General features: G+C 37.7%; 2 protein-coding genes across 2 annotated transcripts in view; one reads left to right on the top strand and one right to left on the bottom strand.

The window, feature by feature from the left end:
- BTBD9 (BTB domain containing 9) overlaps window positions 1-45,646 on the top strand; it is a 112,307-nt gene extending 66,661 nt beyond the window's left edge. Inside the window, exons 8-12 of the mRNA XM_057370929.1 lie at window positions 284-393; window positions 8,267-8,456; window positions 15,739-15,846; window positions 31,649-31,727; window positions 36,437-45,646. Of these exons, the coding sequence (XP_057226912.1) occupies window positions 284-393; window positions 8,267-8,456; window positions 15,739-15,846; window positions 31,649-31,727; window positions 36,437-36,541 (592 nt within the window). The 3' untranslated portion in view covers window positions 36,542-45,646. The remainder of the gene's footprint in view (window positions 1-283; window positions 394-8,266; window positions 8,457-15,738; window positions 15,847-31,648; window positions 31,728-36,436) is intronic.
- A 41,898-nt stretch (window positions 45,647-87,544) lies between these two features.
- ZFAND3 (zinc finger AN1-type containing 3) lies at window positions 87,545-222,203 on the bottom strand. The gene is made up of 7 exons (XM_057370918.1): window positions 222,133-222,203; window positions 189,824-189,864; window positions 187,973-187,999; window positions 134,427-134,606; window positions 123,681-123,746; window positions 106,920-107,090; window positions 87,545-90,011 (listed from the first exon to the last, which is right to left on the bottom strand). Exons 1-7 carry the CDS (start codon window positions 222,201-222,203, stop codon window positions 89,857-89,859), a joined length of 711 nt encoding a protein of 236 aa, XP_057226901.1. The 3' UTR covers window positions 87,545-89,856.
- Between the last annotated feature and the right edge of the window lie 10,436 nt (window positions 222,204-232,639).

Raw genomic sequence — 232,639 nt, 5'->3', positions numbered from 1 at the left:
TTTTTTTTTTTTTTTTTGTGGTAAATTAATCCAGAAACATTTTTAACAGATTACACATCTCTTTAAAGGTTTGTGTTTTCTTCCTTCTTAAATTGCATTGAAGCCATCCTAACTAGATGCAAACCTGCTGTGAAATTTATATTCACTTTTACTCCTTTTTCTTTCTTTAAACAATTACTCAGTTCTTATTGGTCTGCGCATTATAGTCTAAATCAATTACATTTAAGTGCACAGAAGTTTGTCATGTTTAACTTGTGCTATTTACCCTTTTTTTTCCATATAGGTATATTCGAATTGTTGGGACCCACAACACAGTGAACAAAGTTTTCCATATTGTGGCATTTGAATGCATGTTCACAAACAAATCCTTTACTCTTGAAAAAGGTCTGATAGGTAAGAAATAAAACTACTTTCCTTTTTCATTAACTGTTGCAARCACTTGTCTTTTAAAGCTGGCCATCAGTGCTCTCTAATTCGAACTCTACTTCTGTTTCTACTCAGAAATCTCTAAATTGAGTTAAACAGTGTTGTAATTATAGAATTAGTTGACTAGTCCTTAYAACTTCTCTGAAATTCCAGTTCTGTGAATTAGTTAATGATGCTGCAGGAATGCAGAAATTCAAATCAACCGCTGCTGTCAAAGCCACTGGTAGTCAGTGCTACCAATGTGATTTTTCTTTGCATGTCACAGTATGGTTGCTCATGCTTCCCAGTAGGTTAGTCTGAATTCTTTTACAGGAATGGACTAAGCAGTGCTATTTATTGTAGTGATGATGGATTTGGACATTTAGGGACTCTTATACAGCCTAGTTACAACTGCAGAAAGTAAACTCTCATGTGTTGATTTCCCTCCAAAGAGTCGTAAACATGCTTAGCTGTGGCAGAACATTGTATTGGCTATGCTGCTGTTATTCTCAGAACACCATGCCGCTGGAGCTGTGTTAGCTCTGGGCAGCTTAGATAATACTGATTTGAGTACCTTTATGTTACTTAAGGTAGAAATCCCCAGCAGACCAAYGCTACTGAATGATAAAATGTGCTACAGCAAGATTTAATGTAAATTTTTTTTAATAGTTCAAAAGGGGTGATTTSTGTGCTTTTCTTCCATGTAAACTCACAAAGTTAGATCATGAAGTTCATTGGAGAGGCTTCTGTGCCTTTTAGTAGTTGTCTAGGTGGGATTTCCCACAGTTTATTACTTACGACACAAAATCGAGAATTTCGGCAGAGTTCTCAGAGTTCATGCTGGTTTTCAGCATATATTTAAATTTTAAATGTGTACCCATGACAGATGGAAGGGAAAACAGTTTTCAAAATAGGATGAGAAGGAAGATTTTTAGTAAGTCATACTCACTTTTTTTTTTTGAGAAAACTGTAATATTTGGCTCTGAAAAACCAAGACCMAATTCCTTCAGCCTGTTCGCCATGAATTATACAAAGGCAAATCAAAAGCCTTCCCTTTGTTTTAGGTAGTGTACAAATAGCATTGCAATTGCTAGTGACTAGAAAATAGAATAAGCAGTAAAGAAGAGCTGTGTTAAAACATCTCTCTTCAGTAAGCTAGTTAGCAGAGAAACAAAGTATCTCAAATTGCATAAAACCTTTCAGCTATATTTCAAAGTTAGCACTGCCAGCTATGAATTTTTAAAAACCTTATACAAAATCAGWGTGAGAGTGTACAAATATTTGTATGTATTTGATTTTAGATGATCAAACTTATTCAGTAAGTGAGTAATTTGGGACTCAAATTTTTTTTGGAGTGTTACCAGAAAGATTTTTGGTTGTAATGCTAGGCAAGGTAGTGAATTCATGCATATTTGTGGAAGTGAACTTATACTGTAATTGACTCGTCTTTCATAAACTCCATTGGTTTTTCTGGTTGAGTGATCATTTTGATGAGACAAACTATTTGATCTGTTTTAACATTTCTTGAATTTCAAAGGTAATCTAGGGGATGGAGACTTCGTATGGCTTTATTAAAAATTCTCTGTGAGAATGTTTTTGTGGTTATAGGAACTTACAGGTGAATAGGATTGAGACAGCATAATAGCAAATGTCTGTTGGTGTTAATGGTGATTGCTAATTGAGAGCAACGATRCTGTTATTCAGTGTGGGTCAACCAAACTGTGTAAGTTTTGTGTAAGTTGTTTGAATTGATCACATTATAGAAAGAGAGGCCTGTAGGTCTCCACAGCTTTTTATATTTAAGGGATGTAAGTCAATTCAATAGAAAATGAAAAGTAAGAATTTAGCAAGTAGAAAAGTGGGATGTGGACAGTCTTCCAACTTTAAATGAAGCACCAGCACTTCTATACATGAYSCTACAGGGTTTATGGTGAGAAAGATACAAATGGAAAAATTTGGGGACTACTTGAGGACAGTCCAGATTTGGCCAGACTACTTGAGGAGCATCTCTGACTGCTCCAGCAGAATAGTTGGCCATCAGTATTGCCCACTCAAAAATATTCTCAACAACTTTGATCCAGCAAAGTGACCTTATATCCATTTAGTGGATTTTTTTCATACCTCTGATGGTTACCATAAGGTACCATATTGTCTGGCTCCCATGATCAAGCAGAATGTCCAAGATCCACTTCTGTAAAAATTCTGTATGAGTGCCAATAGGTTGGCACAGATCTATTTTACTCCTTTGGTGAGGATTTGTAATGTTTGTTTCTGCAGTGATCAGATAGRGTAAAGTGAASTGAAATCAGTTAGGAAAAATAAACRAAGTATATGGAAGTGCAGTAATCYAAGTACRTTGCTTTTAAGCTYAACCAAGTRTAGMAAYTTGCAYCTTAAAACCCTCAAAARGCAGTTCATTGGGTCCATTGCTTGWCCCATATGATATTAAATATAGTATTAAATTACTTTAGGACAAACATAGCTGCTGTTTCTATACCCTGTTTTATTAATGAGAAGTATTGGTCAGCGGTTGAAGGCCATAGGGTCCTTTCAGAAAGGTTTTGTGACCCCTTCTTCTAAGACAACACTGAAGGGAATATGCAAAGACTTTGTCATTTGAAAAATCATTCCAAAGAAATGAGGCCTCTGAAGTATTTGGTAAGGGGTCTTGTGTGGATATTTATGAGTAATATTTTTTTTTTTTTGTGAAAGATATTCAACTTGATCAGAAAGCTGTRTGTGCAAAGAATGTAATTTATCATATATATTGCTACTGATACATAGTATCTATGTAATGATTCAGTGGACAGTGAAGATTAGAAGGCTGGTAAACAAAAATGAAGTGTTGTTTCATGGTAACAACAATTTTATGTTGTTGCATTTTTGCRTACAAGGTTTTAATGAAAAATTACTAACGGCATACTACATTTAAAAGTTAATGTGGAAGATTATTAATAGAGTTACTTTATACAATACCGAATACAATGCTGATAAAACCCAATGGTAACTGCACAGTAGTTTGGAAGCAAAATTAGCAGAAAATGTTCTAGTAGCATTGTCTGGTGTTTAAATGCTGGTTTACACTTTGTTGTCGTGTGAAATGAGGTGACAGAAATAAATTTAATCATATCAAATTATTCCTTAACGCAGATGTTAGGGTTGAGATGTAATTTTCTTTTTGGCATGATAGTATCTCTAAATGTGTAAGTTAACAGTTTTACATATAAAATTCACAATATCAACATAACTCTTTCATTTAACAAGGATGTGAATATTCCTTAATCCCACGTTCATCGTGCTTGCTTTTAATGAACTTCTGCTTCAGAAATTTTGAATGGACTTTAACCACTAATAGTTAATCTAGAATTCAAAACAAAAGACAAGCAAGAGACRTACTCCTTTGGGAGCAGTACCTGGTGTCATGTGATGGATTATAAAACCTTCTAATCTGCTCAGTGGAAAGAAGCTACAACAGCAGTTAAAGGACTGTTCCTATGCAAGGCATCTTCTTAGGTTTCTGAGGGGTTTTTTCCAACCTTAATAGAGGAAAAAAGTCCTCTTTTCTACCTCAAATAGAAAAAAAATTAGTAACCTCACTTAGTCCTTTAATTGCTACTCAGTGCTGAGGGTCAGTCAAGGACTGTGTGGGCTTGACCACCCCRCTGTCTGATTTTGAGCCTGGTGAARGTCATTGGGAGTRCAATGTGGATGGCTTTTACACGAAGTAGTATCTCAGTCTATGAGACTGTCTTGTGACTTTTACACTATAGACAAAAGAAAGAACAGTGAATAATGACTGAAGAGCAGAAGATGGATGTAAAACAGTGGAATGTCCTTGGTCACCCTCTGGGGAATGYTATTCAGTACTTAGAAATCATTGTGAAGCTTCATTTGTGGGCTGTTCAATGCCTTAGGAGAACTWGTTTTAAAACTGAGAAAATGATACAAATAAATAAACATTCACTTGTGTWTTACTCTGRCAGTTATTAAAAAGAAAAAAAWWAAMMAAAACTAAATGTGTTAACAGGGAGAAACCAGTTATATCAGTTTCCTAGTATGTGGTTCARCTTTATAAAAGATTGTTTTGTCTCTCCCCAAGGAGGCAGTGAGAGGTGTTATTTTTTGTCTRGTTTAATGTTGACTCCACACAAAGCTATCATATTTTGTTTCTTCTCCTTTGAAAAGGTTTGCATTCTCCCAAAATGATGCAGGCTTACCTGGCAGTGTAAGTCAGCTCTGCTGCAAGCATAGCTTTGGGAAATTATGAAAAATTAAAGACAGTAAATACTGCAGGGATTTTTTCCCCTTCCTTCTACAAGAAAGGACAGCCACATGATTGCTTTCAACAATGATTTGTCCATATGGTTCCAGTTCCATCTTTTTTTTATCCTTTTCTGTCTGTTTGCAGTGCTGCAAGGTGAGGTGCACACTTGCTAAAACAACTGATATTTCTGAAAGCCTTCTGCAGGCACAATGTTTAATGAAAGAGCCCTGTAGSAGCCAGCTAGCTGGCAACGAAAAGTATGGCCAGTTCTAGTGACTTGAATGGTTTTGTTCTAATTTATTGGATTAGAAAGCATGAGCTGTAGCAGGTATCAAGTGAAAAATCAGCCTTTACTGAAGGTTCTCTAATCCAATTTCTGACAGTTGGGCAAAACCACGTATTCATGGGGTTTTATTGTCCTGCTAAACATGGCTTGCAGAAAGCTTTTCACTGATACAGGTGGAAATCTGTTGATATTTGTTTGAAGTTGGAATTTTTTGAGCTCTTGATTTCTTAATTGAAGACTCAWATATAGCAATTTCATCAGCAAGTTTCAACTCAAGAAAATAAGAAAGAGTATATGGAATGAAAGATAGGACATGCAACTATACTTTTAATTAACTGAAAAGTCTATAGACTTCATAGTTTTTCTRTCATGTAGCAAATAAATATGGGCTAATTAATATATTCAATGAATATTAGACTTAACAAATCTTTTGGCATGTGGAAAATAATGAAAGAAAAATGCTCAATACCCTTTTAATTCTTTAATACAATATGATCAAACTCTGAAATAATACTTGCATTCCTAATTCTTTATTTCTTTAGTCTCAGCTTTCTATTTTCCAGCCATCCAGTGAGGAAACTTTTGTCAGCTTATGAGATGCTTAATTAGAGAAGGAATGCAATTTTATAATTAAAAATTAAGCAATTGGAAGCTGAACATTTAACAGATGTAATCATGAGAGGAAAATCGCTTCTTCATATTAACTGAAACAAAAAAAAMCACAAAGAAATCGTGTAATTTATAGTTTATCATTTCTTCAGAGTGATGGTTTTAAGAGAATTCAGTAAAATGAACAGTTTTGTTACAATGATGACACTTAAGTAGAGAGGCTTTGACTATTGCCTAGAGTGCAGTATAAGTGTATTCCAGTCCATAATGCTTTAAATTGCTACTTTCCTGTAAAATAAGACTGTTTAGTAGATCTGCTGTCTCCCTGCATGTTTGTTTTCATAATTTATTTAAGGCTCATTAATGGCTGCTTCCATGAGCCGCTATAGAAACCCACTTTGTTCAGTTCCTTCCTGTTTTGCAAAAAGTTATTTGAGGATTTTCTGTTACTATCCCACCCACCCACATTGTAGTGAAGTCATGTGGATGTACCGAAAGCAAAAGCTGACCTGTTCAGAATGAGAGATGAAAGGAAGTATTCTACACCCAGATCTGGAAGCCAGTCAGCAGTGGCAGCATTAATTTTTTTTTTTCAGAGTGCTTCAGGGGAAAAGAAAATTCTTAAGAAAAATCAAGTATGCTAAAAAGGAAAAGCAAAAGAGAAAAGCATAAGGAATGATAAATAAATATGACTGAGGCTACAACATACTTCTGGTACATTTTTATTTTGGATGATCTCTAAGGACAGTTGAATAACACATCTGTCTTATCTTTAAATATAGCCAGTATAGATGACCCTTAGGCCATGCCTTGAAAATTGCAATCCTTTATAGAAATACTATTCCTAGAATTAAATATACTCCTAGTTCTTCATCACTCTGAGCTGCAGCATAAGACAAAGGGACAAGAAAGTAAGTTTTAATAAATGTTTGATGCTGCTGTCCTGTAACCTCAATCATCTTCTCCTTGTGTGTGCTTACAGAATGTGTGTGCTTTGCTAACATACATCTTTTCTGTTCCATAAAAGCAAATCAGACTTTTCATCCCAAAACTGCTATATGAACAGTGGGAAAAAAAACCCAATTTTGATATTGATAATCTTTTCTCTGACAATATTTGTAAGAGCTGCATAGCTGGTGGATTAAAAAAAAAAAAAAAAAAAAAAAAAGAAACAAAAATAGAAACAAGACTGTATGTATTTGTAAATAAGTGACCTGAATTGAAGCAGAAACTCTAATGGGAAAAAAGGAAGACAACCAAAAGATTTTAAAATACAGCTCAGAACAGAGTCCCCACCAGATGGTATTTTTAATAAATTTATCAAGCGGATATAAAAGATGATAATGAACATTCAAAATAGGGAGTGGCAGACCCCCTAGAGAAAAGGAACAGTATGGCACATTCTGCACATTTCAATTAGTAAGAGTCACTTTCTAATTAGCTATTTTAGGGAAAACCACAGAATTATATTAAAAACACACCAAGACAGTTTTTAAGGAGTTTGACTAATCAGGAAATCGATAGGAGAGTGGGAGTGGATCTTCTTAGGAGGTCATGGATTAGTGCAGAAATCTAAATGTGAGAAGGAGCAGAATGATGCTCAGAGGGCATGCAGGCAAAATATTGCATGAACTGAGCTGCACTGCATTCAATTAATCATTTAGCTCAGAGTGTGTCTGGAATATGCCATGGAGCCTCAGCATAAGCATTGATTTTGACACCATCTTCTACTCATTTTCTTTTTTAGCAAAATTTCAATAGCTCCCTCTTCCTAGTTAAAAAAAACTGGTCTATGTAGAAGATGCTTTAAAGCCTATATAAAATGAATACACAGACAASTTTCTTACTCATGGGGAGGAGCAGAAGAAAAGGAAGTCAAGGCAAACTTTAATTCAGTGCCAGTACTGTTCATTTGCATTGTTAGCTTTTGCTTTATTCAGATTGTTCCCAGTGAAATACTTCTAATGTCTAACACCTGCACCCCATAAGAATCTGGGAATTGTTGAGTGTCTCTTTTCAGTAATAGGGGAATTGGGAGATTCTAGAATAATAATGTGGGGAGTTTAGTAATTTTTTATGAACAGACAGAGATGATAGTGCATTTGATAGCATAGAAGATTTTTGAGAAGTGGTTGCTTTTCCACTACTCTAGATTATTACTTGGCAATGAGCTTGCTGTTTTTTCACCTGTGTTTTTATGGTGTTGGTTAATGGCTTTCTTAAGATTATGCTCCTGACACCAGTAGCACACTGAAATCACAGAATCCTAGCTCTTCATGGAAGATAATCTCTTTTTTTTTTTGCATGTTGAAGACTCATACAGTTAGCTCTGAAATTTCTCATAGCTATGTTTCAGCCATTTTCAARTGTTGTAGTAGAGGCAGGTTTCATCAGGAAAACAGGAAGAAATTGTTTCAAAATTTTTGAAGTTTTGCTGGCCAAGATACGTTTTCCCAATTTTATTAAAAGAGTTCTTTTGTATCATCAGTATTGAAATCTATCTGTTAATTTACCAAGCTATTCTAGAATCAATGCTATAAAAATTATCTGTACCACTTGTTCATAGTTCATGTTATGTGAGTTAAATTTCCTTCTGTTGAACATATTTTTTGTTCACTAATACTACTCCAGAAATAAAGACCATTGGTATCTGAACTGTTTTCTGATGTATTGTCTATCATCTTTCTGGTTTTAATTCACAGTTCCCACTGAAAATGTTGCAACAATTGCAGACTGTGCCAGTGTGATTGAGGGTGTAAGTCGCAGTCGCAATGCCTTATTGAATGGAGACACAAAAAACTACGATTGGGATTCTGGATACACATGCCACCAGCTTGGGAGCGGGGCTATTGTAGTACAGCTGGCACAGCCCTACATGATTGGATCAATACGGTAAGAGGATTCATTTTTCTCTAAATTAGAGTCCCCAGTGAAACTTTCGCTGAGCAGTTATTTTCTTTAGAATATATGACATTTGGAAATGACGTTAATTAGGGGGCTAGTTTAGTAGTTGTCATTTGGCTTCTTACTTCAGTATAATAGGCATGTTAGAAATTAAATGTGGGAATTATATGTTGAGATACAGCAGTGCAATTCCAGAAAATACTGCTTTTCAGAAGCATAATAATAGTAACAGTCAAATTATAAGATTAAAGTTATATACTTATTTTAAAATAGGATTTAATTGAAGTCTCACTTATGGTTAAGTAGATGCAGTTACTCTTATCCACTTCATTCTGAAAGCTACTTTATTGAAGAAAATCGTCTTCTCAAGTCAGCCAAGCTTCCTTTTCACTATACAATTGGTGCTAGTTCTTACTTAAACATGGAGGGTGTAATAGAGGTACAGCAGCCTGACTACTGCTTTACAGTGCTCGATTAACGAATGTGTTTAGGTTTGAATTGAAGTTCACTGGACTGTTTCTACTGTGAATGTCTGTATATATGTGAAGATCAAAGTTTTGGCTGATGTAGAGACATAGGAAATGGATAGGGGAGTGGAATTTTTCACAGATGAAGACAAAAATATTGTTGCCAACTTCAGATTCTCTGACTTTGGGGTTTTTGTTTCATCAAATCAGGCATACAAACTTTGTCTTAATGGCATCATGGTCTTTATGAATTTAGACTGTGTAGTCAGGGACTTCATTTGTATGCTCTGTGACAGTGAAATAAAGAGAGATTTCTGAAGTTCAGAGCACCAGTGATCAAAGGCTGAAATCCCAGGTGAGTACTGGCTTGCAACAGAGACCATGTACATAGATACATATTTCAAGGAGCTCAGTGTCATCTCCCTGTTAGAGTTGCCTCTTCAAACTGATAAGCCAAGTGAGACTTGAAAGCTCTTTTATAACTGCCAATTTCTGTTTTGTGTGGTTTTGGTTTTGGCCTGTGGCATTGTTATGATGGTTGTAAAACTTTGAAGATAGAGTTTGAAATCAGACATCCAGGCAAATCTGTAACCCAACAAAAGCAGCGTTTTGTCTGTTGTGCATAATGCAARTCCAGCATTGTTCTCACTGTGTGAAACGAGTAAGCATGGTTGGCAGCTTTCCACACTCATTTGAGTTTGTTGTTTTTAATAGTCTGTTAAATATTACATCTCAAGTAGAAAACCAAGCAGTACTCAAATTTCTTTAAACAGATAAATGAAAATGCAATTCCATCCTTTTCATGACACTTTAAACTTTAGTATCAGTTACAGYTTTGGCCATATGAAAGATTAAGAGAAGAATATACCACCTAAAATGCATAGTTTGTCAGTTCATAGTCTCTGTTTTYCTATCTTACTGTTTTCTGTTATCCTTTAATTGAAGATTTGTACCATCTTTTCCGGTGAGGGAAGAAACCTGACTTTCCTATAGTAAATTTTCTGCTACTGTTTATTCATATGCAGAAGAGTTTTAATAGTCTCTTTGTTAAGTAGTGTGTTAGGTGATTTAAACTTCTGGTTGCCCTGAAATAATAATTGTAAAATCAGCAAGTGTGTAGGGCAAATTAAAAAAAAAAATAACCCAAACATTACATAATTTTAAACTAATAGGCATTTAGTGATTTATGTGGTATTGCATGGTACAGCTACAGGTTCATGAATCTCATCTTTCTTTGTCAGTTTTCCTGCATGTATAGCACAAACAAGATTAATAGCTTACTTTATAAAAGCAATGATAATGAACATCATCATCTGAGGTATCTTCTGACAGAGGAGACTACCTGTATTGCCTAGGGACAGAAATGCTATCACTATGTCATTTTTTCCTTTCTGTGTACTGCATAGAAGAACAAGTCCTTTGAGTTGCAGCCATGTCTAYTGCAGGTCATAGGCAGCCAGGGGGAAAGTGCCCCTTGGAGTGGRGAAGTGAAGTTTCACTACGTGACATCTACAGCTTTGGCATGGGTCTGGAATATGTTCTGTATGGTGCAGTGATAAAGATGATCACAGTGGTCTCTTTAGCATCAGGAAATCTACATTTGGTAGATTCAGAAATCAAATTATATGTAAACAGATGAGAGCACAAAGTGTTAGTATTTAATCTTAATGAAAGCAAGAGAATTTTTTCGTTAACAGAATTGTCTGCCACAACTGATGGAACTGTATTCACTGCTTGTTTTCCTGCTGTTTGCTTGTTTGAAAACTCCCTTGATCTCATGCTCCCACCTAATAGAAAAGAATTCTAGGAGCATTTGCTTTAGGCTGGCAATACACCATGACTGAATGACATGAGTTTCGCTACCCTCAGAAACTGAGTCATTATACCCACAGGTTTGGATTTCAAATGAATAATTAGGAATTAAAATACGTTATCTTTTTAGTTCAGAAACACAAATGTGCTGTTGAATGAATTTGTTTCAGAGAGGATAAATATACAAACGTTTGAAAAAAAAAAGTAGTAGCTGCTTTTAGTCTACAGAAATTGGAATACCACTGGAGAGAGCCTTCAAGACATAATGTGTTACCATGGCAACTAAATTCTGAGTAGGAAAAAACCAGAAGAACTATTGGTGCTCARATATGCCTTAGAAATGCTAGGAGTTCAATGTTTCAGGAGTATATATTGTATTCATGCTTTCTGCCAAAGTCATCCCAGTGTCTAAAAATCTTAGCACCCTTCAGATTGGAAGGGACTTGAGGAATAAGACATCTAGCCTCTGCCTGTTTCTCAAAGGAGGGTCAGCTATGGAAAACAGCCATCCTAATCAAGGCTTTAATGCACTCAGGTCTTGAAAATTTCCAAGGAAGGAAATTCCMCAACTTCTCTGGGTAGCCTGTGATAACCTGCCCTCAGGTATTGACAAGTGCTGTTGAGGAGGAACCCAACCCCAAGCTTTCTTAGGCTAAAGAAGCCAATTTGCCTCGTTTCTTGTACAGTGTGTGTGCTTCAACCTCATGAGCATTTTGATGGTCCTCTGCTGCGATTGCTCAGAGGCATCAATGTTATATTTGGATCTAAAAAGGGATTCAGTATGCCAGGTATGATCTAACAAGTGTCAAGTGAAGAACAATGATCTTTCTCCATTGTTTTGCTGGCTCAGTTCCTGTTGCTACTCGGTGTGTTTCTAGCCTGCATTTCTGAGAAGGCACCCAGGCAGCTAGTGACATCTGTTCAGTTTGACTTGAAAATTCAATGGGAAACCATGTTTAAATCTTGTTAATATTGATTAAAACTTTTTCATGTATAATATATAAATTTGGTGCTGTTGACTTCCACATCAAATTTACTCAGAAATTCTGAAAGAATTGTAATGACAATCAGTGCTCAGTATTATTTTTCTRATAGACAAGACATTAAAAACAAGATTTCAACCTGTCCCTTTCAACCAAAATTATTCTATGATTCTATGATTTTTTTTAATAATTGTTACTAAAGATTGTCTTTTAAATTATGAAATTTAAAAATAAATAGGAGGTTTATCCTTTTATTAGTGTTCAGAATAGCTTACAAGATACTTGGAASAGTTAACAGAGAAAATGTTAGTTTAGGTGTTTTTCCACATAGTTGCCTGTCTAGACAAAATAAGCTTCCGCTTTTCTTCTCTGAAAAGGCCCATATCAATGATAGAAAAACCATAGTAGTTAATTAGGAACAGAAAGACAGCAACTGGTGTGTGTAACTTAGTAAACATAATTTAATTTTTAAGTGGCTAGAACTTGAATATTGCTGCAGCTGCCACATCACAGTAGCTTTCTGTATAACTCTCTCTGCATTTATCTAGAATAGAAATGTAATACTATTATGCTACAGTATGTGGCTGGTTTTTCCTGTAAATTAAAAAAAAAAAAAAAAAGGGGGGGGGGAGGATTTATTATAGTGTATGTGGTGGAGATGAAATTCTATACCATAGTGATTTTCATGTTAGCATAAATAGAAATACTTTTTGTCTTTAGCAAAGTACATTAATTACTTATAACGACTTTAATCTTTCTGAAGACTTTAGTGCTAGTATGAACATGCTAGCTTTTGAWATGCAGAATAATTCTTAAATTAAAAAACAATGTCAATGAAGTTGAATGTGTTCTCTGTTTGCTTATACCCTTATCATATACATCTCTTATGGTTCATAATTTTCCATCCCATTTCTGCTTATGAAGTTTTTCTTTCTATACTGCTCATTTTCTGTGCTTGCCTGACTTGAGAGTAAAATCATGTCTCAGAAGGAATGGTCATAGGAGCACTTAGAAAGTATGCTGAAATTTTGTCTCCCTTGTAGAATCTTTGTAGGAAGAAAGACTGCTTGCTTGCTTTCTTTCTCCTTTGTAGGAAGAAAGACTGTTCTTAGGGTAGTTACTTAAACATAAACATCTGCAGAAAACTGAAGGGGTTTATAGACAACCAGAGGCAAAAATGCTGCAATAATTGTATAAAAAAGTCTCCTTCCATGTGGTTTTGAGTTTTCTTTGTTTTCCTTCCTCTTTCAAGATGTGTTGCTACCTCATGTTTTAATTTCTGTGTTTTGGATTTCTACAAGTATGCAAGTGGTTTATCAACACAGTACTGTCAAGTTTATCTGTGTGTTCTCTGTACTGACTTACAGTACTCAGGAAGCAGGTGTCATCTGTCAGGGGCAGGACTAATATTGTTTGGTATTCTGCTAACACCTTGAGTAGATGTAGTTATACAGCAGTCTGAGCTAAACAGTGAAAATCGTTTTTACAGAAATCTAAAAATAAAAAGCACGCAGAGACAGCACAAAATGTTTTTAGAAATGCAGAGCATTCAATCACAGGGCAATGCATGACATTTAGGGACATRCTGTTTAAAAAGGAACTGCAGCAACTATCTTTTTTGTCATAGGTAGCCAATATAGTAATTTTCCTATGCTTGTAATGTGGATCTTTATTCATATTTGAAAAGCTTTTCTTGTATAAAGTGAGGCATTGTGRACATGTGATGTAAATAGTGATGTCATATTAAATGATTCACAGGCTTAGACTCTAGATACCCAAGGAAGAAATATGTTTAAATCTCACACTGTTGCAGGATGTGAGCTGGATAAATCTCCACTTGATTTTTTTCCTTCTCAGTCCTGAGGGCAAGATACACTAATGAGCTAATTTAGCTTTTATTTCAATATGGCAAGTCGTTAAGAACATGGGCAATTTTGCTATAAACAGATGTATTTCCAATGGGTACAGTTCTGACTTTTTAAATGGAATATTCTCCTTCCTGTCATTTAATATTCATCTTAGCAAAACATAACTTTGCCGTAAAAGAAGTTTAGCATGGTAATTTGCCTGTAATTGTTGCAAAGATTGTTGTGCCTGGTATAAAAAGTGGCCTTTGTGCTTAGTGTGCACTGGTGAATATTCAAGTTGTTGTCTGAAAGTTTTTCACTGCTTATCCAGAAAAGCATKTCAAGCAGAGCAAATACCAAATAAATTCCATTGTCAATCTCCTTCCTAAGTCTCTCTTTAAAAAAGCTGCTGGAGAAGAAATAACTTGCTATTTTCCTTCAGAAACATCAAAGAAACAAAAATCTACATTTAGCATGCTGTCAACTTTAATTCACTCATTGTTTGGTTTGTGATAATTCTAAACCATATGATTTTTAAAACCTATTTAACGAGATTATGTTGTTTTGGGAGAGAGCAATTATATATTTTTGAAAGGAACACATATGTCCTTTTAGCCTTTTGCTTTAAAACCAAGCCAGCTGTGTTTTAATTACAGTATTGTTGGTTGAAATTACAGTCACCAGTGTGCTTCTGATATTCAAACTCTTGATCATAGCTTTGAAAAGATGGATCAAGGAACCAGCTCTGAGTCCCCATGATAAAAAGGATTCTACTGAAAAGCATAATTAGCTACATTTTAATAACATTTTTGAAAGAAAACAAGTTTATGAATGTTTTTGATTTTTCATCTTTTCATTTAGAAAACTTGGTTTAAATATCTATGTTAATTCAGGATCTGTTGATTAGTAGTAGTTACCAAACACATGACTGTAATCAGTAAACTTCTTTTTTTAAGAAAATGCACTTATTCAGTGTCTGTGGAGACCTTTGAGCTGTAGAAAAGCAAAATAGGCATAATCTGATGAAGCAGAGGGGTTAAAGTTGGGTAGTTTTGGGGAGTGGGATTTTTTGATGTCTGTCATAATGCCACGGTCAGCTCTTTATTTTTACTAAGTCAACTCTGAATTTTTGAATTTGCGAATAGATGGTATTAATATGTGCTAGCAGACTTGTTGAAAGTATTTTATTTTGGCTTCTTACTATTTTTGGCAGCATATTGTTTCTGATAATATTAACGTGCTAGATTCAGCATCTAGGGAATTTATTTTGAATCTGCTTGTCCATTAGACCCAATTCTACTAAGAATGCAGGGATTTCAAAAGCTGAATAGAAAGGGCTGAACTAGGTAGTTTCCCTCTGTACTTGGCATTGGGAGGTTGAACCCTGAGTACTGGGTCAAGTTCTGGGCCAAATATCTCTTACAACAGGGAGATAATGCCAATAAAAACAGAAGTAAAGCAGATACATTTGCCACATACRGGTTTTGATACTTCAGCTAAATAGCATCCCTGATGCTTTAGGTCTTCCTCACTATAAGACAAGTATGGAAATCAAAGACTACTCAATATCACTTAGTGCCCTTCCTGAAGGAATGCATGTTTGTCAGACCTCTATTATCTTCCTTTTTCTTCTGCCTTTTTAGCAATTTGTTTAATGGATTTCTTCCTTGTTTTCTTCTAATGAACCACAACTGGGAATTCCCGCTTTCTTCCTTTCTTTTTTTAAAATATATTTCTTATATATTTACCAAAACCAAAAAATACAATTAAGAAGGGAGCATAATCCTTTTAATCACCCATTTATTTTTTTCTGTCCACTCCTAAACTGACCTTTTGAAACAGATCTTCGTTTCATGTTTAGAGAAGACAGTGCCACWTGCCAAATAAATTAAAAGTAATCGGATGAATGTAATAGATAATGTTCATAAGCTGGTTATTATAAGCCTGTAAGTCTGTTACTGGTCTTAGGATAATAGGAATAGAGACGCTGTAGTTTGAGATAGGAAAAACAGTAAAGTCTTTGTTGAGTGTTAAAGGTACATTCCAAAATAAACAGTTGCATTTGGAAAGGATTAAGTGGAGAAAATCAAGGACTGGAAAACTTAAGAAGCTTGTTTTCATATTAATTGAACTTACTACTCTACACCTTCTTCATACTTAGGTTGCTGCTKTGGGACTGTGATGATCGAAGCTACAGCTACTACATTGAAGTTTCAACGAATCAGCAGCAGTGGACCATGGTGGTGGATCGCACAAAAATTTCCTGCAAGTGAGTTTGGTTTTTTCCACTTGTTGGCACAAATTAAGAACTGGAAACTGGGGGTTTTAGGGGGTTTTTTATTGTGTACTTAGGTTACTGTGAAAAGAATGATCATTGCATAACCTGTAAATCAATGCAAGACTTTCAAACCAAAATCAATTTCTTAGGATCGGTACTGGATCTTCAGACAATTAGTTGAATTGTTCATTTGTAGAAAGTCTGCTRCCATACCCTTGGCTTTGTGTTTGCTAGCAGATAAACAATGATTTTCTGGAGTTCACATGTTTATGGTGACTCCTGATGTCAAACCACCCTGCCTTAAGAAATGTGGAAGGAGAGGGAAGGGAGCATACATAATCAGATGTATTTCTCTCTCATCAAAGCACATAAATATAATGTGTGACATCTGAAGGGTGTGGGGAAAATGAAGGCAAGGACCAAACATTTTCCAAAGCTTGACCTTGTCTCTTTTCAAAAGTAGAGTACCTGATGTRTGCACCAACCACTCTGCTTTTGAAAAGGACACTTCCTGAGAAAAAATGCGSTCCTTAAACAGATAAAGAAGAGAGAAAAACTGTTTCAATTTCATTTGAATACTTATATCAGGCATGAATAATCTCCACGTGTATATTCTCCATTGGCTTTACTGCAGTTTCTGCTGATGAAACCCATTCCTTRAGTATGGAAGAATAATTTAGTGTTGATAACCTTCTTAAATCATGTGATGATGGTTGTAATTCCCAGCAAAGAATGACCTAGATACTGGTCATGGGACTGAATAGACAGTGCAARTTTATATATTAGGTATCCAGAAGCCAGGTATGCACAGCATTCAGTAAATGTTGATGGGATATGATATCCTGACTAAGCCCCAGGGAAGCTCACAATTACAAAGTCTTACATCTTTCCTTTTCCCTGAGTCAGTTTTCTGTAAGATATGCTTTTTTTCTTTAGACAGAATTGAAGTCATTAGCYTATATGGGGTTAGCACTAACCCATCTTGTATTTGTGCTAACCAAAACAAAATTGATTTTATAAATTCAGAGGGGTTCTGAATTTTCAGTTTGTCACATGAAGTGAGAGAGTTATTCTGTCTCTTGTAGCAGCACTGCTGACACACATTTTTCTAAGGTTTATATTTCATCTCCTAACAAACAGTGCTACTCAAATGCTTTACAATGCACTCCAGACRTGTTGGTGAAGGAGAACTTGACACGTCCTTTCAGTGCCTGTAAAGGGCAGGATATTGATGAGCAGCAAACCTGGGTTCTGCCCGCAGGTCTGGAGCATGATTAAATCTTTACTCGTTCTCAAAGACATCTCAGCATAATAGATAAAACTCATCTTTTTGTCTGCCTCCAGCAGTGGGAGTACTAAAAGGCTGAAATCACAAAAGGGAGAGAAAGAGACACTCAAGAATCTTTGTGCACTTTTTCCTTTTACATTTTGATATTAAAAGCCTGTAACAGTCAAAAGGAGCACTTGCTTATGTATGCACAGTGCAGGTGAAATYGCTGATTGATTGCCCAGTTCAAATACTTTCTCACTATATTCCAACAATGCTATTTTTTCTTTTTTATTATTTTCAAAGCCTTAGCCTTGGGCAAATAGAAGTACATCCCTGAAGTAAAGATAGCTGCCTTCTTTGGGTAATCATGATTCAAAACATAGGTACTCTGGAAGTTCTCAAAGCTGGGACTGCTGGAACCATTTTCATGTCAATTAGACAATTGCATTTTGCATAAAYTCTTGCTCTGACAGATGTGCAGTCAGCTGGCACAATGCCACTCTTTAATCTTGAAGTCTACAGAATAAAGTGTCTCTAGCAATGTCTGTAACTATGTGCTTTAAACACATACAAAGCCCTGGTCATGAAGCTTCCAGAGTTCACTGGCCATCAAATATCCGGTGATTTATTGGCATTTGRTARCACTTTTTCATGTTCAGTTTGTATCTCTTGCCCTTTATGAAGAAAAATAGACTTTTTTTTTCTTTAGTCAAAGAAAACTACATATGTTTCGTTTTGTATTCAGGTATGATTTGCAGAAATGCTGAAGTTATTTCAGCTCAAAAATTATTTGAATTGTAATGGCCGTTTGATAACTAAGTATGTGTATCATATAAAAATAAATATATTTAATAATATCTATAATATCATTTTTTTTTTCTCCAGTAAATATGTTAAATAAATACATAATATGTTACTGCCAAATGCTGCAAATGTTCAGATTGGTCTGTAAAATATGGAGCATTGCAATTACATAGAGTCTGTAATTARATACAGTACTAGAACGCTTAGTTTTTTTACTGAAAAATAATTAAACACAATATGATCTAAAAAAGCCATACTCTTAGGGCTTAAAAACAGTTGAATATAGAATGGAAGAGACATCATCATTCACTGGCTCATGTCCTGAGTGAAGGCCCTCTCTTAAAATTGTTGGCTAAGCTTTCAATATGGTGATAGAGACTTCTTAATGAAGAGGGAAAATTTGAACRAGTCACTGCCAGGAATATGTGAAGAACTAACTTTTTGGGTTACTTTCTGTAATTAAAAGAAAAAAAAAGCTCAAATTGAAACCCTGGGGGTGGGGGTTGTCATGAAAGCAAACAACTTATTTTCACTTTATATAATTTGAACAGGAACAACAAACAGAGAAGATAGAGTTGGATTTAAACCAAAATTAACAGATGCTGGTAAAACGGAGGTGGTACACTTTTTCTGGTTTTACTGTCATAGTATAATGGTAAAGATACTCCTGCTGGATGGAAAGGAAAGGATTTCTTTTTTTTTCTGTCCATCTTCCCTTTTACCATTCCAYTGGTATTTTTAATCTGCCTCTGAATGCTTTCTGTTGAAGTGATTTACAGATTTCCCAAGGAAAAGGAAGGATCAAACTGAAGCACTGTGCCTGGATTTGACTCACCATCAGGTTTAGGCACAGAGTTATAATATCTGCATTTAGTAATTTTCTTTAACCAGTATAGCTCATACAGGGATAGAAACAACAGTACCCTCATCTCTTTGTTCTGTGTTTTTGAATGCTGCACTCCTCTGTCATCCGGATGAAATAAAACAAATCTTTTGCCAATGTGGTCCAATTTTGCAACTGTTTTTTGTCTCAGCCAAATCATAATTTTTTAATGAATATTCAACATCACTGCCTGAAATGAACTAATCCTATGTTGGTATAAAAATTGTCTTCGCTTAGACTTGTATCTTTTTAAGGAAAATGAGAAGTTGATATGTCCTTCTGTGGGGAGTGTGCCTGTTTGACTGCAAGTACCTCTCAGGAACAGTCAATCCACTAAGAACCCTTTTACATGCATTCATGTCAGGCTAAAATACAAATTCTTTCTAAAAAGTATGCTCCAAATTACATCTGTTTATTTTTCTGGAGAAGTGAGTGCAATGTAAGTGGTTGATAAGGTCTTGAAATCCTACGTTTACCCTTTCTGGCATTAGTTCTGTGCTTAATATTCCACAGTAGACTGAAGAAAAATAACTCTTGCTTTCCAGTGTAGAAAATGAAAGTGGATGGAGTTAAAACATGGAAGAATTTCACAGGGGCCCACAATACTTCAATAAGAAAATTTGCATTAGTAGTAATATTCTCTGTTAACTTTCCTGTCTTCAAAGACATGTGGGTAAGAGTTGTTTCTGTGAATATGAGTTTTTTCCTTTACTGTTTGCTGCCTGGCTTTCTGTTGACCTGTTCTGGCAGTGGAGTTACAGGCTTTTGTGGAAGTCATTAGCCTGCTGTCATGCAAGTGGTCTGTGAGGGSTCCAAATAATTCTGCTCAATCGCTGACACAAAGGGTAGGATGAACCATAAGGGTGCCAAATACAGACCTTGACAGGTACCTTTGATAATCAGGAAGTGGCAAAAAAAAACAATGAGAAAGAAAATTAAATTATGTTCAAGGAGTATGTATTGGTTTTGGCAGATTATTGAAGCATGAACTTCCTCTTTAAACTACCAGTGTGCTGCTTTGGGTTGTTTTAATGGCATTTTTAATGTAGTATTTTGTGTAAATTAATAATTCAGCGCTCAAAGCCAGGAACTGACAGGCTACTCCTAACCTTCTCTTCTCCCAGTTTTAAAAGGCTGAAGACAAAAACTGGATGTCTGTTATCTTCACAGGGAAAGCTTGTGTACCTTCCCTAACTGAGAGCCAATTAGTGCATACTGGTTGTGTAATTGACAATTTTCACATGCTCTGTGGAGGTTATTTTTTTTTTCTGTTCCTCTATAAGCTGTTTTTCTCTACACAGTATGACAGTAATGAAAAACAGTCATGTTCCCTTCTATTTTTAAAAACATTTATGATAAGTGGACTTGAGCGTGTTAGTGTCAAATAATAGAGACTTGCACTTTTTAGTAGAATTTGCTGACAGAGTCTGAAAGTCAAATGAAAAACAGAAAATACCAAAGGCCAGTAGGAAAGCCAGACCTCAGAGTTAATGACTCTTCTGATAAAAGAAACCCTGCAAAGACAAATACTAAGCAGGCTATCATGGCACTCATCAATTCAGTATCATTCTTTAAAGTTCTCCTTTTTAGTTATTGTGAAATGGATCTAATCCCTTGGCAGCAGGCATGCCATGTTCTGTTTAATGATAGAATATGAAAGACAATGAGTATTGTTYATGGATGGACATTTCTAAGGCAGTTCGTATCAACTGTCACATGGCTGGTTGAGATTTTCTTGTGGCAGGCATTTCTTGATTTTCAGGATATTTACTACATACTGCRTGTTTTAAATTCCTTGTAACTCAGAATGTTCTGCAGCAGAAGGTTCCAAACTTAATTTCACATTTCCACTGCTTATTGAGTTTTTATTGTAAAATAGCTATGTCAAATTCTCAATTTTCAGGTCAGTTCCCCTCAATTTTTTTCTCTGTAGTTCATGTGTGTAAATCGAATTCATACTTTCACATGGAACAACCTTTGAGGTATGGATGCAAGATTCATTATCAAAATTTATTGACTGTCTTCTGATTAATTTTTTCAATAATGATTTTCAACTTTGAGGCTTTTGTTCTTGTTAAGCATTTCATATTTCTATCCTATGATGTACTATGTGCATTTCAGGTTTTCATTCACTAATGTATTTCACTTGATAATAATTCACAGGTAAAGAACACCTAGAGAAATCTAGGTTATGCGCTTGACAGTCCTAAATCACTTTCCAGATGTACAGAAAGGTGTTTTCTGTGTTGTCTGAGGATTTCAAGTGAGAAAATGCTTCTGCTCTAAACAATGATAGTGGCAAACTCAAGTCAAGATTTCTTTYCTGGGGTATGCTTTTGTGAAACCAGGTTAATGTCTATCATTAGATAGACATTATGATTATTTCTTCTTCTATAGAGGTAATATTTGAGGTGTATGAATATCTTTACTCTTAACTGCAYGTGTACTTATATTTGTAGTTTCTTGTATTTAACCACAAACAGCAGGTTTTTATTACTGTTTTCTTCAAGTTCCTGCGCTTCTCTGTATGATCCCATTTCTAGAATTCCCTTGCATCAGTTTTCATTCATCATTCTTCTCCTTAACTGCTTTCATTGAACTGTATGGCATGAACATTTCTCAGCTCTCTTTCCAGCTGCCTGCATCATGGTTTTGTTTGTTGTTTCCCATCAGTTTTACATGCATCTATTGTCCTATCATGCCTAGAATGAGAAAACAGCRTTTTTCCTAATTTCTGTGTAGTCCTTAATTCTGTCTCATGCCTCAGCTGTTGAGTGGCAGTGTGGAACAGGATAAAAGAGTTGCTCTTGTAACTCTGATGTCAAGCAAGTTATTTTCACCATACTTCATCCTAATTTACATGAAGTTAATTTCACAGCAAAACTGTTCTTGTACCTCTTCTTCTGACAAACAGAGTATGTTTCAACTATGGTTCATTCTATTTATTTCACATGAAGCAAATTCCACACCAACTCTGTGAAATCCAGATGCCTGCTCCGGGGTTTCTGAACTCACCGTAGCCACATTCATACAATACAAAATGAAATATATTTAAGCAAGATGTCTGGGAAATTGCTACACTGTTATGCTCAATTTAAAGTCTCACTTTACAAAAATAAACTAAGAGTTCTCATTAGTATGTTCATTATGCCAGTAGTAATGCCTACTGGAACAAGTCGGACAGATATAAAGGGTCATTTTGTGTAATTATTGAGCTTTTAAGCCCTGCACKATAGAGGCATTGAAGTACATATTTTCCCCTATGTTTATATGCTCACATTTGGAAAGATTCTAATAAGGCAAAAGAAGAAAGTGCTGTCTTATTAAGCATAAAGAATTAAGATTTCACAGAGAGAAACCAGAGTTTCCATTTCAGAGCATTAAGAGCCTCTCAGCAGTGTAGAAACTCTGCATCTAGCGTTTAATTTGCTAGCATTTATTTTAGATGATTCTGGTTGATTGAAGAAAAGATCTGACTTCTTTAAAGTTACATTCCTTATCAGCAATTCAGGATCACACATTTTTCAATTTGTTGATTTGTCTTTTCTATTTTTCCACTTCTACAGTCGGTTCCTTGTGTTTGCTTTTCAGCCACAAATATACATGGATCTTTTGAGCAAGCCTTCATCAGATTAACAAGGAGCTGCCAAGTGCAGTATCTTATTATCCCTTAAATGTTTTTCCATGTACTTGTTCACTGCAGCTCTGCATGTACTGTATGTGTTTAAGTTTTGCTTTGCTCCATTTTGCCCTGCAGCTGGCATGTTCTTGGCTCTTCAAGCACATTACTGGGAAGAGAGTTCTGAAAATGCCGCTGTAACTCTGACATCAGTTTGGATGGTAGCTCCATTCTGCCTCCRAGAAGATAAGCAATACCAGATAATACCCACAATATCACTACCKGTTTCTTTTAGGTGTTGCATTTTTCCCTGATGCCATCTTGAATATTTCTTTGGAGACCAGCAAAAATTGTTAAAATAACAATAGATATATACATAGTGCTATTACCATCTAGAAAAAAATACTTTAAGAAGAAAAGGTTTTTCAGTATGTTTAAAATATTTGTTGCATAGTCTTCTATTTCAAAAAAGAACTAACAGTCCTTTGCYTTCAAGAATTATTATCTTGTAGCAGTACATTGGATTGTCTTCACAGTCATAAATTCTCTCTCTTGAAGATGTCCCTGTGTGCATGCATATGCCCACAGGCATGCAGGCATACCCACATGTGCACCATCTCAGCACCTGTATAAATAAATTTTAATACAAAAAAGTTATCCAAATTGTAGATGTCTCTGTGAAACTGGCCCATTTATCTGCCTGAGATGAGAAAGGAATACCTGTTGTTTTGTGGCTGTTCGTTTATTTTAAAATTCATTGTTGCTTGAGATAATAGAGTAATGAATAAGAGGTACCCAAATATTCACAATCTAGATGGTAAATTGTTATTTTGTCTGTAGCCCTTTCTTACAGGCAAATCCATTAAATAATATGGCARCTGTAGACATCTCCTTGTACTGTCAGGAGGCCAGTCAGATGTTAACATGTCAAATCTAGAGATTTTCCCTAATTTGATTGTTGATGTTCCGCATCTAATTTAATCAAAACTCTGGGTACACATTTGCTTTTGCTGGCCAAAACAAGGTATGGTCTTTAGGGTTTCAAATGTCCTGCATTGAGATTCATGCAATATTAAGCCATTGATTGATTCACAGTAGTGGTTTTACTAGGACAGATTATGACCATGAACCACAAAGTTGAGGAATTATTATATCTTTAGGTTCATCCCTTGAAGATTTCTGCACTACGTGGTGTGTGGTCTATTTTTTTAGACTAATGCTTGGTCAGTTTGTTTCATCTATTTAAAGGGATGGCACTTCCATTTTGCTCTTTGCTTTTCTATTACACTGAATTCCCACAGTAAGAATTTTTAATTTCTCAATGCCAGTACAGAACATCATCATATTACCTAATTTCATCCCATTATTTTTCTTCTAWACCTGTATACTAATTTTTCTTTCTTAATAGATTTCAGATATTTTAAGTACATATTTATAAAATCATTTTGGCTTTTTCCTGATACCTTGGTTGTTATGTAAACAAGTTTTGCCTGACTTTGTTTTATGCTCTTTCATCATGAGTCATGTTTCTTTTCTTTTAATAATCGTGMAATATCACCCAGTTTTTTGTCTATAATGTTTTTAGGCACAGAGTTCCAAACGAAATATTAAAATTCAGTTTACCGGATACTATTGTGAGGAATTTTCACTTTTTTCTGTTCTAAAAGTAACAGAAGAAAAGTAGAGAARAAAAGTAGTATTTATTACTTTTGTCTGTCTTGCTTGACTTTACTCTCATGTCTAAAATTACTGCAGTCATGGATTGAGGTTCAGGGTTTTAGTAGGTGAGTTTCGGTCTGGGGTCACAAGGCTTTCCTTTTTGACCTTGAGGTTAATAGATAATTCAGTGTGGTAGTAGAAACGGTAACAGTTTTCCTCCCTTCCATTACCAAATCTCAGTATGCTTGTATTGCTGTTGGAAGGAGGCACATGCTGATTTACTTTTTGCGCTGTTTTGTTCTTCTTAGAGGCTGTGGTTCAATTTACTGCATTCCTTGGAGGTTTGACATGTCAATTAGATGTTATCGACAGTAATAGAAGAGCGGTTGCTGTAAATGTGAAGTTTTTACGAGTGGGCCGTGAAATTACACCCAGGGGGATGTAAGAGACAAGTGCGATAAATAGTGTTAGTGTACACACTACAAAGAAACTGATTAATAGGGAGYATGTTTCTGTCTCATATCTCTAAAAGAATTGTTTATGTATTTGTTGTTAATCAACTTTTCCATTGGTATGAAAAGTTATATGGTAAAAATAGCTTGCAATCCGTTGTGCATTTATGGGGAGGAGAAGTCTTCAAAGTTGAAAGCATCCCATTAATTGTATTACTGTGTATGTTTTTGCACTGGATTTTCATATCTTTGCTACCAGTGTGAACTTCAGGAGCAATAACTATTAGTAATGAGTAAGGACAACAAAACCCAATTCAACCTCTGGGATTATGCAGACTTGCCTTGTGCATGTGTGCTTTGGTGTACGCAGAAGGAAGATGAACTCACAGGTCAAGTTATTCCATGTCACAGCCTTCATCTGCTGTCAGCTTCATCTGCCACTGCCATCCCCCAAGGATGTGTAGATACTACATGCACAGTTCTTGCTACAGTATAGAAATTTGCATTGTAGAAATTTGCCTGCGTTCTGCCAGACAATTTCCAGCAAATTGCTAATAATTAAATTTTATGTAAAATTTTAAAATATATAACATATTTTTGGAAGTATAGAAAGGCAACCTATTGAAATGGAAATAAAACTGTAAGCAAGCTAAATTATATGAGTTTATGCAGTTCAGAAGTGCTAGCAGTTGCCTACATTGGCATGTGAAAATATTTGAAAATTGATTGCTTCATTTAGTTAGAAAGAAAATTATTACATTCGTTTTTACCATTGTTCAATTTGACTATATTTTAACATTTTCTTCTTGTAATACTTTTTCTAAAAAAGTAAAAATATCAGCACTGAGGCTTTGAAAGCAGGTATTACTATAAGGAGTCTTTCAAGGGAGAAGCTTTATAAAGATGTCAGAAAGCCAGTATCGACTTCATGAAATCTGTTTTATGTCAATATGTTTTTTCTGCTAGGTCTGTTTTGTCAAGCCCCCATTTGGTTTTCACAACAAATCCTATGCAATAAAACGTTTATAGCAGTTTAGTAGAGCATTCTTATAGAGGACAGATATTTTCTCTGGATTAGTGCAAGGGACCAAATCACAGAAATTATACTACAAACAACTAMAAATTTAGTTCAGATACTTTCCGAATTATGCAATCCTTATAGGAAGTGTATTTAGAATAAAAACTTTTGAGGGAAAGTTTCCCAAAAGATGTGAATGCATGGTCTTACTTGTTAATATATAGAGCTGTTATGTAACAAATACTGCAACAAGTGACTTTTAGTATTTATTATTATTCTCACATTTAGCCTAAACTCTTGTAATATTTATACAAACCATTTTTATTATCTCTGTTAGTACTTAAAGTCATTTTTGGTTGTTTAGTTTTCTGGGTTTTGTTTTTTTGCCCAAATGCATTATTAGGTCAGTTTTGCCTCTGTCTCTGAGAACAGCAGAGAAAAARTTGTTACTTCCAGCTTGCACCTTCCTTGTCTCCTTAGGAGTCCTGTGTTTGACAGTCTACATGACAATCATGACAATGCTGTCATGGTCACAGCATGAGATGGAAACTGAGTTTTAGTTGAGGTAGACCAGTGATAGAATTTATCTTAATTGACTTGATTTATAAACCCAAACACTAATGATCTTTGATTCCTGACAATATTTTCTTTCTCATGCTTTGTCTTCCTCCTGAGTGGCTAGAGAGGCTGGATGGCAAGGGGGTGGCTGAGCCAGTTACTCAGTCTGACTTCTTTATGGGTCTGCCTTTCTGAATTAGTATGTTAAGTTACAGCTGTAACRCGAGAAGGGAGTATTACTTCACTTCATTATTTAGTACTGTTATGGTGGAAAACATGATTTTATAGGCAGTGTATAATAGGTAGCTGTAGACTTTTTTGCTATTTTGTAACAAAGGATATCTGTATTACAATTGCTTTTACAGCATTTTTAGTGTGTGCTTCTGTGTTTATTTTATAGGTACTCTATTAGAGATGTTAGTATGGTATTCATTAACAAAGCCAGGGGTGTACCATAACATGCAGAACATACTGTGGTACTCTCAGGTCTCAGTAAGCTTATCTGTGCACACAGTTTTTTATTTGACAGTGTCACGTGCTGGTTACAAACTGCCTTCTTTATATCAATACAGTCATCAGACTAATATATAGAAAGAGAACGTGACTCTTCTTTCCTTTTCCTGTTACCTGCTTTTACAAATTCCATTTAAAAATACATAGTCACAGTTGAAAAAGTCTACATCCAAATAAACTAAGAAGTGTTTCATCACTTATTGTAGAACAAAGCATATGCAGACAAGTATTAGAAAGTAAAGTGGAGGTTGCATTTGCTTCCCAGTCCGCTTTGCTTTTTTTTTCTTAGAATGAGAAACAAATAAATGGAAGTTGTATGTCATCTTGGAAAGTGAGGGGACATGATGTGCACATTGAAAATATACATGCTTAGCCTAAAGCAAGCCTTGATATGAATRTGATATGGTTATTMCAGCTTGATGAGTGCTAGGTACATGCAGCAGCTTTCTCTTTTGTTTGACATCTTTGGCCTCAACTGGGTTTCAGATCTGATCAGTGCTGCTCTGGTAAGCCCACAGTGGTGGCATTCTGTAGTGCCACTGGCTCATTAGAAAACTTCAATGAAATATAAGCTTCCACTTCTTTCTTGACATTTCTTTCTGGAAGAGAAGGAAATAATGGGGAAGAATTGCTATTGATGTTTTATTATATGTAATAAACCTTTGGAAAGATAGCAGCTTTTCTTAGGAATAACTAGGCAAAGATTCCAGATGCTGAAAGAGCCCATTATATTCTTTAGGAGGTGAATTGCTGTTTTGGAGCTATAGATGGTTTAAGCAATAGCAAGGCATTGGTTTTAATTTACCTGGACATCAGTATTTCTTGCATTCCTGTTGCAATAGCCTAATTAGGAAAAAGACAAGGAGAAATATGAAAGTGGAACCATTTCTAGTGATCTTTTTCCTTCCTCTGAATAGAGTGTGGGGAAGAGACAGTGAGATGCACAAAGCCATTAGGTTTTCAGCTATTGCTGTTAGAGAGATTAAAACTCTTAGCCCAAGAGTCTGTGTATATGTTTGAACAGAGAAAGTGATTTTCATTGCAAGGAGCTCTGAGTGAGACAAGCAGAGTCTGAGAATAAGAGAGCAAAAGAAAATTATCTAAATTATGTTCAGGCTCTTATCGAAGACGAATATAGTTAAAATGTAATTAAATATGACACGCTTACAGGATGCAAGCATGGCTTYGGAATGCTAATCATCAATTACTGCATCTCCTTAGGGTACTCAGGCAGAGCAAGAGAGTTGGCAGTTGGGTGGCTGAGGTGAGATGTAGAGTGTTAAACACTCTAGGACTGTAACAAGGCTAATTTCTTTTTAAAAATGAAACTGCTAGTTAAAAGACTTGCAGTGCTGAATTGCAGCTTGAGGGTCCTGGTATAAATCTGAGTAGGCTGCTTGCTCTGAGTCTTCGTTTTCAGATGGAAACCTCAGCTTGACGCAGTGATTATTTCTGTTGTGAAAGTGATGACCAGAACTGCTGCAGACTGAGCCAGCAAATCTAAAACAAATCAACCAGCAAGACAAGTGTCAACGCAGAAAAAATACCAACACTGCCTGAATATTTAATAAAGCTAAACCCTGAAAAATATATTTGTTGTAGGGTCACTAATAAGGTGTACAGAGACACAGAAAGTCAGCAATGTCATTTTATGAGAGAAGTAAATTCTGATAGCTTCTTTATGACTGTGTCCTAGGTAAAGACAGTGAAAGTATTGCCACCAGTTTGAAAGATTTGTTTGTTTGGCATACAGGAGTAAAGGTGAAGAGATGCCATCTATTACACAGGACTATCCAATCCCAGGCTAAAAACCAAGTGCTTTTGATATGCTTTAATGCTGCTGTTCCTGGAATAGAGTRACTTATGTGTGAATCAATGCGAGAACTATGTATAAAGTTTGGAAGAAATTTTTGTAAAGGCCATCAACAGTGATTTTGAGAATGGGAAGACTAGCTCTTGTGAGGAAAGTGTAAAGTAAGTGCATATGCATGGTAGGACTAGATAAATGACATGACTGCAAAACAGTTTGCAAAATAGAATTTCTACMGAGAAACTGAAATTATTTAAATAGTAAATAGTAGAGATAACTAGTAGTAAGAAAGGAAGGTTAAAAAGGAATTTAAGGTTTACCTGTAATGTCTTTAATTGAGGAACACAACTAAAAAATTGTTATGGCTTTGTACATAGTATTCAAAGTGAATTTGTTATATCAGCAAAAAATGCAAAAATAGGTCAGATATATCTTGATAATATTCTGTTAGTAATCTCTTTTCTCATAGGGGTGTAGTTACGTGAATAAATTATCTCTTTGCTGCATAATTTTGTCTATACTGCAGAGGCATTGCTTTGCATATATTGACATTCTCAGATGTACTCTTGCAGTCAAATCTATTCTTGCAGTCAAATCCACGCAACTTTCTAGTGAAGAAGGTTTGCCTTGCTTATTTCAAAAGTGATTCTTTCCAAATCTATTGGCTTGTTTTCTATTTTGCTTTTCTTCTTTTTACTAAGGAAATGAAATGAGACACCTAATTTTCTCATTGCACAATCAAATATTAATTCTCTAGTTGGAATATTCTTGAATTTTAGTAACTTCTACAAGTTGTCTATAATTTGACTTTTTCCAGTGGGAAAGGAATAAGTACCAAAATAGTAAATATTCTCAGGACTGAACTGATTGAAAATGTTACCTTCCTTCGGGTCTCAAGATTTTTTTTTTTTTTATTCTTTTCCACTATATTTTAATATTATTAAAGCATTGTAGCAGAAAGTAAGGACTTGTAATGCAGTGGGAAGTGTACACGTACAGGAGCTTCCTGGAGGAGTTGATCTGGAAGTGTCATCAAAAGGATCTTCAGAGACCTTTTTCACAATCTGTCTTACTYTCTGTCATGCTCTTCAGCTACATTCCCAGAGAGATGCATCAGCTTTCCTGTTGTCACATTATAGGACAGACAATGGCATTTTCTTCTATCCTTGGAAAATCTGCACTGAGCTCTTGCAGTGTGTATTTGACCAGTGCTCAGAAATAATAGAAATAAATACAGACCCACTTCTATTCTGTTCTATGGTCTATAATTAACATATTTTCTTATCACAGAACATAAACTCTGCATTAGTGTTTAAGAAGGCACAGGCTCTTCTTAATAGCTTCTTTAGGATTTTAAACTCTTTTATTTAGTATAGCTTTGAAATATTTTACAAGTCACTGGAAAGCAAATCTGGTTTTTACATCATTGCTTTCTTTGCATAAAGTTTGTGTGTGTAAATGTCAAAGCATATGGATTATGCAAACCRTGGCAATGCTTTGTTATGAGAAGTACAGTTGTGATCATCTATTTGTCCCAGCCTCCCATCTTTGGGATTTTGTAGTTCAAGGTAACAAGTGCTGTTTGGCCGTGGAGATTCATTGTCTGGCTGTACTGGAATAATGTGAGAAGGAATTTCAAGAATTATCCTCTTTAGAGGGTTTTCAGGTCTTGGAACAATCAACAAAGTAGTCCCTTTCCATTTTATATTTTATTTAAAGCRTGAAGAAACAGCCTGAGCTTTAAAGTAGAGATATAGCCACATAAGGGATAGAAATAAACCATACCATTAAGTAGATAACTGTTGTGCCTCTGGGGCCTGCCACAGACCACCCCTTTCTGTTGTCATGAATGACTCTAATTACACCTACTGCCTCATGGAGTAAGACCAGTAAACTACTTGATATTAGTTTACTTGTAATCTTAAAGCAAATATAACCAGACAGCAGTGATAAAAGTAATAGCCAACTAAATTAAGCCCAGAAATGCTATGTTTGTGACAAAGRGAGTTTTCCCACTAAGGGAAAAATYGAATGTCTGACAAATAGTCAGCARCCAAGCTGTCCATACTGCCYGGCTTCTGGGTAGTCTACTGGTAGTGACTGGTGTTCTAYTCCCATTTTGCTTTGGTCCCTTTTSCTTACATGAASATTCCTGAATGTACTCTGAATCCATTCTGGAAAACTATCCAGTGTTTTTTTTTCCATAGTGAGTTAATCAAGTTAAACCTAACTTCATTTTAATTTCTGAAAGATCTGTGATAGAGTCTAGTTTGCCTGAAAAGTTTAATTCTATATTTTGTTTTCATGTTTTATGACTATAAAATAATTTCAATTTTAATATGTTCAAGTACTAGTCTAGTGGAAAACTGGTATCAGATGGTAACCTCTAGTTCCTGGTGTTCTTTTTATTTGTTTTGTTTTACTGTCTGTTCTGTAAGCACAAAGTTATGGTATCCTTTTCCTGCTGTGTATTAGGCTGCTTGAGGTGTTGCACCTCACTCAGCTCAGAAGAGGATGAGTGAGGAACGAAGATTGCAGTGGTCCAAATGTACCTCTAGTGCTCTCAGTCTAGCCCGAGAARTTATACACCAACTCTGCAAGAGTGGTCTCACTGCCTCTGTGTCAGGATGGAGAAATGCTTACAGCCTGAACTGCAAATGGTGCTTCATGTCATTTGTAACTTCCTGGAAGACTTTTGCCTGCAAAAAGAAAGCTTAGCTGCTCTGCCTCCACTGCTCCACTTAGAGTGCAGAAAGTTTGAGGGTTTAGGTGGTTTTGTTTGGGGATTTTTCCTCCTAGAGCTGTAATTTTCTTTAACCAAGTGAGTAGTTAACAGGAGGATGCATTTACTTTTATGTGTCTGACTGTTTTCTTAATCTGATACAGTCAATGTTAGTCAAGGATTTTGGACTTTGATCCAGGCTTTTATTCTTTTACCATTTTCTTAACTTTCAGCAATAGCATGATTGTTGTCCCTGCACACAAATTAGAGTGGTATAAGGTATGTATGAAATCACATAAGCAGAGTCAAGACACTTAAAAATGAGCAAGGAGTGCTGGAAATTCAGGCAATGAAAAGTTTTTTTCCATTTGCCCTGTTAAGTGATAATAGTATATAGTGTCACTTGAATTCATTCTGTATATTTTACTGCAAGCTTTTTGTGACTGTGTTCAATATTTGTATGTCTTTCTGAATTTTCTTTGTAGATCCTGGCAAACAATCACTTTTGATAAACAGCCTGCATCTTTTATCAGAATAGTTGGAACTCGCAACACAGCTAATGAGGTAAGGAACTTCTAGAAAACATTCTGTTCTTCATGAATATACAACAGCACAGTTTTTCATAACTTGCAGTGAAACTGATAAGGCCTTCTCAAATGTTCATACTTCATCTTTTTGCTCTGGCAATCTAGCAAAACACTTGAACAGCATTATTATCTGTTTCTGGTTTTGACCTTTCCACACTACCAGCAAATATTCCTATTGGGTTTGGTTTTAAATTAATCCTTGTTTTGATGAGCAATTAAAATACCACTTTAGTGCACTAGAGAAAGGTGTATGGTCTCTGATATACTTGGGTTTTATCACCCATGTATTATCTTTTTAATTAATAAAACATAAGAAAAATCTCATTATTCATAAGAAAATCTTATTTGCATAAGATTCACTTATAATTAATTTTCATACCTGGTAAACTGGTTGACTGATACYGGCCAAATCAAGGGATTTTGTTCATTTTATACAGAAAAAATTATTTTGTCCTAACCCACCAAGGGCAATATCATCCCAACTTCATTTGCTTGTGCTTCTGTCTTTTGTAATTGTYGTGTGTTGTCTCAGATTAAGTCCAGTTTCACTCTTGACTTCAGTGAAACAATTTACARTATATGAATTTAAGAGTATATGTAAGTCTTTGTGAAATTAGGACTCTATATTACAGGATTKTAAGAGGCACCAGAAGCTTGTGTGTATGCACACGCATACACATGTCTGTATCCCACACATGTAGCTCACCACCCAACATGCTGCTTTCATGCTTTACATTAAACTCGAGATAGCACCATTACATTTGGATTAAGAAGAGTTTGTCAGCTCCAGAGGYCAGGATTTCTGATCATGTTAGCTGTAGGTTTCTAAGCATTAGGAGCATTGTCCGTGTCCAGTTGTAGCTCAACTCTTGCAAACAAATGCAGCACCAAGTATCAACATTTCAGCCAATAGCTGGAAAGCAGCTGACCAACCAACAGAACTGGGAATACAAATTTTTATTTTGTGTTTCTAAGCACTGTCTCCTGCAATGTACAGTTCAATCTTAATCAGTGAGTTCTTAGAAGTAGATTCAGGAGCTGCCTATGGGATTGTACATGTGTGAAGAAGGCCTTTTCCATTACTGMTCCATATTGACAATCTTGTTTCCTCTCATGCCAGTGTTTGTAATTTTTCAACTCTTTGTTAAAAAACAGTGAGGTACATTGCATAAACTTAGCAAATCAGCCTACAGGAAACATTGCTTTCAACTTAGAATTCTTAAAGGTAGCTTTGAGCCCTGAAGAGCAATGGCCTTTTAGTCATTGTTCTAATTTCAAATTGGTTACTATTTCCAAGGATTTAATAACCTGTGTAATTATTTATATGGAGCACTGAAGAACTATAGCGAAGATGAGTATGGCTAGAAGTTACAGCTATTTATGTATTATCTCAGTTGAATTATAAACACATGCTGCTTTCGTTTGTCTTTTTCTCTTTAGTCTTTAAAATCTGTACCCAACACTATTTTTTTAAATTTTTTTTATTTTTAGTTATATTTATTTTTAAATTATTTCTCCTAACACTTGTAGAGTAGGAACGTTGTCTGTGTGCACATATTACTAAATTATATTTCGATATATGTATATTAAATAAAAGGCCTGTAAAGTCTGCCATAAATTTTAGTTTTACAAAGAATTCAGCAAGATTTTTTTCGTATTTCCAATTTAAATAGTAAAAGTATAAACAAAGTCTTGGTTTGTTCTATAGTCTCAGTAGTTTCTTCAGTAAGAATACAAGCAGTTTCCAGAATTCCTTGCCCACAGCTGGTTGTACAGTATGTCAGATCCTTCTCATTTCAAATAAAATATACTAATGGCAGCATGTTCTTATCAAGCAGTATTACTGCAATAGGTACAAAATACTCCTTACTTGTTCTACCAACACATACCTTTAAACCCTGAAACACAGTCCATACAACCCAAAGGGAAGAGTTGATTTTTGGACTTGAAAAAAAAATCCCATAAAATTTCTTCATTTTATGAATTATTTAATTATTTAAATTAAATAATTTATTATTTAATCTTTTAAACTCATCTTTTCCTTGCCATGTTTCCCAAGTTTTGAAAAATATGATGTTCACAGATTTTTTGACTCAGAGTCTTAATAGTTTTTGGTATATCAGAACATGATACAAGTGTAACTTTCTGTCTTCTTGAGCTTACAGACATCCTACTTTTGTAGAGAAAAAAATTATTTTTCCTTAGTCCTTGTCATTATTTATTTGTCAGACAGGCCACCTGATCCTTTATGTAAGTTTCCTCTTGTTATTCCTSTCCAGTATTACTGACCTGGAAAGGACACCCAGTTGCTGATGTGAGAGCTTTATCTTACAAATTACTGTGCCAGTGTATAAGTACTTGGCCTTCCTGCTCTGTGTGTCCGACCTTTCTTAAAATATCCATGAGAAGTAGAACATGATGTGGGTCACAGGATGATACTGAGCTGTCATCTTTTTCTTTTGAGAGCAGCACATACCAGATTGTTTGTTTTAATGATGCTTTTCTGAAATACTTAATTCTGATACCGAATGAAGCAGCTGAGCTTGACTATGCTTCTCTGACTTAGGCTTCTCTCACACRCTGTGTTCTTTATATGTTGAGATGGCAGAATAACTGAAAATAATGTTCTGAATTCACAGGCTTGTCAATATGCCAATGTTTTGACCATTAAGAATTCAACATGAAAGATTCAGTAAAAATGAAAGTACAATTTACGAATTGTGTACTGGTGACTTTCTGGACTTGTATTAACTAAATTTCAGTGCTATCCACATTATGATTAAAAAAACTGTATCACTATTTAAAGTGAGGTTTTAAATGACAAACACTATTATTGTGGGATWCAGTAGAAATACAAATTCTTCTGACTTGGAGACCTCATCCCATTCTGTGCTGCCTTTCAAGGACAGCAGCGTCTTACAGAGGTGCACTGATGAGAGAATGTTCTTTTCTGTAAGGCCTTATCCTGAAAAATGCAGCTGGAAAATTACAATAGTGTACAATTAAAAATGTGCAAGTGTGTTGAGTACAAAAGGGGCTTTACTAGAAGTGTAACTAAATACAAACACTGGCTTCTCAAGAACTGTAACAGATGGAGAGAATTCATGCCAGTATGGGAATTAGTTCAGCTTTAGGAAAAAACAGAATAAATGCAGAGGAAAACCATTTTGTGCATGTGTCTATGTGTGGATGCTGGTGCAGATTTGTAATCTGTTCATATATGTGTGTATATAAGGGTATAGCAATACATTTTCATATGAGCATGAGTATATTAAATGAAATACAAGGATGTATTGCTATCTGTCTGCATAAAAAACTTACACWGAGAGGCACAAGAAAATACAATGGGGATTAAAAAAAAACAAGCTGTGACTGAAGATTTTTTAATTCATTTTATATATGCTTTCAGAATTTGAATTAGCTAGCTTTATCCTCAGAAAAGACCTGGGGCTACAGCAAACATGTCAGTGCAGATGTCTGCTTAATGTTTACTTGAGGGATGGTCAAAAAGAATAATAAGATTTTAGGTTGTATTTAAGAAAAGATAGAAAATWTAATATTCTGTAGTCTTGTATGAATATTTAGTATATCCATGTCTTGTTTATGATATTTGATTTTGCCCAYATTAACTTGAAAGGGTCTGGGAAAGGGCAGTTAAGATTATAAGAGATTACCTTTGTTTGTGAAAAGAGCTTTTTAGATGTGATCTACTTGCAAGAATATTAGAAGATGACATAAAACTATACAAAGTTAAGACAGTTAGTTTAAAATTCAGGATTTAATACTCATCAAGCTTTAGCTTTAAAACTACAGTGCATGGGAAAATAGTAAATTTTAAAGCAGTGTAAGAAAATATTTATGTTTAGTATGTGGCAAAGCTGTACAATTCATAGAAATGAGAAATCATATGGAAAGAAGTTTTGTAACAATTTTAAAGAGTTCCTMCCCCTTCTCCTCCCAGGCTCTTCAAGAACAAGTAGAAGTAAGTAAAGTAGAAAATAAATTGGAAAAAATGCTTAAGCACATGATCCTCTTACTSTAAGATACAGTCACCTGTGCACTGGTCCCAGGTATTGTTTGAATCATCAGAGAATGATCACTATTTCAAATGGAATATTTCATCTGATGAAGCAGCAGCCAGCTTGGACACTCTGAATGCCTTTCTACATACTCCAGGACATGTTTGTAGAGTGCCATTGCTGTTACAGCAGAGGGCAATCTTGAAATAGAATCATGTTGGTAATGATTTAAATTTCATTTCTAGTGTGCATGAACATTCAGCCTTTTGAGGAAGTGATTAGATCATAAAATGCGTTTAAGACAATTAATACAATTGTTGTTAYTACCATGTAGTAGGTATTTCTGCTACTTGGCAAAGAAAAAAAATCATTTTCTAATATCCCTATCTGCTTTGGAACCATATTACTGATATTTAGYGCCTTTTGTAAAGGTTGGTATAATTTGAAGGCCTTCTCTTGCTCCAGTGTTGTCCCCATGTAATGTTTATTGCCCATGGGTAAATGTTTTTGTCCTCATGGTGAAGCATTCTATTTTGACTAATTACTCTGCCACTGACCTGGCCTTCAGACTTCCACATAGACTTCCATATAGATTTCATCTTACTTTGATCATGCTTTTGCCATCATTAAATTGTTTTGCTTTACCTTCATTTTTTCCTCTCTGCAGGTGTTTCACTGTGTGCATTTTGAATGCCCAGCACAAAACASTACCCACAAGGATGAGAGTAGTAAGGAAGTAGCAACAACTGAGGTGGGGACTGGTGGACAGTAGCTTGTTTCTCAYCCTGTTGGAGCTGCAAGCACTGGTTCCCTGCATTCCCCTCCTGGATCCACCTCTCATGTTCATCAGCCATAAAGGAGGTTGAAAGGGAGCTTTGGCGGCCCCACTGACATTCTATGAAATTATTCAGGACCTTCTTGTGCTGGCACCTTTTCTTTCTTTGTGAATGAAGGGGACCATGTCTGAAAGCTGGAAATGCTGAAATGGAAAAGGCTTTTTTCCCAAGGACATGAAGAGACTGTTTCACTCTCCTTGATTTGTTCAAATCAGGCTGGTCTCCGAGGGGGAAGAAAATAGGTCTTCAATCTTCATCAAGTACCCCATTAACACCCTACCTCTCTAATGTAACCAAGGCAAGGAAAAAAGAAGGAAATAAAAGGCAGAGCTACAGTGGAAATCTAAAATTACTCAAGCAGAATGGAAAGCATATGAAATAAATATTTGTTCCCTGGAGGTTTTTATTAGCAAAAAAAAAATGTTTATGGAACACATCAGTCCAAAATATATTTTATTTTTAAAGTGATTCTTCATCCATATTCCTTTGTACCTAGTAATCTGTTTTCTAAATAATTTTGATTCTGTATTCTACTTTGTCTCTTATTTTTGGCTGTAGCAAATGCTGTACAGTAGATTAAGGATGTATCAGACACGTTTACCTGCTGAGATGGAAATTCTCTCATTCATCAGTGGGATGACAAGAAAAGCATTCATGGTATCAACAAACTAATTACTGTATCTATATTAATCTTGACCTTAATTGACTTTTCAAAGTACAAAATTGTCATTTCCTGCATTCAAAAGGAAGTTCCTAAATCAAACATCTGTCTTGAAGAAAATTGTATTTTTTCACTCCTGAAGATGATTATTTAAATTTTGCCTGCATTTCTAAGACAACTTGTAACAGAACATCAAAAATGTTTGGTTTAGAAAAGTGGAACTCCATCTGGTCACTGGCAAGCAGTTGTTCAAATACCAAAAGAAGAATTTGCAGATAACTTACATTTTTCCTAGAAAAGTTGTTTTACGGTCTGGAGCTAAAAATTCAAAGGCTGTGTATGCATTAACATTTCTCATGATCTTCATAAAATGTGATGCTTTTGCACCATATTGTAAAAGAACTGGTTCTTATTTTACAGTTACAGAATTTGTTATCCATCCATGCCTCTCTGGATTACTTTGCCTGCTACTTTGCTTGTTCTGTTTTCACACTGATGATGATGCAGTCTCTTATTCTCCTGACCTGCATGACTCTTAGGAAGAACTCCATGCTGGTCTTTCAGTACGGGATAAAGAGATTTTGTATTAAGACAAATGCTGATATTATTGACAAAATTGATTAGGATGGTTGTTCCTGCTCACAAAGTGTATTATAGTGAAAATGTCAGCTAACCAGTTTTATGAACTTAGAATTTCCTGTGGTGATAAATAACCTTGTCAGAAGTAAACAAAGCTAGTGCAGGATAAATATGGTTTTCCTTTGCATAACCATAGTTGTAAAATGAGTTATATCAACATAGCAAATTGTATGTTAWTTTATCACACTACTTAATTTGAAATAATTTCCCTGTTGGATACTAGTTGTGCTAAACCCAAGAAGAAATATAATCAGTGGTAGCAATGAATCAGAGTATATTTCAAATAAGAAAAGCGTCCCTTTTCTTTCAAATAAAATTGATTAGGCTTTATCAATAATATTACAGTATTTTTCATTGCAAATTACAATTTAGTTCTGACATTTGCATATAGTTCCCTCCCTTTCCACTGCTGTCTCCTGACTTGTGAATGTCTGGTGAAGATGGATGCCCACTGTGCTGTTTAAAGCCTGTAGTACAAGTGCCACAGCTGCCTTAGATGGTCTGGAGTTCTGAGGCAGGGGACTGCTTGTGCCAGCCACCTCCCAGTCTGCAGGGCTGATTACCTTATGGCTCAACAGCCTTGGGASCGTGAAAGAATTGAGACCAGCTACTGAGGACACAACTCTCTTGTTTTTGCATAAATCCAAAATGTTGGAATTTTTTTCCCTGTGAAAGGTAAAAGCAGAAAACTTTTTCAGTTGCAATTCATGCTGGAACTACTGAGATGCCTGGAGCATGTCTTGCCTTTGGTACRTAAGTCCTTCAGTGGCAGGGGTGGTATTTCTTTGCAGTTCATCAAACAAGTCTGCTTTTCTCAAACTGTGGATAAGCTAAGGGCATATCTTCCTAGCTGTTAGTATTTAGTAGCCACCAGCATAGAGAATGTTAAAAAAAAAACTAAAAAAAAAAAAAATTGTGCCATCTGTTCTGAGCCTAGGCTCTCAGAGAAAGAATAGGATTTTTCCATTTCTAATCTTTGATGTGCATAGTTAATTCTTATGATACAAATAAGTCTTGTGGACTGTAACCTACGGAACATCTTTTTGATCTTGTCCTGTAACTCATTGTGGAACAGAAATGTCTCTTTTCTCATGACATTCACTCTCTGCCAAGAATCTGGCTGAACACATCTGAGATTCTCAAAGCAAAAACTCTAAGGTCCTACAGACCTTTCAGTTTCCCACCCCCATAAATAAATAAAAAGACAAAACAACTTTGCATTGTCCCTTCATGCAGCTGAATAGCAATTTTTAGTATTAGACTTTGTCACAATGGCCTTTATCAGAGTCTGTTTTATTTAGAGTTGCTCTTAGAACCTATCATCAGGGTGAACACAATGAGCCCCCAGGCTTTTAAGGCATGCCCTGCTACAAGCCCTTCACACTTTCAACCTTTCCCTTTTTAATTAAAGAAATAATGTTTACAGAGAACTAAACTCTGCTGGTCCTTCTAATTTTGCCCACCAACAAACAGCACTAATACCTAATGTAAAAGATGTCTCTTAAACATTGTGTCAGCAACGGATTAGTAGTGATGAAGATACAAGTCAGAACTGATTGTGGTTTTGTGTGGAAGTTCTCACTCTAATTGTTGTCTGTATTTATTGACTCCCAATTTCGAATGTACTTGCTGTATATTCCCCTGAAGGGTTTTTTTTTTCCTTTTCTCTTTTATCTTTGCTTTTCCTTTTAGTGGAAATAAGTTGTGCTGTTAGTATCAGGGTTTATCAGTGTGATGAAATGCTGTAATTATTCAGAATTGTGTAATCAGTCATATCCTATTTACAGCAGGGTTAGAGCAGACCAGGTGTTTGTTGCTTTCYTAATAAACTATAAAATAGACCTGTTGTTAGGAGTTCCTAAAGRAACTAACTATACTGATACTAATAGCCATTGATTCTATCTGATATTTTAGTATCTTTAAATTCCCCAGACCTACTTTTCTCAATTTTAGTTCCATAGGTTGAATTTCATACTTAGACTTAACTCATGTGGAGCTCAGCAAAGGCCTAAAAACTTTTTATTTAGTTAACTTCTCCCAAATGAAAATTCWTTAAGTTTTTTTATTCACAGAATGTAGGGGAAAATAATTGTCTGAGAAAATTATTTTTTTAAATGAGTAAACATTGTGCAGCTTACAATTTTTCAAGATGCTATTCAAGCCATTTCCAATCAGCTCTAAAACAAGTTMAAATGGCTGGTAAATTGAATTACAATGAGAGAAGTTAATCCAAGTCTAATGTCAAAGATAGTACAGGAGGCATCACAAATTTTGTTGGAGTAAGAAATCTTCTTTGCAGTTTCCTTCCTTCAAAGCTCCATTTCTTTCCTCTTTTCTCCATGAAAATCAGTTTTCCTTATTTATTATGACAGTTCATGTAAGAGCTCAGTACTTCCCAGCATTGCTGAAAAATTCAGTTTAATGCATCTTCATCTTTACTAATGACAATATTAGAGAGTTTTCAGTTCAGTACCTGACTTGATGAACGTTGGTTTCCATGAAAGAAAGCAAAAGAAGTCTGTAATTGTTTCAGTCTAATTAAACTTTCAGTACAAAAATTAGAAGACAAAGTTAATGCCATTCTTGTCTGATTGTTGTGTCATAGTTCTGGTTATAAAGTGACGCCCACTCAGAGACACTTAATAGAATTAGAACTTAGATTTGATTTCACATGCTGTAGATTGCATTTCTCTCTGAAGATATTGATTGGCTTATATTTTGACTTTTTGTCAGGTAACAAGTGAATGCAATGGTAATTTTGTTGTTGTGGTTAGAGTAGTAAGCAAATTATTAGAGCCACTAAGAGTTAATGTATCTAAGAGTAAATGTTTAGGCTTGTGTATTATTATTTCAGTTGCCAGAGGACTAAATCATGCTTCAAAAATAATAGTAAATCCCCGAGGATGCTTGAGGCCAGGTTTCCATCCCCACTTCTCAGTTAATGGTTCTGTCTAGGTTTGAATCATTAGTTCTCTCTGAACTGATTGTTGCTGTTGCCAGTTGTACTAGTTAGCTCATGTATATATAYGTAGAAGCTCTGCAAAGCTTTGTTCAGGATACAGAAGTAAAGGTCCTGGGACAAGTTTTAGGAGTGCGTAAATGTTCACACACACATATATGTATGTGCATTAAAATGAGGTAGTAGCAAATTATTTAGCTTGAATCTAGAACAGGTTCTAAAGCTCCAAAATTAAAAAAAAAAATCTGTGCTGTCAGGTGTGARATGCTGCTGTTGTAATATGGCAGGATGCTGGTTGCTTTAAAAGTGCAAATGTCAGAAAAGGTACAGGCGTGACMGTCCAAAGATTTTGTCCAGTTTTTAAATGTTGGCAATTTGGCTGTGATGAGGTGTATACAATGTAAAGCAAGTTAGATGATCGTCTCACAGATGACTGCAGTCCAAAGAACACAGATACTCCTCCTAGCTACCTTGTTTGCCATGGCTTGCAGTGTTTACAAAGTGAACTTTCATGTGATTTTTGTTACCTGCTCAAAAAAAACCCCGCAGTCTTTTTTGCCCTTYCCCAGTTTTCATTGCAAAGCTTTGGCTGAGCTAATATCAAAGTCCCACTCACATTTCCTGGTAGAATCTGTGTCTGAATGCTTACGCAAAAACTTTCACAATCACTCTGCAGCCTTCTTTTAGATAAAGCCCAAATTAAAAATGGCAGAATAATATGAGGAAACTACAGGTATCCGTCATATGCTAAGGCACTGTGGTTGCCTGTGCAACCACACACCAGTTTTATCATACTGTGTTTAATTACTCTGGTATGTTCTAATGGTGGAAGTGAAGAATGAGCTCCATACACCCATGGCATTGTGTATTTTCACACAACCAGTCGTTAGAGAAGTAATTCTTGTAATGTTCCTTGGAGTCTAACACAATAGTATAGCTCAGTGTTTTGAGGAAATTATAATTGATTCCTTACAGGAATGTAATGGAATTGAAATTCTGATTACTAAAAATTTGAATGAGTGGTGGCATCACCGTGCACAGATGTAAACATGCCTCTCCAGTGCCTGCTACTACCTTAGGGCCTGGGCTATCACAGAGGAAGAAAGCTGCACTRTTGGTAAAATGAACTTTTATTTACTCTTTTAATATTTATCGTCTTGGCACATCTGTTTTCTTTGTGCAGCTGCTCAATTAAAACAGGTTTCTCATAATTTTTAGAATCGTCCTCTGACTTCTGAAAACTGGCAGATATACATCAACAACTTCAGTCAATTGTATTAAGTAGTCTGAGGAATTTGCAAAATGAATCCATGTGGTCTTTTATGCCAAATTCCATGTATCAAAAAAAATACCAGCTGAGTCCTCAAAAATCAAGTGAGTTGTACGCTATATTACTGCTCAAATGAGGGTTTGTGSCTAAACCATGTCCAGTGTAGTTCAAGTGAATAGTAGTTATTATAGCTTCTTTCTGTAGAGGAATCAAGGAATCATCCAACGATTGGGTTTGSAAGGCACCTCAAAGATCATGGAGTTCCCACCTCCYTGCCATGACAGGGACACATTTCACTAGACCAAGCTGCTAAGAGCCCCATCCAGACTGGTCTTGAACACTTCCAGGGGTGGGCATTCACATCTTCTCCTGTTCCAGTGCCTCATCACCCTCACAGTGAAGAATTTCTTCCTAACATCTCATCTGAACATACTCTCTGTCAGTTTGAAGCCATTCCCCCTTATCCTGTCACCACATGTCCTTGTAAAAGGTCCCTGTCCATCTTTCTTGTAGGCTCCCTTTAAGTACTGGAAAGCTGCAGTCGGGTCATCCCAAAGCCTTTTCTTTTCCACTGTGAGGAATCCCAGTTCTTTGTTAATGTAACTTTTGGTCTACATCAGCTGTTTTCTCCGTACTCCCGAGCTATAGTCACTAGGTGGTGAAATTTGTGGTTAATAGCTAGAACACGAAAAACAGCAGATTTTAAGAAATTTTTATCTTTACACGAAACTTCTAGCTTGTGCTTTTGAAACATGGTCAGGCCACAGAGTTGGCTTTTGGGCAACTTTTATAGCTGTCTGTTGGATTTTTGAGTAATCTTCWGTTGCTAAAAGATGGTAAAGTTCCTCACAGGCTTTTGAAACAATCATGGCAGGTGTATTACTGGAGAACAGGGTCAGCTTTCTTCTGCTTCTATGGGCCAGGATCTTGTTTGTGAGGGGGTTTTTGCCATTTTTAATAATGAGGGTATCATTGTATGATTTGGATCTGTTTCAGAAATTATGTCACTTTTTTGAGAGGTAAATACGTAAGTGAATGTTTTTATGCACTAATGCAAAGCTCATTTAGATTAGAAACATCACTGAGAGCAAGAGCTGGAGTTGCAAGGARCAGTTCAGGGGAAAGACTGGTATGGAGTTACATGGTTGCATCTGCATATGTAGTGGTGGAAATGTATGTGTTAGGCAAGTTGAAATGACTATTTGCAAAGATAYGTTTCTATGTGACCTTTTGTGGTTAAATTGTGGAATTTTGTTAAGGAATCTATCACTCATGTGTTTATGAGTGCTAAAAGAGGACATAGGAAGTGAGGCTTTAGTAGTTTTTTATGGGAAGAGCAACACAAAGATAGGATTCTCCCGATCTCGGCTAGTTCTGTTTCCTTCAGTCTTCCCAGCTCTTACTTTTTCCTACATGCTTTCCTCAACCTACTTGTTACTCTTTTTCTTTTCCTCCCTACATAGCATCATATCAATGTTGCTGGGGTGTTCCCTGTAACTTTCCTCTGTATTGTGATATATTAAGGAATTTTAAAAAATTATTTATTTTTTATCATATTTGTCATATAAAAATTACATATTCTTTGTCATATGCTGAATAAAATATCATCATCCCCTTTCATTCACATCAGATGCTAAAGGCAGCTACCATTGGGCTGTCAAGTGCTAGTGAGCAACATTTGAATTTGGCTGTCTATGGATATGTGAAATACTAGCCCTTTTGGACCTTGTACTTCCCTAATCTCTTTACAGTCTATTACCCTTAAGAGCAAAATTAGTAAGAAGTTTACTGTTTACTTAGGAAGTACATTAGGTTTTGTGCTGGCTTATCTAACTTAAGTTTAAATATAAATTGAAATATTTCTTTTTCACCACGTTACACCAGATATATGCTCAATTTGCTAACTGTGCATTGTTCAAGGCATTAGTTGTACGTAAGTGTTCTTTTCTAAATATACTGCATCATCAAGAGTGAACCTTGAAAGAATCCATAACTTTTCAGTGTCCCTATGTGAAGGTATTTCAGCTGTGCAGGAATCCAAACATCACACTGAGCACATGGACTCATCTTGTGAAGTGCAGCGTTACTTCACAATTTGTATCTCATGTCTATTAACCTTGTCGAGTCTCTTATAAAATGTTCTTTCCTTTGTGCTTTGCTCAATTTCACTATTGTGTTTGGATTTCTTTTCAAAGTGAATGTTAATATTCAGAGCCTGGCTAAATAGAAGTTTAACTTTTAGTGAACTTTTTTCACTCGTTCTCTGTTAGTAGCTCCTCTTTCTTGACAGTAATTTAAAGCAGTAATTTAAATCCCATTTTACAGTATGCTACRCTCCCCTTTTCTGTAGCAATTGTAATTGTATCTTGAAATTTTTGTGCATTAAATCCCTTTCCTTCTTTCTCATAGAGTCGTTCTAAACTACCTCAGACTTTGTTGTGAACAGGTACGAGTTTCAGCTACAGTTTTTAGACTTTATCGTAGCCTTTGAATGTTCTTTAAGTGCATGTGTATGTAGCAAAATCAGCCTGCCTTGCCCTGATTGCATTTTCAGGAATACTGTCCCAAGCGAGATATGTAATTGGGATGAATTCTCAGCCACACCTGTTCAGGCTCTCGCTGATACCTCTTTCAAGAAAAGCTTTTCAGGAGCGCAACTCCTGCTATGGGAAGCGCTTCAACTTTCTCTTTGAAGGGACATGACGCTGCCTGCGCTGGACAACTCCCACCTCTCTAAACCATGACAAGCGTCATAAAACTGCATCATCAGGCTCCATTCCTGGCTGCAGGATCCGTGCTATTGCATTGGACTGTGCTCATCATATGAGAATAAACCCCACATGGCGTGTTCTGATGACCTTGGTGTCATTTTATTGTCATTTGATACTGCAGCAGATACGCAKTACCAACCCTTTGGGCTAATAAGCTTTCAGGTAAAATGGGGCAGACTGTGCTGCAGTGATCCGGTTGATAACTTTGGGAATTGTCTGGTTTTGTAAGTTATCCATTGAACAACCCGGCCAACCTTGTTAGCACTGATTTCCTTTTCACCAGCAGACATGCACATCATTGAACAAGCATTTTGTAATGTGGAATTTTCTATGAGCATCTGGAAAAAGAAGCATCCCAATTATTTCCTTAGTAGCAATGCGTGTATTTGTAATGGAAGTTTTACAATTATTTAACTGCTGTAAGCTATTTTGTGCATGCTCTGGCATTGTATTAACAGCTGAGAAGCAGAGGGCTGTGGCAAACAAGGAAGGCTGGATGTGGATTTTAGAGTTTCAAWGAACAGCAGAGTGCCAGAGTAGATGCAGGACCAGACAATCCTCAAAGCAAATCATAAAGTGAAACTGTTGTGCTTTTTATTTATTTCTTTGGGGATTCTTCTTCAAAGTATTTAACTTCACAGGAAAATATAGAGTATATTTAAAATAGTAACAATTAGAAAGACACCTTTTCAAGAATGAGAGAGGTGTGATTTGAAAAATAAAGTGATCTTTTGTGCTTAACTGCTTGTCTGTAGTTTTGTTAACATAATGTCTGATGCTGCTCACATATYGCATGTATGAACAGAAGAGTTTGGGCAGAACTGTATTGATTTCTCATTACAGCAAGGAAGTGAATAACATCATCATTAGTATATTAACTCATAGTGAATAACACAGTCCTCATATCAACATAGAAAATGCTGGTTATTTTCACAGTGACTTTCAGGCCACTGGGCATCCATGAAGCTACTGCAAATGTTTGGACCAACAGCTGCTGGCTCTGGCTACCAGGATGTGCTGCTGTACTCTCTGGATGAAGTTTATAAAWAAGAATTACACTTTATTAAAAAAAAAAAAAAAGGGCAAATATTGTGAGACTTGGGATTCTGTTTTTGAAAAACAAACCAAAAAAGACTTGATTTTTCAGAGGTTTGTACCTGATAGACCCTTGATTTCTATCAGGCTTCCAAGAAAGGTGGGAGCACTGAATGTTTGATTCATRAATATTAGACCTTTATCTTCCTGGCTTATCAGCCTCACATACTGAACAGAATTCTTGTAAGCCTTGCCTGGATTTCAAAACTTCATGCCCTAAATCACTGACTGTTCTCCATTAACAATGCTACATTCCTCTACCATCTAATCTTTTAAACATTTGCASGTGTGTCACGTTATTTCCTTCATAAAAATACATAACCTTTGTTACCTAGAAAGTGAGAGATGAAATTCCAAAAAGGATGATACTAGGTTGTTGTAAGATCAAGCTGAGGCACCACAGCAAACCATACACTGCCATAATGTAACTAAATCTTATTTCTTTCGTGTCTTGGTTAGTCTTTCAATAGTAAATATGTTTGACAGTTATGAGATTTTGAGAATAAAAGTGAGATTTTTACRTGTGCAGATCCTACTGCTCATTTTAAGAAGCAGATGTGTAGATTCTGAAGCATAAGCTGCCACTCAGCTCAGTTACTAAATTGTGACATATGTGGAAATACTGAGGCGAGGAAGCCTTACTTTTGMAATGGTATGTGCATAATGGAGTACAGGCTGAAAGTAAGTCAGAAAGTGGTATAATCCATGAGAAGAAGCTCATGCTAGAGCCATCTTCATTCCCAGGCCACCTGTCTAAATTAAAAAGAGAGTCGATGATTTTTGCTGTCTTGACAAATCAAGAGGCCTCTTGAGGCCTTTAGGAAACTTTCATTGCAGCCCTCAGCAAAATTTTGATTGTGTTCAAGATAATGCGGTTTGTAGCGAGTGCTGGATATACTAGGCTGGAARGAAAAACACAGTAAAGCATAGAGAGGAGAAAAAGAAGTTGGGTGAGGACAAAGCTAAGAAGAAATGTTCTTTCTCCTTGCTCTGGTAAAGATTCAGTTTCTCTTTGTGTTTAGGTGAAATCAGCAGGGAGGGCTCATGAAGGGAGTGCAGACCAAAGTGGAAATACCACTGCCGTTCCAGTGTTGTGTAGTCAGCATTGTCAGTGCTACAGCCTCAGGATGTATTTCAAAGTTGTTTCTAATTCTAAGTGATGSTCTCATTTGTTAATGAGCAGTGGCAATTGAAGCTTAAAACACCATGACACATCATTTCAGTATGAGTTGGAAAGACCAAATACAGATCAAATCACAATCATTTTATCTTTACAATACAAAGCAAAATGCACATAAACAGGCACTTTTGTTGCTTATTTGTTTTGTATTTTACCCTCTATTAACTGCTGCTTAAGTGTCCTTGTAGGCTATGTTAATTAAATTAAACGTCCTGGAAATTTGGCAATGGTTGCCTTATAGCTCAAGGCAAAAAAGAAATAATCGTATAAGATCTTATTTGAGTGTCTGTATTTCCATATTTTGCCACTGTCTTTCCCTTTCTCTCATCCAAAAATATGCTGACCTTCTGTAGCTGGAAACATGTGTGAGATTTGCCTGAAAAGCACAAACTGAGGTATAGGGATAAAAGCATACCTGATTTAATAAGAGTAGATGCATCACAAAAATACCCCTTGTTGCAGCTGAGTCTCTGGGAGGTGCCTCGTCTRTGCAGTGCCAACTTTAGTCATGTTGATGAATGACTGTTTCTGCTTTTTAAGGTGGTAAACATTTCCTTGAAGGTTGAGGTTTAAATTGCTAAATATTTTTTTCTTGAAGACTGCACAACTCGGGGAGAAACTGCAATATTCACAAGTCTTCACCTCCCTCAGTAACAAACTGTCTGATTGCTGCACAGGAACCCTTCTGGCTTTCAGAGAGGGCACAGGCTGGTTGTTCTCGTTGTGTTTGTGGAAATGCATCCATAGCTCTGTTTGATCAAAAAAAACCCCACACCTCTCTGTATTTTTTGCATGTGAGTGTTCACAGCATGTATATAAGTGAGATAGCATTTTCTCAGCACTGAAATATCACCATCTCTGGAATAAAATCAAGTTGGCAAGAAGGAGATATAAAACATATATTTGGTTTCCTATAACTTGAGCATTGTTTTTTRTAAGGGGACATTCTACACCCTATGGCAGCTCAATTTCTTTTTGGAAACCTGAATATATCCACTGGATCACTGKTATCCTTGTGTTCATTGACTTATTTGAGGCACTAAATGTATTTGTGAATTAATTATCTCTGCTATGAAAGCCATCTTGAGTGTTCCCATTGAGTGTATTTAGGAAGAAATGAAGATGACCCACCCTTGTGTGCACTGTGCTATGGCTTTCACATTTTCACATGTCAGGTCATATGTGTGCTTTAACCTTAGACTTTTCAGTCCCAGCTTTGTTCATAGTCCTCCACTCGCACYTGTGGTGTGGTTCTTGAAGACAGGAGCTGCTGCTGGGCACCTGCAGTGCTGCATGTAGGCAATGAACCTGCTCCAGCCACAGCAGCACAGCTATGGAATAGCCAAGGGCTTTGCTCATCCTCAGAATCACAGCATCAGTTAGATTGGAAAAGATCTCTGAGATCATTGACTCCAATCTGTGACTGAACATCACTTTGTCAAATTGGTGATGGCATTAAATGCCGTCTCCAGTCGTTTCTCAAACACCTTCAGGGATGGTGACTCCACCACCTCTCAGGATTGTCCATTCCAACGTCTAACCACCATGTCTGGAAAAAATTGCTCCTTATGTCCAACCTGAACCTTCTTTGGTGCAGACTGAGGCTGTGTCCTCTCATCCTGTCGCTGGTTGCCTGAGAGAAGAGGCCGATCCCTGCCTGGCTACAGCCTCCCTTTGGGGAATTGTAGAGMCTGATAAGGTCACCCCTGAGCCTCCTCCTCTCCAGGCTAAAATCTTCATGGAGATGTGACTGCATCCTCCCTGATCCACCCTTAGCCACTGYCTCGTGCCTTGGTTTCTCTCAAATTGTTTGATCTGCTGGAGTTTGTACGTGGGGCAAGAAGAGAGACTGAGACACAGCTGTGCTTATTTAATACAAAGATCTCTTTGCCTTGTAGCAGATTAATGCTCACACGTATTTCTGCACACCTGATGTTTGCAAATGACCACAAGCAAWTCAGCTGTGCTAATGCACACGCTGTGCTAATGAGAGATCTCCAATCTGATACAGAGAATTTTGTGAGCTTTGAAAATACAGGCTGTTGTATCCTTAGGTAGGAAGCTTTGTTACGGTTTCCAGGATTGCTGCTTAAAAACCCTGTGAAAGTGATTCTAGCAACAATTACTCCTAATTGCCCTTGCCTTGGAGATGCATGAGACCAAGTCTGAGCTCTGTTCAGAGGTATTTAGTTTTTGATAATCATTTTGCAGCTTGATTTAATGGTTTCATTAGSCACAACATGTACAAAGAGACCATACACAAACAAATGTACTTGCATRTATCAATGAAGGGCATGGTAGGAGTATTAGAAATTTGCTTAAGGCACAGCTGAGGCTGCCTGGTGCAGTTCTGTAAGTGCATTCTGTTTACAAGGCAAATTACTATCAATCCATCACTGCAACGTGTTAAACTGATGCCACTATAAGGATCTGAAGAGGTCTTGATTTCCAGCAGTCTAATGAAATGAACACTTACGATGTGTACTTTAAGAAAGAGAATGTGGTAGAAATAGATCTGTTTCTGTCAGGTGTGTTCTTTATTCTGAATGCCCTGTGCTAAACCTCTGCATAAATATCCTTGTTCTTTTAATTCAGTTGTGACATTATCACATTTTGTTATCAACTKCTGGGTGAAAAGATGTTTTTGCCAAGGTGCTGATATAGCATGGTTTTATTGCTACTTACACTGCTCAGACTTCAGCATCACATAATGGAGGYGATGCTTTATTTTATAGATGTATTTCTAAGCTGAAGTTTCACTATTAATAAACAGATAAATGAGGGTTATTAATATAAATGGAATACATGTCACAGTGATCCTTCAGTCATGTTCTAAGCAATATAGTGTTAGTAGAAGTTTGCTGCCAATATATAAACTTACACTATAGTTATATTTTGATTTATCTGGTTATTGATGATAGTATCAGGTGGAAATTGTTACCTTTGGAAGCAAATGGAACAAGGAAAGAAATTATCTGTGCTTTTGATGCTGTCATAGTACCATCTTGGTTAAAACSTAGTAGGGGGATCAAAAAGCACTGCTTTACAATTAGGCTGTTTGAAGAAATGTGCTTTTCTGCAAAAATACAGGAGATAATAGCAGGGGTTTACAAATATTCCCAATCAACAGCTTTCAGCTGATGTGTAGTTAACTTTTTTCCCATATGTTTAATGGTTCTGCTTTCTTGTCCTGCTCCTTGCAGTTTCATCCTCTTTTGTAACCCCAGTGTGGAGGGCTTTCTGTCAGTGATAGTTCTTTTCTCCAGCTCTCAAGTTCAATCTACTGAAAGGGGAATAAAGCATATAAAATTACTATRCAGATGTTTTCTTTGTCCATGTTCTCATACAGACTTGCTGCAAAGGTTTATTTAAGTGGAGGGAAATGCAGCTAGCTCCCTCATCAAGAGCATCGATCCCAGCTGCAGAGCTGGGGAAGTATTTGGGAACACTGAATACAGGRTTAGTACTTTCAAAGTCTTGAAAACTAACTGGGGAAAGTTTTGGTACAATTGTGATTTTGTATTAACCCCTGATTAGAACAAGCCAGCAAGATTGTTTTCTACTTTCCTGGGACTAGGAGCAGTAGTATAAGCATACATATGTTATCCTGCATATTTTATGAGATCTGAATTCCCCATTAAACTGACCTGTCTTTGTTTCCAGCTAGACTGGGCCCCATGACTTACAGCAAGAAATCCTGTRATCTTCTAGCATTTGCCAGATTCAGGCTTGGCTGATGATGTGTTCCCTGTCCCTCACATTGGCACGCAGCTGCCTGGGTGATGGGCCAACACAKGGGGGTTCTAGTACGTGACCAGGGTGAATAAAACATCTGCTCAGAGAGGARGCTGTTTCCCCTTCATGTCATTGTTAATCCTGGCAGCCTCAGAAACACAAGCCACAAGTTTACTCATACTCCAGGGCATTTTCTTTCTGGTTTTCCAAGCATTAACTCTGAACTGCTCCCAGTGGTAGCTGTTTAGGGAAATGACTGTCCCAATAACTTAAATGCTATGATTTCTAAGCTTAACTGTTACACATTTCAGATATKCTCTCAGTGGGATAAGAAAACATGAAGAAGGCTTATTATTCATCTTCAGAAAATGATCTTTTAGCCAGTTTTATGTATATGAAGCAGCTCATGAAAGGGCCTGCCACTTCACTTTAGGCTATCATATGATCCATAGTCAAGGAGATGCTCTTGTAAACATTGCARGGATTTCAAGGATTTTTTCTTCTCTGAAGGAGATTGGAGCTCATGAAACATGAATATTCAATGCCACAACAACCAATTGACCTACAAGTAAGGCTGTGTCTACCTGTAAGTATTACTAAGGTCAAGAGATGACAAAATAGTTTARATCATCAGCTTTCCAAGGCTGTGAAATCCTGTCTCTCCATGTAGTCCGTTGAAAGTAGGCTGAAGTTTGATGCTGGTGGACACCTGTGTTTTGTGTATTGAATATGATCTCTTATTGTCTCCACTGATTRCAGYACTGGGCAGGCCAAATCAACCAAGCTGTTGGGCAAGACACAGATTTATGTGCCTTCTGCTARGACACCATAGAGAATGCCCRTGGTTGCCTGTAGCAGTCATGCATCAAATGTGGTGGATGACTTTTATTCCACTAAAATTCTTCTGTAATACCTACCTCCGAAATATTAAACGTTTTCAATTTTATTACAAGTTTGTACCAAGGTAACTCCATTACAGTCTCTGTCACTAATAGCACTTACAGCACCTCCCTGGTGACACAAGATCACAGTTGTGCTAGTGATCTAACTGAAGAAAATATTCTCTGCTAAGTACTGTGCCAAAGTGTTATTTCAGGTGTAGTTTGGAAGTGTTGGCTGGCCCATTTTGTGGCAAGGAAGATAGCTAATATATTCTGTTCCCCTGGAAATATTCTAGAAACTATTAGGTAACAGGTGYTTTGCAGATTGTACTTCTGAGAATGTGAAATAGCAAGTTGCTTTAACGTTTTCCTCTTAAGTGAAAATAAAATTGCTCATTGTTTTTTGAGTGATTTTAATCTCAAKGTTGATGGGCAGATCAGTCTTGTTTTTCTCAGCATTAATGGGTTTCCTTACCTGTCTTTCTCCCCACTGTGTTTTTCCTTTTCCCTCCACTGTCAGAGCCAAACAAACAGAAAGAACTCATTTTGTATTTATTTTATCAAGAAAGTGGTAAAAATCTAGCTTTTTAGTTCACTTAATCATTTTGACAAGTTGACAGTWTGGTACATCATCACTAGACAGATGACAATGCTAATCCTGCAGCAGATTCTCAAGGGAGATTTTTATTGTAAAAATTGACATATATTGTATCAAGGCAAACAAAATACATTTAGGAAAACAGCAATTTGCTACTTTGTGCAGTTAAGTATCTCCCTGGGTCTTCATCRCTGTTGAGACAGAATTTCTGCTAATCTCAGCAGCCTCAGAATCTGGGCTCTGGTGAAGCTGGCAGGTCCTTCRTGTCAGTCCCCACTTCTGAAGCTGTTGAGATGTTGACAGATAGGAAGTACACAGATGTTTGCTTAATGATTATTTCCCTGGGGGCTCCTGACAGAAATTCCTGGCAGGAAAATAGAGGAATTACCTTGGAAATTGCTAACTCACTTTCCCTAAGCGATAAACCAGTGCATTACAAAACGAATTTGATCAGTTTGTGGATGTATGAACTGCCTCCAGAAAGGGAGGAAACTATTCCTAGCATAGATGTTGTCACACATCTTCTGCTCTGTCAAATCAGTTCCACTGCTGTTGGCAAGGACTGCTGTCCSATTCTTCAGTTGAAGGGAAACATTCTCTAGAACATGCATGACCTGTCAAGTGGACCTGGACTGAAGATAGGAAGCAATTCCTGAGAAGACATGTAGCATGAGGGGGAGCGAAAAAACAAGTTTAATTTTTGTTTAAAGTTTTGTTTAAAATTTTCAGAAACTATGGTGATCAGCATGGTATAAGATTCAGGCAAAGATAAATTTTAATTACCTCCTCATGTGATGCCTCTTTGTCCAGCAATGTGAGGTCTGATTAGTTTTTTTCTTCATGGTTCCCGTGCTGGTGGTCAGAAGACCCTGACTGCAAGACGGGGAAGCAAAGATGGTTCTATCCCTGTGTGCAATCAGCTGCTGGAAGCTTCAGCTGGCAATGTATTACACTTCCTTTGCTCCATGGATTACATATTGTGCCCACATGTTGAGATGCTTTTAACTCCTGTTTTAACTCCTGCAGACTTTGATCTTCCATGGTTTTTTCCTGGTATTAGCATTTTTTTTCTGTGACCTCTCCAGGAAACAGCCCAAGCTGAGGAGAATATCTGAGCCTTGCTGATGCCTGCCATATGGTGACTTATCCTGATATATTTTTTCTTGATTTCTCTGATATATTCAACATCACAATCCCCATATGGCTATTGCTTCTTTGTGTATTCCAGTGGGAGTTTATCTTTTGCTTTTCAAAGATTTGCCACAGAGACTATCCTTAGTGGAAAAGTGCTGTGTGCCTGGCTCATCTAATCATCCTCCCTAGTTAGGGATGCATCAGGGGCTCTGTGTTAAATTAGGGAAGGCTTTTAAAGTTGAATATCTGAATACTGAAAGCTGTAGAAACAYTGAAGAATGAACAGAAGGCATCATATATTAGAGTGTTCAGTCAGCTTGGATTCCTACTGCCTACAGCTGACTATGACTTGATTTTCATGACAAAGCTTGGGGAATCACAGTRAAGAGATATCCCTTCCTCCTGAAGTGACCAGAAATATTTTCTTCCATTACAGCAAATTTACAACATGCAGCATGCTCAAGGATCTTTGCTGAGCTATTACAGTAATGTAGCACTGCATCGTAATTCCACCCATGCAATGTCAAAATATGAGAGTTTCTTACTGATACTGGCAAGTGAAATCTATCTAGGTGCTCAGAAGGTTTTTAATAAAATGACAATTAAAAAAATCAAAACCTTGTTGTTCATRATAAAGCACTTTTCCTGCTGTCTCRCYYTACCCTGAAAGACCATGACTTTTTGCAGCAGCACACTGGGGACATGTCCATGTTAGTGAGCAGTGATTCTCCGAGAAAACAAGTGTATCAGCCTGTTTAAGGCTCACCTTGTAGAGGGCAACATGAGCCAGTGAGGTCAGCAAGCCATCCTAAAAAGCCCTGAAACAGAGTCCAAAGAAATGCAGACTAGGTAGGACTCCTCAGGATACGAGCAACGTGCTGCTCTTATGCAATGGTTTCCAGTACTGGAACCACAGTGGAAAAAATAAACTCAGACCAAAGTAGATGCTGCTTTYTCCAGTTCCCAGCAGACACATCAGWGCACAGCATAGCATGATGTTATTACTGAATTACATGTTTGTCATTCAGACATCTGTTRGATGTTCATATTCTGAGCCATAGTAATAAAGGAGTTTCATATAATACCTTATTACAATGGTATCAGGTGCTGGAAAGCGGCACTGTGAAAGAAGTCACTGTGATTTTGAGAGGTACAGTGTATGCCTATCATCAAGATTAATTAATRGTAACAAATGACATTAGTGTGAGAATTTTATTATTCTGCCTTTGTTTTCAAAACAGAAGATATATAAACAATTGTCATTTTCTGMCCTTCAACCCCCAAGTCCTCTCTTCTTCCTTTCTCCCTGCCCTTGTAAGTCAAAATCAGGCAGATGGTGTGTACTTAAAGGCTGTAAATAAGGAAGGTTATAGTCTAAGGTCTGTGCCATTGTAGTATTTATAGGTATTTCCTACACTCTATTAGAACCTCACACCTCTAAAGCATCAAGTGTGCAGCAGCATTAAGATGACAAAAGTAGGCATAGTAGAGTAGTGAGAATAATTCTTTTACAAAACCTCTAGAGTATTTTTCTGAGATTAATCAACTGGTGACAGATATTGATGGTAAAACTTSTAGCACCATGTAGGTCTAGATAGACTAGAACACTCTTCACCCACTTTTCTATACTGATAAGGTTACAGATGTATGAATCTATGCATGGGCATGTAAAAAAAATGCAGATGTGCACAGACACACACACACACAAGAGCTTTCTTTGATTCAGCTCCTCAAGWCTCAGCTAACTGGCAAATACACATCAAAGCTCTAACAAAGTAGCTACAGCAAGTACATGCAATGTCTTGTATTTATCCACAGTTTCTACTCTTCTATTTCTGGCTTCCAGGGCTTGGCAATGTTCTCACATGGTTTGAACTGCTATAAATCCTGGAGTTCTGTAGTGAAGTTACACAGGAAGTGCTGTGTGTTAGACACAGAATCGCAGTTTTACCAAAGAAGCTGCAATTTCAGCTCCTTTCCCGAATTGCTTGTATTTGTGGAGAGTTTTAATCAGTGATAGATAAGGTCAATTTGTGCTGCTGTCATCATTGCCCAGAGACCAAGAATGCAATGATTTTTTCAGAAATTCTTTCTTCATCTTTCCTGTCCCATGTCACCTGAAAAAAAGAATTTTGGCAAGAACAATCAACAGACTGGCAGAGCTAATGCAGAGCCTGGGCACATTTGAGAGACACTTCTGACCTCAAAACTGCATGATTGTCTGGTTTACTCCAGTACTCTTCAACAAAACTGTTGTTGAGTTTTTGTCTGTCTGGGCACTCAGGTACCACAGCCATGAGCACCACCCATGCCTAGGTAGTTTAGATAGRCATAGAGAGTTAAGATTGTAACATTAAACTCTGTGGCTGAATCAATATTAGTTTCTATAATGTARAAGTACAGGAAAAGCTTGGAATGTACAGGTCCCATGCAAAAGCAGAAGGAGGTGTCAGCAATAGCAAAGTTAGGTGTCTGAGAAATGGCTTGAAGGCAGCCTCTTCCCCAAAGAGCTGGTATYTTCACAAGGCAAAGGGATCTTTAAATAAACAAGAAACACTATAAAAATACACCTGAGCTAATGACTTCAGTGACRCCTGGGGTGAAAACAGTCTCCTGTTCAGTTAGCTGGGTGGGGACATTTGTCTTTACTTATWTGGGCGACAGCAGGTCTGTGTAACCAAAATGTTGTAAAAACATTATGCATACAGCCTTTGCTCCCCATTTGCCTACCTGCAATCTTTAATTCGAAGTCTAACACAAAATCCTTTGTATGAGAAGTAAAAACTGGTGGAAACTGGTGGAGATGTGCAATAATGGAGGTCCCTGAAATTCAGAATCATTGCCATGTTATGTTTTCTTCTTTTTAAACTGTTTTTAAAGTCATTTCAGTGTATTTTAAAGACCTCTACATTGCAAAATATGGGATTCCTGCCTCAAGGAACTTGAAATGTAATTTCAAACACAAAATAATARGTAAGGTTGCAAAAAAATGGACAGGTCTGTGGCGAAGAACTTCAGCTGGTGCAAGTAAATTTCTTGCACTTGAAAGGAGATGGGAGGTGAAAGTGAGAAAGTGAGGTGGGAGTCGGTCTCTTTTCCCAAGTAACAAGTGATAGGAAGAGAGGAAATGGTCTCAAGTTGCTGCAGTGCAGGCTGATTTTAGACATTGGGAAAATTCCTTCACCAAAAGGAGATTTTCATTGCAATAGGTTGCTCAGGGAAGTGGTGGAGTCACCATTCCTGGATTTGGCACCCAGGGACATGGGTTAGTGGTGAACACAGCAGTGCTGGGTTAACAGTTCAACTCAATGATCTCTAAATGGTTCCATGATTCTAAATGAAAATAAATGGGTGTTTTATACACAGAGGATGGATTGTGGATTTAAAGGGGCTTTTCCAAATGCCTATTATCTGAAAATAGAAACCACAGAATAGTGGTCTCTCAGTAGAAGACAAATTTTGTTTTCATTGTAGTTTTATATTTAGAGAAAGCAGCTAGTATATTCCATCCCAGGAGGCCTCTCCTCAAAATTTGCTGCAACTATCCTGCAACATAAGAAATTCAACTGGGGATGTCAAGATTTTTTTTTTTATTCATACCTTGAGGCAAAAGAGATTGTAACAGCTGACCTTCATATTTCACCACCGTACATCTGTGTTTCAATTACTGTTTTGTCTAAATTTCCCTTTAGCAGGATTTAGATTACCAAAAAAGGCTGATGRCTTCACTATGCAAAAAAAATCAAGACACCTAAGTCTTTGTATTTAAAGAGATGCTCTGCCTGGTGTGTTTCTACTAAACAGCACAACTAAAGTCAGTCTGGGATGTCAGATTTATGATTTATGKGGGCAGGAAGGAGCATCTATGTTAAGCGAAAATACTGATGAGAGAGAGAGCGAAAAGCAACAAGTGTAAACAGGGTATCTTAAATTAATAAATCCTAAGCGCTGCACATTTTTTTCTCCTCCTTTCTGGTTATTGCTATTGCTCTTTTGGGCAATCACTTTATGGCATGTATTTGGTGCAAGTGTCCCTTTGGCACTAGTATGTGTCAGGAAAGTGGCCATCCCACAATATAACTAGCCAGGATCAATACGGTGACAAACTGRTTTATTGTGAATGGAGTTGATAAAACTTAACCAATAAACCTCGCTGACAATCACTGAATTCAGAGAAGCCTTGGACTTTGTCAGAATCTYTCTGCTTGACAAGTGCTCTAATTAATGATTAAAGGAAATGAGGAGGCTCAGCATATGAAGCAGAGTGTGAGGAAACTGCTGGCACGATTAACAGCTGGTAAAAATATGAATTTGAAATAATTGCACTGTTCTCCATATTCACAGCGTCTTTTTGCTCATTCTCTATAGTTCTTTTGATGACAGAGAGAGGAGAGACAAACTAACCCACTGGCTAGTCTGAGATCTGTAGGAATTCATTTCATGGCCTCTGATCAAGAGGAAGCCCTTCTCTAATGGCTGTAGCAGAAAATGAGCAAACAAGTACCACYCACTACCGTGCTGGGCCAGGGATTTACAATCCATAGCTACAGAACAGTTTAAATTCTCTGTAGGATACAAGCTCAAAAATGGTAAAGATGTGCTTCATTTTAWAGATTCGAGAGTGAAACTCAAACTTGCATTTCTGACTACCGAACAGGTCCTGTAGGCATGTAGAAGATCTTGTATGACTGYAATTTTACTGCAGATGGAAAGTTACAGGCTTACATTTTACTGATATAAGTTTTATTTCCCAAAACATAGCTTTCATTTTAAATATTCCTCTTGAAATGCTCTTTCTGGTGAATCTTGGTACATACCTCTGCATTCAAATGGGTGTCTCAGCCTGTCAGATGCTAATAGCAGGGCAGAGATTTGTTTATGGACTTTATTCATTCTTCTGAGATCATTAATCAGCTAATAACCACCTCAAAACTTCCTGTAAGCCTCAGCAAACCATGACATTGACTTCACCTCTCAAGTGAAACTTCTGAATAAACCTGTCCTCCCAGCTTGTCCAGGAATTTAGGACAGTACTGGAGGATAGCATGCAGAAAGAGGCAGTGCAGAGGATAGTCAAATTGAAACACAACACTCAAAACCCCGTGCTATGTTCAAATGTTAAGGTTAAAACTAAGGTAAACTTTTCTACAGTAAAGGTGGAAGCCCTTTCAAAAGTGGAGGGCTTTTCATACAAAGTATGGCAAGAGCAAAACTGTAGTGGAGAGAAGCTGGAAGGAAAGACAAAGAAAATTAAAGGTTAAAGGAGAGAGAAGTAAGAAAAAAGAGGAGGAAAAAAAAAAGATGTGGAGAATTAAAACCAATTAAAAGGGCAATACAGGTCCCTAAGAAAAAGATGGAAGAGGTATTAAAAAAGAAAACAGCCTGTAGACTTTTCCATAAAGAAAACTGAGTCATTTCCTGGTTCTTTCAAAAAATGGGACCTCAATAAGCGAAGTTGCTCAGAATCTCAATTTTTATATCTCAGCTGAAACACAGAGAAAAATTAGAAGCTGTGGCAAAAATCAGGTACAGGAAGCCAAAAATCTGAAAGAGGCTTAGTTTTTGAGAAACTGAAGTGAAATGCAATGGGCAAATATGCTTTCTATCAAATCAGCTTGAAGGAAATTACACACACCAATGATGCAAAAATGACCAAAGACTTGGGAATAGAGCTAGAAGTAGAGAAATAGTAGTCACAATCATCTAGTCCAAACAATTATTTACCATTATTTCTCTCCAAAGTGTTGTTTTTCTTGTACATTAAAGGCCCAAAGCATACCAGATTTATTACAAACTACAGTTAATTAATGTAGCGCTCCTGCTTGTGAAACCAGTCCATTTTCCTCTGTGTTAGGTGGCCTCTCCAGTAGCAAACTCAGTCTTGGCATGCTGCCTGGGCATTCCCTAGCCTCCTGGAAATATAAGACAGGTGCTGCTCTAGGTTGAATCTGTTGATCTTAATCTGTGTGTAAATAAGTAAAACATCAGAGGCAACAAATGAGCCAAGAATGAAGCTGTGCTTAATAAAGTCGTATCTGGGCATCTTTAGAATCTCTTGCAAAACATGTTCAGCTGAGAATGGAAATGTGGATACTGAGCTGCTGCAGTTGCAGYGTTTGGCAATTTGCAAATCTCTTTGCATAATCATGTCCATGGTATTAGTTTCTCCAAATTACAGCTTTGTAAAACTAGGATGAGTGTGAACGTGCAGAAGAAAGACTGCAAAGGTTCTTGAACTGAACATGGAAAAATGCTTGTCTGCTACACTGTCGTGATAAATCAGATAACTCAGACTATGAGTATTCTCAGGGGAAAAGTAGGATGAGCTGCTTAAATCAGCTGAAATGTATATGCAGGAGGAGAGGCAGCTAAATGAAAAACCCCTCGAAGGGAATCCCGGGTACTCAAATATTTAGAGAGAACCAAAGCAAGTTTCATTTGCCTCCTGGATATAGTCACCTCCCTGGGAGAACATGGAAAACTGCAGGGGACAGCAGTAATCTGAAACATTCCCCTTCTTGGCTAACAAGGGRAAAAGGAAAATTCCATTAAAATGAATATGTAACCAACCACTAAAATCAGCTGTCATTCTACAGAGTTTAAAGGAGAGGTGTATTTTGACTGTGAAAGCATTAATAGATTATCCTGATCCTCTAATGGATGAAAGATACCCAAACACCAGCATCCCTGCTCCCAGAATTAAGTACTTCTTTTTTTATCCCTTTGATATCCTGAAGTAAGGACACAAAGATTTTAGTGCAATTAAACAAGAGGGAGRCAGTGTTTTTAATGGAAGTGACTAATGTATGCCCTGGGAATGATGTGAATTTTTGCCAAAGGAATTTTATACCTTCCTCTGACTTATCTGGTGGTGGCAACTGCCCAAGACCATTAAGCTCAGCAGGGACACTCTTCTGGTGTTCTGTGAGAATGGGGCACGAGCCTTCATTAACCAGTCTGCTCTAATGCAGCAGGGCCGCGTTTCTAAGATGTCTTCCCAAAGCAAAACTCCATGAGCCATAACCTCTCACTCAGTTTACTCGTATTTAAAAATGAAAATACTGGCTCCAGTCTATCTCACCGGGGTTTTTCTGAGCCTGAATTAACAATATGAACTGTTACAAGTTCTCTGGAGAGCTGATAGAGCATACTAGTATAATCAGTTTTCTCCTGTGTTAAATACTGGGTTTGTCTAAGTCCGTGTGTGTATATTCTGTTGTCCTGTTTGGGGGAGACAAAAGGGWGAAGAGCAAGTCAGATACAGATTCAGAAATTCTTCTTTATTACTATAAAATGAAGGGTAAAGGCACATTGATTCTTTTGACATATTCTTCTGGTTCCCATGTGCTAACACAGTTGAGGCTTAGAGACGAGAATTTTGATTGATACCTCTGTGCCAGTACTTCCCTTCCACAAAGAATCAATTGTTCTACTTAACATGAAGCAATAACCAATATGAGCCCAACATTTCACATTTGTGGATAAGGATTCAGAATGAATGTTAATAGAAAAGTTCTGGTTAAAAGTCCCCAGCTTCACTGTCATGTTTGTGACAACAAAAAGATGACTCAAGCTCTGGAAGAACAAATCTTGGCTGCCATCTAATGTGACAGTGACACTGATATGATGTAGTTGTCCATCTACAGATGTGGTTGTCCATCTGCAGCTTCTCTGATTTATACATACTGCCCTTTTTCCCATATCCCAYTCAAGCCCCTTTCTCAGAGTGAAACCATATCATCTTCTAAACCCCTCGAGCAGACAGCCCCCATTGTTGGCCACCTTATGGCCAGCAAGAAGGGCATTCTTACATGTCAATCCCTGACACTGACATTACTGTGTCTTATAGAAAATACTTCACAAGTCGCTCTGGGTTTTAATGAGCCACATTTAAGCAACTCACCAGCATCAAATCCCTCTTGTTATTTCAGCTGTGCCTCTGAGATAAGGCAGGTGGTAAACAGATCCAGTTGGACAGAGGATTTGACTGCAAAATTGTGCTTGTTCTTTTGGAAATTTTATAGAGCGCTTGCTTGACTTGCCCTTTAGAAAAGCTTTGTTCTGTTAGAGCTCCCTATTTCCTGCCCACAGCTTCATGTTGTCTACTGGACGCAGCTGACAAAAGCATCACGTTCAGTTTTTCCATATAGAAAATGCTTGAAGTTCTGCTTGTCCTTTATGCTGATCTGCAGCATGCATCCTTACAAGTGGCTTTTTTTTGTGGGTACAGAGGAGAACAGCGACAGAGCGCCCAACCTGGCACTGTTGATCTAACTGAGCTATCTGCAACAAATTATTTACCCATGGAGTTTGAATTTTGTTTCTGAACAGAGAACAGTTTCTCACCCAGAACTACTCACTGGGTATTTTGTATACAGGAATTTTAACAGAGGGACTGTCCTGATAGCCATCACTGTTTAGCATTGCAATGTTTGCAGCCTAAAATCAGATTGATATGGGCTGTTTCCATGARRTCAYACAGCTGTTGGAAAATAGCTTGTGYCTAATATATTCATCTCYCACAAACTAATCATTAGCAAATATRRGCATGATTTAACTATTCATTCTAAATGCAGAATACTCTTTGCTCCTCAGATGTGTAGGTCGGGTCATAACAGCCATATTCGCTGTCAGCTGCCATCTGCCAGGTGCTTTTGTAATGTGGAGCTTTGAGAACAATTATTTTTCTACACTTGTCTTTTTAAAGGGCTGTTTTGTAGTGAGAGATGAGAGACATTAATCTAAATMCTTATTGGTACATTTTGCATGGTAGAAAGATCTTTGTGAATGGCTACACCCCAATACCACTCAGCAGAGATTAAGACACTCTTCTTCTGCCAGTTTCTTCATTAATGCTGTTCCCAACATGGTAAGAGGCATAGTGGAAGCATAGGCAGTGGCATTTCCAAAGCTGCTTTTCCTAGTATCACAGCAGTGCCTTAAAAAAATACACTTTATTGTTACACATATAATGCTCTTTCTTGTGGGGAGAGATGTTGAAAGTAATGCAAAATTTTGTTTTCTGATCTGATCTCTAATTAGAGTGAATTCTTGGAAAAGAATGGCTTCCATCATTGGTTCTCAGATGGAGATTTCTGAAAGATGGGACTGCTTGTAAATAGACAGACTCCAGTTTTTCTGCTGTTGTAACATAGTTTGAATGTTTTTGGTGCATTTGAAATGTTTTCTGTTATTATTCTCCATTCAGCACAGTTGCAATCATAACCCTCTACATAGTATTAACTATAAAACTAAACTGCACTGTTARTCAGAAAAGGTCTCAGAGATGTTCCTCTTCCTTATACACAGCTTAATCCCGGCAAGAAGCAGGATGACTAAAGCACAGCAAAGTTTGCTGTTCACCTAGTAACAACAGTGTGAAAGAGTGTCCCAGAAATCTTTATAGATGGGAGTCCAGGAATAATATAAATTCCGGTTGCTTTGAGACTAAATTAATAAAGATATCACAGTAAGGATTAAGCTGCTTTAAGGAAAATTTTATTGAGTTTCATCTGTGCATTTCCCAGCAGAAGTCTTGATAAATATGACCTTTCTTCTCCCTCACCCTTCTGTTCACCGCTCTTGCTGTAGAGGGATGAGTTGGCATTTAGGGGCTGGCTTATCACCTGCAGTTTCCACTTTGCCAGTAAACCACACCCATTACAAACTTGTTCAGGAGCCAGCAGTAGTCTGCTCTTCAGAAATATCTGTATTTGAAAAATGAATGAGTTAGAGATAAAAGAGAGTGTGTTAACTCCTCTAAGTAAATTATTTAAATTTGCAACCTGTTTCTATCTTTTCTATATGAAAAATTAATGTACCGCAGGCCCTTTTGCATCTTCATGGTAAAAAAAATCCAAAAATCTTTTTATAGGTTTATTCCTCTTAGGGGCTTTCCACAGCCAGTATCAGTATTTTCAGCTATCAATCCTCAGGGCTCTCTCCCCCATCCCTCTCCCCAGAGGGAACAATTCTGTTAATGAGCATCTGAGTATGAACAGAACAGAGCAGGCCCAGTAATCTCCAGAACACTGTGTGCTACTGAGAAAGAAAAGCTGARTCAAAAATGCTGTTCTTAACATTTGCAAAGAATGAAAAGAGGATTTTTTCCCATGTGCTACATGGAGGGTGCACTTGGCCTTAGACTGACTCTTGCTAAAAATCATGGCCAAATCTTCAACCTGGGTGCATAAACTGGGCTTTTATTTTCAAATTGATGCAATACCTTAATAAAACCACCCCAATTTCCAGCAGTGCTGAGCAAATTCCCCTCCGATTCCTTTCATTGGTAGTTAAGAAATCTCAGCTCTCTGAAAATCAAACAGTGCCTAAATTTACAGCTCCTCTCTGAAAATATCTCCCACAGTCTCCATCTATTTAAATGGAAAACTGTGAAGCCAAGGGCACACAGTGATCTCAGCTGTTAATAATGTTCCTTGCAATATAACAAATCAATGAAACTCTTGAGAATAATGGCATCAACTTGGATTTATCAGTTTCATGACAGTGTCACTTTCTGACAAATGTTGGACACATGGCATTAGGGAAAGGTGAGTATTTCCCTTCTCATCTTGAAGGAAGGGAAGGAAGAAGACGTGAAAATTCCTGATTTCCCTGAATTGGCTTCAGTCATTGCTGAGCAACAGCACAGGTTTTCAGTGACCTGAAATGGGAGACTGYCTGATCCTTCCAGGACAGTCGCACAGAGCTCATCATTACAAATAGGAAACTGATTCTCCTTTCCCCTGTGACCTGCAATGAGCATCTGTCTGAATCCTGTGTAAAGTGCTAATATTTCTATCCCTTAAGTCCCTGTGCCTGCATTTGGATCCTTACTGAATCTGCTCTTATCAGTGGTAGCTTTCTCTTCCACRTCCCCTGTGCTGGGTGGCTGGCTGAAAGCAAAGCTGTAGTGTTTGCTCTTTTCCAAGACTGCTCTCCTGGGCATTCCCACATTTTTATGGGCCCATGTTTCTGGGCCTCCTGCTCCCTCTCCTTATTTATTTATTGCATTTAGCTGCCTGCTTGGCTGACAATGCAATTTCTGTCCCTGCATACCTTGTCCCCTCCAACGTTCCACATACATTTTAAAGACAATTTTATTAAAAAAATTAAAGCAGGTGAATTAGGTAACAGTTTGTGGGGACAAAGTATGAGGTTCACACTGTTATAAAAGCTGAGGCAGTATTTGTTCTTCTTTCTTTTACATCATTTCTTGCAGAGTATCCCAAGCAAATGCTGCCTAACTGCTGGGCAAGGAAAGATGGAAGGGAAAGYAACCTGCAACTATTTAATGCTTTCTGATATCCACATAATACTGGCTAATATCCACCAGCCAGAAGGGCAATAGTGACATATTAAGRTTGACATTGTGAAATTAATGCAATCATGTATTTAAGGGTTTACTATTTTGTTCTRGGATCCATAGTGAAACACAGCTGGAAGAACCAATTTGGGCAGTTTGGATGTCAGGTGTAATTTTACTTTAAAAACTGCCGGGGAAAGCTCTYCTCTCTGTAGAGACAGATAATCTACAATGGTCATCTATTTCTTTCCTTAGTATCAATAATGTAAAGTGTGAATTGAGCATGGCTTTGAGAGAAACCCTTTGATATCTTTGTTAAACATTATCCTTTGCTGTAGCTTTATCTCCAGCAACAAATCTAGTGTGTTTTGTACAGACAGAATAAACGATGAAAACAACTTATTTTGTTGAAGGAGACCATTCAAATTTGAAAGGCGAATGCTTGTTACAGGAAAGATGTTTTATCGGTGCCGGGGARAGGCTCCTCGCTGTGATCAGATAACCCGTGAATGGCGCAGCTCCCATGGCCGGGCCTCTCCCGCGGGATGCACCGCCCGCCCCTCACGGCGGAGGAGCCGGGACAACCCCCGGAGCAGCGCTCCCCTCCCTCCCTGGGCTCCACACCGGGGCTCCGAGCCGCCTCCAGCCGCACTTCCAGCATCGCCCCCGGTGTTTCTGCTCTCCCACGGCTGCAGGGCCCGCTCCTCTTGCAGCGGCCCAAGCGTTTCGCCGTTCCCGGCCGCGTCCCCTCAGAGGGCTCCCCGAGGCCGTGCCCGGCACCTCCCCGCCTTTACCTCAGCCAGCCAGGGCACTGAGGGACAGGGAAGGCTGTGCCAGGGCGGCACCACCGAGGGGCCACAGTAGCGGCGATGGCAGCGGCGGCGCTGGCGCGGCCCCGGCAGAGGGAGCCGGAGACCGCCGGGCCGAGGAGACGGCGCCGGGGCTCCTGGGCCGGGTGTCCTCTGTGGGCAGGACGAGCCGCTTGGCTTTCATGGCTTTCCCTCATCCCGGGATCAAGCCCCAGGTGTGTTCAATGCGTCAGGGCCGTGCATCCCGGTGCGAGTGAGGAGCTGCTCGGAATGCCGGCGGTGTCCTCCGCCCGCTCCGCTTGCAGCGATCAATCCGATCGCTGTGCGGCTGCAGCTTGCGATCTGTAATTTGTATCATTTGGTTTGACTGTAATTCCATCGTTGTTATGTTTATTTACAAGAGATGCCCTGTGTACGTTGTTTTCCTGTYTTTTCCAGTCGCGGTTCCATAAGATCCTATGCTGTGTATCGCGGCTCCCCGCGGGTCAGTCGCTCCTTTGTGTCCCATGAGGGTTTCGGTCTGTACAGGACCTGCTTATCCTTGAATAGGTGAAACCACAATAGTCTTACCTGGAATTTCTTAGTTCTTTGTAATATTACAGGTGCTTTTGGCTGTACATCAATTTAATTTTGTGCCCTTTTCTGCTCACTCTTTTCCTTTTAAAAACAACTTGCCGTGTTTACCCTCAGATGCTCATTTAGTTTAAGGAAAGGTAGTCAGTACAGCTTCATTATGCCAATTTCTGGGAGCTAGATAGCAAAAACAATTCAGCACAATGAAGTACAGCACTTTAAGTACCAAAATGTTTTRTTTTTAATCACTTCTCCCTGGAGCTGAATCTGAAACCTGTATCAAATCCCACTTGGGCTTCTTGAACGGGCTCTAGGAAAAGCTGGGTATGTCAACATGACTTCCAGAACAGTATTTCAAAGATGCTTTGAAGTAACTTCCAGAATAGTGTTTCCAGAACACTGATCCACAAGATAGATCTAACCAGCAGGAAATTGTGAGTGGAAGGGTTCATCATCCATCATGTCTCTTTTTAGAGCTCAAGTGTTTAATTAGGAAGCATTTGGGCTATTGTCTGGCGTTCTTTACTGAACAGAGATGCCTACAGAGAGAAGAGAACTTTTATTTCTTCTTCAATGCATCCTCATTATAGGAGATGAGATGAAGGTGTTATCTTGGTATGCAACACCTTGGCGGAGAAACTGCAGCAAGTGAGAGATTGTTCTCTTTGCAGCTTTGCAACTTCCAAAGTCTCAACTCTCTCTACTCCCAGAAATACTTTACCAGGAGGGAGGCACAGTACTTGCTACCTGTGTTATTGAAGCTATGCTATCATCCAGAAAATAACACATAATAAAGAAAATTTGGTTCCCATATGACGCACTTCAGTTTTCTGGGTGTCCAGAGTTCTGATCCCTGCAGCAGGGAACACATAATTATTTTACCAATTAATAATGGTCTCTGGAGTAATGCTCAAAAYTGTGTGCTGCCTTCTCTCAGGTGCATGTTTTAAGTCCTCAGGTGTTCTGTAAAAGCAGACCATTGCCATCAATAGGCAACAGCTGAGTGAGAGCTGTGGGTTAGTAATCTGGGATCTTGCTACAGTATGCCTAAGACCCAACTAGGTGTCTTTGTTTTCTTCTTAAAACAAAAAAAAAATTCAAAGCAATAATGATCTGATCCTGATTTTCAAGATTTCCTGTAAATATGGATATTTCTGCATACGTCTGAATGGTAAGATGATTTTTTTTTTCAGCAATACAAATGACTGCTTTGGAACTAGTAAGATAATTTTAAAAAATCACACTTTAGTGTCTAAATCACACTAGTGTGTGAGCACAGTGAAAATTTCAGGATGGATATTTTAAAACTAATGACAAAATTATGTAAGCATGCACATGTGCCAGATACAGAGATAAAAGTTACAGAAGTAACTTCTAAAGTTGGATTTGCATATATTAACTTTGTAATTGTATGCACAACGGGCAATTACACAAGAGTTAATAAAATAATAGTAATAATGATTTGTACTAGGTAATTGAAATTTATGAAGCAGTTTTCGTGTCTCTAATAAAGCTGTGATGTCTACAAGTAGAGCTAATGAGTATGATGGAAGTGACTAGCATGAATAAACTTAATTAATGCTGCATTTGTCAAACAAAGATAGTAAAATAYTTTTTAAAGGTGTCTGAATATTAGTATCATGATTATATAAATGGAAAACTGAGGTAGGAATGCAAGTCTCACTTGGATTTACTTTGCAGCTTAAGTCAGAAATGAGATACTACAGTCTTTCATCTAAACACCCTTTTCTCCTACTGAATAAAAGCTTGGCTGCTCTTTACCAAAGTGCTGGTGTGCTTCAGCACTGCGTCCATGTTCCCCAAGYCAGTGCTGTGTTTWGCTGCTTGGTTTMTTTTCTGATRTTTGCACCACTTTAACTGTACCTGYTTGTTACTCTTGAGTTCAGRTGTGTATTTGTTACTCTGAAGAAGTAACCTGATTGCTCTGTGATCAGGATGTCTCTGTCTATGCCTTTGAGGTCTGTGAAAAAAGAAAGATCTCTGAATGTGAAAATATTTTTTTTTTGAGCATGCCTCACTTTAAAAAATACTGTGTTTGTGCTTAGGTTTACATTAAGGTTACTTTCCTTATCTGAGAGTTTTAACTCTGTATTCTTTCTTTTCTTCCTTACYCTAGGATATATTTAGCACTTGATGAAAAATCTTTTTCARCCAAAAAATTCTGTGTGATTTGCARAATTTCAGTGTGATGGTAGATACCATCCAAATTTAATGGTTCTTGCTTTATGGGTTTTGTTGGGGTTTCACCTGGACAGAGAATTAAGACCTTTATGCYATAAGGGTTTGCTTTTCTTTATGTTCTTGCTTCATTGCAATGTCCATCTCCTAACGAAGTACATTTACTGTTGGATGGGATGAGACAGTAGAGAATGGATTCTTTCATCTTTCTCATTGATTGCATTATTTTCTCTTGCTGCATAGAATTACTAGATTGCAATGGTATGGAATATTGGTGGTTTGGGGGGGATGCAATTACGAGGAAGAGGGGCAAACCCCAGAAATAAGGTAGTGGAAGAGGTGCCAAGTGAGTCAAATTGTTGAGATGTGATGTCAGTAGTTGGGAGCTCYGCTGTCAGCAGTGAGTAAGGACTGCTGGGAGCACAAAGGTCATGAGTCAARGTAACATGTCGACAGAATTATGTATCAGTATTTTGAGAACTAGATAGTTAGGTTCTCTATTTCCCTCCTCTCCCATTCCTTCCTTGCCTCCAGCTGAGCTCCTAGTGGAAAAGCTGGGGGGAGGGGAAATGGGAAGCAGCAGAAGGATGTTTATTGCTGCTTGGTAGGAATGCAAATTAAGTAACTAATGATGTGCATTGAATAAATGCATTTTGAGGTTTTTTTGTCTTACTTCTTAGCAGATTGCTACAGCCTGCCTCTGCCCTTCACTCACACATAAGCATGTGTAAATTTGACCTTTTCCTAGGAAAGTATCACCAAACTGAGTTGTTTTTGAGCATCTTTAATTTCTAAAAGGCCTCAGAAGTTTCTCCAGTCAGGCATGACATGGCAGACCTCCACGAACGTTTGTCATGTTTATGATTACAATGCAGCGTGGGAATGATGAGTCTGGTTGCAAAGCTCTGGGAACCATTCTTTTTGAAAGTAAGAAGGTGGGATTTTTTGAAAACCTATAAGAGCAAATGGAATGGTGGTGCTCCTCCACACCTTTTTTTTTTTTTTTTTAATTCTGAAATGTCTCTGGGTGTGGGGCTGACTGATGTTCATTGCCTCCAAATGGGCTCCTCACACAGTGTCACACAGTGACCTTCAGTAAAGGTGCTAGAAAGCTTCACAGATGCACCTTTTTCTTAAATTGCATTTCTGGATGGAGTTTGATCTAGTATGAAGCAGGAATGTTCCACATTCTCCYTTAGCAAGAGGAAGTAAGAGAAGGGGTTCAGCATTATTTATTACGGGCAAGCTGTATTTGGCAAATGACAGAAAAAGGATGCAAAGGGGTGACAGCCTTAGGTGAGATCAGCTCAGGTCTRTGGTGCTGGCGAGCCAAGAGAATAATTGGATTGACACAGGCAGTAAAAATGAGTGATGCTACATGTCATGCCAATTGACCTTGGAGTTTAACCTAGGACATTGCCAATTTAACCTAGGAGCCATCAAAGAGCTTTCTGAAAACCAAAGGAGCCATCAAAGAGCTTTCCATAAATATAGATGAGCAGTCTGCATTGTACGTGGGCATAATGCCTGCTTCAGCTGCTTTAGGTTTGGTACAGAAGGTGTTGTGACCCAGTCCCAGAGTGCAATCTCCTGTCTGAGTTGTGTCTCACAGCCCTTTACAGCTCAGCTTTCTGATAGATGCCAGGTTCATTCTTATTGTGCAGCATTCTCTTCTTGCTAAATAATCCAATCTGTTTCCACTCCAACTTCACTGGCCACGCTCAAGCCATTCTTGCTCACATATATAGGATACTGGAACAGGATCTTAAAAYTGGGATCTGTCTGCTGAAAGCTGCTTTGCTTCATTTGGTACAAAAATTTGCAAAATACAGTACAAAGCCTTGTCTGTGGCCTGCAGTGTCTGTCTTCAGGAAGTAACAAAGAAGATGGGCAACTGCTTTAAGGGAAAGCTGTACAAAGATTTTGCTTGATTTTTGGTTGGTTCATTTGTTGGTGTTGGTGGTTGTTTTTAAATCCTTTCCCTTCACTTTCTTATTTTATCTTTCTGTGCTTGTTTTGCCCTTATGCACAGGATGACCCTTGAGAATTAGGGATTATCTGCCAGGGTGGTAAATTCCGCTCCTTCCCAAGCCACTCTCATAATTCTCACCGTCTCTCTGAGGATCAYTCAAGCAGGAAGGTGTGAAGAGAAAAATTGATGGGAAGGTGTGAAGAAAGACTTCCAGTAACAAAGATGCTTTGGCACAAACAGTTATGATCTTTTCCTGCTTGGTTCATTTCTTCATAAACACCCARATCCCTGAACTGTGTATTCTCTGGACAGCATGTCACTTAATTATTTTTCACTGGATGGAAAAAAAATATAATTCTACTAAATTAAAAATAGAGCTGCAAATGGGCTTGGTTTGATCTCTGTGGTGTCTGAGACAGAGGAACAAGATTAATTCCCGCAATTAGATGTTAATTGATGTCTGAGCATGTCTATTCCTAGAAACAGCAAGACCACGTATAGCATAACCAGCATCATTAAAACAGCATCGCCTTCCCTCTGTGCTCAGCAAGTGCAGAACAGGAGGAGGGGGGAACTTGCATCTAAATAGAGCAGTGGGGGATGCTGTGAAATGAGCAGAACCTTGTGATGAGGAAGAGGGGGTGCAGCCTCCTCGCATGGCTGTGATCTGGTAGTTAAATGCACAGGGTATTATAGGAGAACTGTGGCTTTGTTTGCTAAGCCTCCATACRCTTTATTTTCAATTCTTTGCTGGTCAACTCTGCTCCAGATTCACATCATAGGCAACTACAAAGGTTTATTACAAAGTGATGAAATATGTAATAAAGAAAAGATGGAAAAAAAAAAAAACCCTAGAAATTTTCTTTGGCCTTTGGAAAACCATATACTAACTATTTTGATTAAATGGAATAAGAGGTCATTGAATCTGGTCTTTTACCTACTGTGTGTAACAGCTTCAGCCACATCCATTTCAATAATGAAATTCTGTTCCTGTGCTGCCTGTGCCTTATATATAAAGTACCATGCACTGTATATATTTCATTTTGTTTCCATTTTACAATACAGTAAAAATCTTTTTCAACTAGAATAGATGCTAGCCTTGGATACTGAAGTGCTGAATAGAATAATAAATCCTGTGCATCACTAGCTTGACTTTCATCTAAGAGTCTGAAAACGTTATAAACATCAAGTAATCTTTCCGGCATGCCCATTGCAACTGGATAGTATTACCACTGCTCTGCAGCTATTATTATTATTATTATTTTGTATCATTGCGTCTAAGGGCCCCAATCAGATTCAAGACTGTATTCCGTATGTAATGAAAAGTTAAGCCCTGTCCTGAAGACCTTTGAACAATTCTTAAAAGTAGAGGGATAGAGGCCAGAGTAATGCAGCATAACAGTAGAAAGGAGAAAAAAAATTGCAACCTGGGGCGYGACCAGTGTTGGAACAGCAGGATCCATCCCACTGTTGTCATATATCTTGTAGGCAATGCACTGAAGATGAGACCTGCAGAATTTTTCAATGATTCTGTAGACTTTACTGTGTGACTGTTTYTGCTTTTAAAAGGCAGCACAGGAAGGGCCTGAGGCACACTTCACTTGATGAGCAATTAAGTTTGCCTCAACATTAGAACAAAAATCTGTACAGTGGAGGTAATTGAACTGTGAAGGACTAAAGGCTGTAGCATTACGTGAGGTAACAATGTAAATGGAACCAGTGGGCTGAGGGAAAGGAAAATAGTGGCCAGCCCCTTGCCCTGACAGAGGTGACAAAGAGAATGTGGAGAGACCTCACTGTCCCAACATCTTGTGATAAGCTCAGCTTTGTATTTCCATGTCCAGACATGCTTAATGAGGATTTTGCAGCAGCAAAAGGAAAGCCCAAAGGCTGTATCACCATACGTAGAATATTGCATTGTACAGCCTGGTTACCTGTGGCCAAACCAATTAAACTGCAGCAGGTGCAGAGTGAGCCCTTCTGTTGATTTTACAACTGCAGAAGCAGTTTTAGGAAGCAATATGTGGCATATTGARGCTATGCAGTGATTCTTTGTCACTCAGGATTACCTGTGCATTCTTTGTGTAGTCTAGCAAGTGGGGCTTTCACTCATCTTTTGAGGGAAGGAAGGACTTCCTTCTGGGATTTCCTCCTAACCCGGTGCCAGTTAACACCTGGAGCCGCAGGGAGAGTGCTTAGCTCAGAGCACCCCCTACAAGGGCAGTTAAGAGGGGGTGAAGTGCATCTAAAYCATCCATGGCAGGATTTCTTTATTGCTAAGCTCATAAAAAATATACTGAGTGGCTCTTAATTTACAGGTCCTCCTGCAGTAAAATTGCAGAGCTGACTGCTATAGTCTTAYACTTTCCATCTTGGGTCTCTCAAGACACAGAGTCTGAGGAGCAAGTACAGCAGAGTTACTCAGTTTACCCTGGGATGTGTTCTCCCACTTTGGAGATGCTCATGCCCAGTTCTTMCCAATGGCAGAGATCACGCCTCTGGCTGCTCCCAGCTGTTGAGCACAGGAAACACCTGGGAGAGGAGAGWGTTTGTGATTGCTGTGTGCAGCTGCTGTTGCACTGGACCCCTCCTTGTTTAGTTTCACTGTGTGACCCCACCTCTGTTTTTCTCATTTGTTTTCTGATCACCTGGCTGTTCTTGGTAAAACTAAAGCAGGATTTGCTTCACAGTCCAAGTTTAGATAGCAATCTGCTTTTTTGAGTAGATTATCTCTACTCTCTGTCTCCTTTCAGCAGTTCAGACAGGTCCAGGTCACTCCTGATGTAAGAATACAGATGTGCAGGAAACTGTACCACTGAAAGGACCTGTATCTCTGAACTGTCTGTAGAATATTAGCACCTGTGTTAACAACAAACCCAGAGAACCCTCAGAGCCCTCACACTGCTGCCAACCAGACTATGGGATCCTAGATTCTTCTTAGGTAAACACCGCTTCTCCCATCTCCACATCACCCAGGACTCCCACAGGCCTCCTTTTTTGCCACAACTGCAGTTTGCACTCCCACATTGACGGGGACAGCTCATAAGCCTAGGTTTGTCAGCCTGATCCCTTTGCCATTCCACACCATTCCTGCTGGCAAACCTGGCTGCCGAGTTCTGCCTCAGTGCCTGCAGCCAGTGAGGTGGACATTACATGAACATGCTGTAACCATTGTGCAGGTCTTTGTACTTTTCCTTGGTATTGTCAGTGGGCTGGGATGGCTGCTGTGTTGGAGGGCTGGGGTTCATGAATCTGGGCAGTGAATCTCTGCATCTGTTGTGTAAAATGTGTTACTCAAGAAATTCCTATTGTAAAGTCTGTGCTCCTTGCATTCTGCCATATTATCCCTGGCTTTCATCTAGAATCCCAAATACACTTTTTTCTGGGAAGATTTCAGCTCAAGGATAATGGACCACAATATAAACATGAGGCTGTGCCTTGAATGTTCTAAGTCAGGCTGACTGGGAAATAGTGGCTGTTGGATCCTTCTCTTCCTGACTAGTGACCTTCCAGAAAGCTATTTGATTTATGTGGGACTTGCACAAGTGAAGCAAAAGAGGGATGACACTTCGGGTAGCTGCCCTTTAACATCAGTAAATGTGGTAATCCTTTTGTGTGTCTTGTTTTCCCATTCCAGTACTTATCTCCCTGTTGGGCTCTAATATCTGCGTCCTGTTCTGATGCCGTAGGATTTCACAGCCATTTTAGTGTCAGATGGTTGTCATGAGCAGTACCATATCTTGCAGCTGTTGGTCTCTTTGAAGGTGTCACTGGAGTTGAGGTTCCAACTCAAAGGCAATCAGTCAAGGCTGAAAAAAGACACCCTGACTGCGCAGRTCAGAGTAGCATTTTGCTTGGCGTGCTGGCCGTATGCCACAGGCTGTGATTCTGCTAAATTTTGTGATATAATGCAGATTCAAGTCCGGTCAGTTCTTAGATGGGAGAAGCTAAGGGAAAAGCTTGTGCTGCAAGTAGTGTCGTTCTTTGATGGAGGAGCTGGCATTCCTCTCTCTTCAAGGGCAGACAGCACTTTGCTGTGATAACAGGGGATGTTGTCCTTCTGGAAGTGCCATCATTCATGCACTACATGAAAATTGTATCTGGTTTATGCTGCACTTAAAAACTTCCCAAGGCAGTGAGATTCTTATTCTGCATGGCCTGTTCAAATTTCCATGTAAACAACTTCAGTGCTGCCTCCCTAAATCTACATTCCTRTGATAACAAATGTTTGAGGTACTGTGTGTGAAGGACTGTGTTTGCAAGAGGAGGAGAATGCATGTGAACTATTACTGAAGTGCTGGTGATAGATGGTAACTTAGTACAAGATTTTAAGCTAGGCCAGGTGGAAGTGGTTTTACTTTGCATTTGCAATGGGTTAAGGGCACACGTGGCCTTGGCTACTGTTGCTCGATGGACAAGCTCTGATCAAGTGTACATCACAGTAACTCAATCACTTGCAGCTCCATTCAGGATGGAGACAGCAATATCATTTGAAAATGATTGGGTTTTTTCATGCCAAAGAAGTGTGCAGTGTTGCCAACATGCTCAGAGGGATAGTGATGAATCTCTGTTTAATCCAGACATTTGATGATTTTCCTGTGTGAAAAAGATTGGGCTTTGTTTACCTCTGTGTAAGCAATTCAGCAGGAGAAGAATGCTCTTCATATTAGAGATTTTCTTTTTTGAAAGAAAAAATTATTAGCGATATCAGGGCTACATCTAGCTACTCTTTCAGTAGCGGAGTGAATGTTTGGATTTTTCTGGTGTAAAGGATAATGARATGTTCTGATGCCTTATATCATCTCCAAAGGGCAGATCTCTGATGCCTGTGGCATTCTAAATGCCACATGAAGCATTTCAGTGCTCTGATCAGGAATTGTTTGGCTCCAAGGCTTTGTGTGGGATTTCTAATACTTCTTTGTTGCATTTAGACTTTGGCCTGACTGCAGAAACTCCTAGCAAATACTTCTGATGATATATTAGCATTTTTGCTGCCTTTTAAAATTTAAGATGAAAAAGAATGTAATAAGCCACCTAATCTGTGCAGTATTTGCTTTCTCTTTCTTACATGCAAGAGGAACTGCTCCTTTTCCCTCTTGCCACTAATTGACTTGATCTTCCCTTTATGSTGCTGAAGGTAAGATGCTGCTATACTCTTACAACAAGGAGGAAAAATGGCATATACAAGGCAGGTCAGCCCAGCTACCACTGAGAAAAATGTACTAATTACACTGATTTCTCACCTGCCTCTTGAATGACAGAATTGCTTGAGAGACAGAGGGTGGGGGGCCCAAGATTAACCATTGTAACCAAACTTGCCTTTGAATGGAAAACCTTCTGGGTAATTTTTTTTGCCTGCTGGGTGCCTTTTTTATAAAGCCATTAAATTATTCCAAATGAGAGGAAAGAGCCTAGCCAACATATAGCACCTCASATGTCTTCTTTGGGTGGTAGTGAGATAAGATAAAAATAGAGAGTTGCTGCCTTGCCGTAATTATTTTTTTTTTTTAAAGTCTTATTTTGCTATTCAGAAAGCACTTAGGTTCAGTATCTGACATTGCCTGGCCTCTGCAGTTTGACTCTAGACTTCTGTAATTCTGATCTCAGTGGAAATGTATTGGAGATGACAGAAATGGAACAAATTAGGAACCAAAACCTTCCCCATGCTAACTAATTGAATGTATCTAATTGAGCAACCCCACAATTGCTGCTGAAGCTATTGCATGTAACAGTTACGAAAAATCTCAAAACATGTAGATATAAAACATGCTGGCGGCTGGGAAAGGAAGCTTTACAAAAGGAGAGCATTTTAAAAAAACTTTTGGATTACTGGTTCACACATCTCATTTAAAAACAAACRTAACAATAGAGCTGTTATGCAAACCACGTCCCTCTGATTCCTGCTCAGAGTAGTCAACACGTGCCCTTTACRTTCTACAGTAAAGAGCAGCCATCCAGAGTGAGCTGAGCCACTGCACAGGTTTTCAGGCCATCTGTCAAACACTGCTCAAACTGCCCATCACCGGAGACCCAGAGTTACCTCTAGGCTCATGCAGACCTCCTGTTATCTCAGTTTCTCTATTGCTGTCATTTGTTGACATCAAGACACAGAGGTTATGAAAGATATAATTTACGTGACTAAAACAAATGCTACCTTATTGGCAGCTGCCTTCTGTCTGACTTTTTCTTTGTAAAAGGAAGAATATTGTCTTCATAGCTCTTCGTGGCATATTTTTAAATCACCCTCCAAATCTGACAACAAAAATCCGGGTTTAATACTTGGAATTAAATTTAGCAAGCTCATTTTTCCTAGCTCTCCTGTTTATGCTAAATGACTTTTTAGTTACTCTCAGTTGCAGGAAATTCATAATCTTGGGTGCACTGCAGTAATGCAGGCTGGGCACGTCAGTTGAGCTGTCCTAGTTCTTGCACACAGTTCTTGTTTTTTTATTTGTTTAGCAGATGCAGGAGATACCAGAATGCAGGGCTTGTGCAGCAAAGGCTGCAGCTGCTTCATTTGTTCCCTTAGTTTCTCGTGAGGTGTGTTATAGTGGAGCAGCCGTGAGGAAGAGCTGCCTGTGTGTCTTGCAGCTGCTACGTGAGAGTGAAATACTGTTGGAAGTAYTTGGGCTTTCTCTGGGCTGGGGGCAGGGAGAAAAGCCATTCTTCTCAATTAGAAAACCTTTAGCAGGAAGATCAGGTACATGAGTAGGGAAACTCCAACAGAAGAGACAGAGTCCCTCTCTTTTTCCATAAGGACAGGGTGATGAGAAAGGGAGATTGTGCTCTGAAACTCTTTTATTGACTCCCTTACCAAGCAAATATAAGTTTTTTTTATCTATTTGAAGAGAGGGCTTATTTTAGAACCTAATAAACTAGAACATCTCTTGGTTTAGAGATTGAGAGCTTCTTGGTGTACTTTGATGTGCTTATTTGAAAGAAAAGGTRGGGAGTTGTTCCACATGAATACTCAAGCTGTTTCAGGGTTCTGTCACAGCCTGTTTTTCTTTTCTCCTTTTACTTTAATTGGATAAATGGAAAATAATGAAGAAGGTACATAGAACAGGCTACCTGGATCAATAAAAATGTCAGTTTGGCTGCATCAGTGTGATAGGCAGAGCTATTGTCATTTGGCTAAATAAATGAGTATGTTTTGTGCAGCATGGCGGTTGTCTAGAATGCTTTAAAAGGGAAGATAACAACAGAGCAATTGGCACAGCCTGGTGATCTTCGAGCAGAAGACACCTTGCCCCTTTTTGAATAGGAGAGGGTCTTTATGCCAAAACACCAGCTCTGCCGAGGCCAGGGAAGGGAGGCTCAACAGGGCAAAGCTGGGCATGGCTTAKATGACAAATAGCAATTCTGCCAAATACAAAAAACAATACAAGATTTTGCTGAAATCAGGTCAGCGTTGCTGCTGCTGTCTTTGTGGCATTGTGGCAGAAGTGYGTTGACACTGGGGTGTTGAGTGCTGTATGGATATTAAATGTGCAGTCAGGAGATCTCAGCACTGCACATGTCCAAGAACCACAGATTTAGAGTGGTGGGAAGGATTTAAGCAACTTGCTGTATGCAAGTACAGCACTAACACTGCTGGCCAGGTTTGCAAGCCATCTTGGGCAATGCCTTTGCAAGGCAAGGACTGCACACTGAGCACTGCCCCAGTGAAGCTCAGAACTGCTTTTGCTTTTATGTGGAGAAGGAGGGGCCGTCAGTGCCACCACAGCTACACAGTTGTTCGCTGTGCCCYTAGGGTGGCTGCCTCTCTCCTGGCATCAGATCCCCTTGTTGCYATAAAAAAGTGAGATGTTTCTTCTTTTGCTTACTTTATTTCCCACAGCACTTGAGCAGAGCTCTCKGTAGTGCAGTGTTGTAACACAGCTGCCAATGCCATGCATTTGATTTCAGTCCACAGAATTGTTACTAGCGGTACCAAACTAAAATGCTTTATGAAAGGTGATGTCGTGTCACTTAGTCTTTGCTGCCTAAAGAGATGGCAGCAAATGCATTTTCATGGCACTTGATATTTGTTGGTTTGGTTTCTTTAAGTTCTGTTAGCCCAGAAATTTACAGAAACCTTGTACAATTTCTCTGATGCTGCAGCATTCTCAGAGAGGTTCTCTTTAAATACCAGTAGGAGAGGGARGAATCTTAATGGTCAGGATAAAAATCAGGAACTGCTGGTTTTTCTATGAACCAGTTTAATTTCACCTAGATATCAGAAGCTTTCATAGTTATTTGATCTCTTCTCAGCTTTAGTTCTCAGCTGCAAAATGTGCAGTTCAATAAATTCTGTCCACTAATTGGAGTGCTACCAAAAATCTCATCTATAGGAGAGGTRGCCATGTGAGATGGGGAGAATTCCTACTTTCAAGGCTGCTGAAAAAAAAATGCAACGAAAAGTCCTTTAAACCCTACCCTTAAAGTTCTCGGGTTAACTATGTTCACGCTCTTCCTCAGGAGCCACATACTGACTTTATTTATATTTAGGGTCACACACTTGTTTTACTTTCTCCKACACACAGGCTGTTCTGAAATGAAYACTGACAGATWGCCTCTTAATAGCCTGTATGTARCACTTTTTTGCAAGTATTTCAGTGCTTTACAGATAAGATTGCACACTTTGATCCCCTTCGAAAAGGGCAAATACCTCTGGGAGGAAACTGACACATTTACAACACTACAAGCAAAATCAAACACCCTCTTGGCGTGAGAAAGAGGAGAGCAGTACTCCACCTAACCTTAGGAAATTTGAATGGCTTGTAAGAAGAAGTCAGTGTAATGGAGAGCCCAGTCACCCTGGCTAGTGACCTATCCTTTCAGTAATCTTCCATGTCTATTTGTTTTTCATTTCTTCTGAAAATGAAATACTGAGTCAAAGCATTAGTTCAGCCATATATTTTATGTCACACCTTGACATTGTGCAGTCACTGATGCAGGGCTCAGCTTGAGCAGAGAATGAAACTGTGGCAGAGAGATTTACTGTTTCTGTATCTGAGGAACAGTCTTGCACCCAGAGGTTGGGTCACTAAAACTTGTTTCTGCAGGGAGCTCTGTGTGCAAAATGATGAAATGGGCACTGTCAGCTCACTAGACAGAAGCTGGTTCATGCCAATTTAAAAAAAAAACCAGCAAAGTAACTTCCAATGTCCACCCAAATTTTGCAACCCATACCACCTCCACCAAACTTTCCAGTACCACCAAATACTGAGCCACCACTGCAGCTTGGGACAGGAGTTGGTGGAATGTAGCAAGGAGGCTTGTGTGGAGCATGTGTGTCCCTTCATTGACCTTTGCTTGACAGATGTTTAGGACCTGAAAATAGATCTGGAGAATGGGGAGAGGGAAGGTTTCRGAATGGTCTTCTGCAGTCCGAAATGGCACAGGGAGTTCTGCTCCTTTCCCTTTGTCTTTGAGGTCTTTTGGTCAAGCATGTGCCAGTGTTGATCTGCCACTTGTGTGAGGTGAAAACGTGSGTGGGTGTTATTGCAGAGGAGCTCTTATGCTCTTTCTACTGCTGGAGGAGAGGGTCTGCAGAGTACAGGCAAGTCATGGCCAAGTGATGCAGGGACAGACCATGGAGCTCATACAGGAGGTGCCACGTGTGCTCCCGCACTGCAAAATCGCTGTCTTGACAGTATCTTAACATGGCTGCTCTTCTGTCCTGCCTGTCTGCCAGTCAGTGCAGGAAATGTCACAGCGACTTCTCTCTCGCAGCRGAAATATCACAGTGATTTCTCACTCACAGCAGGGGTTTGTACCCTTTTCTCTGCAGAGAGGCTGGAACACAGCCTGGCCAATGTGAGCTCCTTGGTGCTGCCTATGACTCTGGAGTGACGAGGGGCTTGTATGATGATCAGACCAGGAATGGCATTTCTTTTACTGGTTTGGCATAGTCAGTATGGGCAAGCACAGAAATGGAACTTGATTCTCTTACATGAATTGGTGTGGATTGTAACTCAGAGCTGGCTACCATTCAGCTAGATTTGGGACAAGTGGATATTTTAGAGCCCAGTATTAYTTCTCTCTCCTTGCCAAATTACATGAACTAATTGCTGAACTGCCTGCAGGTGAAGGTTGCRTAGTCTGCCATCTCTGATGAAAAAATGCCTGTGTCAGACTCCCCTGTGAKTGTTATAGGCCCATAACAACTCGAGGATTGTAACTGGGATGCAAATTCTTGAGGAAGAAAGATCCTTTTTGTTTTGGGGATGGTTAGGTGCAGTATTTAAGTCTTGGTTGGCTTGGCACTTCACCAAAACAAAGGCATTTATGCTTCTCTGTAAGACCTACATGCCAGCAGAGGAGTAAAACTAAAGATTGCTAGAACAGCATTGTGTAAACCCGTTATCTGTTGCAAACCTTTGAAATTCAGCCACCTTCATGGACTGTGAGAGTTGGTGTGCAAAGCTTGTACTTTTATTTGTGTGGCTGTGCTGGCACAGATGGGGCCACAGCAGTTACAGATAATTCGTATGGAACGGAAGCATGGCATAAAGAATTTGCCTCTGGCAGGAGTGAGCTAGTCACTTCATCACTGAGGCTTTTTTTAAACTGAAGACTTTTTACCTGGCAGCTCTCAATTAACATGCTGATGAATTCTATGCAGGAAGTTTGCACAGRTTCCTTGGAAAAACTTGCTGCTTTAAATTTGCCTCTTTTTTCTATATTTGGAGGATCAACTCCTTAGCCATGTGCCCTAAAAAAAAGGATRAAAGCTAGATATTCTAAGACTTAATGCTTTCATTCTTCTCACACACTTCGGAGTAGCAGTTATCTAGCAATGGAATTACACAGTATCAACAAACTGTAGTTCACAGTTAAGCTCTCTCAAACAGAAAATAACACCAAGAAATCCATAAACAGTAAAACCATCAAGGGTCAGACTGTCTCACCGTGAAGAATTACATGGTGCGGGAAGCCTGTTGCCTTTTGTTTTTTTCTGCTGTTACTGCCTCAATCTCAGCTCCCACGGAGCATTGAGAAATCAGAAATGCAGTGTTGTATTTGAAATGCATTTCAGTATTAGAATTCTATTCTGGTGTGTTTTACACAAAACTGTGTAATCCTTATAGTAGATATTTAACTCTGTTATGTTTTATCTGCAGAGTGCTCTCRAAATGATTGATCCTCCTTGCCTTTACTCTAGAAAGATGCTGAATGTTAGCTGAGGGAAACTGATCTGTGTTGATGTTAAGTGACCGTATCAGGGCTGRTGTGAAATAAAAGCATTAATCTTTCTGCCTTGTTGGATGTATGCAGACTGCATAGGGCCTAACATTTGTTTCAGTTCCCATGATTTACATTCCATAGATTTGTTTACTTTCCTTGGCCACCTTACTGCCACATCTTCATATGTGAGAAACAATTTTATTGCTTCACAGAACAAACATGGTTAGAAAGAGGTGGTGCAATGTACAACTTGATTGCCCTCAGACACTCATGGATGATAGGTTCCGTGACTCCTGAGATCTTCAGGGCCTGGGATCGCAGCTCAGAGCTCCCCTGCAGCTGCTGAGCCAGTGAAAAACTGGCACAGGCAATGCAGCTGAGGCAGCAGAGTTGGCTTTACCTTGGTTCTTCAAATGGAGAATAGAAAAGGCAAGGAATTGGTTCTGATTCATGTTAAGAAGTCTTGACTTAGGTCTGCTTTACCCGTGGTTTCTATGTCAATCAGATGTGCCTGTTTCACTGTAGCTGTTAACACTTAAGTACTGTCTTCATGAAGCTTGGTGTAAAGACCAAACAAACCCACAGTACCAATCACATGCTAAAATTCTTAAACCAAACCCTGTGATTCATAAATGTTTAGCATTACTTGGAAAATGAGTGATAGCTTTAGATTTTATCCACAGAATAACAATATTGGGTTAACAGTAAAAAGAAAGAACAGAAAGAGAACTTTTTATTCTTGGTCTGTTCTTGGGTATTTGGTACTTGCAGAGGGGCTATTAMATATTTCCTGTGTATCTCCAGTGGTTGCAGTATCAAGCTAGCCTAAGGTTCCTTGTATTGAGAAAGTCCAGAGTTAAGAGCAAGGAAGAAGGGGTTTAAATTGGAAGTAGAACACAGCCTTAATGTTATTTGCTACAGTATATTAAGACAGCTTAATACAGTGTATTAAGACAGTTTCATATACTACACAGCAGCAGTCATGTAACATTTCAGAATTAATGTTTTCATTACAGATGGCAATACAAGCCCCAGCACCTTTAGATATGTGATCATCTCCACTGTTATGTTGGCTTCACACAGATTCTGTCCCTCAACATGACAATTTGATGTAGGAGTRGGCATTGTAGTTGTTGAGGGGGAATTTGCAAAAGGGATGATGGAGAAAAGCCTATGGAAATCACAGCAAATAAATGCAGGTTGGCAGGGGGGCTGAAACAGGCTGATAAATGTATTGGATAGTAAATTTCAAATAGCACATATTCATCTGCTCCCACTAATTTAGCAGGAGTTGCTGCCTCAGAGATGAAGTATTGCTATTAAGGTGGCAGCTGGAATACCATCAGCATCCCCTTGCTGATCCTGCACACATGCACACTGCCCTCATCTCTCAGAGCTGTGCCCTGGCACAGTAGGACACACACTATGGAGAAAGAGCAGAACTGCTGGCAGTCACTCAAACCTCCCACCTGCTCACGGGGAGTGTTTTTAGTGCAATTGCAAATGAAAATCATGGTGATTCCAGGACCAAGTCTGTAGTTGATAATGATTAAACTACAGCTACTATTGAACAGGCAAATTGAGATTTGGGGACAAACTGTATCTCTCCACAAGACAACCCAGACAAGGACTGACAATACGCATGTGGATGTGCAGGAGGCGAAAGCTGGCTTATTCCAGCAGTGTAATTCTGCTACAGCCATTTGCTGTCCCAGGAGATTCGTGTGTATATGGGTCCATGTACAGGAAATACAGATGGAACTATTATTTTTGACAAGACCTGGGACCAAGCAGTCCAAAGGAGAAAACAAGAAGTATACAAAGTGACTTGAAAATAGATGTAYAGCTGTAGAACTTGTTGTAACAACTGCTGCTTACCTGATGGGTGTAGGGATGCTGGAGTGGGTGTGTGTAACAAAGGGCAAAGTCTGCATGCAGGCAGGACAAAGGTCACAYCTCTGGCTGCTGTGCACGTGACAGAATACCCAAATGAGCAGGATTCAGGCAAAGCTGACACAGGTGGATCAGCTAAAACATTTTTAGGCAGCCATCCTTTTAACACTCTAGTGTGGACAACAGTTGTGCTGGCCAAGAGGGATTAATTTTTGTTTTAACCTCCAGGAGCTCATCATCTTCCTCTTGCTGCTGCCAAATGCAGTGTGTTAAAAGACCTTTTCAGAAACTCATGTAGCCAAAGCTTTCAGGGAATCCAAAGCAAATGTAATATAAAAACACAGGAGGAGGAGGAGGTGGGGGGAAAAATGACAAATCAATGCTAGAATGAATTTAGCTTAGTTTTAGCTCAGACTCTTTCCTCCAAGTCTTGCATTTATTTGCTCTTTTGAAAAGCAGAGAGATGAGACTGAGTGTTTCAGGAGTCAACAATGAACCTTTCATTAAGCTGGCATCAAGCAGCAGTGCTAATCATGCAGGCCCCTTTCAAAGGAAGATACAATGCTGTTTTTCTTTATTTTTTAGGATTTTTTTAAGGATTAGCTCTTTGCTTCAAAGAGATCCTGAACAATCGAAAAACACCCCAAAATTTTCAAGTGTTCCAKCAAGAACCCTAAGAAGAGCTCCTTCTGGAGCTGCATCTCTGATACAGAGGATGACTTCAATACTTTGCATCAGAGATATAATTTTTTTTTTCCTAAAAATCTTTCAATTAAAATTTGGGTTTCCACCCTCCTTGAGCATGCTGGCAGAGGGAAGGAAAGTGTCTTCTGCAACTCCAAAAAGAATAAAGGGAACTAAGCAACAAGGAAACAGTGGGTATTATCTGTCCTTTCACGTGAAGGGAGAGCCACAGACAGAAGTAGGTCTCTATAATTTTATTCTCATTACTTACAGAATCACTGCACCATGCTACAAGTTATTAACTCACAGCATCCTACTGCATGGTATTGGCTTTGCCCAAACCTAGCAGGAAGGAATGTTCTGCTTACGGTTAAACCATAAGCCATCAACACTTGCTACTATGTGAAGAACAAAACCCTTCTGTGAGAGGATGCAGTCATCATCATCTTTAAAAACTATATATAATTTCAGTAATCTCTTCCTAATGCTTCAGATGCACATATTGAATTTGGAATCATTTACAGTTAGTCTTACAAAGTTCTGCTTGTTTTTCTTCCAARGAAAATAGCAGCATATTGCAAAATAGCAAGGTCCAGTAGCAAAATATGTAGTTATTACTAAATAATCCATCAAAAATGTCTTATTATGATGGTCCCATTTAACTTMTTTGCATATAACATCTGTTGCAGAATTGACTCAGACAAACTCTACAYAGATACAGTCACAAAGCAAAATGGTTTTCTGTAGTACCAAGTAAAAAATTTGRTGCTGTTTGGCAAATAAGTGTCTGCCTCTTTACTATTCTATGATCTGATCTGACTTGAAGAGAAAGGCAGATGTGATTGCTAAGCACTTGTCACTTTGCATCCTCTGCCTCCTGTTTTCATACCTTCTTTCATCCTGACTCAGCTTCAGAGTGGAAGATGAGGCATGCGGAGTTTATGGGAAGGTGTGTGAACAGAATCATAGAAGTGATGTTCAAAAGCCCCACAGCCCAACGACCACAACAGGTAAATTGTGTCTGCATTGTTTCAGTTAACTGAAGAAATAGCCTGTCACTTGTAAAATACAAGGTGGTCATCATCCACATTGTAATCTGCTTGAACTAATAATATGCAGGGACTTGCAAGAACAACAGTGCTGATGTTTTTTTGTTTTTTTTTTTTTTTTCCTGTGGGGAGTACTGAAAAGCCAAAAAGAGGAACATTCAAGCAGAACTCCTTTCAAATGCCCATGCTGCACATGCTGACTGCCTCAACAAAAAAGAAAAATAAATGAAAATGAGGAAGAGTCCTTCTCACTGATGTATTTCAGGACCATTATTTAAGAGTGGCTCTTTCCAGCAGCAGTAAARTTTGTTCTCCCAAAATAGATGCTGATAGTGAGAAAGCCCACTATTGCACCAGTTCACCATGCAAAATGTGCACTGCAAATACTTTTGAACAGTTTAATCTTATGCACTTTTCCCACTGTGGTTCCTTGTGCAGTAAAGTTTGCACAGACACAATCTTAACTAAGCATAATTTTATGAACTGGTCATACTAAAATTATATCCTTACACAGCAGCTCCTGCCACCACAGCTTTTGTCTTGAACCACACATATTATTTTTGTTCTGTATGAAGAATTCTAACCAGGTATCTGAGTAACGAGACAAACATCTGGTGCCAATAAATGCAGTTCATTTTAAATAGTGCAGTCTTAAATGTTTCCATTGGTTTTTTAGGCATAGAAGTTTCCAGAAGAGTACGAATTTATTTCCAGCATGAACTGGCTCCAAGCTCGGTGTTACATTAAGGGATTACTTTGCTTAGACCTTCACTTGGCTGTTCCTCTSATGACTGACAACATCAGTAACTACAATACAACAAAGAGAATGTTACTACAATTTGTCAGGGCACTTAACTGTCTACACATCAACTGTGAGGACAGGTGCTGTCAGATATTTCACTGGAACACTTCTTGGAGTCTGTTATAAAATCCGTATTTTTATGACACAGTTAATATCAGTTTTCCTCCCTGGTGAGTCTTTGTACTGAAATAATCATTGTRAGATTAAAAGAAGTGCTTTTATCCTCTAGAGATTTATATCTAAGTTGTAGTATAATCACAGAAGGAACTGCTGATTACAGAATGAACAGAACACCACASTGAGTATAAAGCTAAATATAAAGAGGATATTGTATTCACCAGGCCAGGTGATTACAATTTGTCCAAAAGAAAAGTCATGCAAAATTCAAGTTTTGAATATATTTATCACCTCCCATTGAGTAGATAAGAGCAGCTAATAGYGCTTTTGGACAGCTGGAATTGCACCAGGACTTTTTTCAGGGTGTTGCCTGTGCACTATTGAAGAGCAGTTCATGTTCTCAGATCCCTCACGTTACAGATGTGCTGCTGCTCAATGAAGATGTGGGAGCTGCTTCGAAAGAGAAATAGGTGCACAGCAACATTCCTAGGCAGTTCTTACTTTTCTCTGAAGCCCTGGCTCACATCAAGTCATAGGTTTGAAACGGGATGAAAAGGCAGAGCTGTTTTATGTAACTTACCTTTATAGAACACAGCCATTTTGTTCAAGAACCATGTAGTTTTATAATTGAAAGTACCATATGAATTTGAGGGGGGAAAATGGGTGGATGTGTCCCACAAATCAGGCACAATTTCAATGCCAAACCATTTTCAAAATTGTTTTTAAATTATTAGTTTTACTTTCTGTCTCCCTCCAATACAGAAAATTGTGGGGCTTTTAATCAGCCTTGCGTTTTTAGCATTTAAATGATTACAAAATAACAGTTATTCCCCTGTTCATCCATTATGAATATAGCCCATTCTGATTTGGAATGCTGCTAYGCTAGGTGAAGCTGTCAAAGTGCATGAAAGAACATTTAAGACATTTCAATGCCAGTGATACAGTGTACAGTATGCATTTGACTTGAAGAGTATGCACAACCTAATTATTTGATTACTGTATCTAACCTCAAAGTTAAATGGACTGAACTGGTTACAGTGCTTATAAAACAAATCCCTAAATTCAAATCCAATAGAAATACTATCATTCCCTTCCAAACCTGCAGAAAATCCTGTTCACTCTTCACCAATTGTAAATGCAGCTTGAAGTTAAGCTTAACTTAAACCTAACCTTGTTTTTAACCCATTCATATTTCTTACTTGAATTTACAGTAGAAATGGTGCAAAATAGCAAGACCTGTTGGAATAGGCAGAAAGGAATTCAAACTTTAATCTGATCGGTTTAATTTTTTTTTAGCATGAGGAAAAAGAATAAAGTTACAAGATTCTTTTAATATTTTCACAATGTTAAACTAAAACTGAGCTCTAGGCTACATGTGTAAGTAAATCTAGAACACAAAAGGGTTAAATAAGATCTTCTTTTAAGATACAAGAACTTAAGCTTTCTTTACGTTTAACAAACTTCACAGAACAGATACTGCAAAGGAACAACCCCCTCCCCAACTTTTTGTTTAAAGTGAACATTGTCCATAATTCACATGAACTTTAAGTAGTGTCCTCTCAAGAGCCACCTTGAAACCATCTGTGCACTTGTAAGGAGATTAAAGAGATTATTAAGGAGGAACAAATAGCATCTTCAGTATTAATGCAGAAAAGTCTTGTGTATCAATCAGAATGCCCATCAAATGCTAGGATAGGATTTTGTAGGAAAAGAAAGTGCGTATCACAGCAGCTGCCAAAATCCATGTTTTTTTTTTAACTCCTCACGACAAATATAAGTAATATCCTTGGACAGTCCCTCTCACCAGGACCAGTTCCTGAAAATGCAGCCCATTACAGAAGCTTTTTCTGCTGGCTTCATATTCTTGAATAACAACAAGGAAGAAAAACAGCTTGCCTTCCAGACAGCTTGCRTTTACAATGATGGGACACTTCTGATTTGCTTCATGGTTAATTAATGCTAATACAGTCAGATGCTGAGTGTGTGTGTAGAGAGACATATATATATATATGCATGTATTTTTTGTTTAATTAGTTGTCTCCTTGTTAAATGTTCCTAACTGGCTACCAAAGTAACAGTATAATTTGGCCTATAAGGAGTTAATTACCTGTAACAAGTAGAATGGAGGATGACTCATACAATCTGGGGTTTTTCAAGTGACACGTTACTTCACCCCACTGATGTTTCAGATCTGCCCAGTATTTGACAATGAGACAAAGTCTTTCCCTCCCTCAGGTTTCCTTACAAATTTACCCACTTGTTAATAACTTACTAATAGACTGAGAAGTTAAACTCACTCAGGATTAAGCTGGGCGACATCAGAACGAATCCTTTTACCTGCATAAGCCCTGTGCGGAGCAGGAGACAGCCCGATTGTGATGTCTGCTTTTATGTTTCCAAACTGGCAAAGCTGGTGCAGTTCGGCTCAGCTCAGCGTGACACAACCGTAACACAGAACCACGGGTCTAACCGGATCCGGAACGTTCTATCCAGGTWATGCTTTTCACATCCACTTGCTATACTTGCTTTGCGGGCAGGGATTTTCATGGGCGTGTTCAGCTGCATAGAAGGAGGGCTGGTGGAGCCCCTTTGATTATCTCATTGACACTCTGAATGTGAGGAACACAAACTCATTCTGACAAAGGGTGCTTTGTTCTACAGGTTGTTCCCCAATACTGTTACTGAATTCCGTTTGCTACAAAATGTCCTTTTTTCCCCAATATGTAAGTCTAGCTACAGAAAGTCAGTCTGTAGAATCCAGCCATGGCTACTGTGCTGTGAATTAGCCTTATTTGATCAATTATCAGATACCTGCACTTAGCAAAAGGCAAACAAGAGCCAATCAGGTTTCGGCCGGTGGGAATGGCTGCACTGCTCAAGGTACGTGGAATCTGTTCACACAATGTGTAGAATATCATTGGATGCCATGTAAAAAGTATGCACCATTTACTGCTCCAGGATGGAGTTGGCTTTAAAGAGAGATCATAATTTAACAGAGAAGAAAGAAAAAAAAAAGACCAAAAAAAAAATCAAAAACAAAAAACCAAAAACAACGAAACCCTGATAGGTTATTTATAGCAAGATACATATAAAATTTTTTCATAAGAATCTCTGTCCCCCTTTCTTTTTGGCTTCCTGGAAAGAACCAGAAAGGTGTTCCTACCCCAACAGAATCCCTGATGCTGGTGACACTGCCTAACTCAAAAGCCACACGCGATGAAGGCACGAGTGACCAGTCAGGTCTTCTGGGCTTAAGCAGCTGCAGTTGCTGCTCCAAGTAGTATTTCACCTCCTCAGGATTCAGTAGCAGTGAAGAGGTGAAAGGCTGCACATTAAACAGTTTGTCTGAAAGCCAYGTGCATAGCAAACTTTTACACCAGCTTCTATACAAATAATTGTTTTAACTCTGCAGCTGGAATGTTTCCAGCATAAGGCTTTTAGAGTGACTCCAGCAATAACAGAAGCCTTTGGATTTTTCTTGCTTTGTTTAAATCCACTAGCCATACTCAAAAATAATATTTTCTTCATGTTTTATTTTTATACGGTGGCTAGCAGGCACCTTAGTAACCAGCCAGAGATCAATTTCAACCACCATCAACCCCTAAACTACAGTACCAGGACGGTTGGCTAAAGAAAGGAAACTGATTGGCTGTAGTCTGAAACTTGCCTAGTACAAGGTGTCTGGCTGACTTTGTCCTAAATAAGGCTAACATTAGTGAACTAAGAGAACAGCATTTGGTTGCAGTCTTGCACTCAGGAACATCCTTCGCCAATGCGTTGGCAAGATCTCCCTACTTTCCGATCCAGTTTCACCATTTTCATGATGGCCTCCTCGCGCCCGCGCCCCATGTGGTCAAACGTGCAGTCGTGCTGTTCGGGCAGGCGGTGCAACATGCAGAACACGTAACCTGCCACAGAGGGAGAAAAGAGACACAGTTAGGGACTGCTGGCACAGGTGGGATCTTACCTGAACCAGAAGTGTGGGATCCCCACCCACTGGAGGATTACTCAGTTTTCAAAAATTACAGCCAGTTTAAAGTTTTTACTTATCTTCCTTATAGGGTATCAAATATTTGACCATTTACTGCATTTTGTTAAGAATTTATCAACACAATACCAAAGCTCAAGTCATACTAGATTTGTGGRTTCTTTTGCCATTCTTTCATCTTGTAAGGGAAACCTCCCAAAAAKCATGTAAACTAGGTATGCCCAGATAATAACAAAGACAATGGTTTTGGGCTTTAATCACCTTCAGCAAAATCGTTCCTACTTTTAAATGGACTTTGTTGTCATTTCTGAAATTCATGCCTATGGTACTCTAGGGTGAGCTCCCAAGCAAGTATTCAAGTCAGAACTGTTAAAYTGAAGCACCTTTCTTCCTCCTCACTGCCAGTGTTGGCAGTGACTGCAGGAGAGTTCACTGCTCCTTCACTATTCCAGTCTTCAGAAGCTTCTCTCCATGAACCACTCTGACACTAACCACAGGGGAAAACAGGCATTTGACACAGGGGCATGTCATGCCACATCATTTTGCTCTGTAGCTGAGAAGATGAGGTTATTGCKTCTTTATCTAAAGCTACTTGATATTATTCATCTGTCCAGGGAGCACGTGACTTAGAACCATGTCAGTACTTTCCCTGCAGGTGAGGAGGGCACCTGCCCGAGCCATCACTTCCTAGTCTAAAAAGGAAATCAGCTTTTTTCTTCTTTGTCCCTGTAACATTTTGTAGCAGTAAAAGCAACTACTTCCAATTCCCCACCTCCAAAATGAATGTTAAATAGCAATACATAGCAGTAACAGGGCAAAGTCACACAGTTACAGAGCTCACCAGTCCACTATATACAAAACCAAGTATGGTTCATGTGGTTGCAGTCTTGCACCCAGGAACATCCTTCGCCAATGCATGTCCCTACCAGAACATATAACACCTGGGATATTTTTCCCATATAACACCTGGGATATTTTTCCCATATAACACCTGGGATATTTTTCCCATATAACACCTGGGATATTTTTCCCATATAACACCTGGGATATTTTTCCTGACTGATGGTGCAAAGAGTAACACTCTGCTTCTTACTTGCACGCTTTACATTACTGCTGATCCTCAGATGCTCCAAAGATATTAAACACACAAAATTATGATATTTGAGAGATCGAAAAAGATAAAAAGGAGTGAGTGAATGACTGACACAGTGTTTTGTGCATATATACATACACATATATGTATGAAATATGTGTGTGAGGTAATTTAAGTTCTTGGACTAAAAAGCATCAATTGCAGGAGAGAACAACATGCTACCTTTATATCAGGGTGATTGTTAGAAAAACAGGGAAAAAGTGTCTCATATGGAATTATTAAAAAAGTGAAGAAATATTGATTTCTCTTTGCTCTTTGTTTCAGTAGCACCAGACTGTGAAAAGACACAGCTATTATCTGTGGCTGGCTTTGAAACCCTGTTCTAGGAGCTAAGCAAAAGACAAGTTTTCTATATTGGTAGATAAGATTCAGACATATGGATGGAACCTTGCACATTGAAGGATCTGAAGGCTTCCCTTATTTCTTTAAATAAGATTTCAAATTGCTGAACCAATGTCCACTGCAGGTAAAAGAATATACAAATACCTGACTGTATGAGCTCAAAAATCAAGTTCATCATCTTATATGCAATGAATGTGTAACAAGCAGGTGCAAGACACTCTGAAGATATGGACTGGTAAGGTGTCTCAGTCCCTTCTAGGTAAAAACTGGTTTTAAACTTTAATGATTTTACAGATCCTCTCCAAATCTTTAATAACAAGCATATGTACAAATGCTATCTAATATTATTAAAAAAAACTTGAAAATTTATACAATCTTCTATACTGCTTCAGCAAGACTCTTTTGACAATTCTGTAAATCTAGTAAGAAAGTACATATTCAACACGATTTATCACTTTTGAATGTGACCTTTCARTTGCCCCATCTCTTCACCTTCTCTAAAGCCTTGTGCACACCAGCACAGCTTTGTGATGTTCCTTTCTATCCTGCCACCCCTAATACAATCTATCCTGTGCTTTGCCCTATCTTTATTTCATTTTTCAACACTGTTTATTTCTTTACAGAACACCTGTTTTCATGCAGGAAAATCTGTAGTGTATGCTATATTTATTCCATGACACATTATTTATCTTTTTCTGTTCATTAAAGGTTGTTTTATGCATTCTTGAACAGAATTTTAATAATTGTCCACTAAAGGATGGCAAAAAGATTTTAGTGTTCCAGAGTATGGGAATAGTATTTCTAATYTCAGTGACTAAATTATCTAAACCTGTTCTTAATATATATATWTTTTAATATGTACTGCTAATTACAACAGAAAGTATCTAATGAAAGAATACCCAAACTCATTTTAAATGTTACTAAAATAGTTTTGCATATATTGGCTGATTTATGGAAGGATGTTTATTCTGGTTGAATTAGCAATGCAGATCTGGAAGTTCCACTTTTAAAAAGAGAATTCAGTTCTTTAGTTTCATTGCTGCAAATGCCTAAGTCCCTTTAAAGATTGGAACTTGTGTTTTGTAGATTTTATTTAAATTTTAAAGGCTGTAATATAGCAGCTAATTGAGTGACAGTAGTTCTGAATGTTTTTTCCATTAGTTCAGAGTGGATATATTCAATTAAGTTACTACTGCTGTAAATTCACTCCTTGCTTCTTCAGTGGTTTGAAAATCGGAATGGACATTCTGTGGTCTGCCTGTGCACAAGTGCCTGATGTCATATCAAGGCCATCGGATTTTACAGCAGTTCCATCATTAACTTGTGTGTACTGGGGCAGAAGGCCAATAGCTGTACCTGTATTTTGATCCTTAGAGCCAATCCATACCTATAGGTGATGCCTTTTCTCATGAGAACTCTGCTTTTATGGTTATGAAGTAAGTTGGATAAATGAACTCCTGCAGTGTATTTGCTGTTAAGTTCATTATGGGATGGTATCAAGTACAGGTTTGTCTCCCCTGAAGGAATTTACTGCTGAAATACTTCTTTTAGCACACTATAACTGAAAGACAAAATAAATAACTTTCTGCTAGAGGAAAGAGCATTGGAAAAGGGAATCCATCTGCCAACTAAAGTTCATTTACCCTAGTCATCAACCTAAAACATGCCAGACTTCCACTCCCAGCACAGAAGATTTCAATCTAGTAAATGTAATAATACATCTCACAGCACTGCAATTGTTTTCTGATGTTAGAAGTAAACTATGAATCACCCACTCCTCAGGTCTCTAATGCAAACATCTTGGAAAAACATTATATAGTGCCTCAAAACATTTGAGCTCCTCTGAGCACCCTAGAAACTTCTCCACAATACATCATGAAAAAATTCACTTCCATTTCATTGCCAGAGCAAAAATGGCTAAAGCCATAAAGCAGAGCACCATCCCTGCCTTACAGATGAGTCACTCGAAGCCCAAGACTGCATACCAGCAACTATGAAGCTGCTTTCATCATCCCTGAGGAACCTGCTGGGAAAGGATATTGGAGAGAACAGAAAACAAAATAGGGTTCCATATTCCAGACCAGAGAGTTCCACAGACCCATAGTYTGTTCTGTGTGGGTAATGAAAAACAATTGCATTTTCTTCATCACTACACTCAAGAGCATTGGTACATGTTACTGTTTCTGAAAGCTCAGCCATATCAAGTATCACTGCTGACATGGAAAGACAAAACCCTTAATTACCAAGTACCATCAATCCTCTTAATTGTTCACTCTGGACATTCATGGTTTCATTGCAGGCACCAACTGCAAGGTTTAGCCTTCTATACTACTTCTATACTACTTCTATACCACTTCTATACTACTTCTATAGTGCTTTTGATTCAAATAAATTCCCACTGGCAGGTAAAAGCAAGTGAAGTCAACATTACCATAAAAACCTGAGCTCCTGATACTTAAAAGTCATCTTACCTGCCCACTGGGATTGGTATTTATCATCTTCATTCCCAAGTCAACAGGGAGAAGYTCAAAACTTTCAGAACTGTCAGAAGTTGCAGCTTACACCACTTCCAAATCTTATTTAATAAACAAACTGTGTTTGCATACACTGCAAAGACTATTAAAAAGTAGTCCTAGTAATGACACAGATATAATCCTGTGCAGAACTCTGTGCTGTGTGCTTTGACTTCTCATTCTTCACAAGATATTTTACATCTCTTGCAAATTTGAAATTCTAATCAACAGATGTTCMAACAGAACTTAAAAATACCTTGTGACTTAAGAGTTGAAGATACTGCAAAATTCTCTACCAAAGGTGTATTATCTAACAAGGTATGTGTGAATTTGTAAAGCAGMTTTCTGTGCAAGAACAGATTTTAACATCTCTTTAAACAATAAACGTATCTGAGGCTATCACACAGCACAGCCAAACCAGGCAGATGAGCCAGCACAGGTGATCAGTTCATGCTGCTGCAGCACTGTTCAGAACAACTGCACACTACCCACTGAAAGTCTAACAATCCCCAAAACATCTGTACATCTCCCCCACCTCTTCCAACTGGAATGATGACTGAATGTGTTGCAAATTATACTTACAATAAGGCTATTTATAAATAAGTGTGGGAAGGAAATATTTTTTGTTTTTTTTAAAGACATGAAATAGGTAAGAAATGAGTGGAAGAGTAGAACAAATACCTACCAAGATACAAGGCAAGATCCTTAAAGGCTTGCCTTTAGGGAACTGCAGYATGATCCAGCTTCTTCCCCTGTGTTCCAGAGATTGTTCAACAAGAACATGCAGCAATGGAAGGATGGGAACGTGCACTATAGCCCAGCCAGGCAAAGCTTCCAGTGCAGCTCATATGCACTGCTGTTTGGCAATATAAATACATTCTAGCCTGCTGATATCTTGTCAGATTCTCTTTTACACAGCTCCATTCTTGCATATACTTTATCTATCTCCTCTCCCTTCTGTGGGAAAGGCTCTGCACTAGCTAGCACTGTCAGCTCTCACTACACARCTCAAACAAACCTCATTTTTACTGACATTTTCTATAAAAACAAACCAAATCCCACCAAGCTAAACAATGAGGTTTTGGAAATAAGTGAACGAAACTTTCCTCCTGTTTCCCTTTCCCAGCTTTGCAAGTTGTCACAAACTTTGATTAAGTGATATTGGTTGGGAAACTTGTCATTAATTTCCAAGGGGAAAGGGGAGCAAGTCACAGTATGATGACGCTTTTTTAACCAGATGGATGTGTGTTTATTAATTATCCACAAAATTGAGGCAGTCCTTTCTATCATTTCCACTTTAATTTAACCTCTAGGTGCTCCAAGTTAGAAGTCTCTAAATTTCAATTCACATTGTCTTAAGCCCTGCCCTCTTGGGCACTTCAGTTCCATGATCCTTCCCAAACAGCTCAGCTACAAAAGGTTCATGAAACATACAGTAGGAGGAAGTATAGTTTTTTTAATAATTTGCTATGATCACTGCAACTTAGCTTTCAGTATTTTCTTCTTTTTATATAGATTGCTGGTACTTACTCACTACTACCAAAATGATCGATAGCTGTATCTAAGAGGAAATGGGAAGAGGTTGTGTAAGACACCTTAGAATGTTTCTTTCACTCTGCCAATCTGTCCCCGGGACTGGAAGGGAACCCTGGGACTTCCATCCTGCTCTCAATCAGTGATAATCTCAGGTTTCATGCTGGAAGCAGTTCTGTGATWTCACTGGTGCTACATAAAATTTTATGTCTGAGACTCAGAGCGCTCATGAGATCCTACAGATTCATTCTGTATTTCTACTATCGGGTTTATGCTTAGGAGAAAGGAAGAATTTTTTTCCTTTCTTCCTCCATTTTGCTSTCTGCCACAAGGAGGGTAAAGGAATGTGTATGCATCTGCATTAGAGACTGAAAAAGAAAATGTGGGAAGGACTGCCCAAGAAATGAATGGAAGAAGTTCTACACAAAAGAGAGAGGACATAATCTTAATACTGTAACAACCATATGGTACTGGACAGGTATAGTTAAAGATTCTCAAGAATTCTTTAGACTGAAAATTAAAGACTTCGTATTTCCAAGTTTAGTCACATATAACCTGTGTTTCAAAGTTGTCTTCTATTTTCTTTAAGATCATAAGCCTGGGAAGCTACTTTAGGGAGCATGCAAGAGATGCAGTTTGGCACTGTGGAGACAGTGCAAAAAAAAATACGTTTCATCCCAATTTGTGCTAATTTTAAATACACTTTYCTATTTATCTTACTGCTTGCACACAAAGCTGTTAAACTACTTTTTCCTACATTAAATGTGACATAAATTTTGAACAGAGAATTTATAACACTTGAAGACAGAGCACATGCTGATTTTTAGGGCTTTTTTTCTGAATCAACAATTCTTAAGGTGCTTCTACATAAGACACTATTCTATTCCTTGACTTTGGAACGAAGAAGAAGAACTCAAAAAAAAAGTTTTCTCCTGTTTCTTTGAAGACAGTGTATTTCGAGCAGGAAAAATTAAGATATGGCRCTCTTCTGGACTCAATACTTACTTTTGCTCTAGTGAGTACTAACCCAAAGAAGGAGGGAGCATGTTTAGAAGCAGAACTGAGGTTTTCAGGAAATTACTTCTGAATGTAAAAGAATCCCTAATGAATCAAAGTCATAAACACAGCACATCTACTTTGTAATAGTAAGCTGCCATTAAAAAATGTTTGCTGTGGGTCAGGTCTGACCGATTCTGCAGGTCTCAGTCAGGATTGTGTCTCAGTTCCATCATATACCAGAAGAAGATGGTGGTTAAACCTTTTGATTTGGACCAGGTATTTTTCCTGCTGTACAGAAGTCATGCATGTGAGAGCAAACACTTCTACATCACAGCTTCTTCAGTCACAATGTTTGTGAGTTAAAGCCAACATCTATCGGGGACAGATTAACAGAGCAACCTAGGTCCTGGATCACTCCCACACATACACCATGCAATCAGTACTCCTTAACTGCTTCACAACTCAGAGGTCACTGACTCAGCGGTGACACTGTCATCTGTAGGTTCCCCTTCTGACCTTAAACACTGTCCCTGATTTTTGGTCTCAGTTGCCACCCACAGCAGTCAGGCACAATCAGCAGCTGTGACACCACAAGCTGACTCTCCAACCACCAGAGCTGCTGGGTTACTGTTCTTGTGAAACATCTGCAGAATCGGGCTCTGGTCCCAGTTCATCTGTGACAATGGATGCAACTTCCCAGAAATTAGCATTTTAATTTGTCATGTAATCTGTTGATATAACTGAAAGACACATTTTTCACCAAAGGCTTATGCAATTGTTGAAAAACACAAATGCAAAAACTCCCAAACAACCAAAACTGGTTAAACTTTAATTTAACCAGAATTTTTACAGAAACCATTTYGCTCCCAACAATGTACAGAATCAAGAGAGGTGTCACACAGTGAACACCAATGACCAACTTAATTAAGGGAGATGAAAAGCAAGGTTCAAAATTAAAAGTTTAGACTTTAGGTAGGTGGAAAGTTTCCTTATTTGAATAACTGTGTGATTTTGCAATGATGTATTCAAGAGGAATTGGTATCACTRCTACACTTGTAAAAGGACCATTCATTGCCACCTTTGCAGGACCAAGAACACAAAGAAATGATACTGCACCCCCCAAAGCATTCTTAGTTTCACAAGCTTATATCCTSTAATATGTGGAAAAAGAAATCCAAAGAAGATAATGTACAGCAAAAAAGCAGAATTATGCCAAAAAGGCCTCCTAGTRTCCAAGAGCAGACAGCTAAGTCACACTAATGGGTTACACTACTGCAAATACTAGTACTCCTATAAAATTAGATTCTCCATAGGTTATACCAGCATATCAACAGACATTTGTTTTCTACTCAACACATTTAGATTTGAGTAATGTAGATTCTCTAGATTTCAGTAGTGTGAAACCTTAATTAAAGTGTCCTGAGAATTGGCAGGTGGATGACAGAGCTATCCCACGGTCAGAGCAAGGGACCTGTGCAGTATTTAACATTTTAAAAAGAGCTACATGAGCATTAATACTTCTAGAATTCTCTACACCAACACCACCTGAGCTAATACACTTCTCCCAGAAGCTGAGATTTAATTAAAAGCTGAAGTGTACCCAGAAAGTTAATTAAAATAGCAAGCAATACCTAGTGATTCAATAATGTATGTATGTAATTTTGTTTAGYCCAATGAAAATGCAGGAAAGATAAGGCTACTAATAAAGAACTGGAATGAATAATGAAAGGGTCTGTACCAACATCCAGTACGTGCTGCATTAATTCGAACCGTTCTCCTGGATACTGCATGTATTTTGACTTCATCACATGCTGAATATGATTACAGGCTTGACTTCCAGTGTATTTCCCAGGTTGTATTATTTATGCCTTGGGTTCCAGTAGCTTYCTAGAGGTTGCACCATATTGATCTACAGTCTGAGAGTGGCTAGGCTTGCTGGCTGAACAAGAGAGAAGCAGCTCTATTTCTTTTAAACCTAAATAAAATGCATTTTATGCCTTCATTGCCTATTTACAACTCATGTCCAGGGTCTCTTAGATTACACCTTCTGTTTCACCTTCTATTACTGTAGCCTCTTGCAATCTATGTCAAGAGTAATTCACAGGAAAACAGTGCTCCATTCAGAAACCCCATTCATACCACAACAGAAAACAAATGCTTAGAGCAATGTATACTTCCAATATYCCCTCTTTTTTTTGGTGTAGACTTACAAAACATTCCTGCCCCTGCTTGTCCAGAGTATGGCAGAACCCCCATATAWGACTTGTGCCTACATCTGCAAAAATTCCAGCAACTAAGGAATGTCTAACAGTTGTGAACCCCTCTATAAGACAGCATGTTCATTTCAGTACATAWAAAGATATAGTTAAATAAATATATTACTTAAAAAAACTTACTGAATATTAATAAGTTATTATAATATCCATATATACAGTTTTCAGCTCTTGAAACTTTCCTCTGAGGCCAGAAATACTAAATACTAAAAAGCCCTGACACAGACTAATACTATTCTTTTTACTTTTGTGGAAACTGATGTACCTTGATCTTAATACCATTTCCTTAGAACATCCACAGCAAGTAGTCTCAAGTCTCAGTACCTACCTTTAATACTTTCTATAAGAACTATTGAATTTAAGACCACAGGTGGCATTTCCCTCTAGATAAGGATTTCATTTAGTTAGTTTGGAAGGGAAAAATACTCTAGTCTCTAGGAAGAATCCTGACTTCTCAAGCAAATTTTGACATATCTTTTCAATATCCTTTTTCTCCTCACAGTTCTCATACAGCAGTTACGGCTATATTCTTTCCCCATTCTTCCCTGTGAAAAATGTAGACCTTCGTCAACAGAAGTCACAAGGCATCAATACCTCTGTCCCTAAGCTTTACCCTGTGGTCATTCAATTAGCTGGTAATGTTCCTTTAGGATTTGTCAGATTATTATGGCATATTTTTGGACCTTCTGTGTCCACCTCAAATATCAAGCACATCAGTAGAATCAGTACTTCCGTGCACAGCTGTTTGTTAACGTACAAACATGTTTGATTCACTTTGAGGGGGACAAATCTGTCTTTTTCTGTTAAAAAAAACAAAAACAAAACCTATTCAGAGACTGAGCAAATGACTTCCCTAAAGGTACTGGAAGTGATAGAATAGAAATAAGGAAGTGTCAGACAGGCTCTTATGACCAAGTTCACTAGGYCATGTGTCTCTTGTGCATACAAGAGAATTAGAAACTGCATCATCTTTCACTTTATGGATACACTTCATTCTTCTGTAACCACAGTGCAGGTATGCAGGGAAGAAGAGACTTACTGTGGCACACCTACAAAATGCTGATTTTTCATCCAATACTGCAGTATCCATTTGGAACCCCCTGGAGATTATGTGAAGGACTTAGCACTTCAGTAGTGTCAAAATAAAAGTGCTTTTTGTTTTGTTTTTAAAAGGAACATCCTAACTTGTTTTACTTCAGGAGAACTTGGGGACTTAAAGAGACTGAGCAGCCCATTTCAATTACATGGACTGACTGGGACYACAGGCAGGTTACAGGCTCGGTATACATTACAAAATCAACATTGCCAAGCTAAAGTCAGCACAATGGARCAAACCAAAATCAGCACATCCTGTAAGAAACCCACATTAATTGAACAAGCTGAGGCAATATACTGGAGCCTCTTCAAACAGTATTTCATTATTCCTAATTATAAAGAGCATGAACTCCATTTACACTTTTAAAGCTGTGGACAGCTTTTCTGAAACCTAGACACTAAAGCATTTTTCTGGGTCCTACACTTGGAACCTATGATGCACCAGTTAATGAACTACTTCCTCATTTCCAGTATTTCAGAACACATATTACTCAGAAAGACCAACATTAGTTAACAGCTCCTATGGAGTCTAAGGATAACATCTTCATAAATACAACAAAACATACCTCCCCTTTGAGTTCAAATTCAAACTTCAGTAGGCTTTGTGTATTGTCGGGTATTTTTTTAATACTAGCAACAATATCAAGTAAGATGCTGGACATTCCTGAAACAACTGAAGTGAAAGAACTGTTCTGGGAGCAACTCTCTTAGGAGAGCAGCCAACACAAGRCAGTTGAACGTGGTACATCTTACAGGCTGACAGCAAGACTTGCCAGAACTGTAGTAMATAACCAGTTACTAATAAGATTTATTTTAATACTTCTTACTGAACTGGCTGACTCATACTCTCCAGAAGCCCTGTKCATATTTCATCTTAATCAAGGGATGTACATCTGTTATACCAAGACATAATCATGCCCTCAAGCCATTTTGGTTTGTACCAGATAAACCTTATCTGTCTAGAAAGTGAATTTACCAGCACCATTACAAATTCTCCTCAACAAAAATAGGTTCCATAGAAATAGAACTATGATTTAATATTTTATCAAGTTTTAAGAGACACATTAGTTTCAATGCATGTTGGACAACTTTGTACAAAGATGGAGCAGCTTTATCTGTTCAAGTTTGTTTYTTTCTGTCTTTCTGAAGATTATTTCTAAATTAACTGAGTAAATCAAATCATTACAAATTTATTTTGGCACAATCTAAACAAGTGCTTCATCTCCTGTGTTTATGGATCAGCAGCTCTGTTATCCAAGAATCTGCAGCTGTTTTTCTTCCACTTTYTGATTACTCAATCACAGTGAGACTTGCAACCATTTTATCTGCAAAATAGGTACAGTCTCTGCTGTGTGGACATATTTAGTTTCTGCTGGTGCTTGACAGGAGTCTGTTTTTAACTCTCTTTTATTCCTGTGCTTAGATCAAAACAAAATAAACCAACAGTAAGACCAAGAAAAGAATTTCAATGGAATATTATAGATTTATACAAAAATAAACTAAAAACAGGGATGTGGAAAAATAAGCACAGTAACTAGGAATGAAATTCATGCTCTTCAAAAGGAGCAGTCTGTGGTGAGCCAAGTGCTCCATGCTCAATTCCAGGTGCTCAGCACCCCAAGGCAGCTCTCTGGCTGATTGGCAAAGTCTGACTCTTGTTTCCTGGCTCAAAGTCTTACTGCTGWAGAGGCCACTTGTGAACTGCATCCCTTCAAATCAAAACCCAGACAAACAACAGCACTTGCCAACATCTCACAAATTAAAATTGCAAACCACCATGTTCTGCCTTCACCTCTGTCTGAGGTYAGTGCACACAGCAGTCTCCCCAAAGAGCAGCAGTGAGTGCACAGCTGTTACGCCAGTCTGCATTCCAGGAAATTGTAGCTTATGACATAACCTARGCCAGTAAAATTCCAAGAAAATCTTTCATGTCCACACAGGCAAGAGATATGGCTAACAACAGTTTGATCAGAATGCAACATGACTGAGCACTTATTTTTTAACTGTGATCAAGCCGGAAGGTTTCAACATCTTCCCGTCCTCTTATCTACTCTGGCCCAAGAGCATGAATAACATGAAGATTCCCATCTGAGAAGCACAMCAACAAATGGGCAAGCTCTCTCTATGGCACTTCCACTGGAAGCTAAAGCCAGGCTGACTTTCCAGGGCCCATTATCTCAGTCACCCCACTGACTGCCARGAGACAGGGGGAGCCTGAGGCACAGACATGCCCATCAGGATGTGACCTACAAACAGCAAACCATTCTACACAAAGCTGCTGCAGAGCTGCCACACTATACTAATTTTTCTTTMATTGTTGACTAGAAGTGGATCAAACATGACAGATGTAAAATTCCTTTACTGATCATCTAGAATATCTGCATGTCTCTCACAAAATTCCAACAAAAAGATGGCAGACTTCTGTGTCTAGGCTTTACACATCAAGTGGTACTAGAACTACTTTTTACTGTAAAATTTTAAATCTCTTTAATAAAATTAAGCTTTGCTTTTTGTGGAAATAATTCCTATAGATTAGAAGTTTACAGCTCAGCATCTTTTAAAATTGTACACAACTTTATTTAATAGCAACATACATCCAGTCAAGCAATTAAGAGCTGGCCTAGAAATTTATAGTGTAATTTGCAGCTAATCAACCTGCCTTTTTTAMAATACATTTAGAGAACTCAATCTTTTATAGCTACTTCCACTCATACATTCTCTGCCCCTAGTTTTGAAGCAAGTCTGTGGTACCGCCCAGTTATGACACCACTGACACAGCTTCCTTTTCAGATCAAAAATCACAGGGAATTGGTTTTGGACTGCTGACAGAAAGGCTGTAACAAGCATAACTTGAAGAATGATTCCTGCAACTCTTTCATGGCAAAACTACCTCCTAAATCTAATATCAAATAAACACTTTATTTCAATACAATMATTATCTATCAGGACACTAAACTATTGGAAGGCACACCCAGCCCAAACTAGAGAACATTGCTGTCTGCACGGCCTACCTACTGTCACCTACAAACAGTTCACAGGAAGCTGATTTTGTTTAGTGGCATTGATGTAAAGGTTATCCTGTCAGAGGCTCAAAATGAGAATTMATTTTAAAATTTCTCTTTCTCACTGAAGCTTGCAAAGTGCATCAGCAATTAACAATTCCTATCACTTCTCCCAGTTTGCTRTGTGAAAAGGCTCAGAACTCGTCTTACAAATTGCTCTTTTGAAGATCAAAGGKAAGCCGAATTTGTCTGTGTGTGCTCTGGATGAGTTTGTGATTTACTGGAACTTTCAGGGGAGGCTTGGCAGCACACTCATTTGACAGCCCCAGGGCACAGGATTCAGGGGAKCTCTGTGACTCTTCCCTTCTGAGTTCCTTCCTTAGCTTTAATTGGCACCTCATTAGAAATTAATGAAAATTACATCCTCTGTTCTTCCTGCTCCGGGCGTAGAATGCTACAAAAAGGCCCATCACAATTCATAACACATTCAATTTATATAGMAATGGCTCTTAAGTATTATTTATGAGATGTGAATTTCTTGTCAGCAGTTAATAACTTGAACAGAGCGGAAGAGAATGAAAAAAGATCTTGAGAGTATGTGTGTATGAAAACAAACAAATCTTTCTACATCTGAAAAATGTTGTGTTTGAATTGCTGGAACTCCCTTCTCAGTAGTGAATTGTTGATCTTCACAGCAAAGCCCTGCAGCACTGTCAAATCTGTCTACAATTCCATGTCGTGTCAAGGGAATGAGCTCTGCAGCATCACCTCTCTCTGGACAGGGCTTACAGGAGAGCCAATGGAGCTGCTTCCCAAAGACCTCCAAGYTGGTGTAAAGCACCAGACACTCTCTGTCCCCTCTCCAAAAAACAGGTGTGCCTTATTGGAGAAGTCCCAGTTAACTGGATCAGTATTTGCAGATATGTCTACATTAAAACATTGTTCAGTATGTCCATATTTTCCTTTCCACTGTGTCTCACTAAAAATCTCACTGGAGAACTCACYAGGACAAATCATCAAAAAGTAAGATTATTTCCAGTACTTAACATTAGGACAAGATGTGCACCAGCAAACAAACTGTTGCTCTGTGGAGTTAATTTGGATTTTACCAAAACTGTTTCAGACACAGCTTTGGAGCAACATTTTTATGCTTTAAATCCTTTTTCCTTACATSCAAGCAAGCCCATRCCTTTGCARTGAAGAYRGTGTCTGCCTTTTTTTATTGATCTTGGTATCAGATTTCTCTTAATGTTTAAAACTGCRGAGGGTTCCYGCATTTTTTCCCATTTYCCTTCAGTTCAGGATTAAGATGCCACGAATGTAATAGCAGTGGTTCAAMGCTGAGATCAAACAATGCTCTACCTTCACCATTACTTTTGAAGAGTGGACGTGCTTATTTTACACAGTTGATTCTACATCACTACCTCCACCTGAACAAGCATTGTTACCTGTATTTTGCATTAGGATGGAAAAGGATAACCCGATCATGGATGGATTTAGGAAATAYTTTAAATGAATGAGAAATCAATGTATTTGTTCTACTGCATTTCCCATCACCTCTTCCCAAGGTTTTTGATTGGGCTTGTCGTTGACCTAAACTTTACACATAGCAGGGCAAGTTAGTAAGATTGGTTTCTTAGATAACATCTTTAAAGCTGACAGAGCCATGTGCTGCTGATTATTGGTAAAGCAGTTTGGGTGATGTGAAGCTGTGGTAACCTGTGTTGCTCAGTGGCAGCATTTTGTTTGCYTCTTATTAATCTGACAATTAAATGTAAGTAGCACAGGGTATGCCCACACTCACATCACAGGAGAGCATGGCCCAAACACCCTTACTGAATACAGTATTAATGAAACATTTTAAYTGCACAGAAACCAAAGATTTCCAGATTTTTCAGCTCTGTTGTAAACGTGTAAATAGACTCCTGTCTTCTATTCTCATTAATTGTATGGAATAGAAATGTTTGTAATACAAACTATAAACTGTATAGGATACAATACAGAAATGCAAATTTTCATRTCCTCGCTTATTGCTGAGGAACTTAGGATTTTTTTTCACATTCATGTTTTATTAATGTGTTTTATGATCTTCAAAGAAATATTTCCATAAAGTTAYATATATCCAGTAGAAACAATTTAGAGAATAATTCCTACAATGCTACATTGCAACAGTACTGAATTATGGATCCACTTCAAGAAAACTTGAGAGAAACCAACAAAATATATTTATAATCCAGTTTTCAGGAAAAAAAAAAAGCAGGTCTTATTTTATACTTTAAAAAACATTACTGATCAACAGAAGGGCTTCATAGAAGTTGCTTTCAACTTCATTGCTCTTACATAGCCCCAATATTGCAGAATGCAGGAAAGATTAATGATGGTTAAGCAATCATTCATCCAATCCTCCCCAAAATTCTAACTCTCTTGCTCCCAATATTAGGAAGGATTCTGCTATTTCAGTCAGGTKCCTGTGAGCAGCCTGAGTCATTGTATATATCACAGCAGCAGACCAAGAGCAGAAAGCCCTGCCTCTACCATGCTGAGCAGAAAGAGCCACAGCAAACTGTGTCATTTATAGCCCTGAATTTCTTTAGCTTGATAAAAAWTTTACCAGACACTTCAAAGTATCCTGACACATGATTTCCATAACAAGAATTTCAACATTACAGCTTTTGATTTCATGTTTGGTGGCTTCACAGATAATGTATGTTAGTTTTGTGGCAGTGCTCCAATATTTGAAACAAAGCCTATCCCATGTCCAAAAAGGCCCAATACAACAKTAAACTCTACAGGCTGAAGACAGAGGCTGAAGAAGAGAACAGGAGAACAAAAGATAACACAAAATCTTTGCAGCTTTCTATKGCTTCTCTTCACTTGGTATTTGGTATTCAGCACAGGATTAACTGGGTCTTTGTAACTGGTTTAGCCCACCCTTCCTCTACACACTGCTGCTCAGAAAGACATGCCTTCTCTCCAGAAAATGGTTTTAACACAGTATTTTGTATTTCACAGGTGTAACATGAATTGCACCTATCATCTGTGCAGATSCTTTGGAAATCATCTCCCAGCTGAGACAACAGAGTAACTAAAAACTTCTAGAGARTTTTTAAACTCTAGACAATAGAGTAACAAACTTCTCCAAATGTATCAATACAAGCATTGTCAGAGAGTTCAATGCAACCTTCATTACATGATTATATGGAAAAATAATTAGCAGGTAAAATTACTACATGCATTACCACTGGGTYTAATGAGCACATTTAAACCAGTTAAGAATGCAACTGTTCCATGAAGAAGAGATCATCTCCTCTGGAATCTAGTCACATYAATTATTATTTCAGAAAGTTTATTTGCATTTAATATGAAACTACAAATTAGCTRTCTGCATGGGATTATCATACTCAATTCAATTACATGTACAGTGTCATCAACGTTGGAAAAGCCAAGTTAGATGATTTGAAGTTTATGGTGAACAATAATGGAAATATTTTCAGTTGGAGGGTTTTTTTGGTTTTAAGTTTTTAACATTAATGTAATTATAACATGCAGAACACAGATACTGACCTATGTTCCTTTACACCCTATAGAAACCTTCGCATCTTGGCATATTTACTGATGTGCTGTTTCTTCTCCTATCAAGTGGGTATGATGCCTTTCCCACCTTACAGGGACTTTTGAAGCTTAATTCATWAATATCTGATATCTCTTGAGACAAGGCAGTGCATCAAGGCCAAAGTTTTAAAGGGGAAATCAGACAGGAACTAATTATAACTTTTTTCTACCAGTGGAAGCTATAGCTTCTGTTTAAAGCATCTTAGAAAGGTGTAAAATGCCAGTGTTCTCTGTACTTCCGTGTCTGACACAGATCTGAGCACGGTTTCATTAGAAAGCCAGATGCTACTGACAAACAGTACTCACCACAGCGACATGATCCCAGTTCCTGCTGTACTAGTTCCAGTTTTGTTTGGCACTGGAAGCATCGRCGTCTACTCTTCTGTTTGGATCGACTGGTTTCTTCGGGCCTGTCATTACTGTCATCCAGTAGCCGTGGCCGTTTCACAGGAGAAGCCTCACTCTCCGACTGTGAATCTGTTGTATTCACAACAAATATTTTAGGAAAAATATTAGACCTTCCTTTCTGAGGCATCCCTTTAGGCAGACTGAAGGTATAWTGCTTTCAGCTGGGGTCACCACCAAGCGGTGTGATACTTCCCATTCTATTGCCTACACATGTTTTSCTAACAAACAAAATGAGCATCAAGTAAAGGACAAAGTATCTTTGTTGCATATAAGAACCCCTCCTGCTGTCAATACAGAATATAAAATGAACTGATTAGTTTCCTTCCAGCCACGCCTGGGTCATATAGAGATACATGTAGAGCACACACCATCCTGAACAATTGCAGSCTTCAACTGTCATCTCATTTAGTTTCTCCTGTCACCTCCTTCGGTGTCCCCAAACAAACTGACTCAAGTGATGAAAAACAACTGAGCACAGGTTTGACCTGTTTCCTCCCTGGGCAGGAAGGGGATTTTTAAGGCACAGCATGTAAATTGTATTTCTCATGACTGAAGGCGGTACATGAAAGCACCATACTGTGCTTCCCTCTCTTTCCACATGKATAACAATTTAAATGTAAATTAGTATACACCAACAATACAAACAAACTAAGTGCAATCTGTRTATACATCCTATAAATTCCAAATGCTCAGCTCTTTTTAAATACTAGTCAGAATATTATTTGCATTAATGACTTCATAAATCTCAGCTCAGAAAATAGTGTGTGGAAAGCCTTTAGAAGTTAAAGTTTACAACAGTCTTACTTCAGGTAGTGCACTGCCTGTTGTTTTTTAAGTTTTTTTTTTACAATGGAGACTGTATTGACCCGGGTTCTAGAGTAGCACATGGAATGCACATTACTGACGAGAATGTGAGATGCACAAGCCTTGTTTTTGTGGCATGTCAGAAGCACCCATTTTTCGTTGAATTTGCTTCTTTGCAATCCAAGTCAGYTTAGAAAAGACATTTTCCCTTCCCAAATCTGTGCACAGCAGAATCAGTGCTGTATTTCTTTGTAATAGGAGCGGCAAATAAATCCAATCCCAACTGTACTAAAAATTAAATTGTTTGTTGTAGTGCTGCAAGGAGCTGCTGAAAGACATTACTGCAATCAGTCAGTATTCTACTGCATGATGGTGGGCAAGGAAAAAAAACCTCATTACTTGAGTTAAATTCCTTTTGTAACAGCATTAATCCAACAACTAACAAGCTAAATCTATCTTTTTGGCAGGATGGTATCTGAACATGTCTGTACCATTATTCTAAGATTCCATTGCTTATGTCTGCTGTCCAGGATTAGACAGRAAAAGGTAACTGCTGTGGATACAACACTGTCCATAACCTTGTTATGTCAGCTATCTTACCTCAGCCACTGCTTATCAACATTCCTTGAGTAAATACCTAAAGAAGTCGGACCAGGGTTACCTGGTAGCTTCTCCCTTTGGGAATGCTCTTCCYCTGTTTCCTCATATGCAATACAGACTAATTCACTTTTCTCACCTGTGTTTCAGCCCTTGTGTCACAGTGTTTTTCCTACTGTTATACTCCAGTATTACAGCCATTTCAAATATACACCTTACCGCACAGGGGCCTACTTTATTTCTGCCATACTGCTCTTAAGATATGCTGAAAATGTGCCTGGCTTTACAACAAGTACAAAGCCTCCCTATCTCACATTTCACAGAAGAGTGAACTGCTTTCTGCACTGTATATAGGTGATAAGTTTTTATTAAGCTGCAATGATTTTATCTGATGTGTGCCTCAAGAAAGCCACCTTTTTGATCAATGTCACAGATTACAATTTATACCTTACAAAATACATATATTAGGGCCTAAACTAACATTCAGTACTCAGTATACTCCACCTCTGCATCTTTGGCTATGTAGGAGCCTCGATAAGGCACAGAAAGTAGTGCATAACGCATTAATACAATTATGGAACAACCAGTCCTGTCTTCAATTAAATCTCTGGAGAAAATGATGCAAGGCAAAGATCCTCTGAACAGACTAGACTGCCTGACTCTCTGAACAGAGATCTCAATTCATACTCCAAGGCAAACAGTCCTATTCCATGGTGCCCAGAACACCAGGCTGGTGTATAAGGATGCCCCCTCCAACAGGCAGATTCCATACTGTGACGTGGCTGACTCAATGTTCAGTAAAATCTGCTCCAGCCCCCCTTGCTGCCCATCATCCGCAGTTTATCCATCACTCAAAGGAACAGATACACTGCCATTATGGAACAGCTGCCTCCCGCAATCTTTGCTTCTGGAAACATAAGCCATTCTGGTAGCTCTCAGAAGCAAATTTGGCATTCTGAATTMAGCTGAGGGAAACCATAGTGGTCTGCTGATACTGAAGGCAAAATAAGAGATGCATGGTATGAGTCAACAAACGTATAATAAGTTAATGAAACCACATGCCTTAATGAGAAAAATCGTTGCCTCAAGTCAGGCTAGCAGTACTACAAATGAAAGCATTACACACTTCCTATAAATTGGTAATGACTAATTGAATATGAATATGAGTCGGTCAATATTATAGGAATTATAGATATCTCATTTTTTACAGCGTGTATCTTTCTGCCATAAACTATAACACTTAGCACTGAGGTAAACTCAGCCTGGCTCTCAGTGACAGCACTACCTCTCTGATCACTGACTGCCCAGCATCCTTGAACACATGAGCCTAAGCTAATACTCACCACAAACCAGACCCACAGCACACACACTTCCATCTTCCATGGACAAGTACAACAAGCAAGGAGAAAGCACAGAGCAGCAATTATACCTTTTAGATTCAGTCCTGTGTGCATTTCTTCCAGATCRTGTTGTTTTTCACAATACTGACACAAGCAACACAGGACACAAAATATATCTTCCAGCACCTAGAATCTTGCAACATTAAAGTTCAAAGATCTGACAGCAAAATGAAATTGTCACACATAGCTTTACTACATGGAGTGCAGCTGAAAAAAARCCCTGAGGAAGAGGCTGAAGTGCTGCAACTAGAATCAAGGAAAAATTCCCAGCAAGAACCTTTAAACAACCACAAAAGGCTRCAGAGAAGAGGATTCTCTCAGTCAGTGACTGCCAGTGCTTTCCTCAGAAGGGTGGTTCGTTCAACAACGATTACATCCGAGAAACATTTTCCATGCTCAAACTGCATTTTAGCATTACACCTAAACCAACAAATATCCAATCTGAGAGGAAAAATTCCATAAAACTTCTCTGTAAAAATGAACAATAAGGATGGGAAATCCCCAAAATCTCAGAAAGGAACTTCTCAGCAGAGTAACTGCCATTGACACTCTCCCACTGCAATTTTAATTCAAAGTTAAGAAACAAGGATTCTTCTAACTGATATCTSATGATGGAGATCTGAAATTGTGCATCAAACTCCCATTTGAAATGAGARAATGAAGTAATTCAGTTAAGCATGGCTGAAACTGGAAGCTTGTCTGGAATCAATAAGAAGAGCATGTTCTTAATACTATTATGTCATGGACAGAGACATTTGTTCCTCACTGTCACTGTTCTGATCTTCATTACTCATGTTCTCCCCTCAAAATTTTTCAAATAAATGGTGTCTGAGCTGARTTCCACTCCCTTACTCTCCTTCTTTTGGAGGAGTTTGCAGGCTGCATGCAGATGGCTTCACTAACACTCATGACGGCTCTTCCACGGCATTTGGGAGGAGGGTGTGATGCTCTAGGCCCGACAGAGAAGTGGGCTAAGAAAACTTAATAGGGAAGGAGGAAGGATGGAAGAGATGGGAGAATAGTAAGAAAAAGAGAATTTCTGCTGCTGCTTGCTTCAAGAAGATGAATCGGTTTAATCTCTGGTTTCCTGACAGCTTTTGAGGCACTCAGATTTTCTTTCTCATCACAAAGAACCCATCACACAGACTGGCATTTATGATCTCAGCTGTCTGTGCAAACACCAGAATGTGAAGTCTTAGTGAATCTGCAAACATTACTGCCATCTCCTCTGAAGAAGATGCTTAAGCTGTTAAAACCTCTGTCCATGAAAAAACTTACATGTACTTGGGTACAGACAATAACTATGTAACAGGGATTAACTAAACTTTGAGCAACCGTTTGTTGCCAATTTCTAGTAGGTTTTTTTTTTTTTTTAATTCATTATTCTGTTCTTAGATGAGGAATTACTTAACTCCCCGGCATGTTGATTATGCATTAGAAATTTCATCTAGAGAAAACTGCCTCTAAACAAATCTTTCCTACCACATTTACCAGAATCATCATTTAGAATAATCTCTCCAGTTAAAATTAACATAGCTGTTCCAAAAYCCATTTGCTTATTGACTATTAATGAAGACGCAGAAATTCAAGATTAAYATCTCATAAGCCAAATTTGACAACTGTGACCACCTCAGTCCCTCCCCGCTGCTGTAGAGTGCTGTGGAAAATGTTATTCTGAAACTCAGATATTTCATTGAAATGAACATCTTATCCTGTCTCCTTACACAATCATGACTGCATCTCAAGGCTGCAGACCAATTCAGAAGCACTCATGCTCATAAGAAATGTATTTTTTTTTTGTGAATTCACATCAGTTTTTCTTAAAACACTACAGAGAGATGTCTCAAAAATATCTTACATAAACCCTTTGGTAATATTTAACCACACAATCTCTTTTGTAGTATCATTGCAGGGCCCTTAACATTACCATTTCACCGATTTATTTTTTTCCCCTCCATAGAGTTTAAAAGCAACTGCACTAAAACTCAATGTCCCTAAACAAWGTGGAATAGAGAGACCACATGGGAACCACCTCTACAGAACTCACAYCCCATCAGTTGTTGCTTTGCCTCAGGAGGCTCTCCATGAAATCACACTGGAGGCTATAAAAAACACCCACAAGTTGTATTACATAAGTTATTATTTCYCATCCATCACTACAAACATGCAACAGTAGTTGTTTCCAGCTCTAATGAGTAAAAACAACCAATAAAAAATCCCCCCAGTTTTCAGCCTAGCTGTCTGAGACACATAATTAGAAGAACTACTGCAAAATGTTCCAAATGTGAAACATTACTGATGTGCTTCAAACTCTTGACAGAAAAATTCATCTTCTCCCTTTGCAACAGAGCTAAGGAAAAGAATTCCATTACAGACAATGACATGAAGTGCTGGATTTTATTTAGTCAACAATAAAAAAAAAAAAAAGAAGAAAAAAAAAGGAATTTAGCATGAATACTGCTCTGAGTRTAAGTGGTATTTTTGAGTTCAACAATATCGTGGCTTCGTGTCTCCAAAATGAGCTGTCACACATGACAGTGTTGCGAGAAAAGTGGATATATATATATATAAACATGTATGTAGGTACACTTGTATGCATTTGTATGTGACTGAATGAGTATTMATTAATAAGATTTCAGGAAAACTGAAAAGCGTGGGGGCATAATGATACATATAATGTTGGTAACTTCCTAGGTGCACATAAGAAAATGATTTTTTACTGTAGGGAAGACCTGACACTGGCACAAGTTGCCCAGGTGAGTTTGTGGGAACTCCTTCCTGGAAAGAATTCAAAACCTGACTGGACACAGGCCCCAGACTGCTCTGGGTAACTCTGCTTTGAGCGAGGAGGTTGGACCTATCCCTGAGCTCTCTCTGAATCTCAGTTTTACTGTAATTCCAAAATTCATGGATAGGAAAATAAAATTTCAAAATTATACACTAATTCCTTCCTCCCATTTGCACTTTTTGTTCTCCTCTAAACCCTTATTTCAGTATTACCACCTGTCAAAAAGGAAGTGTACTATACTGCAGTGYAACCTAATAAGGCTATTAATTACCATCTCTAATAAAACAGAAGAGACTAATCTAATGCATAYTGAAAATTGTATGACAAATAGTGAACTAAATAGGCTCCTGCATGCATTTTAGCTAAGCTATAATTAGAAAAAAGTGTGAAAATGGTTACTATTCTTTCTTGTCRATAAAATTCAKAATTGTTAAATTAARTGAAAAGCTAATTAGYTTTCATCTCATATTTAGGCTCCTATACTACATCTTTTTAATATTTAAGTTTTTGCATTACTTCCCCATACTCAGATGTCAACATGTCTTCAGTTAATAGAAATGTTAATTTATTTTTCATTTTTACATGTATACCAGATTGATTCAAACAAGCACATATTTAAATATTCAGGCACCTGTACTGTACAGTTCCTCTGATGGATTAACTTTGGGCATTTCAATTAGAGCATTTCCTTAGAAAATGGCCACCTCTACTGCTGCTGACTGACAGAAGGATTTTGTTTGTTTACAAAACCACATGAACGGGGTTCCTTTCCTGAATTACACCCATGAGAGAAGTTTTTAAACCTCTGGAGCCACAATAACAGATGAGCTTGTGAAGAGARAACAGGTTGGACAGTCCTGGCCTGCTGTTCATCTCATGCTCCAAGGTTAAAAGGAGCATGTTTAAAAACAGCTGCTGACAGCAACATCATACACACACACTGACTGCTGCTGTGTACAGGCATGAGGCTGGATTACCATTGTCTTGATTATTGCAGGCAACTGATGCAGGGTAGAAGCTTGATACTATTCTAAGGATGTTAAGGGAAGCTGGTTTAGGTTGTTGTTTGTTTTTTTTTTTTGATAGCTCACAAGAAACCTTTCATATATTCAGACTATCATAAAAAATGAACCTTGAAAAGACCAGAAGAGAAAATGGGCCACAACACTAAACTCAAAAATAACTCAAGAAAAAAAAAATATGGTGTCAGTTTGAACTTCTTATCTAATTATTAATAAATTATGTAATTTAGCAGCACAGGATTAGGGCGGGGAGAGGGACAGAGGCTGATTCTGGTCACAGTTGAAACTGGAGAACAAATTACATCCAAAGTGGTCTGAATGATCAGAAAAGGGTAATCAAGTGAAGGGATAATGCACACATACCAATAGCTAAATGGAAGAACAGATACAAGAAGRAAGAAAACAACTAACACAAGAATACACATGATGAAGAAGCTATAAAGACAAATCATGAACATCCCGGCCATTCCACAGCACCTGAAGACTACTTGTAGTACTCAAATATGCATTTTTACATATATATCTGTAGAAATACACACAAATAAGCTCACACTGGTTCTGGTAAAAGGGGAAATTCAAAGGCATTCTGCAATACCATAGTTTTGGTTTTGCTGACTTTAATGAGAACCTTCTTAGGCTTTGTGAAATTCTCTAAAATTGTATTAACAAGAATAGATAATGCTATAAATATTTCATATTTGCTAGGCAGCTCCAGAGTGCATAAATAAGCAGTGCTGCTCTGCTTCCAAATCCTAGTGGTATACTCCAGCTATGTCCTCATCAATCAGATGGAATACAGTATTCAGGAAGGTAATTCTTCAAACTAATAGCCTAAAACCAGCTCTATATAGAAAATATTTGCTCTTATTTTTCACTCATACACTGAGTTTCCCTTAGTAGACCCTTCCCCCATTGATACAATGAAGGTTTTCCAAGGCTAAGAGAGACCWTCAGAAGACGAATTGTAAAGAACTCTTGCCTGCTAGCAGTGGAAAAAATACTTATCAATATTTATCTTTCAAAAAACTGATTTGTCTTTAACTGCAGTACTTCAGTGATGTCATTAGCAACAGAAATCTTGCAATGAGAGACTGTAGTTCTAAGAGACTGTACCTGACTAATGTCAAGGGAAAAAAACCCTAAGAGCTCTTGTATTTTGATAAAAATTTTCCTGAATGCATTGTGAGTAGGTTCTGAAATGTACAGCTAATCTATCTTCAAAGTACACTTGGTTTTAATTCCATTACTTTAAACAAAGCTTAAGAATCAGTTTATATTTCGTGCATGTTACTTTTTCTAGCAATTGGGGGGGCAGGGGGGGGGAACAACCAGCCCTGCATAGGACACAATTCCTGTACACCTGATTAGTATCTACAATCCATCAGAAGTCAGGCTGGTTTCCCAGACAGTTCTTACTCTTTGGAAAGATGTTTGGGAAGCTTCTACACTAACCTGAACCAAAGACCAGAGAGAGATAGAACAGACCAATGAAACTTGAAGGATGCGACAGGACACAATGATCTGTCTTGTATCTTAAATCCACCTCTTTTTCAATCCTCTTTTACCCTAAGATGTTGGTCTCATTAGTTATTCCTCAAAAGTTTATGCCATGGCAATGATTTGGAACAGAAATAGGAGAAAGACATGTGTGTTCATTGAACTATCATGCAAACAACTTCCTCACTTTTTAGGAAGGTACACTTTCCCCTGAGTATGTTCAACAGACTAAAATATACTTTCAAAATACTCTAAAATTACCTTCATATATTTTAAAGTCCTTATAAAAACTGWCATCTAAATGAAATTACTGAAAACTTGTACTCAGAAGCTGTCTGATGCTCACTGAAACACTTAGTCAGAATAGAGACCTTCACCAAGAGTCAGATGAAATCTTTGGGGCACTGCCCTCACATCAAAAAGTACAGCAGGAACCAGATGGTGGATTAGCTCCCTGAAGGTTACATGCGTTTTAAAATAGTAAGAGGAAACGAAAACGAAAGTAAAAAGTAAATATTTCAGGCCAGTTATTTAATGCTTAATGTCATTTAAAAAATCTCCAGTGCAATAAAATAACAATTTAAAACTATAAATAATAAATTTATAATTAAAAATTTAAAATTATGTGTCTCATTTGCTAAAGCATACCTGTAAGGAAGCTGTCTGATCTGTACAGATCAGATCAGGGTGCTGACTGCTGAGGTAAAATCAATTCAATTCTTCAGCCTGACAGGAGTCAGGTCTTTAAAGTTAATGATCTCAACTATTCTTTGTGGCATTCTCCATATTGTCAAAATTAAGCAAACCCTTGGTTCTCCAAATCCTGTTCCAGCAGACTGTAGCTAAGAAATGCAAGATGGGCAACCCTGATTTCTTTACCCTTGAAATTAATGGAGATGTGCTTTGTTTAAAGTTATGAGATGCAATTTTTCCAGCAGTCTCTGGTTATAAAACAGGCAATTCAGAGCTGTTGGGAGCACAGTGTTAAGTAAGGGTAATAAATGTATATTCTTTCATAGTAACTCTATACCTACTGTCACTTAATTGAYCACAGAGATCTTTAGAGTTCTGAAAACTAAATACGGCATGAAATCACTGAAAAATAATCAAAGTTGTTTCATTGTAAGCAAAATATACATAAAGCACCAAACACTTACTGTTCTGTTTCAACAAATTGAAGACAAATCCTTTGTTGTAATTCCCTAAGACTTTGGTAAAAAGATGTGGTAATACCTGAATTTTAAAAGACAATGACCTTGAAAATGCAGAGTTTTGTATTTGGCAATGATTTTACCAACCAGCCTGAAAAACATCAGCCTATAGAGAAAAAGCGGTGACAAAGTGTTGAGGGCAGCAGCACGTGTTTTTCAGGACAGGAGAGTCTCATTTACCAAAGCAYAGGTCATTTATCCTGCTCATGGCCCAAGAGAACACTGCTGCATGGACTTTTTTCTCATCTCTTTACTTTGCATTGACCATTCAAATTCTTCCACTATTCCAAGAGCATCTCTCTCTCCTGGCTCCTCTCTGCAATGCTTGGGGCACTAAATGCTTGCCTTTACTTCCAGACCTCAGTTCTCATTAAGTGCAATGAATGCTACGGAGGTTTGACTAAATATCTCTAATCATTCAGATCATATCTGTTTTCCCTTAGTGTCACTGAAAAAAATAGGTTGGAAGGGATTTCTGGAGGTCATGTAGTTCAGCCTCCTGCTTGATGCAGAGTAAAACATCAAAGAAGCTCGATATGGGTGTTCAGGGTCTGGTCCAGCACATTTTCAAAAAATTTCAAAGCCTAGAACTTCACAGCCTCCGTGGGTACTTGTTCCAGTGCCAACTAGAGGGGAAAAATCTCTGCCCACAATCAGCCAGCTATACTGTTCCTAATACAGTGTTTACKCCTATCATCTGGTATCTTTAGCTCAACATTCAAAATAATTTTCCTATTGGGTGACAATTCAACGAGCATTCCTATCAAGAGATCATCCTGTCCTGCTGTCCTAAGTACATTTTCTTCAAGGTTGTTCTTCTTCCGAATAAGAACATGATGGGAATCCGAATAAGGAAAACAGTGAAAATTTTGAATCAAGAGTAGCAAAAAGAGATAAAAGACAAGTGAAAGCTGACKAATGGAGTAACACAAAACCAGAAAGTCTTACAGGGATTATTTGATGAAGAATGAAAAAGGAAGTTTCAAGGGCATATCTATCAGCAAAAAGGATAAAAGAAGATGAATTTGGGTGATTTGAGGGTAAATAAAGATTATGGGAATAAAGTTTTAAGTACTTGGAGGGCATTCTCTGTTAGGATGATGAACTTGAACTGACCTCAGACAGCTTAGAGTATTATGTGTGTGTCAGCACCTGCTGGGAAGCCACACAGGCCAGGAGACCCTTACTCCCCATCCACAGGTATGTTTTGATTATTGTTTTTTGCTTCTGTTTTACTGGGTTGGGGCTTTTTCCTCCCTACAAGGGAAAACAATGGTTGATTCTTATAACCTATGAAYCRCCGAATAACCAAAATCTACCTGAATTATTGTATGTTTCTGCCATGCACACCAGCACACACCGAATCACTTTCTGCACGAGGTAGAGTCCTGGTTTCTGCTGGAATGATTTTCTTCCTAGCAGCTGGTACAGTGCTGTGCTTTGGTTTTGGGATGAGAATAATGTTGATAACACACTGATGTTTTAGATGTTGCTAAGCAGTGCTTACAGAGAGCAATGGGCTCTTCAGCTTCTCACCTCACCCCACCAGTGAGAGGGGCTGGAGGGCACAATAAGCTKGGAGGGGACACAGCCAGGAAGCTGATTCCCACTGTCCAAAGGGATGTTCCATACCTTATGATGTCATAATCAGCACATAAACTGGGGGAAAAGCTGGCCAGGGGTTGCTGCTCTGGAACTGGCTGGAAAATGTTAGTGACAAGCAGTTGTTTTTCACTTGTGTCACTTGTTTTTCTTAGGTTTTATTTCTCTCTTATTTTTGCTATTTTCCTCTTATTACAATCTATTATTATTTTAATTATTAAACTGTTGTTATACCCAGGAGTTCTTTTCTTGGAGATCATGTTTGACTGCCTTACACAGTCCTTAGAGAACTGGTCTGACTTAGTGTGGTTTTAGGGAATACAATGTTATAAAATGAGAAACTTTAATAAGCACGTAAGTTTTCATATTCATCTATTTATTTTATTACACAACTGCAATTTTATTTCTTAAGGCCAATTGTCCTTTCAAGAATGACTTTAACAGACTGGTAAGGAAAAGGAGTTAATCTTAAATAAGAATTCCTGTCATTTTTACAAACATGTACAAAACAWTGTCTCTTAAGTATTTGTAATTCATCTATACAGCATGTAAAAGAGGGCTTTCACTGCCATGATACATCTTTCATCCCTTTGCCCWCTTCATCTGTCTTGTTCCTCACTTAATGATCAATGCAAAGAAAAGGTACACCTACAAGCCACTAAGTATGAAAGTTAATTTCAGAGTAATACTGCAAAAAGTTTTCATTCATCTCAGTTCAGTGTACCTTTTAACACAGGTAGATAAAAGAATTCCTGTCTTAATACTGTAAGATGATAGGAAMAAAAATTTGGTTTCTTTATCCTAGCTGTACTGAATAGACAGGGATAGGAGTCACTGTTTTCATATGCTGTCATGCTGCTGCATGCCTTTTCATTTCTGAATGCTGTGCTTTTTCCACTACTTGGAAGAAAACTATCTTCAAAAGTAAACAGCATGAGTGATTAATGTATGAACTATAAAGATACTTGCAAAACTTCTCTTTAGATCAAAGCAAATACGGACTAAAATTGAAGGCATTTTTTTTTCACTTCAGTTTAGTGGACTACAATTTAAGCCTTTTTTTCACTGCAGTTTCATAAAGAGAAAATTTAGATGTCTAGCATATAAATGTGCTAGACTGTGATAGATAAAAATCAAGAAAGACTTTTTTACAAAAAAAAACCCCAAACCCCAATTATTGTGTGTTAACAAGCTCCTATAAACCTTTCCAGGAAGAGCTGAAGTTTTTAAACTCAGAGGCAAGTATCATCACGGCTATAGCTGACTTTCAACATACTTTTTGATGTGCTGACCCTAAACCCACCACTTTGAGTTCTCCAACTAACTCAATTAGTCTAAAATCCATGGGATGCATTTTGTAGAAAGTTCAGGTGAACAATATCCACTATTTTTAATGAACAAGGGTGGCCTTTTAAAGCTGAGAAAGGTATAGTGGAAATAAATCATACAATTAGATCAAATCCTTAATTTTGTTTACAGCTATAACTGTTATGATCCTTACCATTATGAGAATTTTAATCTACAAAAATYRTAACACTTTGAGAAGGCTCTTAGATAACCAGGAGGAGAAGAAACCAATCTGTCCATCCAGACAGATATGGGGGCATGGAGCAGACAATCCTGCATGTCACAGAAATAGGCAGTAAGCTGAGGCAGTAAAAACCCATCAACACACATCATTTGATCATGGTACAGWGTCATCTCCCAGCCTCTATCAGCTCCTGCCGCATCAGTGCCAGCCCCAGACACTTCATCCTGTTTGTAATTGCTGATGAGCAGCAATAAGGCCTCCCTGCCTCAGCTCCCGTCCGTTCCACTTCAGCAACCACCTATTAGGTTGTAACTTTTATTTACAGCCTTGCTTGATGTGCTGTTCTATTAGTACAGCTGGAWACTGAGCGGAGGGGGGAGGAGGAGCGTCCCTAATGGGCACTATTATTGCTAGGGCTGGGTGATTTATTATGCTGCTCAAAGGCTGTTATATCATCACTTTCTTGTCGGTGAGAGAGCTCCAAGAAGGCTGGATTTCAACACAATGCCCTCCAGAAGTCAAATACTAAAGAACACCTYAATAGTCTCTTGGAACACCAATGAAAAACATACCTCAAAGTTGGTTTAATGCTATAAAGCCCCCTTCAATAATCTTTTGTGTATTTTTTTGCTCAGGAGCTTAACACTTTAGAGCTAATAAAAAAGAAAATCTAATTAGTGGWGCATGAGGTCCTTTTGTCCTTACTCAACACATTTGTGTATTGTGTATTGATTAAAAAAATGATCATATCAATGTAATGATTTAATGGTTTTGTCTCTAGCTGAAAATCTGTGTACCTCTACTTCCACAACTTGACCTTCCTATAACCCCTCAGAGGCTGTCCTCTCAGTTGTGCAGGTTCAGCCTCAAAGCATTTGGATTCCTGGCACTGCTACAAGCAAGCACATGTCTTAGTACAAGAACATCAGTAAATCCAAAACTTCAAAAAGGACCACAGCCCTGTTTAACCACTTTACTCAAGCAGCAAAAGAATTATTTCCATCTTTTAGACTCARATTTTAAACTWGAAAACACATAGAACAAAGAGACASATACTCATCTTGTACAATATAAACACTACCACACCAATCTATGACAGATATTCTCATAAAATGTGAGCTATCTACACATATAACTACACAAAATATTACAGATGTACATTTCTCATGAACTGCTACTGAGAAATAAAATACTTAAAACCCCACCAACTTTATGGATATAATGTATGAATTGATTGTATCATTACCACATTTTATCTGCCTATTTCTACCACGCTCTCCACCGCACAATTAAGAATTAACTGAGCGCACTCACACAGTTCCATWGATTTTTTTCCAGGTATCTTTAAGCTGCATAAAACTGTTATAAAATCTGGCTGTTCAGAGTTGTGTAGTAAATCATCATTAAAGTTGTAGAGCAGAAAAACAAGAGTAATATGCCACTTGGTACTGTACTTTCCCAACATGGGCACCTGATACAAAYAGGATGTGGATGCCCTGCAGATGAGAGCAAGCCTCGCAGTACCTGCCATCAATCATTACATTACCCAACCATTAAGAAACAAATCAAAATACATAAGAARCTATACACTGGGCCACACAGTTCCATCTTTCTTCCTACAAAATCTTCAGACTGCCAGCTCTCAAAAACCTTGGAGTCATCATCCAAACTAATGATTGCAAGGCTTTATTCATTCTTTCATTATAATCCTTGTCCTGTGGGTACACTGGAATAGAAATACTTTTTACCACAGTGATGRCTCTGGTGAACAGGAGGAAAAACCTCACTATTTGGTGTCATAATACTATTTTTTATCAGAACAGCTCCTACAGCATGCAGGTTGACAAGTGCATTGGGTAAAACCTCTTTTTTTTTCCAAGAGAACTTTTCCTGTGCCAAGGCAGATTTAATGTTTTGATCCTTCTTCAATTGTTGCAATCATGCTGATAAAATATGAAAGGTTTGTGTCTTCCTTAATATCTTGACTGAAACTTACACATAAGATAAGTAGGTCAAATTTCTAATTTTCTGTCTCAAATGCTGATTTAGGGAACTTTAGGGAAAAACTATGCTTGAAGGGTGAACAGAATTACACAGATWAAATTCAACACAAAATTCTTTCCTCAAACTCTTCCAAGCAGAAGAAATGTAGAATACTTACATAAAATAGGCTTGTGCACAATGTGTAGTGTTGACAAACACGGCTTGTGTCATTTAAGTAGCTTCCTAGAAAGTAATTCTAGTGTGAAGGAATGTCCTGAAGAGAGTTAATAGTGGCCAGGAGAGAGTTAATTTTCTTCACTGCAGCTAATGGGGCTACGATTTGGCCTTGTGGTTAAACCATCACAAATGTTCACCTACATGGTATGCTGCTCATGCCTGAAGACMTCACAGCACTTCTGGGTAATATTTTGTAGCCAATGTTTTCTTATCAAGTCTCATGACAACACAGTAATTTATTTTAAAAATGAAAGTTTGCTAAAAATTCAACATCTGGAGAAGAAAACTAACTCCTGGTAACAGGTTTATTAGTGTAAGGGACTATAAAGATAATATGTAGATTACTGAGCAAATAATGTAAGAACCTCAGGGGAAATTGACATAATAAAAAATCAGCAGATTTAGTTGACTGAAGATTAAAGTTGTAGTATTAAATTAAGGTCATCTCCTCATTTTTTGTCAAAACACTAAATAAAAAACAAGCATGTACAGCCCAAACAAGAGCACAAACCAAAAATGAGACAACTACTGAACAAAGTTAGCCAAACGCATAACATTTTTCAATATGTCTCACAGCTTCATCTGTGTACTCCAAAGAATTTATACCATTGCCATTTGACACTCCAAACAATGAACTTGCATTTCTCTTTGCGAAGCACACACACAAAAAAAATCCAACAGTACTCTTAGTTTRCTGTATCTATAGCACCATGGAAAACTTTTAAATTACTCTGCCATGAAAACCAGTTAAACATTACAACAGCTAACATATAAAGAAAATACAATTTAGTAATACCATGAGCAAAGCCGATTARTTTGCAAGGGATATAGTGGCAAACATTCCATCTTGTTTAGGTTCACCTCCATGGCTACACGGAAAAGAAAAACCACCCTTCCTGTTCTGRAGAACTATCTTCCAGTTCCAAAGTCAGAGAGTTCTTTGGCAAACAACACTCACAGCATTGTCACAGATTCTCATGTGTTAYTTGAGAAGTCTGCACCTGTGCCAAGCCCAAGGTAATGCAGCTTCCCTGTAACCTTCCTTCACTGCAGAACAAGCCAACTGGTATCCTCACACATYTGCTGCAAGGTAACAACATCCACCTATGGAATAACTACTGTTCAGCTTGTTAACTACTTTTGGAAAGAATGACTTCAGAGGAAACTTCCCTTGAATTCATTAAAGAGCAAGGGCTCTTACTCAAACAGGAACACCAGCACATAAATGCAAATATAGGCAAAAATTATTTTGCAAACACAGACTGCTAGAACATTACCACTAGCTACAGACCTGCCACTCCACAGGATGTTATGGCTTCCAACAGTGGCACTGGTGGAAAGGCTCATGTGAGTTCTCCTTAATCCACACAAAACCAAAGCCTGGAGAAGACCTGAGCCAACACWGATAACTTGGCTGCCTGACTGAATGAGTGCACACACAATTCTTCAGGATAAATCTGATGCAGAAGCAGTGACTTCAGCCTGGCAATGACTTTATWTGTCATTACTAATACCAGCACTTTGAGACATTATCCATCTATATTCTGCATGTAGAAAAAAAGGCATTGAAAGGACCAAAGCAGGTAAAATTTAGTCTCAATGCAAACACCAGCTCTCTATACTATATCTTCAATCAGGAAAAGTCAATGTACTCGGAACAGTTTTMYACTCAATACTTTRCATTTCAAGGGCAGGATTTMCAGAACACTGCCACAATCATTAGAYTTAAACTGATTATGCCTGTATGTCTTGTTTTTACAAAGATTAACTGAAAACAGAGTGTATTTAYAGAATTATTTTTAGCAGGATTTTCAGATGAACTATCAGCCATATATATGAATCCTTTTGTATGTACATTTCTGTCAGCGAAGCAACAGTATTTATTTTCATTTGGCATTTGTCAGGTATGGTTATTAGCCTTYACTATTAAACTATAACTGCTAAATATAATGCCAAATCTAATTCCTTGATCCCACAAAACACATACCTGAGTCGCAAGATCTTTTGGTTGGTGTGGTTAATGAGGCATGAGCTGTACCTGTGCATGGCCCACCTGSAAACAGAGAAGATTGTATGTGTCAAAATACCACATATATTTAACATTTAGAACCACATCAGGATTATACTTAGGAMCATAAAACACTGAGGAGCACTTGTCTTTGGACAGCACATATGGAAATAGTCTACTACTCTCAGTACTTCTTTCCCAGGTTAATCTGAATATGTCTTGTGGTAAAAAAAAAAATAGATGAAAAGTTGGAAAAAAGCTATACTTTTCAAATAGACTTTATAAATATTTCAAGAGGCATTTTTAAGGAAAATACACAGTGTAATTGCAATGCTAGAAATGTATCTAAGTAATCCACAAGTAACAGAAGGGACAATGTGATCACTTSGCTGATACCAAACCTTGCTACTCACTCCAGTGAGATTTGCCTCTTCTCTTGTCCTCATTATGTGTTCTAAGTGCGGCACAAGCATATGCTAACAAAGTCTTTCCATGTTTAAAGTTTTTTGGCTCTGGATTCTTGCCCACTCATCTGGTACCTCTTTGGTATTAAATTGCTTTCTGGCTTTTTTCTTWACATGCATTATCATTGATGAGTTCTCCAGAGATCTTGTTAAAATAGCAACCAATTGAGTGTACTCAGTGACTTGCAGTAAAAATAAATAAATAAAAATAACTCCATGCAAGGAAGCCAAGATGAATTGACAGCAGCATTACCAGTGGTAATAACACATCATAGCTTTGAAAATTGGATATTATAAATGAGAAGATGCTAGAGAGCCTGAAATTGAGTTAGACCTACCAGAGTTTGGCTATCAAAATACCAATAATCAAGTTTGCACTAAATTGCTGGTGACACAGTAATACTTTGCTGGCAACACAACAGAGCTTAAGAGTAGCAGGATAACCTTTAACACTAAGTCTTCATGCACTGAAAAATAATTTTCCTCTTTTTTTTTCAGTCTTTGCATATCTGGAAAGCAGCACTGTGACTATGGCAATGTTTTTATCTTTGCAAGTCTTTTCAAGCCTGGCCTGTTAGTAAACTGTTTCTTTTTGCTCCTCTCTGGGATGCTTCCCCTTAAAGTTTTCCATCATTTCTCTTTTTTACAACGAAYCATGTCTCAAGCAACTTTGTCTACYCTGCAAAACTCATAGCATTGAAACACTGAAAAAAACAGCTGCAACTGAGGAGCAGAAAGATGTGAGAAACTTTGGTACATTTGATTTCAACGAAGCCCACTTGGGAGCAGAGCAGTTTACTCTCAGTCTTCCAGAGAGTGACCAATAAATTTGAATTTTTTGTTCTCCCTAGAAGTCCCTCCGGCAACATACATCATTTTATAACTGTGCGACGGTAATCTTTTAAGGGGTGGTTACAAGGGCCAAGAAGCCAGTTCTTGGCCTGCAGGCAGGCAAATACGGAGGTCACTCATTAGGGCCTGGCCAGAGGTTAAGCAAAACATTAGGACATGGAAAACTACTGACCATGTCACAATAAATTGCTATTTGTGACAGGCAACAGCATAAGCAGCCGGCAGTTGCAAGGCACTTTTGGGTTCTGTATGCTGGTAAGGAGGGAGCTCGTGAGAAAMAGCTGAACTCCACAGGTAAGGGGARGGGAGTGGTGGKGACCTCTCTGMAGGGTCAAGTCTGCATATGAGAAGAGAAAAGTTTGCTTTTGTTGTGAGAATGACTGGGASTCCTGGGGTAGGTTCTTTCCTAGCCAACAATAAAGCATCCTGGATGGATGGATCAAACACCCTGCTATCACCAAGGTGGTGTCAGCTTCAGGCCTGACAGCACTGGCAAGCAACAAACTCTTCACAAAAACTATAAATAATTTTTTACAACACAGTATTTTTTTTTTTAATAATCTGGCATAGAAACAGTACACTTGATCTATGTTAGTAATACTATTGCAAAAGGCTCAAAAATGCCTAGTCTAGRGTTTGGTGCATTTGGGAAGAAAATCAATACTGAAGTTCACTGAAACCTTCTGGATATTAAAAAAATACCTTTAGAGCAGGTATGTTAAGTCAGTCTYAGCTTTCAGACACCAAGTATTTGGTTTCAATATCAAATTGATGTAAGCAATAAATCCAACAGGGTATGGAATTTCAATGAACTGACTTTAGATGCAGCTGCCACTTAAAATGCAGCAACTCTTCTGTAAATAATTTTAGTTACATTCTCCCAGTTTTCACTGAACAGACAGTGAGAGGCATCATCACTGTGGACTAACAAATAAGACTAATCCTTTCAATTATTGTACAGTAAATATTGACACTGGCTGATACTTTCAGCAACCAGCCAGATATGAGAACTTTATTTTTCACTCCCTGAAGTACAATAAGTTGATATTCATTCTGCACTTCCCTGTGTCAGAGTTTTTCTGTTATTTATTCTTCCCTCATTAGGTATGGCTTTCATAMAGCTTTGATCTGAATAGCACAGCACCAGAGTTTCAATAAAGAATATCTTGGGATTTGCAGGCATGTAAACTAATGCCTAATAACCAGCAAAAGCAGCACGTACTTTGCAGCACCTCCTTCTGCTACTCCATTTGWTCCACCATTAAAAATGTCATACATAATTCAGTACTATGGGTTTGACAGTGCAGTTCTTCTATGTGGAAGTCACTATGTGGAATCTTTTGGTATACATAACTGCTAATTCAGGCATCTTTGTACTGTTTGAAACAGGACAGTATATTTCTCACAGCTTTGATAAAAATTCTGTGTGTGAGAAAGAAAAGGGAAGTCAGATAACAATAGAACACCAGTCCATCTTGCCTATTCACAAAGGCAGGCTTATAATTTTGCATGGTTCGGGATATATCTGCACCTTCATTACCAAAAAAACCAAGTTTTTCAAGCTTATTTAACTGTGCTACATAAAACACTTCAGTGCACAGTGAAAGGCCACACGTCTAGCTTCYAACATAACCCACAAGGCTGTAGACCTTTTTCTGCATAACACAAACAGGACATTAAAATGGAAGAACAGAAATATCTTTCTACTCTATATCCAATTAAAAGATGTAACAACATCTTCTGCCATTTTTTCCAGTGGTTTCTGACATTTGCAACTCCTCTTTCAAACAAAAGCAGCCTCTGCCCAGAGATAATGAAATCCCAAGAGAAGATAACTCTAAATGCAAAAATAATAGAAGTTACTGAAGAAATCAGAAGAATTGTGAAAATTCTGAGAATTCTCAAGTTTGCAAATTTAACCATAGAAGTAAAAATGCACAAAATAGGATCCTTTAACCTTATCATATATTAACACAACAGGTCTTGTTAATGTAGTTTATGTTTTTGGCTTCTGACATCCATAGCTTTCTGTAACTTACTGTTAACTGTTTTGAAATACATCGATTTGGAAAAGCAGGTTCAAACCCAATTTCTCTGCTAACCATCCAGAGCAGTAAAATTCTATATATATTGCTTATATTTCTATGGATATATTAATATTGGTAGTATTTGCTTTGTAGACTATCCTAAATTCTCTAAACTGTTTTCGAATGCCCTTTTGCATTGGCCACCCCTCTTCCTGAGCTATGTTAACTACTGCCAAATACAATTTGTCCTGAGGACAGTCCTGAGGATATCCCTGAGTCAGGGCAACTTGTTTACCCTCCCTGAAGTCTACAAAGGGAAGTGACTCTACTCAGTCAGAACCTCCTGTGCAGGTAAAAAGTTAAATGTTTGAAGATGCACAAAGTTTGAGCCCAGAGTACACACATCAGGAGGGTTTAAACAGCACTTGGAAGCACTTACTGAGCAGAGAAAGAAATGCAGAATGGAGCAAGAAGTTAGCACATGAATATAAAAATCTAAATTACAATAATATGTTGAAACAATTTCAGGTATCACAACAAACTGCAAGTCAGATAATGAAMAAACGTGAGAATCAAGTGAAGGAGCCTGAAGCTCAGTAACATCTGATCACAGTAACATAAGGACAGAGGAACTCCACTTTGAGTTTTTGGTACCGTGATGGTTTCTTTCCAGWTAAGCCACACTGACCCCTTGAATGCAACAGGCTGGAAGAAGGTAACAAGTAAGAGCTGAATTTTCTTGGACAGCAGTGTTTTAGGACAGGAAAAATGTCATGGCTATTTGCAATACAGGAAAGAAGCCACCTTGGGATGCCTGTCCAAACCAATAACCTAGTTGTACAWTTCCTGAATTGGGAGAGAAATAATCAAATTAATCCACACAACTGAGTTTGAAGACAGTCATTGATTATCAACATCAATACATAATCAAATGGGAACATAAATCTCAGCATTCAGTCTGCATAAACATAATATGTTATCTTCAAGGGAAAAAGGCATGAGAACTTTACACCACTTAAGAACTACTTACTTGGTGTAGAACAGGCAAGATGCATGACCTTTTAAGTGATGTGATTACTAAACAGATAAGAGAACTTTATCACATTAAAAAAATCCCAACCTTTTAAAATCCAGGTAATTTTTAAAATTACCTACACAATCTGTCTAGGTAATTTTGTGGATTTTTGTCTATATGAAGGTTTTGAAGAAGGAAATGAAATCTGGACTKCTTTGTTGCTGAATACATGGCAAATTCAACAATTATAATGAAATTAAGGGAGACAGGATTCAGATTCCACCTTCTTCCCTACTATTGTCTCTCTTTGTTACCTGGTTTTCCTTAGTAATAGATATGATATTCCCTACTTTACACGTGTAAGCTGAACTGTAAAATGTGTTTTTGAAACCAACAGTTAAATTACATTTTTATAAACAATTTTACTTAACCTCAATGGCTGTGCAGCTCTAACCCACATTTTTCTTATGTGACTGTSTTTCTGTTTCGTGTTCCATGGGGTCCTTTCACTCTAATAAATGGGACCCTAGGATACACTGTCTACTCTGCAATGTGAAGTGACTATAAATCAGAAGGAACAATTAACAGTGGTACTACTTCCCTGGTCTTCATTATGTTTCAAAATTATCATGCCACAGAAGTGGAAAGAAGTGTTCACTTCATAAATCTATGTGCCAGGTCTTTGCTTAAGTTGTTAGAAAATGCAGATATGTTCTTTATATGAATCTGAGACTTTAGGGAATAGATCAAAACTTAAAGAAATCTCTTCATCGAAGAAAAAATGATGACGATGACACTTTCAGACACTGTTTAATTCAATTTCTGACTCCCTTTATGTCCTGTACTGGCACCTAATATTAGTGACATTTCTCAAAAGACAACTCAAATTGCCCACAACTCAATATGGTTTTATRTTTGAAAGTATTCCTACAAATTCCCAGAGAAAAAGTGCTTGCATTGAGACTAAAAGATATGTATTTTGTGACAAACATTAAAAAAAYAGATTCAATGATAATCCAATCAAAAAACTTAGTTAATTTTAACATTAAAAACAATATCAAAGCACTATTTATAAATGGGTTCTAATGAAAACAAGGCTAGAAATAAAAAAATCCCAGATGATGTAGAACAACTTTAACTATTATCTAATTTAATAAAAGCAAAAGCCTGAGAAAATAGCTAGTTCTTATTCTGTGGCATAGAAACCCAAAGATGTCTATAACATCAAAAAACAGCCAGGTGCATATTCTGTATTACAGGTGTGTCCCCTCTTGCTTTGATACAAGACACAAAATTGACTACAATGARAAAGATACATGACAATCTTGTGAATTGATAAAGAAAATTAGAATTATTCACCACCACCCAGCTGCAGGTTTTTTTCAGTTATGTTTGGGTAAGGTTTAATTTAATTCTGAGTCAAGTGGGTCAGGTAGGCTTCACTGTCGCCCAGCACAATTTTACCAGTTACTGCACTCYTTTGAATCAGAGAAAAATGTAGAAATTGGCATGAGAATAAATCAGATTATCAGCAACAAAGCTGATATAAAGCAAATTACTTTCTACAGCCATTTGTGACAAACAAGACAAAAACAGGCTGCTAGCTTGGTCTGTTGATATATTTAATATTTAGAGAAACAGCTATGCACGTAACTTTCAGTCAGAGACAAGCCAGAAAACAAAGTTCCCCATTGACTGAACTAGGAAGAAAACAAACCAACCCAAAACAAAACCAAACCACAGCCCCCACTTCCCCCAAAAACAATTCAAAACAAAATCAAACAAACCAAGGCAGAATGTACAAAACTGACTCCTACTGCAAYAAGCAGCTGAATTTTAAAGTCTGGGCATTTACAAACGTATAGAACGAATAACATCCAAGAAAAGCCGTCATTTTAAAAATCACTGTCCTTACTTTAAAAGCACAAATTGCAGTTAAGGATATCATCATAATAATTCAAAATATGAAGTATATTCAGAGCTTACATAGAAAAGCTGTCACCTTGAACGCTACTCACAAACACATGCAAAATGCAAAAACTGTGATGTGGTTATAAATTGGCAGAAATGTTTTGCATAGTGTCACAGAAAAGGCCATTCAATAAGAAAGGAGCAAAGAAAGAATGCACTTGTTTATCCATTTTTCATAAAGTTATGTTGAAAAAAATGGCATATATTTTTATTTTATTCCAAAGAGAAAAAATACCATTACTTTTTGAGTGCTATAGCCTATGTGGCTTTTTACAGTCATGCCTCAACAAGCAATGAAATTCGGAGTATGAACATCCAATAGGTGGAGTAGCAAAAATAATCTCTCACCTTTCTGCCCGATATCTTTCATGGAGCCTACTGCATCTTTGTCTCAGGACTCGTACACTTAATGTACAGTAACTTCACCAAAATTACTTCATAACTGGGGGTATTTCAGTGCTGCCAGTGCACAAAAATGCATAATAAAATAAATAATGTTAYAAAGCATTCTTCTAACCTTATCTTGCAAATTTAAGTGTTGGAGGTAAAGATGTTTTAACACTTAGTTTGATGTGCAATAGCTCAAATTCTGAAGGGTATATGTAAAATAGCCAAAATTTACAGACATCCAGTCATTGAAATACTTTTGTATTTGGGCATCTAACATTCAGCACACAGAGAGGTAAGGTGTGGTCAGTAATCATCACCATCTTTCTGGGCTGAAATCTCCAGTGTATTTTCTGACATTCAGAGCAGTAGCTCWGATCTTTGTTTATCTTCTTATAAATTCTTCAATGCAGGAATGAAGAGCATTTAACTCTTCTAGAAACATAAGATATTCCTTTTGYCCTTTTTCAATTGTGGTTCTTGCTATTCAGGAAGGCCAAGAAAAGTTAAGCACACAATTAAAATAAAATCCTGTCAACTGAAGCTAAAAACTACTGAAATACCAAAACTGATCAAGCTGCCAGAGTTAGTGTTCTTCACATTGACATTTCTCCTGTCACATAACACAGTTAATTTCAAACCTGCACAGAACCAGCTTTAGTTCTGCTCATACAGTGACAGAAAAATGATGACAGCCCCAAAGCAAGCACTCAAGGCCTGAAACTAAGCAAAATTATTCCATGTGCAGTGTGACCTTTTCTTTACCAAAATACATAGAACCTTGCTTAATAAGCTGGTTTTTTGGTTTTTTTTTTAAAGAATGTTCGTGGCTGAAGGTAGAGAGAGAGAGAAGTGAGGGCCATTGTCAAATCCATTTCTTTCCTGTCTGCTAAAAATAACCAAAAGCCTTGCCCACCCAATATGAAAAGGAAATCTTTGACAGAGCAACTGGCTGATAGAGTGACTGATGCTGAAATAACTACCATTASGAGTTCCTAAATGAAAGGAGGAGATAAAAGGAAAAATGGCAACAGATGAAACTTATCTGCACATAAAGGAGCAGCAGAACAAAAGTTTGACTGATTTCACTATCTGTTAAGAAATGGATCAGTAAAACCCATGCAGATCYAGACTAAGTAGAGCTATACCGACATCAACATTACTCTTTGTCTGCATGCTTATTTCAGAAAATTTAAAACCTGAAGGTTTTGGATAGCAGATAACAGAAAAATCAAGAAGCATATGTGGAAGGGGAAAAAAAAATTCATAGAATTCTCCCCCTGCCAATTTCAGCAGCATTTTTTAAAAATCAATGACCAGTAGTATTTCACAAAAAAATCAAACACATGTGAAGGAGGAGGAAAAGAAGTACTGAAGTTGTGTCACTGTCTCTGGGTATAAATCTTTAACACATTTTTATTGACTGTAAATATAATATTGAGAACTACTTTTCACCTGCAAGTGGGAGGGATATTAATAGGCAGGGCAGCCACTGTAGTAGGTAGTTCTTCAGAACTGAGGGGCTTGGAGATGGAAAGTCACTACAACTTTGTTGCGTATGTAAGACACTCAGAAATACAAATGCAACTCTCACATAAAATCAAAAGAGTAACAAAAAACCACACAAATATTTGTGTGAACTGAACTCCTGCAAAATACAATCCAATTAACTTTTCTCCTATATCATTCATTCTGCGTTAAAAAAGCAAACGGGTATTCAAAAACAAGTACAAAACCCCCTTGACTTTCTCTGATACCGAATATGAATCTTACCAWGCGATTTCTATGGTTTTCTTCAGTTGCAACATGAATGACTTTAATTGTTTAAATGACTTGCTGCAATTCTGCCCCCTCTGTTTACCCTGTGAACTCAAGTTCTACGACAAATGCCTTGATGTAAGATTCTCCTCAAAATCTTGAAAGGAAAGAGAGGTGAGTAGAATGAAACATGAGGATCCTTCCCAATCAGGCCAATTTTTCCACACTTGGATAGCGATTACCAGAGTGATCCCATACAAATGATTTCTGGTGAATTACCCCAATTCTGTTCAGAACAGAACACAGCTGTACATCATCACAGGGCAGTGAAAAATACCAGTCTTTGAAGAATACAGCTGTACTAAGAGCAGTGCATGCTTTACAGAATATKCTGCAAAAGAAATATTGCACAGAAAAAGACACTCTCAAACTAAAATCAAAAAGATGTTTAAGTTTGGACATTCATTAAAGGAAAGAAACTTGCACAATGAGGTCATTATCCATCAAAAAATCTCCATCTTCATAAAATTATTTCTGATAAATTATATTAAGCTTCATTAAAGAGGTAGTGGGSATGTGAGAGAAGGCAGAGCTGTAAATAAATCTCTTCACTCTATTTCATTTAAAAACACCCCAGCAGGAAGTCATAAAAATAGTTTTGTKCAATAGGCAGTATTTTCAAATGCTCTGCAGGCTCTGCTGCCTAATATCCATTATGTTCACTGTATGCTCACAAGATTGCAGCAATTCAGGATGAAGGACACTATTTAATTTCTTTCCCATCCCTGTAATCACCTTCCCACTTATCAAATCTTTCTCAGTCACAAAAGAAACACTTCGTTGTAGTAATTTCATTTCTACCTGAACAAATTTTCAGAAAAGCTGACATAGCAAGCACTACAGAAGCATCCTGTAACACTGGCTAATAAGCAAGCAGGGGTACTGATATCCCCTGCATTGTGAAGGCCCAAATGTGTTGATGAAGCATAATATGTTTTCCTGAATTCTCCCAGAAGCTTGTTCTAAGGCCTCTTTTTCCACAGCAGGCTTCCCCTGAAGAAGCACTGAACAGAAGAAGGAAGAGATGGGAGGCTGGTCAGCAGCAATAGTGTACATGAAGGAGAGACAAGAATTTCGTGGCAAGTTTAGTGTTACTACAAGAACTTGTTACACAACATTCACATTTGAACACTTCTATTTCTGAAAAATCTCTCAAATACAGTTAGATAACAACATGATAGTTAAAAAATTTTACTTTGCCTAACAAACTACCAGAATCCCAAAATGGCATTTCACGCTTTGTCCACAGCAACCTGCATAACTACAAACTCTTCATACCTGTAAACAGCACAAATATTTCAGCAAYTCAGCAAAACCATCCCATGAAAATAGCTAACACAACTGAAAGCAAGATTTTTTAGTCCTAGTGCTTTGTCAACATCATTATTTCCAGCAGCTGACTAAATGTTAAAGAACCAGAGTAGCTCTTGCARATTTCCTACAGATAAACGAACATTTTCCTGCAATATGTAGATCTATTTACTGGCCACTACCTAAACTAATCTCAGCTCAAGAGGATTGCTCTCCATAGAGCACCTTCTAAAACACATATACAATTGGAGGAAAATGAAACTACAAATTACACATTGAAGCTTAGTTTGTAGACTGCAGCATTTAAAACTCAATATATTAGATGCAAGATGAACTTTATATAGWGGTTTAGAATAATTTAAAAGTAAATTTTATCTCACTGTGTTTGCTAAGCATTCTAGCTTACCTTCAGGGACAATTTTTSCCTGACAGTTCAATATAGACAAAAGATAGGTCATGAAAGAATAGATGAACTACCAAATGAAAAACGTTCTATGCAAGCAGCAGTCTGGACAAACATGCATTACAGCCAGGGTTATGTGCAACTGCAGTAATTAAAAACCAGCATGTTTAAAAGACAAATTTCACAAGATACTGGTGTTGACGCTAGAATATACATATGAACTTACCACTAATGTGAGAAGGACTTTCTCACAATTAAATTGTTTCCCGCAGTTCAAACAGCTGTAAAGTTAGCTAAAAACTCTATTTGTTCTTCAGTTAAAGCCAACAATGTCTATTTTATGAGTAGCTTCTAACCTTTCCCTTCACCCCACAAGCCAGGCCATTTGCTTCCAGAGGGAGCCAGTGAAACACAAACCTGAGAATAAAGCAAAATGTTTATGCCTCCTTTACTTTCACTTAGGACTTGTGCACTTACATTCCTCTTTGCTCGGTGAAGTTACATTCAGTTCTGTCAAAAGTTGCTGGTTGGAGTTAGTGGCCTGCGTGGTTAGAGAGGTATTGCTGTTGTCACTGTTCATTTCCCCAGAGAACAAATCTGACTGGCTGTTGCTTGTGCTGGGAGCAGAGTCATCATCTGGCTGTTTCTTCTGGAAATCTATCAAAACCAAGATTTCGTATGTCATCACACTTGTTCAGTCTAATCATCAAATTCTATGTAAAAAACCCTACATAACAAAAATAAGACCAAAACACTGCCAAAATTATCATCACTTTGACAAACACAAACAGCAACCTTCAAATTTTTACTTCAGACTTGAAATATCTTAAAAGCTATTTGTTGGCGAAAAAATATTTTCAGAACTACACAAACGTCTTGTTTCCCCAGCCATCCAAGAGCATTCAAAGCTTACCACAGCACATGGCACCATTTTTAAAAGAGTTCACACAAAGCATGTAGAGAAACATGGYAAACATCCAGTATGGCAAGAACCAGGGCATGCAATACAGCACTATGGAAAAGTTACATTTCTCCCTGCCATTATATAAAACCCCCTGTAGTAAGAGTTTTGGCAAAGTCAGCGTAGACAGCTATAGTTCCAKGTCAGCATGGGGAGCTAGTGAGGGATAGCCTTTACATCACTGGTTTGATGGGAACTTGAGAGAGAATGTGTGTGTCTGCAGGGGAAATGTTGGGGTGTTTCCTCCTTCCTTCACTTACTCCAGCATTGGTACTAAAAGTTGCCCATGGATCTAAGAGCGGAGAATTAGGTGCGGAAAGTAAATCATCAAAATGCATTAAAGCTATGTACAAATGATTTGGCGTCAAAGTTTTCTTTATTTTTTGTCAGTAAGTGCAAAGTTGCACTTGTCTCCAAACTGTCCCCATAGCGCTAATCCCCAGAGCCCATGCATATGACAGATGCCACCCTCAGGCTTACCTTACCTCCAAACCTAATTCAGGATTGAGGGGAGATATTTTCAAGTACAAATTTCCCCACTGAAAGGTTCTTCCCAAATATACAGTCCTGATGCCTGATTGATTATAGCATTAGTTTCGGTTCCTACCAGCTGCACACTAGATTTCAATCTGGCACACTCTGCCTCTGGGAAGCACACCTCCCACACAAGTGGGTTTTAGTTTGCTTAACATCTCACCTCTTCCTTGTAAAGAGACAGCTGAAATRCACCACCACTTGGTACCTAAGTACATTTTTAAAAACTGCACACAAGGAGAGCATTTATTGAATACAGAAATACATAGATAAATCAATATTTGGTTGCTCATTATTATGACAGAGAAGAAAACAGCGTTCTATAAATATTTGCAGATTATTATGTGTTAGAAACACAGGTTGCCAATGTGACTCACATGGATTGGGAAGCACTACAGCCAAACAGTCCCTAAATGCTGATTTAAGTGATTTACCAGAAAAAATTAAGCCTTAACTTCTGCTGTGGAAGAGTCAGCCAGAAATCCATACTCGAGAGGAACAAGCTCAAAGCAAGGCAGGAGGAGAAGGAAGGAGATAGGAGACAGGAAATCATCCAACTCCACAATACAACCCTGAAAAACCAGCAKGGTGCTTTTTGTCAGGAATGAGACACAGGACACAGTAAGATGTTCTATTCAGACCTCACCAGTTGTTTACAAAGTTTAACCCAAAATTTAGCTTCTGGACTTCATTCATGTGTCTGTGCAAACAAGAAAGCTTCAAGCACTTTTCTGCACTAGCCACCTTCAGGCAGCTGCAGCAATTGTAACAGTGCAGAGCTGCCACAGCAGCAAAATCCACCATGGCAGTGAAATGCTCTTTGCCTCCATGGACCCACGACCTCCTGCTCAGAACTTTTACTCAGACTGCAAATCAATCAACTTTCAAAAAGTTTCAGCCTGCTCAGTTGAGTGGAACCCAAGAACACCTCCYGCCCCTGTTTTAACCACTTCTTCATTACAGACAAGACAATTTGAGAAAAGTCTTAAGACTGATGATCCCAAGCACTTGAAACACAAGATCTGTAACTGAAGCTTCCCTGTATTTCTCACATGTATTAGGGACGGCATTTGGCTTCTGTCAACCAGGACTCTCATTAACACAAATGCAGGGAGAGCAGATCACCTTGCTCTCCCGGAAAGCACCATAAAAGTTGGCAACATTTCCAGGAGAGCTGCGCCTGAATAAATCCAGTTAGCCTTAGCTGCTTAACAAATAAAACAAAAATACACACATGATATAGGGAAGGCCCTGGCAAGTTTTGAAAGGTAAGCTTTATTCCGATTAAAATCAGAATGCAATTCTGTTGATAGAACAATGACCTCGYCTAATAATCTCAACAAGGAAAAACCAGAACAAGAGTTGGCAAGACATTAGTCACCATTTGCAGAAGTTCCTATTTAATTGGCAAGGCATGAGAAACACTTTCATTTTCTGTTTCCATATTTACTGAGACTTTCACCATGCTAGCAAAATCTGTGCCAAAATGCACAAGGGTGACCAAAAATCTATCAAATCCACATTGCCCTATCCTAGTTTATGAAATACATCTTTGCAACTTTTAACAGAAACCTTCTCCATTTCTCAGAAAAGATCCTTTCTTTTCCTTCTTGACACTGTCTCCCTTTCTTCACTGCTTTCAGGTTTGATAGTTTCGATTTTAGGGGTTTTTTGTTTGGCTGGTTTGGGGGTTTTTGGGTTGTCTCTGGTGGTTTGATTTTTTGTTGAACTGTGAAGTATCCTGTTATTAACAATATGGTGGAGCCAGCATCAAAATAAGACATGAAAACTTCCTATTTCCTGCAAGGGGGAATAGCATAAGGAAAGATCTATCAAAAAATGCACAAAATGCATTCAATAAGCCATTACTRCATGGTAGAGAAGCTGCTAGCAATAAGCAGCTGTCAGTCTTCAAGCTCCAAAGTTCTTTTTCTTTGTTGAGTTYAAGGGTTACACCCAATATCTCAAATAGCTGAGCAAGAACAGAATATCTCAGGCAGAGCTCTCATGCACTGGATGTTAACACTAARAGTGTTACTTTTGTTTTGTTGCTTAGTATTTCTTTGTAAACAAAACAACCACTATGTGAGTACACAGTCATGATACAAACATTTCATATATATACATCATATATATACAATGAATTCCAATGGCTTTGATTAAAAAAAAGGCAAGAAGCAACATTTGTTTCCAGACTTCAGGTAAGAAGTTCTTTTGCAGGTCAATCTTTTGCCCATTTTTATTAATAAAATAATATTAATAATGAAAGCCACTGGCTTTACACCTTCTGATTCTAATTCACAAAATCTGAGTCACCACACAAACTCACATCTTCTGCACTGCCCTAAAACTTAGCTAACTTCTTTAGCCATCAATATCCAACAAAATAATTAAACAATTCTTGAGTCCTCAACTTTTGCTTAACTAAAGATTCTGTRACTAAGCAGGAAAGGACCCACCACAGCTTCTTGTAATTTCTGCAATTACAATCAGTTGAAACTTAAGGCAAAGGTGAGTATGAACAATATCAGCATATCACGATGCACTTCTTCTGAAAAAGACAGGCATGTTAAAATATTACATGAAATGATTAATACTAAGCCAGCTTCCACATTTGCACTCATGCTATGGTACAACAAATTGCACCATCTCCGAAAATCTCCTTTTGGGTTATTTTAAGAGTCTAAATTACAAACAATTCCTACTCTCTGACCTGTAACAGATGTTTACATTAAAGAGAAATTAGTTCATTAAAYAGCATTATGGAAGAGGTGTCAGCATGCTAAGAGTAGAAACTTATCATCTTTATAGTAATTATTTTGACTGATAGCAAATATTACACTTACTTACTCTTCAATCCTACAGTTCCCATAACTTAGCAATGTGAACTAGCAAAAAGGTTATTTGGAGAGTGTTTGCTTCTTACACTGCATTAAATGCACAACCTGCATGTTTTTTTATTCCCAGAGCACCTTGTTCTTTTACCGAGCATGAATTAATGTTAGTATAACATCAAATGTCTCTAGTTCATTAGCATCCCAATGTACATAATAGACTTACTCTCATCTACTCAGAAAACAGTTCCACACTTAAAAGAAACKGTTTCTGAGAGTATTCTATGGGAAGCAACACAAATGTTATGACACTGAAAATGCTACAGTGAAATCTTTAAGTTTTTGCATCTTTTTTTTTTTTTTCCTTTCCTTTACATGTCTGGAGAAACTGTTCACATATGACCAGGCAACAGTACTAAAAGTCCTAAAGTTTTTATTTATTTATTGAGAACTCTTCACTGACTTCTCTGGTTCATAGCCTACTGAAGGCATTTCAATTGTCATTCATGCATAACTGTTTTTTGCATAATAAATTAAGGTGAAATGGATAAAACCTCCACTTTCAGTACATACTTGAATGCAATCTAGAGCTCTAATAATGGATTGGCAATAAAACTCCACTTGGAACGAAACGTTTTACCTTTCTTTCTTTTTAAATAACACASAGACAGGAAGATGCATTAGCCCACTTACAGAATAAACACAGATATCCTGCTGTTAGGGGAATGCACTGTAGAATGTRCACAAGCATTTGCATTAAAAGATGAAAACAAAATCATAAAAAGGAATCAGAGGTATATACTAATTGTACTAAATTATATTTTAAAATACATAAATATATTAGGCTGGAGAGTACAAAATAACAATTGCATTATCTTTTTATATGAGCTATCAGCAGATCTCATCACTTCCACAGTACAAAGTACTGAAAGAATTAACAAACAGCAAAAAAAGTAAAAAGGTGATTTTCTATAAAACTGAACTTTATTTAGAATTATGAGTATGTATGGTAGGGGAAAGCTATTCAGCTCTTAGGGGTTTTATTCATAAATACAACTTTTTCTCCTTTTTTTTGGCTTTTCATCATGAAGAAAAACTGAAACGAGTTCTTTATGCATAGTTATCCTTTATGATTGCTATAGGTTTAAAAATTGCAATATATTATTAATAAGAGTTTCAAATAACACTGAGATTTGCACACTGTATATACTGCATTTTTCATAAGCATTTCATTGTCTTTTCAAATAAGCAGACAAGTACTTTAAAAGACAAAATAAAAAAAGATGCATCTGCAAGGACAGCAAACAGAGAATATAGCTGCAATCACATGGATTTATCATTCAGGAATTAAGATCAAGTTAGACAACACCCTGTCATTTGCAAAACTTTTGGGATGTATCAATATTTAGGGTTTTAGTTTGGTGTGYTTTTTGTTGTGGGTTTTTTGTTTTGGTTGGTTRGGTTTTTGAGGGGTGGAAGGTGGAGGGGATTCTCCCCAGGAAGTCTGATGACAATGTATTTTGAGCTGGTTTTCTAAGAAAATACACTCTTTGCTTAAAGAGTGTATGACATTCCATAATAGACCTTATTTCCCTTGGCTCAATACAATGATTCTTCCCCAAAGCCACACAGGAAGCTCTATATTTGACTACTAGATTTTGCTAGTATTTAGCAAGAAAATTTATGAATAGCTAATAAACAAAGACTAGCAAGGCAACAAGCATAACATTGTTACAGATGACCTTCAACTTAAGATGCAGGTCATTTATATATATATATATGTATATATATGTATATATATATATATATATGCAGCCATGTTTTTAAGCAAGGAAAACGCAGTTTTGTACAAAAGAGTCTACAGCAACTGCATTAATCAGGCTTATAACATGTTGCATGACAGACAAGAAAAAAATTGTCATTTTTATAGCATATGATCCCACCATTTCCAAAGCAGTTGTGAAATCCTAAATTGATGAAAAAGGAATTTCATTATCATCTAGAAAGTATCCCCTGAGAGTGGCTTCCCCATTGAACAAACACTCCTTGCTCTGCCTGATAATAACAATTTGCTTACTGTAGCTATTTGATTACAGACGAAAAACAAGGTCACTGAAAACTTCTGTACCCTTGTGTCAGATTTTCCATCATTACTTAAAATAGCAACCTTACATTATTTCAATTAAAATTTCATTATTCCATAAACCTCACCAACATAAAAAAGAATAACTATTATTACATCAATAAACTTACTGACTTTCATTACAAGATCTGAACTGCTGAAGCCATGATTAGTAAACTTCTATTTTAACAGTCCACTTTAAATTTCCTGTTGGAGACTCCCTCAGGTCCACAGTTAAAGTCCATCCATACTTCAATTTCTGACAGAGCACATACAATGAGAAAGCACTACATKAAGGTACTGCTACATTGCAAAACCCAAAACCAGTGAGGGGCTAATTATACAGCACTGGCATCTGGTAAAATCAGAACATGAAGAGAATTTAATATCCAACTAATTGACACTTTATGGATTCTTGAATCTGTATCAAAGGATATTGATAATAGTCTATATTGATAATAGTCTAATGCAAGGGTAAAGCACAAAATTTAAGTAACTGTGGAAGACAAGACAACCACTCCATTATGACTGCAAGATTTTTTTTTTTTTTTGCAATGATGTGTAGTGTGGGTATTCCTTAGGAAGGACATATGCAGAATAAAGTAGAAATAAGACAYCAACAGAGTGGGCAGAGTAGGAGGGAACTCTTACTCCTCTGCTAAAGATGGCAATCACAACAAYTTTACCAACTCCAAGAAACAAGACAAGGAATTCCACCATTTAACAGCCAGGAAAAGTAAAATGCTGCAGCCATTTGAAAATCCATCTGGCACTTAAAATGAACAAACATATAACATGATCTGAGGGTAATACAGTGGAGAAATAAAAGAATACATTAAATTTTTTTAAAGTACCAGGGTAAACATCTAAAAGCTGTGATGTATAGAATCTGTTCTCAAAGACAACTTGGAAAACATGTGACATGGGAATTTTATAACACATAATCCTAGAAAATGTTCCAAAATGTAAGCTTAAAACTGACTAAGAGCTGCACACAGCCCATAAAAATGCAGGTCTATCATTCCCCKAAACTTCTGTATCTTTATTACTAGATTTCTTTTAGTATTAGTATCCCTTCATGAAACTAAACAGATAAGTAGTTGTCCAAGTCTGAACCAAATTCAGAGTGATGAGACATCAAAATTTATGCTTATGAAGGAGGAGAAAGTTTTGTTCTGATGGAGGAAATTGACCCATGAACSCCTAAACCAAGCACTTTGCTACAGCAGTGAGTCCTATGAAACAAACTAATGAAGTGAACTTCTCAAGGTGCATTTATAATAAATCAGAGATCTTGAAAATGGGATTGTTAACTGATGGAATTTAATTACAACTCATATTTATTCTGGACACATAGGAACTATTATTTTAATAAAAGAAATGTTTCAATTAGCTTTTCTTGTACTGGAGCTATCTGTCAAGTCATCTTACCATGCCCTTTCTAATATCTAGAGAGAACCTTCCAATTTCAAGACACATGTCTATTATTTTTTAATTAATTCCTCCACTCTAATTTATGTGGTTTCAATTAAAGTGTACATTTGCCTCATTTTCTGTCAATAGTAGTCACATTTATGGTTCAAGCATTCCCAAATGTCATATATTGTCAGGATTTTCACAAGGGACAAAAGGCCTCTGCAGCAGATTAAACCTTTCATAGCAGTAGTAAACTACTCATGAGTTCTCTTTCTCTCATCTTCAGTTAAGGCACCTTAATAACTACCAGTACTGAAACTCTTAAAATAYCACTCATTTAACACCTTTGAACAACCCAGAGGCTGTTCTGGAAGAAAAGGGAGAGCGGGCACTCTCATTTCCTGACCTCACTTCCCCAGAGCCAACCAAACCCTCTGAAATGTGTAAGGAAGATTTAGTATTTTCCCACTATTTAGGTTTAGGTTTTACCACCAAAGCAATGAATGGTGAAGTATAAGGGGTAATCTCGCCATTCTTCTCGTAATAAACATCTGCCCATGATGTGCAGTAGCTACAGGAAAGGGTGGAGAGAAAACTCCAAGTCTGACAGTCCTCGGTTGTTGGGGCAACAACTTTGCAATGGTTACAGTTTATATGCACAGTATCTGTAACTTCATTAATCTACAATATTATGAAGAAAACTGAAGTAATGTTTTAATCATACAAGTGAGAAAGCTCACTGAAATCTCATCTGACACATTTCTGCCTTAGCCTCAAGCTCCATAGCTTACTAGCCATGCAAGGAGACCAGAAGCTTAAGAGAGTAGCTGTCGTCTCCCACTCTCCATCCCTTCCATCCCATTCTGTAATCACATAGAAATGCAAGAGAGCAGTGTTCAATCTGCCAATAACAAAAAAAAACCCAACCAACAAACACACACAAAAAAAGCAGGAGTTCAAGGACCAAGAAAAGAARAGTTGATTTAGGTTTATGAATCCAAAAGGTCAAACACTGCAAACCCTCCATAGGTTTGGTTGCCACAAACCACCGCATTACATTACATTTTGACTACGAAAACCATGGCGCAGAAACCAAGCCCAAACTTAAGCATATAATGCTTATTTCCAGTAAAGTTTAAATACGCATATTTCTTTTCAAGTCTTTTAGAAACAAAAACATGAATACATGCAGACATCAAATGCCTACATCAAATAAACATTGCTTAGACCTCTCTGTGAGCAACAAAACATGCTGAAGATTTGAGTAAATAAAAGCTTCTTTATTTTTTATTGTCTTTTAGAAGRAGGCATTAGAAATGTTGAATTCAAGTCAAAGACAAAATCCATTTTCATTATAAGCCAATTAGTCCCAAGGAAAATAGCTGGAGTACATCGTAACAGTTGAAATCAGTACAAAATGGCTGCAAAAATAAGCAATCTATTGAGTTACTATCTGAAGTTTATGGATTTTTAAATGTTGGTTTTGGTTTTTTTTCCCTTACAAATGCTGACTATTTCAATACTGATGCTTCTTTTAATACAAAGAAACCAGAGAAGTGTAGAAAAGGAAAAGGAAAGGAAAAAATACTCAGAATGTTGCATTCCAGTCCCCACAGCAGAAAACACAATTCTCCTCAATTCACCTTATTTTTATATAACAAAGACATAAGAACTTAAAGCATCTCTTGTGATAAAGTGATCCTTCTGCCTATTGTGCTGGAGGATCATTGCTGAAATTGCCTAAAACACCCACTCTTGTCTATGCCTTTTTCTCCATATCAAGACAAAGWGCAATAAAATAGAGGTGTAAGAAGAAAACAATCCTTTTGCTCCTCACATACATGATTTTTCGTTTGATGTGATCTGTCTTTTTGTGTTACCACTTGCAAGTTCATGTAGATGTGGAAAAGTAGCCTTTCACCAGTGGTGTTTCCAGAGCACTAGCTTGCAAATGATTGTTATTTGGCACAATAGGTGGGGAATCCCTTAAAGGGGAATCTTCAGTAAGGGATTCTTCAGTAGCAAAGCATAAAACTGCAAATCAGAGCAGTGATGTGCTGACCTTGAACAATACCTTAATTAAATGCTGGTAAYGCTGGGATCCTGCACATAGAAACAAGCTTCTGTAGCCAATCCTCCAAGTTTAAAGTTTTGCTTCTACCAGTTTAACAGCATCACAGTCATGGAATTAGGACCCCTACTCAYGGAAAGGCCCCAGATATTTTGCTTTTCAGCTGAAGCCTGGAGCTGGAGAAGATTTACAAGGTTTCACAGATTCTTTTATTAATGACATAGAAAGCTAAAATTGTTTTGAGTGTTTTCAGCTTGGATGGAGGGGATAAGAGCAGTTTTTACTATACTGCTAAAGAGCAACAGGAAAAATCATCATAAAATGCTTACTAAACAGAATGGAAAACAAAGATGAAAAATGTTATTCTCACACATTCAGCTAATTTGCTACACTTTCTGAAGCATAATGGGCATGAAAAGCAAGGAACTAAAATATGCCTTCAAGAAGCATTTTAAAGCATTCTTGTTATACCTAAACAGAGCTAGAAATAACAATTCTACAGCCTCTTTGGGAGCTCACGTGCCTCTGATTAAAAGACTGAACCCATCCCTGAACAGCTTATAAAAAAAAATCTTTGAAATATTCCCTTTCCTGGCATCAATACCCTACAAGATAAACACTTAAGAGCAACCCTTCTCCAGCTGGATGGCTAATTGTGTTTCAAGTACAAGTAATTACAGACACTACTTTGAAAACTAACAGAGGATTGGCACATAAAATTCAGACCAAACAGCTAAATATGAATAAACTAAAAGATTAATTAAATTTTCAGAATGAGCCAAATGATTGCTAGAAGGTATGAGTTGTTTTGTGCATGCTGYTCTGATTACCTGCTTAAAGCACCAACATCCAGAGAACCTATTCCCAYAGCTGAGCAAAAATGGCAAAATGCAACCAATCCCAGCAGCAAGAGGGGAGGAGAAAACATTGATTAACTGCCAAACTCAGAAYAAACGGGGTCAAACAGTCCAAACCTCCCCCAACATACCCAAAGAGCTACAGTGGCAGGAAACCATATATGCAATTCAATTATCTTTTTAAAATGTTCTCCTAGCTCTTCAGTAGCAAAGACATTTCCCGCCATGAAGGGTCCAGCTCACTGTGACAGAGCAAACTTAACTATGTAATTTCTACCACCAGAGGGAGGTGTTCTATTAGGCTGCATTTCCCGAAACCTTCCTTTCCTGCACATGGGTTTTTATATTCTAATCATCTTCAGCAGGRAGAAAACGTCCTTATTACTGTAAAGACACTCTGAAGAGTCTCTTATATATACCAATTTTGGATTAAGTGCTGCTGTGGCTAACAGAAGCAACTCGGTAACTAAATCCATTGTTTCCATCTCAGACAATCAACAAAAACCTTGCCCTTGATCCTCTTTCTGACCCATAACAYTAAGACAACAGAAATGCTTATCTTCCATCTGACTGGAGAGCATTAGAAATTTTTTTTCCAAAACAGAAACTACTTCTACTTTCTCTGGTGGGGAGGAAAAAAACAAGCAACAAACAAATATGAAATGCTGCACCTTGCTATCTTCCACAGAATCAGTGCAGCACATAATCAAACTTGAATGATAAATTTTAAATTAAGTAGGAGAAAAAGAGATATTGTTGCAGAAGCAAGACTGATTGGTATATTCTGCTGTATAAACCAGTAATGTAGTTTTCTAAGAAACAAAGGAGTGGTACCATCAATATCTAACTGCAAGAATTTAATTATGGTGCAAGTTTGAGGAGACTGAGGGAGACACCTCTAGAAAAAGATTCAGAGTGCCTACACTGGGAAAAGAACTACTGCCATAAACGGTACCTAAGCTGCTCTCTTGAAATACCCACATCTTCTGACTACAGCGGGCAACTCAGCTACACATGGAAAAAAAAAACAAACTTGATCCCACCACCCAGCCATCTTGCTTTACAATGGTTTCACCTATTCTACCTAGTAAGTAATAAAAACAAACCTCCTATATTTGGGGGGGGGGGGGGGGAACAAGACGAGTTTCATGTTTCCTATGGAACTGAACAGCTAAACACTTGCAACACTCAAACCCAGCAAATAGAAATGCTGATGAAAAATAGAGAACTAGGATTTCCTGAGTCTATCACTTCCAATATAGGGTAACCAAATTCAGTCTTCAGGAAAAGAAAGCTGTCATCCATTGCACTGACTATTTCTAATTAAAGTCTGCAAGTTCTTCAATATATCAGCACTAGATGGGGTAACTTCTATCACGAGAATCTCCAATATTAAATCTGATCTTGCTGGAGAAACAGAAATATATTTAAAGAAAAAAAGGGGAGCAAAGTTTTATCCATTAAATGGACTTTGCTTTGGATCAGTGACAGTAAATCTGCAATACTCTGTGGCTCATGTTCCAGTGTTCTCTCTCATCGAAAGTGCTGTAAGGTAACATTTCAATGCTGCCTAATTGTCTGTACATTAAAATATCTGAGGCAAACAACTTCAGAAGTTACTCTTCGGAAGGACAGRCTTTATTCTCAAAATCATATATTATGACCATAGTGACAGATGTACCACCAGAAACATATTTATGACTATATGTAAAATAAACGTCAACAAAAAAAAATTTAGTACAGGTAAAAATGAAAGAAAAAGAATGTTTTTTTCTACATGGGACAGGAACAATTGAACCATTAATTTTATTCATACTATGGGCTTGGATAATCTCTAGAAACACTAGCTACACACACAAAAATACATTTTCTATGTTTATTCTAACAAAAAATAGGCTGCACTAGATATTCCAGAAGACAACTTCAGGGAACATATGTCTTTCTATTAGCTGTCCAATGTTTCTGTAAACATTAATACATTAAGATTCAAAGCAAATAATCAGGGCAGCTCAACTGAAAGMGGAAATAAAATGAAGGGATTTCAAGTAATTACATCAGTCTACAGCCTAACTTTTGAATTTTTCTTTTCCTAGAACTAAATTCCAAGTTGATGCATATTTTCTCCAAGACTTCTAATTAAGAAATTAATTTGTAGACCTGCATGCTAACTGCACTGATTCCATAGGAACTCAGTCTAAATCTTAAATCTGGTTTCATAAAGGCAAATCATCTGCGAATCTCCTACACTCAATTTCACAGACTCAASAGAGTTGCTGGTTATACCCTGTCTTCTTCCTGCCAAATTCAGCAATGACTAAGAACATATTAGCACTACAAACCCTCTGATATGAAACTCATATATCCAATTCCATCAACATACTCCCTTGCTAATTAATTTGTGACCTCTACATCACACTCTGGGACTTCAATCTATAATCTCCTCCAGTTCCAAGTTCAGAATGTAACTCAATCTTGACTGCAACACTGGCCTGGCTTCCTGCTTATTCCTTTATTTCCAAGTTCCCCAGGCTATATTAGAATGCGTCAGCTGCATCTGAGATAAACAGTGTGATTACAGAAGCTGAACTTTCAATTACAAGATTTCAAGACCTCATATTTAATTTAAGCAAGAACACTCATTTTTATGTTTTGCAGACATTTACAATAACAGCTGTGCTACTTCTGCTTTGCCTGGTYGGTCCCAAGTTGAATTCTGCTTTATTAAATTACCACCAAACCGAGTTCGGGTCATGATGCTACTTAAATTAGCAGATTCAAATTTGCACATTTAGAAGAATTTTAGTAGCCCAGAAGACACCAAGATGGCAGAGGTGACAGATGAAATCCAAGCTCCTGCAGTATGTTTCAACTGGATCATTTCAAGCTGCTTTACACTGAACTGCACRTCATGTAGAGTGAAAAATGTCCCATGCTATACGACTGAAGGTTAAGTTTGTGTTTACTGCTGAGTGATCTTTTCAGCATTATCAAATACACTTTCAGTGTTGTTAGTTATATTTTCATAACTACTTTCTAAGGGTATCCAACTGTCTTTTGAGATAGGGAAAAGCTACGTATGAGGCAAATTAAACTACTRGCCCAATTTCATGCTGGAGATGCACGACAAAGTCAGGAAGCCAACATTCATTTCAAATTTAGGAAGGGTTTCTTTGTTGAGTATTTTTAGAAACTTTGAAAACAGTTTGCCCTATTTGCTTAATCTGGCATGTTGGTAACCACTGATGACAGAGTGATGACTTGTCATAGCCAGTCATAGCTTTGGCTGGCCCTKTACAAACATTCCTTTATTCAAATTAATGAATTATTTAGGAACTGMGCACTTGTGCACAGGAAAGAGTTTGAAGAGAGCAAGCAATGTTGTAGCAAAAATGAAGCTGAGTAAAGAACAACAGAAATTAGCAAAGAAATAACATAGTTCCTAACTGTATACTKTATGAAGAACTCAATGCCACAAATCAATTAATATGAAAATTCTGAAAATAGCCATTTTGCTTACAAGTTGTATGGRTTACCACTTTTGTCTTGCTTAATCATCTTAACCCTTTTAGCCAAACAAACCTGTTTTTAAAACTTATTTTTGGAAAGGAGATCACCCTGTCCTTCTGAAAAGACACCACRCTTGTAACATCTTTAAAAACATTACACAATACTACTTGTTATTTTGCAAACAGCAAAGTGACTCGCATAACTTTAAATGAAGTAATGCCACAGCTGAMAACAAGAGCTTTTCAGTCCCTGACTTTTGCTCTCATTTTCCACAGGACMCTGACATAGCTCATTATAATGTATGGAAAAATTACCACTGTCTGATTCTCAAGTTACATCCTCTTATTCTTGCTTTATCAAACCTGAAATCTCTTTCCTCCTCCACATCCCTCAAAAAAATTAGTTTTAGAAATGTGACTCTTATGCTCTCTGGTCAATTTCAAGATTCTTTACACAGTCAGTATTTCCCATCAAACTTGCTTTACACGAAAACTACACAATTGTATTGATTTGCAATGCCATGAGAATTAACTGCATCAGTCTGACAATCCGCAGCAGTCCCTCATGTTGAAGATATGGCACTAATCTCTTAAGTATTTTCAGACTAGCTTTCACATCAAGATTAAGCAGAAAAGTAACGACTTTTTWAAAAAGCCTTACAGTCAGAAAGACATCTAGGAGCAGGCTTGTCTGTCAAATTATTGCAATGGTGGATTCTCAAGCTTTCTATTTCATTCATGCTAAAGAYTGAGGCAGACATTGGCCAGTGGAGAGTGGTAATTGACCATGCTCATTGTCACCAGCTTCTAAATTCAAGACTCATGTTTATGATTTTCTGCATTAGCTGTCATCCAGGCTTCTTTCAGTGGTGCAAAAAGTTTTTATCTTAGTGATACATTACTTCTTTTCARCACTTAATTTAAGGAGCAATATTAGATATTACTCCGATGGATCATTCCTGCATTTTTCTTTCCCCTCCTTTTTGATAATATCTCCAAGCAAATGATATCTTAAAGTAGTTAAACAAAAGGGAAGTTACAATTATTGTAGGTCATATTTGCACTAACTTCTCACATGAGCATAATTCATTTTTTTTCCTTTAGTCATCCTCTTACTTCTGTTACCAAGCCCAAGGGGAAAAAAAAATCCCATGGCTAGCAACAAGATAGAGCACCTTTATTCCTAACCTGCTGAATGMGCAAAACATGCTAACATCAGGCAATCCCAATGCAGCTGAATCCCATCAAAACAGAGCATGCCAGAAGTATCACACTTAGGAAGACCTGAAAGTTCAGTAAAGGTACAGAGCTATCCTTCTGCTTTTCTCAATTAATTTTCATAGTTTCTTTATGGAAACAAATCTCAGCCTGCTATTCCAATGCTGAGAGAGTTTCTATTATCTTCTTTATCTGTTCAATGACAGCAGAATGAAAGGCTTTCATCAARTCTCTTGTGGTGAAGAACACAAAGCTGTAGCTTTCCACCTGATGCCTGATTAGTACTAAAATATCTTCAAAGACATCTGCTTTTAAAAATGGAGATTGGTAGCACAGCCTCTCTATATAAATACAAAATTACTGTCTAATTGAAGTTCAAATGAGTGTGATCCAGAAGTGTCAAGCTAAAACTACTCTGCAGACTTTTGTCTTGCTTACCAAGTTTTACCATTTTTCTCAAGAGGAGATGGACTCTCTATCGTGTGTTATGTCATAGATCTATCATTGATGGCTAGAAGTTTCTTGGGACCTACACTTGCTCAATTTTCCAGAAGGAATCAGATGTGGAAAGTCCACAATTATGAATTTCTAAAAGTTTTAAACAAGAGGTTACATGACTTGTTTAGGAAAAAAAAACAGTACCTAGTCTGTATTCAGCTGCAAGCAACTATTTCTGGAAATACTACCTAAGATAAAGAACTGGAACTCGCATCAGAAAAGTAAAGAACACTAGAATCTATATGCAGCCAAATAAACAGTCGCTATTTCTTGAAAATGTCTGGAGTATGTAAMAATAACTTATGAGGTTTGTTTAAAAACACACCAGACAGATGAATAATTGAATTATGAAGTGATTAGAAATCTGTAGATATAAATGAAAAAGCAGCAGAGATGATAACAACTTCACATATTTTATCCAATTAAAACTGTAGTGCAATTGAAAGATACTTATTTGAGATTCTATTCAGCAACTAAATATAATGAGAGAAAAGAGAATAAGCAGAGAGTGACTAGCTACACCATGAGAGAAAAGGTGTTCTTTTTAGGTCTCATGCACCAGGAAGTAATTTTATCAGAAAATAAAAAWCAGAAAGAGATATTGCAGTAACAGCATGCAATTTACATAATGCCTTTTTTAAAAAATAAATGTTTTCTTTAAGAAAGCACTCAATAGTCCTAGGTTAACCAAGATTCAAATTATGAAATATATACATATATATATATACACCAAGCACTTACTAAATTATTTTAAAAAGTGATTTAGTTTGGTTAGTTCACTCTGTAACAAAATATACCAATAAATCTATCTTAAATCTAATGATGTTTACCCATTTCTGCTGCTATCCTAAAAATGATTTGGTAAGAAAAACTTTTGTGAGGAAACCCAATAGGTCCATTATCATTTCTGTTGTCCCTGCAGAGACTTTGAGCAGGCTGGGACACATTTCCTTCTCTAAACTCTACCAATTATTCCCTCTTTTCAAATGCAAATGGTGTGTGAGAGCACAACTGTTTAATTCACCCATTTAATCCTCTTAATACTTTAAATATGCCAGAATTGGTCACAATGAAGAAAGCTTTTCTCTTGTGGCACAGTATTACCTTTATCTACTGTATTTTAGTATCTATTTTTCATGCTCATTCACACTAATTAGGGCTTTATTGAGCAAGAAGGTAACAATTACTGTGTTCTCCAGACAGCATAACACTGCTTCTTCTAATCAACATGTTTAAAAAGACAAGACAGTGACAAAAAAAMCCCTGAAAACCAAAAAACATCAAGTTATTTTAATTGAGTACCATGACAGGCATTTATTATCAGAGACTCTAATATACAGTATACTGTCAAACCACATTCTTAGCAAATACATGAGCTAGAATTACAAGAGATGCTACTCTGCCCTTTTAAAAATACAAATCCATACTCAAATGCAAAACATGAATTTTCCCAGAAATGAAAAGAAGCAAGAGCAATGGAGAAATGCAAGACAGGCAACTTGCATTTGGCTTCAGAAACTTCTACTACTTTAATTATTTTTGCTAACTTCATGACATCTTACTTTTCACTGATTAAGAAAACTTCTCCTTTAGTATCTATTATCGGTTGTATAATATCTACTAACAACAGTCTTTTGTATAAATATTACAAAGGCAGATATCTGTGAAAAATTTTCTTCTTCAAAACTTCATATTATAGATTTTCTGTGACTTCACCCATTATTATATACAGTTAGTTACAAAATTCCACTAGGATTTCAATACTTTGTATGTTCATTTTTATTTTATATATTTAATTAAAAGGATTAAGAGAATATACACTTTCAAAGTGTTATATATCCAAAATGTATGCTTTAGGAGATTTTGTGGTAAAGAACTCTCCARTGGAACTTTAAGATGTTAGAGAAAAACATGCCTCTAAAGTGCATTTTATTTCTGCTCTCTTTATTGCACCAGACTCAAAAGAATACAGTAATTTCCCACTTGCCATTCATTGTTTCATGAATTGCATTGTTCACCTGCAGTTTTCCAGAATTTGAGCAACATAACGCTTCAGAACATYTTTTGACATTTGCATTTAACAACAGCCATAACAGGTTCACAGCACTTGCTGAGTTATTGTCTGATGAAAAAGGAGAAAAGGGGAAGAAAAGCAGTTTGGAMAGCAAGCAAGGATTGTGATTCTACTGATAAAATTATCAGAGCAAACATTTGCTGTCAATACTTTAAGATCTGACCACCAATTTTCAAGCAGGATCTGTGTCAGACATCAGTTAAGCACTCATCAGATTTCAGTTACAAGTATCTAATGAAAGAAAGACTCAACTTGAATTAGTGTCTTTTCAATATGGAACAAATCCTTGTATTTGTGAAGTAGTTTGCTTCCCAGTACTAGAGTCTCAAAGACCTTTAAYATATTTTTTATTTTATGGTTTGCTCTTTCTATGTCAAGTGTTAAAGCTTTAATTTCTCTTGGTCAAATCTTCCACAGTTCAAAATATTCTTCAAGCCCCTAAGAAATTCTGAGAATATAATGTAACCGCCACATAGTTCCAAATACATATCAGGCCTCAGTTTACAAGGTCAGAGGGAATGATCTGGAATAAAGGAAAATATTAAAATTATTTTTTCCTGCTTGTTCAGATGGTTTATTATCTAGTGCAAGGATCACTATTTTTGTTTACATGGTACTCTGACCTGAATTTTTATCTCAGATATTTAAATGCTACTGATTCCTTGTAGACACACATTTTACAAATCAGAATTAGTAGAAAAATCATATGATTTTGCTTAGGGTAGTACTTTGTGGGAAATTCTGAATTTACCACACATCTTCAGATCRTTTTCTTATTTGCATTTCTTACTTTTTAACATTACTTTATAGACTTAGCTTCCCAGATAATTAGTGGGTGCACATATCTATACCTATGCATCACCACATTAAAAGTAAATAAAAAATATGACACCCTAAATGAATACAAGTCTAATAGTCCTCCCAAAACTGCATTCTACCTTCTTCCACGTACAGAAATCTAACAGTTGCTTTTGAAAATGTGACTTTTTGATTCCTAACAGACAATTTGATTGCACTTAAAAAGAGCTCTGCTTTCAACTCCAATGGACTCCATCAATGGGAAACAATAGTTACTGCTGTTATTTTCTCCCSGCTGAAGGACTTTTTTCCATCCCAGTGGCAGATAATCCTGTTTTGATTTTGCACGTTCTCTAAGTATACACTGAAACACAGCAGTTGATACACATAGGCACATCTGCTTAAAACACAGAGKGTACTGTAGATTTAAAAAGATCTTTACTTTTCATTTGGCTTCCAAAATTTCTGGTATCATATTCAAAATGCTGAGGTTTAAAGGTGTGCTGTTAGAGATGACACTAACACAGTGGCTGACAGATCTCTGGAGTAACAGAACACTTTTTTTTACTACAAAAATCAGATAGGTGAAACAGAGGAGGCAAATTGTTCACCAAAATCTGCAATGAGCTCCTTCAGGACAGTGAACTAGCAGCTCAGTTCATTTCTCTACATATGCAAACTATATTTTTTATATATCATTCTAACATGTAACATATTTATACACACTTCTACCTGCCCAGTCCCATCCCTTCCCCAGAACGTTTCAAACAGAAAATCACATCCATAGCCTGGAAAGGATTTTACTCCAGGCAAAAGAACAAGGGAACTGTCAGCATGAAAATATCATACTTCTTCAGCACTGTCAGAAAGTAATCAAAACATACAGTGACACATGGTAAAGAATCCTCCATAAAATGTTATACAGACATGCCTTAGAGCTGATTTAATTTTAATTAATGCTGGGCAAGATGAAGCAGTAGACACTCCAAAGATTTTGAGAGGCAATAATAAACCACAAAAAAGTTTATGGTTTACAAGAAAATCTAAAGCACAAAACAGGAAAGTTGAACATGAGCATTTCTAGAAGAGTTTGTGGGTTTTTTTGTATTTTGGTTTTGGCTGTTGATTTGTTTTTTTAATTTTCATAACCATCAACATTTCATCAGCAACAATGCAMTGATTACTAAAAAGCAGAAAGGAACTCAAAGTATTTAAGTCAGATGATGACCCTTATTTCATACTCCTACCTTCAAACGGTCTAGAAACTACTTGGAATAGAACACATCTGCTGACAAAGTTGATTTCATTCCTACATCAGGATTAGGTTTATTTATCTCTATTTTTACAGAGCACAGAGAAGTTGGGTATAGGAATAAAACAGRGAACACAAACTTCTATGAGAGAAGGTACTGAAGGTCTCAATCATTGTTAAAAATGTTTATTTCACCAATATGCTGCGACCCATGAAAGTGGGCAGCTTACCACCAGCAGGTCTGGTAGGAGAGGTAAGTGTGATCAATCAATAATTCCCTTAGCTGGCTGCTTGAAAAGCTGCACTAAACAACCCTCAAAAGAGCAATTCAACGATACTCAGCCAAATGTAAAAAGCCCAAAGATTCAGAAGAGAATATGACTGGATGATAAATTCACATTCCTGCACAGTGTGAGAAGATACAGAAAGATGAATGAACAGAACTTTTAGTAATTTTTAGAACACCCAGCATAGAGGATATTTATTTGTATCAAAGCACTTGAGAGCTATTCAACTCTCCAACACTAGTGTTCTCGGTGTTGTTGCACAAGTCACTAACTTCTGTCAGCTTTTTCCATATGCTGGTCATGTCAAATTAGCTTGTAAACTCACTAACACAATGATTTGTTCTCAAAATTCATCTACAAAGGATGCTCCAGAATGTTAAAATGAATTAAAGTCAGAAGTCTCTGAGCATAGGGTTAAGCACAGTTAAGCCTGAAATGTATTTTTCTCAGAGATTCTTGATATTCAACTTCACACCTCCAGTCAATACACTTGAGTTTTCCCATGCCTTGCACTGGCCTCCCTCACATATTCAGCAGTAGATTTCCAAAGTAATATTTTAATAAGAGCTTGGATATACAAAATAACTGCTTCACTCCTTAATTATTTACTATTGCTTTTATTGCTTCAAGTAGTACAAAGGAATTTACACACAAAAAAGATTCTTTGTCTTAAGAACTAGAAACAGAATTTCCTAGTCTAAAAAAAAAGCCTATATTAATATGCAGCAAACTAGCTGCAGCCCATTAAATTAAGCTAGCACACCTTCTGCATTTTAGTACATTTCTTGAAAAGCCTTATACCAATAACCGMTCTACATACTGACTTTCATGGATTAAACTTCCCCATACTGCTTATCTCAGGATAATGTTTGATCTAATTCGAACAGATTTTCATCTCAGAACCAATCGTAAATCTCAGCATGGGATCATGTACAACTTCAACAAGACAGTCTTATGCAAGAATCTACTGAAATACACTTGTTTAGATTTGCAGTATTTTCCTCTTGGAGGTCAGAGCCCAAGGAGAAAGGTTAGTTGAAAAAAGAAAATTTAAAAAGAAGTGACACTTCTTTCCTGTTAATCATATTGATATGACTATATATGAAATATGACTTAACTGCTCATGGCATTTCTATTTACTTTTAGAAATTTCWAGACAAACTGTGCTCTCTGTTTATAGGTGCTTTTCACTGCATCTACTGAGTTGCAGCAATTAATGCAAAGCAAGAAAGYGGCTCTGTAAATCTGCTGACAGCCATTTAATGGGAGAGGTGGCAAGTGGTGGACATGTCCTGGCAGTGTGCTTAATGGATACACAAACACCCACAGTCGTCAGCCTAAAGTGATACTGGCAGAAAATTAACTGAGAGATGCAAAGCTCATTTAACAAAGGGACCCACAGCAATCTGGACAATATAAGGCTGTATAAAGGCTGGAAGAAGGAAAACGAGAAGATGCATTTCTTCAAGGAGATGGCAGTCTTTAATTTCACAAGTCATTTTATTTAGCCTTGTTGCTTCAGTGCAGAAACCATCACCTCTGCTTTGCAAAGCAAATGCTTTTGTACAAATCTCTAAGTTCCCTGGACAGACCATGTCACAGAACTGCTTGAGTTAAAAGATTTTCATGTTAATAACACTGCCACCATATCATGTTTCCTTCAGACGCTTCAGAACACAGCTGTTACAGAAATCATAGTCTCTCTCTCACATTGTGACCATTTAAAAAATCAAACCTCAGCCACTGTCAGACATATTGCAATTACTGACAGAAAAGCAAACCAGTATATTGAATTATACCAACTACTGACATTGGAAAACTGAGAAACCTACAATGATTAAAAGAATCTCAAAACACAAATTTAAAAAAAAAAAAAACATAAACACCACAAAATCTTTCTACATGCTTAAATAAGAAAACAACCCAAATTCTTTATCTATTTATACTGCAGTAATAAATAGTTACCCAAACAAGTCAGGGGTGCTGCTCTACCATACAAGGTGAGCTGTAAACAAAAGAGAGCACACAAAGACAAGACTGCAGAAAAGTGTATAAAAGGAAATATTAAGAGGACCTCAAATATTCTAATGAAATCACAAATTCAGTTGTCTGTAACATTTCTTTGGGATTCTGTCTTTGTGGTGATGAAAAGATCAAACTAAACTATTTTATGACATAGAATAGAGGGCAATCATCTTCATTAGTATTTTTAAGCAACTTTCTGTGGCACACATTCTTCTTACTGCAGAGCAATGAAATTTCAAATGCATGAATCCCTTGTAATAACAAAAATAAGGAAAATAGCCAGCTGTCTGTTTTCTAGGATCTGACATTTCCCAACATAAACCTGAAGTGACCAGTAAATTCACTACTCTCTTCCTCCAGATCTTCTCTTTGAAACATCTGTACACCAAAGGGTACAAGTCCCCAAATATTATAACAGTATAATTAGGTAGCATTTCTGTAAGTTTTAGAATTATGCAGCTAATGGTAAGCCTTGTCATCCTCCCTTATGTAAAATTTTAAAAAAACATAGCATGTAATGCTGCACTAACAAAAAGAGTTTTGTGCTAAGCAAAAACAGAATCCCCTTCACTTTTAAAGAGTAATTTTTCTAACACAGCTCATCTAATCTCTAGTTGAGGATTATTTTATTTCTCAAACAGAAAAAAAAAAAATCCTAAACCTATCCCAACCTATCATCTGCATGAGCCAGAAATCTGAAATTCTGTCCAATGCAAAAATACCCTAAGTACTTTCCAACCAAATTGTATCCAAAATAAGATGACTGCATCATTAAAAAATTTCATCTTGAAAAGATRAACATGCCAAAGTTCACAAAACATTTTTTCCTACAGCTGCGGCAGTTTAAGCAGCTTTCCCTGTACGTTCCTCAGGCGACTGTCCTACACCAGTGTGACAAACCACATCAGAAAGCTGAATGTGGAAAAAGTACACCACCTCCTCTCATCCCTAAGAGCTGCACATTTTTGTTGTCAACTTTTTTTATTCTGGTCAGCACTATTTAATTCCCAGCCCAGTTTACACAAAATAACTGGGTGAGAGTGAGCAGGAAACAAACATCAGGGAGTCCTTGAAACTGTATCAATAAGAAGAAATGTACTTGAAACCCTGGCTTTAGTTTCATRTATCTGTAGAGGAAGCAGTGATAAATTTTCAGAGCAATTGTTCTCTCAGTATCTGAAAACTGGCTGCAAAATCAAGTAATGCAGTTGCCTTTGCTACAGCTTCGTGGTCAATTTCTCATATTATACACTCTACCCATAAAGGCATATATATTTAATATCAGTCAATGGTTCCACACTTATAGACGGACATATGTCAACACCCTGGACCTTCCTCCCTCCCCTCCATGCAGCCCTGTCAAMTTCCTAATAGCAAAACTTTAGAATACCTCTCACCTTTTGGTATGACAATCTCAAATAAGATTTTCAATATATTTTCATTTAGAAGTAACTCTCTAAACCATAAGCAAATACTGCTTTCTGACACAGTCAAGTACTTATAACAAACATAGTAAATGCAAACACACATCTTTCACAATTGTCCCTTCTTCCCCTTTTGAAGCTAAAGAACAGAATTCTATTCTTTGTAGCCAGATACGTCTTTAGTAGAGGTATCGTGGGAGCCAATGTTTTAGATAGATTTAGAAGAGGAAACACTGCAATGCTTTTATGTGAAAGAACAAATAAATTATAAATTAAATAATTCTGCTCGAGGCAAATCAGTTACCAATAAGGGTCAAAAATAAGTCTCCCTTTGCTATCAGTTGCTAGACAGTTGTCCATGTTGTGTTCTAGATAATTTTTTTTGCTACTTTTCTTAGTAAAAGTCCTGAATATGCCCCCCTCCAGCCAAGATTCTGAATGCAATGCAACTCAGTGTCATTTCCATGATACTCCTGAACTTCTTTGCAACAATGAAGGGAATTAAAAAATTTCTTTTCATCTTTCAGCTTTCGTTACCCTATTACTTAGGTTGGAAGGTACCTCTAAGCATTAGCCTGTCAAAAATATGTAAAAACATGCCATTAGCACTGATTTCTTTCTTCTAGGACACAGAGATGACAAAATCAAGACATCTCTAGTTATTCCCAAATTGATTGTCAGACAATTTGGCAATATATCCTTAGTCTGTAATAAGTTTATTAATTTCCAGTGCCCATCTATGCTAACCCATGTGTAATTGCTCCCTCCCTTGTGGTCTCAAAAGTTATTAGTGAGGAGGTGAAATACACYGAAATACAGATCTCATCCAGATGTTTGAATTTTGATGGGTTATTTTGTCCCTTCTTCAGGCTGCTGAGTGGTCAAAATCACCACACCCAACAGAGGGAAATATCAGATGAGGCTTTCTAATTCAGTTTACCYAAATCAGTCCATAATGATAGTGAAACTCTATAAAGTGAGTTAAATTTGAGCTAACAGGACTTCAATCATCTAAGCACAGAAAGCCTGATCACATACAGCTTCAGATGAAACTTCCAAACATTGAGCCTGGAACCAGACACTGAGAGGGGTGTCAGACTGGTCCAAATATAGACAAATTTAATAAAATAAAAACAAGGCTGAGAAATCTACAGAGTAAACTGGACAACTTAGCCATGGAAGCACTTCTTTGAGGCATGGTTACTGTCTGACAGGCAAGAATGGGGAAAGCAATACATAAAGTCTAATAAAGCAATCTATACCACCATGTGTCTAATTCTATATGACCTGTCAGATGAAGTTCAAAACAAAATCTGAATAAATTAAGCTTAGAGTGCAAAGGATACTAGATAAAAGTAGCTGTTAAATCAGTAGACAGTATAAGCCTTCCAAAAGGGATATACAGAAAAAGTAGTAACCTGAACATTACATGATGTCTCTAGAGGATGGTTTTATCTTCGATATAAAAAAACTGAATACATCATAGTGTCACTTCACTGTCTGCTGAGAAACCTGTATCCTGTCATCTGTTCAACCCCAAGAACAACTCTAGGAGAAATTCCAGCAGTGAGCTCCACAACTTCTGAAAGGTTRTTTGATTTTCTGCTCTTGCTTCCAGGTTAGGCAATTCTTAAAAAGATGTGGAATTTTGTTTTCTTCCTATTGCTTCGGCATTGTCAGGAGACAGAAKAAAAAGCTTAAAGGATAAATATACATTTCAGAATTTATCTTGAATCCCGGTATGCACCAAGTGAAGAGAGGCAGTTAAGTGTTTTCAAAACCAGGGACATTGATATGCTGGAACGAAGCAGACCAAGCTCTCAGGCTGTATTTTTAAAGCACTGAATCCATGGCTGGCTGGGCACACTAATAAACAACTTCCAAACACCAGCTGAATGAGCTCTATAATGGAATGTTGGCCTAACTAAATAAAAGCCAAACAGGAAAATCRGCTTATTTCTCTATTACTCCTATTTGTTTGTCCACCAAACTCGTAATAATAATCTTCACTATTAGCCCTCTACTTATTTTACATATTGAAAACTAACATACGCAAACTGGTATAAGTGGAACTTCAGAACTATTTTATGTACAAAACTCATGGCTTGGATTTTATTTCTCAGAAGTACCCTGTTGCTTTGGTTAATTTAGAAAGTGTTATTCACTGTTGTAAAAATAAAGTCACAACTATTCTGAATCTGGATAAAACATTTTTTTGGGGGGCTTAGGAGGACTGTAGCAAGCATTTGCTTTTTATTCTCCTTATATCCACAACAGTGAGTGTCTTCACTCTTCTTTTTTTTTACAGCATAACCCAAGATAAACRTCTCAGTTCCTTAACTGTAAAGTTGTTTCTGCTTTCAAAAAACTCTTGTACTGTCCAAGCCAAAAGGATAAACATGGGAAGCAAGAGAATTAGAAGCTAGTAGCGAGTGAAAACAGAATAATCTCATGAACACATGCATATTCATTACCATACTAGCACTAAGTCCAGTGCTGGCTATCACTCTGATTAGAAATTCTGTCTCCTGGGAAAAAACTTCGGGACAGAGAGTAGACAGGACACATTTTCTTTAGCAGTGACAGAAACTTTAGAATTTGTTATTCTTTGTAGTTGGTGAAACGTATTGGCAACCAGCATAATGCAAAATTAAAAATTCAAATATGAGAAGCAGTAGAATTTACAAGCTTTTGTTAATCACCCAAATATTTATCACATTAGTAATAGGATGCCTGGGGACAGATGAGGAAGCTGACATTTCCTAAATGAAATAATGAAATTTACAGGACCATGACAAAGGTCTCAAAGCACAGAAACCTGCTTTGGCAGGTTGCTGCAAAACCAACAGATGTAAAATAGAGATTTAAAAGTGATAAACTGTTTCACTGTTATAATCAACTGCAGTGTATTTTGATTTGCATGTGGAGAGCAGGGAGACAAGTTCTATTCCCAGCAGATGTAAGGCTGTGTTTTGGAAGAGATTCCATACCACAGTGACAGATTGCRAAATATCATCTATAACTAACAAATACCAGTGTGTGCAAGAATGAATATTCAAGACACTGGTCTGTCATTTGTACACTGGACACAAGCAAACGTTTTCCCCACTGCGTGACAAAAAAGGCATCTAAACAAACACCACTGTTTTATCAATGATGTCTGTTCATGGTGTTTGAAGGCACATGATGCTTTTCCACTCATTTCTATTCCTGTGACATTAATGTACAGTAAAGGAAGCTTTCAATAACAAGTGAGAAACCATCTATAGCACTTTACCTTAAGGCATGGACAAGTTGTATAAGCAATGCTTCGTTCTCATAGGCACCCCTAAATGGCAGACCTTGGAGCACTAAAATAATTCTATTAGGGGAAGAAAAAATGCAGACACACCTGACAACTAGTTCCTATCATGTTCCACAAAAAGAGAATTCAAAATAAAGATGACAGATGTTCTCTGAGGTCCTTGATAATTTATCATATACCTTGATAATTGATATTTTTGTTCTTTAAATATTTTAAGTCAAATAAATACAAGATACTTTTGCACTAAAATTGTGCTCAGTCAAAAGATAAACAGGCAATTGCAACATCAGGGTCCAGCTTCAGAAATGTAGTATAGTCTTTCCCACTCGTAGAAGTTGCACACACCTTGAACCTGGTGTAACATCTCCTGTTCCTCCTTCAGGAAGGAAATATTTTTATTATGCCTAATACTATCATAAGCTGATCTGGCAAAAGGCCAAGGCCACGTCAGCTCTCTGTTAGAATCAGACAGGGGTAACATTTCACACCACCCACCATCAGTGGTTACCTACTGGCACAGMTAGCCTGCATTGCTTGCAGTACATTCCCATACCCAATGAACAGGAACAGAATTTAGTATTTTTAAAGCTACGTAACAAGTCACTCGTGGATCATGTGGATATATTGTTATGGGGCTCAGGGAAGAGACTACATCAATGAACTTATGTTTAGGTAAACACATACAGCAACTGATATCCTTAAACGAAGGATAATTTTTTTTCCACCCAAAACCAGTAACATGCTTACCCTTGTAGCAACTTCGGTGTTTCTGAACCAAATACAGATAACATTTAATTATTCTAGGATTAGTTTAYTATACCATACAGCCAATTATTTAAACAAAATCACTAGTTTACAACTGTTCCCAATAATTATTTAATACTTTACCAAGAATGTTGGCTTTGTTTCTACTGCTGTTTTACCCATTTTTAATTACTTGTTACAGAAAAACAGAAATCAATGATTTGTTCCTACTAAAACAGTATTTCCTCAATTATAAAGCAATCAAAACCATACAGAACACTTTTTAAAAAGAGAAACTACTGAAAATTAAATCCACGTTTTGACCAAGGCTAGATTCTGTACACATCARTCCCTTATATAGCTCACTGGCATGCATTTGCATGATTCATAACTCAAGCTCAATATGGGATAAGATAAACTATGCTCACAGCATATAGATATACCTATAGATAGATAGATAGATTGATAGATATATATCTCTATATGGACAKGTTTCCATTTTATTCTAGGTACAGGGAAGAAGCGAACACCATTTTCATTATAACATTTCCAAAGAGGCTTTGTAGCCAAAACAYTGATTTCCCCTCCAATACATGTCAGCTTGAGGGCACTTTTCAACTAACATGTTGAACCCTGAAGTAACTTTGATTTTAGAAAGTGTTTCTGTATAACAGTTAGCAATCAGTTTCTCAAGAGAGCTCTCATTTATGGTGTATGACTTCATTGTGCACATTTTTTAAATTAGCTGACACAGATGCTACAGCTTCTAATAATGAGGAAGTGCTATTTATTATGTTAGCATATGGTGCAACCATTCTGCTGTCCATCGAAGAATACAAGAGTTGCCAAGGGATGGGACCACTTCAAAATTATTTAGAGGCTTTAAAATTAACACCTTCATCCCCGTATTTTGTATATGGACAAAACTCTTCTGAATACCATTTGCTGTTGATTTCTTCCTGAGAATCTCTAGTTAGCCCTGTGACTTTAAACACCTCAAGAAAACACATTTAAAGGTAAATTACCAGGATTTTTAAGAACTATTCAGCTTATTATTCAACTAACCCAAGACAGGTATCCAGGAYAAACAGCAATCTCTGCAATCTTCTAACCAATGCAAATCAGTCAAGGAATGAGAMAAAGGCAACTCAGTAGACCCCTCAGGCATCATTTGCAATGAAATCCTGTTTTAACTCCGTTATGAATATGCCAACCCTTCAAGGCATCACAATGAAGACAAATGAATGTATTTTGAGACTTAGTTTGATTAAATCTCTGGGTTTACATTTAGYTTAGAGAGGGCATTCTCTTAATTGCAAGAGCCTTTCCATGCTTTGCATGAAAAAGGAACAATTAGAACAATCTGAAACAAAATGAGTGTGAAATTTCTCCACCATCCCACACGCCATTGCAGTAAATGCAAAGACATGTAAAGCTGGTCAACTTAACTCACAATCTCAGTTATTAAAAACAACCTGAGGTCCATTAAACTCTTCTCTACGGGAACCACAGTATGAAGTACTTTGTATCCACAATGCTAAGGATTAACCTGACCTGTCAAAGTCACTCAAATACAAACCTAAAATGATTTTAGCTGTTCTTCTAGTGTCAAATTTTAGAGTTACATCTTTTGTAAGTGACTTGGTGGGTGTCAGTCATCCACCTTATTGTTTCTTTATGACAAACACTATGGAGTCGATACTAGGGAAAAAAAAGCACACTGATAAATTAAGGTACTATTAAACAGTTATGAGAAACCACAAACKGACAATCCTGATCAGCCCAAGAGGAAAACAAAAAGACTGAAGTAGTGTTTCACATGGTTAGTCTGTGCCTGTTGTATGCAATTTATATAACAACTTTTGCCTGTTCTCATAAAATTGCTTCAATAGCTCCTGGAAATGACAACATTTAACACTGTGACACTGTTTTTAATTCTCTGCCAGGAAAAAATAAAATAGAGCTTGGCCAAATACTGATTTTGCCCAAAGCAATTGCTTGCCATATGACAAACTACAGATTCTTTTATTTTGTATATAAAAGTAATTGTATGTAAATTAAGATGATTTCTGAAATTCATGATTATAGATAATCTAATAACTTTAATTAATGTGTTATGGTCCTTATAAACAGCATACAGGATGGAAAGTTGTTTGTTATCATTAAAACCACAAGTAAAACTACTCCTGCTTCAAATTTTGGAGGTATGAAGCAAAAATTCTCCYGTGCTTCCTGTCAGGTGACATTTGTTCTGGTTTGAACGAACTCAAATGGGAGCAAAACACTCCCAAATTCCAGCAAACCTCCCCCCCCTCTCCTTTCCCCACCCAGGTCCCAGAGACAAACTTTTCCACAGAGAAGAAAATGAAAAGAAAAGGGAAAAAAACTATTTATTTAAAATTATAAAAACAAAAAGAAAAACCTGTGGAATCAGCTGTTAGATCCCAAAGCCCTTCTCTTCCCTCCTGGGAGTAGCTTCCCCTCCGGGGCCCCCCAGAAGGGTTGGACAGTCTCTCTCTCCAGTGGTTCACTGAAGAATCTTTCTCGCCTGTCGTGCCACGGGAAAAATCCTCCAATTCTCAGATGACAAAAAAAAATTCGAGGAAAAAACAAGTCCAAAGAAAGGGAGAAAAAAAAAAAGCAGTCCCAGAGACAGGCAGCTTCTTTTCCACCGCTGCTCCCGAGCCTCCCCGGAAGGGAAAAAAAAAAACGTGTGTGTCTTGTCCCTTTCCCTCCCATTGTCCTTGAAGGGAGGAACATCAGCAAACAAACCAGAGCGGTCTCGACTAATGTATAGTTACAGAAGGGTTGTCTAACTTTCCTCTAACATAAGCAAATGATAGGAATACAATACTCAGCTAACCTAGGACAACATTGAACACCCAGACTGTAAAGAAACAACAAACTTTTCATTGTTTTCACTTGTGCTTGATTGAGCTCTAAGACAAAAAAGTTATGTGAAATGGAATACTGCTATGTAGCGYAGAATGGAAATTCAAAGATATGTTCTGCTAGTAATACCGTTATGCATTTAGATACATGACCGTGTCAAAGCAAGCAGAACTTTGAAACAATATTCCTTCCATGTAATGACTTCAACACACAATAGCCCAAGGAAGCGATAAATATTCCTTGAAGTAATCTGAACATTAAAAATCTAACTATATTTTCCTTCCTTCTTCACAAATATTTACTTTGGAATGGCAAGGGTATGTAATTAGACCACTTGCTCATTTTGCTCCTTCCCTGACAACCACATTCCTTCAAATATGGGCAATGGGCACAAACTAGAACACAGGAGCCTCTATCCAAATATGGTAAAACACCTGAGGCAATGGCCCAAAGTTGTGTCAGGGCAAGTTTAGSTTGMATATTAGAAAAAGGTTCTTCACCCAGACATTGGYTGGGCACTGGAATAGTTTTCCTAGGGAAGTGGTCACAACAGCAACCAGACAGTTCAAGAAGCATTTGGACAATACTCTCAGGTGTGATTCTTGTGCATGATCCTTTGCAGGGCCAGGAGTTGGACTGATACTTGTGGGTCTCTTCCACATCTGTATATTCTGTGATCCTGAGAACACTTTTCACTATGACAGTGACTGAGCACTGGCACAGGTTGCCCAGGCAGGTTCGAGTCCCCATCCTTGGAGCTATTCAAACCCATCAGAATATGGTCCAGGGCAAGCAGCAGTAGGTGGCCCTGCTTGAGCAGGGGGCTTGGATCAGATGACCTCTGAAGGTCCCTTCTGACTTCAAGCATTGTGTGATTCTGCAAAATACACAGCAGTCTGACCAATGACAAGAATCCCTCTCAACATAAAGCAGTTCTCATTAATTGCAGACAGAGTAATCTGCAGTACTAAGACTGTTCCTGATGCTACTGTTTGAGAATAGAAAGAAAAGATTTGCATGGCATATGGAATATCAAATCAATRTGAAATTCACAGGAGACAACTACCTATAAATACCCACAACGTATGAGTAAATATGATCTCCAAGAAACGGCTGCTGTAAGGGAAGCTGATGGTGATGATCTGGCCTGAACTACATTCAGCTTTGTCCTACCCTGGATACTCCACAGCAACGCTGATAGTCCAAACCCTCAGGGAACTACAACTAGTGCTGAATATAGCAGTCATCATCACACTGCCAGTAGGACATGGAACCTGTCCAAACCTTTATCCTGGCTTCTCAGAGTAGAATTTCAGGTGAGATGTCAGATCTTATCTTTGTGATAAGACTTATCTGCCAACATGGTACTAGAAGACATCGGAAGAGAACCATGCAGAACACACCACAAAGTGCCTAAGGCAAAGGAGACGCTCACTGCAAAGCACAGATTTCCCCATAGTCAATTTAAATCTGTGTAATGGATTCCAACAGAAACGAAACTCACTGCAAATACTACCAGTATCTTCACTAAAGGCAAGGTATGCTCTGGTGAGGTAGCTTTCATTAACATAAATATAGAGCAGAGAATAAAGGAACACATTTAGTAGCAATCCTACAGGACTTACCTTGGGGAAAGAACAAACCAACTTCAGCAGATGCTAATCAGATTGCTTACTTAATCTCAGGCATTACAATAAGGAGAACTATATATGAAACATTAACCCACACTAAGAAAGTAAATTCATTAGAAAATGTCACAATTGAGCCAATACAATCAGCATTCAAGGACACAGTGAAAACACTGCATTTAAGGCAGATGAGTAGCTAGGCTGGAACACAATACCCACTAGAAGATCATTCAATGCCACAGAGAATTAAGAGAACGCCTGAGCTCTTGCTGAGTAAAACATTACCATGAAGGGCTGCCAACAGCTTGGAAGCATTATTCTGTAGATATTTAAATACAAATAGACACACTTTAAATACATTGGGCATAGGTTTCTGCAATCCTYACAACATTCCATAAAAAATACTATTTTAGTATTAATAGACAATATCTCTGGATTTTCCTTAAAGACACCATGTAATATTATTTATCTTCTCTGATGAATTTTTACACATTCCCCTTTTATTTACAAACATTTTCCTTTTAAAACAAATCTTATGGGGAATTTTGTTTCACATCCATTAAACTGAAAACTAACTCTCATTTTTGTTTTGTAATAACGACAAATACTGAAGGTACATGGAGCATAAGCGTAAGATTGAAGCTTTTCTCCAATGCAAATATTTGTGCAYGTTTACACTTTGGGACAAAATGTATACTAGCCCAAACTGTACACTCAATACTAGGGTATGGCAACTGATAAATTAAAGGAAGTGTATTTATAAAACATTTGTTTTCTTCTCCTCACACAGAAAATATTGCATATATGTCATTAATATTAGCCATACATTAGATTTGTTTAGCTCAGTAAATGGAAGATACAGTTTCAGAACTATTCGTTAGAGCTACCATTCTGCTTTGAGATTTACTGCATCTGTGGTGACAGTRACTGATGTCCTCTATTCCATCACTATTCTTGTCTTTCAGCTAATGAAAATTTTACTTTTGAAACAGAATTTTATAATACTTTTGAAATATAATTTTATAATACAGTTCTGGTAACTTAACTTCTTATACCAATTCTTACATGGTAAAATTTTTGTATTGTGCAATCAATACAGCAAAGACAAGTATAATATATGAAATAAAGAAAAAAAAATTAGGAATAATTTAAATGAGAAATTCACAGCAGAGTAAAAGGAGAATGGAAAAAATAAAATTGAAACAATTTGTATGAGAATAGTTAAATACTCTGAAATGGGTTTAAAAGCTATCAAAGTAGTGCAAGTTGTATGGTACTCTGCTGCTCAAAACCAAAAAACGAAATGCACAATTTTCATTATAYTATCATTATAAATGGGAAAACTGCTTTAAACTATGCATGCCTTTTTACRTCTGCAGACAGGATGATAGTCCAACCTAATACTGTATGTTGATGTTCTTACGCAAATGGGAATTRTTTTTTTCTTTCCTTTACTGTTTAACTAAGCTCTTTTGTAATGTACTTTTATTATATTCCACATCTGAATTGCACCTTCCAGAAGGGAACACCTGTTAGCAGCAAGGATGGACATTCACACACAGCAGAACAAATGCATGCTAGAGACAGTACCAAACAGAACTCACTGAGAAAATTTCTAGTTTGATTTGACTAAAGCTATGGAAATAATAGATTTATTTCTAAGAACTTGAATGAAAACTCAGAAAAAAGCATCTGATACAAATTAATTTTTCTACACCAGCACAACAAGTGCAAAGGAAAAGGTCTGTCTCAGGTTAATAAATTAACTTTCTATTAAGAAGTTTCCTAAATTGAGAAAAATCTGGTTAATGGAATCTCTGCAAGAGTCAATAGCTTCTACTATGGCCCTGACACAGGACAGTGCATTAATAGAACTAATATTATTTTAGTAATGTCTCCAGCATTATGGTGCCGCCATCTTCCCTTTCCAGCTTTCACCCCTCATTCTCCAACTCATTAACCATCAAACACAAAGTAGCTGATCAATTCTTATCTCACTATCAGCAATGTACAAATTTTTATGGAGAACTGTTGAGGCAGTAGAGGACACGTTTCAGGCCATTCCTTTCTAAASAGATGCATTATGTCCTTACATGTTTAATGAGCATTTTACCAGGGAAAAAAAAATTATGCACAGAATATGCATAATGTAGAGAATGTCCTCTTGCAAGAGTCTGTCCAGAACTCTAATAAGAGGTGAACACATTGTGTTACTCTGTCACGTGTTCCATAAATGTTGTTAGAAGTAAGTTAGAAAGCAGATGAAAAAGTATTTTTCTCATAAAACATTTTCATTACTAAAAAGCACAGTGATAGGCAACAAGAATAAAATGTTCCAGTAGTTACTCCCAGAAAGGAATGAAACTTGAAATGAGGACTATATCCTCTTTCTACTGAGATTGGGACAATTTCACTTATTTCTATGGAAACACACAAAACAGAGGGCTCTCAGGCTGAGAAACTTATATAAGGGAAACTAATATAAATAAATGGCTATACACACATGCAGTCTTCCTTGTCTCTCCTAAGACAGCCACAAGTATACACTCTAATTTGGAAACCTGAAAAAAATATATWTCATCAAATCATGGCAAAAAAAAGTCTTTCGAAAGAAGTTGCTCTCAGAGTTAAAAACCAATATATTTTGTACTAAGAAGAAAACCAAGCAACAGTTTCAATGGTTTGCCACAATCAGTATTTCCAGAAGCTATTACAACCTACATGGTTTTACAGAACAAGCATGCCTTTTAAAGCCTCAGGCAGAAAATCCTTCCCCAGTGCCATGTAGGCTGCATTCTGCACTTCCACCTCTCTGGTAATTCCTTGTATTGCTTCCATGAATGCAAGAAAATCTGGACACTTACTAAAGGAGCTTCTGTTAAGAATSAAAATAAAAGAACAATTCTTTTTAAAACGGCTTACTCCCAACAAATCCAAAATATGCTGTATGTAGGACTATCTGATCAAGAAAAAGAAGAAACCTGATATGTACATATGCTTATATACTTCAGGAGCATTAGCTGAGCACTTTTACTGAYACCATTCCAGGTTTTACCTCACAAGTAAAATCACATTACAGAAATTTCAGTGAGTTCTGTACYCTGCCGTAACCTGCATTCACATTTTGTCATAAATGTATTCACATTTGTTCCTCTCTGTGACAYCAGATGTTAAAAATTAAGAGAGAGAATTCTACATCCAGGTATAGAGGCAGTTCTTTGTAAGGCAGAATTTCAAACCAAACACACATTTGTCATCAAAACTTGTCTTGCTCTCCAGCACCATGTAAGATACTCCTCTTAAAAGCCCACATGAGCTTCATGTTGAAAAGAGGAACCAGAACTCATGATTACGAAAAGGAATCTTTTCCCTTTTCCACACAATCTGTTCAGCAATGTATTTCCCTTTTTCATGCTACTTGCTGAGGATCACAATCCCACATAAGATGAAGACTCATTGAACTATGCCAGTAAAAGAACTGTAAGTTCTTAAAAGTCTGTAAGCAGAGTGACTACTCAGACTGAGCTGGATGAAGAACCTGTCCCTTCTCCTGCTTYCAATATTAAAGAACTCCTCGCTTTYATTCATAAAGTACACAGCTCTACCTTTGACTGAAGCACACAGAAATTAAAAAATGAACTGCCTAAACAGTAGAAAATCCATACAATGAAATTCCATAAACACTATCACCATAGTAGAACAAAACAGAAATTTGGAACCAGGTTTTTTTTTTTTTCTCATTTTTAACGAAGATGACCTAGAAGATTTATTATTGTGACTGGAGCACTAGGGAGTAAAGAATTTTTTCAGGCTTCCTAATAACTTTTCATCACCAGTGGTATCACATGGTACCACCAATTCATGCAGGCTCAATTGTTTTTAAATTTCCTAATTACTGAATAGCCTTGCTAGGCTACAAGAAAGTAGTGTGATTCTCCAACCTAGCTGCCAACACAATGTAAGTGAATACAGCATTATTGTTTAATGCTTTTGAGAAATTTGACAGGAATGGTGTGAAATACTGGTCTGCTGAAAATAAACAGAAACTCAAATTTTCTTTAATATGTTTAAACTGAATCCTAAGATTTAATATAAATTCTTAAACTTGTATCTTTATTTTACAGAATTCTCTCATCTCTTTAGCCCTGTGGACAGAGCTCTGTAGGTTATTTCACTGGCTACTGGCAGAAGATAAGCTACAGCTGCAATTTCCCCAGAATGTCCAAGGGAGACAGATCCAAGCTACTGAAATAAAATTAAAATTAAATATTAAAGGTTTTTAAATGGGAGCACAGTTTCTCTACAGATTCCTTTCCATTTAGCTACTATACTTTTCACAATTTGTCTGTCAGACCTAGTAAATTAACCTTACCCTAAATTTTTAATCATGGAGCAGTCCCATATCACACACATAACGCAAATGCCAGGCTAGAATTAAGATTAATTTTCAGTTTCTTTGGAAAAGTAATAAGCACGTATATAGAAAAAAAAACTACTCTACTTACAGCACAGTACATTTCAAGCATGAACATATCTGAAGGCCTCAGTCAGAAACCAAAACAGTTTTCAAATTTCATTACAAGAGTTAAAAGAAAAGGCCCARTCAATTTAAACACCAGACAGCACAAATGCAGAAAAGTCCTTCAAAAATGCAGTTCACACATACAATTTATATCTACGTGGAAAAGGATGATGGGGAAGCATTATCACAAATGACTTACCACATTAATAAAGTATAAAAATTGTTAAGGCTTCACCAATGTTCTCTCAGGGAAAAACAGTAGGTGGATGGTGCTTGACATGTTAATATACATCTGCCTCTCAAAAAACCTTCATAATATTTGTTTTATGATTCTTGAACACTGTGGGTTTGATTTTAAGAATTTAAAAAGGTTACCAGAGAACGCCTGATGTGAAAGGAACATTTTCCACTGATCATACATGACAGGCAATGTATCGCACCCTAGGGATTAAAACWGCTTCTCAGACAGCTATCAGAGACACAGATGCTTTCCTTTAACCACTTTGTACTGCATTCTGTAAGGCATTTCCACACTGACAGATGTGTCATCTTCTGAATTAAACTAGATAACAAAAAAGGTGGAGGGATGTGACAAAGAACTGTCTAGTATAAGGGATATGTTTCCAGCAGACACCTGCAGACCTGGCAGCACAAACTAYTGCTGTCTGGAACACAGAGATCCCAAGCCCAGTTCCTCATAAGATGAAGGTTTTCCCGTTTAAATAAATCCCCATTTGCTCTTGTGCATTTCTGTAGATCAAACTGAATAATACGAACTTTCATACAAACCTTTAAAAAAATASGAAGGCAATGATCCATTCTAAGTTGAGATCAGTCATGAGTACCTTCTAAGGCAGGAGCCATAGCCTATTAGGCCAAGTTAGAAAAAGCTAAGTTAGACTGACAGCACTGAAAGAATTCTTGAAAGAAGACAAGTCCAAAGCAAAGTACATGCCTCACATTCTTCACGTCTGTAGGATACAATGCTACTCCTGACATTTGGTGAAAGTCTCGCATCTCAGAAGGAAGGAGGATGATTAAAAGGAAAAAYATGAAAAATAAAAATCACTATTACCTCTAACTTACTTTAACCCTAGAAAAACTCATGTTTTGTGCATTATTGGTAAGCTAGCACAMTGACAAACCTTTTTCTTTTAAAACCTCTACAAAATCCTCTAGGACCAAATCTATCTCAAGAGTAAAAACATACTGTTTGACACCATGACTTTTTTTTGTATTTGCAGAGAAATACTCAGACTTTAAGTATATGTATTTCAGTTCCATTTGGTATTTTGTTTGGTAGACATCAGTGAAACAAGCATTTTCTCTTTGTTCTTTGAAAACATGAAGCAATTCCTTGAACTTATTTGCCCTTAATCCTCCAAACAATTTCTGTAGCCCACATCATGTGCCAAAAAATCGTATCAGAAATCCTGTATCATCTACAGACAGACGAGGTGATGAAACTGATTTTASTTCCGTAATTTATGGATCTGTTAACATAAGCTTTCTTCTTCATWAATGGTCCTACAGCAAGAGCAAGTCCCACCAGATGAGACATACAACATGGGCTTTTGGYAGAAAAGTTTCCAACTACTGCTTTGGTGATCTAAATTCCAGCAGTATCAGYCAAAAAAAGAAACTAACTCTAATCCTATATTTTCTATCTCAATGTACCATTCCATCCATTGCATGACTCTAACTCCTGGTTAAAACCAGCAGTTTTGCACCAGTTACAAACATCTCAGGCACAAAATTATTAAAAACAATGTAAAGAAAATTTCATTTTATAACTCAGCCAGTTGAAGAACATCTGAAGACATTAACCAAAAGTATCAAAACAATACACCTTATATGACTCTGCTGTCACKCTACAAAAAGAGCAAGCAGATGACAGGACACTAGAACTACTGGAAAAACACAATTGTCTCACAGAACAAACTGAAGATTATTTTCTTTTTCCTCAGCTGCCATGTGGTGGCCATCCCACTGGGACAAAATACCACAAGTACAAAACAGTAAGAATAAATCATCATTTGTCTAAGGAATGCAGCACATTCTGAAATGCCCAGCTCAAAAACTATCAGAAAATGGAGCGCTTCYGTACAGGGCTGTTAACTGGTAAATTATTTGCCACTCATTCTTTGTTGCTGCTGTTGTTGTAACTTTGTTGCTGTTGTTGTGCTGCTTTGTTGCTGTTGCTGCTGTTGTTGAGTGGTTTCTTTGTACACATCATCCCCCTTGCCAGAACTCTGTGCTACATCCTTTGTCAAATACCAGCTCACCCACATTTATGCCTAAACTTTGTCTGAGGACTGTAAGCCTTGAAGTAGGGATGGTTAAATTACCTTATAAGCAAAAGAAAGAATTTCTTTCCACATCACTAACCTCTTACTGGTGATGCKGAGCACTCCAGCTCTATCTATATGGATTTATCTCTTTGCTGAAGTTAAAAGCACACGCTTCATCTGGAGTATTCTGAAATTTTTATGAAGTATTCAAYAGAAACAGGATTATGAAGACTGTTTATCTCACAAAGACAAACAGAAATTCCTTATCAATAACTTCTAGTTAAGGCTGACCTGAGCTGAATCACAGCAAAAATCTATAGTGAAAGCATTTGCAAAATGCCAGCTCCAAACCTGCACCCAGTTTTGCAAAAAGGCTCTGTTCAATGCAAACAAAACAAACCCAACCACCAGAACTGACATTTAATTTCAAACAGCTTTYCCACTTCTCCTTACACTGCACGAAATTCGCATCACCAAACAGTGTCACAAGGCAGTTATTGAAAAGGCATTACAATGCTCACTAAAGGCAGAACTCTGAAGAGTTGTTATCCTTTGTAATATTGCCATGGATGGACACAAGGATCTCCTCTTCTGCAGTTCGCCCTTTTCTTACTGGGATTTCCATTCATCCTTCTGCATTCTCCTGATGCCCTAAATGCTACAAAAGCACTTTTTCATACATGAAAGCAAAACTAAATCATACATTGATTTTACATTATAATCTTTCTAGTTGAATCCTACTTCAAGCAAAGTGCTTAAAYGATTAATTTTAATGTACCAGCAGTAAGATTTCTTTTCCATTATGTTCCAATCTGAAGACATGAACAAATCCAGTAACAGAACATCAACATTAATTTATGTGGAAATGACAAATAACTTAATAACACTGCAGAATGATACAATTCTACAACAGGTCATGGAGGCATAAAATTTTCAACTAATTCATTCTTGCACCACTACACATTCCTGCTAAAAGGYCAGGGCACAACTGAAAAATTGTTAATACCTTGCTGCACAAACTTATATAGTGGAAAAAGAAGCTAACTTTTAAAGTCTCTGTTTCCCTAATCAGCAGTAAAACTGCAGAGACAGRAAGCCTCCTACTGGCTTTCCCTTGAGCAAAGGGCAGAAAATGARTTGCAGATAACCATGAAATGCAACTCCATATTAAGGATATATTTCATAAGTGATACTAAATACTATGATAGAAATGTTTTAGTGAAGAAAGTTGTGCACCTAGAGAGCCAGAACAGCAAAGGCCACAAAAGTCACAACAGCATTTTGATACTAGTTTCACTCAAACTGGAACCTGCAAGTACAGTGAAAATTCAGGAAACTTTCTCTTCAATAACCCAGTTAGGCACAAATCAAGTGTTTTGTTAAGCTGCCCATGTCCTTACTATACACAGCACCTTGCTGAATGTAAYGTCAGGTACATTATGAAAGCAGTTTTCTAACACAAGGAGGGACAAAAAAAGCCTGGTTTGGACACAGTGCCAAACATGCCAAACACCATGCCACTATAATTTCTCAACTGCAAGTCTTTCAGAAAGTGGGTAACCAGAGAGGGAAGAAGGATGGCAGATATTTGCCAAGCTAAAGGGCTTCCACTGACAGTCTAGAAGTCAAAGCTTCCTTTTGGCTAAGCAAAAAGGAAGGCTGGGTAGAAACCAGCCAATATCTCAACCCTCAGCTCCTTGCACAGGTTCTAYAGCTACTCAGCCTCAAACGTGGAAGAAAATACAAATCAGAACATGGGATTTCTTCACYTGCTCAAGAATAAAATCGCACTTTAGTTTATGATTTTCTTCCATTTTCAAGGCCTGAATTCCTTTGAGTTTCACTAAGAAAGGAAGAAATAGGTTCTAACCTGGTAGCTCTAGAAAGCCGTCAGGTTTTAAACTCAAATATGGTTATTCTAATCCTGGTTCACAAGGGACTGATTTTAACCAAACTGTTTTCTAAACTGGTGAACATGTTTAAAGACTGATTCTTAGTCACTATTGACATTTAATAATGAAATTTAGAACTTCTTTTTGTTAACTAAAAAAACCTAAGGACTATTTACACACATTTACAAAATAATCAAGCCTAGTATTTGTCCTCTTTGTTGGACACKTCTCTTCTAGCTCGTTTATCTATTCATGATTTAGGAATACAGCAAACTGGAATTTCATAGAAAGTTCATAAACACAGGAACTTAAAATGGATTACTTAGTTGAATAACAAGTTACCTCAAATGCTTTGAATTTATTTAAAGGCACTACTACTACTAGTAAAAATGACTGCTTTTATGATAAAAAAAAAAAAAATTAGTAAAAATTTCTTCATAGAAATAACCAACTTGAATTTTTATAAATTATGTGCCATCACATCAATACAGTATCTGTTTAGCTTTTCTTTTTTAACATAAAATAGCTAGACTCTTACTTGAATACCTTGYTAAGTCTAACTAAAGAATAAGCTGCCATAATAGTAAACAAGGTTTAGTACTTTAATTATTTTCTGAAGTCTCCTAAATGAAGATACACTCTCAAGTCCTACTGACAGCATCATCTTCCAAAGATGAAAGTGAATAAGCTCTAAGTTTTCCTTCCTTGTAATTAAAGGTGCAACTAATTTCTCAGGCTTAGGTGTGCAGATAGAGTCACACTGACCAGTCTAYCTGCAGGGAGTTACTGCAGCTTGCTACATGAAAGAGAAAACAGTTTCAAGTTAAAATAATAACTTCTGTCCTCCTGTAAATGGACATTCTCTACTTGGTTATCTGCAGAAAAGGCCACAATAAATATCTTTCAATTCCTTTCACTAAGGCATGGTTAGCAGTACAGAATGCTGTTCACCATGTGAGATGTTTATGCAGTACTAACTCACAGTAAACATCTTATAAATCAAAAGCAAAATAGCTTTCATTCTGTCAAAAAATGAGCTCAAGTGGGAACAAATACATGAAATCTGACCTTTACATCAAGGAAAGCTTGTTTAGTTACTACCAAGAAAAACAGGTTCTGTTACAAAATCTACTGGATGAATATTCTAATATTTTTCCTCAACTAAAGCATACCAGGACTCTTCCAAAGAAAGAAAAAGACCAAAAAAAAAGGGCGGGGGGGGGGGGGGGGGGTGAGAGGGAAGAAAAAGGACTGAAATGCACTGGTGACCTACTGTTATCTGCAGCTACCAGACACATTGATTTGGAGAATATTAACAGGTATCTTGATTTTTGATTCAGAGATACCCTTTTTGACAATTCAGTTATGCACAGATTCAAGAGCTGATTTAGAAAAAAAAGAAAATAGTCACACAAGAACTCATCCAGCTACCTTCAACTAACTGCAATCACACATCCACTATGATTTTCATGTGATTACCAAAACAAGTGACTCCTATGTCTATCTTAAATTAAATCTTTACAGTCAAAAGTTTCCAGTTATACAATAATTTTAACTCTTTCAAAATAATTATGGACACTAACAGAAGTGGGGCAGAAAGAAGATTAATCTTTGAGCTATTTCTAAATATTAACGTACCTTTGTCAATTGAGTATATGTCAACACTACTCACATGTTTCTGCATTTTTTGGATTATTTACACCTATTATAATTTACTCTAGACATTAGTGAGTATGAAGGAAAAAAAAAGGAGCCAGCATTGTCAAAATCTAGTTTGCAAATTGTTGCTCAAAGCATTTCAGCAAATGACAGTTCAACTGAGGACTTGAAGCTATGCAGTCTTTGCTGAGGCACAGAAAATGTCATGATAAAAGACTGCATTCACCTACACTGGGATCAACTTTCTATTTCTTCACATATTGCAGGGCAGGACATGTCAACAGAGGAGAACTAAAGTTTACCTACAAAGAGCAGTAACGCTATACTAAACATTGCTAAAAAGCAATGGTAAATAGCACAATATATTACCTTCTCAGCCTGGAAATGAGCCAGACTGGTATTTACCTCCACAGTCTCTAAAGTGTGGAAAGTTGTTTTTTTTTTTTTAATTCTGAAACAAAACACAAGACAGAAAGCAAAATCCCASAGTCTTCTGTAAAAAGAGCAAAGCCTGTAATTTACAGAATTAACAACAAAGAAATGAGTCCTTTATTGCTGATTGAGTTCACCACAAACAACTTCCAGGGAATACCATGTCCACTTTAGGCAATACTAAAGTATCTGAGATGCGTAAGTTTACTTTTGGTCATTTCTAATGCTTACCAACCCCCTGAGACATCTATCATCTGTTCGTAATTTGCTCTCCATTTATACGGCACCTTTTCCACAGAGCTGGSCATAAACGCCCCAATCCCAAAATATATAACCTCCAGTTATTTAGAAACTGAAACCAAATAAAAATGCTGCTGAAGTACTAATGTAGATAAATGTACATAAACACAAAATAAAAGTTCAGAAAGCTCCAAGGTTCCTCTTAATACATTGAGATCATTAACCTTGCACATCATTAAATTCATGTGTTCACTTACAAACAGCTATGGTGTGGATAGCATTAGGATTTAAAAATACATGAGSCAGAGCCTCCCTCCACACTTGTCTGATAAGAAGCCTTAATGTGTAGAAGAATGAAAAAAATCTTGCATTATGTTCTGAAGACTATTACTAGAGCTGCTTTTGTTGCAGCAAGAAAAGAGCMATCTCAGAAGATGGACTCTATAAAGACTTCAGCACTTCTGATCAGCCAAGACATGGCATTTGGGTCCAACCTGAGTGCAGCACAATCAGCTCAGCTTCTGAGCACAAAGCTCAGAATCAATGCTCTTGATTCATGGTTTCCAAACGCTTTGGCCCAGTAAGTGTCAAGAGTTCCACATAAGTGTATTTATTTATACTAGAAAATTGGGGGTGGCATTACAGGATGGCAAAATCCTACACTTGAAAAAAAGCTTGAAAAGTCAAGCAGTCTGAAATAAGCAAACGCCTGATCAAATGAATTTTTTACACTTGTCATCTGACCTTYCTATTTAATCTTACATTATTTTCATAATGCATGCAGTCACAGAACTTCTCTTTTAGAGAACCCTTAACTTGCTTACTGGATAGAGTAAAAGACATTCAAAACATGTGATTGGAATTCTACAGAAAGCAAAGATCCTTTCTGCTCTTGACTTCTTTTTAACCCCAAGTAAGATTCCAAAGAAAATCAAAGAAAACTAAATTCTATCTATTTTCCATCCTACAGAATTTTGACATGACTTTGTTAAGTTCCTCTCTGTATTTATTTCCAGGATGTTTAAAGTTATTCTTAGGTTCACCAGGAGAAGCATTGAACACTCTYATAGCTCCATAGAGGTAGGGAGATGTGTACTTTTAATGCTTAAAGCATCAAAAAATTGTATGTCTTGGGGAAGGGAGAATAAGAAAGGACTGCAGTTCCAAGGCTTCTCAAAGTTGATATCCAGTGTCTGTGGATGTTTGACAATTGTGCTTTAGATTCTTATCTATGTATAGTGAACAAGAATATCACCACCTCCAATTCACACAAATGTCAAGATGGTAAATTACTTGTTTTCTTGAAGCACTAGGGGGCTAATGAGTTTTCTAAAGAAATTCTCTACAGAAAATAATTATTCTCTATTCAGCTCAATGTGCAAATGTCATCCCTATAACSGTGCAATTAAGAAGGCCTACCTTAGTATTACTTAATAGTGAGGAGGACTATTCATTAGAAATACAAGCAACCATGATGCATTCAAAACCCCCAACATCCTCACAGATAGAGTAGCTGTTTAAAAGAGAAATTTTCAAACAGAGCTTGCCTAGATGATATTTAAAAACTTGTGATTTAGAGAAGGAGATTAGGCCACAAGATTAGGAGATTAATCTTGTGCTTTCATGTACTCTGATCCTTTTATCATAATTAAAAGAGAGTTACAATGCACACMCACAGATTGGATTAATTATTACAGCACCATAACCTCTTGTCATTTCCTAAATCTTCAGTGCCAGATTCAGTCAACAGCCTATGCTTTCTGCAAAGGAAAGGAACAAATCCTTATAGGTTCCATTATTAGAGATGCAGTTATTTCAGGTAGCTTTTCAAGAAAGGCCATATGTAGATTCCCCGCGTAAGATTACACATGCACACCTGCCTCCATAATGGACATTCATCTACTTAAAATTAAGAAAAAGACAATCCTGGTTAAAACTATTTTAAGCTACTGCTTTCTCCCAGACTAATAGTTAAGTGATACTTAACCACTTATTTAGTAAGGGATACTTAATGTGAAGGAAAAGGATTATCTACAGGGCTATTTCTCCCCCAATGTCTGCAAATCAGTCCAACAGTTTAAATATTACGTTTTAAAAATTCCATCTCATTCAACATACAATTCTAACTTCTATATCTCTGAAGACAACAATCATTACACTTTCCATTTAATTAACACTACATGTAAACTGGCTCAGAGATAGCTTGTTTTTTTWAAAAAAGCACGAAGTTATAGTTCTATTGACTAAATCTGCATGAGCAGTTTGCCCTCTGGTGACTAACTTTGTGAGAACATACAAATTTTGCAATGTATRTAAGACTGGTATGAATAAACAATGACTGGCATGTTTGCAGGCTCCACAGGAAAAAGAATTAGAAGTTTTAAATGAAATGGTATGCCTTAATTGTAGCAGTGCAATATGGTTTCATTCAAATTAAGAGGAGAAACAAACTGGACTGAAGATCAAGTGTCAAGAAGATGAAGAATGGAAATGCAACTGCAGAAAAGACACTGTCTCGGTTTGAGACGTTTTCAGAAAAAGAAGTTACAGAGTAAATGTTTCCTCTGAAGTGAAAAATTTGATAATTTTTTTCCCACCCAAATATGAAATAGATGTTCCGGCAAAAGTGAAGAGAAAAAAAAAAAAGTAGTTTATTAACAAAACACAGTGCCCCTAGGACACAGATAAAAAGTAACTGTTAGATATTTAAAAGTCCAGGAATGCCTGCTATCCCCTCCCCCACAGTCACTCAGCCACCTGGTGTGGAGAAGATGGTGCGGCTTCCCTGGGAAAAAAAGAAACAAAAGAAAAAAAAAGTCCACTGGTGCTTGGGCAACAGCGGCAAAACCTGGATAGTCCTCTCCTCACTGTGGATGAAACAGAGGGCTCGGTTGTGCTTTCTGTCTCTGGCTTGRCTTCTTCCAGAGTCCGAGACAGAGCGGTGTGGCTTGTCCCTGCCGGCCGCCGAATTGCTCCAGAAGCAAAATCAAAGCAGCCGCAGAGGGGATGGCAGTCCTCGGAAAAACAGTTTGCCCAAGCTAACAAACATGAGCTAGCTAAACGGCAGCAGTGTAACTCCGCTGCACGCAGTGAGCAAGGACTCCCACAGCACAGATGCTGAGCTCCGAAGAGCCCCCGGCTGCAAGGCAGCTTCAGCTTTCAAACTGCCCGCGCCGCTCCTGCCTCTTCCGCCAGGTTGGATTTTAAAGGCACAGGCACCTTTTGGGCAAACAAGCTGACAGAATATAGGAATACAGGATTGGCACAACATCAACCCAACACAGACACATAGCGAAAAGAACTGAAATTCAGAATTTTGCCTATGACTTCTGAAGGCTAAGGCAAAATAAAGGAACAAAAGGTCCCTAACTGCATACATTCCTCAAGGGTATAAAAGGTAAGCCCAAAATCAGTTGCCCAAAATCAGCAAGGAAATACTATAATATCTCAGAAACTGATGAGGACCAGAAGGGCAAGACAAAAAAAACCCCACTTGTCTAGCATCACAAAGAAATTCTCATTGACTGTAAAAAGGAAATCAAGTCAGGATCCTAGCTAGCTGTCTTGCTGCTAAATCACATTTCTTTCACATGAAATGGATAAAGAACTAAAAMGTCATCAGTTACATTTTGTTCTATTATCCAGATCACATTTGTCCCATACACCTGCTTCCCTAACAGCTTAAATCACCTTAGCAAACAGCTGTACTTCCCTTACAGCTAGCTGCTGAAGAAAAAGGTTTTCATAGGGGAGGTCTTTCTTAGTCTTGCCTTGCTTGTGTATGCAAGGACTGTTGAAACACTGTCAGAGTTAATCACCATGACTGTTCACCTACATTCTCTCTCACTCTTCTTAGCTAAGACTTGCTGTTAGACAGTAACTACTTCCGTTTGGAAATGCTCAAGTATGTAGATGTACAAATTAATCGTAGTAAGAGAGGAAAAGAAATGCTGGGGGTGGAACGCAAGAAAGAAGTGCAAAGTAGTGTTAACTTCCAAAATCACTGTTGTGTCCTGCTTTAATTCACGAGGAAGTTTCATTAGCCTGAAGACCAGTAGAATGTGGGCAATGATCCCAAATATTGATCACAAACACAGATTTTTGCTTCAAAGTGGTAACTTCCTCTTGGTTACCTTGCACATAASCTTAGCAACTCTTAATTAAATAAATGTTGTTTCTAGATTCCTTCCATTGTAAAATACCTTTTGAAATCAGCTCTTTTACCATCTGGCATTCCTCCTGTTCTACCTCAGCCTCTTATGTACCAGTACAAGGGGAAAGAGAAAGGTTAGCTGCTAGTCCTAATTCTGATGTGGCATTAGCAATTAGAATGCTAGAAAACATGTGGTCAGCTCAACAGATATTTTTGTGCATTCCTAAGCACTCTGCAGGCAGTAGTGCCTAACAMATTTCCCATGGCAAACTACATCTTATTTGAAAGACAAAACATGAATCTGCATATTTTTTTTTGTTACTAAGGAATGAGTGGAATGTTTCTAAAATGCACTCACTGRTATTGCCCTCTCTTCTCAGACAGAAAGAGTTAAATATCCTCTTTTTATTCCCTGAAGGCTGCAGGTCCCAYGCAGAGGTGCCATGTTTTATTTAAAACATGTTCTCTCTCAGTAACCACTTGTTCTAATTGGCAAGGCAAGGCTGGGTCCCCAAAGCACATAGCTCGTTAGATTCAGTTTGGATTACAAAAACACGATGAAACAAACTGCATCGAAATGTACAAATTAACAGCTCAGGAGTGCACGACACGGACATGGAATTAGATTGTAATATGGAACAAACTCCACAGGGAGGCTAAGGAACAAATCACTAGTGTCTCCACAAACTACAGAAGGGTTTCAAATGAACAAATATACAAAACAGAGCACAGACTTTTCCATAAATCAAGCAAATTGCTAGATTAGAAAAAAAAGGAAAACGTTCCTTTTTCTATCTTATGCACACATTTATAAGAGAATGGAGTCATAAAAAGTTAAATAAATTAAACCTGTGGGTTGCACATCCTCAATAGGTAACTCCACTTTCATGCTGGCAAAGTGCAAACATCATGGCAATTAAGTCATATTTCTAAACWTTTTTTTTACATCAACAGGGAACCTATACACAAGAGACTAAATTACAGCTGGTGTTTCCATGAGTCATTTGGAAAGGTTATGAGTTAGAAGGAGAACAAGATATTAAGCAAAGAGAAAGAAACTGGCTTTACCATAAAGGAAAAAAAGAACAAAAAAGAGATCTATGAAAAACTAAAAAAAAAAAAATACAAGTCTGAGAAAAAAAAGGGCTTGAGCTCCTTTCTTTGCTTGTAGATCAATCTATACAATGGGACTGGAAATCTCCTAATATAGGAAAAAAGTACATGGAAATTATCAGTGATGTCTCATCAAGACAGAGGAAAAAATTAAATTAAGACTATTTGGTACTCTTTTTGGGTAGCCAGTACTGAGAAAAGGTCATATTTTCATTTGAATGTAATTTATATTTTTAAGAAATGAGCCCCAGTCTACTAGACTGAATTTCTGCAAGACACAATCCAACAGCCACTAATGTCCTACAGGGTAGTTTGCTGATAAGATTGATTGACWGTAAAAAATTATAATGGTTATTAATTAAAAGGTATTCACTTTTACTAGACTGTGTAGGTGAAAAGATACTTGTGTGATGTGATAATGCCCAACTTAAGTAGCCAGAAAGAAGAAAAGAGAAAAAGAAAAACCTGTCCTATCTCAATACACAATATTTGAGTGACAGCTGTGAAAGAAATTCTCTTTCTTCCACTAACAATTACACAGAAACTTCATGGGTCTGCCCTCTGTCAGTGCTTGCCCCTTCCCATTATTTCACGCAGGAGAAGATAAAGGAGGATGAAAAAGCACAAAATAATTGASCACACCAAACCAGCAGCTGAGCCATTGGCCATTGGCTGTGCTGACACCCCTCACTGCACTGCTGTGCACACAATGCCTTCACACAGCCAGGTCCCGGGAAGATGAGAGTTATGCCTTCTACACAGCATCTTTAACACCGTTTTATATAGTGCATAACCAAATCATATCAGTGGTGACACAAAGCTACCTAGGAGCACTGTACTCCACAGCTTCCATGTCATGACAATGTAGACATGGATGCCTCAAGTAATATTTTACTTCACTCAATGTGTGATCTGTATTTAACTCCAGCAAGGCTAGAAAGCTTCAGGSATCCCTCTCTCCCAAATGTCCAATTCTCCTGTATATACTGAGACCTAGGAAGTTGTACTAGAAACATGCTGGATGATTTGGTTGATGTTTATTTTTGACAAATGTAAAATGATTAATCCTAAGCTTAGATCATACATCTATATTTGAATAAATTCATTTTCTATTAATTCGTATTTCCCCTCYAAAGCTTTGAGACAGATCAGGGTAAAAGGAGTCAACTAAAGATCTATAAATCTCTTGCCAACCCCTCCACAAAATATTGCCCTATTTTAACAATCCAAACAGAGCTACTACTCAGATTTTTACAGTTTTTTAAAGCCAAAAAATAATGCATACTAACAGAGTAAAAGGAATGATTTGGGTCAGAAGTGCAAATCAAGCTTATAAATAACTAAAGCAGTTTATCCAATTTTTTCCTTAATTTCATTTCTTGGTGACTCTTCTTTTTCAAGYTTAGCATGCATCTCATGTTTCAAGTTTACTAATTATGCTAAGACATCTTTTTCCTACCAGGCTTACCCATTTTGAAATTCTTTGGGTATAGAGTGAAAAATTGAATGTATGCCAAAAAATATCTATCGTTATATCTGAAATGTTACAGCTCTCTAYTAATAGGTGCTCTAGAAATTAGATGCATTTTTGTTGCCACTGTTAACAGCTACAGTCTTCTAAAGRAATATTTAGCTGCTAGCCTGACTGTGTAATAAAAGTTAAAGGTGAAGCTTGACTATTTATAAGCTCTAGCCAGAGAGAGCCATTTTTTATTGCAAGCAGTCCATGTACTTGAAAATACAAAGAGAGACATGAATACAGCAGCAAATTCTAACCTAATGAAAGCAACATATTGAGCCACTGGCTTCTATTAGGAGCCAACAAAGGGAATACCATACTGAAAAAAGCAATGTCTTGTGTAGTGGTAAAGAAAACTAGTTGTTAGTGATGTTTGCGAATTCCTTGAAACATTTCTTGGTGCTTTCCTAACGAAGTRCACACATTGGAACTCACATTGGAAACTATAAGCATGAAAAATAAAAATATAACAGATTTTTAATCATTCTTTTAGGACTGAAATCTTTATGAACACAAGGCCTGAATGAAGCATAATTTATCGTTTAGCATACAATAGGGAACAGCAAAAAAAGCATAACTTGGACTAGCAATATGCAAGATACACCTGCTGGAAATGTTTCCAGCAAGCAAGCTGAAAGCGTGACTAAGGATCAAATTAGCAGTTATTTAACAGCAAAATCTATTTAGGCAGAAACACTACTTTTGCCAGCTCATACTTACAATAGAAGTTACTACTGCCAGATGTGGCAGCAATAACAGACAAGTTCTAAAGAGCTCCCAAGATTTACAAAAACTGAGAGAAAAGGAATTTGAGACATAAAAACCTCCCAATTTTGTAAGCTCCAAAAACTGTGTGTGATTTAAACATAAAGGTCTGTTCAATAAAGCAGGAAGGTTAAGATATGCAAAAATATGAAATAACTTTATAGTCAAGACATCTGAGTTCAGGCAATAGGTGAATAAWCTGACACTAGTTCTAGACTGAGATGATACACAGTACATATTAATGCCCATTTTTTTTTCACCCCGTATTAGATCTTTTCAATTCAGAAACATCAAAGATACTATCAAAGTTACAAAACTTTATAATAACCTAGTATGAAGTCAAGCACATATATTGAAAATACAGATGTGGTTCCAACAATGTGATTTTCTACTTGTATAGTGAAGATTAAAAACCTATAATTTTTTACTTATCAAGAATCCAGTGTGTAAAAAAAAGTGTTTTATTTCAATCTAGAAATAAGACTGAACTATGAGTTGAAGCTCCTAAAACTCAGACAATTCTTGAGTTATATGGTAATATTCTCAGTTTCACTGACGTAGATCTAGTACTCGGCACAATATGAATATTGCACAGCTGGATTATGAGATGGACACCCACCTCTAGAAGTTTCAATCACACATTCAGACAGAATGCCTATGATTTTGATTCACAAATCCACAAATACTCTAATTGTACCTTATCTTCTTTCAGTTTTCCAGTTGCATGTCTCCACCAAACCATCCAGTGCTGCACTTACCTTCAGCTTCACACACTACTGTGTAAGTTGTAGAAATGAAGAAATCCTGTACATCTCTTTCCAATGCTGACAGGAACACAACACAAATTAAGGCTTCTAGGCTCACAATCAAATGGATTGAAGACACGTTTTTTTGGGGGTGATGTAAGTCAGAAGTGCAGTTTTACCATTTTCTCCATTTAAATTTTTGTTCTTCCTCTGTAACARTTTGTTCTGCAACTGTTCCCAGAGGTTCCAATTAAAACTGAATTCTTAAGGTACCAGGTGCTGTTTCTGTGAATGCAGAATTCTTGCCTGAATGATCCTGCTCTATAAGGTAGCATTTCAGAAAGTACTCAAACAATGTCCCTACCTGAAATTGATATTAAAACTTCCAAAAATCAAATTGGAGCAAAGACAGGTTAATAAAGAGTACTTTTTAAAATTTTCACTCATCGCTGTCCTGTATTTTAATCATTCAGAATTTGCAGTTTACCATATTAAAGAAGAAAGGCTGCAGCATTAGCGAAAGGTATGGTGACACTGAGGGAGATAAATAAATAAATGCAAATTAAAGAGTATCTATTTATTTATTTATACCACGCTATATTCTGATCAAGAAACAAACCCCAAAAACCCTCCAAAACTCACGCCACTTTATTGCACTTGTATTCTGGATGCATGAGAAGTCTGAAGCAACTGTCTTAACCTTCTAAAGAGTGTATTTATTTGAAGCACTTCCATATGTAGGAATACACTTCTACACTATCTGGAGACTTTGAGGCATTGATAACACATGGTCAGCACTGAATTGGAGACAGAATGTTGTGAAGTACTTTGCGAAAGTGCAATTMACTTGAAATTATTTCAGAGAAGCTCTTGAACATTTCAGAGTCTGTTGCTTCYACGGGGTTTAAGTTAAACAAGTCAGGTATTCCTTCTTGGAACAGGCAGATGGTATGAAGAGGAAGCAAAGATAGCTGAAGAGGGAAGATAACTTCAAGCTCTTCTACAGAATTTATCAACCCCTATGTGCAAGCTCAGAACTAGTTTGTGGCAAATGAACAGCAATTTTGTGGTTGTACAAAAAAACTTAGTGAAATTTCTGGATGTAGGTGAAAACACTGGGCACTTACAGGCAAAGGGTTCCATTTACCCGTGCAGTATCCAGCTCATTCTTGCCAGAGAAAACTGAACAACTTAATCTCTGTAACAACTTGCGAGCAGTATTCCCACATTTAAAGTAAGAAAAAGGACAAAAAATAGCCAAAACAAGGAATGTCAGTCTCCCTGCTATATAATCTGGTTGCTTTTTCTGTTTGTCTCATCTTTGGACAAATGTGAGTGAAAATTCAGTGAGTTTATTTTTATAATAAATATAGAAATCAGAAGCATCTGGTCAARCAATAAGGCAAATTGGCATTACCCTTTGATCCAATTCTGTGCTAATTGATATGATAGATGTCAAACTATGATGATTTTTTCCCCAAGGGATAGGTGTTGGTTTAGGAATGGTATTCCTGAATTTACTGTGCTACTGAAACTGCAAACCACAAGCCACTCCCTCACTTCCCCTTCTCCTTGTGGCAGGCYGGAGAGGAGAATTYGAGGCACAACAGGTAAAGATCATTGAGATAATAACMATTTACTGGAAACAGCAATGAGAGAAGAAAATGAACAGTAACAGCAACAATACTAATAACAAGAATGTACAAGAGAGAGGCGAGTGGTTCACATGCAGAATGCTCAGACCTGGCGTTACCTGACTAACCCCTCTGCCAGGTTTTCTTGACTGGAAGGCAACCCCTTCTCCCTGGAAAAGTGTTCCCTTCCCCCGGTGAGGTGGTACAGAATAACCTCCATGTCCTAGCCACGCCCCTTCTTGGCTACCGCAAAAAGTAACCCTGTCCTGGCAGAACCAGAACGAGAAGCCAGGATATGCAGAAACAGACTTCGTRATCATGAATTTACAAACTTGTAGATACTTCAGAAAGTCTGAAAAATCTGCTAAAATGGGAAGGGTCCATGAATAAATCATACTGCACTGTAAATATAACGAAGTTTCAACCCTTGCTGACTTATTGGCCTTCTCCTCTGATATGTATAAAGAAAAGAATGGTTACACAAATGTAAGGTTCTTTACTGCTGCATGTGTCTCAAATTATTTTTTTTTAAAAAAAGGAATACTGAATTCTATGTATTCCCTTTAAGGAAAAAAAAACCCAACAAAAAATGTAATTTAAAGAGTTACTAACCTTTTTCATTGTGTGGATTTCTTTTTTCTGAAATAAAAGAAAAAGGAAATGATGGTCAAGAGAAGTAATATTTTGAAATTTCCCCTCTTCTTCAATACATTTGAAAAAATAACCTGCCATATTAAAAGAGAAAAGAGAGTAACTTTTTTTTTCACATTCTTTCTCAGGAGTGCCTGAAACAGTGAAAAACATATTTCAACATCTTACTTGACTAAAATCTTGCTGAGGTAGTTAAATTTACAGAAATAAGAGTATGCATCTTTCGGTATCAATATGTAGYTAGAAACCCAGTATAAAAAATATGCTGAAAATATTTCAGTAACATCAGGAAAAAAAAAGAAAAAATAGAAAACCACTTTTATATTGAAATTATGACATTGAGATGTTTTGAGTTATGATTCCAACACAACTGATTATTTCAATAGTACTTGTTGAAGGAAACCTAGTTAAGATCTAAATAACAAAGTGTAAATTTGTCTTTTTCTACAGCACCTTTTTTTATCCCTACCAYAGTAGCTTTTGAGGTCACTAAAATTCTTCCAAAGATTTATGTCATTAAAATAAACAGGCTCTTCTAAGAAACATCTTAAAAATTTTAAAACATAAGGTCTCCCATCCCCACTCTGCCAATCACACAAGGTCTCATATTTTACAACAGAGAAAAAATAACTTTATCAGAGRTAATGGCATTTCAGAAGAACTGCAGAATAGAAGCCAAGAACTTTTCTTCTTGTTAAAAAGAAACAAAATTACAAACATAAAAAATCCAAGCCAGTAAAAACCAAAATGGTCTCCTGGCTGTGAAGTGTTGGGTACTCTGCTAAACTCAGCAAATGAGGGATGGGCTGTTTTGATGTCTCAAAATCAGAACGCCTGCATTGCTGAGTACACAAACACGAACGGTTTACAGTGCTAATATGAACCTAACAGTCCTACTGAGTCAAATCAAAGCCTGCTTGTGACTGTGGTCAGTAGGGAAAGAGTACAAGAAATGACTTACACGTTCTTCAATATACCCTCTCCAGTGACCTATGGCTGTGGAAAACAGCCAGAGAAATACATTTTGCTGAACAACCTTTGACAATCTTTATTTCCCACGTGTTTGTTTAATGAAGTGATGCTGAACCCAAGATCTGAAATCTAGAAGTCAAAATTCATTTTTTGTTCAAAAAATGCTAAAAAAAGTTTTAAAAAGCTTTTAAAATTTCATCTGTTGCCCCAAGGCAATTAAAAATCATACCTATGACAGGACCTTAATTACAATTAAAAGCTTAAAATACTAAATAATACAAAAAAATTAATACACGAAGTCAAAGCTAAAAGCTGCTAACAGGAGAAGGTCAGTAACAATGCCTATGATTTTACACAATAGCAATGACCTTACAATAAGAAAATAATATGCAGTAATTAGAACAGCCTACTGATGAGTTACGGATGATTTAATGTTCAAGGGCTGCAAGTTAAAAGAAATGGAACAAGGTGTTCTATACCAACTTTTAATTTTTTTATCCACTCTTTATATCAGAGGTTATTATAAAATAAATCCTACAGAATTCCAAATTACAATTCAGACTTATGCATTGTGGGAACCATATCATCTGTATAGGAGCTGTGCTGGCAATGGAGTTCTGCAGTTCAAGGATTTACCTAAATACCCCAAACTTCAAGAACGAGGTTTGATGGGTACATTTACACAAGAGGTTCTTGTTTAGCAAATATATGAAGCATCAAAGTGAGGAAAATCTGATTACTTACTGAAGGAAAAGAAACCCATGCAAAAATCCTAAGGGAGATGCCAACAATGTGGTTTCAATAATCTAASGGAAACACAAAACCTTTTACTGCACTTACCAGCAAAGCATTTGGAACAGAGATTCATAGTCTTGCTGGACCTGGGGCAAGAAATAAAAAAAAAATAGAGCTAAAAAATTCATTATATTTCTACTCAATACAGTGAAGTTCTGGGGGGAATGAAGCAAGGGTACAGAACTTAAATGACTAGGAATCAAAGGTAGTTGGCTAGAAGTAGGAGAACTATAAACGAAGTATGGGAAGAGACTTTGTAAGGTAATCTGTTTCCAAGAGTTACCAAAACATGACTCCCACACATTTGCCTCACATATGAAAATAAACTTACTTTACCATTCAATGGTATCTTACACATTCATTGTTCAAATCTTTCTATTGCAATGTGATAATAATGATAGACAGGAAGCACCAATACATTCCACTTGAATATTACRACTCCCCTTGGCAAGAGCTCTGCAGTCCTGACAAATCCTGAATACAATACAGCAATGGAGAGATTAAAGTATTGTACTTATAAGGACACAGACAGATGTGCTCTTGGAAGTCTAGCTGGAATGGCTTAAGTAGTTATTACCTCAAGCTGTTCATTACTACCTTCAGCTGCATCCAGCAGTAATTTAAAATAGCCTGGCTGACTTTGCACTGACAKGGACTAGGACAGTTCATATGATCCATCAGGGTGGCTCAGCTTTGAGGTTTTTTCTCTTCAGCTGAGAGAAAAACAGCAGGAGAACAGCAGCAATATCTTACAGCCCCCCAGATGTCTACAAAGTGTTTATGCAATTATGCCACAAGTGTTCAAACCTCAGAAAGTCAGTAGCCTCATGAAAAAAAAGGAAGAGACATGAAAAAATAAGAAAAAATTATGGTTATTGACCTCTCTAGGGCTCTCATGAAAATACCCAGAGCAATATACTACATTTCCCCCAGTTTACAAAAAGTTCTCACGTCACAGCATCTCCTTTCTAAAGTGACCTGGAGATTATTCTCARAAATTCTCTATGTGTTGGAGTATCTTCAGGTAAGAACAAAGCACTTTCTGTGCACAGTGACCAATATTTGATTTGTTCAGCATTCCAGAATAAGCTCTGCCATTATTTACAGGCATTAACACCATCCTGGGCAGGTCTGAAAGCACCTATTAACAGGCACGGTTGTACCAAAACTGTTCATGCCCTTTTTGCCTCCTCAGGGTAGCATCCAGCTGGAACATACCATCTAGCCAAATTAGTTGCACCTTTGTCTTTAGAAATATGCATACAGAAACAACTGAGACTACCAAAACAGTTGTTTTCTGTCTCCAGCCAAACAGGAATGGAATTTTAAGAGGAGATCTGTGTCTAAAAACATATAAATTATAAAAAACTGTTTGTTATCTTGAGACAAAAAAAATTGACTATTTTCAAAGCAGTCGTATCACAAATGAACATGTATCACAATTACAGATTTCTGCCCCCCTTTCCCGAGTTTGCAGATGACTATTTTGAATGACTTTCCAGTAAAAAGGTAAATCCAGGCTTAGTCAATCATATCTTAGTAACCATCACATCAAAACATTAGAGGCTTTTCAAYTCATGCACATCTGAAATCTAGTTTACATCAGGCTCAAAAATTCTATAAGAACTTCTATCACTGCAGATTTGAGGCATTAGCATTTGCCAGTTATAGCAAGAGCCACAGATACATGAAAGCTAGATTTAAATGCAAACAGTATGTGCACAGGAGAAAAGTTAATTCCCAGGAAAAGAAAAGCAGAACAACTTTTGGAGCCATACATATTTATCAACAGATTGGTAGAAAACCCAAGATTCAATATCGATGTTGACGGTCTGCACCTTCAAGAGAACTGCAATTAAAACAGCATGGTGAGTCAACACCTACAGCATTAGTGTGCTGCAGCTCAGTACTCACTGCTTATGGGTTAGACCTTCTGGAGCAGCTCAATATGCCAGGCAGGACCTTCTCTGCAAAGCCATTAAACCCCAAGGGCAGCAAAGAAAAAGAAAGGCAGAGTTCAGCTGGTTCATATTGATGACATTGGAATGGKCAATGACAAACGTTTGCAGTGGTATTATCTACCATCTCAGCTGTTAAATATCAATCCAAAGCCTCATATAATATTTACTTATCAGCACACCAACAATGGAAAACAGACCCAAACACAACCTAGAGTTCTGTGAAAAAGAGAAAAAAAACCTGCCATGTAYTTCTAACACACAAAACTCCCTCAAATTTTCTGAAAAGACAGCARTATTGGACAAGTGACCTTATAAGTCAAGTAACACTGTAACAGTTTCAAGGATCACTTTCTGTTTGATCCTTGTATACCCTTTATCAAGGCATCCAAGCTAGTCTGAAGGCTGCTACATATGATGAGAACCTGAACCTCGAGTGGTTTTTTTCTTAGCTTCTTTTATACAGCAACTTATGTGAGTGYGGATATACCAACATTAAACTAGAACTAAGAAAACAGCAGAGAGAGAGTAACAGCATTGATCAATAATCAGCTTATTTTTGAAAATGCAATATTTAATTAGAGCAGAAGTTTTAGAAAGAAAATGCATGAGGCAATTTATATAYATATAATTTACTAGGCATTATCCAAATCAAGTCACTGCTTGTCAAGTAAAATGTTTGACAGCTTTTTCCTACACTGCAAATCCCTCCTCTCATTACTAGGATCTCCTCTTTTCGGCAGGCAAGGGTTCACTCATCAGACTTAAAATTGAGCAAACTCGCACATTGCTGTTCTCTTACGAAGCACATCTTGTTAATCACGTCACAGGTTTACATGAATTATTTCTCAGAGACTCCAGAATGCACCAGAAGCTCATGCTGCCAGGGAGGAACATGAAAATGCARAATTTCTTACTCCTGGCAACCTTCTCAAATATATCACACATCTACAATATCTGTTACTTCTAAAGATAGAAACACTCAAAATTCTGAAATATCAAACAGTCCTGATCACTACACAGCCCTCTGTTTTCACTTCATAGGAAAAAGATGGTCACAGATGGCTTTTAGGGAACACAATACTATTCCTGTTTCTAGGAACACACAGCAAAAACACGACTGCAATGGTGAATAAGGTACAGTAAAGCCAGAATTCCAAGTTAGTCCTGGCAATAAGAATTGCATATTTTAAACTGCAAGTCTTTAGCCTGACACCCAACACTTCTACACCCTTCTGACACAGCTGGGTGAATATGTTTTTGAATCAGATATCACATCACCATGGTTTTTAACTGGACCTATTATAGTAATTGCTAGATTTCCCTCACAAAAGTTAGCTTCATGTTGAACAGCACCTAGTCCAGAATTACTCACAGTATACATTTTRTATGTCCAATATCCCTAAAAAGTCCATTTTATATTGATAATTTATAATCTCCACTTGTACATAATTTAAGCTGGTATTCAGAAAGACATTCATATTCATAGATAAATCAAACTGAATAGAATGGCATTATTGCTGAGGCAGAATATAAAGTTAAACCCTCTTTGAAGGTACTTCCATCTGTCGAAAAGAAACCATTTAACCAAAGTGTGACGCAAAATTATTATGTAGATTGGAAACCACAAGGTGAAGCAAGCTCAGAAGGTCAAGTGGCAGACTGTTAAAGGCAAAGGATACTTCAAGCCAGCTGGAACACCCCAGAGGCTACCCAATGACTGCATGCAACAGTTCTGCAGGGTTTGGTCTGAAAAAAATGTGGGTATTAAAACTGCCTCTGCTGCCAAAGAAAAAAAAAGCACTCCCTTTAAGAACATGGCCACGAAAGTTATAGCAATGACATAGGGACTTTGAAAGAGGAAGACATTTACAGAAATGGGAAATCCTGGAAGTTCTAAAATATTTTTACTTTAAGCAGGAAATAGATTGTATGTAAGGGTAAAAAAAAWTAGCACATTTGAGGTTCTCCAAACCATCATCCCTTACTTGTGCTGCTGTGCCTACAAACAGCCACAGCAAAGAGAACTATTGGCACATTCAGACAAATGTGCACCACAGACCAACCTCAGTGAGATGCACATCTACATCTCCCGTTAAAGATGCATAATGTAAACTGAGAGCCAGCAAGGGGCATAAAATAGCAAAAATTACATATTTCAAATCCTATACATGCACATATCCTGTACTAAAACTGATATGTAACTAATTAAGAAAGCTGAAGAGATTGCTTCTTTGATTCCATTTTCATACGGTACTTCCAGTACTTTCTTATGAAGGTGTGGGGTGGCCTTACCTGCTCCACTAAGAGCACTCAATCTTATAAACTCAATTTTATGCTCTATACTACTAATTATTTCTTTTATTCCCCACCATTTTATCATCCAAATCAATACACATTCTACTCTGTCTTCACTGGAAGTTTGGTTTTCCTTCCCCCTCCCCCAGCAAATGATTACCAATACAAAACCACATTCAGAAAATGCAACTGAATCCTAGCCATAAATCTCATAGACACAACGGTTAGATGCACAGTAGCTGATCAGAATGAACAGAATCAAGAGATTATCTCAATCTCAAGATTCAAGAACAAGTTACATGTGGAAATTTTGTGCAAAGAGACTTATAAAGAAGCATACCAAAATTTGACTGATACTCAAAATACTCAGTCTCCAAAAATAACTTTCTGTCAAGAGACTTACCTAAGTACACCTAATAAATAATGAAGGTTTTGTAACAAAATCCTCCATTTTCCAGCAGATGGTCAGGTGCTTCATAGCTTTCCCATCCCATCTTTAAGATGAAAAACAAAAGCAGACCAGAAACACTAAAAGCTAATACTAGCTTTACTCTGCACAAGTGCCAAAGGACAATACAAAATACTCAGTTTCACCTGTATTAACATGCCATCTAGATTTCTTAAGGTAATGGTGAACTAGTATTATTAGTGTAGATGCTCAACAAAGACAAGAATTGTGAAGCTGCATCAGAGTAAAAATAAATAAAGATTCTACCACAGGTATGTATTCTAAATGCTTCAAAAACAACACTAGAATAATCRTAATTCTTGAAACTAATTTTTGTTCATCTGTCTTTTGATGATGGAAGAAAAAGGATTTTGGAAAAAAAATGCTCCCATACAGCATATGTGCATTAGATGCTTAATTTTTAAAGRTATTAAAGTCACAGATGTTAATTAAGCACAACTACAAAATCYCAAGTTATGAATTCTTATTGGAAACAAGGCCTTCCAGCATGTCTACTAATGGTTTGTTACGATTCAGAAGTTGCTTTGACTTGGTAACGTATCTACCTCAGTGTCACTGAAATTGCACTGGTGATTAAATGCATCATGTTAAACGCTTCTTGGTCCCCTTCCAGTACAGCAATTACAGTGGGATCACAGTGTCACTACGGTACAAATGTATCTCAGCCCATGAATGACACCTGTCCAACACTGTCAGGGGCCATATGTTTGAGAAAGATTAACATAGTATGAATCACGTCGTTAATTCATCAAAACTAAAAGATACAAACTACAAGATACCTATATGCTCAGCACATACAAAGTCATGCATTTTGCAACTTAGGATGACTATACAAATGTTAAATCAATGCAGTTATACTACTGCAGTTACTGATCTRTCAATATTTCCAGTAGAAAGGAATTTTCAAAGCCTTAGAACTCTGCTAAGAACTCACTCTAAGCTGAATCCTGGCACACAGCAACAGCAAAACCATGGCACACACGTTTACTTTCATCCAAATAAATTAGAAGGATTATTTATTATTAAAAGAAAATCAATCCAATTCTGTATTCCCTGACACTTTTCATCATTCATTTAGAGCATATACCATGTCACCTTGTACAGGAGGGAGGTTAATTAGGCTGTGTTAATAAGATTCTCAGTTGTCCTTTGAAAGCTCCACATATCCTGAACACTAGCTTCTGAAGAAAGCCRTTTTACTTTTCTAAATGAGAAGTCTCACTGATTTCATATATGCCGCATATTTTGTTATTTACAGGTCCTCTGTAATTTATGATCTTGTTAAGGGAATATAGGCAAGTATATTTGGCGGTTTAAACAATTATTCATGTTTTCAAACTGAGGTAGTCCAATTATTCTTCATGAATGATGTATGCCAAATTCCTTTCAAATAAAAGAGCTGAAATGGAGCAAGGCAAACACAGGTGAACCTGCCAGAACTTGGCAATGACAAACAGCCACATGCATTCAGAAACAGATTTTTAAGTGAACTAAAACCTGAAATTAAATWCTCCACAAACTCATTCAATATCCTCTATTTCATTATCTGTTCTATATGGTCAGTGTKAAGAGTTCTAGTTCAATTAGAAAAGCATAATGAGAAATATTTTTTTTTATTATTACAACTACAATAGGGGGTTTTGCTTTAAAAACATCAGTATTCTGGCTTTGGATGACTTATTTTCACCACAATTTAAATGTTGCTCATCATCTAAAGATTTTTGGTAACCTGCTGAAAATTATGCTTCAGTTAGTGAGCCACATGTTCTTCCCTCAATTTGAAATGAAATGGAAGGCAAACTTGATGAACATTACAGTGTGATAGTACTGCCCTTCTGGCAGCTTTCCACACTCAAAAGATATGCTGATGTAGCCCAATGAAGTAGCTGGATCCTGATTTTTTTTTTCCAATGGGAAAAACATCCCTTTAAAACTTTATAACTGAAAGAGTTTTTATGTTTTAAATATACAAAGTGCTCAGTTGACACAAAGTCCAGAAAAGAGTGCAAGCACACAAGTGTAAGTGGGGAGAATGAGGAAAATACACAGTAAAGTAGCTTAGTCTTACAAAACACACAAAAGCACTGATACAAGTTTTCATTGAAAGCCTTCTCCAACAATTCATAAAATAAACTGCAAAAGAATCCAGTGAGCTTACAATATTGCTGCCCTCCAGTCAAAACTAAATGGCTCATATTCCCAGAAATACAAAATTCTACACTTTAAAAAAAAAGAACTCAGCAACAAAATCATACACTAAACATTCCTCTGACAATTCCTCAAAATCTTTTTCAAGAAGATGTGAATTATTTAAAGGATAATTAAAAGGTTGGAATTCTAAGACAGATGAAGAGACCTTTAGTGAAGTAGGAATAAAACTTGAAAGTTGTGATCTACCCACATTCCACCAATTCCTCAGAGGTATCATTTTTTCTGTATATTGCAGGTAATAACTAACATTGCTCTATGACAACACAGTCATCTTTCTTGAGATTTACAATATGAGATATTAACTTTATCTTTTTCTTCAAATCAGACACTCCAATAAATGCTCTACTGATAAGCAGTACTTAAAAATCTATTCTATTTCTGTTATTCTTTTTACCACTGGATCAGTAAATAGATACTAAATAGTAAAACATTCTTAGGAAAAAAAAGAAAAAGCATCTGGAAGAAACCTCAAGAAAGAAACCGTTTTGTCCCCTGACTTAAAGGGATGGGTAATAACATATCACACCTTGTCAGGAAACACTTCTAAAATACTTCCTGACCTGAACTTCCAGATTTAGCATAGAAAGCAGGAAAATGTTTGATTCTTCCTCATTTTAATCCCAGTATGTCTCTACACAAATGCATAGAGAAGTATTACATTTTTTTAATCAGTTATTTTTCTATGGCAGAAGTATACTTTAAAATGCCAGCCATTATAATRGCTTGCAATGGTTAGAACTTTTGAATGCTTGGTGGGGGAGAGAGTGGAACAGATTTGCAGTTATTTCCAAGACTGTAGTGCTCATGTCAAGTAACATTTAAAAGGACAAGTTACGTAAACTGGTTTAAAAATGCTGTTGTGCATTAGTATTAACAAATCACACTAATAAAGTCTGGTGTAAGTATTGTGCCATACATATTCTCTCAACAGCTAGCAGAACATGAAAATTATAAAATAAAGTACTTTGTTGTACAGCTCTACATTTCATGTCTAACGAGTCAAACACTACTCTAGCATGTCATGTTGTTCACCATCCCAAACAGGGASAGAAAGCACTTGAAGGTGCACTATACAAAAAAGATCTGACAGGATGAGTCWGAATCCCAATTATTATTTTGACAATTCATTTCTATGAGTTAAAAAGCACARAAAGCTAGGTTCAGAAATAAAATAGCCAAAAAAAAGAGGAAGGAGTATCCCTCTGAGAAAGCAAGAAAACATTACTATTCTGAGATGGGGAAAGAGCTATGTCTTATTTAGTAATGAGCAGGCTGTCCAGCAAGATGTGGACATCTTGCCTAGACAACTGCAAAAAGCAGCAATATTTTGTGAATGASTGACAAACCCCCTTTTATGGTTCTTCCCACCCCTTGGTTATCAAGCCCTTCTAGAACTGCATGCCACACCAGAATTGTGGCACTTCTTGAAAAGCAGCTTAAAAATTCTGACTATGTGCTGGCRATCCTATCTTATTACATTGATCATTAACATGTCTGAAAGAAGCTACCCATATGGAAGTTAATGGGCATTTTTCCTTCTTCCCATTTAAAACAGGTTTCAGTAGTCTCCAAAAGCTTAGATGGATGCTCACCATGGAAAATTCACTTTCTTATATTCTAGYCTGCCTTGTACCTGATTGTACAGTCAAGAAGCAATGTGGCTCTTTCTCTGGTCAGTGCTGTCTCTACACCTGGTTGACTCCACACAGACATTTTCAGTTYTCAGGTGTGATCATGTAGCCATGTCTCATGATCCTATTTTAKAAAATAATACTCCTGCTCTTCCTTGGGAATTTGAAATGAATTGTATTAAGATTATGACTACACTAGGAGCAATCTGCCAGTTAACTAAACAAAACATTCCTAAAAGAAGATTTTCTACACTGTCAGAAAACAATTCTGCCCTGCTGTCACAACAGAAGAAAACAGGAAAAAGAAAGCAGAAAAAAACCCATTAAAAAGTAATTTTAAAAAGAAGTGGAATAAACCATCCATAAACCACCCATCACTATCTTACTGTTAGCACAAGCAGGTTTGAATATTAAGCGTGGTCACCACAAAATTTCGGTCAATTTCCTAATAGCTCTCAGGTGGAAGTCTGTACCAGATTTTGCATCTATCAGGTAATGTACAGAGGTTCCCACCATCAAAAGAACCATTCCAGAGAAAAGAAACAGAGTACAACTCTCTTGCTATACCACAGAAATTTTACTAACTTTTTATTTCACCAATTCCTTACACAAAGTCTTGGCTCAGAGCAACAATTTGGATATTGAACTTTGAGAAGAGATACCCTCTCATATGTAACTTTGGAGTTCTCTAACAGAGTTCAGCATAATTCATACAGGATTTCTAACCAGCATAAAACTGCTTATAAATAATTTCTTCATGATGTTTCCATGTTAAACATTCACTGCTGAAGTGTCTGAAAAAGTAAATCAGGTAAAATTTAGAACAACGAAGAGTTAAGGAACAAACCAATACAAACATGTTTGGCAACACTTCAAAAAGCAAACAAGCCTTTAAAAAAAACCCAAAACACTAGAAGCAAGAATTAGGCTGATAATAAGAAGACTTACACAAAGCAAGACATGAATCTGAACATAGRAGCAGGTGCAATTTTTTCTTTCCAATACGTGCACCTAGTCACAAACACACAAAGCAATACAAAAGCAGTTATACAGTAACCACCATTAGTTCACCGAAACATGACACTTGATAAGCTGGGGCCTACAACTCCTGTGATAGCTCATATAAAGCAGCAACCTCTTTTCAGCAGTTTTCAGTACAAAGTTGAATTCTTGGGAGTTTCTAASACACAATGGATGCTGGCCATAGAAACTGCCTTCAGACCCAAGACCCTTCTCTYGTTATGAACAAGTATGCTCTATGAAACATTCCAAATCAATCCATTAAAAGATAAATTTCAGACTGGGGGGTCAGGGGGTATGGAAATCCGCACAATTAAGAAATCCAGAGTGTAACGAAAGTGCTTGAAAGAGTAGGTTGTGGGGGGAAGGGAAGGGCGAACATTATTTTGGGGAGTTTGGTTGGATGGTTTTTAGKTTTTTTTAAGCTATGATTAAAACACTGAACATGAAAGATATTTTAATGTCTGAAAATCTCAGCTGCTCCCCTACATTTTCAACACAATTTCAAAGACCTGAGCTTGACCCAGGGAATGCTGCTCAACACCATTCTTTTTTCAAGTAAGGGATTTTGGAAAGTTAATGAGTCAACAAATGGTAGAGTTCAGCAGCTGATCTGCAAATAAATGAGCTCCTTCACTCAAATCCCATGATTCATGTGCCCAGGAAGAACAGCTGCCTCAACTCTACTTTATCCAGCTATGTTATTTTAAAACCTTTCTCAATTTTACTTTGAATAGAAAAACACTTAAAATAAATTTAACTGGGCTAAAGAACTACACATTAAAATACGAATTGTAATAAACATCCTGAGCTCAAATCACTTGAGCCATAGTGACCAGAAGTTGTGGCTAAACAACAGGAAACAACTTTAAAATAATATAATGCACCACAGTGTCCATGTCTTGCTTTTTTCAGCRTTCTGAATGCAAATGTCTGATCTCCAAGAGCAATCACAAAAGAAATAGTACTCCCAAGATTTTTCAGGCAGAAAAACCATCTTAGATTCTCTACTACAATTCCAGAGGAAGAAAAAATAGTTACTTGATAGACAGATATAAAATCTGCATTTATCTCTGAAATAACAACAAATACTAAGTTATTATAGTAAATCTTCCTGTTAACTACAGTTCACTTATAGATCTGGCTACTGGTCTTTCTGTAATTGTTGCAATACAATTTGGTTCTACTACAGAAAAAGTAAGTTTACTAAGTTACTGTAGTAAAGCTTTTTCAAAACAGGGATGAAGAGCACCCTATGCATTCTTTTAGTGCACAGTATTCCAATCTTTGCTATGTTATCACATATTAATTGAAGTTATCATGCACCTAACTCACTGCATCAAACTGGCCTATTAGTAGTCTATATTTATTAATTTCTTCCACAGACAAAACTGAAACTCTTCAAACAAACACCCGAATAAAGAAGAACACTAATAATAACTAGTAATAGGAAAGCTTACTGCATAAATGTTTGCACATAGAACTTTCTCTGTAAATAATGAAACCATCAAATCAAAAAGATACAATTATTTTGAGTCTTAATATGTAAATGYTAATAATTAGACAGATGCTTTTCCTTTTTTCTTTTAAACAGACCAATATAATCTTTCCTTTCTCTTTTGCAGCTATATGGTCACTATTACTGTCATGGTATTGATCAGAAAGGCAGCAGCATGAGGTATCTTCCAAAAGGACTGAAACAGAATGAGCACAGCACACAAAAAACAACCCAGACCGACAGCACCAGCACTGGTTTGGACCTGTCAGACAAATGTCACAATGTCCTCATGGAACACTGGCATTTTGATGCTAGATTATTCTGAGTTTCTTACATCTTTCAATTTTCTAAACCTTTTCAAAATATTACATAAAAGGAAGCAAATTTGTTTCCCAATATTCAAATTGGGTAGTCAATACACCTATTCCAGTAAAGCATTCTTACTTGAAACATCCAAGTGCTGGGGATCTTGTCAGAGTCCTTGATTGTTTTTTTTTCTGACTGTGATCAGAACTGTTCTCTCTCYATGTTCAACTGCAGCATGCCTGCAAAKCAATCCCTTATATTCCAGTATAAGCATCTGTACCCACAGAAGTAGARAAAGAATCAGGRAAAAGAACAGATTCCCCATACAGGCTATCATCTCAGTCTTAAAGGACTTACTACTTGAAAATAACTTTAACTCACTCATCACTGCAAATGCTGCTGCTGTTATGCCTGACACAGAACAAATGAGTCCTTATGCTGTCAATCAGCACTGCTCACAATCATATTGCAATCACTTACACATGGGCTAACTTCCAGCTACCACCCATCAAACCCAGGCATTCCTAAGATTTGTTAAATTGAAACCAGTAGCATGAACATCAAACTCTACTACTTATTTTCTTGCTTACCACCTGAGAAGACAGTTGGATCTACAATAACAATACTCTCTAATCAGAAATTAAATCTTTATTTTCTTAGAGGTATTACGGTGAATTGGAAGAAAAATAAATAATGCAGATAATGTGATACCTATGCAACTATGGCCAMTTTTGAAAGTATCTTGTAAATATAATTCTTAAGCATTCTTAAAATCACTTATTTTTCTGAGAGACATTMATGGTATGAGCTAGGTATGGGTTAAATTGAAAGCATTTCTAAGAAAGACCAGCTGCATCCCACAGTGTTCACTAATACAGGCRGTTGGTTATTTCATAGTAAATATTCCACCTGTCTTTTCCTGAGCACATCCTATGAAGAATAGGCAAATTGTTCCAGTGTATCTAACTGACATACTAAGGGAAAGTGGACCAGTCTCCAAAKCTCAGTTTAGCTCCTGACTTTGTAGGCCTGGAGAACTTAAAAAAAAAAAAAAATTAAAAATCAGACATGGCAGCAAAGGAAGTTGGGGAGAGACTGGTCATCTTTTATTAGATGGTGCTCACTTTGCCTCAGCCTTCACATATAACCAAGGTCAGAAAATTAAATTTACTGTTTATTCAATAAAAAAAATGTTATGACTATATACTTCCAAATATACCATCAGTCTAACRTCCATGGGCTGTACCCAGCACTCCTAGAATGATGTGGTACCACAGCAACGTACCCACACAGGCAGGAGTTTGCATACTGCCTGTCTGCTGTGTTTCAAAATCCATACGCTGGGTCTCTGCTAGTTTGCACTGAACATTTATAAGTCTCTAGGTATTCTAACATCTGTGAAACATTTTAAAACTCAAACTATCAACACACAARGGTTTCTGCTGTTGTAAACACTGAATCAGCTCAACTACTAGAAACACTAAAGAGAATTTAATGTATAAAGGAAATGTATTACAGAAGCACGCTACCACACTTCAGTACCAATGAGTGAGTCACAACAGGACTTACAACAAGTTCAAGAAAATCAGCTCTACAAWATCCAAGTTAAAACACAACCTGATTACACTTGTATTGCAAGGCTGCAGTGAATGCCATCTGCCGTGGGCAGATTATAATTTAGACTGCAAATGCCAATGTCTACAAACAAACCTATAGGGAAGAAATACCACTCACCAAAATTAGGATTCACTAATCAAATTCATTAATTGATATTGTWGTATTTTGTGTTATTAGAAGGAGAAATGCAGAATACTGTATTAAATGAAACAGGATAAATCTTACAASTTACCATATTACAGGATTTAGTAYCACATATGCAAAACRACCCAGAAAATTTACACAATATAGAAAATATGAGCAAYTACATAAAAATATATCTGTTCACCTTCTTTTTACGCTGTATTATAAGATCCTTGTCTATTTTTCCCTGCCTATTTTTCTCTTTTTGGCACAATAAAACCAGCAAATCAGAAGGTGAATAAACACATTGGGAGGTATTATCACCAAGGAAAGAATTCATAAAAACAAATAAAATGAATATTTACTATATTTAAATAGAATAAAAAAGTCATTCACAAAATGCTTGATCAATGCCAAAGTGAGTATAATCATAATTTCAACTCACTTCCTGCTCCCTCAGTAAAGGTCTACAGGAGTTCCCACTTCTGCTCCTGAGATTTTAGTAACTTTAGCAGAAGCAATGAAATAGTTTGACAATCCCAGCAGTTCTACTGATAAATTTCAAAGTCTTTAAGTGTTTCTATAAAGGCAAAAACAACARCAAAGGAAGTGGGACACTTTCTTTCAGTAATTCCTTTTTAAGAAGTGGCATAGTATYTACAAATGGCTGGGACTTCAGATTSCAGAATTATATTTTCCTCCAAATTTCCCTTGCAGGTCATCTGAGAAGTGTAATTACCAGAATTCTTAAACACTGACAAAGTTTCTGKTTTTCTATGCATCACATATGGAATTTTGTTTCCCCATATCTTAAAGTTTWAAAAAAGATAACACAGCTTCTTTACTAAAGTGAGCTATAACTGATTAAATATTCAACTTAGTAAGAAAGCACTAAGGTTCATGGTTTCAATATTAGTGAGATATAGAAAGAGATATATAGATATAGATACAGACATAGATATAGATGTACATCACAGAATCACAGAGTGGTCTGAGTTAGAAGGGAACCACAAGGACCACCAAATCCAACTCTTCAAGGGGATAGCCCATATAGGGATTAAATTCACTACACTGGCATTATTAGCACCATGATCCAACTGGGACAGAAATACATATCTATAGATAGATTTTAAAAAAATATGTATTTGTACTAGTATGCTGTTAATGTTGTTAGTTTATGGCTTGTGAAATGTGCTGTCTGGAAACACTAAACTGACTAGAAACAGTAAACTCAAGCAGTCAGCTCTTGGCTATCAAAATGTTAGAGAACAAAACAATATAAAGATACATTGCTTGAAAGAAAGTTTTGCTAGACAACTTTCTAAACATACATTAAAAACCACATGGTTCTTCAAACCCTCGCATTTGAAATAAAATGCCTTAACATTACAAAACAATGYTCTTCCCTGTTGCAATGCTCATTCCAGGGGAAAAAAAGGGAAAAGAAACAAAAAAAGCCAACACAAAAACCCCTACCAAAAAATCCRCAAATTCCTCCCATTTCCTCAGCTGTCTTACACTATTTTTGCAATGAAAGCTAAATTTTCTTACTATTTGTCAATCAGTGACTAACTAAAAGCTTCAAGATGCAAATACAATTCTTGCCTGCATTTAGCTAATTCACCTTTCATAGTTTACCCATCAGCTACAGCAACGATCACTGTTAATATTTTCAGAGCAATAAAAGTTATATTCAGTTTTGTATTTTTGCTACTGTGCAAGAGAACCATAACTACACTGCAGGTTTCATTTTTCCTTTATAACACCTATACTAAAACTGGTCACACAAATGTGGGCAAGGTTTACTCCTGTAATACAGCATGACCATTTCATCCCAGAGCACAAGATCCAGAAGCTTCCTCAATAATAGTGACAAAATGGTCTCAGGGAAAAAAAAAGAAGTTTTTGAACTACCTGCCTCTTCTCAACTGCCAGTGTGACAGACTGTCATATCTATCTTTCCTTGTTCTGCTTTTTGCTCCCTAAAGGTAAGCATCTTATTTTAAATCATCACTTTCACTTGGAATAAAAGTATTACATCTATGGTTTAAAAAAAAAATGCTGTGAATTGGAATACTCAGTTGAATACCCCAGTCTTCACTCTTCAGTGAAGTTTCCSTGACATACAAAGCAATGCACTCATATATCAGGCCCAAAGGTTTTGAAAATTTTTATCTTACCATTATACAGCTGAAGGTCAGTGATTGCAGTTGTACTTGTGCCATTTATACCAAGATAAGAAAAAAAAGCTGTATGATTTTACAGAAATGTCTCAAATAATTCAAAGGCTGGTTGAGAGWAGGCAGAACATCTCCAAAAACATTAGCCTACTCCATGAAACTATGTTGTATGAAAGCTTTATATTAAACAACTACAAAAGCAGAATTTGCGTGGATGTAGTAATGCAGTTTTTTTCATTACTGCTCATCTTACAAGTTATTGAGGCTTTGAAACTGTACTGAATTAAACATCACACCCTGGAATGTYGGAGCTTACAGCTTGTCTGGGCTCAGGGACTACTTTTTAACCTGTGTTGGTGTCTACATCTCACTGAAACTAGAGGGGCTTTTTTSAGTGCATGTATTATGGCAAACATTGCTGGCAAAAGCAAAAACATCCAAAACACCTTTTAAGTTCACARGACTGAATGTCAAATATGCACACTAATGTCCTTGCCTCTTTGCCCTACCACATCTCCTCTGAATTTACAAAGAACTATGGAAATTTAAAGACCTGATGATTCCAAACACCAGAACTTAAGTATATTAGCTTTTTTTTTCCATTACCATCACCTAAATGGTTGCCCCMACACTAGCCAATGTGTTCAGTAATCCCATCTTGTTCCCTAGTTCAAACAATTTTTTGATTGCTCTGTTCAAGAAAAATCCTATCGCTACCAGGGCTGCCAGACTCCAYGAGATACTTAAACATATTGCACAATGAGGCTGCAGAGAAATTCACACAGGAGTTAAAATGCAATAGGAGAACGGACCCACTACATGTAGGATTTCCAAATTTTTCCCTCAAACTTATACAATTTTGCAAGCCCTAAACATACTCATGCAACAAATCTGCAACTTCTGCAAAGAAAAATTACTGTATTTTTTTGAAGCAGTACAACTACCTGAAGTAATTTCCAACTCAAAACTGAAAATAGGTCAAATGATGCAAGAACTTGGTATACTGCTATGGGGTCTGTCAAAAAAAAATAGTCACAAATAGAATGTGAATGTAACACTGATAAAACATTTCTTCCARAATAGTTTTTGGTCAGAAATGATAGTAAGTTACTGTGGAGTGATGCATCTTACTGATGGGGAAAACATTTACATCTYTGTACACACACAAGACCATTTCTGCCAGTAATTACACATCTAAAAGAGTAACCAGTAAGAAGTAAAAAACCCCTGCATTTTGAAATTTTTGAATAATTATTGTGAAACTAACATGAAAATAACTGCACTTTTGTCCAAAGCCATAGTAAAACATTTTATGTTGATATTCCGAAGTATTAATGTCACCATGTATTTACTACTTATTTTCAGATATACAAATTAGGGACAGAAGTATAGCAATTACGTTCTTTCATGGCATTCCTTCATTTAAATGTTCTCAATTTTAGTACAAAACTGAATGAGAATTACAGACATATACAACAGGTTTTGCTCTGTAGCACTGCCAGTTGGGGAAAAGATCAAAATGTAAAACTTGTATTATTAAATAAATCATTATTTATTCCAACATATAACTCCTTTCAGAGTTGTTAGAAGTCGGTTCAATATTAAATTTAGACGTTTTCTAAAAGAAATGGACTACACAACTACATTTTAAATGCACTTAGGTCAAGTCATACACAAGCCTATCAAATGCTTGAACTAAATCACCTCACTAACAAATTCACYACAGTTCTGGCTCCGGATTCAGTCCTACAAACCTACAATCGCTGTTTGATCACATTAGGTAAGTCTGAATGGTAATGTAACATTTTCAAATGCTCCTGAGTTTCAAGGGGCTTTAACACAAAAATCATTTAAATGCTTTGAAATCCTTTATCATATTTAGATTTTCAGTGAAGGATACTCAGTTACAAGAACTATGTTTTGCTTTGTTACTCATGAAACATAATGAGTTCTTTTTTGGTTTTAAYCCGATCATCTTATTTTCAGGACATCTCCAACTAGAGAAAAGCCCCTCCCAGGAAATCAATCAAAACTCAAGTTGCACAAGGAAAAAACTACAACAGACGCTATGATTCTGAATCAGAATTCAGCTGTGTTTACATCAGTCTTAAGCTTTTCAATATCTGAAAGTCTACAAAAACAACCTCAGCAAAAGAAACCCAGAAGATGAGACTGTAATACTCTCTAGAATAAACATACCCATTGATTCATTATTTCTATCAATGTAATTTTTCCATTTTCATGCTCCAAGGTGTAGTGAGAAATTTTAGCTGTTTTTCTCACAACTCTATTTCAACCTCATACCTTTCAGCATTATTCTCACTCCTCTTAATGACATTAGAGAGGGAAAATAAAGTTTGAGTTCTTTCTTACTGTTTGTCTCCCAAAGATGGAGTTTGATAGTACCCATCCACTGAAAATAGTTCTGTGCTTCCTCTGAAATTGATTACAAATGACTWCTCACAGGTTGTACAGAGTGCAAGCAACCCTAACCTCTGTTCTTATACAATCATCATGCAAATTTTGCTCCTGTAAGTAGTGACATACTCAGTAGAGATCATTCCGCCTTCCTCATCCACCCTTCTATTCACAAATATCCTTTTATGTTTGCAGTAGGATAACAAACAACTTAATTTTCAATCTCCTCTGCATTTTTCCCAACTTTATACTTTTACAGCTGAACTCATTTGTATCTCTACTAGCTGAGATATTTCCTAGTCTATGTTGCAATTGCACATCTTTTACTTGCTTTGGAAAGCAATTCCATTTTAGGATTTTGAACTATTCTAGTACAAAACATGCTGATTTATTAACAGTTGACAATTCTGCATAATGTCAACTTGATAAATTATTTTTCCAGTTTAAGGAATTCTTTGTGGCCCTAGAGTACAAATAAATACTTTCATCTGATTGCTGTTCCAAGCTTAGGTTTAGTAGAATCGAAGTATTAATGAAAAATATATTTATCTTACATTTCAGTCTCTCTGTGGCAGCTCTGAAAAGCAGGATGTACATGGCTATCATTTGCAAATAGTAACAAATCACCTAAAGCTCAAAGAAACAAGCAGAAGCTTTTCTTTTTTGAAAAACCCAGCATTTCCTATTTATCATCTTAGCAATGCAGCAGTACAAGAAAGTGTTACACAATAATCTGCCAAAACATAAATAAAACCTGCTAATCTCATTTCCTCTCAGCATCAAACTAATGAGAAATGCAACTAAGCAAACACTATGCATGCTAAATCACAGAGGGGGTTAGTTAAGTGTTTAGGTCAATCATCAAATGTGCCATCAACAGCAGTAAGTCTTGTTTGGAAACAACTTTGACATATCCAAATCTGTTGAGCTAATCACTGACCCACAAATCCAAACTCCCAAATCCAACTAGACTGATCTTCATCAGGCAACTTTTGCATTTTAAACATGCAARTTCTGTTAATTAATACAATTAACTGAAGAGAAGTACTTCTAAACTACATAAAGCMCATCAGCAGCCTCTTTTAAGTAAATAATTACCAGGATCTCTCAAGTATCTTAAATCTTACCTTCCAATATGCATTGAGCTAAAACAAAATTGTAAAAAGCACCAGTGCTTACATTCCATAATGTGTCTCTTGCTGTCATAATTCAATTGCACATAAGCAGTGAGGTTGTTTTCTAAAGAGTTTTAAGCAGTATGTAGAGAAGTTTGCAGTGTCTACATAATAAGATACATCAAATTTTGTGACTAGCCACTTGACATTTTCCTTATAAATTTATAACTAAACCTTTATGCAAGTTCAGCAGAACTAAAATTTAATGGCTGGAGRACAGACAGAACAAGGTCACCCAAAACTATTATACTCTTTCGTTGACAAAAATAAAAATACCTAGGTTTCCTTTTGTACTTGGAGGACTCAGAAAGAAAAGACAACAAGGGAACTAAAGGAATAATCAAAATGTGAACATGCTTTACCCTCCCCCCTTCCTATCWCCTTTAAAGTTTTGCCAGCCTAAATTTATTCCCAAGTATAGATGTTTGAGGACAGCCTTTCTCACTTTGTGCCTTGGAAGCTGAGTYAGGAGCTCTTATTCCACTGCCATTCAGGTGAAAGCCCCCCAAGTAAGATCTCAGTTAGGACAGAAGGCAGTGTGGTCCAGCTGTACAGGCAGCTCACTCTCCTCCACTATGTTTGCACTGGTCATCTCTCCATGGCAAATGGAGGAAATGAGCTGCTGCACGTGCCCTTCAGGGGCTGACAGGTCAGGGAACAGCATTTTCTAGAAAAGGAGTCAGTCAGATGTGAAGATGGGATGAGACCCTCTACGTAATGCATTGTGCCTTTCTCCTACTTCACACAGCACACTTTCCAGGTCTCAGGCAACTGCATTTCAATTACCAGGGTAAAAAGAATTCAGAATGCACAATTTGCTTTAAAGTTCAAGGGTTTTAAACATCAAGTGGAAAAAAAAATCCTTCATCCCAAATCCTTCAGCCCATGACAGAAGAAGGAAACCTTTACACAGAGTGGTATTTTGGCTTTTCCATCTTCAGTGTTCCAGATTAATGTAAATGTAAACTGTAATCTTCACRCTGTCATTTTCATAAGGTAGCTTTTACTATTTTCTAAGTGTTCAGAGTAGACAGCATAGATGTATWTACATGAACAAAAACAAGGGTATCAGCACTCACAGAAACTATCATATTAGTCTCATCATTTTCCTGTTTTGGAATAACATGGAGAAAGTGTGGGAACAAGCCTCAGCTTCTTAGTTTCCTCTAATAACGAAGACTGAGGGAATAAATCACAATCAGTACACTTACTTTAATTCCGACAGTGGGAAATCAGAGCCAAGTTAAATATTTTATTTGCATGCATGCAAACAGCAAAGGCTCTTTCGTTAGAACAGCTTTTAATGCATYTCTGAAGGCAGTCTCAGGCAAAGGCACGGTAAGCAAGCAGAGTGATCATTAACAAAKAACACAAATGAGCCCAAAAACCTTACCTCATCCTGAACCCTTGTCCAAGCTATGCGTAACATTTTCAGTACACAACAGGAACTACRTTTTAACCATCTAACCACTGCGATAGGCTGCAGCTGCAAACTGCAACTCTACTGCTTCATTAGCTACATCAAACTAATGCTGAATGCTAAATAAAGCAGGAGTTAAAATGAGTTTTAAAAATTAGACAAGCAGCAGTATGAGTGCATAGTTCAATCATCTATTCTACAAGCAAAATAAAAAAGAAAAAYAAATGTTTCAATTTGATGTTTCCATGATTCTGCCTGACTTTAAGCTTCAAATAATAAGATTGTACACCTTCTTCAGCTGCATCCATTACACATAGAARACACCTTCTGAAAGGAGCCCACAAAATCTTTTATCACGCTCCACTTACACTAATGCATGACAGAACTAAAAAAAAAAAAGTGTCTTCAACTATTAAACTAATGAATAGCAAATATACAAATTATTAATTTAATGTACATTGTTATCTTGCCACAACTTTTACTCAACATCCTACCCTCCTGCAAACAGTAGACYGGCAGATCAATTTTGGATTTTCAGCTAAGCATCATTTTTCTCCAGTCAGTTCAAGGAGATGATTTTGCTCTGTTTTGAAAACGTAAAATGCTATTTGTATCCATTCAAAGAAAATGTTTACACTTGTCTAATTCAAGTAGACTCAAAGTGATTTAAACATCTCTAGCTTTCCCTAGACGGTACAAATTGAACAGTTCAATGTTTTGTGGTAAGAATACCACATGTAGTGTTTGCTATATATCATGCCAGAAACAGGGGTTTCTGAACAACATCCACACATAAAAGCTGAAAAAAGTAAAGAAACATTAAATCAGCCCACCTGTCCTGGCTGGTAGAAGACCCTAGTCCTTCRTGTCATGCAGCCATGGTGACCTAAGGGTATGGGCAAGTCTGATTTTGGGGACAGAGGTAATATGTAGGAATATACTTAGAAAAAGTAGATTAGCTTTCCCATACACTGAAGAAATGCCTGTGCCTCCAAAAGCTGGTCTACTTTTTCCAAMTTAAGTAGTCAGCTGTGGTACTAAAAATGTAACACTTTCCTTCAGAATAATGATAATGGACAAGTAAGCTATGCAGAAGAAAGTAAAACATGACCGATTAATCAGCTAATAATCCCAAAATAAGGATCATGATGACCATTTTCCATGCCCTCTTCTGTAATTGCCTTCATGGACACACAAGAATACAAGTACTTGAAGCTCCCATTTSTGCCAGAATCTTATTAGGTAACCTTAAAAGAAGTATAAATCCACTTGGACCATGAATTGATTTAAATATTCATTGGTTGTTTAGCAGCCTTAATTAGTTCTAAAAATAAGAACTAAAAAGAAATTGTGTCTGTATACAAGTCTGCATCAACTACCTTGCTAGCAGAAGTCAGAAAGCCACTACTAAATCAGCAAACTGAAATAAGGACAAAAAGAATGCTAACGAGAAAGCAGCTAAATCATTTTCTGTCTCAATGGCATCTAGGAGTGTGATGGAAACTTAATCTGAAATGGGGGAGAAAAACCACAGAAAGCAACCAAAAAAAAAAAAAATCTAAAAATCTTAACAACGCTGAAACCTGCATACTTAAGTTTCTCACAGTACTGGTCTAGTTCTCTTTATTCTGGGATTCCAATTACAGCAGTTTTAAAACCAAGCAGTACTTTCTGTTATCTGAATTTCAGCTGCACTTCAGCTCAGGCAACTGAATACTAACCTGTAATGCTGGAGTTCTTGTTATACCACTGAGTGATGGGATTTTCAGTATGATACAATGCATCAATTTGCAATATAAATATACATCACTGGAGTTTTGTTTTCACCTTTTGAATCTGCCTTTGCAAGTCACTTGAGCAGAACAGGAAGTGTTAATTATTCACCAGAAAGATTTCTGGTCTTTCCTGAATTAGTCACACAAGAACATTAATAGTCAAAGGAGAGACTGCATCACAGAATAATGGATAATAATGGGGTCCTATCTTCATCAAGAGAGTGCTGCAAAACCACCTGAGACTCACAGATGTGTAATGCAGGCAGTTCTTGCTCTTCTAATTGCATAGCAACTCCTCTGATTGAAAGAGATTTCCTCCACCCACCACAAACACTTCCTTCTAGATGAACCACCTGTGAAACAACATGTCAATGGGTCAAAATCGTCCTAGAGCAAGTTCTGATTTAAAACAAACACCTGTTTTGAAATGAAAAGTCCTAAATACCACTTGATACAAAATTTTTCATTCAAGGTTCCTATAGCACTGTGGAATTAAATGAAGAGGAATATATGATTCACAAATAAAAACAGGCAGAGAAAAGCATGGACTGACTGCCACACAGTCTATCAGTAGCAGAAATACCAATATCCTTTCCAAACTTAAATGCCAAGAAGGGGATTTTTATTAAAAAGGGAATATGCTACAATCCATATCTTTATAAGTTTATAGTCTCTAAAGTTTTGTAATAAATTTAAGATGCATTAAAATAAAAATCAGCATTAAAGCACAATGYCTAAATATCTGTAATCACAGTACCCAACAGAAAATTGAACAGGAACACATCCAGTTTCCAAAATAAAACCACTGCTAACCAACTGCAGTCAAAGTAGAAGAACACACAGTGACATTCAACACTACATACAAAGGCAYTGTAACTAATTCTTGAAAAGATTATACTCTAAAATAGAGTATAATCACAAACACTCCATGTATTTGACAATGCCAGGGGTTACAAACAGCAGTTAGTCTACTTTCTTAAATAAAATGAGTCAACTTGCTCCATCTTAATTATTATTTCCAAGGCAAGTTTAATTTCAATTGTTTTGCCAAGAAGTATTAATCACAGAGTCTCAATGCCAAGAAAAATACATTTGAAGTGCTCGAGTATTATTGTTAATTGCTTTCTTTCAAAAGTTAAAAAATTAGTCACACCTAGGGAAGGTACAGARTATTTGTGGACTAATCCTAAAAGCCCCGTGTAAGTTTTAGCACAAATTATGGTTGATTCACACATCTATGTAAAAAAAAATAAAAAACCTGCAAGATTTCAGCTTCTTCAAAGCATTTTAAATGTATTTTAAATTTTGCAAAATCCTGAGCATTTAAAAAAGTTTAAAGTGATTTAAAATGATGCTTTTCATATTTTCCTTCCTATTAAAAATTGAATAATTTTACTAACATGCTTCCATATTAAAATTGGAGAGAACCTTCATTATGAAAACATGCTATTTTAGAAATAGTTTAACTCCTTCACAGAAGTCCACCATCAAAAGTTTATTCTAAAAATAGAAACGAATAGATTTTAAACTGATGAACATGTTAACAGTTCAGGGGAACATYTGAAACCTACCTGCATGAACAAGCAAGCATTTGTTAACACCTGGACAATTCTGGCATTACTGTCCATTAGTTCTCTGAAGGAGATTACTAAGGAAAAGGTAACACTAGGGCATTAAGCAATGAACAAGCATTACTAATGCCTCATCCTGCAAACTGGTGTCAGCAATATCCAACCTAAAACTCGTCTTGCTGCAGCTAAAAAATGCATTTCACTGAGTAATAGTGGATACTTGTTAAAGGAAAGTTTCAAAGACAGTTAACTGATTGATCAAAAAGCTAGACTCCGCAATACTGACATTATCTTGGACCAAAATAGCATCTAATCAATAATTAGAGGACAATACAATTTCCAATACTGAGGAACTCTCACTAAATGACAGCATTTTGCCTACTTTATATGTGCAACTTCTCCTGAGACACCTCTAAATATATACTTAAAGATAAAAATGCTGCTATTATGGTGACAGAGTTGATGCCAGTTACAGTCATATTGTGAAGGATGGTTGTGTTCTAGCAATTAAGTCAATGAGGACATGACTTTGGATTCTGCTTTTCCAAGGGCACAATTAGGTGGTTATCATGAAACCAGCCTGCTTTTCGTTCTTTTAAACACTGCTTCAAATCTAGTATTGTGCTCCTTTCTCCTCCCCCGTCCCTTGATGGTTAGGATTTAAGTAGGACTTTCAACTTAAATAGTACATTCAACCAAGCAGAAGTTAAATATATACATTACTAAGACAGGCCTTCAAATAAACAACTCACCCAACATGAGACACTATATAATCTAAAGAGCCAAAAACTAAAGACAGTAATCATCAATCAAACTCTTTTTCTCTGTTGGTCTGACTGCTTATTAAAATTGCTTCAGGAAAACCGGTTTTTATCTCCATTCAAAATTCTTCATTACTTCAGTTACTCTCTAATTTACACCACACAAACAATGGAAATCCAACACTAGCAGAAGTACATTTATTAAAGGACATTACACCGATGAAAGYAATATTAGAAATAAATTTCCTGAAAATGCTAATAAAAATATTACAATGTTTAGAAACTGAAAGTCCTTGCATTGACTTACATTTTTCAAGTTCAGAGCATGCATATGGTGGCCAGATCAAACAGATGGAATCGAACAAGATACCTAAAAGTCTTTCATAAATAATGTGGAGCAGCATACTCTGCTGTAGGGAACAGTCCAGATGACAGATTAAATGTAAAAACCCATCAACAATTTTCTAATACAACTTACTCTGTAAAGGCAAGTACTGCACTTGGCACAATGTTACTAGTCAGATGCTATAAACAGAAACTTAACACACAACTGCAAACATTCTCATTCTCCAACTCATGGAATACTGTAACTTTTCAACTATGTTTTCCTGAGTACAGGTAAGGAATAACTTACAGCTAATGGACCTATGCATTACAATACAATTTGCCTTTCAAGATTTCAAATACAAGTGTTAAAAAAATAGAAGTTTAACCCCCACACTCATGCATATAAATTTTTCACCAATTCAAACAAAAGATCTATMTCTATTACAAAAATGGCTTTACATCAAAATCTTAAATTAGAAGATAATGGTTGGGCATTTTTGCAAAACCTAAAAATACCAACCCACTACTTCTGTACATTAATGTCATCYCCACCGCCTCAAACCATTGTGGTCATTCACACAAAGGCTTCACTTTTCAGAACTATTTATTATTTGCTGCATATGGTGTCCTCAACAATATTTTGTTATGTGGCCTTCTCAGTGTCCTGAGGAGATGCCATTATAATTACTGCAGCTACTCTAATACTATCCAATAACATTCACAAGACATTTGTCTTAATTTTTGATGTACCATATTAATTTATGTCAATCAAGGTTGCATATCTGAGGAGACACATGAACACAATTACATTTTTAACCTCAAAGAATATAAGCAGTAATTGGCTGAGAACGTATATCACATTCATAATTTTTAGCAACTGGCTTTAAAGAAAGCCTGCATCTGTTTACATGCACTAGCTACTAATTTAAAAAAAAAAAATCAAATCCAGCAATGGCATAGCATGTTAATGAAAATATTCAAGTCAAAACCAGATATCTCCCATAACTACATCAATCACGGATCATTCTTTCTAGTTAATGTTTTGCACCACTGATTTCAACACCTTAAAAGAAATACTGAGTCATGAGGCTTCACCAATTTGAAACTTCCAACAGCTGTCCAACATGCAGCAACAATACTAACATCAAATTTCCAAGGAAGTGGTAAACTGTTTGAAATTTATGGAACTAGAATCAGCAGCAGTTTTTTCCCAAAACTAATGCTTACATTATCACCCTCTAACTAACTGGGCCTACCATTAGAAACTTTTGAGAACCCAAAGCATCTTCAGCAAAACRAAGCATTATACAAATAACATCTATGGTACCACGCAACATTTGAACATTTCACTAATTAGTATTAAGACAGATACCTCATAGCACTAAATGTGGAATAATTATCAGCACTGCCCAAATTATAACATCTTTGACTAATCACAGTTTATAGAAGACATGAAGAAGGTACTGCCACGTAGGAAGACAGAAACCTGGAAGGTGACCTAGACACAGTAAATTTTAACTCCTCCAAGTTTCAAAAAGGAGGACAATCTACTTCTTCCTTGTTCGTTCCACTTGTAAGAACAGCAGCTATGACAGACAATTTCATTCTGACTGATGAGGAAGTTAATTTAGATTAAAAGGTACTGGATATGCCTGTCTATAATTAACACAGTTCCCATTTAAAATTAGAAAATATTTATAAAACATTTCATATACAGATTTTGAATAAATTCATGGTTTCAGCAAGAGGGCTTTTTCCTCAAATTCTGGCTGTGCTAAGTTAACAGACATTTTTAATCAAGCAGGCCTATTTTTGGATCTTCTTAAATAAAACACCCTCATACACCAGCTGTTTGAATTTATTCACTCCTTAGAAATACCACACAGCAAGTTTAAAGGAAACAAAATCAATTACTTTTTTTTTCCCCACAGAGAGAATGGTTAAATTATGGAACATTCCTGCAGGACATGGTAAGGGTCAAGAGTACACATGGCCTCATCAATTCATTATGCAAATTTATGGGAAAATAGGTAGGACCTACTAAGCTATAAATCCATAAAACAGAGGACAACCTTATGTCAGACACAAAGGAGGTGTACCAAGATAAGCATCATTGCGTGCTTGCTCTGTCCTTATGCTTATTCCTCCAGCACCACTTATCACCCAAATCAGAAACAGGGCTGGATGTATCTTTGGTCTGATCCAGAACAGCTGGTTTTCATTATATAACAAGATCTCCTTTCTGTTTTGTCTATTCTATTAAGTACTGCAAAAGAAAGCATTGTTTTCACATTCCTAGAAAAGAGCTTATTACAGTTAAAGTATTAAATCCAGTTCATCTGCTTTCACTTGGAAGTGCCAATAACCCCCATTTCACAAGGTAAGCTTCTACAGCAAATGGAAAACTTAGCAAAAATGTGATACCTTGCAACTGCAGTTGCAGGAGGCCAGTGCTCACTGCACAAAAAAGTGAAAAAATTTCTACCTTCTGACCTTAGTTGAGATRTCCTTCTAGTTGTATTATGACTGAGGGAAGTCACAATTTACCATTCTTTATCCCGCATATTTTTATTCAAACAGGGAACATGAAAAAGCTCAATTCCTCACCACCACTCTCTCCTCAGACAGAAGCTTCTCTATGTCTCATAATCCTGAATATAATCTAGAACTAAGATCCAAGCAAATAAATTCAGTGTCTCTCCAATACCCCTTATCACACTGTGTAGCACTCGGTAGGAAAGTTGTAAATAAATCAATTTCTCACGAGACTCCTTGTTTCTCAGTTAAATAATTTGTCACTTTTCTTTGTGCAACACACCAGTAGTTGTATTATTACAGCACTTAATGCTGGCTTTAAATAAAAACTGCTTCAAGTTTTTATTTATTTTACCCAAGGATTTAACAGAGTATTAAATAATTTCTTGCATAAAATTAAAAAAATATAATGTTCAAGTATTTTTAGTCTTAAACTAAGAGCAAAATAGAGTATATTGTCTCAGTAAACTGACAAATTCACTGCTTACTCCAGCAACTGATCCAAAGTGCCAGCCAGTGAAAGCCTAGCTAAAGAACTGCCTGACACAAGCCCAGTGAAAACAAATTCTCAGAGGAAAAGGTAAGTATTTCAAAAGTTTACTCAAGCCTCACTTAGGAACATGCATGTGAGGTTGCAACAATGATTAAAGCAAAGTTAGGTTTGGGGAGGCATTATGCATTCACGATGACCTAAACTGCCTATGAGATTAGACAGTGTTTATTAAAAAGACAGTGTTTACTGAAGAGGAACATTGAGAGTTCCTATGGAATGAACAGCTGTAATCACCAAAAAAAAAAAAGAAGACAGTCAGAGAAGAGGCTTCTAAATGGCATACATATAACCATTGTTTGTTTAGAAGCCAAAAGCAAGCTTTGGTGAAACACAGTCACAAACTCATAATGTTTATGTTAAATGATTAACCGTTTGATCAAATGTTTAATTTTAGCAAATAAAACTGAGAAAAGAGGCAGATTGGCATGGTAAGGACTGATTATACAAAAGTGACGGGAAAATCTAGACTCAGGAATAAACTCTGAATTCGTGCCCCAAGCATTTTGTGCAGGCCTATGTCTCATCACACATGATGAGTATCAGAAAAAGGCAGAGCAAATGGTAACATCCTGCAAAACCCCTGCTGGCATATTCTCAAATAATACTGCCATCAGTTTTAGCTGACTACATTACCTTATAGTTGCCAGAACTAGGATGAGATGAAAGTAATCATACTATGTTTTCAATCAACTTCCTGCTGGCTGCCACTATTTCAAAAATGGAATTCATTTGTTTTATGTCTATTAACATATTCCCTTATTTTCTAAGGCGTTAAATGCAGTGGTATGATACCAGTCTGGACAATAAATAAGATAAGCAGCAGTCACTACAGTAGAAATAGAATTACAAAAATGCTACCTTCTCTGACATACTCCTTTGAGAGCACATGCTTCCACCAGCTTACAAGCCTCTTTCTATGCATATTATCATTTAACAGAAGTGTCCTCAGCCCTCTGATGAGCTACACATAAGTGAAAGCTTTATGGAGTCCTTTAAAACCCAAAGGGAAATTGCTAACATGTCAGTCATTAAAAATCAGCCTCATCTCTAATAAGCAAAAAGGCTTAACTGGAATATAACACATCCAGTAATATTTTCATGTCTTTATAAAATCTTCAACCTTGAGTTCATATACACTATAAGTGAAAGGTTTCTGAAATCCAGCAGTCTAAGAAAAAAATAAACATCACATGATTCTATGATTCTCTGGTCTGTTAACCAGGAAAATAAGAATTTTTCCAGGTCATAAGGATGAGAAGTTAAGCACACCATACTTTAGATGAAGCAACCTAAAGTAATGTGCATACTGAACCCTTTCCAATCTTTGTACACTAAACCTATTCCAATAAATAGTGAGATAGTCACTACTGAATGAAGTTGAGAATATAAAAATAGGGAGAAAGGCGAGCAAAATATTTCCAAACACTAAGTTGTGTGAATTTTTCATAAATTACATGAATACTGATGAGGTTTCCCAATTGAGATTATCTGGGTAACTGAAACGATTTTGTAAAATATAAAGATCATTTCAGTACTCTATTTAAACTTTACTTGAGCAAAAATGACAGACTGGAGATTTTAAAAAGAAGGGCAAGTCTGCAGATTTAAGGATGGATTCCAAGATCTTCAACAAAAAGCTGAAGCAAACGTTAGCTGTTGACCTTAAGCAGGTATTTCAGAAGTTCTTAACAGCCCCACTCAGAAGTCTCTTCTTTCAGCTGTTCATTTTTCAGTCTCTTAGATCCTGAAACATCAAGAGTTTAGTAGTTTTCCAGTCTCTAGAGATTCTTGAAACCTAGAGGATCTGAATTTCTAATATAATCCAGGTCTTTTAAAAGAAGAACTCCTCCAACTTCAATGCAATAGCACATACTAGTCTGCTTCTGTAATCTCTTTGAATGCCACCACTATCAACATGCGTCTCTGGAGCTACTTCTATCCCTGTTCAACCGATAGCTTTAGAATAGTCACCCTCAGCTTACTTCAATTTTAATACTTGTTTCAGTATTTTCCTTAATGTTTCCTGCCATTGTGGGTTACTGCAGAAAGCCTGCATCTTACTACAAACAGTTTTGGCTAAGCATTACATAAAATCTATTTTTTTTTTAAAAAATCATCTTTTATACTTGGTAAAATYTAGACCTTATTGTTTGACCCCAGACAGAACTGTACCGCTACCTACACGGCCTGGGCTCAGTCAAGAASAACTTTGAAAGGGTTCTCAACCTATTGCACCAGGAGGGAGCAGGAAACATAAGACAGTACTATTCCTCTCCATTATTTACAAATTTAATGAAATTTACTAGATTAAATTACAAGTTTCATAGCTTTAAATGTCCTGGCCCTGTTCCAAAATGACGTGAAAGTCACAGGCAAGATGCTGCCTTAAGACATGTTGCTGGTCATAACCCTGGCTGACATCTGGAGCAGCAGAATTTCAACTTCAAAGGAATATGTCTTTTGGCTATCATAATTTACTTTCTTAAGAAAGCTGGCATAAAACTGTAACCCCTTAAGAACTCCTGACAATGCCATTTCAACAGAAAGGCACATCTGCAGTGATTTACCAGAAAATCTGTTCAAGCACTAACAAGGCCTAGGTAAATAAGGTCATGTAGACACTTAAGCTTTTTCAGGACTGAGAAGTACAGCAATCAGCTCTGGAAACTGACAGCAGTTTTTTAAAGTGTAAAAATAGATATGTAGTTTGCCACGGTGTATTGAAATGCACCTGGCAGACACTTAAAGAGACTGAAAAACAGAGTAATTCATTCACAGTGTTGGTGGAAAAAGTGAGGGTTTTGTTCCACAGTCCTGTCTTTCAAAATTATTATACAAAACCATCCCTGCATGGATGGTACTTTGAAGGGGAACAAAAAGGGGAGGGCAAAAAAATGCCTTTTGGTATCTATTTGTGCAAGGGAAGCATGGTAAAAAAAAAATCAGCTTTAAAGGCAATGGGTTTTCTTGAGAGCCTCCTGTAACTATTAAATAGATCCTTGAACACAAAGCACCAGATTTTCTTCTCATTATCAAAACACACTGAACTAGCCAAGAAGTTGAGCTGAAAGAAAAAGTTCAACTTTCTACAATTCTCCCATAAGTATCACGTTACAGAAGTCAGTGCACTGTATTAGAGATAGCAGAAACTTGTTTTCCATTACTTTACAAAAAATATCAGACCCTAATATGGGAGCCTAACAAAACAAAAATAAACAAAATAATATACTTTGTATTTATAATCTGTCTTGCAAGATCACTCCCAACAGGGCCATGGCGTTTGTTGCAATTCAGGCTTCTGTCATAATTCAAAAATGGGATTTCATTTAAAATCCTGCCACTTCAATAAACCAGCCAAATGTACAGTGACATCACTAAATCACTCTTATTGCATCTCTTTTCTCTCAGCCTCCACTTCCCCAGAGTACTTTAAATTGCATGACATAAATCCCAAGAAGGTACAATCACAGACAAGTGTAAATCTCAGGTGGGCCCTCAAAAGTCTATTTAGTCACATATTCTTTGAATTTTCCATAAATAAGAACATTAGGGACTAATGTTGCTGTGATAGACACTAAAGACACTTTACGACGATGTGTATCTGCCAGAATACCATCTCCCATGGTACATCTGATTTCAAAAAAATAAATCAGAAACGGAAATCTCTTCAACAGACACGACCCTAGAAGTGGTAGTTTAGGAAAGAACAGGTTTGCTCTTTTCTATCACCTTTGGCAAACAGGAATGACCCCTACTTCCTTCTTCCTAAAAGGGTATCAGCCAACAGCTAAAAAGGGCCCTATTTATTATGATCCACCTCTCCTTCATAAGGTGGAGAAAGAACTATGTTTTTGTCCTTAGCCTTTTTTCCTTCATTAATTATGCTGCCCTGTGTGAATTGCAGCGACAGCTCCCCATTCCCGGGCACAGGGCAGGGATGTGGCAGAGACACCCGGCAGGGCACCCAGGGGCCCGCATTATTCATCTGCGCCTTTGAGGAGCCACAGGCAGGCCCCGGAGCGCAGCCCGCAGCCCCAGAGGAGGGGCGGCCTCTCCAGGAAACCTGCGTGCCTGGGGAAGCTGTCGGGCCTCCCCCGCCGGGAAGGCCGCGGTGCCCGGGCGGCGGGGGGGCCGCGGGCGGCCTCGGCACCCCCTCCCCCCCTCCCCGCGCCCGGGGCCAGCGCMGCCACCTCCCCCCGGGGAGCCCGCTGCCTCTAAGCCGGGAGCCGCGACACCGCGGTCCAAGCCCCCCGGGACGTGGCAGCCACAAGCAGGGGGACATCCCTCTTCCGAGGGGGAGAASCCCAGCGGCCCGCCCGACAGGGGCTCGGGGCCGCCCCCACCCCGCGGCGAGCTGCGGTGCGACCCCCGCGACAGGCCCGAGCCGGGGTTAAGACCTAGCCCGTCCCCTCCCGCCCGACCGCGGCCCCCCGCCGCCTCGCCCTTCGCCTGGCCGCTCGCCCCCCTCCGTCCCTCTCCGCCCCAGCCCAGCCCCGGGCCCGGCTCACCCCCAGAAGCCGCAGGGGCAGCGCGGGGGCAGGCTGGGTGCCTTGCTGCGCTCGCTGCCGGCGTCTCCCATGGTGGGGCCGGGGCGCGGGGCGGCGGCGGGCGGGGGGCGCGCGGCTCCCGGCCGGGATTCCAGGCCGGTCAGCTGGAGCCGGGCGGCACCACTGGGGAGGCGGCGGAGGGGAGGGTGCGGGGGGGCCCGGCCGCGCCCTGCCGGTGGGGTGGGCAGGGGAGCGGAGACGCGGCGACACGGGGACGCGGAGCTCCGTGCGGCGACGCCGCCCGCCCGCCGGTGCCGGTGGCCGCCCCGGTGCCGCAGCGGCGCGCGCCYCTCTCCCCGGAGCGCCGGTCGGCCCCTGGCGTAACAAAGCGTGTCCCCTCCGACGCCGTGGTTCCCCCCGTCCTGAGCGCGATGGTTTCGTCAAGCTACCAAATCAGCTGGGAGCGGCATGTACCACAGCACATTCCCGGGGGAAGTTGGGGTAGACCGAGTGCGGGAACTGGGTGGGAAGTGAGTTTGGAGGGCACCCATAGACTTGAGAAGAGAACAGCATTTTCAGTGAGGAGCCCCAGGCAGAGCTGGGGCCCGCAGAGCTGCCTGGAGCCGCTGCCCTCTTTTGCCTCTACCTATAGGTTGGGCACACAGTGGTACAGCCAGCGACGGCCTGTGGGGTGGAGGTGCCGGTGTCCCTCGCACATGCGCAGACGMGCCCCCGACGCGGAAGTCGGTCGGCAGGAGCGGGTCCCGGGGGGCCGAGCCGGGACTGTCCCGAGCTGCCTCCACCCGGCCCCGGGCTTCAGCTGAGCCGGGAGCTGCTTCACCGAGGGATACTGAATATCTTTCACTGGTCCTGGTCCCTGCCAGGCCGGTGTGTCCGGGGTGGRCCGGCTGTGCGCGCTTGAGAGCTGTCCCCGGAGGCTGGGCGGCGCTGGGGGGCTGCGGTGCGTTGCAGGGTGAGGACAGGGACTTGTTTCCTCTGGGCTGTGTTTGGAGGTAGGTCTGGTGGGCCMCGAGGGCGACGTTTGGCCTTCTGTTTGCCTTACTCTGTAGATGTTCGTCCTCGGTTTCCCTCAGTCCGAAATAAGGCCCTGTAGGTGTTTGACGTACTCGGCGGTCTCCTCGCCTGTGGTAAACGCCACTTGCTGCATGAGGACACRGAGCTGTGGGCTGGCTGCAGCCGGGAGAAGGCAGGCGGCTCTGGCCCTATTCTCTGGGACCTTCAAGAGGTAAGGTATGGCAGGGASGGAAGATCACAGCCGGCACGGTCATTACTGGCTGGCGCCCTTTGACAGACAGGAAAGGAGAGGGGATTTTCCAGAATCTGGACTTGAGGACTGACTAATGGGGATTGTACTTCTGGTACTGGTTCAGCCAGTAGTGTTGAGCAAATTACAGCCTTGCACTCTGTGTACCTTGGTTTTGTTGGTGAAATGGAAATACTGCTGACCCTCCACTTGAGATTTCGCATCTGAGTGGAAAATGTTGTGGGGTACTGCTGTGTCATTAATGGAGGTGGAATTTTGATCTATTCTTGACTGCTGTTGGCCATCTTATACTTTGATTTTTGCTTTGCWCTTAAACCCAAGGTTATTAATCTTTGAAAATAATAAACATTCTTAACAAAGTTCAGAGTATGTGGATCTTTTTGAACAATAAATAATTTTGTTAAAGATACGTTGTCTGTACTATTAAGCTTCCTAAAGCATTTTCTGTCACATTAATTCTTGACAGAATAATAAAAATAMCAATAACAAAATACTGTGCACACATGCTTAAAACTTTTTAATAAAAACTTGGTATTTAATTGAAATAATGTAAACAGACTTTTTGTGAATAGGCTGGTTCATGACAGTTTACCAATGATGGTGATTTTATCAAACCGTTCTAGCCTGGGGTTGCCATCCCCACTGATGGAACTGTCTGCCCTCTCTAGAGTGCCCGTGGCTGCACACCACCGTGTGCAGTGAAGCACCCGGGATGCCTCTTGGCCAAGCTCTCTGAGATCAAAACTGAGGTGCTGAGGCAGCACTGCTGAGTTACCAAGAGAAGTGAGTACATGCAAAAAAATAGCCCTGGTCTTGTTACCTTGGCCCTTTAAGCCACTAAGTCAGCTGGAAACTAAAATGGTCTCTTTCATGCCAGCTGCCTGTACTACTACCAGAGGCTGTAAACTCCCCTCAGATAAGGAGTAGCTTTTCAAAGATGATCTAATAGGCTTTATGTCTGTAATTGCTATTAAGGTAAGCTCATTCTGAGTTCGCTTTCAACTATCAGAAMTGTCGTGGAGGAGTGCTCTCTCTCCTCAGTACTCTTGTGTCACTTCAAATAAATCTTGCCTTTCAGTACCTGAAAGGAGCCTACAAGAAAGATGGAGAGAGTCTGTTCACATGGGTGTGTAGTGACAGGACAAGGGGGAATGTCTTTAAACTCACGGAGAGTAGATTTAGATTAGATAATAGGAAAAAAAATTAACTGTAAGAGTGGTGAGGCCCTGGAACAGGTTGCCCAGAGAAGCTGTGGATGCTCCTCCATCCCTGGGAATGTTCAAGGCCAGCTTGGATGGGGCTCTGAGTAACTTGGTCTAGTGGAAGGTTTCCCTGCCCATGACAGGGGGGTTGGAATTAGGCCATCTATCTTTAAGGTTCCTTCTAATACAGGCCATTCTATGATTTTATGAGTTTGTAAAGTTGTGTTGGGGTAATGTCAAAATTCCAGTTTTCCAAGTAGTTCAAATCTTTAAAAATCCTGCATGGGTGTGGTATTTCATTCCAAARTTAAACACAAGAAAAGCATGAGTTTAGGAACAATGTTATTACATTAAGCAAACATGAATTAAGCATGATGCCAGTGAAGATACACAGACAGTTTACTCTGGCTGCCACTAATGCTCTAAGAAAAATAATCTCAGGGACACATACACGATGGACTTCAGGATTATAGTGCAATTAAATACTATGGACAGAGGAGAGCATGTGCTTTGATTTCATGCCATGTTTGTAATAATGTATTTGTTCTTCTTTTTTTTTAATATGACTTTTGCAAYATTGGTTTTGTATATTTGCAGTATTTCCTACTTTGTTTAAACAACAGAAAGTTACCAATGTACCAGTTCAGCACAGTTTCCTGAAAATCTAGTGTGTTAATCTGTACCTCCTTTTCTAAACCCTTTAATGTTTTGATTTGTGTCATGTGTCTGCTAATCATATCCATCCATTTGCAAGCACCAGAAAGTCTGTTTTTGTGTTGAAATATGGCAGTGAGGGGAAGCACAGCTGAGTAAWGTTTCTTTAGAGGCTGGCAGGGAGAAAACTGGTTCAGCTGATTTAAAATTAATGCAGTCATGAACAGGGCATTGCAACCTCAATTCAGTGTGCAGACTCTCCCTCAAACAGATCTCTTGAGCCAGGCCTCTGGCCTCCAAGGAGTTTCAGTGCTAACTGACATTTTCTCTGGCTTTTTTCATCCAGAGACTGAGCCCTGGCCGTTGTCTCAACAACGTACAAGGATCCACAAATAAAAGCACTTAGGAAACATTTGTAGGGATATGCAGCATATTAGTTGGACAGGGCTGGGAATGTTCCTATGCARAAAGCCATCCAACGGCCCAAATGCAACAAAGCATCTTTCAACCTTTGGAAGCAAATATGCATTGTAAATATGCATTAGGTGGGGGGAAAAACCTACTGAATGATGGGAAGGTAACTTGGAGAAGAGTGATGCCAAGAGTAATGAGCAACACTAAGCACATTACAAGAGAAACAGCTCATGCAATTTTAGTTCTGTGTATCTGAATGCATGAAGGAGATTGGGAAGGTGCTAATCCTTTTAAATGAGACTAGTGACCCTGCAGCTATTCTCCAGGCATATTTTTGCAGACAATTCAGAGAATACAGAGAAAAGCAGCCAAAATACAGGCTGCAGACACTGAAATACTTTAAAAAATCGAATGTTTACTTTCTGGCCATTGGGGGAGAGATTATAATMATATATTCTTATTTAAAATTGTCAACAAAAATAGAAGGTATTTGCTAGTAGAACACGCAGAATTTAGTAAAAAATAGAAGGAGATGTCTCTAAGGAGAGGAATGCTTATGACATATGCAGAAAATGTTTCATGGTACAGTCTGATTTTAACCTCTCACTGAGCTTCTAGCTCATTCTCAGCAGGGCCCCATTGCAAGATTAGATGAGGTAATAGACCTCACAAAATCAGGAGGCAAAACACCACCAAATTTAGAAGCATCAGTTAAATACCATTGTTTCTCAAGTGCTCTTTTTTTTCCCAGTATGCTAGAAAMGGTTGTACCTGAATATAATCAGAACATTTGGGGGTGGTTTATTTTAGTATAAACATGATTGCCTCACTGAGATACATGTGCACAACCATAAAATGGAGCAGGTGGAGACTGTCAAAGTATTGTACRTCTTCTTTCTCATCTTGAGTTCTAAATTACCATAAAATGATAAAAGTGACTCGTGATGGCAGTCTGTTTGAGAGACTCTTGAACTGATTGAAATAATCACCATGTTTTATTCCTCTTCAGTAGACAGATATTCATAGTGAAATCTTTTCTTTTGGAAGATCATTCTTGTTAAAACCTGTACTGAGGCTGAGAAATAAAATGAGCMTGTGGGAAAGGGCAGTGAAGAGGACATGTCTGAGCTCTAGCCATTGCAAACTATAAAAGTGAACAATTAYGATGATTCACTAGAGCCCAGGGCATGGGCTACAGACCATGAAGGCATTAACCTGTAGCAAGTCAGCAACATAGATCTGACCCCAGAAAAGGTGACTGAACTATGCCAAAGGCTGGCTGAATCAGGACTGAGGCTGCCAGGTTTTCAAATGCCTGCTTCACTGCATAGCTCATTTCATTTTCTCCATTTGTAAGGCATACCTTGGTGTTTGTAAGCACCTGGCCTAGCAGGGTRTGATCCAGCTGAATGCCTCAACATTCGCTTATTCATTTAAGTAGGTGTCAGAGCAACTGTCTCAAGAGAGAAGTGCCTGCACCTTAGCCTCTGGCTTGGGCCTCAAGGAATCCAACTCAGTTTTCTTTGCTGCTTGAAGGAAGTCTCCAGATTTAAAAAGGCAAGCTGAGCTCATCTTGGATCTCAATATTGCTTGTGTTGACAAAGAAAAAAAATTACCAGCTATAAATTCATGAATTAACAAATCATGAGTCATGCAGATTGGAAGGTTTTTGTAGCTGTGTCTTTTTAAAACATCAAACATATGCTTGAAAACTAAAGGACAAGTTTAAATAGTTGYAACACGTAATTTAGAGTGGGGACTCCAACATTCTTCTGGTTATTTTAAGTCTCTCTGCGCCTCAGTTTCATTTTCTCAAATGGAAACAATAATCTCATGGGCAGTCTRGTAAATCTTTATTGGATGGTGTTTTTAGAAATGAAAAATTGCTGCTGTTGCTATTACTGTGACTGAGAGAGTGCTATTTCTTTGCAATTAATGGCTGGATGGAGGGTCCAAGGTCAAAGGGAAAATTCTTAACCAGTAGCAATTTGCATTATTATGRCTAACCTAGAGGCAATTAATAATACTTTTCTTTTTTTCAGACATGTATTACTTCCCCTTCCTGCCCCTTATGTAATACAGCACATTTTGAAAAAAAAAACACAAATGGAAAAATAGGAGCGCAGTTAAACAAACATTCTAGGCTACTCTAAAAATGCCAGATAAAATACTTCAATAAAAAAAAACAACAGAGTATTAGACATTATTTAGTGAGAACACCTAGAAAACAAAAATCAGTAATGCCCTCACACAGTGGAGTGACAGCAACTAATACTGAAATCACTCACAGGAAAATAAACCTGCAGATGTTAAAAGACATGTAGATRTGGCACTTTGGGACATGGCTTAGTGGCAGTGCTGGGCTGACAGTTGAACAGAATGATCTTAAAGGTCTTTTCCAACCTAAATGGTGCAATGGTTTTATGTTCTTTGTAAGTGAGACTTTCATTATTAGTAGAAACCATGAGATTAATGAATCTGTAATGATGCTGAATTTGTGCTGGGCATTTCCTGGTGCTGGATCACAGATTCAGCAAAGACCATTCTTAGCCTTTGAMTGTTCTTTTTAGCAAATGACCACCAGTACATTAGAAAAGGTAAACATCGTTACAGCAATTTTACCAGTAGGAAAGCAGCTCGGAAAGTGAAGCAAGCTGCCTTATGTCACACAAGAAGGCACCTGCAGGTCTAGTAATAGCATTCACATCACTCAACTCCCAATATAGCAACCAATGCAGTCTCTGCYGCCTTGTAGACCTCATGCCTTGGGTGCACCTAAGCACCTCCCAGGACCCGCCTCCTCTGCCACAGCGTTCAGGTTTGCTTAACAGTGGTATCACAAATCATTGCTGCAGCTGCTTGGTTTATAAATTACAATGATAAAAACTAAAAAAGCACTATATATGTCCTTCCATTTGAAAAAGAAGCTTAGGACAAAAGAATAGGGTTAAGTGGAAAGGTCGAATATTATTTATATATTTCATYTGTTTTCCTTACCTGTCTTCAGCATTTTCATAATGTCCTGTGCAAAGGGATCTTGTCTGCACCTAGGTCTTCTAGGTTATCCTGCAACACAGATAAAGAAGCATTATAAAACTTTCATCTTGTATGAATATGAAACAGTTCACCCTTCAATACACTGGAAGATGCTTGCCCCTGATATTCTGTTTGAATATAAGCTATTTCTGCTCTTTCCTCCACTGCTCTGAAGATGTCAGCCCCAGGGACTCGGCAGCTGAACATATTTCTTGGCACCTCAATAGGTKTATTAATTCTCTGACTTCTGACCTCGTGCTTCTGAGCAGGGCTGAGATGAGCAGTAATTCCCTCATAAACACTCCAGTGTCAGGGAGGCTTAATTGTTTGGTGGCATGAGAAAGTGTTTGGTAGTTCAATGACAAAAGGTCTTAGAGAATGTGAAATGAAAGCCCACAGTTCTCCCTTGCTGCCCTGCCTGCTCCCCTCCATAATGTATCCAGCATTTAGCTTTTTCAGGGCTGTGGCACCAACATTAGCAGAACAAACCCTGATCCTGCTGTTTATGGTATCCATATGATCACAGCAAGATCAGAAGTTAGAAGTCATAAGTGCAGCTCTGGTAATTTTGTAAACAGCAGCAGCACCAATTTCTTTTACAGCAAGTAAAATAGAAGACATTGCCACTGAAAATGAAGAGCATACAGAGCAGCTGTTTCAAATTTGTCTGATGCTGTTATACAACAAGTTTAAAGTGTTAACAGTTGTACCCATGGCACAGTTTCTCCTGCTGTGTGYGCACTGACAGCTTTCCTTTATGCCGTATAACTGAGCTACCACATTCGTGCTCAGTTCCCTTGCCTTTCCTCTGAGCTGCATTTCCCCAGCTGTGGGCTGGAAATGACCGGGCAGACTCCAGGTGGACTTGCAGGGTGGCAGGCAGGAACGCTGTGCAGCCAACCACAACTRTCATGCCATGCAGCAGCATCTGCTGGGCTGACCAGTGCTTGTGGTCTCCTCAAACCTTCTGCCCACCCTGTTAGACATGTGCTGCCTTCTGACCCCAGGGTGGGAGTCACACCTCCAGAGAGACCCAAGTGTTTCYCACTCTGCCTGTCACATCAAGGTGATGGCAGAATACAAGCAGGAAGGGTTGGAGCAGGTGGTGGCCTTGAGCAGCTTAGTCCTTTGCAGGTCAGGACAGCAGCTSCTGACCTCAGTCAGATACTGAAGAGGAGGCTAATTGGTGAAGGGGTTGCTGGAGAATCCTGTGCTGCCTCTTTCGGTAACTCACTTGGGGCCATGTGCTCTAYTCTCCTCTCTCTGGGCTGAAAACACTGAGATCTGAAGCAGTCTTTCACTTGAAGGTGAAAAATACTACTCCAGTTTGGAGGAGCTGGTGTATTTGCCAGAGTGAGGAAATGGTGCTCGTTGAAGACGAATAAGGAGAATGCTGAGGCTTTGAATTTCCCTTGGCAACTCAACAGGGGGTTTCTGTACCCACCTCTGTCAAGCTGCAAAGCATTCCACTCTAACAGGCTACTGCTGAAGCCAGAATACCCCATTTTGTTTCAGCGAGGCGAGAAATGTAAGGAGAACCTAGCCAGCAAAGCAACAGATAAGAAATCAGAGCAGCAAGCCGTGAAAGAGTGGTTTCCAGGGAACTGGGGGAGTTAGGATTCAGAATCTGGAAGTGAAGCAGTTGTTAGGCAGATACTTCTGACAAGATACCAGCCATGGTGAGAAACCTTGGCTCAGCTGCAAGAGAAGAAAATTCATCTGTGCAACAACGTTGTAGATTGGACAGAAAGTGGARAGCAGACTGAGAGATAAGCTGAAGCACCTGAATTTCATGACCACAAGCCCCTTTGTGAGCAGCTGTGAAACTCCAGCTGCTGATCCTCACTTACCTCCTGCACAGCTCTGTTGATGTGCAGAGCAGGGCAGAAGGAGGGATGGGCTGTATRGTGTCAGGCCACTGCTGGGTGGAGGGACGAGAGATGCTCTCTCCCCACAGCACAAAGAGCAGCCATCCTTTTCCTGCCCACAGCAGCAGGCAYGGTGAGTCTTGTCCCAAAGTCTTTGGGGCTCTCCATCCCAGATTGCAGAGCTTGTAATAAACCAAGTACACAAGTGGTCCCAGAGTTGCACAGCTGCTGCGAGAGGGAGGACTTAGGAGCAGCTGAGAGGGAAAGGGCTGTCAGTGTTTGTGTATGGGGGTGGAGGTAGAGGTCTTGGAGCGGGGAGAGGAGATGGAAATGGACTCCCTGCAGCTTCTGCACKTTCTGAAGGTCCACTTACCCTTCCAGCTTCCCAAACACATCTTCAACTTCAGCAGTGAATCTGGCCAGTATGGACTCCAAATGTGTGGATTTGTAGGACAAACTGAAAATGTTAATGGAGTAAGAGCCTGGCTAGGAGATCAGTGCAAATACCTACACTCTGGTGTGGTGATGAGTGCTGGCACAGGAATGAAACACTGGGRGGTCATGTACATCTAAACTAGCCCTGTGCATGCAAGAGAGAGAGAATAAATCGCTTTTGGGGTTTATATATGGGTTTCAGGAGGATTATTGCACTTTACATTTTACAGACAACTTTTCAACAGAAGGACAGCTTACAGGGTACGTCTTGAAGGCTGCCGACGGGAAGAGGTGGAACATGGAGCAGGTCAATGATTAACAGGCTGAAAATAGTGCAGTGAAATACCACTGGCAGAAACCATAGCAATAGGGAAAAGAGTAACAGGAGGATAGGAAAGGGGAAGCTGTCAGCAAGCTCTTAGGAAGCAATACAAAAACTGAGAGACTTCTGAGCRGGGATCTTTAAGCCCTTACTGTCACTATTAGCCTCCTGAAGCTCRTCTGTGTTGCTGGGACTGTCACTTGTGTTACCTGCTGAGTTTACTAATTTCTTTATTAACCCCCCCAGCAGTGGTTAACATGAGAGATTTAAGAAGACCAAGAGAAAAGCTGACACAGTGGCTTTGTCTGTAATGACTTCTATTTCTGAAAAAATGTGACAGTTCAACACCTCAAAATGGGATCYAAGACAAACTCCCTTGTTTTCCGATTCTGTTATTCATAGTCAAGGCTGAATTAAGACTGKATCAGTGCAGGCCTAATCACTTCACTAGGGAAGAAAGCTTTCTGCTTTCCTGGTCAAAGAAAATCTTGAAAAACCCTACTCAGGAATTTCTACCACCTTTTGAAGGCAATTTATAGACAGCAKCTCTGAGGTGTGAGCTGCCTGTGCCTGTTTAGTGAAGTACTGTTGTTACCCACTTTTGTTACCAAGTAAGCTTATTCACTACAGGGATCAGAAGCTGACAAAAGTSCTTCAGGAGCCAGATTGGGAGTAGGTGTCAATAGCCATTACTCATTCCCAGTGGTTCCCCCCTGCATTTCTGGGATGGGCCCATCACCTTCCTGCTTCCAGAAGGCCACACACTGTGACCCTCCCACCTCTGCTCACTCGCTTTCTGGCAATGCTGATTTACTGCAGAGGGGGAGATAGCTGTTCTCACACTCGGGGTCTTTTACCTGGCYTTTGGCTGCCTCTGGGAAAAGGCTACAGCAATCAGGCAAGGGACCTGTGCTGCTGAAACTGCAAGGTGGGTATCGCTTTTTAAAGAAAAGCAGACTGCATTGCTCTGGTCCCAGAAGTTAAATGCTGAAATCTAAGTACCTGGGAGCAGGTGGTTGATATATTCTGAGCTGCTGCTAGTGCACACATCTGGTGCCGTGAAAGTGTGGCTGCGCTGCTAGCAAATCCCTCTAGATGCAGTTCATCTTTACTGCAGAACAGCACATCTGTACAACATCTGTGAGAAGATCAGGACACTTCTCCTGCAAGGGGTTCAAAGCTTTGCTAGCTTGCACACATGCATGGGCAGCAGATTTCAGCACCTATTGACTGATCATGAATGAATAGGGAGAGCTGGCTGGCAGCAGTTGAACATTTATCCTGCTTGTAAATATCAGAGTTTGTAGCAAGT

This window comes from Malurus melanocephalus, unplaced genomic scaffold (genome assembly GCF_030028575.1).
Source record: "Malurus melanocephalus ecotype Western Australia unplaced genomic scaffold, MMel_1.1 scaffold_5, whole genome shotgun sequence".
Taxonomy (NCBI): Eukaryota; Metazoa; Chordata; class Aves; order Passeriformes; family Maluridae; genus Malurus; species Malurus melanocephalus.
This window is presented reverse-complemented; position numbering and strand designations above follow the sequence as displayed.